At 39.8% G+C, this 239,334-nt stretch overlaps 5 protein-coding genes across 31 annotated transcripts; 4 read left to right on the top strand and 1 right to left on the bottom strand.

The window, feature by feature from the left end:
* Positions 1–1,770: 1,770 nt before the first annotated feature.
* PDS5A (PDS5 cohesin associated factor A) lies at positions 1,771–88,424 on the bottom strand. 6 transcript variants are annotated; one of them, XR_007904894.1, is made up of 35 exons: positions 88,154–88,333; positions 87,197–87,367; positions 55,509–55,712; positions 55,003–55,089; positions 54,145–54,242; positions 53,519–53,645; positions 49,676–49,756; positions 48,079–48,219; positions 46,890–47,005; positions 45,994–46,088; positions 44,966–45,111; positions 39,835–39,986; positions 36,441–36,554; positions 35,935–36,016; positions 35,167–35,215; positions 34,907–35,046; positions 33,351–33,466; positions 32,587–32,692; positions 30,973–31,133; positions 29,677–29,800; positions 28,353–28,511; positions 28,038–28,106; positions 27,260–27,396; positions 26,424–26,547; positions 25,954–26,158; positions 25,322–25,436; positions 22,089–22,221; positions 21,330–21,449; positions 20,126–20,188; positions 17,430–17,569; positions 16,146–16,251; positions 13,317–13,669; positions 12,124–12,274; positions 10,186–10,295; positions 1,771–3,512 (listed from the first exon to the last, which is right to left on the bottom strand). XR_007904894.1 is itself a non-coding variant. In XM_051789913.1 (34 exons), exons 1-34 carry the CDS (start codon positions 88,178–88,180, stop codon positions 11,504–11,506), a joined length of 4,248 nt encoding a protein of 1,415 aa, XP_051645873.1. In that variant the 5' UTR covers positions 88,181–88,333; the 3' UTR covers positions 10,337–11,503. The 6 variants fall into 6 exon arrangements, 3 of the variants coding, with proteins under 3 accessions (XP_051645873.1, XP_051645874.1, XP_051645875.1); XR_007904893.1 differs by having other exon boundaries at positions 1,771–6,358; XR_007904892.1 differs by lacking the exon at positions 1,771–3,512 and adding an exon at positions 6,731–6,837.
* An 18,754-nt stretch (positions 88,425–107,178) lies between these two features.
* N4BP2 (NEDD4 binding protein 2) lies at positions 107,179–147,640 on the top strand. 19 transcript variants are annotated; one of them, XM_051789881.1, is made up of 21 exons: positions 107,180–107,324; positions 112,245–112,359; positions 112,654–112,826; positions 114,525–114,685; positions 116,697–116,798; positions 117,821–118,160; positions 119,925–121,152; positions 121,996–122,120; positions 123,300–123,388; positions 125,064–125,140; positions 126,929–127,084; positions 128,182–130,514; positions 131,922–132,007; positions 132,698–132,740; positions 133,607–133,851; positions 135,254–135,372; positions 137,852–137,987; positions 138,093–138,278; positions 140,531–140,699; positions 142,509–142,632; positions 143,408–147,640. In XM_051789881.1, the coding sequence occupies exons 6-21, from the start codon at positions 117,944–117,946 to the stop codon at positions 143,451–143,453; spliced, it is 5,379 nt and encodes a 1,792-aa protein (XP_051645841.1). In that variant the 5' UTR covers positions 107,180–107,324; positions 112,245–112,359; positions 112,654–112,826; positions 114,525–114,685; positions 116,697–116,798; positions 117,821–117,943; the 3' UTR covers positions 143,454–147,640. The 19 variants fall into 19 exon arrangements, 16 of the variants coding, with proteins under 16 accessions (XP_051645847.1, XP_051645846.1, XP_051645852.1 ...); XR_007904889.1 differs by lacking the exons at positions 114,525–114,685; positions 116,697–116,798 and having other exon boundaries at positions 143,408–143,759; positions 145,264–147,640; XR_007904890.1 differs by lacking the exons at positions 114,525–114,685; positions 116,697–116,798 and having other exon boundaries at positions 143,408–143,759; positions 146,530–147,640.
* A 3,869-nt stretch (positions 147,641–151,509) lies between these two features.
* RHOH (ras homolog family member H) lies at positions 151,510–176,980 on the top strand. Of its 4 annotated transcripts, none has more exons than XM_051790117.1 (4): positions 151,510–151,782; positions 153,066–153,131; positions 158,731–158,832; positions 172,104–176,980. In XM_051790117.1, the coding sequence occupies exon 4, from the start codon at positions 172,331–172,333 to the stop codon at positions 172,904–172,906; it is 576 nt and encodes a 191-aa protein (XP_051646077.1). In that variant the 5' UTR covers positions 151,510–151,782; positions 153,066–153,131; positions 158,731–158,832; positions 172,104–172,330; the 3' UTR covers positions 172,907–176,980. The 4 variants fall into 4 exon arrangements, with proteins under 4 accessions (XP_051646077.1, XP_051646074.1, XP_051646076.1 ...); XM_051790114.1 differs by lacking the exons at positions 151,510–151,782; positions 153,066–153,131 and adding exons at positions 152,059–152,464; positions 157,646–157,668 and having other exon boundaries at positions 158,728–158,832; XM_051790116.1 differs by lacking the exon at positions 151,510–151,782 and having other exon boundaries at positions 152,767–153,131.
* A 22,694-nt stretch (positions 176,981–199,674) lies between these two features.
* Positions 199,675–201,400, top strand: LOC127472131 (uncharacterized). Its single transcript, XM_051789829.1, has 2 exons — positions 199,675–199,897; positions 200,480–201,400. Exons 1-2 carry the CDS (start codon positions 199,675–199,677, stop codon positions 201,394–201,396), a joined length of 1,140 nt encoding a protein of 379 aa, XP_051645789.1. The 3' UTR covers positions 201,397–201,400.
* A 15,331-nt stretch (positions 201,401–216,731) lies between these two features.
* CHRNA9 (cholinergic receptor nicotinic alpha 9 subunit) lies at positions 216,732–223,511 on the top strand. Its single transcript, XM_051790039.1, has 5 exons — positions 216,732–217,005; positions 219,144–219,289; positions 220,052–220,206; positions 220,862–221,394; positions 222,757–223,511. The coding sequence occupies exons 1-5, from the start codon at positions 216,936–216,938 to the stop codon at positions 223,302–223,304; spliced, it is 1,452 nt and encodes a 483-aa protein (XP_051645999.1). The 5' UTR covers positions 216,732–216,935; the 3' UTR covers positions 223,305–223,511.
* The last annotated feature ends 15,823 nt before the right edge of the window (positions 223,512–239,334 follow it).

Here is a 239,334-nt window from a genome sequence, read left to right on the forward strand (position 1 = left end):
GAATGATGTAGCTTGCTCTTCCCACTTGTGGTGTTAGTGTCATCAGCTGACTCATCATCAGACTCACAAGACCAACTGCCATCAACGCATTTGGCTTCTGGCTTGGTTATTCCAGCTGCAGTGCTCTGTTGGCAGCAACTTGACTTCAGATTTTTTCTCACTGGACAAACTCTTGCGAATCATTTGCCCTGTACTGTGCTGTGATGTTCCTTCTCTGCTGTTACCTGCTTTGTAGGCATTAAAATAACTACAGGATCGCTCATGGTGCTGAGCCCTTCATCGATAATGTAAGTTCAGGTCCATGACTTGACAGACGAGGAAATGTACTGTGAAAATGCTGTACTTGTCTGGTTTGCAATTTGCGGCAACTGCTGGTGCTCTGTGCAGTGTCAGAAGGAGGCTGCTATCATAGGAATGCTGATGTCAACTGCTGAAGAACCCTGCTTTTCTTACCTTTTCCATCCTAAATTCTGACTTTTCTAGTAAATATATATTTACCAATAAATACTGCAGGAGGTTGCTTCCTAAGCGTCAGACTTCCTGTAGAAGAGGAGGGGGGGCGGGGGGCTGGAATGCAGCATCAGTGTTTTTTGTCTTGAAAATAAAAACTACACAAACACTTTTGTACACAAATAATTTTTAAAATAAACACACATTTTAAAAGATGTTGATTTTCACTGGGAATGCTTAACAATAAATGCATGTTTCCCTGAAAACAGTTTTCATTTTATTTCTGGCAATTTAGATTGTTCTGAGATAACAGGGTCTACTGCCTCCATGTCAGTAACAAGAGAGAAAGAGATGATCATTTTCATGGTGCATCTTAATAGTTTTTAAGAAGAAAATTGTGTAAATATAAGTTGTGTAATGGAAGGGTGTGTTATTTCAGTGAGGACTGCCTCTTGTGATGGTCTGGGAAATACAGGTACAGCTGCAACACCTTGTGTATCCCTTCAAAGGCTGCATCTGAAGGAACAAAGCCAGTAACTCACAGAGGAAAAACAACTCTTTGGATTTTCCAGCACCACTCATGTTCATGTCATCTGTGTGCATTTTAAACTATGTACCTCATATAAACTGCAGTTGGTTCTTGCACTGGGAGGTGACAGCCTGTTGGGTAATAACAGTGCCCTGGTGTTCAGCTGTGGAAGAATCTAGTAGAGATCACAGCTGTGGATTTGCTACCAGCACAAACTATTCATTTTGGCATTTGTCAACATTTGTTAAATGGAGTAAAGCAGTTTGAAGACAGTGGCTGTGCAGCTGAAGCAACGAGCAGCGAGTTTGTTGTGGAGCTGGTTGTAATTTCAGATCTGTGTCCCATCTTCAGGTGTGTGTTTGTCCTTGGGCAGGTTTTGCAGGTTTCTGGGCAGGCTCTAACAGCTGGGATAGTGCTGCACAGTTTTATGGTGTAAGATGATGTTTGGATTTTTTGTTTATTTTACTGTCATCGGGAGCTGTGTCGTATTGTGGTACCTCATTTTTTAAGAGGGGTGAGGGAGAGGGAGCACTCCCCAGCCCCCCTCTCCTGTGGGTGAGGGCTTCTCTTAGCCTGACATCAATTCAGAGAAACAAAAAAAAAATGAAATCTATATTTCCTAATTCCTGTAGTTAGACACTGACATGAGTAACTGAGAGCTGCTTTATACTGAAATACTTGTGAAGTTGTCCAACAGCCTTGTCATTTCTTCCAGCCCCCCAAAACTGGAAGCGAGTTCACAGCTGAAATGGACTGATGGTGCTTGCTAGCTTGACTCGTCCTGTACTTACTTTTCTGTTTCAGTGGCTGTAATACTGACACATTTGGCTCTCAGGCGGGTAACTGATACCTCCAATACAGCAAATCCAGGATTTTAAATTGTTTTTAAGGTCAAGTCTGGATCTGGAGCACCCGTGTCTGGTATAATGTCAAATAAATTACATTGCTTCACTTAGTGGCTGCTTTGTGTTGAAATACATGAAGTCTTTAGGTGGGTTTGTGACAACCTCATATAAAATAAAGGGTAATCAGCAGGGATGGTGAGGCAAATACGAGTGTGGTCGTGCTGGGGGGGAAAGGTGGGAGAGAAGCTGTTCTATGCTGATGTTACCTGAGCCACCAGACCCTTTAGCAACCCAAGTCCTCCATGTACAGCTGCCTTCGCTTGCAAGTGTGGTGCAGGGCACCTACAGCGGGTGGGAAAAGGGACAGTGCTTTGCTTTCCCTGCCCTGGTCTCTTCCCTTCCTCCATCTTTCCCAAATCCTCTTCTCACAGCTGGCAGTTTAAGAGTGTGATAGACAGCGAGTAGTCAAAGTTCCTGCTGATCCTAAGAGGTTTGGGAAGTTCCCTGCAGCTCAGCCATGTTACTGTTTCAGGGCAAAACTGGCTGTCCCCATTTTTAAACACCTACCTGCTGCCTGGGTGCAGAGGTGGGTAGGAGGGTGGCTTTCTTAAAGCAGGAACATTTTACTGGTTACAGCCCAAAAAGATAAAAGCCAGTTATGCTCCAGTATGGATTTTGGTTCAAAAAAAGGCCTGGAACTGGCTGGTCCCATTTCACGCTGCAGTCAGCCATAACAAAGAGCGAGCACTGGAAATCATGTAATGGCCACAGCTTTATGTTTCCCTCAGCATAAGGCTGAAGAGCCAACACCAGACACAAAGCAGGTCCCAGGTGTTACTGGATGTGCTGGCGATCACATTTTCACCTTGCTGTGAAAAACCGTGGTGTGTGAAGTGATTTATCTGTGTAGAAAGTGGTTTAAAACGCTGTCAGTTCAAATAGAATGAAAACACCTGATATTTATGGCTTTTACTGTTAAAGAGGAAACAAGAAATTAATCCTGTATATGAACTTCCTACAGGTGAATGACCTGCTGGGATGGGGGCAAGAGGGACAGATGTTCTCCCTCTTTTGCTTGGCATACATGTTGCCCTCTATAACTTATTCCACATTGAAGTCCTCCAGTGGTCTGAACCACATCAAAAATACAAGGGTAAACTGTCTCCAGGCCATACTTGTCAGGAAAGAGAACTGTTCAGCAGCAGACGTATGAACAAAGTAGTTACCAAAAGTTACTATACTGAGGTGGAGGGGGAAAAAACAAAAGCACAAACCAACCCCAAAAGGTTCTTAAAAACAGAGGGAAAGAGTTGTTCTTTGTGTTGATCAAGTGCCATTCTTTTCTCATGGTTCTCATCTGTGAGAGTCATCAAGGGGAAGAGCAGAGTCCTGCACCTGGGGAGGAACGATCTCAGGCACCAGTACAGGCTGGGGCAACTGGAAAGCAACTCTGCAGAGACGAACCTGGGGATTCAGGGTCTGGACCAAGTTGAACATGAGCCACTAACCTCTACTTTTGAAAAAGGCAGCAAACTGTCCTGGGCTGCATTAAGCCAAGTGTCACCAGCAGGCTGAAGGAGGCACATGGAGTGGGAGTGCCAGGTCCTGCTCTGATGGGCTGGGCTGGAGGCAGCTGGCTGTCCACACAAGCGACTGTGGACTAAGGGGTCTGTGTCTGTTCAATGTCGCTGCAAAAGAAGCAAATAGACACAAAAGGGCCACATCCTGTAGACCTGAAATGACAAAGCCCTCTCAATAGCAAAAAGGTTAAAAAAACCCCTCACCAACAAAAACCCAAATGCCAACAAAAAACCAACCCACATTTTGGCTTAAAGTTACGATGTTTTGGAAAGAAAGCAGCTCATTGATGCAGAATCAAATTACATTCTGGTATCATCTTGGCCAACTGCTTTGGGCAGCATCCAAAACCATCCTCAAGAAACAGTTCACGTAAGGAAATGCTTAGAGCAGGAACCCTGCCCTGCTCCCCGGCAAAGACTAAGAGTATCCTTGGCATGTGGTGCGGTTCCTATGTGGCAGGGGGAAGGGGCTTGGGCACTTGGGTAAGTGGTCTTTTGGAGGAGGAACCCATTACCATTTCAAGGCAATGAAGAGTGACCAAATGAAAAATAGATTTGAGCTCCTGAGATCTGAAGAAGACGGCAAGTCGGTCTTACTAAATTTAGTAGGAAGGCCCCTATACCTGTTCTTGTAGCTCTGGGGGTGGAAGTGCCCTCACAAATAGCCAAACAGTATCTAATACCTGATGGTTATGTGGGAAAGCACTGTGCTGGTCAGACACAACATGCTTGGAGAAACTGTGTAGGAGATGCAGTGGTGCCACAGCACTGGTGGTGCCCATCCCCCTTTCCACAGGCACAAAAAAAAGCCTCAGGGAGTTTACAGACAGCCTGGGGGGAGGATGAGTTAAGGGGGTGGATGCAGCAACTGGCATTTTAGCTGTGACCAGGTCATGTACAAGGGACATGATCTCAGGTTGGTATTAAGTGGTTGGGAGTAAGTTTGGCCTGGAAATACTCCGATACTCTAAAATCTCACCAGGAAAACGGCTTTGAAACTTGGAAAGCCACAGAGATGACGGTGTGTACCTCATGGTCAACACAACAGGACTGTAAATGCCACTGTGAGCTTCTATGTACAGTGTATGAGGGTTTGGTGATTCACACACTGTGTAAACCAGAAAGAATTGAAAATACACCCTCCTTCTGGGTGGGGGGATGCTGGATCTCCTGTGATAGCTTGTTATAGTCCAGACGACCAGAAAAACTTTCCTCAAGCATCTGGAGATTTGGCTATTCAGTGCATGTTGACAGACTCTGAGGCAGTTCCTGAGGTGACAGTGTGGCTCCCAGGCTGGGTGACAGCACAGTAACACACAAGTTAGAGAACCTGCATGGCAGGTGCACTGTGAGAAACACCCACCTGACAAAGGGTGTAACAGCAGCAACCAGTGCTGACCTAGGGAGGATACCTGCTCTGAACGTCGGGTCTTTGTGGGAAAAGCAGAGTTGAAAAGCCTGTTACTAAAGCAGAGCCTGATAAACTGTGAAGTGCAGGCCCCCCACAAGTATCAGAAATGAATCATGGCATGGAGTCTGCTTTCTCCCCAAATCCTTTTATGCTCAAAGCTAAGCTCATGTAGATGGAAATGAGAAGGTAATGCAGAAGATCAACGTGCAGGCACGGCTGGATTAAGCAAAGGGAGTCTGGAAGAACAGCTGGGAAGCAATGTACTGCAGTTGGAAGACTCAGAAAAGGGGATCAGAAAGGGCACTGAGGAAAGGTACAGAGCTATTGTGGTCACACCCACACCAAGACTGTGCATAGCAGCTTCCTTGTCCATGTCCCAGCCTGAATCCTGTCCTGGTGTAACAGTATATGGAAAAATAAACAATGGTTGCTGCTACCACCATCCAGAATAATTTATCCAGACTACAAATTGCTCTCTCCTTTCCTGGGAACACTCAGGGATTGAAGGAGGTGATGTCCTGAACTACTTGAGTAGTGACAGCCTCTGCTAATTTCACAGGAAGTGGAGAAGACCTTATCTGTGGGCAGCAGGGAGCACAGGGCACCCTGCATGCACTCTGGAGACAGCACATAACTGATGGCTCAGACCTCGGCCACCAGCACAAACCTGGCTTGTTTCTGGTTTGGGGGCAGTACTGAGATGAATGATACAGAGGCACCTGAATATATGCCAAAGTAAATGGTAGTCTCAGTTTTCACTCATACCACAGAGCAAAATATTCTGCGTGTCCCAGCTTTCCCTGGGGTAGGGAGCAGGACTACGTGCCCGCTGCCCAGCCAGATGCTGGCTATTGCAACTGTGCCATGCCAAGGTAAGAAATCAGATGATTGCCTATGAAGTTTCTAAAGCACGCAGTGACTCCCCACCTGCTTTACAGCCAAGAGAAACTCAGCCATGATCACCCACCATCTCTTTCTTCAGAAGCTTTGGTGCATCATAGCCAACACATCAATTTCTGTTTCCAGGGCAATGAAAGAAGAATTAAATGCCTGAACTTAAGGAGCAAAACATGTATTTCTTGTTCTGGAACACACCTGTCTTGCAGCGTTATGCACACACACCTGAGCTCTCGTGGCTGGCAGGGTGGCAGGAGGACGCTCAATGTACCAAAGCAATTTGGTCACGCTTCTTGCCTGAGCTGGCACACTGCTGAGACTGCACTGCTGCCAGCACAACTTCAGCAAGTTAAAAATTAGCTTGGATAACCTCTGTGCTCCCACTGAAAAACAGACACGTCTCTCCTGTTGGCTGTCCATTTGTGTTACCGTGGATGTTTCTGCTCTGCTGACCATGGATGTAGCTGCGCAGTTGAGGAATCTTCCAGGTTCAGAGTTGAACGGCTTCTTAGAATCTTTTTTTGCCAAAGCTGAAGGGGTCACCGTGAGCCTGACTTCCTCCTGTTGGCTTGTAACACCTGCCACTGCTGTCTGACATTCCCCTGATAAGTTTGTCATGACTTTCACTAGGCAGGGAGAAGGTGCCCTGTTGTGGGTCAGAAAGGTGTTTCCATCACGTTAACAAGACTTTTTCCAGGGCAGTGGTATGATGACTGCACACTGCCTGGTATGATACCAAGGCGGCAAAGAACACGCTCACAGCACCTTCTGGCATGTGATGCTGTCTGAGTTCAGGTGTGATGCTGCTCCCACCAACTACTGGAGGACACATGGCTGTGCCTTCGGCTCTTGCAGCCCAGGCAAGCAGGAGGTTGTCTGAACTGCAACAAGCTTTTGCCTGTGGTCCCACTCATTTCTTTACAAGCAGGTGCACATGCCAAAAACTTGCTCATCTCCTTTTAGACTGCAAAAAAATAAGGCTGCGAACTTCCCTGGAGTGAGGGATGTTCCTACTCTGAATTTGAAGTATACTGGGGAGTCAGATTTGTGAAAGTAGTCATCCTGCAGGTCACCACACTGACTCGGTGCTAAGGAATCTCTGATGGGAGCTGTGGAACTGGCCACCTGCAGTTAGAAGCAGATCACAGAGTGTGAGATTGAAGGGAGAAACTGGGTCACTCGCACCCTTTGGTCTCTCATGTAGTAAACTACAGGAATAGGAAATTTGGACCCACTCCCCTGACTCATGCTGTACAGCAGGGAAGGGAGAGGCTGTCAGCAATCACCTGAGAAGCCTGGTCTTGTTTGCTGCCTTCCAGGAATGGAGGCAAATCGATCCAGGGAATGTCTGGATTAAAAACTTAAAGAACAGAAGCTGCTGCTGGTTTTTGAAGTTTAAGAGTATTTTATCTTACTGTTTAAGCTTTCTTCTGGCTATCTGACTACCTGGGGTACTCATCAGCAGGATGATTCCCTCCTCGTCAGTAATTTAAGCTTCAGGGGCTTCAAGGGACCCACCAAGTCCTGCTGTACAGAAGAACTTTGCTACTGCCTTTTAACACCTTGCTATTCCCTGTGCAAACCTGTTCCCTGGGCTGAGACTAGTTACTCTGACTAATGCTTGGTTATCAGCTATGCACACCTGCAGCCTGGCTGGAAAGTCGACTTCATAGTCCAGTTTTAGTCTGGGCTATTTCCCTGACCACCAATTTGGGACTTGATTTCCCAGCACAAACAGAACTATGACTGCTGATAAATACAGTAGTGGAGCACACATGCAAGAGAACTAGGTTCCACATGGATGATTTCTTTAAGAAGCAAGTTTCCTACATATTGCAAATGTTTGGTGATACCATATCTTTCTGTATCTTTAGAGGAAACAGTTCAGCTGTGACAGTCCCACTAGTTAATTTGACACTCAAGAGCCAGTTTAATGCTGAACTTGGTCCAACAATGTGAGCCAAGTATCTAAAAGCTGGAAGTGCATTTTAGATAAGGTTTTGTTATTTATCAGTTCTAAAACTTACAGGGCTTGTCAGCATGTGCAGAAAAGGTTTGTATGCATATTGTTTTTCCTGTTTAAGATTGCTCTAGACAACATTATTATTTTATCCAAAACAACTATTCAGATTCAGTTTTGTTGAGTGGTAGAGGTTTAATTTAGTATGTTACAAAGTATGTTCTCAGAAGAGCCTTCCTGTCTTACTGTGATGAAAGCCATGCACTCCAGGCATCAGAGAACACAAAGAAACAGAAAGAACTGTTTGTCTGCTAAGAAACACAGCCACACATTTATGAAGATGAGAACTTAAAGATGATAAGAACTTGGCTCTAACTACGTAACTGAATGTGAAACTCAGCACCTCTAAATCCTACACTGGGTAAAAGCCATAAAGACTGGGTTTTATCGGGCTTTCTCTTTATCGCACATTAACAAGGGAAGAACTCTGAGCATCAGTTTCCTTATTACAATGAGAAAATCCTCACTCTGATGTAAAACATTTGAAAACCCCATGTATGGCCATGTACAACCCCACACACCTTTTTTTGAATAATTTGCCTCCCATTCTCCAGTTTTATTCTGATTGCTCTTCAACAGAGTTTATTTTTAAAGCCTCATAAGTACTAGCAATGCATAAATTATGTATGTATAAGAATGATGTCTGTGCTTTCTATATCCAGGCTGAGCTGGTCAAGGGAGGGCATTGTCCTGCTCTGCACTGCACTAGGGAGGCCTCACCTTGAATATTGTGTGCAGTTTTGGGCACCACAATATAAGAAAGATATGAAACTCTTAGAGAGCGTCCAAAGGAGGGCAATGAAGATGGTGAAGGGCCTCGAGGAGAAGCTGTATGAGGAGCAGCTGAGGGCACTTGTTCTGTTCAGCCTGGAGAAGAGGAGACTGAGGGGAGACCTCATTGCAGTCACAACTTCCTTGTGAGGGGAAGAGGAGGGGCAGGCACTGATCTCTTCTCTGTGGTGACCAGTGACAGGACCTGAGGGAATGGCCTGAGATTGTGTCAGGGAAGGTTTAGATTGGAGATTAGAAAAAGGTTCTTCCCCCAGAGGGGGGTTTGGGCACTGGAACAGACTCCCCAGGGAAGTGGTCACAGCCTCAAGCCTGACAGAGGTCAAGAAGTGTTTGGACAATACTCTCAGGCACATGGTGTGACTCTTGGGATGGTCCTGTGCAGGGCTAAGAGTTGGACTGGATGATCCTTTTGGGTCCCTTCCAACTTAGCCCATTCTGTGATTCTATGAATGTGCTGTGACTGCTCAGTGTCCCCTGGCCTTCGGGGACACTGCTCTGACAGAAAGGTGTCCACCACTGAGGCAACCCTGAACAGCACCACGGCTGCTCTCAGGACTTTGGCAAGGGAAAAGTGGGGGCAGGCAGAGAAATGCTGTACATAACCTTGTCTGGGGTAAGTTCTGAAAAGAAACCAGTGGATCACCACTAGACATTTCCTATAGTTTTTGTAAGCTGCATTTTGGCTTAAAGCTGCATTTTGCCCAGCATAATTTACTTCATGAATGTACCAAATGACTCCATTGATAATCAACATGTAGAAGTAACTCAGATGTCCACTTAAAAAAACACGGGAGAAAGAGACTCCATTTGCAGAAAGACAACTGCAAACCCTGCTCTGAGCATGGCACTGAACCTTCTGAAACCCCTTGTAACCTAAATTATTCTATCATGATTCCTTGAGTAACTTGACATTTGAACTGATTATATAACTGAACAAAAACGAAAAAAAAAGGAAAAAATCAAAAAATTATCCACTTCACAAAAATCAAAGCTTTTGGAAACAAATCTGAATATTTGCAAGATTTGTCAAGTCCAGATTTCAAATCACTGTTAGAGGCACACCACTAGGTACCAGAACTCATTTCTAAAAGCAAGTTTCTTTTTCAGGTTTCCCAAAAACTTCGAACTAAAACATTTTAAAATTAGTTTAAATCAAAGTGTTGTAACTTTCATGAGAGAGAAGTATTTGACCAGAGCCTAAAAAGAAACTGCATTATGATCAGTAAATCCATCTTGTGAAAGATTTCAGTTTTAGAAATCAAACTCCTGATGGATGCGTAATTAAATGCTTTTAAAATCTCCTGGTCTCCCTCTGTAAAAAGCATTTCAAATCCCTCAAGTCAAAGCATCACAGATTGCTTTAGAAGGAGAGCTGCACACACCACTTTATGCACAGTCTCATTTTCTGTTAGACAGGAAAAATAACACACATTGTTACACTCGGTAAGAAAGACTTAGTCATTGTTCAAGAGCACACAACCCATTGTAGGAGGACAAGTAATCCTTAACTAATGTCACCAGCTCTTCTATAATGAATCCAGGGATTTCAAAACAATTAGCAGAAGAGAAATGGGGAACTGAGGCACTGGGAAACAAAGCAAACTCTTCACTGTCACTCTGCAGACCAACCCCCTTCACAAGATAAAGCACTGTAACTTTACCTAAAAAACTTGTCTCTTAAGCTACTTAACTGTCTGCATTACAACTTCTTTGCTCCATACAGTATTTCTATGAATGTCCAAGTCTATGCACAGATATAGCAATTTGTTTTCTGTGAAAGAAAAAAAAAAAAGTTAAAAAAAGACCGCCATGTGACACCTAGAAGCGTTTATTTTATGCAACAAACTTAAATATGATCATGTGTACATAAAAGTGTACACTGTATCTATGCTGAACAATGCCAGGAAACATAATATTGATGCAACAATCTTCTAAAATAAACATTAAAAAATGAGCCTGGACAGGAAGACAAAATGCAAAACAGACTTACGTCCAATCAGCACAATGCTTAAAATTGAGAGCAATCCTAAACATTTCCAACTTTCCTTACAAAGCTGCCAAAGTCCAACTATTTTTAAAAATTGATTTTTTTTTTCTTTACATCAATAATAAAAATCTGGTGACAAACATTATAAAATCAAATGCTGGACTGTCTTTACTCCTTTAAAATTTAGAATATTCCAACAGAACCGCAGGAGTAAAAACACTTAAAAGTGATATATGTTTTTATAAAACAAACATCAATATGTACAATTATTGCAAATTATATTAAACTAAAATGGAGGGGGAAATTAAAAAATGAAATGTCTACTTGCGAATTAATAATAATTTTAAGTGATTACTTTCCCACTCTGATAAAAATCAGAAAGCAACATTTATAAAATTGCCACCACATGACTTTTCATAGCAGGGAACTGAAATCTGTACATCTTATTTTTGCAGAAAAGTAGGCAGGCAGAAAGAATTATACATAAAACAGTCTCCAAAGGTAAAGCAAAAAAAATTTTTTTGTGATTTTTTTCTGACTCTAGTCTTGTTTAAAATCCATTCAGTAGACTTCTACCTTTTCTGTGAAACATGGGAATACCTGGCTCTAGGATCATGAATTTTCAATGTCAGTGTAAGGACTTTCTCTGACTTTCTTTAAAAAAAAATGCAGCATGAAAATTAATGGTGTAAATACACTTTTAAACTCCAGAATGCAGGAACTGGAACCAAGTGTTAAGCAATTTGCTTAATTATTGACTTTTCATAAAAAAAGTCTCTGGGGAAATAAGTACAGATGCTTTTAGCCTCTTTCTCAAGAGTTTCTGCTTTACATTTCCATTGAGAAGGATTAATTTCATGTGAAAGGGAAGCATAGTTTTCCTTCTGGTTTCAGAGCTGAAAGCTGTGTGTTTTGAAGTAATTTCAGTTCCTGTACAGGAAATTTCTGAATCCTAGTTTTGCAGAAGCTTGGAGCATGCCTTTATTTGGCCTTCATTTCCTCCCTTTTCGAGCAAGTTTTCTTTTTACCTATATGGGGGCAGAAAGGAAAATACAAGTTAACTGTAAGGACACTGAAATTACAATTGATTCAGAATCAAATCCTACCAAATATTGTTTACATTTTGGCTTTTACAGTCTTTATACTGTGATTCTTCCAACTCTATCTTATCTCTTCTCCACAATTACATAATTAATTGAATACAGCTGAATTTCGATACTGTACAGCACAACTTCCTGATAAACTCTGAAATACACAAGTCGAATTGTGCATTTCATAATTCCACAACTGAGTAATGTTTTTTCAGCATAAACAAAAATAGTTATCTAATGCTTTCACTGGAATTGAGAATAAGAACAGTAACTTCTTCTAATTAACTATAATTACCCAGGCTTATAAAAATAGCCTATCTTATTTCAGAACAAGCACTACTTCAAATGTTTTCCAAGTATTTACAGTAACTTGTATATTTCTACTTAAAAGCAAAGAAACCTATCAGACACAGCTGTTTTTACACACATTTTTTTCTAGATGACAAATTTCTTTGATTTGTTACTGTATAAGCTACAATAAAAAACTCAGAGAATTGTCCTATATAAGATGCCTGCTACACCTTAAGGAAGCCTCCCTCTGCTATCTCTGTATCCTCAGTATCTTCCTGGCTGCTCCCACAGGCCTTAAAAAGATCCATTGCATTTTGGGAGTATTCTGGACTTGAGTCTATCTCCAACAGTGAATCTCCATCACTTCCAAGCACCTGGCTTCTGAAAAACGTTAACAATGTTTTGGTATTTTGTCCAAGAAACACTGAGACATTACATATTTTAAAGATGCTATCTGATACAAGTGGCTTATTAAAGGCTATGGATAGTGGAATTTGTTCTGAAGACTTAATTTGTTGTATAAAACAAGCATTGCAAAGCAGTACACAAACATGACACTCTTCACAGATTGAACATTTTACTACTGTATAAACCTTGCTTTGAGAAGAAAAGGTAATTATTTTTGATCAAGGTTCTCTGCAAGATCTTGAACTTAACAAAATCTTCAGAAAGAAAGTATTCCAATTATACTTTCTTCCTTTAGATTAATTTGTGATTTTTTTACAGCACACTGGTTTGCTGACCTTACTGCTCTACCACTTTTGCATTGAAGTTATTAATGTATCAGATCCAGCAAAACAAACTTCTCGGTGTTTATGCACATTTATAATTTGCTTACATTTAAATACCAGAATATAGAAAAATAAATTATCATCCAAGAGCTGTTTTGTAGTTTATGCAGTTTCAAATTTTGATTTACTTAAAATAGATACTAAAATCCTGTTAATATTAAACAAGCACAGACCCAAAAGACCAGAAAATAGTTACAGTTAGAATTACAATATTTTTCTGTTCATTAAAGATAGTAATTTATCAAGTCTTTGCTATCAGTGAAGCAGAGCAGTGTACCTGAATGCCTGTGTACCTGGCATTAATGAATGCACTGAAAAATCTTTAGCTCTTTGTTCTTTTACACAGCAATGCTAGTAAGGGGAACCAGGATGCAACAGACAAAAACCCCAAACTGGTGAAAACAGGTAAGTTTATCTTGTTCTGATTAAACAAATTCATTTCTCCAATTCCAGCTGCCTTCCCCTACTTACTTTGAAAGTTAGAACTCAACATGACACATGGTGGATCATGGTGTCCACTGTGGTTTAGTTGTGCCCTCAGCTATTCTAGATTTGTTATAATTGCAAATGCAGGGTCTTGAGACAGGAAAGGACCACCCCACCGATGCATTTCATTATTTATTTATTTTTACCTCTGTAGATCAATTTGTCTCTGTGCTGCCGCTGGCTTTTTCGCTGTGTCTTGCTGTTTTGGTGCTTTGGCATTACCTGCCTCTAAACTCCCTGGACTTTCTTGATTGGCTGCTGCTCTCTTCCTTCCCCTGACAGGTGGTTTGTTTGTTTCCTCGTTTTTTGCAGTGGTACCCTGAGGTTCCGGTTTGGTTGGTCGCCCTCTTCTGGTTTTTGCTGCTAGCGATGGGCCTGTTTCATCTACACTTTTTTCTTCTGTTTTTTGATGAATATTCTCAGTTCCAGATGCTGTTGCTGTTCTTTTTTTCCCACGTTCAGTGCTGTTTCCTTGTGTAGCCTGATCAGAATTAATCTCCTAGAAAATAAAAGTCATGAATGTAAAGGAAAAAAGATTCCCAAAGGCAAACTCAAATTGTGACCTCTCTCCAACAGAAATAAGAGGTTTTTTAAACTTTTTTAAGTGTTCTTATAAAACACATCACACGGTCTTAGATCTAGTAAGAAGTTTTTTACTAGATGGGATTTTGGACATTCTTCTTGCAAAAAGATTTTCTGAATCATCTGTAATATCTGCACCCAATGAACCTTTCAGTTGCTTGAGAGAGAGATTACTGTAAGACTAATAATTTCAGCTCCTCCCATGACAGTTCTTCTGGACAAGCTCCTTTTACTGCCTCTTTGTCAAATGACAGGAGAGAACTGAGGAACAAAAATAATGATTCCAATACAGCAAATTATATTTACTTCAATATGTGCAAATTTTGAGACCAACATTCAGTAACGGTGCAGATTACCAAAGTCCTAAGTGCCAGTAAAAAAACCTCAAGGCTTACAGGGGATAAAGGAAGTAAGACCAAACCATAAATGAAACTTGCAGTCTTTGTTAATTCAGTCATGCCTGAATAGGTATGGCCTACATGCACGTTTTTCTCCATACAGTGAATAAGGCAATGGACATGATTAAATACCATGAAGCCACATCTGTACATGTGAAACAGAAAGGGTGGTGGCACTGTACATCTCTACACAGAGCAGTATTCACATGGAAACAAAGAGGAAGGAACTGGATGCTAAGCCTTCATTTGAACATTGACTTCCAAAACAGTTAGGAGAAGGGGTAGAGAAAAGGGTACTAAAGAAGTATGGCTGGGATGACTTAGCAATTTCAAACAAACCAATTAACGTCACTCACTATCCTAAGCACTGTGTCTGAACCAAGGACTTTTTTTTTTAACATTCTATCATTATTTCTTAAGTGTTCAAACGAGTCAGGCAGTCTCTGTAATCTTTATTACTGTTTTAGCACTTCATAGCAGACATTTACAATTGCTATTCATAAGAACTTTACAGATAACCACTCTTTGAAATTTCAACTTCAAGAACCTGGAAATCATTTTTGAAAATTTACTTTATATACACTTTCCCTAACTTTTCTATGTGATGGTATAAATCCAAACCACCTGCTTATCACTCTGATTTCTTCTAATCAAAAGAGACTGAGCAGATATTTAACTTCTTAAAATGTGTACAGCATAATCCATCTAAGTATCCCTACATTATTACAAAAGTCTATTTTAAATCACTGAATCATCCAGGTTGAAAGTGATCTTTGGAAACCATCTTGTCAAATTTTCTGATGCAGGCAGGGCCTCAGGGGTTATCCAGGGCCCTTGACAAGCCAAGCTGTGAACAGTGACATTTCACCACTTTTCCGGGCAGCCTATACCACTATCACAATGTAGATTTTTTAAATATTTTTTTTTCACTTGCATCCAGATAGAATTTCCCCTGAATCAACTTCTGGCTGTAGCCATTTGTTCTGTGAGCATGCAGCCTCGAGAAGAATGCTTCCATCTTTTCCATACCTTTTAGATACTGAAAGGTTGATTGATCCTCTCCAAGGCTTCTCTTCTCTACGCAGAACAAACCCAACACTTTCAACCTTTCAATACGACAACACCTCCAAGCCTTTATCACCTTGGTGGCCCCCTGCAAAGCTCTCCAGTTTTTCAATATCTCAAACTGGAGAGGATACAGTATTCCAGACACAACATTGCAGGTATGGCCTACTGAATGCCAAATAGGGTGGACTAAGGCATCCCTCACTCTGCTGGCTATGCTCCTGCTGACACAGCCCAGACCCAGCTTGCCCTCACTGCTGCCAAGGCACTCTGCTGACCCACACTGTGTTGGTTGTCCATGGGAAATGGTCCCCCAGGTCCTTCCTGGCCAACCTACTCTCGAGCCAGGCAGATCCAGCGTGCTGTACAGCTGCTTGAGCTTAATCTATCCCAGGTGCAGGACTCAACTGTGTTAAACTTCATTCTACTGTATGGTTTAGAGGTTAAAAAATGATGATTTACACATGTTGTTCACTCTCTAATGGAAGGGGGGAGAAGCATAAAAATATTTTAAAAAGTTTAAGTAACATTTCAGTTAGATCCAAAAGTCAGATGTTTATTTCATGCCATAGGACCACTTGATATTTTCCTGGCAGCATCTTCAGTTAAAGCTACTACACACTTGAACCTTCACTCTGAATACCAGCCTTACTATTACTTATGCTGGAAAACACAGAATAAAGGTGGGAATATTTTGGAATTTTAGAATAGAACAAAGTCCATTTACATGAGCTCTAGGAATTACTCCAGATAAAATAAACAGTTTTAAAACTAAGGGGTCTTCTCTCAGGCTAGGAAACCGACAGAACTACATGAAATGAAACTGGATATGACCAGTTCCTCAGAGACCACCTGCAGTGGTGTGTACTGAATGAACTCCCAATGCCAAGCTTACTACAGACATACAGTCCATAAAATCCCCAGACATACCTTGTTTTTCACAGGTTCTGTCTTTGCTGGTGTGACTGAAATAATCCTCACAGGATTTTCATCATTTTCACTGACCCCGGTTTCTGATATATCTGAACTTTGTTCCCTGGAAGCATAATTGAATACAAAATAAAACCAAAATACACAGAAAAGAAGAAAAATGTTTGGAATTACTTTAAAAAAAGGGGGGAAATCAATACAAACAAGCTAAATTAATTTTAAAAGAATTGAATTTGCCAGAGACCACATTTAGATTTTCTTTCCCAGAAATGGGAAAGGTTTGAAAGGAATTGGCTAGTCATTGAGCCAAATCCCTCATCAGACACACCACCTTGCTTTTTGCAAACTTAAGACCAGAGCTCTAAAAGAGGCTGTGTTTCTTTTTCCAGACAGAAAAAGCTGATACTAGAAAAGGTAGTGAAGAATAAACACCAACAGTGCTAAAACTTCAAGTTAATTTACACAAACATATAATAGCTTTAAAACCAAAATAGTTAAAAAAATAAACAAGACTATTACAAATATATATCATGCACACTTATGAAACAAATTCTGAATGGAGTTACACTTCCCTTTGACCTTATGAATTGCAGCAACTAGAGCTGACTTTCCCTGCTTTCTTTAACCCTTTATCTAAGCCAGGTAGCCAATTGCAAAACAAATGAAACAATTTTAAAATTTGAAACTGTAAATTGTTTCTCCAGATTTACAATAAATATTGAAACTCTGGATTCACATAAAAATAATGCTTACTAAAAGAGACACTGAATATTGCAACCATATGTTGCATCTTTCCACTGAGATCCTGGTCTGCTTTGCCAAGGTCTTTTTAATCATTCTTAATCCTTAATAGATCAGAATATTTAATCTACAAAGTTTTCATCAAAAAAGCTGCTTGTAACCAATCAGGATTAATCAGAATTTATACATAAAAAATATGCAAGCTGCAAAATCTTTTTAGTACTAATTATGGCTGCTCTCTTCAATTAAAACATTTTTCTGATGTAAAAATGATTATTAACCACCAAAATTTCAGTCAGTACAGTGTCTCCTCTGTGGTATTATATGCAATTACAGGCAAGACACAGCTAAACACTGCACTGAATTTTTGTCTTCTAGAAAAACCACCCAAAACAAAAAGACCCCAACCCCATAAACTGAACCAATATGGAGACTTTACCTATTGAGAACTAACATATTTTTTAAAACCAAATCATCTTCTGTCCTAAAACTTGCAAGTAAAGGAAGTAAATAGCTGATGAAAGAAACTTCAAACTCCGTTACCTTGACCTGTTTCCTGCAGAAGCACTCAGCTCAGAGTTTACACTGCTTCCAGTCTCTGATCCTGTAGTTCTAATATATGGTCTTCTTCCAGTTGCAGATAATGGTTTGTTTACTGTACCTAATACACCAGTTGGTTTTGGCTGGAAAAAAATGTTTAGATCTTTAAAAATGACAATATTCCATTTTTAAAATACTTTGAGTATTTTAAAATACTTTTTCTGGATTAAAAGTCTTGATCACAATGCCATCAGTTTAAAGCTACAGACCTCATCTTTACTTAAAACCCACTGTCTATCCTACTTTTATTTCTCATAATTTAACAGCACTTTACTGATTGCCTTGCTCTCTCTCATGCTTTGAAGAGATAGCAGCTGGAGAATTTTCAACAACAGCCAAAATGTTAAGTAATAGAGTTGAGAGCCTCTGGGTAAGGATAAAGGGAAAAGCAAACAAAGAGGATATTGTGGGAGTCTACTATCAACCACCCAACCAGGACACCACCACCAATGAGTAATTCTACAAGGAATTATAGGATCTTTCTGGATCAACTGCCCTCGGTCTTATGGCCAACTCTGGCCCTGTATATGGGGACAGCAGACTTTGGGCTTCTGTAAGGTCTTCTGGGAATCTGCCTTGGAAGGTACTGGGATCCATGAATGCTGGCCACTTATTAAGAACCATCTCTTAAAAGTGCAGAAGCAGGCAATTCCAAAGTCTAAAAAGTCAAGGCAAGTGAGGCAGAAGGCCAGCCTGGCTGAGCAGGGATCTTCTTCTGGAACTTAGTCAGAAAAGGAAAGTGTACAGCCTTTGGAAGCAAGGACAGACAACATGGGAGTGCTACAGAGATGCTGTACACTATGGTGCTGTTCACCACCATAGGGAGAAAATTCACACAGCTAAAGCTTGGCTAAAGCTTGATTAGAGTTCAAGTTGGCCAGCGCTGTGAAGGACACAAAAGGGGCTTTTTCGAATATGTTAACAGCAAAAGGAGGATCAGAGAGAACACTGGGCCATTACTGAATGGGGCTGGTCACCTCACAAGCAGAGGGTGACGAAGCAGAAACATTTAACACCATCCTTGCCTCTGTCTTCAACACTGATGATGGGCTCTGGGCCCCCCAGAGCCCTGTGTTAAAAGAGGGGAACGATAAACAACCCCGGTTTCCTCAGCTGCTCCTTGTAAGACTTGTGCTCTCCTCAGCTGCTCCTTGCTCTAGACCCTTCACTTCTTTTGTTGTCCTTCTTTGGACATGCAGTAAACTGAGCTACTCAGTAAACTGAGCAAATAAATTATTGCATTATAGGAGTAATATGTTTAATTAAATGCTGCGCAGAATTAGCACTAGAATGGTGCAGCTACTGAACCTGCACCCAGTAACAGGTCACTTCTACAGAGATTGTTGCTTTTTTTTGTTGGCCAAATGTTTTCCAGCGTCTGTAATCTCTTTCTCCTGCCTGCTCCATCATAACTTCCACACATGGGAATGACTTTTTCCTGTGCAAATGTCTTAATTTATTAACTTGTGTCTCTAAGGAAATGTAAAATTACATGAAGAATGTGACGTGCCAGTTATGAAAACTTCCTTAACTCCTCTCCAGAGACAAAATAAAAAACTTACTGCTGCCTACTCAGCCTCATCACATCAGTCAATTCACCAGCCGTAGCAAGATCTAAACCACCACCACTGTATCAGAGAACCCCAAATAGATAGTGTTTACTTCTACAGCAGCTTTCTGCATATAACTATATAAATACAATATTTAAATATATCACAAATATGTAAATATAATAGTTAGGTTAGAACTCAATCTGGCCACTGCCATGAAAGATAATAAAAAGTGTTTTTACTAATACATTAACAACAAAAGGAGGGCCAAGGAAAACCTCCATGCTTTATTAGACATGGAAGGGAACACCATCACCAAGGATGAGGAAAAGGCTGAGGTACTTAATATCTTCTTTGTCTCTGTCTTTAACAGAAAAATCAGATATAGTCAGGCTACCCAGCCCCTGAGCTAGTAGGCAGGGACAAGGAGCAGAATAGATCCCCTGCAACCCAGGAGGAACCAGTTAGTAACCTGGTGTGCCACTTAGATGCTCACGTCTATGGGGCTGGATGGGATTCACCTGAGGGTACTGAGGGAGCTGACAGAATTGCTTGCCAAGCCACTCTCCATCATCTATCATCAGTCCTGTTAACAGGGGAGGTCCCAGATGACTAGAGGTTAGCCAGTGTGACACCCATCTACAAGAAGGGTTGGAAGGAGGATCTGGGAGAACTGCAGGCCTGTCAGCCTGACCTTGGTGGCCAGGAAGGTTATGGGATGGATTATCCTGAGCATGATCACATGGTATTTACAGGACAACCAGGGTATCAGGCCCAGCCAGTGTGGGTTTAGGAAAGGCAGGTCCTGCTTGACCAACCTGATTTCCTTTTACGATCAAGTGACCTGCCTAGTGGATGAGGAAAAGGCTGGGGATGTTGTCTGCCTGGACTACAGTAAAGCCTTGGATATTGTCTCCCAAAGCATTCTCCTGGAGAACCTGGCAGCTATGGCCTGGACAGGTGCACTCTTTACTGGCTGGATGACCAGGCCCAGAGAGTGGTGGTGAATGGTGTGACATCCAGCAGTCTAGAACATTTTAGAAATCACAAGTAATATTCAATGTCTTGTAACTTGACAAAATACAGTACCTTTCCTGTCAAAAGAAGAACCCTTGTCTCTTCTGAAATGTAATTCCTGTCATTGCAGAAATCCTGTATAAAAGGAAAAATCAGTTTGTATTTGATGTCTCAATTTTGCTGTTGTTTTTCTATATACACCCAACTGACTTATCAAATTACAAGTTACTGTCAAGTGTTAAAGATATTTCACACCATGCAACCTGCTGACAAATGAATCCATCTACTAAAGACAGGTCAAACTAGTACTTTGGAGGAGATTTGTAGTGAGCATTACTGAATGACAGTATGTCATACCTGAAGTTAGGACTAAAATTTTTCCTTCTTAAGTGAACATGAATCGTCTGACATGATGCAAAACTGTCCTATCTGTTCACTTGCATGTTTTTAACGGGAAGTCCGAAAAAAGGTTCCGTTTTCTCTAAACAAGTTGAAAGTTTTTACCTTTGTCACCCTGAGTACAGTTTACACAGACCAAACCCCTGAATCTTAATGAAGGCGGCTAGCAGAGACACCAGCTCACTGTTACATGGCACCTGCCATTTCATAATTAAACAGGCAACCAGATTCACCTTAAACAGACTTTTAAACAGAAAGGCTGTTAAAAAATCTAAGGCACTGAAAAATGTCAGCAAGTATAGTCTCCTGGACAATGAAAACATCAGGTCTGATCCAGAGAATTACTTGGGTTCCACTTCTACTTTTCAGAAGTGTGCCTCTTGGAGAGCAGTAGTGCCACTGCTGACAGCAGAGTTGCACTTGCCAAGACTATTACTAGGCAATAACAGGACTGACTTATACAGCAAGCAAAAGAGCCAAACTGACAAGCTACCGACAGATAGAAACACACCACAGATAACATTAAAAAAAGTTCCCTTTTTTGTCTGATTTGCATTCCAATTCAGATATACATTCAGAATATACATATATGCTCACATATTCAGATGCACTTGTAAAACACATTAATTAAATGATTCAGCAATATGTGCTAACATATCAGTATTTATTTCAATCAGTTCTCACCTGGTTAAAAACATTTCTGCCTCACGTTCTTAATAAACAGATAGCATAACATGCAGCTGATGTTAAAAAATTAAATGTTTGATGATAAAAGATGTATTTTCTCACTCAGTATGTTATGGAGATAACCAGCTCTCAATTATAAAAATCAGTGTATTTCCCCTTATTACTTCAGAAATTAAACTAACGAATTTACCTTTTCAGGTTGTGTAAAAAATTTGGTTGGCAATACAGGGTCCTTCGGTGAATCTGCATTGCACAAAGCACTTTTGCTGTTGATTACACATAGTGCTACATCACATACTGTGTAAAGTTTCTGAAGGGGAAAAAAAAAAGAAAAGCATGCTTTAGGAATTACTATTTTTACAGTGTACAGAGAATACAGTTCTTTAAAAAGTTTAAACCATGTGTTTAAATAACCACCACTAATGACGTATTTTGTAATCACATCATTAACCACACAACTGGCTCCTAAAACACATAGAGAAGTCCTCATTTTTCTTATGACACTGTTTATAAAAACTAGTAATACTTTACATGCCTATGCTCTACAATTGAAGCTCCTGCTCAATTGAATCACCATAAGTGGTTTCTCATCTCTTCTAGAAACTAACCGGTTTAACAGCAGCTGTATAATACAGTATTTCCTCCCCCAACAGCAGAAGATATGTAGACACCTAGACAGTAGGAGTTAAAATAAGGCAGGTAGTAACAGAAATATTTTTTTTTAAATTGTTTATTAACTTTATTACATGTTATGTACTGGATAAGGTCAGCAAGGTCCTGAAAGAATGAGATTGAAAACATACAGACAACGCTTGCAATTAACAGTCTCTCTAAAACACCATAAAAATGTCTGAGCTAGTGCTCTCAGATTTCCTGCAAATCCTGCTCATCAACTGCTTGTGAAACCCTCAGCTCATCACCCAGCACTAACGTGAATTGCATTTCTTACTTCATTGGCCTTTGGCTCATCAGGAGACTGAGCATCTCGGGTAAGCTTGATGTTTTCTGACATCTTTTTCATGAAGGCATGGCTATTGTTTTCATTCTTTGTCATTAAAACTTCAAGCATGAACCACAGGCACCTAAAATGTCATAAATACACAAGGAATTACACTCCAGGTTTTATACTGCAGCTCCTACATACAGTGAAGTCTTAAAAAATTTTGTCAGCAGTACTAGCTTTTTCTTAAGAAACCACAATCAATTTGAAGATATAAACAGATAACATCATCCAAAGGTGTAAACAGCATCTAGACCTTTAATACACACAATCTTCATCATACTCCTTGGAGTAAACCTGTCACCAAATTAATATCCTTATTATTACATCTGTAAAAACTGCCCAACTAATCAACATTTTCTCTTCCATACATGAACAGAAACAAGAATTCTGGTGCTACCATCATCCAAATGAAATTCTATAATCACTACCTTAGGCACTGTCTGTGTCCCTATCAACCATGTACCATGATCACACTCAAAACAGGCTCCAACAAATCATACTATTGCTAGACAGCTGCCTGCCTCAGATGGTTTAATACTGCAATTCAAACCGAAGAGGAGTCCCAAAAACTGAGCAGGTCAGACTCTTGTTAATTTTCCATATGGGAGGTAAATTCTCCCAGACAAATATAATGAAATTAGCTTTCATCAGGTTTCTTTCTTTAAATCTGTTTTATTTATAGTGAGAATACATTATACTTTGACTAAAAGTTTATTTTAAAAAATTTTCAATTATGATATAAAGCACAACTGGTCCATCCACACTATCATTTGCTATCAAGCTCCACAGCTGCATGTGGCTAAAAGGTCAACAACAGTCACAATATGTTAAAATAATTCTTAGTTGGGAAATACATATGGGTGGTTCTGAGAAATGCAGGCTTTGTCAGTAGCTAATGAAATTCTAAAGCTTTGGAAGAGAGATTATCTTGTAGAAATAGGCTAGAAAAACAGGATGACTGACCATTAGAATTCCCTATCCAAAAAAGCCCAAATCTTCTTAATTGACACAAACTGTAATGAAAGGGATGAAGGTACATTTCTCTCAAAAACTCAGAGGGCTGTGCTCCATCAAAACACTTAAAGAGTTATGCGGTGTTAAAAAAAAAAAAAAAAGACATCTATATTCTGATTTGCATCCAAGAGCTACAAAGATGACAGCAAATCAATCTGTTAGACAGATTTACATCCATCTATTCCCTATTCTCAAGAACCTGAACAGGATGAATACAGAACTGGTAACACAGCACACTTATCCCAGTGTCACCTAAAAATTACTACTGAGAACAAACTATACTCTACCAGTTAACTCATGTCAACTCCAATAGCTTGACTTTCTCACTAAGACAGCAAATGAAATAAATAATTATCAACTCTGAACAAGACCTGTCCAAAACAACAGTAGGATTTTATGTAGAAAAAAATATGCACCTAGAGGAACAGTCACATAAAGTCAAGTCGTTCTTCGTATTCATTTCAGTAATTTTGGAATATGAATTAGGGAGAAAAACACACAGTCTCAAGATTTAAAAAAAAAACCCAAACCCAAACCCACCTCTGTAGGACAAGCTTTAAAAACTTCGTAACAGTAAGTTGCACTGATTATGGTTAAGGAACTTGCTAAGCATGTATTTACTTTACATGACTGTATTTAGGCCATGTAAACCAAGATGAACTAGGGAGATAACTACAAAAGACATTGCCAAGTCTTTTCCAAGTCTGCAAGTATCTCTGTTAACACTTTAGAAGTGAACACTAGGACTCTCAGAACTGTTGAAAGAAAACACTGTATCACATTAAATGGGAAACATTTTTCTCATATATCTCAGGAGACTCTTCAGAGAAGTATTCCTGCCAAAATTCCCATACAGAGTATTTCTTTGTTTGGAGCAGTCCTTTCTGGCTAGTTCAGCCAGTCTGTGACAAACTTAAGGGAGGAAATTTGACAACAAAGGAAAGCTATACAATGAGTGTCCAAAAAAATTCTGTGCACCGAAAAAACACTTCTCAAAGAAAGTATTAACTCTGTGACTGCAAATCAGAACTTGTTCCCATGCATTTTGGATAAAGTACGTGCTACAGGATGCTTTCAGATGTCACCAGGAACACGGAGTCCTGGGACAAAATGTAGACTTGTTGATCAGCTAAAAAGTCTTCACTGACTTCAGGTCTGACCAGGTGTGAATCAAGGAACTCAGAAATCCAAACAAACCAAGTTTTTCATTTAGAGAAAGAATCAGACTTGGACTGCCACAGCTGAAGGTGCAAAAAGAATTTAAGATGTGAAGTGGTCTATTTGTGCCAAAAATGAACTGCTTTTTGGATGATGTATATTGTAATATGTGGTCATACATGCCTTTCTAATACAGCAACAACAGAGTTCAGTTCCACCAAAAATGAAAACAAGAAAAGACCAAAACTCAAAGCTGTGCAGGTGGAGAGAGAAAACATGCTTTAACAATTTTTAAAAGTGTTAAAATGTAGCTATGTTTTAAAGTTAATTACAAGACATAGGGAACACAGAAGTTATAATTAAGATATGAAATATTATTTGAGGCATACAAGAAGGTCTGAAACAGAAACTAGCACAAAACAAGTTTCTGTATGACAGGATTGTGTACCATAATCTCTGCTGAATACATTAAGAAGCACTAACCCTGCACTGCTGATGTACAGTACAAATGAAATGTCAGCAGCAAACTCAGAATGAGTCCTAGTAGGTTTGCATAGGAAGAGGGAAAAAAAATTTTCAGTGAGGCAGGACTCTCACCCAGCATCAGTGGTATTGTGTTTTTAAGTCTTGGAGAAGCTTTCTGTTCTGTAAGTTCCAAAATATTTGAACTGACATTACTTGACATCTTTTAAGTGTGTTGGGAAGTCCTACAGATATTCCTAGGCACAAAACCAAGACTCTAACATAATTGCTTACTTTAAAAAAGCCTAGACAACTCACTAATTTGGTATATTACAGTACAACCTACAGGTTAACATTTAGGCTTTCAGAATATATTGCTAAGCAGTTGTTAAAGCCTTCTTCCCTTGGTTAAAGTGTTCCACATTTCCAAGATTATCAGCAGTATCTTGCAAAACAGTAAAACAAATATTTCCTCTTTCTAATCAGTTTTTTCTAAGCAGAGAAAAATTCTCAGCATAACAGTTCTAGAATCACTTGACACTTACTCTTTGACATCACGAAGCTGATCAACATCCTGAGGTTTTGTGAAATCTGGATCGTGTGCCAGTAAGTGAATCATATATGGTACCACATATTCAGGCAGCAAGGACAGTAATTTTTCTACAGTAACAACAACAACAACAACAAAAAGTTGCCTCTGTATTACACACCAACACACGCATCATAAGAAAAACTTCTTCAAAGTAACACTTTTTCAAACACAGATTGTAAAATTTTGACTTGCATTTTCTTCCCACAAATTTTACTTTTAATGCATCATTAAAAATAAATTAACAAGTTTTGCTACTACAAAACTACTTGGTTTTGCTTCAGGAAGTGAGTTGTAAAGCCTAAAAATATCAGGAAACAAAATTTTATTTTTTGAGCAAAACAACTACAGTTATAACAACACTATATTTTACATGTATAATTCTCAGCAATGTAAAAAGAAGCATCTTATGGTTTATGCTAATACCAAACTAAGTAAATTCAGATTTAAATATGTCTAATATAAAGATGAGGAAACAAACTTATCCAGTGTTTCTTTACAAAAGCCAATTGCTTACGATTTAAAAATTACTCCTTCCAGTTCAGTATTTGACTATTGTATTCTTAACAATTTTACTGAAATACTAACCATTAGCCATAGGATTCTGCTTAATATACTCTCTTCGTATACTGATGTTTTTGAGTAAGCACTGCCTGGCATGTGCTCTTCTCTCCTTCACAGGGTCTTTGGCACACAAAGCAAAGATTGCCATATATTCCAAAGGGAGCAGTAATTTCACAAGTGCCTTATGCAATTTCTGGGCAAATATCTGCCTCACTTGGTAGCACTCATCCTACAAACACAAAACATAAAAGTATAACCATCAAAATCTTAGTCTTAATAAAATAAAAAAAAAGGCATTCAAGGTAAAATTATTAGTAGGCATGTTAAAAATACCAACAGTTACAGCACGACAAATATTTGAAATTAAAACCTGAATAACTTGTGAAAGCTGCAGTGAGGAATAGAATATACTTAGTGTAGCAGCAACAAAAGCTCAGGTGTAAGGACTCTGAACTCAATTAATTAGTCACTTCAATTCAAATGTAGTTACTTACATTAATGACAAGTGCACAGAGCTGGAACTGTTCTGGGGTAATTATTTCATGGTAACAGGGTTCCTGTGCAAGTTTCATTATTGCACTACCAGCAGCTAATCGTAGTCGAGACATATCCGATTTACTATACGAACACAAGAGAGAAAAAACCAAACCACAACTCACCACAACTACCCTCAAATTACCTGCATGTCACAATTTCATCATTTTACAAGATCAATGAGCAAGCAAGGCTTTTCTCTGTCAGGTGAGGTCAGAGTTCTATAGCTTCAGATCAAGGTAAATTAACCCTACCAAACTTGTGAAAGTAAGGTGATCTACTTTCCCACAAAAAACCCCCTGATTTCAGTAAAACAGTGAAATGATAGCAGTTGAGTTTCTTGTTTTCCTATCACCATCTAAATGAAAGCAACAATTTTGCCACATATTCTCCGCCCTTCCTTCACCCTCAAAATGAAGTTGAGGTGCAGTTACCTCTTAGAATGAAGAAGCTCCACCCAAGATCACCAACTCCCAAGCATGTTAAACCTCATCACTCAATTGTTTTCAAAGATACTCCTGCAGGTCTTTTACTCTCTAGAATGTCTTTTACTATCAAGATACCTACAGAGTTCTGAATTGGCTTGTTAGTAAATTACAAGAAAGAAGGAGTATTAAGCATAATTTTATACTGCCATTCCACTCCTAATATTAAAACTCTAACCAGATCTATTTTCTATCATCCCATCAGGCAAAACTGTGCTGACCTTAACATTCCAAAAGCACTCTAAAAGAACCAATACTCTTCGAAATTCTGCAACAAAATTTATGGAAGTCTGAAAGGAGCAAAGTCTGACCTGATTCGCTTCTGTTCTGTCAAGTCTCCTTCACTGACGAGCATAGCTGACAATAACCGGAGTGTGGAATTGGCGGATTTCGACTGGTTGTTTTTCATCCCCAACAACCAGCGCACCAAAAGTTTAATTGCTTGCACCTAACGAACACAAACATATGAACAATCAACTTACTTCCCAAAGTCGATGAGGCACTAAAACCTACTGCTGGCAAACTGAAATTTCCATATACTCCTATTTATTATAGCTGATACATTTTTAAAGGAACAGAATGAAGCAGTAAATATTTACAGAGTGAAGAAGGAAGAGGCAGTCTTTGTGACCTCAGGACATTTCAATTATGGTTCAGTGTCTTTGCACAAGTGCATTTAGAGGATGCAGGATAATTGCTACATGATTAAAAATAAGAGCAACTAGATAAGAATTTCTAGAAATGGCCATAATTAGAGTCACATTCATCAGGGTCTTGATTTATTTCAAATCTGTTTATAAGTCAGTAAAGTCAAATTACCTTTCTTGTATGGAAAACTAAAACTTTGAATCTCCTGATTTTATCAACAATCAGCATAATTAATATCAGTAAGTGAAGACAACAAAATGCATAGTTTCTCTCCGTTCTATAACTGTGTGTACAATCCACAAAACCAATGCATACTAATGAGACTAATACAAAAGTACTCAAAGGGATTTATCCTAATATTCCCCACTGCACAACTTGAAAAAAAAGTAAATCTGTGTATATCACAGATACACACATCATTACTGACAGCAAAACACTCACCTTTGCTAGTACTTCTGGAGAGACTTCTTCATCTGGAGACCACAATTTTCCATTTTTCTCACCTGTTGACTATAGACATTCATGTAAGTTTACGAACTGGTTCAACTCATACAGAAAATGCAGAAGTAAAAATGGAAAAAAGTCACGGACTAGGCTTTCTTACACAAAAATATCTTTTATAACACAATTATCACTGTATTAGCCACTTATAGAATTTTACTTTATTGACTCATTTAACAGAAAAGCTCTTTTCCCCACAGAGTTAGTAACAGGCAAACAGCATAGTAAGCACTTACCAAAAAAAGAAAATCTTACCCTGTCATTCATTAGGAGATCTTTCACAATGAAATTTGCAACAACGGATTTCATTGGAGAAGCAAACTGGTCTGGAGCCAACATAGAAATATGACCCAAAGAGACCAAGGGAGTTATAAGTTGTTCTGGTACATCAGCATTCAAACTTCTACTAAGAGGCTGAGGAAGCAAAAACAACCCCTCAGAAATCAACTTCAGATAAGTAAGCTAGCATGTCTAAAAATCATTTATTTTACTGCTGGAGCGTTGATGAGTTTCATTGTTTTTCCACAAGAATTAATAATGTTAGCAAATCAAAATGGAGAAAGAATACAATTTTCTAATCAACAGAATAACCAAAAATCTCACATGAGTTAAGGGCAAAACAAATGCTGTATTCTCTTCCTGTTTTAATTGTGAAACATATTCAGACCTGAGAGACATGGGAAAAAAACTCTTGACTGAATTCTGTTCAGGAGTTGTGAAAACCTAAATTGGAACTGCCAATGGTAGAAAACAGCACCCAAAAGCTTGGAAATCACCAGGGACGTTTCTTTTAGCCATCAGTATTTCCCTTCCAGGTAACAGTCACCAGGACAATTCCATGCTGCTCTATCACCCCACACCACTGCACTGTACTCTGGTATTAAGGAGGGAACAAGCACTCTCACAGAAGTCTAAGTAGAGATCAAACTCTGAGAGCTTGATTCAAAGCTTTTCACACTTCTGAATTATACGTAGGCTCAAAGACAGCCAAGATTAAGAACCTAAGATATTTTACAAGTTTTAATAACATTATTTAAGAGACTCCAGTGAGAAGTAATAACCTCTCTGCTCTCTATAAGACAACTTTTTGCTTAACAACTTGTCTAAGCAACCAGTAAGTGAGCAGTAAGCTGGTGTCTGAACTTACAGTCAAGTTGTTCTGCACTAACCTCCTCAGTGAGGAAAGGCTGTCTGTATGTGCAAAGACCTTAAAGCACAATGATTTAAAACAGCTGGAAAGCAGAGGATGTTATCTCTTATTTTAGTATCTGCTAAATGTGTCCCCACGGGATTTACTGTGGATCATTCCAACATATTTAGCTTATTCACCCCAAACTTATCCCATGTAGACAAAAAGGAATACCTTATCTATCAGATATCAGAATACTACAAAATCGTGACTTTAAGACAAACATTAGTAACTTGTTACTGTAAAATTAATGACTTATCTTGACTACCATACATTTGTAGGTTTCCTGACCTCATAAACTGTTAATACACAGTAGGAATTAACATTAATTGATGTTAATTCTTAACCAGTTAAGAACAGAAGCAAATCTTAAAACCAAAAAAGACATACCTCAAAGATCTGTGCAAGCTGCACTTCTTTATTTGAAAATATGGCATGTATACAGTGAACAGCTTGTTTTGCCTGATGGGGAGTGCCCCTTTTTGCTTTCTGATGCAAAATCGGAATTAGTGTTCTGTAAACATTAAACAGAATACTTCAAAATGCAATTTGCAATCTACAAATAAATAACTATCTTCACATATACAAATCTATCCTCACTGTCTTAAAAATTAAGCATTCTTTTGAAGTCTGTTCAGGAAAGATCACAATCATAAAGTAAAAAGCAGGACAGAATTGTATTTAGTAATACTTGTTGAACATCTGACTGTGCACACACAAGTAGAAAACAGCCCACAGGAAAAAAAAAAATCACACATGAAAGAGAATAATGATCAAAATAAAGCCATTTAGGAAGCCAAATATAAGGTAGGTGGAACCTGACAGGTTCAGCTAGGGTAAATTCCTGGACTTGTTTTCCAAGCCTGGAAGTGACAGGGCTGAAGAAAACCTATGAAAGCTAGGAATAACCATTAAACAGCAGTGCGTTTACAAGGCTTTTACTATTGTAACTTTGGTCTTTAATTGCAATGTATACCCAAGTAAACAACTGCTTTATTAGGAGCTTTGGAATTTGAATCCCCTGAAATCTATCTGCCGATCAGAGGCCACTGAAGGAAGGAGCAGGGCAGAAGCCACTTCAGAGCCCAGGTCCAGGCTGGTCAGGGGTTCAGTTTCGCTGCCCAGACAGTGCTGGCAGGCAGGCCTGGCCCCTGCCAGGGCATCAGCTCAGACACTAACTGGTGACACTAACTGGTGACTTTGCCATGCAACTCACCCAGCAACTGACACGAAAAAACAAAAGTACCCAGAAAGAGTCTGACACAGAACAACTAAGAAAAAAAATTTCCTAGCTTTCTTGAAAAGCTCTGTAGCAATACAGCATTCAGTACATGGATTATTTAGTACCCAGGATTCACTGACACGTTCTACATAATCTAAATCAGCAACAAGAGGCAAAAGAGCAGCTTGCAGGGTTCAAAGAACCGAAACTCAAACACCTTCCTCAAAACCCACACAAGATCCAAATCCAGACAAAAGATCACCAGACACGTGCTAACAGTATCCTCAAGTAGGAGAACATCTCTTCTCAAATCTGCTAAGATTCCATAAATTGGATTAAGTAAGAACCAAAATAGTAAAGAATTGAGTAAAACCTAGAGTTAAAATAAGTTTCAATGCCTAATCTACAGTTTTCATGCTGTAAATAAATGTGCATTAAAAAACAGAACGCAAAGAATTACTCACGATCTTATCTGTGGCAAGTCTGTTTCTATTTTGTGACCCGTGTTTCTGAAAATCTGTATGGCTGCCTCAGCTACCTTATCATCTTCCATCCTGAGGCACTGTAGCAGAGACTCATAGGTCTCTGCAGAGTGGAACGAGGTAGGATGTGTAAAGGACAGAACCTGTAGATACACAATAAAACAAAGGTATATTTATTCATGGTAAATGAAACATCAGAAAAACAAAATTATGGCTGTTTATGAGCATTACCATCAACATACATAGCTGTTACATGCTCATATGAAATTACTACATTCAATAGCTGCATTTTGGAGAAGGTTATATATAAATTTTCAAATAAATTCATATATGTTTTGTTCTTCAGGTCCTCCCCTCCTCCAAATATTTTATAGGGCACTACATTATTTGAATATATAAACATACTTCTTAAAATGAATACTTATTCAACATATTTGTTTGTATTTCAATCTACTTAAAAATGCTTCTTTTCACTTGATTTCACTGAACTGAAATTTTGTTTTCTCCAGAATCTATAATCCCTGAGCAGAAAAAAAACCTAGAAGGTTAAGATGTCTAAAGCTAACGAAATATAACACAATCTGTTAAACAGGAGAAACACCAAAAGCAAGGAACTAAACATACAGAAAGTCAAGGCAGGATAAGAGATAACAAAAGGTTATCCCAAAGCAGAACCATATTAAGTATAATATAAGATAACATAAGGTAGAGAGAACATAAGGAAGATAACAGAAGGTAACACAAGGTAGAAAGAACAATGAAAAGTTGCATGTATATTGTGAATTCTTTGGATATATCTTAGTTTGGCTTCTTTGATCAGAGTTGCCCACTTGTGTGATTATTAGTGTGTGAAATAACATTCTCCACAACACAGCAACAAAATCTTCAACTTTGGCAGATTTCTTTTCTGAGCTACATTAGCAGACAGACATTACTTCTTTGCATACCTCTGTATTACTATTCCTACCAAGGTTGCCATTACCAAATTTGGTGTGATACAACTCCATAAAACTCCACCTTGTTCATTCACACTTCTGAAATATCACATTTTAATTATGTAACCTTGCCCTCCATTCCTTCCTATATTTTATACTTCGTAGTATATTCAAAATAGTCTCATTAGTGACCATCCAAATCCATCACAGATGTTTGCCAGACATCCTTCTTTCTCCCCCTGCCACTTCACAGCACCACTGAGAACACAAATTCCCTTTTTTCCTCCACATAACTTGGCTCTTGAGCTAATTGCTTGCTTTCCCTTCCAGTACCATACAGGTTCAAAAGAAGATGTCTCTCCCGGTTCACCTGTTTCTTTTCCTCTCACTTTACCTCTGCACCACCTTCTATATGACTTCCCTAAGCAGAAAACAATTTCTGCTTTAACATGCACATTTCAACTCTCAAAACATACTTCTTCCAACAAACCATCTCTTTAATTATTCTTTTTACAAGAGAGAATTAATAACTAAACAGTTTCATACATTAAAAAAGTAAATATCTAAGTAATAACTATTAAAGGCAAGCTAACATTAGCTTGTTAGTCATACCACTTTTGTCCCTTCCATTACAAACTATAGCTGCATTAATGTAGCTTACCTTGAGAAGTTCAAGTCCTGCACGGATAGCAGTATCAGGACTTACACCCTCCTCTTCATCATCAGCTGTCCCCTCTATGGATTTATTCATTAGTTTTACTAGTGCACTGAAATAAGAGATACAAAAAGAAAACAAACTTATGACAATGTTGAAGGTTGGAGATACAAGCAAGATTACTTGGTTTTGACAATAAATAGAGGGAAGGCAATAGAACTTTGGGGCTGGTGTTGATGTTGCTGTTTGGTTTTTGTTATTTTCATTTAAGTTATTCCATTATTCCTTTCCCTTCTGATTTTACTTTCTGCAAATATAATTCTTCAGGGAAAAACAACAACAAAAATCCAACAAAAAAATCCTCACCATGCTGGTGGCATTAGATCAACACATAGCTGCAGTAGCTTCAGAATGTAATTAGGTTGTCAGTGAACTCTCAAAAGAAATCAAAACATTCTCTTACACAATCCCACGAAAGCTAATTAATTCAGATGCTACGTGGAAGACTGTGTTGCAGTTTATTACGTGAACATTCATCGTGAACTCCTATACTTTTAAAATAATTTGCAGACAGCACCAAAAACAGTTGCATCCCCTAGGTTGCTGGAAACTAATACTCTACATAATTTTTTACAAAAAGTACATATTTAGTGCTAGGACAGACGAATCTAAATCCCAAGGAATTCTTTTTTCTTTTTTTTTTTTTCCTGTCATTTCCATCATGTCTATGATCATTCATGAGTCAATCATTCATGGTCTTTCAAACTTACCTAATGGCTTCTGAGTCAATATGTACAGGGGCAATTCTTTCCAAAAGAAATTTGACCATTTCCAGAAAAGGATTTGTTGGCTGCTTAGGATTTGCAAGTTTCCGGGCTATCTCTCTCTATAAGAATGTTAGATACAAACAAGAATTACACTCATTTCATTTCTTAGGCATGTTGAAGAAGCTATATATAGTCACTTCTTTTTGCCACAGAGATTGTCTATATAACCAGTGAAACATATTTTAAGGGGGGCTGTTGTTATCTCCAAATCTTTCTTCTATCATATTAATATTGAAAGCAGACATCTTTTACCAAACTATTTAAATTGGTTTCAAGTTAAGAGTTCTTCAGGGGTTCATAAGGAATTGCAGGCCAGATCCAAAACAGAATCAAGGAAGAGCTAAGTGCAGTACACAAGATGTAAATAACTAGGTTGTCAAGTGTAATCCAGAAAACTATGGGTAACCCTGCAGTATGTATGAGACTTCATAATAATGAAAAAAATTGCACTAAAAGCTACATGACTGCAGATGTGCAGAAGCACTGCACTACCCTGCCTACAACAGATCTCAAATGGTATGTACTTACTTGCCTATGAATGTTCTGGATCCAAAAATCTGTTTTCCCTTCTGAATGTACAAATTTCAAGTGCATTAAGTTCAGCTGCAGACTCAGCTTTTGTTTAGAACAAAAGTCTAAAACATCTCTCAAAGAAATGACTTCTTGACCTTCCTTTTCTTAAAGGGTTAGATGCTGCAGACCTACAAACTCTTTTGCTGTTACGTTCTGTTATGCTCTATTAACTTCAGGGAGAAGGAAGAAGCCTTTCTCTCGAAATTGCAACACTGCATTTGCAAAGTACAAAATTTACTAGTCTAGAAGGAAACACACTCTCTACATCAAGTGTTTAGGACGTAATTCTGAAGGTCATCCTGCTCCCTTCCCCACACAATTTCCAAGCCATTAGACAAAACCCAATAAGCCTATGCTTGTTTATAGATGATCTTTGTGATTTCTGTCAATGAAATTGCTTACTTTACTTTGGGATCATACAAAAAAAAAATTAATCTGCGATTGTTGGCAGAATCTGGAAAAGTCCAATTTAATATTAAGATGTGTATTTTCATCAAAGTTAAATAAGATGACAAAGATTTATCTCAAAACAGTGTTCTAGGATGAAAAAATAATTAATAATATGTGAAGGGTGTAATATTTGACTTGCTGGTACTCAGAAGTTGCATCAGTGTGAGAAGACAGGAACCCTACCACAAAAGAGACACTTGAAATAAAATATTTTAATGAAATAAATTAATCTTTTAGACTTTATGCTTGCTGCTCACAATCCCAGGAAGGATTAAAGCTAACATTTTCTTAGGAAGCAAGATGATGATCATAAACTATCTTTTCCATAATCACTATCTGTTAACTAAAAAGGCATTTTATAAAAATTGGAACTATAATAAAACCATGTCTAGGTAGCAAAAGAGACCATTACTTCCAAATAACTTTTTTAAGCACAGATACTTAAGGCATAAAAGTTTGCTTGTCCATTTCCTTACCACACAGACATCTGCCTGTTTGCAAGAACATGTAGGGCTAATTAACAGTTCAAGCTGGGACCGAAGTTTCTCATCATCACCCAAAACCTGATTGAATTTCTTCACAAAATCTTGTGCTTTTCCAGGATCTGGAAGGTTTTCTGTATGATTAAAAACAATTTAAGATAAGATAAATTTGCCACTTTAGCATGCCAAGATTCACAGAAATACAGTTTCCAGGAATGCTGTAGTAATAGTTTATAGAAGTTATTAACACTTACTTGCTATGGTCATCAGCTTTCCAAACATGGCAGCACTGTTTGCTTCTGACTGAGGACAACAGCAAAAATAAACAAACAAATCAGCAATATCTCCTTTATAAAATACATCTTTAAGCTGATCTGTTAGTTGTTCTGCAGCATTATTGAATCTTATGGTTTATGCTTTTCTTTTAAGAATAGACACTAGAATAGTGCAACACTATAATTAGCAGGAAAATCATCTTGCAATATCAAAGAACTGCAAAAATTCACTAATTCACAGAACAGATAAAAGAAAGAGACCCCAAGACCCCCAAAGAAACAATTCCCCCAAGCCCACTCACACACCAAAACCCCAAAGCAATGCCCTTCTATTCAAAGTTGCTACTAGTCCGAAGATATGTTTGTAAGTAAAATTCCAGTAGAAATACTTAAAAACTTGTGTTTTCTAACCAACAAGGAATCATTGCTTTGTGTTACAACATATTCCATTCTCAATATACACTAGAACATGAGAAAGAAAAAAGTTCTGTCAAAAGCGAATAAACTTATAAAAACTTCTTCCAAAATTACCGAGCAATACTATCAAAGAATGATCAACGTAAGGAGGTCATATCCATTGAAGAATTACTACAAGCAACTTTACCTAATGAAAACAGAACATTGTCTACATATGGAAAGCAGCAGAATAATGAAGTCACACTGAACAAATAATAGAATATTAAAACTCCCCAGTAAATTAGTCTAATGGGTCCACTGGATAAAGTGTAAGTATTTTCAGAACCGTACAGTGGGCTGCTTATGCAAGTCCAGCAGTTCTCGTACGTGACTCCTCAGCATGTTCTGGCACTTCCACATCTCATTCAGTGCTCTGCAAAAACACAAAACCAGAAAAGTAAAGCTTACCAAGATATTCTGGTTATTCATTTATCCTACAAGTGCAACACCTGCCAGCTACAGTGAAAACCTAACAACTATTAAAAATAACTTTGCATAACAAGGCTGAACTCATTTTTAATTTTTACAGACCATCATCTCTCTCTTATTCTTTTTTGGAACAATTTCATATACCCAGGATGGTCATAGTATCTCTTACAACCACCCAAATAAAAAACAGGCCACTATCAACCAGAATTCAGTTACAGATATCTTCATCATGGTCCCCAGTATAGAGCAAATCTAGAAGTCATTTTATTTAAATATTTTTATTTAAATCCTGATAATACAAGTAAGATGACACAGATGTTAGAAAAGCCTGAGAAAGCAAGTATTTGCTGAATACAAACTATACTCACTTGACAGCATTTGGATCCAAGCTAGCATACAAATAGTACAAGCACTTCATTCGCTCTTCCGTTTCCAAATTGTGTGGAACAAGATACTGAGCAAAGATTTTCTCTACCAGTAATCTGCAGGTAAAGAAGAAAAAAACTGTACATATCCAGAAGCAGTGATACCTTTCAGACAAGCTGAAAAGGCAAGAAATAGTGGAAGTCATTGAAACCAGAATTTTCAACAAGGAAAGAAGACAAAAAGGTAGTGGCCTTTATCTCAACTATAAAGATCCCTTCCACTGCTGACAGAAAGATTAGCAAGAACTGCTTCTTAAGAGCTTTTCCATGTTCTTTCACTTTCACCTTTAAGAGGGTGTAATTGCTTTATCTGTCACCATCCAGCCTATCCTTTTTCTTGAGGATCAGAGAATCTCCCTTTGTTCACTCTCATATATAAGGAAGGAATACAGACAGTAAAAAGCTCAAATAAAGGAGAAAGAATACAGGAATGTAACTCAAAGGGGAGGAAAAGTAAAAATCTGAAGTATCTTCAAGGGAACAGTTAAGACAGAACTGTAGTACTTGAGAAACTACTTGTTATTCTAATACACAAGGTAAAAATCAGCATTAAAACAGTGGAGATGAAGGAACACTAAAACATATACAACTAAAGGAGCAAAAGGAAAACTAAGTGAGAACAAACCAAACCAGCAAAACCATTCTCCAATTATCTTTTTAAAAAAATACATATTTAAAGTTTTACATAAAATATCAACCTTGAACAACAAAATATAGCCCCGTCAAATGAAAGAAAATTCAGCCATTAATTTAATTCATAGCAACGAGAGTTGTGCACAACGTTCAGCTATACAATTTGCTGTTTATGGACAAAAATTGTGTGTGTTTGAATTTTAAAACTTTTTCCATTATGTATAGTACAGTAGTACACATTAGTACTAGTAAGTACTCTGGAAGTGCCTTGAACAAAGACCATAAGAAGGTAGCACAGATCAAACACACCTCATTTCTGTTCAAAGAAAATTCCAAAACACATGATGGCAAGGCAGAGGAATAAAGGATGATCATGAATATGGATACCATTATCTCAAGGCACCTCATTAGTATTATAGAAAACTTGGCTTTCCCTCTTTAAATGTACATTTTACTACTGATGACTCCAAGAACTAAATTGTTTGGGGAACAAGATCTTCAGATCTCAGGGGATTCCACCTGTTTAACACTAGGATACTGGAGGCATCAGAATTCTTCCCAATTTATGAACATGGTTCTAGTCCATGTATCTGTAGAAACATGTTCCAGAAAAGCTGTCAATACAAATGGAGAGACTGTATCATCCTGTCCCTGGTTCCTGTTGGTTAGGGTCAAGATTTACAAGTCAGGAATAACTCCCAAGACACACTTTTCCCCTGTGAGGAAAGTTGCTGGCAAGCACATCAAGAGTGGGTAACAGGGCACTGTTTCAGATGAGGTTATTTTACTCCATTCCCTATGCATTTATTGTAAAACAAAGCAGCTCAGAGCACAGGTGATAAACAGCTCCATGGTTAGAAGTTCTCACTCTTGAGTAGACATGTATGTCAATACTCAAGCAACAACAAAAACATTATCAAGTGACTGAGTTAGCAACATGGAGAAAATTTGTTCAATTCCACTTCATGTCTGAACTCTGTGTGATACTAAGCTACTGTCTTTTGAAAGACCTAGTGTTATCCCATGCACCCAGTGGAACATACTCCAAGGCTCAGAGAGCTGTTACTGCTACTTTTTATCCTCTTCCCTCATTATGGACAGAAAATAGGCCAGAGTTGGATAATTTTGACCTGTTCTTACATGTTTAAAGAGTTGAACAGACTGTCTTAAAATATCACAGCATTTCTACAGCTCCTTAGGTGCTAAAACTTTATAATTCTGACAATATTAACACTGCAATGCATTTGTTTTTCCACTGGGACTGGGAAACCAATCCAATGACGTGACAGAGCTAGAACTTAAATGTCAGCCTTAAAAACCAGTAAAATTTCAATTAAAAATTCAGGGTACTAAACTGAACTATAGGAACATTGAAAATCAAGCCACCAATCTCTCAGTGTGGATACTCAGAAAAAAACCAGCATACAATCCATGCCTACTCATGAAAAGACTAGTTTCAATAGCTTAATCAGACTTTCAGAAGAAATCATGTCAGAGAAAGAAACTCAGCTTTGGTGAGACACTGTTTCCTTGAAATTCCTTGCCTTATTTCCATCAGTGTTCTGCATTTTCTGTGAACAGGAATACAGAAAACATCTGCCCTATTCACTATACAATTCAATTCATTCTTTTCTTGCTCTCAAACCTGCATAGTGACAGTGAGACACTAGAAAAAACACAAACCTCTCACTGCAAATTAAAGTGTATTTTTATGCACATACACATGCTAAATTAGCTTTGTATAAACTATGTGAAGATTTCCTAATTTTTCATTATTTGATACTTCTATCTCAGCAGACTATCACTGTAATTTCTGTGTGTGCAATCTAATAATCTTTAAAAAAAAAAAAAGTGGCAACTAATCAAAGATATAATTCTGGCCCAGTTATGATCAGCCAGAAGAACAAAGCAAGAGCCTTCACCACTGCAGTGGTTAAAAATTCACTATCATAACTGGTTACTGACAGAGGCTATTAGCCCATTCAGACTAGTCACCAAGATAACAAGACATACTGAGGTAGCAGACTGTATAAGCAAGGTCCTAAGAAACTCTATAAGGAATTTTCCAGACTGCCACATTAAAAATCTAGGTTGAAATTCTACCTTCATGCGATCTCACTGTGTGGCTCTCCTCATGACACACAATTAATAGTGAGAGTTGAAAACTATCTTCCGAAACCTTGGGCAAAATACCTTTTCCAACACCAAAATGGTACTTCAGAAGTTAAAGGGACTGATGACAAAACAAGGAAGACAAGCTAAGAGTGGAAGCACCCCGATATTTCTTCAGCTTTTGTTCTATCTAAAGGTCCATTTTCTACACAGCATACCAAAAGGAGAGGTCTGTGCATGTACTCTGGTGTGTACATGCAAGACACTCACAGATCATGGATTTTAACATGCTGGCCTCTGGAAAGCAGTAAGGCAAACAACAACTGGACAGAGTAAACACCAAATTTGACAATTTTTTTCTACGCAGTAGTTAGTTAATAAAAATCTACTACTGTCACAGATCTAGTTCCATCAGTAAATAAAATGAATCCATGAACAGATAATGCAAGTACATATGTTAATGATCATTAATTAAATACATCATACATAAACCCACACATACAGAACATAACAGCTTTTATAGGATAAGCACATTTTTAGAATATTTCTTATCACTATACACTTAAAAGTAGGAAGGCTTAGGTTGACTCACTTGTCATCAATGCTATTTTGATAATATATGTGCAAAAGTTTATCCTTTATCCAGCTCACTTTCTCTGCAGCATCTTTTCCAGCCTCGGCATGAAGACAATACTTCTTGTATAGCTGGGCAAGACCCATCATAGCTTCTTTTCTTACTCGCCACTTGAGGGGGAAGAAATGAAAAGGAGGAGGGAAAGTGATTTTGGTAAATAAATATTAAACATACACAAAATACAGTAAAGATATAGAAGTATGAAAGACAGAACAGTCACTTTCTGGTCTCCTATATTTAGCCACTTCAAAAGCTAAAGAGGGCAGATTAGAGCCCCTAAATGAGACATTGCAAAGCCTCCATAATGGGTTTGTTCCCTGTACTATGCAGATTCAGTATTGTCAGTACAGAGGAATCCACTACTCCTCTGTGCTGAGCAAAGAAAATCTGGGGGCTAGGCAGCATAAAAAAGTTAAGTACAGCTTAACGTTTATGCCTGAATAAGTGTCTTCCTGAGCCAGGATTTGGAAGGCTTATCTATTCAGACAGGCACCAGTCTGAGGTGGTAGACTTCTTTCTCCCCATTGCTTCACACTGTCTTATAGCACCTTTGTCTAGACATGGGTGATCTAGAACTTAGGCCTATCTAAACCTGATATGGCTTAAACTCTTAGGCCACTTTCCAGGACAGTGGGAGAGGCCCATTTTGCTGAAGTCTCAAAGCAATTGCTCTAAAACTCCAGGAATTCAGAGGAAGGGTGGGAAAAAAAAAAAAAAGTACAACGGCCACAGGAGGAGTTTGTGGGTTCTCATCATCCTTGCTTTGGTGGTCACTACTTTATCCCCTCAAATAAATAGGAAATATCCCATTATTAAACAATTTAACAGACAAGATCCCTAAGCTCTCTGATGCTGACTTGTGAAGGGAATCATACCAAAACAGACTGAGGACTAATTTAGACAGAATAGTGTCTCACACTGAATGATTTACAAAGAAAGCCTCAGAAGAAACTTGTTTTCCCACACCATTTAAAAGAAATGCATGAAATTCATTCAAACCAAGAGACCATTTCTTTCAGAACACACTAGGTACCACTTTTGGCCTTGAACTCCAAGGACTAACAACGCTCAGATCATTTCACCCTATGAAGCATAAACGTAGATACTGTTATTCATACTATGCGTAACTTCCTCAATCTTATTAAAATAAGGGCCTGTCTCAGTAACACTGAGATACTGTACATTTAATTTCTTCACAGTTTTACCGAGTGACTTCCCTTTCACGAAGGGCAATGAAGAAAATATGGCTTATGTCACCATAAGAGCCTTAGACACCACTAACTGTTGGAGTAAGCTGTGCCAAAAAGATGGAAAAAATAAACTTGTATTTTCACAGAACCATACAATATGCTGAGTTGGAAGAGACCCACAACGATCATCAAGTCCAACTCTTAGCCCTGCACAGGATCATCCCCAAGAGTCACACCATGTGCCTGAGGGTATTGCCCAAACACTTCTTGAACTCTGTCAGGCTTGGTGCTGTGACCACTTTCGTGGGGAGCCTGTTCCAGTGCCCAATCACTCTCTGGGGGAAGAACCTTTTTCTTATATCCAACCTAAACCTCCCCTGACACAACTTCAGGCCATTCCCTTGGGTCCTGTCACTGGTCACCATAGAGAAGAGATCAGTGCCTGCCCCTCCTCTTCCCCTCACAAGGGAGTTGTAACTGCAATGAGGTCTCCCCTCAGTCTCCTTCCTCTTTTCCAGGCTGAACAGACCCAGTGACTTCAGATGCTCCTCATACGGCTTCCCCTCAAGGCTCTTCGCCATCTTCATTGCCCTCCTTTGGACACTCTCTAATAGCTGAATACTTTTCTTATATTGTGGTGCCCAAAACTGCACACAATATCAAGGTGAGGCTGCCACAGGGCAGAGCAGAACAATGCCCTCCCTTGACCAGCTGGTGACGCTTTGCCTGATGTCCCCCCGGACATGGCTGGTATATTTAAATGTTAAAACAAGTAACAGGTCAAGACAGTACCGACTTTGCCAGTATACAGTCTAATACTTAGTTTTCACAAAACCACCCAATTTTAGCTATAAACAGATGTTGCTGTTTAACTTCTCTGCAGGAATCTGTTCAAACCCATTGTGATCTAAAGTGTATTTAAAAAAAATAAAGGTCCGAAGGAGGAACATTTTCAGAAAAGTATTAATATTTTTCTGCATTCAGATGTACCCTTCCAATGCAATTGATAGCTTCATCAAATACCCTGTATGACACAGGAAGAATGGTAAAACTATTGTCAGAAGACAACAAAAAAGGATTGCAAGAAATGATTCTGGCAAATTCAAGCCTAAAATGAAAGCAGAGTACTTAACAAGGGGTTAATAAGGAAAGGTCAATATTTACAAAGACATGTTATATTGTTAAGGTCTATTTCAAATGCTAAGTGTTTTCTGTAGTCATTTCTAGTTAGTGCTCAATTTTAATCTCTCCTCAGGTTATATTTTCATTAAAGCTCTCTCCAGAGATTTTTATAAGAGAAACATCATGTACAGATGAAGTTATTCTTCACTGAGGACTGCCTAAAAAAGCACCTAACCTTGAAATGCAACGTATCATCAAACCTATGACCGGTGTGAAATGACTTTGCCAAACATATTAGGAACATTAAGTACCAGTACACCGGATTTAAAGCTCTGTGAACTGAAAAGCCCTAGCTCTGTGGAAATTAGTACCATAGCTGCACAACTGACAGCCTCTTACTGATGGTAACCTGGTATAGGAGAACAGAGACACTATGTAGAAGACACATTAACAATCATCCCATTCTCACTAGATGGAAGTCCCAGTGGGAAGTGGTGGTTACACTAAAAGCTTTTGTATCTCATAAACGACTTTTTGGACATGTTTGTTTAGTGGCTGAAAAAGAAGGAAGGTGATCTTAATCACTACTGAGAAACATGCAAAGTCAAGCTGCAGGTACAACTAATTGAAGAGTGGCTTTATAATAGTGAACATACTCAAAATCAGTATTTCTCTGTGCAAAAAAAATACTCTTTTCTCAAAATCCATTACAGTAACATTCCCATTTAAAAAGGGGAATAAACAAAAAAAAGAAGTAAAGTAACCAGCTAGAATGACAGAGGTTATAGAAAGGATAACCCCTATCACAAATGAACAATAGGGACAAAAAAAAAAGGAATCAATGTGGCTACACAGCTCAGAGAAGTCTGCTATTAAACATAACCCCCCAAAGACCATGGAGCCACATCTGAAAAAGTGTAAACAGGAAAGAGCATAAACTCTGTCAAGTTGAAAGTAAATCCTTGATTAAGTATGGGCAAAAGTTTCAAAACCAAATTATGAAAAGCATACTGAATAACATCTTCACCAAAGCCTCTAGAAGCAGGAAGACTTCCAGACAGACCCTTTTTGTAGGACTGAAAGACAAACAAGATTTATTCCAGGAGAGAGGTCTGAAGAGGTTTCTTAAACTGTCATTAGGAGACATTTAAAAAAAATTAATAAAATGAGTAGTAACAAAATCTTTAAGACCAGGTGGCATCCCATCCATGACTTTTACAGGAATTCAGAAATGATATAGCAAATGCTAATTATTCTCTTATTGCTATCTATCAATGAACAGATTGAAGACAGCAAATGTGAAAGAATCCGAAGGGTTCCAAGAGGAACAATGTACCACTCATAAGAACATCTTATTTTGAATGGGCAAACAGGTTGAAACAAAACAGTAACAACAACAAAGAGCTGACACGACTGAAAAATGAGTTATGGAAATGAGTCATTGCACTTTACAGAATGGGAAGTTTTGTCTAAGAAAAAATAACTTTTAGCAGACCCAAAAGCACATCAGTAGAATGCATTAGGATCCTAAAAAAACTTCCAATAAAGTCTCACACCACAGGATCTTAAAATAAAAATCCTGTTGTGAATTAATTTTTAAGTAAACATAGGGGACAATAGGTGGAAATAAATGACTGATTTTTACAATGAAGGGAACAAAGGGAACATACAGAAGAAGTCAGAAAGAAATCTCTAATACTAAACATAAAGAAAAATTAGAAAATGAACTGAACTGAGGGTATAAAATTTACTGAGGTAGTCAGATCTAACATTTTAATGAAGAATTGCAGAAATATGTCACACAACTGAATTGTTACAACGTGAAACGGAAGAACTTCAGGTTAAGGCCAAGTTTTCCCACCAGCATTAACTCTGCATGTACAGTATTAGGCAATATATCATCTAAAATTATTCAAGAAAGACACTGTAGTCAAAACTGTCAGCTCAGTGCTCAGAAACAGCGTAAGAGACCAAATGTTTCACAACCAGGAAAAAGAGTTATCACAAAATCTGTACACAACATGGTGCACATCGTGAATGCCATTGCCAAGTCTGGTCACCTTAGTTACAACAGGATATAGAACATCCAGACAAGAATGATCTGAAGAATGCAATAATAATTTGTGTGGAAGTTAATCAGGTGATTCTTTAAACTGGAGGGCAAATAACTGGAAAAGATATGCTATACATATTTATTAATCATAAGTGGGTCAAAGAATATCCATTATTTTACATAATGCAAGAACTATGAGATATCCAGTGAAATTATCAGGCAAGGTTAAAAACAAACAAGTGAAGTTATTTTTTCCAAATGTGCATTAAACGTGAATTTGTGTGATTATGAAGTACAAGTAAGTTCAAGAAAGAACTCGATTAATAGATGGAATGAAGTTCCATTGAAAGCTGTGATGTACGTTATCAAGCAGATTTAAGAAATCATTAAATCACAAATTGCTGGAAGCCAAAACTGACCACTGTGAGAATTATAAAGAGTTATAGGTCCCTTTGGCCTTAACATGCATGACAATTCTTATTCTTACAATATGATTGTCTTTCTCACAAGTCAATGACCCTATTTGATTGATAACTGTGTTGATTGATGCCACCATATTATGAAATCACAACAATAAGATCTTCTTGCAAAATTATTTTTCCCCAGCAGCATTCTTCTTAATAGTCAATTCATCTCTGATTCTGTGGCTTTGGTTTTTTGGTTTTACTTTTACCAAGGTATACTAGAAGCAGAGAATTTCTGAAAATACAACATTAACACTTACCCGTTTGTCTAGCGTTCTTTCCCTTACAAAGCCAAGGAGCTGGTCATTGACTAAAGAAAGATCTCTCTTGCCTGCAGTAATAATTGTAACAATAACATCATGTCGAATGGCTTCTTCTGGGTCATGTGATCTAACCTTCAAATATTCTGTTACGATCAGAAACAATGAAAAGCTTGGCTTATTTATGGAGGTGTGACATATTCTGATTTATTAATAACATTAAAACAATTATATGTCAGTCACGTATCACAACCATGTAATCTATTAAATTTATAGCTACCCACAGGAAGTATCTGTTCCAATGTTTTCTATGTTAAATATAAAACAATTAGATAACTGTAAATATCAAAAGAATACAAAAGTGAATAGCTTTTATGATAACCTCATTTGCAACAAGCAAATGAAAGTGAAAAAAAAGCTGATTAGAATATATTGAAAATGAAGGGGGGGGAGGGAATGAGAAGAAATAAGATGAGAAGAAACTCTCATTCCCAAAGAGCTAAAGTTAAATAATAAATGAAAAATACCAACAATTGCTGTAGGATAGCTTGCATCAAAAAAAGAACAGTTTTTCAGTGAAGCCTGAAAATCTGCTCATACTTAAAATAATGCTGTAGTGAAGGAAGACACTTCATTGTTTAGATCAGCAAAACAGCATTTTCTGAACTCAGTGGGAGAGTACTGGGGAACACAGTGACTGTTCTTGAAAATAAGTCAAGATGTTGCATCAATATTTGCTTTGACTTGCCAAAAGTTTCTTTAGAACTTCAAATTACTTTAAAATTCATTCTGCAATGGATAGCTTCTTAAACACACACACATAAAGTCCATATAAAGTCACACTCTCCTCTCTTACTATAACTAGCACTTGTCTTCAGCAGAAATCAATTACTCAGTGTTAGCTCTTCAATCCAGCATCAAGCATCAGACTTGATACATTTTAGAACCACGCTTTTATGTACAAAAATAATTATACACTTCCTTGCTCATTTCGTAAATTATTCTAAACCCCTGCATGAGCATCTCACCAGTGAGGTCTTTTGCTAAGTCTGGATGGTTCATTAAACAATGACTGGCGAATTTCACACTCTCTAATCTCACAGGGACATGGATATCATTGAACCTAGAGGGATAGAAGATGATGAATGTTAATTTTTAATTAGCCTTTCAAATCATGATTATTCTCTATGTAGTAACATGCGTTGATAGTATGTTCTGTTAACTATTAGAATACTTCTATGTGACAAAATAATAGAATATAAAGGTTCTGAATTTATCTCCATAATACAAATGTTCCTCCATAATAGAAATTTTTGTTATTTCTTGTGAAATTAATTCAGGACTAAAGTTAAAGCATGAATATGCTGTATGTGGAGGCAACGTTGAACTAACAGATTTTTGTCCACTGACTTTTGAACACAATTCTCGATACACAGTCAATATTGTGTGTGCATATATACACACACAGGTAAAATTATAAAAATGTAAACTGTCATGTAATATGTACCATTTGAAAGCATTCACTTTTTTAAAAATTATAAACTTCTATATTTACGGAAAAGGAAGTCTCTCTTCACTCAAAAAGGTAAATGCCAAACAAAAGAGATACAGTTGCAGATACAGCTGAACAGTATGAAATTTCAGACAATGCTGGCATAGCTATTGTGTAATTCTGCCGTGTGTGTAATGTACTGTCTATCTAACCTATATGCTTGTAGCTGACAGCAAAATAGCAGCAGTTCTTCAGGCTTCTTCATTCCAAAATGTAACTGTGTGCAATTCTCTGTTTTCAAGATTTAACAAAATAACTTGTTCAAATACAAACAGTTATATCCTCTAAAAAAAACCAATGACAAATGCAATACTAAAAGAAAATTCAGAACAAAAAGAATAGAAATTTAGAATTCTATCCCGTTTCTCTCACCGCCCAAGAAAGCACTGCCAAAGAGGTCGATTTTGCGTGGCCAGATCAGAATCTTTGGAGCCAAAGAGTTTAGCCAACAGTCGAACAACAGCCAAACGCTCTTCTCCATCATTGCTCTAAAAATCAAAACATGAAAAAGAAACTGTAGATCATTATCCATAATATTTTAATAATAGTTTCTGGCTTCCTTTTCTTTCTGTTCTTGTAACAGTTAGATTAAAAACTGAGCTTGAAGTAATTTCTGATAATCCTCAATCTCTCTAATTAGAATACTAGATTAATATGAGTGAAAATATACAAATACCTATTAAGTTAACATATTACAGACACTGAATATGTGGCTGTGCTTTGAAAATTCCTTCTCTTTTGGGAATAAAAACCCATACACAGTAGTCTGAATAACATATCTTTGGTAATTTCAACAATTCATGACATTTTTGTTGTAAAACATTCTTTAAGAATGTTTCCATGTGCGTGGAAAAGACACCAATTAAGATGTTATAAACAGATCTGCAATAATAAGAGATATGTCATTTCATCAAACACCTATTTCTTGGTTACTTTTGTTTGTTGCTACCATAGCCTACACATACATGCACACATACAAAATTACTTCTCTCATTCACTTACAATTTTATGAAAGACAAACAGCTTTATAATTAAAAGTCCCACAAATTTCCAAATCAGGATAAATTAACTATTTTCAAGGATTCAAAAGAAGTCAGCTGACTTACTAGCCGATTATGACAAATCTCAGAAAATATTAGGAAATAATTCCGCTATTACTAAAAAATTTCATAAAACAAAGTTCTGCAAATCAATACTGAAGCTGACAGATTGGCATTCCACAACATAAGCCAACTACAGCCTAATTACTTCATAAATTTCAGGTGAATTTGAAAGATTGAGTACATAGAACTTTTGCATTAGACTCTATTATCATTATAATGAGTATATATTTTGTGTGCATAATATGTTTCAAGCAAAAAAAAAGCATATAATTATATATGTATGTATAAATATATATAAATTGCCAGTATCCTTTCTTCAATATTACATTTATCTTTCAAGTAAAGCAATAAATATAAACTTTTTATCCCTCCAGCAGAACACTTATTAAATCTGCATCTCTGCACTCTTAATATCCCCAGAAATTTTACTGCTTGTCAAAAGCTACATTGTAACCTACCTTCAGCTTGAATTCAAGCTGTGGCATGACAGACAGCAGTAAGTGAGGATCTATGGCAAAAAGCTCTTGTATCAAGTCAAACACATGTTCTGATAAGTCACTTACTGAAGACTTCCCCAGTACCAGAACCTGATTAAAAAACTAGAATACAAACATTATTATTTGGCAGATTGTCCCTCATTAAAGCAATAACTATTTTTTAAAGTTATTTTAACATAGTGTCATTAATATTTTTATAGTAATGGAAGATACTCAATGCACAATGTCTTCATTAAATCAAAGCATTTCACCCTTAACAATTTAGGCTCAGGCAAATTACAAACATCCTTCTCAGTTCAGTTCTAATACTTCAGTCAAGACAGTTTAATTCATGATAATTTGATAATTTAAAAATATCAATAACCATCTCCCAAGTAAAATAAATAGGTAATAAAAGAATTAATTTAAAATGCATATTCATCCAGTAGACATTTAGAAAAAAAATTAGTATCTTATTTTTAATTTTCTTGTAATTTAAAACCAATCCAATTGAAGATCATCAAATACTGAAAATGAAGCTTCTTCACCTCAAATCCTTTTTAAAGAACGCCAGATGGCTTTATGTTATGTTTTGTGATATTTGATAGTAATGTATGAAGGTTGTTAGTGATCTAACAGAAAGAAACTGAAAGTAGGCTAAAATATGAACTTTTTGGATTTGTTAAATTTTAATATACTTTATATACTTTCTATTAGATTCTGTGGGTTAATATTATTTGAGCAGTGCAAATGTTACAAAGCTATTACACACTTGAAAAAGAAAGTAAGAAGAATAGTATTAAATCAACTCAAACATTACCCTGTGTACTATCCTGTTTCCAGCTATGACTAATTAAAAAGCTTAAAGAAGGAGGGTAATTGGAAAGTGGTACTTGTTAGTGAGACTCCTGGTCTCACTTTTAAATACTTACTGATTAATCTTTTATGAATTTGTCTGATTTCCTTTTTAAACTACTCTGACTTTTACGAATTCTATTGGCTTTGGCACCAAGGAAAGGCAACAGAATGGATCAGACCACATTCCCCACAGACTGTAGTAGCTGTACTAACAGGCAGAATGCACAACTCTGACATTCAACAAGAAGAATTACAGTAGAAGTGAAAAACATAGTTCTTTCAGTCTTTATGACTACAGCAAGTTTAGAAGGGGAAAAAAAAAAACTCTAGCAAAGAGTTGGCAGTTTGAAATGCTTCATCCTAAAGCTTGGTATGAAATTTGGCTGTCTGGTTACTGGACATACAAAGTACTAGCAATTCCTTTTGTTGTAACAGGAGTTTTGGTGGTCATCTATTTTCACAGCCTTAATTTAGGTTTAACTTTAGACTGAGATGGGCAAAAATTAATTTCCTCTTCACTTATTTGATACATCCCACATACTTAACAACCACGTTAACAATACCCTATTTGGAAAATGGTATTCTTGTAGCTGCATTACAAAATGTGGCTTTTATTAACAATATTTACAAGGGAAAGAATCCCACCAAATTTGCAATAAATCAAGACAGTAACAAGAACACTTGCTACTTGTAGGTAACGTGGATTAACTAATTTACGTACATTGGCAATACAAGGTTCAATGGTCTGGACGGTCCTTTTCAACAGGACTTTTGCAAGATCAAATGCTTGTTTATTAAGGTTCTGAAATAAAGAAAACATAATAAAATTTTATAGAGACAAACTATTTCAGATGACTTTACTTTTCCCTCCCAACCTTAAAAACCCATGACTTTAGAAAGCTTTGTTTCACCACCAATCTATTTGTTTTCAAAGCTATACAAATTAAGTTACATTAATTCCACAACAACATACACAGAGAAATCGTAAAACTAGTTTTCCACACACTTAAGAAATCTAACCCAAAACCATCACTTCCTGCACATTAAGACTTTATCAGCTGTCACCTTTAGCATTGCATTCATAGCTATAAAAAGTTTTCACATGCAACAGCATTAAAAATTTTGAAGAAACATTACCATACTTTGAAAATTAATGTGCACCAAACTTTGCAACTGAAAAATGAACAACTCGAACTTAATATTTAAATGTAGTTTTGTTTCTCCCTCACATACCCATAAGAGGTACACCCTGCAGCAAAGTTCAGTCTTGTCTAGAGGGTAAAACTGTGCACTGATTGCTCCATGGTCTGTACCATATGCTCTGGGACAGCCCACAGTGAGCCCACAGAAAGCACTTACACTTGGGCAGAGTTAGCTGCAAACTTTCCAAGTAAACATTTGATTGCAACATGACAAATCTGAACATTGTTTTCATTACTCTTCAGCAAGATAAGGAATGTAACTGCACATCTGAAAAATCTGACTGTCCAAGTCTGCACAAATCCAATATGCAGTATCTCATATCATCTAGGGATTAATGATGCTTGGAGGAGGCAAAAACAGAAAGGAGGATTAGCTGATTGCCCTGAAAATTACAAATCACTGCAGAAAAAATGCAGGAAAAGCCTAGGGATGACTGATTCTTGGGAAGACAGTATTTGGCAAGTCCACATTGACAACGACTCGCTCATGTACTTTTAACTAATGAGATGACAAACTGAAAGACAGTTCCTCAACTGATAGTAAAGAGAAACAAATGGCCAAAGGCTCAAATAAGTATGTCCTCAGTCACCAAAGCACTAAACCGATGTCTCGTTACAGAAGACAGACATATATGTATCAACTCATCTCAAATTTTAAATAAACAAATAAATAAATAAATAATAATCCCAACACTTTCTTTCCAAACCAGACCACGATGAAAATCTTTTTGGCAGGTATGCCAACCTCATACAGAAAACATACTTTCTTTGGATTTTCAACACAAAGATTTCAAAGATTTCCACACAAACAAACCAGCAACCCAAATACATACACACAGAAAACCCGTCACAGTACCAAAGAACCAAACAACAAAACAGCCTAGAAAAGTAATATATCTACTGATGAAATAAACAACTATTAAAAATTATAAAAAAAAATTAATCTGTTAGGGAAATCAAACCCTGAAGGACTGGACTAGCCCTGCTGTAGAGGATGCAGAAAAAGTTACTGATTTTAAGCGCATAAAATATATGAAGACACGAATATGTTTTTAAGGAATAACTTTGATAGTAAGAATGTGAAGAAAAATATTCACTAAATAGTACTGCTTTTAAAGTTAATAAAAGGGACTACAGTCTGATGCCATAAGTAACCTGAGCAAAATGTGACTTATGATACTGCTATTGAAAATCTGGATTCACTAGAGGAGAATCACAATAGCACACACAGAGAATAATGTACACCATCATCACTTTATTGATAATGGATGTACAAATGAATATAATTTAGATGCTGAGGTAGATGTTACTTCATGTCTAATTAAAAAAAAAATAAAAGGAACAGACCACATTATCCAAAACACATTATTTCAGCTTCTTTACAAAGACAAACTTCCACTATTTCTTGCCACACTGTTAGTTTTATTATGTCATAGCAGAGAATGACTGGTATTTGACTGCTTTGCACAGACCTAAAAGTATTGCTATTGTATGTATTCTACAAGAAAATAAGTTTTTCAAACTATGGGGCTTCTGACTTACATACCTAAGGACAAACAATATAATCACAGAATTTCCTAGGAGATCTGTTCATGAAAGGAGAACATAATTACCACAGTCAAACTCTGCTAGGCAGATCAGACAGAAGAACCTTCTGGTTAGTTTTTTTTTTTAAATTACCATGGTAAAACAGTTTAAGTTCTGCTGTTACAGGAAACAAACAAATTAAAACGGACCAAAATACTGACCAAAGTACAATACTGAGCACTGACTACAGGATATTATTTGCTCAGTCAAGACCAAGAGTTGGTAAGGACTGGCACCAGTCCTCTAAGAGGCAGTGAATGTACAGTAAAACCCAATATTTACACCAAGTTTACCTCCCCCTTTATCAGAGCCTTGCTTATGCATTTCCTTCATTAGGCAGAACTATATGATTAAGCTAACAATGTTAATGCTGAAGGATCATATTTACTTTTACTTTGCCTAAACCAAGCAGTCACGACACACTGTTCTCTTGTACAAGGTTTACCAGGTCTTTGTATTGTCAGAGCAATGCCCACCACTGCCAACAGCATCACCCAGCACCTGACACACACAGCACCATTCCTCTATTCCATTCCTGATATCAACTGCCTATAATTGATTAGAAACAACTTACAAAGTGCAGTGTATTTTCGAAAGGACTTTATTATTATAAGAGGTCTCTCTGTTAGCAGCTTTAATAAGACATTATCTCATTGCTGTCAATGACTTGACAGAACGGTATTTCTGTCTCATGGTCATGACAGAAGGAATGCAAACTCGTCTCAGTCAATAGAATTTCACAGGTAAATGACAATGGCCACAGCTGAGACACTCCTGTGTAATGCATTCCCATGAATTCTCCCTCTTTAAGTAACTAAATGAATAATTCCTGCTAACTTAACTTTTATCTGCTAATTTAACTTTAATTATGTAATCATAGATGGAGCTGCCTTAATTTTGTCATTATTTTAAATTAATAAATGAACAAACAGAAAAACACGCTTGGTAATCAGAGCACAGTTCATTTACTCTAACTAATAAGTGAAACTTCCTGTACTCCATACAATTTTCATTAAGAAGAACAAGTGTTTTAGCAAGGAAATTTTCTTGGTCGATGCAAGGCAACACCAGCCTGCACTCATTTTCCCTTATTTCACAGCTAATGGAGTTGTGTTCATTCTCCTTTCAAATTTATTTTGGCATTACAATAAAGGTACTTCAAAAGCTCAGCTGCAGGTCCAGTGACCTACTCTTTGAGGAGGAGCTCATATAAGATTCCTCTAGGAAGGAGACGTGTGTACGCGTGTGTTTGTCACTTGGTCCCTTATAAGTGAGTTAAGCAGGTAAAGCCCATGGAAGGGGTGGGAAGCACAGCTAGGGAGGTGGAGGGAAGTCTGACTGGCAAGCTGAGGGGAGCAGCAAGACACCACAGAAGCCTTGGGGAAGTATTTCTTTTTCCTTTTTTTTAATTAAAAAATATTTCATATCTTGTCAATCATAAACCCTGCACCAAACCCAAAAAGCAAAACAACCGACAACACACTATCCTTAAGATATAATGTTTTCCTATTGCATTTACTTGAAAACACTATTTCAGTACAGAGATCCTGAGGCAGCAAGTAGGCACAATCTCTTGATAACGAATAATCTAGACACAGTTAATGAACAGCACCAAATAATTCCCAAAGGAAATTTTCAATCAACTTTTCCAAGACCGGGGGAAAATAAAACAGTTCTGATAGCTTAAGTGTGTGAAGAGATAAACAACATGCAAAAGGCAATAAAAATTAATGTTGTTATAATGGTATACTACTATAATATTTTATTTTGCAGACCTTGTGTGCAGGAATGAGGTTAATCAAAATCGAGTCCAGCAGCTCCTGAGTTACTCCATCGCCTTCCATGATGATAGAACTCATCAAATCCAGCATATGCATTTGTACCTTCTGGTTGTGGCTATTACTAAGATCATAAAGAATATTATCAACACTAAATTTTCAGACCCTGACAAATATTAACAGTACGGTCAAGAAACAATGTCTAACACTGTCCAGCTTGCCTTCCCTTACATTCTCCACATCTCAAACCTCAAAACCATTTTATGTGCCTTTCTTCTCTTACAGGAAGGTTAAAAAACCTAGAACAACCTAGCTCTGCTTTAAGTGAATCAAAATAAAAAAGACAATCACAGCCACAAAAGTAAAAATGTAGATAAATGAATCAGAATGAAGTATAGTTATAACATGGATAACAAATTTTAAAACACATCTACTTTCAGATGTACACCCCTCCATACCGTCAGTAATTCACACTCATTTGCTTTCCTTGTATCTCTTTGTTTGGACAAATAAAGACTTGTTCTGTTCAGACATATTTATCTGTAGACTATGATAGGATTCAGTCTACCCCCAAAATTGATGACATTTTGACCATTTAAAATAATGGAAGTAATTCAACTTACTTGATAACTGAAAAAAGAGTCCTAAAAAGCTGAATAAAAATTTCATTGCAATCTTCCAACTCAAAGCAGATGTTGTAAGATTTAACCCAAGCTAAATTCTAAAACAAAAAATAAGATATTCAGGCTATTACAACTTCATATTAAGTCACATAAATATAATCATGTTAGTTATAGGTTTTTTCTATTTAAGGAAAAAAAATATACAATATTCCCTTTGGGGAAGAGACTGGGTATTTGATTTGCATATAAAGAACTCCAAATACAAAGGGGCTTTGCCAGATATATCAAGAAAAAACTACATATAGAATAATCTGATTTCTTATGTATAAAACTCGATTGACAAAAATTGTTAATATATTAAGTTCCTATTTCTAGACTTTTTTCTTCATATGACAATTTTATGTATCAATAAAAGATTTACAAACAAGATACTATTTCTAAATGCATACTGAACCCTCCCCCCATTCTTGTCAAGAGTACTGTTTTGCAACATTTTTAAAGCAAAAATCTTATATCTCTTCTCCCATCATCCATATAAGCACACCTGCATTTTAATCAGCATTTGAAATTTTCTCTCTTGATACAAAAAACAGTGTATACATTAAAGGTTAAATGTTAATAAACACCAATCATTTCAACATGTCCTCAACTGCAGGCTAATGAACTTACTAAATGCAAACAGAATTATAACTACTAAAAGAAGCAATGCATTGAACTTCAGTGAGACTGGTGTGATTTACAGAATAAATTTCACAGGCATACTGGCACATCTGGAAAAATTACTGGAAAAAATACTCATGACACTTCTTAGGCTTGCAGAGCAAATGCCAGCTACTGAAAATTACAATACTGAGTTACCTCTAACAAGTAAAAGTATCTGTTAAATTGAGGGCTCTTCGTGTCCTCCAAGCCTTTCAATTGTCTTGTAATAAACAAGAATATGTCCTGTCAAAAAAACAATACAACCATTTAGTAGTGACATTTACCCATATTTTCAAACTCATGATATGAGAACTTTAAACTTTTTTTTAGGCATTGACAGATAGCTATTACCTACACAGACACTGGTCATATCCTCCAGTGTTCCTTTACATGTCTAGCCCTTAATTATTACACTGACTCACAGGATTAAAGCAACATGTCTTTAATAAAATTGAACATCAGTATAAATGGGAGTAAACCCAATTTTTTTTGTTTACTTTTCTGTTTGTTTTTTGGTTTTTTTTTGTTGTTGTTGTTTGGGGGTTTTTTGAGGGGAGTTGGTTGGTTTCATTTGGGGGGGGAGGAAGGGGAATGTGGTTCTGATTTTCCTCAGTAAGAGAATGGGGTAGGAAGAAAGCCTTTATTTTATAAAGCATTTTTACCTTAAGTTTGTCATGGGAAGTATATGGAGCTTCAGGAGCATAGATACGAAAGATATCAGCCAAGCAACATGCTACAAGGAGGCGCACATCTTTATTGGGATTCCTGAGGAAGAATTCAGATGCAAGGTGCAAGGCTAGTGGGAGATACTGCTGCTTCTCATCTTCTGAGTCCTGGTCCATATCCATGAATGTTTTTACCACCATCTGAAAATCAAAGGGGAAAAAAAATTGGAGTTCTTTCTGCTTTTATTCCTAATTACCAAACAATAATTTTTAAAAGAATGCAGTGCTATCAGTACATGTTCCGCTGCATAATCACAGTTGGTACTACAATTTTTTTGTTAGGACAAGTATCAGAAGAAGAGAAGTGTTAATCTGATATGTACGGGTTTGTTGAACTTGGTATTTTAAATTAAGACACCGAAAACCACTTTGCAGCTCTACTCAATTCTGCCAATCTTGGTCTGAGGTAGAGCACAGAAGCTGCACACCGATGAGGTTGGACATGGCAGCATTTCTTCCTCAAAGCAGTCCCACTGCAACTGAAAGTGAGGACTCACCTCAGCATAAATACTCCAAGGGGCTGTACGCCATCTGGCCTAACACAGGGCTACAGTATAATACTGCTGCTTTAAGAGCTATGCCAAGACTTGAGAGGAGCCTAAGAGGCCACTCTTAATACTCTGCCTGTATCGAGGCACAGAGTTCAAGAAGCACTTTACATATGCACAGTCATTCTATCTGTTTTAAATAAACTATAATACCAGACAATAATTTGATCCCTCATGTAAAATAAGTCTAATAATGCAGATCTTTTCTTTCTGCATACTGAAAACTGCATCTATACCCTTATCAATATAATGAAAAAATTAACTATGTGGTTTCCTTGTTTCCTCTAGCATGGCTAAGAAGAAATGCCACCAAAATTGTTTATTTTTTATTATTATACAACTTCAGTTAATAGAAACTTCTCAACATAATAATTTGGCAAAACTGAACGCGAAAATTTAGTTTGAAGAAATACAAAGTTGCAGATTAGTTTTTGGAATAGGGCTTGTTAAAAGGATGAGAAGGACTCCTAGGATGTCAGCACAGAACAGGCAGATGTGCCAGAGAGTCTTAGTATGATGTTAATGAAATCGATCTTTGTGTTTCATTTCTCCTGGTCACCTGAGCATCCTTAGAGTAAAAATTGTGAAGGACAGTCACATTGCATACCAGTAGCATACCCACTACAGACACACATTAAAGAGATTCATGAGTAAATGCAAAATGATAAATCTTGATGGGTCAAATTCACCTCTAGAATAATAACAGTAAAACACAAGAGAAGACTAAGTTCGCACAACTAATAAACACATCTCTAACCAGAATTTTTTTGTTATTGTGTCATTCAAATGACACTAAGGTTGTTTCTCCACTATTAAGCATGTCCCTGCTTCCATCATGAAAATGCTGTCTTTCAGCTTCACCTCCTTTTTGAGTTTTGAAATACAGTTTCAAGCTCAGTAGATCTTACAAATGAAATGTTTGACAGCAACCTTTCCTACAGTACATTACTTAAAACTCCTTTTTGATTTCTATAAATGTACGAGTACAATCTTTCATGAAGCAACTTACTATAAAAACAAAATTCAAGAAAGGAAGAGAGAGGAGAAAAACTCTACACAACAACAAACAGAAAAAAAGAGAACTTTACAGCTACAGCCCATAAAGACACAAATTTTATCTGTATTGGTCTGTTTCACTAAAAATATTCTTAAGCTATGTTTTCTGCTGAAAGCACAAAGCCACCCTTCTGACAGCACAGGTCTGTCTGTTACAGGGCCACTTATCACCGTGCCCTGGGGCGCATCAAGCACAGTGTCCACAGCCAGTCCATGGGGGTGATTGTCCCGCTCTGTTCTGGGCTGGTCTGGCCTCACCTCGAGTGCAGGGGGCAATTTTGGTCACCACAGTTTAAGAAGAATATAAAGCTATTAGACAGTGACTAGAGGAGGGTCACAAACATGAAGGGTCTAAAGGCAAAGATGTATGAGAAGCAGCTGACGTCACTTGGTCTGTTCAGCCTCAAGAACAGCAGTCTGAGGGGAGACCTCACTGCAGTTACAACTTCCTCATGAGAGGAAGAGCAGGGACAGGCACTGATCTCTTCTCTGTGGTGACCAGTTGATATGGTTTGAAGCTGGCTCCCTGCCAAGTCTCCAAACCTTACCACAAGAAGTGTCCCCCCCCCCAGACCTCAGGGAGAAGAGGGAGAAAACAACTAAGAAAACCCGAAACGAGAGAGACAGCTAAAGTGATATATATAAATATATATAAATATATTTACACTTATGTTACAGTTATATACAATTGAAATATATACAATTTCACAAGGGAACGGTAAGGGGGAAGGGAAAAGGAACAAAACCAAAATAAAATATATATATATCCTGATTAGTAACCCAATATCTAACAACTAAAAGAGTTAGCAAAGAAATATCTCACTACTCTCCTGGGACAACCGAGAGTCGCTCCGGAACGATCGCCGGTAACCTCTGTCTCCCAAGGTCGACAAGGCCTTACCAGGCCTCGCTCCCCAACACGGCAGACTCAACAGCAGGGAACCTGCACCTCCAAGCTGCCGGAAGGAAAGAGAGTGAAGGTCTCTCCTCCTTTCTTCTTATAGTCCAGCTTACATAAAAATTGTAGGGAATACTGGGTAAATCTGGACCTTTCCTTGGTTACAAACTGGTCACCAAGGAAGGCCTAGGCCAAACTATCACACCAGTGACAAGGACCCAAGGGAATGGCCTGAAGTTGTGTCAGGGGAAGGTTTAGGTTGGATATTAGAAAAAGGTTTTTCACCCAGAGGGTGGATGGGTACTGGAACAGGTCCAAGAAGCATTTTGCCCATGTTCTTGGGAACGTGGTGTAATTTTTGGGGTTGTCCTGTACAGGGAAAGGAGTTGGTCTTGATGATCCTGACGGGTCCCATTCAAGTCAGTATATTCTGTGATCCCCTGTTCCCTTCCTAGATCACCTGTCCTGCTCAAGAATTAAAAAAGCAGATAACATACTCTTCAAAACCTACCAGATTCTTTCAATCAGGAAGGTGTTAAAAAAAAACCAACAAACCCTCAACAAAACCCCAACACCCCAACAACAAAAAATCCAATCACAATCAAATTAAAAAACCCAATACCATCATCAAATCAAAAAACATGACGAAAAAAAACCACAAATCCCAACCAGCAACAAAACCCACACCACACATGCTCTCTCTCTGCTTGTGGCAGGACAAGGAATAATGGCCTTAACTTGCAGCATGGGATTCAGACAACTACTGTGGAAGGCTTTACAAAAATGGTAGAAAGGTCTAAAAGATCTGTAGATCCTGATAAACTGTATCTGTACCATATCAATTTATCTCAACAAAGTTCTTATCAGTCATTCTACCCATTTTATAGATTACCTATATAAGCAAACTTTTGATCTTCCCCATAAGACCAATCTCCTTTCTCCATACCCTTCTAGATCACATCTCCATACCCTGAGATCTTTCTTTAAAGTCTCATATTCATATGACAATATGCATAAATCTTGCATTTATCCCTTCTCTGATATGTCCAAAACAGATGAGGTAAAGCAGCACAGTGCTGAGAAAATTCACACAACTTTCCCATTTGATTAACAAAATGTTAGGATATTCTGGGATTAAAGTAAAGAAACTAGTCTTTCACACTGTCTTGCCTGTTTGAAAATACACCAAGTCTTACAGATTTTCTTATGTTGCTCTTGCATTCAGAAGGAATGCATAAAATTCAGCATATTTATCCAGTCCTTCCCAAAAATCTTCCTTACATTGTATTGCACATAGGTTCTATTCTTTGTATATTTCCTATAACTCCATTACACTTCCTGTTACGAATTATGAGCTTTCTCAAAGAAATTAAAGAAAGAAAAAAAAGCAGCAGTATGTAAGTTGCATGATGCCTAACAAATACTGATAACCTCTTAAAGGAAGTTTTAACATCTTATAAAGAACTGGTTGTAACTGATTTAGGAATATTTTTAGTTAAATTTTTTCTAGCCTTAACACTGCAATACCAGTATTACTTATGACAGTTAGAAATTTATCCACTAAAAGAATTTACTCACGAAATTGAAAACCTAAAACAAACTCTACAGATACAAAAAGACTAAAGGTTCAAATAATTTAAGGTTTTAAATTTCCAAACTGGAAACCACTCCTTATCATGCTAAGATAGTTTCTATTTCTAGAAAAAGTGATCAAACCGTTAACAGGAACTCACTACTTTTTCAAATTACAGTACTATTGTCTAACTGCTGTACAATCAAAACAACTCTAACTAGAACACTAATATTCACTTATATAAAAACCTACAGACTTAACAGCTTTCACCACAAAAAACTGTCACTGTTCTCTGTGCAAAAAGCAGGAGACAGAAGTATTCTTTAAACACATTAATGTAACATCATCAATTCTTTTCCAAACAGTTAAGGACTCAATTAAAGCACTAACTGCTAGACAAATGTAAACAAAACACAGCTATGCACATTCATTATTAAATTCATTCTGTACTGCTTTTGATTTAATGCATCTCCATTAAATTGTCACATACTTGTGCTTTACTTAGCTTGCAAAAATGAAACTTAAAACTATCTAGAAACTTTCATTATTGGCACTTTTACCATATTACCTTGAAATTCTAACTATCAGATCAAGATTTTACTCTCCCAGGATCTGCAAACATGTAAGTGAAATAATCTAACTCTAACATTGAAGAAATGCAAATGCCTTCATTCAAAATAGCAAGAACAGCTAAATGAAGACTGCTTAAGTCACTCTTAGCATGTTACAAACATATTGAAAATTAAAGAAGTTAAAGTTTTCAGGGAGGTATTCATCTGATTGCATCAACCACGCAGCAAGCCAGTCACTCTGGGTTACCTTTTCACCCATGAGAGAGAAATGCACAGACCTTGACTGAGTTCAAGCACAGATGTCTATAATGACATTTACAGATGTCACCTCAGTTTTGCCCTGGAACTCTGTGCTGACCATGAAAGCAGTTCAGTGTGACCAGATGCCTGAAAAGAGGTGAGATGAACACTGGCAGCTTCTTGTGAGGCTGTCGGCCTCTCAACTGCTTAGAAACACATACCAGAGGTTGCCAAAGCACTGCTCACAGACTGCCCACACCTCATAGGCAGCTTATGTGTAGCCTGTTTTCAAAGACATTAAATCAGCATGGTAGCTTGCCCTCATGTGACTCAGCTGCATGTGGCTCTTGTGCAAGATCTATGCCTCGGATGGAAATACTAACTTTTGCTGTTCAGATCTGTAGCTTTGGGCACATGGTTTGTGGGATCAGGAAGATCAACTGCTGCTGAAACTTACTGATGACTCCAGTATGACAGGGAGAAGAGTTACATAAACAACGAGAGAGACAGGGTAATCGGTAGAGAGAAGACAAACCAGTGCTTGCAGAGAAGAAGCAGGAGGCAGATCTACAAAAGCCTTGCTGCAGCTGGCAGGCCAAACACCAACCTGCAAGCCAGTCACAGCAGGGGGAAGATGTGTGCAGGTTGCACTTGTTGTACTCTTCTTACAATGGCTTATTCGAAGGATTCCAAAAGTAGTAACATTTAACCACCACCAGTTTGTAAAAAGACCAGAAAAAGATACTCAATATTTTAAAATTTTGTAATCATCAAAAGAAGAAATTTGGCAATTGAGAGAATTTGATACCATTTGTCATAATGGGAATACTATCAGAAGTTAACTTCAGTACTAAGGTTAAATACAAAACATATTTGTAAGTAAAGCATAACCAAATGGATGTGAGCCCAGATGACACTTCAAGAGTTCAGACAACTCTGTGAGAGATGCCAAGAAAAGGCTAAAATTACAGTACACCCAAATCTAGCAATTTTCAGCTGCCATCCGAGCGTTTTTACATTTTTTTCCTCACATGATTTAAGCAGTACTAGAGGCAATTCTTACCACTATTAACAATAAATTATAGTCTTTGTTTAAAGATCTCCGTGTAAAACACAACAAAATCCACAGACATGCATTTTTGAAAAAAAATACTTCTACATGGTGCATATTTAGGATGAGAAATTTTGGTCTCCCTCAGATACAATCCTATCTGTCAGCCAGAAGTACCAAACAAACATGGAAGAGACATTATTGTGTGGATAGAAACAAAAAGAAAAGATATCAAAGTATTCAAATCAAGAGGATCAGATCATTGTTATTCCAGAATCTTTAAATACCTGACAAATGATATCATAAACTTAGCACCACAGGTTTTGTTGGCTTTTCTTAAAAGACACAACAAAACAAACCCCAAACAAGAAAACCCAACCACAACACCAAAAAATCCCAACAACAAACCACACACACATACACACCACCACCACCTCCAAACAAGGAAGATACCAACTAGCCAGAAATTATCAAATATTAACATAATGATCAAGAAAAGAGATCTTGCCAATACATCCAACAGGTTGACATCAACAGAATTTCATAATACAAACCAAATCCGGAAGGGTAAATAAACAAAGAAAAACAGGGTAGCACATAAAAAATAAATTACTTTGCTAACCCTCATCTTGTAACAGCTCGTGCCTTCAATAAGATAATCAACACTCTACACAACACCAACCATGACAAGAAATTTGTCCAAGTGTCAAGAATGGCATTACACTGAGCCACATGGAAAATGAGAATGCTGCAAGAGATGAAGATTAGTGCGACATTGTCTCCTTAGCTCCTCGGTGTTAAACTGAAAGGACACTTTGGACCTGAATGAATTTACTCGTGCAGAATGGTAGGAATGGATGGTAATGACACAGTTACAGACTGGCAATAAAGGACAGGATATTACATGAGAACAGAAACGCCAAAAATTGATTGCTGGTAAATGGTCTCATGTTTAGCTCTTAAATCCAAGAATTTATGCTATTAAGAGCTTATCAGCTGGAAACAACAGGAGAGAGGAAAGATGGACATTTATTAAGCAATTGTAAGGAAATTATGAGCCAACAACAGGCTATGTGCATGAAAACAATGAAAATGCAATTGCAGGACATGACAGAAGAAGGAAAGGAAGAAACAGCAATACAACTCACGAAATGCTAAAAATACTAAATGCTGATTTGAAACACATTACTTAGGTCTGATTACCCTCATTGATTAAAAAAAAAATAAAATTGAAAAGTATATAAGGTGGCTACCAAAGGAGTCACAAAAGCCTTTTCTTGTAAGAGGATATTTACCAGACTGTGCTAATTAACCTACTGAAACAACAGTTGAAGGTCTCTCTTTGAGGCCAGCCCTGTATAGACAGTATCTGTATTGATGATCTGGACAAGGGGATTGGGTGCACCCTCAGTTCACAGACAACACCAAGTTCGAGCTGGTGAAGGGTCTGGAGCACAAGTGTTACGAGAAGCAGCTGAGAGAGCTGGGCTTGTTTAGCCTGAAGAAGAGGAGGCTGAGGGGAGACCTTATCGCTCTCTACAACTATCTGAAAGGAGGTTGTAGGGAGCTGAGGGTTACCTTCTTCTCCCAGGTAACAAGCAAAGGGACAAGAAGAACAGTCACAAGTTGTGCCAGGCGAGGTTCAGATGGATATTAGGAAAAATATCCTTACTGAAAGAGTGGTCAAGCAGGAATCACCATCCCTGGAAGTGTTTGTAAGCGTGTAGATGGGACATGGTTTAGTGGTGAACACAACAGTTCACCACTTGTTGCACTGGTTGGACTAAATGATCTGAAAGGTCTTCTCTGACCTTACTGATTCTATAATCCTTTCAGTATGCTTTAAATACAGGAGTGCCACTCACGCTCTGGAAAAACACTGCAAGTAGAAATGGGTAGAAAACAAGCCTGCAGGATCTCCGGCTTCAGAATGGGGGCTGCTTTCTGACCATGGAAGCATGTGTCATGGAGCAGCACCTGCTCCCAGGGTTCACTTCATTGCAAACAACTCCTTCTCAGGGCCCACCCAAGGAACTACAGCCAGTCAGTCTCACCTCTAAGATCATGGAGCAGATCCTCTTGAAAACTATGCTAAGGCAAATGGAAAATAAGGAGCCGACTGGTGATAGCCAACATGGCTTCCCTAAGGGGACAATTTCGGTGGCATTCTGCAATGGGGTTAGTGTTGGTGGATCACGGAAGAGCAAATGATGTCATCTACCTAAACGTGAGCTGAGCATTTGACACTGGCCCAGAAAACACCATTGTCTCTGAACTGGACTGTGGCATTCCTCAGGGATGGTATCAGGACTGGCACTGTTTAACACCTTTGTTGGGGACACAGACAGTGGGACTGAGCGCACCCTCAGCGAGTTTGCCAACAACACTGAGCAGTATGGTGCAGTCAACAGGCTGGAGGGAAGGGATGCCATCCAAAGGGACCTTGACAAACTTGAGGGGTGGGCCTGTGCAAATCTCAAGTTCAGCAGGGCCAAGTACAAGGTCTTGCAGCTGGGTTGAAGTAATTTCAGAAACAAATACTGAGTGGAGAATGAATTGACAGCAGCCCTGAGGTAGATGAGAAGGTCAGCATGACCTGGAAAGGTGCATTTGCAGCCCAGAAAATCAATGTATCCTGGGCTCCATCAAAACCAGTGTGACCAGAAGGTTGAGGGAGGTGACTCTGCCCCTCTACTCCTCCCTGGTGAGACCCCACTTGGAGTGCTGCATCCAGCTCTGTGGTCCTCAACACAGGAAAGACATGGACATTTTGGAGTGAGTCCAGAGAAGGCCACCAGGTTGATTAGAGGGCTGGAGCACCTCTCCTGTGAAGACAGGAAGAGAGAGTTGGGGCTGTTTGGCCTAGAGAAGTCTCCAGGAGGACCTTATAGCAGCCTTCCAGTACCTAAAGGGGGCATACAAGAAAGCTGGAGAGGGACTTTTCACAAGGACGTGTAGTGACAGGACAACAGGGAATGGCTTTAAACTGAGAAAGGGTAAGTCTAGATTAGATATTAGGAAGAAAATTCTTTACTGTGATGGTGGTGAGACACTGGAACAGGCTACCCAAAGAAGCTGTGGATGCCCCTTCCCTAGAAGTGGTCAAGGCCAGGCTGGATGGGGCTCTGAGTAGCCTGGTCTAGTGGAAGGTGTCCCTCATGGCAGGGGTTTGGAACTAGGTGATCTTTAAGGTCCCTTCCAACCCAAATCACTCTATGATTCTATGATATGAGAATCATAGAATCAATGAACTGGAAAGGACCTGAAACATTCTTGTGAAGTTCTGCTGCTGTCACAGCAGCTGTAAAATGAAAAGTAGCACTCCCTGTCCGGTACTATTAGTAACCCCTGAAAAAATAAATTTTATTGCCTGATTTTCACTACAAAGTCTTTAATCTATGCTCTCTGACAAGACATGTAAGCAGCTTTGAGTAACTCAGGGCAGGAGGGAAATGAAAAGTTGAATAAAATATTATATAAAGCATTTTCTAAACTCTTTGGGGCAAAGACTATTTGTTTCCTTCTTTACATCCTGCTCACCAAGTGAAGCCAATGACCAGGGTTTCCAGGTGTGATTACAAATGTATCATAGGACATGTAAAGGTGATGCAGGAATAGCAATGGTAGTCTGTACAGTGATATAGTCCTCTGACTGGGCAAACAGTTTAACTGGCTATCCTTCCTCTGGGGACTAACCTACACTAGGCTTCTCTTGAGAGCTTTGCCCAACTGACACATCACATGCAAAGAAGTCACAGATCTGTAATTTACCACTATCTTCACACTGGTAAAACGACATATTCTGTATTATTTTCCTTGCATCAAGCAACTCCAACTATTTTCCAAGAGCCCAAATATTAAATTTATTTAATGTATGAAAAAGCAGAAAGACTGGTTACTATGTGTAATAAAACCCTATATACTGAGCAGTTAATTCAGAGATTATTTGAGGTAACTTCCTTGACACACATTTTTGAGTAACTACATAGTGAATGCAAATATCACACATATACAGAATCCTAATCAAAACAGGACAAGTACTGTTACCAATTTGTGAGAGAGGTTGTTCAATTACCCACATCTTACATCTTCATAACCAGCACACAGCAGAATTCCGGTTCTGTTGTAAAATTAGAAGATTCCCCACAGTAAAATAAATGCAACAGATGCGTGAGGAAAAGGCAAATAAAATGAAAAAAATCACGTCTTAATCCCAGGTAGCTGTAGTATTGGTTCCTTGTGACATGGAGATCCAGTTTAACCACCTGCAGCCACTATCTCCTCCCTTTCCCATGACTCACCCTGCCCTGCCTCTGGACATGCAGTGCCACAGCACACTTTGCACTGGACACAACACTTGCTGAATAACTCCATGAGTCAATTTAACCTATTAATCTGTCTGAAAAACTCCCTGGAAAAAGTCCTGGATAATTTTCTGACGGGCACAGTTAGATCACAGACATATCTGATACATTCCAGAGTTAGCAGAAGGGAAGGTAGATAGAATTCAATGGCCAAGACCAGGAAGGGAAGAATTACTTAGTCTTCCAGTGCACAAACTCTTAAAAAACAATCTGACAGTGACACAAATTCTTGAACTTAATAGCGGTAAGCACATGAAGCCTGAAATGGGCAGCTATATCCGAGTCCTAGTAGGCTGCCAGAAAATTTACCTGTACCTCTATTCAGTAGAAACTGGCATAAGCTGTGATCACTGATCATTTTAAATTCAAGGTCTCAAAAATACATAGTTACAGTAATTTTCAAAACTCGTATGCAATGTATCAATTAACTTACTCGTTTTAATTTAATGATGTATTTCCTGGGTTTGTATCACGACCTGAGACAGCAGAGGTTCCCCATTCACCTTTCTAGGCCACCACTTTCTTTGCCTTCCAGGTTCTTATCATTCTCATCACATCCTCATCTCACAGCTTTGGAGGCAAAGATTTACTGTAACTTCAGTATTGCACTTATATTTCATTTATATAAGGGATGCATAACACCCATAGTGTTTACCATTTGGCTCCTTAGCCAGCATTAAATTCTATAAGATTTTTCAACAGAAGCTTTTGAGTCAAAGATTTCACTAAGTGCTCTTGACTGATACATAAGTATCTCCTGATTTAGTCCTTTACAACTTCATGAAGTCAGTAAAGAGTTTTGTTTTCTCTCACTATTTGTTACCTTGCTTTAATCAACATTGAACCTAAAAGCTTCCACTTGGATTCGCCCCACTCAAATTATCTCACTTAACAGGAATTCTGCGAAATTCTCCCTGGTTGTGATGAACACCTCATCACATTTCCCAAACAGCTATAAGGTTTTCAAGTGTGCAGAGTACTATCCAACATAGGTCACTGTATGGTTTGTCAATAATAAAAATTATTTACTGATATTTACTTTTTGCTTACAATCAGCTTTTAATGCATGACAATACCTGGCTACTCAATTCAAGACCTTTTTAAGTTGTTTTAGCATAAGAAACATTGAGAAGTATTCCTAGTTTGGCCTTACCAATACTGAAATCCTGAAGGTATTTTATTATCCCAGTTTTAAACTGTTTCACACAATTTTCTATGACACAAACTATAATACTGTGGGATCAAATCACCCATTTTAACAATGTGTGTATACTTCTCAAATAATGAAAAGACAGTGCATATACTTATCAGCACATGATCTTTTAATATTAATACTATTCTTGATCTCTTACACATTCATGATTTAAGTGTAGTGCCAGAGCACCAATTTTTATTTTAATTTTTTTAAGCAATTCAGTTTTCAGCAGTATTTATTACCAGTCTTTATTACTGGGAAGATTTGTCATGGAATTCTTTACACTTTTCCTGCCAAAGATTAACAATTGAAATACTCTAAGAAGGTTCATAAATTAAAACACTGAAAGTCATCTAAGTTTTCAGAAACTTCACTTCCACATACGTAGATACATAAGAGTATTTGCAGAGGGACTTGAAAGAGCCTATTTTTTAAAACATTCTAATGATAATTCAAGACATCATCAGTTAGAAGCATTTCATTAACTAGTCCTTTTTCCCTAGCTATACTGGCAAGTGTTATATGTGGCTGGGGCAAACCCCAAAAATTCTTAAAATCGTATCCTCATGGTGCGGTAGTTCCTATTTCCATATGAAGTTTCCCAAGTACTTTGATAATAGCATCCAGATGTTAGAGAGAATTCTTTATAACCAATTCACTGCTGGGTGATAATTCATTTCCTCTTCCAAAGAGAAAGTGGTGCTGGACAAGAACAAAAATGGCATTTGCATTTCTACTGTGAATTGACTGTAAGGATTCATTTTGAAGTGAGTATTTAAGGATCAGTTCTCACAACGCAATTATGCGTTAGAGTTTCACATTAAAACACAACTAGAGAGCTATGCTGCCAGCAATACTGATGTTTTAAAGACTATATTCATGTCTTTTTCTACGCTGCAGTGCAGATGCATCCCATGGTACATGATAGTCTTCCTGACTCAGTCATCCAAAAGTGGGGCATGTATAAAGCACACCACGCTGTTCCCTACTTGTGTTTCAACACAACCAAAAAATGAGTCCAAAAAAAGATATTTTTTTCTAAGAAAACCGAGTTTTTCTATTTCAGCAATCTTGTAAGTGGTGCTGAGTTGAAAATTTGCTATACCTATCGAAGCATAAAATTATGTGAAATATTTGTACCTCAATCTTTAACTCTGATTGGACAGTCTGTAGCAGTAAGAGAAAAAAGGCATTAAAATTTCTTTCATGGACCTCATTTAATGTCCAGTAATCACACATAATACCATCACACTCAGTAGCACCAGAAGGTACCATGGTCAACAAGAAAATACTCTTCAGCTGTAACACTAATCTTTCTGGTTTCTTTAGGAGCCAGATTCCACTGCGCCTTAGGACTGAAAAATCAGGGGACAAATAATGTGAAACTCCAGCATGAACCATACCTAGTGACAAAACTGCACTAAAAATTTTTGGCTATGCTGCTGTCACTTACTGGAGTCATAGTACGAGACTGTCATATGACTACATAGAATGCAGAAACTGAGTTTCCATTCCCATGTGAAAGGCTGGACAAAAATCAGAACTGTAAAACTGTAAAAAGCCTTCATCTTTCACAATCAAAACTAAGACTACCAACGAGCAAGAACTACAAAAAACCCCTAACCAACAGCACATCAAACCAGAACAAGCTCCTCAGAAGGCACTGGTTGACGTGGACACTGCAGAAAACTTCTGCCAGCAGCTGGTGAGGAACCAGCTACTGCACCTACCAAACTACATGCACTGCTGCAAAGAATTTCTATTCAGATGAATTATCCTTCTCCAATGAAGCACTATTTTACCAGAAAATTTGGCTACCTGTTGCACACAATTATCTGTATTAGAAATACAAAAAAACCCCACAGCTTTGCCTTCAGGCAGGTACCAAGCTCAGAACTAAGGCACTACAGAATGGACTGAAGGCAAAACACAACAATTTCCTTACTCTGCGTGCATCTTGTGGTTTCATTTTATTTTAAAGCAGCCCCATTAAAAACAAAGTTTCTGGAAAATCTTGAAGCACAGGAAAAAATTGATGCCTAAAAAACTGGACCTGAAACATATCTGAGAATGGTTTCCTGTTTGTAAGTCTTATTTAATTCTTTAATGAGGAGGAAGAAAATTATGTCTAATAAGTATATGGAAAGCACTGTATTCATAGAATTCATTTAGTAAGCCTAAATTATTTTACTGTGAATAATTACAAGTATCCCTAAGTAGGAGACTGATTTCTGATACATGTAAAATGAACAAAAATAATAAAAAAATATTTTAAAGAAATTTTCCATTGTAAATATTGTCATTAAAATGAGGTGGGAGACTAAAGGAAAAATAAGACACTATTATTGCTTATATAAGGATAGGAAAGCCAAATCCACAGTGCTCAGCAACAGGATGATGATAAAGACAGAATAATTATGTGTACGATATTCACTTTCTGAGAAATAAGCCTCTAAAATTAATATGATAAGTCTGTGCATTTTATTATAATGTAAGTAGCAAAGAACAATATGAAAATTCTTCAAGAAATTCATATTACCACCATAACTGGCAATATTAAAAGCAGATAAATATTTCAAAATTAATATATTTATAGAAAGCATTTTGATGGACTTTACATGACAGTATTTAAAATGTTGTTTTTTAATGTTTTTACTGTACATTTTATGATATAGTATTTCAAACTAAAATGTAGTCTTTTCCATTTTGGGTATGGGAGTAATTGCATTTGTATGTCCAAGGAAAAAATAAAAATGAAAAATGAAAAGACAGAGGCAGGAGAGCAAGGAAAAGAAAGGAAGACAGAAAAAACCCCAGGTTTTCCCATCATGTCTCTATCTCATACCTATTTTTATTTGCTGAGTCTTGACATTTACACCCAATCACCAGTAAGAGGACTATGTTTTCACTTGTTTCTAACTTTGCTAAACATTTTAGTGGTATTTTCAAGCAATATTGCTACCTTGAGCTGATTGAAAATTATCTCCCATCCAAAATATGTACTCTGTTTACAAAATCATGACTCTCTTTTTACCCAACTGAAGAAAAAACAACCAAATTACTGCTTTTACAGAGCACTATTATTCCTTTCTGGATTAGGAATACCGTTTTAGAAGACAGTATGTCAAATCCCAGAGTAGTGGTGACTTCATTGATTTTAGGTAGTTATTTTAATTATGGGCTAATAAAGTCTTGTCTGGGAATTCTCTAATATTTTGAGAACTTCAAGTAACTCCTGGTTTCCATAAGAGTTCTGCAACTATTTTGCCTATCAGTTCCATCAAATTCCTTCCCTTGGATAGCTAGAGAATGACCGTAATGCTGTACCTGTCCCTCAACATTCCTCATATGTAATCACACAGCTTTATAGCTACTGATTTTGCTAAGATAAGAAGCAGGCAGTATATCAGATATAAAGCATTAACACAAGGCTGTTTTTGTCTTTTTAAGAATGTTTTCAAAGCATGACCGAAGTTTTTTAAAAGGTTCCACTAAGGAGCCTTCTTGTATTAAAGCTTCACTTGTGAAATATATAAAGATCACCAGTGTCCCAAAAATCATAGAGAGGACTTCAATTTCCTTTCTCTGTTGGAAACAGAATTCAGATAAAGACTTATATATATAGTGAGAGTATAACCACTGTCACTCAGACATCAGGTATCCACCATTAGACAATCTTCCCAATCCATTCTTGGTGAATCTACTCACATCACCTACATCATGCAGTGTTTTCTCATTTTGACCTCTACATTAATTTCTGCTTTACTTTGTAGCTCTCCAATTAGTGTAACAATTTCATTATCTCTGAATAATTTTTCTGGGGGGAAATAAAATCATGTAACTATGTAACGAAGAACTCAAATTGGGCAGATTTCTCAAAGCTAAAGGCTATAAAGTCTTTTACTGTTTTTTATTAGAAAATACACTACTTATGTGTTTAATATTTAATTTATATATTTTAAATACACCATTTAAGTTCAGCCTCAGAATTGATCATGCTGAATCTAGTTGAAAATAACTTTTCACTAAACTACATTGCTGGAATCAGCAACCCCCAAGTATGAAAGATAACTTAAATAGCTGCCAGCAACATCCTTAAAGAACAGGAATCACACAAAATTTTTAAAGGTCCAACATACTTTAAAAAGCACTTGAGGCATAGTAGCTCTGTATTGGCAAAACGCTTTGGCATGTTCATTCAGAAAAATCACTTATCTCCATGACAAAATTTGAGAAATTTCAATGTACAAAACCACAGTGGAGGTGAGACTAGAGAGAGGTTCTTGAGGTTATGCACCTAAAGTTACTTTAGCATCTAGTTTAATACTTTATTAGAAATAAAATGTTTTGTTACCCATTAAATTTTACAGTTTCTGAGTCTCATAGTACAGTTAAACTCACTCAATAAATTCTAGCACTACAACAGTACCACTGCCCAGTAACTTTTGCCTTCACTCTAAATAGCTGGGAGATGTAGCTGATTCCCTTTATACTTAAATTAGACATCCAAAACAATGCCAAGCTGTACCCCAAGCATGAACATAAATTTGGTACCCAGTGGCAGAAGATTTGGTCATTTCACAAACATCTGCATCTGTGACAAAGAGACAGTGTCAAAGAGATATCTGAGAAGCTTACAAAGAAGACAGCAAGCCTCAGCCTAAAAAATTATGATTGCCCAGAACACACAAGAAAGCACACACTTCATCCAGAGTACTGGATTGAAGCAGCCTGAAGCCAAAATAACACCTTATTTAAAAATGATCTTTGTTTTTATGACTCAAAATGACAGAGACAACTTCACTTGCTCAGCTGCAGTGATCTCAGAGCAGTAGTCCACATGCATATGCTGAAGATTCAAAATGCAGCTAACACATATAAAATATCCTAAAAAACAATGATTGGGAAATTTGAAAATGGTACCTTTAAAAGGACACAACAGATCTCTTTCACATACTATGCAGAAGAATGACAACTAATTGACCAGGTGACTGTCAAAACAAACCACTTAGTCTTTCTTAAGTATACATGAGACATTACATAAAAGCACAAAATTTAACCTTTCTTATCTAAAAACATTGTAGATACTACAGCTATTGCCTTTTGGTCCTGAATCCCACATAAAGGTATTATGTTTCCCTTAAGTTTGCACATACAAGACTTCAAATACATGAAGCTCCATTGTTATCATGCTTCAAAAGCCAAAACAGGATGAAATGTCTTCATTCCTGTTCTGGAATTTGTTTTTCCGGTTTTTTTGTGTATTTTGTTTTAATTTTTTTTAATCACTCTCATGATCATAGCATGCAAACCATGTACTGTTATACTGAACCCGTTTACAAAAAAAGCCCCTATGGAATGTACCTTGCTATGTTTGCTTTCTCATCTTCCCATCCTAAAAAGAAAAATATAACAATGCCCTATTTAATTGTGATTGAATTGGTGGTCTTGTTTTTTTTTAATTCAAAATCAAAACATTTTGCAGAGTATCTTCACAGAGAGGAAGAAGGAATTCAGAAATGCACTTTGACCTACAGATTGTGAAGATTTGCAATACTCTTCAGTAGCTGCAGGAGTTCAGTGGACATCCTAAAAATGAAAAATGCTGTTGGCTAAGATTTATGATCGAGAAATAAAACCTGTCAACTACAATCTTTAGTGTCTCAAACTCAGGCATTAAGCTGAAGCCATTTAGCACCTTAAAGAAAATGGCTGAGACCTAATACTGGACAATAAATTTTATGGAAAAGTAGTTAGGAGGAAACAACAAGCAGTTGCTGACCAAGTAACTTATTTGATGAAAATGCTTCAGTATTTATATTCGATAGTCTCAAAATACTGATAACATTCATGATGAGATTAATCACAGAATTCTGTTTCAGATGTTGAGAGTAGAGCAAACAACCATAATCTGGATAGGGTTGAAATTCCTAACCAAGTAGAGAGCTGAAAAGGTGTTACTACCAGGTACCACTATTGGCACTTCCCTCATTAAAGGTAAGTACTACCCTGTACTAAGGATCAAAAAGAAGTACCAAAGGGAAACATCCAGCAAAAAAACCTGAGGTATGGAGAAAAATGCTTCCTGCTGCCTGCTTGAAACCATTGCCTTGCTCTGCGTTAACTTCAAGCATCTTTCTTTTGCCAGAGCTCTGACTGCTCACACATAGAGTTCAAAAATGGTAATATCATAGAGTAATATTCAAACCAGGTACTGGCCACCTGCATATTGCTGACACTGTGTCTACAAGATTTGTTTTGAATTTGCTTAGGAGCTGCTTTCAGATGTCAGAGGATAGCTGATTCTCGTGTTAATCAGGTACTGAGAGACCAAGCAGTAGAAAAGTAGTTTTCCATTACTAAAGTACTCTTCCAATTTAAGCATTTTGTATCCTGTATGCTTATCACCTCTCTAGGATGAGAAAGCAGTATCTTCTAGTCAGCAACCTCGGAGAAGCCCAGGAAACCCAGAACATCTTCACCCCTCCTTTGTAGTATGATGGTTTTACAAGCAGTCTGGTCAGAATTAAGACAGCACAAAGGCAGTTTATAGGAAAATTGGTATTAGTCTCCATCTAGCTTCCCATAAATGTACCCAAAAGCCATTTACAAACAAAAAGACTGAACCCAGGAAATCCCAATATGCTGCTGAGAGGTGAATACATCCAGACATTCATTTCTTAAGCATTACTTTTAAGTTTTCTACATTGAAGAGTACAAGTAAAGGCTTACTTTAATAATAATACAAAAATGAAACAACTAAAACCAACAAGCCACAAACCCCATAATATGAAGTGAAATCAAATTATTTCAAAGGGAGGATTTGTATAATCAAAATTATCCATATAACTTCATCCAAAAGTTTCTGGCAGCATTCCCATGCAGCTATTTTCATAGAAGTTTCCATATACAAAGACATTACTACGAGAAAAGCAGGTAAAATTCAGTCCTAAGGTTGGATGAAGTTTGGCAACTACAGAATTTCAATGCATACAACCACCACAAAAGTGCAAGCTCCTTGTAAACACTGTCTCTTTGAAGAATAAATAAAATTATGTGACATCTTTCAACAGCTGCTGGATTTCTGGTCTATCAAGGAGTCCTTAACAATATGTTCGGTTCAACTCTCAGGCCCTGAAGTGTAAAATATTTTAGTTAAACGACCTAAAGAATAATAATTATTCTGGAAGAGCTTCATGTGCAGGAGTAAACTCATGGTCTATTCCTGCTAGGAGCCCTGTGGGGTGTTAATAATGTTGGCTTTGGGATGACACATGAAATGATTCTACTACTTGCATATTATCAGTTCATGCTTAGGGGGAGAAAGCTATTTATGGTGCCTAATCTGCTGGGTAGTACAATTTTTTTGTATGTATGATTATCTGGAAATAAAAGATTCATCTCTGTGTACATATGCACACACGTATTCCCCTACAGACAGTTAAGTTAGCTGTAAGTTAGCACATGTCTTTGTTTAAAGAACAATCAACTACAGCAGGGATCAGGAAGAGAAAACCAGTAAGAATGAGAGCTGGCATGAAGACAAATCTGTTTGCAAGCACTGGCCTGTACTGCCTACTCTAGTTCAAGTCACGGCACAAGACTCAGTAGTTTGGACTGCAGAACAGGAAAAGACCAGCCTAAACATCACAGACCACATCTCATACTCGTAATACTGGTACAGAACTGTGAACCATCAGGTGTAGGGAGGCCTCAAAAACACTGAAACCTCAAGTTGCTTCTTCTGTACTAATGGGAAAGACAATAAGGGGGAAAAGGAGGAAACCTAACAATCCTAGAGGAAGGGGAGGTGTATCTAAGTATCTCTCGCTACTTACTGCTACATCAAGTCTGAATTCCAATATAAAAATCAATTTATTTTTAAAGCAATCATGTATTAGGATGAATTGTATGATCTATTACAGCAGACAGATAAACATTAGAAAATTCATGTGGATTCCACAACATTCACATTAGCTCAGAATTACTGACACCAGCAAAATACACACATTTGAGTACAAACACAGCACTGATTTCCATTGTTTGCAACCAGAGAATATTCTCCTCTGTTTCTTAGTTTCTTTTCTCAGACATGGAAGGCCAGTACATCATTCACTGCACACACATTTGCAGCTCCCCAAATCAAGAGACACTTTTCTTTTTTTACAGATACTGCCTCACAAATAGAGGGGGGTGGGTGGACGTCTGTAGAATTTCTTAGGGTGCAGTGTCATGGTTGTGTGAGTCAACCCAAATCTGTCAGATTCGCCCCTCTATTATTCCTGTATGTGACTGATCAGTGACACTACTGAAAAATTTCGTTTTCTGGCCAGGTTACTTTTCAGATTAATCTGCTTCTTGAACCAGCTCACTACATGGCTGTAAAAATGGATAGGGAAGGGTGACATTACTTCAGCCTAATCTCAGGGTGCAGTTTAATGAAACCTAAAGTTGATTTAGTAAGGTCAGACCCCATGAAAATAGTGTTCCAAATTAGGCTGTCACTACAAGTAACAGTTCTGCCACCCCAAGATTGTCATATAGCTTCTGCCAAAGCAAGGAGGGGGCAGTAGGTGACTGTATAAGTCACACTAATCCAAATGAAAACTTATGTGGAAAAAAATGACTGCTTTTGAATAGGATCACTTCCACAATGCAGTATCCTGCAGGCCACAGACACATCTAGGCTGGTATGTGGAAAAGGATAGCCCACAAGCAGCAAGAGTACTTCACTGGCTGGAAATGCTGGCTCTGGTGTTTGTGCTTCCACACACCAGGGTTTGATTCAGTGCAATTCTCCAGCTTCTGCTGCAGCAACTCCATCCTTTCCAACTATACTACTTTCCCTTCCCTAGTCTCTACTAGGGAAGACTAGTCTCTTCCCTAGTCTTTTTCTATGACTTAAAGAGTGCTGCTGATGCAAATAAGGAAAACAACTCTGAACAGCAATAGCAGCTGCAGTGAGCAACTGTTTCCTTAAGTAGTAGCAGCAAATTAAGAGTACTCAAAGTAGTCAGGTACAACAGTGTCACGATGACAAGCTTCCAGAACACAATTCTGACAGACTATAAAGAGAATTAGCATTTTTTTAAAATTATTTTTAGGTAAACTAACTTCCTTTTGACTGTGTTAAAATATCCATTATACAGGTCAACTCAGATTACTAAACTGACTTGCAATATTCTGCAGAAGTAACCTGCCGTTAACTACCCCTCCACATCTTTACCTTCCTAATGAAATTATTTTTGCCCATAGCTTCATTTTTGAGCAGAAAATTGATAAAGATGATGAAAAATAGTGGGGAAACTCTCAACAAATCCTCTAAAGGCACTAGCAATTAATATTGTCTTAATTTCTAAAATTTTGAAGCTACTTTTAAAATTAGTTTTATGGGGATGCTGAATGATGCCAGGCTTTTAATCAAAGTGTTGAGAGGCATTAATTTAGTATACAGAAAGAGAAGCACGATAGCCCTCATACAGACTCAAGTCAGAGTGACTCAGAAGAGTCTCAAGACAATGTGAATTAGGGCACAGGTTCATGGTATGAATTCTCAGGAGGTAGAGCCTGTGAATTAGACTCCCTGAAGGTGTCTCTCAAACCAGCTCCACTGCTAGTGGAGAACTCCATCCTCTCAGATGTATATGGGTATCAGAAACCAATTTTAGCATCAGACACGGAGTGACACACAGAGCTGCAATTCTGGGATGGGTATGCTTTAATCTACATAACATATCCAACTCAGAGAATAATCCCATTTGCACAGGAATGTAAACTAAGAACAGCAGGTGGAAGTGTCAAAATAAAACAAAATTAAATGGTAGCCTTTTTAATCTGTAATCTGACTGAAGGTGATTTAGCCTTTAAAGGGAAACACAGGCTAGGACTGAAAGACCATTACTTTGGAAAACATTACACACCACCTCCACTTCCCTGAAACTGAGGTTCAGAAACACAGACATTAAACTTGATTTTCATTTCTATATTTTTAACAACTTATTAGGTTTTCTACTGACCTACTTCCAGTTGTATCAATGTGTATATATTCTCAGATATACAGTTTTTGTACTTGGTGAACCCTCCCATTTCCTAAAGCAAAATTCTCATAATTTAACAGCAGTCTAGACTACCAGTTCCAAGTGGAACAAAGCTAAAATCTTATTTCCAGATTTCCCACTTTCCCTTAGGCTGCAGAGTTATGCCTACTTTCATAGTCTACATGCATTTTCTAAGGAAAAAAAAGTAACTAACAGCTCCTAAACCTTCCTCTAGTGACTTCACATGAGCAAAAATAGTACTTCTTTTCTTGCCACTGGAATTCTACTGGCAATAGCAGAAGTGGGAGCTTTTGAGAAGAGATGGATTAGAAGTTTTTCAGGAATAGTGACACATGCCAACTACATTTACAAAGGATCAACGAATTAGGAATTTAAATACACATGTATTTTCAGAAGAAAAGCTTTAAAGCTGCCTTGCATTTCTTTGTTTTGCCTTGTAGGTGAATGAATGCTAATTCTGCAGCACTTCAGTGGTGAGTAAGAAACACCTGTCAAAAAGCAACCATATAGGGTCACCTTTTCCACTTCCCCCCAGAACGCTGAATAGTTTCTGCCATCAAAAGTAGTAAGCAATGAGCTTACTTACTTTATTCTTATGACTGCAACAGCTTAAGAATTAAACCTCCCTTCACGTACTGCACGATACATTGTGCCACTGTGTAAACAAAGCAGCATAACTTCTGAATTATTACTCTTCACTATGTCATGTAAGCAAAGTTTTTAAACAAAAATTATTTCCTTTATGACTGATAGGACTAAGGCCCACAAAAAGGCACTGTAGTCAGAGTTAAGTGATCGAAAATCAGGTTTAAATTACAAGAAAACAACAATTATTATATTCCTCAAAGTTTACTTTCAAATAATTTCCTAGTAAATTATTAATACATTTTGATTACATTTCAATAATGAGTTTATTATGAACCATTAATGCATTTTAGATAATTAAGTACATGCATATATTTTCAAACAGTAGAAGAAAAACACAGTTAAAACAAAAAATCTTATTAAAATAATAAGATTTACCATACTTTGACTATTCTATCTACAAGAAGATAGAGTAAAAATTTTAAGAGGAAATACGCAACCACATTTTCCTTTCATTGAATTGGTACAAGTAAAGCCAGTTAACTTATTTTTTTCAAGGAACTTATTGTAACAAACTTATTTTCACATCCACACTATGACATCATCATAATGCTCAAATTGCAAAATTTCTTTATACTAAGCACTTCCTAACTTCAACTCTACTTTCACTGCACACATTTTTCTTCAGCATTTGCACCATCATCATGATTCTAAGTAACCAAAAAAACCCTGAAAAAGTTAATTATGTAAAAAACTACTGCACAAAACAACAACTAAAGAGCTTTTGAGATTTTTAGCTACTTTTGAGTTGTTTGGGTTTTTTGGTTGGTTTTCTTTTTTCATTTTTGTAATACCATATTCATTTTTGTAATACCATATTCATTTTGTAATACCATATTGCATAAGCAATTTTCATCAAGATGATCAAAGAATATAGGTATCATTTTCAATTGTTAAAAAACACCACTTTAAGTTTAAAAACTAGTAATATTTTCAAATACCATGCACAGCCCACTACCAGTTCATGGGTTAAAGAGTATTAAAAAGTTTTTGTGCTTTATTTTACCTGTTTACCTTCTGTACTGCTGCAATACGAAAGTAATTTTATCATAAGCAGCAAAATTACCACTGGCTGATTTCCAACAGATCTGTTCCCCATCACTCTCCTCCGAGCGGGCTTCCAACTCACTCCCTTCTGCTGCCCTTCTCTCATCCTCCTGCACTCCCTGCCCACTTCCCCCCAGGCACCGTGCCTGGAGAACTGGGGAGCAGGCAGCACATCTCTTACAGCATTTGAAACACCCATGCAGCAATTAGTTGAATTTATTCCAGCTAGCACAGGGGCTGCTGCCTTTTGAAACACTTCACAGTGCTGGTCCATTTTCCTTTGTGTAAACTGGATTTGGATGTCTCTGTTCTGCTCAGCACCAGTTAGACAAATGTTCCATTTCTGAAACCTCTGCCAAACTGCCACAAAGTTTTGAACTAATGTAACTTAAATCAGTAACAAAGAAATTAAACTTATTTCATTAGGAAAGCAAGCTAAAAACATTTTTGCAGGCAAAGAATTATTACTTATACAAAGTAAACTGAAAAACATACGTTTTCCTCTTGGTTTTGAGAGACTGATTCCCAGGTACTTAAAACAACAGTAATAAGATTTTCATTGTAAGCACAACTTGGTTTTTCAATGGTCTCTCATGTTAGATGCACTGATAGAACAGTTTTAAGACCAGTAAGTTACGCAATATTAAAAAAAAAATATTGTAAACCTGCAGATGTCCAGCTATTCCCTGATGGTCAATCAGGTTATTCCCACAGAGAGCTGTAAGACAGACAGAGACTACAATTGCAGAGGAAAGAGAATTCTTTAATGACTGCAAGGAAATGGTAATACTACTAAGCACTAATATAACTTTTTTTTTAAAGCATCTGCACTTTTCAAGTGCAGCAAAGAATGGTGTGGGGGCAAAACTCTAAACTTCTCCAAAATCCTTTAAAAATGTTCCTTCTCCTTCTCTTTCATCTTCAGTATTGGCGCCTGTTCAAAAAATTACTGATAAATAGAAAAGACATGTATCTTCTAATGCTTATCAATGTAATCTGGCAGTACAAAACTTTTTGTCTGTTTAAACTGTTTGGAAAGTTTTGGTAAATCTCCTGGAGATAGATGGCATAATTTCTACCATTAGGTATTAAAATACAATACTAAAAACGTTAAGGTCTAAAATTGCTAATGACTTCCAAACTGTATTTCAGCAAATGTGACAGGCTCTATCCATGGAAGACAACAGATTACGATTAAGATTAGATAATGTAACTGAACAACCAGAAAGAAACAGGAACTCACTTCAGAGTACGACATTAAAAAGGCTGATCAGTATTCACAGTAAATTTGAATGACTCTTTCTTCCCACTGTGGCTGCAAAACCGATCCCTCTGGCATCTCCATCAGATAAGTATGCATCTTCTGTCTCTCATAAATAAAACCTAAGTTTAGAATATCCCCATACTATCTAGGTATCTGAAAGTTTTCAATCTTCATTACTGAGAAGAAACATACTTTGTGCCAATTTTATCTTTGTTTAGCTTTAACAGTACTTCATCATGCTTAAGACATCTTTGCAATAGCCAAATTCTGATGTCAGCACAGGGAATACAATTTATTAGTTTACTGCAGCTGCAAAGCCAGCAAACACATATTGCTTTGAGTGACACCAATAATAAGCATGTGTTTTAGATTTCTAGGTAACAATGGTGATTAACAAGGTATTGCAGTCCAGAGAAAAATCATATATGAAGAATGTTTAACAGACTGGGGACTAGACAAAAGTTTGGTTTCTTTAACTACCAAAATTGCTATAATATATACTGTGAACCAAGGATATGCTAGTTATTTTGCCTGTTGTTTTTCTTTTTCACAGAAGAAGATGCACATAGGCATTAAGCAGACAAAATAGTATGGATTGATTCAAGTAGATGAGGCAGAAAAGTAACCTCAGATACTTTTGATTTCCCTTCCTATCCATCACCTCCTGTCTGCAAGCCCAGGGATAGTTTTTTCTTTCACTTTGTATTGCTGTTGAGATGAGCACTTCCTTTATCAATCTTTGCAAACTCATGGATGCAAATTCCTCGTAAGAGTGCAGCGATATGTCAAGGATTGTGTATCCAAACTTTATTGAAAATATTTAAATACACAAAAAGTCTCCCACATTATACCATAAAAATAGATACTGACAGACACACCCACCTAAAGGGATTTATATGATTAAATCATGTCACGTACACTAAAGACAACATTAGAACAGCTCTGGTCTGCTGCAGCCTTCCAGTATGTCCCTAAGAAATATTTAGCCTTTTAACAGTTTGTTTCTGTTTCATGGGAGGGGGACAAACCCAGAAATTCCTAATTTACTATCTGTCATTTGTAATTTTGTATGTTGTTATCACAACTCCTATTCATCTCTTTTCTAAGGTAAATAATCCTTTACTTCTCAAGCTTTTAGTCAGACTTTGTAATCCTAATGCTAATACAGTACTTGGTAAGTGATTACACACACACACCCCAAAAAACCACAACAATAAAAAACAAGACCAAAACACCACAACCTAAAACTTGATGCCATTACTTGGTTCAGTTCACAGAAAAAATCTTCTTCTGGAGTTAATCAAGGTTGTTGGTAGAGAAGCATATTGCCCAAAGGCCATCTTTCTTATTTACTGAAGCTGGAATTCTACAACTGAAGAAAAATACTGCACAAAAGGAATATTTGTGCCGTATTTTCAAACAGTTAACTCTGAAGACTTGAATGTTAGCCTCCCACCTATTACCATGTTTCTATACAATGCTTGTTAAACAGCCTATAAGACAATTTTCACAGAAAACATTTGTCATTTTCTGTGTTTTTAAGGAGTGATGATGAGGCCTGGTTTACTAAAGTGCTAGGAACTCAGAAATGTAACTGAAATCAAAGGAACTTCTGGTCTGAACATGTAGAATGCAACAGAATGCACAGTCACTTCAGAAGTCACCATTTAGAAATGCCAAATCAGGCATAGGAAGCCAGCTTGTCTTTCTGGGCCTGGGGTTTTGTTTTTTCCCTTTCAGTAGCCTTTCAGTTCCTCATCTTTTAACTGCGATTAACATCATGCAGTCACCTCACAAAAAAAGCATTAGCATAAGAATAGGATTAATAATTCTCTGAGGTTTATAATAGAATAAATGAGGGCATAAAGACTTCTGAACTAGTCTGTCCATTTTGGTGGTCAGACATCAGAAGTTATCATTTCTAATTTAGCAACCTCTTTTTCCCCCCCCTTTCAAATTGCGGCTTCTTTTCTTTCACAATACATTTATCTTATTGTTGCTGGGAAACCATTAGAATAATATTGTACATGTGAAATTGCCATTAATTACTGATGTACTTGTAAGAAAAGAAAATTATCAGATAAAAAACAAAGGGTGTCATCATCAATCAGTTTGAAATTCAGTAACATCTGGGTGAACTGGGTGAGCTTACATGGTCTATTCCTCTAAGGACTGACAAAACTGGGACATTTACAAAGCAATTGGTTAATATTCCATTGGAAAAAAATAATCAGAACACAATTTCTTCTCTGACTAGTGGCCTGTCCTAGTTAATGAAAAACTTGATTGTTACAAGAGTCAAACTAATTAAAAAGATTAAACTATGAGCAAAATCAAATTAGAAATTTGGCTTTAGGCTTCTGTGGCCGGCAATAGCTCAAGAACATTGCAACTGCAGTCTGCAGTTAAATACAATTAATGGAAGTTTTAAAATTGTTAGAATAATTAACTGCAGATAATTTCTGTAACCTGGCTATATGACCTCCACAAAATTACTTATAATTCTTAAATATAAGCATGTAAATACATGCAAGTCAGAGGTCTAAGCCATGAAAATACCCATGTCATCTAAGTCTTGCCATCAAAGAGCACTTATTAACTAACACAATCCAACATACTTAATATGTGTATACCTTTTCCCCTCAAACATACCAAATTCTAGTGTGTGACACAAGGGAAAACAGACTCTCTTCTCCCAGATGATATTCTAATTTCTATTTTTCAGTCTTGTTCAAAATAACTACCTTGCCACAGCCAGGTCAGGTCAAAGTTCCATCTAATTACACAATCTTAAGAGAGTGGCCATTAACTTATGCAGAAATATCAGAGTGAGTAAAGAGTAGCTTTTTTTTCCTCTCACAGAACTACAATCTACTCCAAAACATTTAAACAGCAACAATAACCTTTCTCAATTTTAACATTATGTAACAGATACCTAAAAAACCTGTGCATGATAAGGTAAATTGCTGGCATCAGCTACTTCTAGTGATATGAAAATAAAAATGTAACAGGCCCAACTACAAAGAGGCCAATACCTAATATCAAGAGGAACAAACAGAAAGACAATGGGAAGAAGGAGAGGGAGTGTTTGTTTCACTCTGGCACAAATACATATCAGATAACTAAGAAATGCCATGGGACAAGATAAGGAAGACTTCAAGGTACACCAGGAGTGCTAACTTCTCCAGATGATCACAAGCTAGGCCTTGGGGTGGGATGGTAGGGGGACTATTGGAGAGAGAATTAAAGGGTGTGGGGGGTGTGCAAATCGAACGAAACTTTTCACAGAAAATGCCTTGCCAGACTGTCACCATGGGAAAAGGAACAAGACTACAAGACAGATTGAAAAACAAAAGGAAAAATCACTCTCTCCACCCCCAAAACCCCTCAAAACAAAAACCTGAATGGTTTTTTTTTTACAGATTTTATGAATCAGTGTTGCTTACACTGATATCTACAGGTAAAAAAATCCTGCACTGTAAATATTTTCTGTTTTTCTACAGACTTGTCATACACTTATACCAAACTGTATAGTCTTTAGTACAAAGCTGCACCTGAACTCACCATCTTATAGTATTTCTTTTATGGTAAAAGGTCTAGCAGGCAAGACAGTTTTGCAGAAACAATGCAGAAGTCCTCACTTCTATCTCAAAAGAAAACATTTGCAAACTTTCACATTCAAATTGACTGTGAAGTTCCTTCAATGTTCCAAGGTAGGACTGCCACGGAAAGAAGTTGCTTTTTCCCCTATGCCAGCCCAATTATTTGTGAGCTCTCGTGATAAGTCACATAAGAAAATGGTTCAGGTTAAAATTAACATAGTTAGGGTTAACCTGGATCTGTTGACCCATCCGTTTTGGAGTGCAGCAAAACCAAATACTTGTAGAGAGGGTACAGAACTGGGGTTGGGACAAGCACCAGAGAGTGCCACTTCTTTCGGTGGCAGTTCTGGCTTTGCCTACCAGGAGTGTTTACATGGGTCTCAGAAAAAGTCAGTCCCTATGCATTTTGGATTGATGGGGCTAGTGGTAGTGCATCTGACAATTAAATACCCTACAATAAATCTTATTCATCATTGCTACACAGTTTTATATAAATGACATCAAAATATTCTCTTGTGATCACGCAAAATTATACCTGAGATGTAACAGTTTACTGACAGCAGTATACAAGTCTAGAATTTTAACAAGGCAGTAAAATTAAGTCCATTTTGAAAAAATTTCAGTAGTCGTAGAGAAACTTCACAGCAAAGCAGATGCCAAGTTTCTAAAACTTCTTTCAACCTTCAGCTATCTTATGGAAAGAAATATAACACTGCTAGTCCAACGGTTCTCAACTTTTATTTAGTTGCTGGCTTGGTTTGGAACTGAAGGAGAGGTACTTGGGTGCCTTAGAATCGTTTGTTTTCCCCTTCTATCACTTGGTTAAATAAAAGTTATCACCTCTCTCCACAAGCCTTACCCAAATTGGCCAGCATTGGATTTACAGCCCTGAAACCAATCACTACGTAACTTGAGGAGTTGCCCTGTAAAAAGGAAGACTGACCTAAGGAAAAAAAAAATCATTTTGTAGTCAAAAGTACAGTAAACCTCAACATTCCTACATGCCAGCTGCCTAGTTTGGTTAAACGTAATTGGATGTACTAAATGGACACTTTCCCCAGCCACAGTACACCACAGTTAAAATCACTTCCTCAGCAGCTGAAATTATACATCACATGCTGTCCCACTCTAAGGCACCGTCCCATCAATGTAATCTAACACACCAGAAACTACCTTTGACTCCATTAAGCACCTGAACTTGCGTTTCATTTGCCATACATATGCAACCCTGAGGCTTCTCCTTCCCACATCGCTCAAAAGATGCACGTTGATTTTAAAATTCTCAATATTTTCATTTTCAGGACGATAATAATGTTATCATACAGATGTATCAAAACACTTTGAAAGGATCTGGCCTACATTTTACTACCCACAACCCCAAGCAGAAGGAGGGAAAGGATACAAAAACATTCTTTTTAAAAGTCCTTGGCACAAAAGCTGCTGCTCAGGCACTCTGGGACAGGTGCCCAGAACGTCTCAAGTTCCAATAATAAGAAAAGCTTTCATTAGGAGAAGAGGTCTGGTCACAAAAATACAGATACAGATGTGATATCAGAAAATTTGCTAATAAGGATACAAATTTGTAACCAATTAAGTTGACCATGACTTCAACACACTAAAAGAACCAAAATCTGCAGGAACTGATCCAGAGCCTGGTGGCCAAAACACTAAGTTAAGCTGCCTATGCACTTTGTGTAAGAAACATCTCCTATAAGAGCATCTTTAGCTCACGTGTGGCCAAGCAGGCAAAAAATCTACAGTTTCAAGAATTGATTCATGCCTGAGTTAGTACATTCTGCTAAAGTTGGCTTTTATCATTAAGTCATATTTAAAGTTCGGAAAGTTATCTTTTAACTGAACAAATCTTTTTCAAGCATTTCCATCCCATGCACTGCATCATCATAATATTCCAGATACCAAAATGAATTTGCTTTTATAAATCAAGTTGATATAAAGAAGAACAGATTACATAAAGATTATACATATACCTATACAAAAGCATAAAAAAACCCTACTTTGTTCTAGAATGTACAGTACTTCCAATTTTCTTGATGCTTCAGTAAAGCCAATATCTGACCAAAAAACTTCCTCAAACTCAGATTAAATAGTACCAATGTGGTAAGAAAAATCTTTGTCTTTTCAGTGATGTAAGTGCACTAGCAAAGTATTTTTTCCCATTTAGTCTAAAATCTTTTGGCCACCTGAACACTATTTCATTAAAAACAGAGAAAAAATTCTGCTCTTAGCCTCAAAATTATGTTCAATCCATGCACACACACGTGAATTCAGCAAAACATATATACAGGATTTTGAAATTCTATTATTCCTATTATCTAGGAATGACACAGCTCACTACTGCAAGTCCTCCAACTGGGACAACAGAATACCCGTTTCAACAAGCACCTCAAAACTGCACTTCTCCCCATTCCACAGACTTTGATCCAAGGTGCCTGTCTAAATAATCACAAATCTAGGATCTTCTCCTGTAACTGGCCATATTCCACTGGAGTCTTAAAAATACTAGGCAGGACTTGTCCACAAAACCGTAAATGGACAACAAGGCTCATTTTCAATGAAACAACTGACATGTGCCTTGCTGCTTTCAAAGTAAAGCACAAACTCTACATTTTCCTCACATTTATAGCTAAGACAACTTTTCAATGTATTAATTGACTAGTCAAGACTCTGGTTTCTATTTTTCAGTTTTTGTGGGGTCACTGTTGTGATGGGACACAGATCACCAGATGACAGAATATTTCCAATCTCTAAAAATTATTACTACATATCCAATATGGGCATAGGACCAAATCCCAGGTTACAGAAACTTTCTGGTCCAAAGACCGTGGTGCTAACAAACGAGCTGTGTCAATATTTGATCAATGCTCAACTTTATTATCTATTTTCAGCACAGAGTTAAGAAATAATACCACTGTATCACAGCAGCATTTCACTTTTTTCCCAGTGGAAAAAGGGATTAACAAAATAAAAATCAGAGATAAGCCTCAGAGGCTCCCAGGATGCTGTCAAACAAGTAGAGAGGATGCTTCTATAACAATCTCTTTTACTTATGAAAATTTAGCAACTTTGCCAGACACCAATTATACTGAGTAGGAAAGAAACAATATGTATTATATTAAAGTAAAAAGTCTGAGGAAGGTTTTACACATGAAACAACTTCAAAATTCCATCTAAAAAATCCAGAAATTAATCTTTGTTTTTTGTGAACATCCTGTATTACCTATGATTCCACTTCAGATCTCTCCCCAAACCTGTGGATGTGTTTCATGTACAAATTAGCAGTTTAATGTATCAACTCTGGCGTTGAGAGAACTTGCAAGAGAACAGTCGTGAATTACAAAAACGAGTCTTCCTCTTTTAAGGAAAAGCAAGGAAGTGGTATTCCCATGAATGTCTGCAGGCAACAAGGACAAGGAATCTCTGGCAGTTCTCCATTCCAGTGAAAAAATGTTTACCTTAACGAGTAGAAGTGGCAGGGAAAGGGGGATGCTCACCTTTAACCGTTTAACCACCTCATCGTTGGTAATTTTGTCCGTAATCTCCTTCACTCCAGGAGGATAGTAGATGATTTTACCGTCGGCAGCAGGTTTTGGTTGGGTAGCAGGGAAGTCCATCCTGGCGCTGCTGGTTATAAACTTTCCTTCTCCACAGTCCTCTACCGGCCTCTATCGGTTAGAAAACAAAAGTTCAGCAGAATGGAAACGACTTTCTAACCCTCTTTTTCCATTCCTCACCCTCAATTCGCTGAAGGCCCGGGTGTTCGCCCCGCCGGCCGCGCCCCCCGGCGCTGACCCCGCCGCATCCCGGCGGGAGCGGGGCCCGGCCCGCAGCCTCTCCCCGTGGCTCTGGCCCCTCCGCTCCCCCCCAGCGCCTCCTTTCATTGCGGAGCTGCTCCAGCCCAACACTGTTAGTTCGCAGCCGACGGTTTTACAATGAAATTTGCGGCCCGATCGTAGGATGCCCCGCGGCCGAGGGCCCCTTACGGCCCGAGGGGGGGGCGGAGGGGCCGTTCCCGGCGCTGGGGAAGGTTCGGAGCCGGCACAGCGGCCCCGGAGCCGAGAGACGAGGCCTAAACAGTTAGGCCTCAAAACTATCGGGAGGCAGAGAAGCCAACAGGAGAGGGGGAGGGAGGGAGGGAGGGAGAGAGGCGGCGGCGAGCGCAAACAAAACCCCCCCGTGGCCCCCCTGCCCCGCCGAGCCCCCCGCCCGCCCCCCTGCGCCGCCGGGAGCCCCCCCGGGGAGGGGGCCCGGCCACTCGCCACTTTCCATTTGTTCCCGCAACTTCACGTCCCCTCAGCCCTCGCCCCGCACCCTCCCCACCGCCCCGCCGCCCCGCACCCAGCCGGGCCCACAAAGAGCTCTCCGCGGCCCCGGCCCCGCGCACACACCCCCGCGGCCGCGGGGAGCGGGGAGCGGGCACGGGGGGAAGCGGGACCCGGAGCCGCCTTTACCTCATGCAGCTCCGGAAGGTGCAGCATTGAGCAGCCTCCGTGCCGGGTGGTGCTCGCCGCTCCGCCGCCACCCCGCCGGCCACTGCCCTGGGGGCTCCCGCCGCCTCCTGCTCCGCGGCGCGTCGGCTCCTGCTCGGGAGCGCTGGCTGGGGGAGGGGGAGCGGCTCGGTGGCGGCAGCAGCGGCGGCGGCGGCGGCCGGGAGAGGGGGAGGCTCGGGCGGAGCGTGCGCCGCGGGGACCCAGCGCCGCTCTCCGCCCGCCCGGGGAAGCGCAGCCCGGGAGGAGCCTCCACGCCGCCCCCGCCCCTTCCCCTTCCCCTGCTCGTCCGGGGCCCGCGGCGCCGCCCCGTCAGGAGCCCCCAGCCCCGGGGCCGGGGCGAGGCCGCCCAGTAAGTGTCGCACGGTGCCGAGCCGCGCGCAGGGCGGGCGGTCCCGGGCGCGGCCGCCGCAGCGCTGCCTCAGCTTGGCGCCAAAAGCCCGGGAGCGGCCGGGCCGGGCCGGGCGGGCTCCGCCGAGGCGGCCGCGGGCGCGGTCGGCGCCGAGTGCGATGTCCGGCTGCCGACAGCGCCAGGGATCGAGCCCGCGGGGTCCCGGCTGCAGGGCGGGAGGACGAGAGTCGTGCTGGTGCTGCCTCACGGAGCCCGGGCCGCTCATGGCTGCGCGGGCTCGTCTGGCCGGTCCCTCAGGCATCTGGGGCCTGGTCGGCGTGACAGAGGAGGACGTGGGGAGCGGTGTGTGGGGTGGCAGGCCGGAGTGAACAGCCCTTCTCCAGGCAGATGTGGGGAGAGAGCAGCATTCACGCTTTGCTTGTAAATCTTCAGGAGAAACTTGAATATGCAGACCAAAGGAGCCCTCGCCAGCCAACTTAGGAAATATTTCTGTGTAAAATGTCTTTGTAATTTAATATTCATATTTCCAGGGGATGGGGTATGTCTGGAAAGTCGCCAGTAGCAGAGTGGGATATATCTGTCTGTTTTGAGTCTGCATTATGTGCCCTGCACGTCTGAAGTATAGGTGGCTGTTAAGTGTTTTCCAGATGCCCCTGCTGCTCAGGGAAGGTGCATGACAGCTGGAAGATGACTTTTAACTGATCAAGTCTAATTTAGGGCCTTCAGCTGACTGTTTTTTGTTATTCGAACCAGCTGAAAGTATAATTTTTTTCTCAGTTTTGAAAGTCTCTAACGAATATTTTTTAGAGCAAATTGAAGGCAGGAGGCCAGGGCCAGTCTCTGTGGAGGGAGTTTCTCCACAGGGGTTGCACATGTGGGACAGGGGCCTTGCTGGGCACAGCTGAAGGGCTGGGATGGCCTGGCAGCCGGCAGGAAAGATGCAGGAGGGTGAGGGGACAGGAAGGGGGGTAAGTAAGTAAGATTATGGTGAAGTATGCCAAATTTCAGCTTTACAAGGTGTGGGAGGAAAATGTACAAAGACTGAGGAACTCTCTGGAACTTTTGGTGTAATAGCATGTGGGTAGCAAATTGCTCTCCTACAGCAGTGTTCTTGTCTCCCTGCAGTGTTGTCCTGGGGGTGTTAAAGCCTTGAATGTCCATAGCCTCTATGAAACCAGCTCAGAAGGATTATACGGAAAATGATTGAGAGTTGCAAGGAACACTGAAGATCTCAGACACTAATTTTGAAATTCAGAAGGGTGTCATCAGACCAGGCATTTAAATTTGGCTATGAGTCCAGACTTAGATAAAGTGATTCTCTCCAGGCTTAGGAACGGATTGATTTGGGCATTCACAATGGACAGGTGACTGTAAGACTGGGATACACGATTCAGTTTTAGCAAGCTTGTACTGATTTTAGTAAATAAATAAAGCCAATACCAAGCATGTAATCTTTTTTCCTAATTCAAACTAAAGGGACCACTTAGATTTCCCTTAGAGCTGAAGTACTCAGACTAGCTATCAACTCTAATTTGTTGTCAATCAAATAAGAGGTACTGTCAGAATTAATATATTTTGAACAAATGTAGGTTTTCTATCCTTACATTTGTTACATTAGGTACTTTGCTTCCCAAATCAAATTACTAATATAAACAATTAATTTGACGTAGATTCCTTATTTTAACACACTTCTATTAACACAATAAATCAGAAACAAATCCTAGAAGATTATTCTGTAACTAAAAAAGCAAGCATGTATCAAAAACCTGTATGAGTTGTCTTCAGTTTAAATAGAAAAAGAGAGAACATAAGTTAGTAAAAATAACATAAGAAATAAATTTAAAGTGACGTTTGCGGAGTTTTTTTTCATGACTCAAGCATAAAGCTAGAAAGATATTGGGCAGGCTTCTTCACGGGCAGAATTGAAGTATTATGGATGTTGCATTCCAGAAACTTCACCTAAGTCTCTGAACTTCTTGGGGTTTAATGTAAATTTTTGAGTATTCTTTAACTGTCATTGAAAAGCAATGTTTTATGCATATAATTAGTGTGACCTACAATGTAATAACTTTTTGTTGTAACTTGTCGTTACAAGTTTTTCACAAACTGACACCATTTTAGAAATGTTTATACGGTGGGCTGTGAAGTGGGAATAAGAACGAAAAGGTAAAGGGCTATGCTCCCACAACGTGATTTTAGTCTAAGTTAAGGACAAACACAGTGCAAATCTTCTAGTATGCACTTCTAATCACTTTTATTTTCCACTGAAGAATAAGATAGTCTTGCATTGTAAGGCATACGAACAATGAAACTAATATGTAGTTAGATGTGACAATTCAAAGGTTTGACTTGAAAGTGCCAGGCCAAGTTTGCTCATTCGATTAAAATTGTATTTCATCTTGAGCAAGTTGTTTGTGAATCTCTACACCGAAGTACTCTTGGTTGTGGACCAAGATCTTTCTCTTCTTGCACACTTCAGACAAATAGCGAAGTTCATATAACACAGAAGTCTTGAACAGCATCAGTGGAAAGTTGACTGTCTAGGAGAGGTTCACACAAGACTCCTGCTTTCACAGGTTATAATGAGTCAGCAGTATTAGCCAGATATATGGTGCTTTGAATGAGTCTTAGACAAGTCATGATCAGCAAGTGGCTGAGAGAGGAGTAGGTGCAAATTCTGTAATCATGGGCTAATTAGGCAGAGATCCCATCTTTTCTCAGAAGAGAAGCAGTGTACTTCTGCACCATTTGAAATTCTAAAAACAGAGCGAGTGGTTCTGATATCACAACCAACGAAGGGAGGTGTGGATGAACACTTAACTGCCAATTAGCTTGAATATATGCATGGCATTTTCAGAACGTAGAAACATAAAACCTTCAGGTAATCTGACTTGTAGCGCTCTTAATCTGTATAGTCCCGAAATCTGCTCGAAGATATGATTACAGCTGCTAGTGTCTGGTTTGTTGCTTTTGCTTGTTTGACCTTCACCCTTCTAATTTCAGCAAGCAGCTAAGATCTGACTTGGACTCTGCTTCTTGTACAGCTGTAGCCAGGTTCACATGATCCCATGAGTTTTAATGGATAGCTCTGTCTAATAATATGACTGAGTGCTTTTCGTCTTTACCCAGATTTTATTGTTTCCATTGATATTTTATTAGCTTTATTCACATTATTTTTATTGGGATGTATTTATTCTGATCTGCTTGTTGTTTGTTTGTTAATTAATATATTTTAGACTATGATTGAAATAAAGGGTGTTGAACACTTGTGAAGTGCTTCTTTCTCTCGTGACAGGAGAGGTTCAAGGAAAGGACCAAGAAAGGAAAAATGTGTTTTTATTGGTAGGAGAAATAATGCAGCACAGGGTTTTCAGAAAAAACAGCTTTCAAGTGAAACAGAAGAGAGTATGGAGTGATTACTTTAAGCTCAGAAGATCCTTTAATTCATGTTGATTAAATTAAGCTATGCTCACGTTTCCAGGAACTGCTTAATGGTTGTCCTCAGGTCTTTGTTAGTACAGTAAACATGGATAGTAACAATGACTAAGAACTGAACAGTCATATTAAAGCATGACAGTGTGTTGGGAACTGCAGAATAAGAAATACCTATCAGTCAGCTGGGCAGACAAGTAAGAAATCCTATCCGGTAGGTTAGGAAAGCACTTGTCTTCCTAATAATAGCTATGCTCTTGAAAGCTCCTGCTTTGCAGACCCAGGTGGTGGAGTGTGGTCCTTCAGTATTAAATTTTTTAAATCACAATCAAATAGGTCAAGAGGGGGAAAAAATGCTTAATTTCTTGTTTTCAACTGTAATATCTGGCCAGTTCTTCGTATCTAGAAGGTTGCTCTCTGTCAGATTGCCTCCTAATTATGAATGCTGGTGTTTATTTCCTCTCCTTATGAAAGCCTATTTACTTTTTCCAGTGATAAGCATTGTTTCCTACAATATACCAGTTCCTCTGAACTCAGTAAAAAGCAAACCCTGGAAAATAATTTTTTGCCCTCAGTTTTACACAGAAGCTTTCTCTCTCTCATAGCTTTTTGACTGTGGTATTAGTCCTTGTTTCTGGTTGTCTTTCCTCTTAGTCCATCTGTTGAGTCTCTCGCACATGTAGTTGCATGCAGCTTGTCCAGTTAAAATTATAGCCTCTTAAGTTTTCTACCCTGGACCTTCAGAGTTATCCCTGACATTTCTAATTAAACTTTGCAGTGTAACATGTCTTTGATAACAGCACCTAATTAACTGCCTATTTTAATAATTGATGCATTTTACATCTGCTGTAAATTGAGGTGGGTCAGAGGTGGGCTTCTTCACAACGTGCATTGCCATAATAAAAAAGTTCCAGAAGTGTTCCATTCCAGAGGGTATTTGCAGTGAAATTACACTAAGAATAGACCAGGAAGCGAGTTTTGTCCCAAGCCAGGGACTTTTGTGTCTCCCATGTTCTACACTGACAAGATAAAATCTATAAAAGAGTGCAGGGGGATTTGTGCGTATGATCTCATTAAGACAATCACCTGGAGATGCAAAGTGCTGCTGTGGAAGAGTCCCACAACTCACTAACTTTTCATGGAGTACCTCCAGTTCTGAATAAAGGGAAGGACCAGATACTGTATGGATGAAAAACTGCCTTGAAACTGATCTCTAGCCATGATTTGTCTAAATGTTATTTTTTGCTCCCATTTTGGTAAGGAGGGCTTTATCTGTGCTGTCTGAAAATGTCCTTATTCTGAGACATGCTTGGAGATAAGGCAGTTTGTAACAGAATCATAGAATAGTTTGGGTTGGAAAGGACCTTTAAATGTCTAGTCAGTCCAGCCCCCCCCTCACAGTGAGCAGGGACATCTCCAATTAGATCAAGTTGCTCAGAGCCCTGTCCAACCTGACCTTGAATGTTTCCACAGATGGGGCTATCCATGACCTCTCTAGGTAACCTATTCCAGTGTTTCACCACCCTTGTTGTAAAAAATCCTTATATCCAGTTTAAATCTACCCTCCTTTAGTTTATAACCACTACTCTTTGTCTTATCCCAACAGGCCCTGCTAAAATGTCTGTCCCCATCTGTACTGAAAGGCCACAATATGTCTCCCGGAGCCTTCTCCAGGCTGAGCAACCCCAGCTCTCTCAGCCTTTACTCATATAGAGGTGCTCCAACACTCTGATCATCTTCATGGCCCTCCTCTTGACTCGCCCCAACTCGCTCCCTCTTACACTGGAGATCCCAAAACTAGATACAGCACTCCAGGTGGGGTCTCCTGAGGGCCAAGTAGAGGGAGTGAATCACCTCCCTCATCTGCTGGCCACGCTGCTTTGGATGCAGCCCAGAATACAGTTGGCTTTCTGGGCTGTGAGACCACATTGCCAGCTCATGTCTAGCCTCTCATCCACCAGCACCCCCGAGTCCTCAGCAGGGCTGCTCTCGATCTGTTAGTTCCCTGGTCTGTCCATATATACTTGCCAGAGACAGTTACACTTGCCACTAGACAAGTCTACTACTTCTGTAGTATCCCGGGACATTCAGGAATGAGAAGGATTGTCATTGTACGTAACATTGAAGTCATTGTGAAACTGTGTATTCGTGAATACACTTGTAATCTACAAACCACTATATTGACAGAATGATTGCACTTGTTTCCTTTGCTTGAAGTGAAATAAAATCAATGTATTGGCATCTGCATACTGGTGACTTCACAGGAGAATTTTTAGAAGCCTCTGTGATCCATTGCTAGTTTTGAGCATTCAGAAACTGAAGGCACAGCAGCCTACTGCATGTCATCTATCCACCTCCTTTCTAGCTGCTCTCAATTATGATGACTTGTCACCATTCACTCCATAATTACATTCTCAAGGTTATTTCCATCTCTGCTCCTGATGTGTCCAAAGCACATACATTTACACCTATGCATTTCTGACAACCAAGTCTACTTTTCTCCAGTAACATATTTAATATGAGCATTTATCTTTTTTTTCTGTCCAGAAGATATGCAAGAGTCTTTGCTTGCACCACATCTCAAAGGCTTCAATTTTCTTTCTGTCACTATCAATAATTTCCCAGAAGTCACATTTGTAAGTTGCTACAGCAAAAATTTAAGCATTTCACCAGGCAAATCTTTCTACTTCGGTGGTGATTTTTTTTCCAGGCTTTTATAAGAGAACCCTTATCAATTATTCTTCAAAATTTTCCAGTTTCTATTGGACAGGTTCTGATTGGAAAAATTTGATCCCAGGTAATTGAATTTATGGACAGTCTCTGTAGCTAGACCACTAAGCATGAAGTTAGCGTATATGCTATTTTTATTAATTAAGTAAAGTTATTTTATTTATGGCACACTCAAGAATGCCCTGTGTTTTTCATTACCCTATTATTGGCTCTCTAATACTTGCTGCACAACAGAAGCCATTATGACAGAGCACTATGTCATCAGCCAAAGGTCACTTAAAAGGAGTCTATTTCAAATCAAACTTTTCCATTCTGTATGGTCCTTCCCAGATTTTTTTTTTTGGTCCCAGCCAGGCTGCAAGGAAATTCATAGTTACCTGTAATTTTAATAGTAGCATATGGCTATTTATGTTCACTTGTTATTTTTTTCAAACAACAAGGCAGATTTGGGGAAATTCTGAGTGTATGGGACTGCTCAGAGGAAATAGCACTGGGAATATTGGGAAAGTTTGGCAATATATTTAGCCCATGGCAGCTACTTTCTGGAGGGAAGACAGTGTGAGTCTCTCCCTCTGCCCCATTAGATGATAACTGTCCTATGATCTGTTAAAAAATGAGAATGTGTGGTAGCAACAAGTTCTCTTTGAGAGGCTCCTTTGTGAAAAGTATTGATTATATTTGTGATGCTGCAGCTCTTAATTCTTTCACAGATATAATGTCTGCTGCTCTCAGTACAGAAAAGAATTATATGAAACTTTACAAATTAATATGAGCTTGGAATTTACCATTATGGTCAAAAAAAGACGTTTGATGAATGGATGTGCAGTCTCAGAGCTGTACTGCAATGACGGGGTCATTTCATGTTGATGGATAGGTTATGTGGTGTATTATTCAGAGGCTTAAAAAGAGGTTGCATTTATCAAACTCATGGAAGCATCAAAGTGTGTGGGTATGACTGTGAGCAACAGAGTCATTACATTTTGCCTTTGAACAAAGTCAGGAAATATATTGATCATATAGGTTTATGCTGCTAGGGGAGCAACTAATGATGATTCAGTCAATGTGTCCTGTGAATGGCTTGAGGAGATAATCATTAACACAGTACACCACTACACTATTTGGGAACCTGATGGAATTTCAAACCCTTGTAAAGGACAATTTGCATTTGAATTTACAAAATAAAATTACTTCTTTGGTTTTTGCCCCTCTGGTCACTTCATCTGTAGAATTCTACTTCAGTAAACGGACCGGGCATTTGCATCCATGCTGGTCATCAGCCAGCACGACAGAGTAGCACACTGATAACAGTGATCCAGCAGCAGGCAATACTGAGTATCAGTGGAAGAAGATTTTCCTAAATTCTGGATATGTGGCAGCAGAGAGCCTAACTAAGGTTATTTGAGCCTATACTTGGAGTGTTTAACAAAGCAGATGATGAATTGGTGTCTAAAGAGAGCGTAGAATAACAAGCATTGAGTAGACAAAGAGAGAAGTAGCCTAGACAAGGCAATAGCAAATAGAGATACGAGAAAAGCCTTGTCTTGACAAACATGAATACCAAAACTTAGTAATACCAAAACTGTTCACAATAGTCAGATTTCTAGCCAAAAATTCTCCACGATGAAATATAAAAAAGTCTGTGATGGTGATCAATGAAGGTGATGATATTAAATGCCAGCAGAGGGATTACTGCTTGTAAAGTAGACTGATATGTATCCACTTACAATTTCACCAACATCTAATACCACTATTTATATCTTATCTGAATTTGGCAAGGCAGCTCATGTGTACTTCGGGTAATATACTATAACTACAGTGTATCAAGCACATAAACACTTGCTTTCTTAAGTCTATCTCTGTGCTTTTTATCTTCCAGACACTGCATACTTATACCTAATCATTTATATTTTCAGGGAAGCACTTGCTAAAATTGTAAACTTCTTTTATCTAAGTCCTTTAATAAGGCAGGCAAAGACTTTTAGCCAGCACGTGAATATTTAAATCACTACCTTAGAGGCACTCGTTTTTTGTTTATGAAATGCCATTGATCTATATTTAATCGATAATTTTTAAACCTCCTTGAAGATCTGCTCTAATCCAGCACATGGAGAAGAAAACTTGAGTGAACCATATTTTTCATCCATTTTCAGTATCATTTAGCTTAACATTGCCTGGATGCACTGTTAGGCTTGAATTTTGCTTCAAAACCAGTAACAATATGTTCTCTCACAGCTTCATAGTAAAAAAGATTTAAATGAAAAATATGTTAAGTGTATCAGATTCTGAATATTGTAAGACAGAACAGAATAATGTTACTTCTAGGGGAGAAAAGAAATAGATCCTTAAACCCCTAAGGAAGCTGCTTCATATAGCAAGTATGAAATAACACTAAAGGAAGTACAAAAAGGCTGATATAATCTATGGGCGAGAAAAACCCCAGGCCTTTACAGTTTCCTGAATTTAAGCAAATTTGCTGTAATATTTTGTCTGTCATACCAAAGCCTTATTTTGGTGTTTGTCTCTGTGCTCCTTTCTGAAAGGTTTGCCCCTTGGCCTGTTGCTGAGTGTGGGAAATGGGAACAGGAGAAAAGGTATGAACGAACAGAAGAAATGGGAGGAGCAAATATGAACACCTGGTAGAGAATCTGAAGCTGGCTGGGCACTAGGGAGTTTCACGTGAGCAAACATAAAATGCAGAGATAGAAGGTGAAATAAATAGCACTGAGTAAATTGTAAGTATATTTTAAATATTATTTGTGAGCTGTAAGTACAGTGTTGCCAAATTCAAGCTGAACTGGAGAAGCTAAATTCTGAGAACAATATGATTAAATGTTCTGTTATATATCTTAAAACTAGTTATAGCTACAGTTCTATTTACTTAAAATTAGGGCTCCTTTCAAATTCAATTTTGTCTTTGCGTATTTGGAAGCCACTAAAATAATCTTTTCTGAAACTAGCTGAACAAACTTGCAAGATTTTTAAAAAACAGCATAGTATTAAAATTCAAAGTTAGAAAGGAGATTGTTGTGGATTTCTTTTGCCAACTGTTTACATACGAAGGGGAGTTTCAGGTCAACTGGAGAGCTACATCAAAATACATTGGGAGCTTTTATTTCTGTGTGCATATGTCCTGCTTGCTGTTTTGATGCTGCCATGGTTAGCCTTCTTGCTGAGCCTGGGGAAGAACATATGTGTGATAGTGGCTCCAGTTGCACTTGGGAGTGACACAACCTTCCATCCACAAAGGGGTGAACCTGACAGTGTAGAGTTTTAAAAAGTAAATGAAAAAAGCTTAAATTATGGAAATGTTTGTTTTCTATTTCATTCTTATAATAGGTTTAGACATAATCCAGATACAGATTAACTTGTGTCTTTTATAGTTGCTGAATTTGAAAAGTAGAAGTATGACCAGCAACAATTAGGAAAGTCCAAAAACGTGCCTCTAAGAGTCATCAGAGTCAGAAACTGCATGATGCTGCTGAGGAAAATAATTACCAACATTTGTATGGATGTTATAGTTTAACCCCAGCCAGCAAGCAAGTTCCACACAGCTGCTCAATAACTCCTTCACAGTGAAATGGGAAAGAGAATTTGAAGAGTAAAAGTAAGAAAACTCATGCATTGAGATAAAGACAGTTTAATAGGTAAAGCAAAAGTTGCACATGCAAGCAAAGCAAGGATTCATTCACAATGTCCCCTGGGCAGGCAGGTGTTCAGCCATCCCCAGGAGAGCAGGGCTCCATCACATGTAATGGTGACTTGGGAAGACAAACATCACCACTCCAAACATCCCCCCTTCCTCCTTCTTACTTCAAACATCCCCCCTTCTTCCTTCTTCCCCCAGATTTAAATGACACTATATAGATATATATATATATATGACACTATATGGTCTGGAATATACCTTTAGTCAGTTGGGGTCAGCTGTTCCAGCTGTGTCCCCTCCCAACTCCTTGTGCACCACCAGCCTCCTCACTGGCAGAGTGATAGGAGAAGCAGAAAATGCCTTGACTCTGCGTAAGCGCTGCTCAGCAATAACAAAAACATCTCTGTTGTATTCTCAACCCTGTTTTCAGCACAAATCCAAAACACAGTCCCATACCAGCCACTGCAAAGAAGATTAACTCTACCCCACCCAAAACCAGCACAATGAATTAGGGGGAAATCGGCAATTTGTTCTGCTGCTTTTAATTTTCTGCTCTACAGTACTGTGTAGTATATATAATTTATTTTTTGTACATGAAAAATAGGCAAGTTCATAATAAAAACTGGTATAAAGATAAAATTCTTACTTAGTGCTGAGGTACACATCATTCTATCCTAACCACTACCACTGCACAGAAAAAGAAATACTAACTCAGAAACTGAAGAACTACACAGAAAATCTGAATTACTCTTATTTCAGTGTTCTTTTAAATTAGTGTCTTCTTTCTTCCAGGTTTTGGGGAATGTAATCAGAGGAATAAAGCAGTTGAAAGAGTTCAGTGTTTCATCATCTATTTTAAGAAAGCTTAAACATGTTTTCATGCTGGTTGTATCAACTCTTTTGGATTTTGGGTTTATTGGTTTGTTTTTTTAATAAGCTGTCTATTACAGATGGGCTCAGATCCAAATGACACCACCTCTGCTCCATCATGAATTGTGTGTTCGAGCTATAGCTGGTTGCAGATACCAATCTGACTGCCATGAGCTAGAGCAGGGTGGAGTGAAGCTTTCTTAAGATATGAGTCTCTTTTCAACTTGGAATTGTCATGAATTTGACAGGTCCAAGCTAACTAATTTTTGCCTAGTCCTCAAATAAATTGGAAACCATAGACTGTCCTGTTACAAGGACTGATTGTCCTTTTATGTCTCTGAAACTGTAAGATGGTCCTTAGCTGCCTGTCGCTTTCTAAATTTGAGCTTCTTTTGTTGCTGGAGTTATTCACTAGGAAAGAATGTGGCCCCATTTCCAATGAGAGAGGGTGTGAAATGTTAAAAAATAGAAGTGATAGGTGGATTTTAAAGAGACAAAAAAAACCCCAAAGAGGTCAGAATTTACAGGAAAGCAAGGGAAGGCCTTGTTCCCCTTTCAGCAACAACCAAATAGCCATAGAGTTGGTTTCCTATCTAAATAATTAGATTCCATCATGTGAAAGTTACGAAGAATCACTTACTAAAGAAAGGATTTCCATTAAAAAAAGAAGTGGTCTATACAGCTGTTTTTAAATGCACATCACTCACTCCTTGCTCCCTTCCCCCATCTCCTTGGCTTCTTGTTTCAGCATAAGATGTGCAGCACACAAGTTATTCAAGTTTAGAAACTGCTCAGTGAAATTTAATTAATAAATGAGTGCTAGTGAGTTTAGACCATAACAAGTCCCTAATTTATTTTTACAAGCAGTTGAAATAATTTGCAGATGTTTGTGACAGATGTGAAGTGTAAGGATTGCTGTAACTAGCAGCTTTTGTGTAACAAATGGTGAGTGAGGAAAACTGACAGCAAGCAGGATACCTGCAAGATATTTATCATAAAATTTTGAAGCCATTGAGTTGTGGTATCAGAAAATGTTGTAAAATACACAGGTCTGGATAGGATCTGTACTTGAAAATAAGGTCTCTATGAAACTATTTTGGGAAAGAAATAAAGTAGATTTTTGTATGGTTTTAATCTTATATTAATTGAAGGTCAGTCGTTCTGAGGTAAACAGGTTTGTAAATCACTTATGATTGGCAAGCAATTAACTGTTGGTAAATGAATTTTATGGGCAATGAAGTAGAGTCTGTCTTGACAGGTAAAAAGCATTTTTTCATTCAAGTAACATCAACAGATGACTGAAACATGCCTAAAATTCAGGCTCGTACTTATCATTAGATCTACTTAGAAATTCGATTCTGCATCAAGGTCCAATAGTTTAACATTTAAAAATTTCTGAATCGAAGCAAACAAGAGACATCCCAAAATTTCCACTGGAATGAAAGTACTGTTTTTTATTTAGAATCACTGAAAAGTTTTCATGACTTTTCCCCAGTATTTTAGTAAGGTGAAATGAACTAATAGCCTTTAATATCACAAAACCCATAAAACATGAAAATATATAAGCTAAATTTTTGCTTAAAATATTATGTAGTCAAAAGAAAATAATAACTGATAACTTTTTTTAAAATTTTACTTCAAATTGACTTTTTAAATGGTTTGTTTTCCAAGTGTTTAATTCTGCATCTCAGCATGAATTTGGTCACATTAAGCAAACTTGGGAATTAATATACTTGAGGAAATGCATCTCTTTTGCTCTAAGGAAAACATTTACTTTAGGAAATACAGAGTACCTTAATGTGATAAAATCCTAATACGAGCAAGGTAGTTTGTAGTTATTACATGCTATTTCAATGAAGGCAAACAGGTAGGAGTATAAGACTATTTTAACCCTCTAATACATATAATATGCTATTGTCCTAGCTAAAAGAAACTTCTTTTCCTTTCTACCTCTGCCCTAATTTTTCCTTAGTGAAGACAAAGTCCAACATAGAATGGTTTGGATTCAGTAACTATGACTTATGCTAGGGATTTGACTCTCAGTAAGATATCCCAGGAGAAGCTCAGATACCCAAGAAAATAAAATGCTGAAGTGTCACTGCAAATTCTTGAAGTATGTTAGTTCTGTGTTAACCTAGAAAATTTTAGTCCAGTTCAAAATGAGTTCAATTTCTCCCGCAGCTCTGCCTGTCCTCTTATCAACTACCCGAAGGCAGGTACCTTGCAGATGGGGAACTTGGAGATTTTCAGTCCCGGGGCAATTTTGTTCTTACAGCTCTGGCTTTATGAATGACTGGAGGCCATCAATGATACTGTTCCTTGGAAGCCTCCTCTTTCTTAATCAGCATGCAATAGTTGTTCTGTTAAAAACAGGAAGTAAACTTTCACATCCTGGTCAAATTCCAGTTCAGATAACAGCACCCTGCTTACAGAGTTCCTACAATTTCAGATGTATAATAACTGCCTAATAATCTACTCTGTGGTACTGCATGGTGTAGTTAAACAGCATTTTTGGGGATGGTAGAAGTTACACAAGTGTCAACCATCATTAATTTTTTCCTGTTAAGCTTAGATTAACAACTGCAGTGATAGAAATGAAATCTGATTTTTAAAAAAAATACAGAGATACAATTTTACTGCTAGCCTTGTTCTTAGGCCATGTCCTAAATACATGGATTTCTAAGATATCTGATATTAAATTTGCCATGGTATAGGATCAGTGCAGTTTTAAAAAATAAAGACAGTGATATGCAACAGATAAAAACATGACGGTTACAATGGAAGTCAGCTTATTACTTTTTATCATATGCCAAGGAAGCATATTAAGCATTGTTTATTCTACCTTTCTGCACTTTATACAGGTTAGGATGTATTTTTGATATCTATTGAATTTGACATACCAGATTGATAAAAACAGCATAGCAGAGAACATCCAATACAGGAATCAGATTCACCACAAATCAAATCTGAAGTGTGAGCTTGTTCAAATTCAGAGAGTCCTTGTAGCAGTGAGGATTTTATCAGCTACACAGGCAAAACCTCATTCTATGCCTGCAGAGAAGATACAATTAAGTGTAATTCTTTCGCTCTTGGATTATAGTGTTTATTGTCATATCTCTGCATCTTCTTTCCAAAAACCCAAGCATCTTTGTAGTTCATATATTCTGGAGATGTTTAGCATACCAGGTATAATAAGGAAATTCTATTTTTGTTCTGGAATATATCTGGAGTATCTCATTAAAGTACAAGTAGTTTAAATGAAGATTGGTATTATGCTGCTTTAGAATGCCTTTAAACCAGAATTTGAAAATTTACAACTATTAACATTCAGCAATAACCTTATAAACTCCTTTGATAGTTTACTGATGTGCATGTGAACAGAAGTACTGATTTCTTAAGTAACTTCTTTAGTATTCATTTATGATTCTGCTGGAATTAATGTGACCTGTTCATCTAAAAATGTGATCCTATTGAAACCAGCAGAATTTTTGCTATTGTCTTCAGTGGGGCAAAAAGTGCCTCATAATCTAGATTTCTGCTGCTTCTAAATACTGGGGGTTTTCCCTGTTTAAAATAATGCTGAAATAGAACCATGTCTAAAGGGAATTGAGGCATTATTTTAATATAGGTATAGTAAAACTATACTATTTGGAATAAAAAATGTTCATGTGAAATTACTAACATTACTGCAGTGATACCAATCTGTTTCTACAGTTAACTATGGAATTGATAGCTATATGGAGCAGAAGATCAATATATTTCAAGTATAGAAGCCAGATATGAAGTTCCTTTATGGAGATAAAACACCAAAAATCACTATGCATTTGACTTAAATCTAGGGAGGGGTGGAGGAGACAAGACACTTATGTGAGTTATTCTGCAAATATTTGTTTTTATAAAACTTCTATTCTCCCCTCTTTTTTTTTTTTCCTTAGAGAATTAAATTTGTACTTGGAAAATCAAATTCTGGCAGAGGGAAGAGTTATCTTTTATAGGAACACAAACTCTAAGATCATGGACAAAGTAATATTAACTGGAGACACAGACATTCCAAGAAGCCAAGTTAAACATCTCAAATCAGCATTAAGGTTAATCAATTAAAAAAACAGAGGGGGAAAGCTAAAATTTTTTATTTTCTGCAATGGTAAATGAAACTTAAAGCTGGCACCAGAATGTGAAAGACTCCATAGAAGAGGAGGGGTTACCGCATGGAGGGACTGGATTAACTTTGATGAAAATGATTTCTGCAGGAACTAGATGAGGGCTCTTCATCTTTCCTTTCTGAAGGAAGGAAAAACCTAAGATAATTTGGGGCTTTGATTATGTAGATTAATGTACAAAGTAAAGTTCTGAATAATTATAAAAACTATACCTTAAGTTCCTGGAAAGATAACTTATTTCAAATTTGCTGCAGGCAGGCATTAATTTTTAATGCCCACTAATTTCTCAGCCCTTTTCCTACAATATTTATTATTGTATATTCCACATGTTCCTGTAAGTAGAAACAAGTCTTCAAAACTGGCAAAGTTAAACGTGTCTTTCTTGCCATACCAGAATGTTCTTCAAACCAAAAGTCTAGCTGCAAATGGTTCTTGCAAATCAAAATATAATAATTTTTTTAACTACAAAGACATTTTGAGTATAGAAGAAAGGAAATGACAATTATAGGGCCATTTCCTTTTTTTATGGCCCAACTCTAGTAATACTGCTATTTTATTGTGATTTATAACATAAGCAAGAACATAGTAAAGTATTTTTCTTTAAGAAGGTAGCGTTGTAGAAACTAAAATGGAAAATCTGTTCTTAAAGTATTCAGTGAAGACCAGACTAAACACTTGAGCCAAACAGCACAGATTACATGCTGTATGTTCAAACCACTCCAAGTAAAAACAAGCCAACTGGAGACATAAGGAGAGAGAAAGGAATTAAAAAACCCAAACCTAAAACAACAACAAAATAAATAATAGGGGATTATTGTATTGTTTGAAAAAGTTGTGTGAAAATTAAAAAAAAAGGACATGAATACTTGAAAGAGTCTCTATTACAGTAATTATCATTTTCTAGATATCAAAATCCCTCCTATTTAAAGTCTTAACTGTGGTAGTGAGAAATCTGCCAGTATCCAAATTAGTCTGGTATTTTCATGGTGTCAAATACTGTAATATGTACAACTGGCAAAGAACAACATAGTTTCATGCATCAAGTGCCAGCAGCAACATCCCAAGCGGTGCAGTTTAAAGAAGGCTATCACACTAGAGCATACTGAAACCCTCTCTCTTCCTCTTTTTTGGCAACCTTAAGAATATAAAGACACAGTCATTACACTGGAATTTACATGACCTATTTTTCCAAATGTAGGATTAACACATTACCAGCATCACACTCTTAAAGAAAAACGATTTTGTTTCTGATACTTATCCAGATACTTAACACATGAGGCAAGGAAACTGTTCCTGGTACGTCCATGAAACTGTTACTTGACACCACATGCACACACAAATTCTGATCAAGGCTTTTCTTGCAGATTTTTGGATGCTCACAATAGAGCATGTTGAATAATTATTTATTTTCCTTTTGTGAGTCATGGCAAGAGACAGATTTTTTGAGCCTTACCAGCACATCCTGTGGATGTGAAGGCTTTAATTATTGTATTAGAAATGGGAATGTGTGTCCTTGTTTATTTAAATATTGCACACTACATTGCTACAAGATAGGTACTGAAATAGCAAAGTGATGGGCAAACTAGCAATGCCTAAATCAATTTATTTCCTAAAACATTAAATGCTCTGAATACTAATTTTCTAACACTACTTTTATTCAGGAATGTATACAATCCTATATATAAAACATACTTGCCGTTCTGCTGCTACCAAATAGCCAGCACCTTGGGACTGTGATCCCTACAATTCTAGACAAATTACTCTGTGCAGTGTTCCACAGTTTTCATAAAACAACTGTAGTGAGCTACTTGTGCATATTTAGTTCACCCTAGAACTATCTATTATTTTTGCACGTGTTTATTCAGTATTGGCATTAAAACTAAAGTTACATTTCTAGTGCAAACCAGGTGCATCCTGGTGGCAGAAGGAGAACTCTCCAGGCCTCTAAGGAAGCAGCAATGGGAGTATGAGTGACTCAGACACAAAGCTGGCCATGACTTCTTGGTCTTTCTTGTGAAGCACGTAAGATTAGATGCTAAATAAGCAGCGTTTTAGCAGTCTGACCACGTTTCCCTCTTTGAAGGAAAATGAATGACAAATGAGGCTCAGGGTGCCCCTTCCTTTGAATGGGATGAAGCACAATATAAGGGATCTTTGGACTGGGAGACAACTTTAGTCCCCTTGTGAAGGACCAGGTATAAGAAGGTAAGCATGTTTTATCTCAAATGTTCTGACTGTTGCTACAGGAAAGTTGTGACTGAAAGAGAGGGGAGCGTCCTGCAGAGGTGGGACAGCGGGAGTTGGGAGGTTGTTGAAGTTTGTTGTAAAAGTTAAGGGCTTGTTCGCAAACACATCTGAGACTAAACAGTGGTCTATTTGCTGGAGTTAAAGAAGTTAAGATACAATAAAGCATAAGAGTTCCCTGACATAAAGACTGGTGTCTTTGTTCAGCCTGATGAGAATTTTTAAAGAACATCACACATCCTACCGAGTGGGTCGTGACACTCCTCTGGGGAAAATGCTTCTCCCTTTTCACAGGAGTGTCATATTTCTGTTCCCTAGGAGGATCGCAGTGGGACACCTCCAGCAAACGTCCTCCTGAAGCGCTGTGCCCTGATGGGAGGTGGGAGGTGGTCGAATACAGATGGCAGGGAGATGTCTCAAGATAACGGGGCATAAGAAGGCACTCAGCTTTGTCTGAGAATCAGATGTACTAGCAGGAAGTAGTGGAGACCCTGCCTATTATTTTGCTGGGACAGGCAGGGAGACAGAGCTGATAAGGATGCCTATGGCTATGTAATGAAGTCCTGTTTTTAGAAATCAGTAATGGGTAAACTTCATATGTAATTTCCCAACTAGATTTTAAAGCCTGTTTGGTGACCATGAAATTTCTCAGACCAACGAACTTCTATAAAACTACCTGAAAGTTCTCCTCACAGAACCTCCTCGAGTGTTGGTTTTTAATTATTTTTCATTTTATTATAAGAGCTGTGCCCATAGAAGCCTTTTGCATCTTGTGTATCCACACAAGAAATGTGTTGATAAATTCAAAACTCTTGTGAAGATGCTTAGTTCCCTTTGTGGTGGCTTCACAGCAGTTCTAATTTAAGAGCTGCTTATCATCATCTTAGTCTGTCAAACGCACATCTCTCTTTCATCTTTCCATAATCTTCCATTGTCCATCTCCATCAAACGTCCATTGCTTGGTGGAGATAATGAAGCCCTATCCTCCTAACCAGTTGCTCCTCTATTCTCCTGCTGCAGCTCTCAACTTCCACAGCAATCACTGATGCCAGATCCCGTCAGACACGCCTCAACTTCGTAAAAACTCTCTATCTCCTCCGCCACTTACTGCCATTGCCCCTTCAGCATCAGCCCGCTGACCCACGGCATCATTCCAGACTGTGGGAGCTTTCTCGACGTGAGGAAATGATCCGTAGCACAGGGCAGCGGTACGAGAAACTAAACGTGTGAAACTGTCCCTACACGGCTGAGTCACCGTGCTCAACCCCGGGGGTCTCCCGTTCTTCCTGACCTCAGCTGTGCCGTACCCAGCAGCGCGGCCCCCACAGACAGCTCCGTCCCCCGCGCTGGTTCCTCACCCCGGCAGAGCATTGCGGCCCTTCCCAAAGCTGAGCAGGCGAAGCCGGATGGGCAGGCAGGTGTGACCGGTAACCACCGGGGAAAGGGGCGGGGGCGCCTCCCGGGCAGGAGCGCTGCCCTCAGCCGGCCGGCGCGGGAGAGGGGCGGGGGCGGTGCCTCCTCCCGGGCTGCGCTGCCCCGGCCGGCCGGGGAGCGGCGCTGTGTCCCCGCGGCGCTCGCCCCGCCCGAGCCGCCCCTTCCCGCGGTCGCAGCCTCGCGCCCGCCGCCGGCGGCAGCGAGTGAGGGGAGCCGAGCCGAGCCGAGCCGAGCCGAGCCGAGCCGAGCCGAGCCGAGCCGAGCGAGGTAACGGCCGGCGGGTCTGGCGGCGGGGCCGGGGAGGAGCTTCGGCCTCCCCCTGCTCACGATAGGGCGCGGGGCTGTTCGTCGCGGTCTCCCGGGGGCGGGAGGCGGGCGGCCCCCGCGGCGCGTTCTGCATGGCGGCGGGCCCGGCTGCGCTGGGGGCCCGTCCCCGGCGTCACTGCAGAGGAGTTGCCTGCGGGTGGGAGGGGGAGCGGCGGGGCGGGGGCTGCCACTGGCGGGAAGCGGCTGGGGCAGCGCGGTCGCGGGTGGGCCCCGCCGCCGCCAGGCCGGGTCCGCCACTCGGGCCTGAAGCCCCCAGGGCCTGGCCGTGGCCTCGGCGCTCCCCGCCGCTGTGGTGAGCGCTGGCGGCGCTCCGCGGAGCCGGCGCCGTTTTTCCCGGCCGCCAGCGGCTCCTCCTCGCCCGTCACCGCGGTGCCCGGCCTTCCGCAGAAATCCCGGCTCTGCCCCGCCGGCGGCTGTGGCCGCTGCAGGAAGGGTCAGGGTTGGCGTGTCGGCGAAAAGGGTTCGCCCGCTTGCCCCGGGCAGACAGTGCGGAGTGCTCGTGAACTTCATCTCATGAAATAGAGCCCCGCAGTATGAATTCACCCCGTTCAAAATGAAATCAGAAGGTTCTAAGTACTCTTAGGGCTTGTGCGTTCTGAACAAGAGAACCGCTGAAAGGTGTTTACCATGTTACTCCATAGCGTAGTATCCCTGCATGCTTTGGACACAGTTTGCAGTTTTGCTGATCACGTACGATAAGGTCACTGGGGCTTGGGAGGAAGTCTGACTTCCAAGGCGAGAATAAAAAACACATTACTTTTCTTTACTTCTGTTCTAAAAGACTAAGGACAGTTTGACTCTTAAGAAACACTTTAATGCTTTTATACAGTGTCTTGACAAAGTTTGGTCTGCATCTCAGGCTTGCAGTAGGACCTGCAGTGAAAAGATGAGCATAATTTATATAGAACTTAAGGAAAATAAACAAGCTTAAGAACTTAAGCAAAAGACCTCCAAAAAGAATAAAAGTTTTAGATCATGTGTCTTTGGATGTGAGGGGAGAGCCAAAGGTTGAAATATAAACATGAGGAAAATTATAGAAGGGCAGGAAAAATTAAGTATGGTATAGGTCTGTAAAGCTTGAAAATTGTAGCCCTCGTTCATCTGGGTGGGGTCACCATGAGTAGGGTAGGGTAGGGCTTGTGTGTGTCATATGGTTGCAGCACGTTTGCAGCGCTTTAAGGTTGCAATAGTTTATGTTCCTGTTGATTATGTGAAGAACTTGTGAGGGAAATTTAACAGTATAGAAGCACATCTTAAAATCCTTTGTTTTCTTTTTAATAGGCTTTTTCCTATTGTCTTTTGGTTTTTGTTTTGGTTTTTAGTTGTCCTCTAATTCTTTTGTAGTCTTGTTTACACTTTTTATTTAGAGAACTCCTTTTGTGTTGTGTTAACATTAATGCATTTCAGCTGGGCAAGCTACTGATGTAGAGGGAAATGAAGTTCTTAATGATACAATGTGAAAGTGCAGTAGTACCTGACAAAAATGGTAGCCTAGGCATGGTGTTAGGAAACATCCATGCAGACTTACAGCTCTTTCACTTTATGGTGTAGGTGGCTTGTTACTTGTTACCTTGTCCATTTTACGAAAGAGAATTTTAATTTGTCTTGAATTAAGATATAGAAATATTGTATTAGGGACTGGGGGATTGTAGATCTGATGTATTGCACAATCTCATCTTTTGCTCCAGTCTGTCACTGTTAGTGCACTCACTGTACTGATCTATAGTCTATGCTAAGTCGCTGACTTAATTAGTCTAATTATTATTTTAAATGGAGTTCTTCTGCATATGAATTTAGTTCTGTAAAAGTTTCCGAATTATTAATCCTTGACTTTTATGAAGTTACTGCCTTTGTTTTTCTCACAGAGGCTCTGCTACTATAAAAATGTCATTAGGCTATTAATTAGCTTCAGTTACACTGCCTCAGAAGTGAGTAATGCTGTGCCTTTTCACCTGAATCTGGCTGTGGTCATGGAAGAGGTTGTTTTACAGCTGTTTCTTCTCATGATTCTGCAGGGGATTCTTTGATTACCAGTGGGTTGGTTTATGTAATTAATCTCTGTTCCATCTCAAAAATTGCCTGTGTTAACTCAAACCACCATTTAAAACTGTTCAAATGGTCCTGGCTGATGTTTTCTTAGTCATTGCAGGTGAACTGCTTTCCGAAAGTAAATGACAGGTTTAAGTCTAGATCTATCAAGTAAGTAATGGCAGTCATTTGGAAGCTGTAAGCTTTTTGTTGATGTACCTAGATCAGGATGGTCATCCATCTGTGGGTTATATCAAACTCAAAATAGTGTTTATTGTGTAATGGCTGTGTGTGTTCTACGTTCAGCTGGCCTAGTGGATTCAGCAGTGGAAGTGCATTTGAACATAGGAAGTAGAAATAATTGCCCTAATAAGATCAGTGTAGTGTCCAGCCTGGGACCTCACATGTGATTTTATTTCCTTCCCCTCCCCCCCGAAAATATTTAAGGTGTCTCCATGAATAAGCTATCATGCTTTCTTTATGTGATTTGTTTTCTGGCTTTATTTTTTAAGCTGTAATTGTATGATGCAGCATGACTCAGTGTGAGCTGGTGAAGTGTATTATGTATCACTATGGTATGTTCCTGTTCAGGAAATTCTGGAGTGGTTCTCATGTTGCTGTTGCATGTGGGCCATCAGGAAAATTCACAAACTGCTTTATGTTTCTTTCTAACCTGCCTCCTGCTCTCCCTGTGGCTGCTGCCGTTCTGAGGTCAGTGGTTAATAGGTAACACCTTGGTGAAAAATATTAAGTTCCAGCACACTTTGTGTTCTGATGCTCCAGCATGATCTCCTCAAAGCCGAGTTCGCCATGGGTAGCCCTTACTTCTGCATGTTCGAGAGGGCTGGGAGCTGTATGGGAGGCTACCAAAGGACGTAGGAGGAAAGCTATGAAAGGATCAACTAACTCTAAACTCCTCTAGGGCTGGAAAGACATTTTGGAGATACTCTGTATTACTATTTTCTGAAAAAAATGCATGAACTCAAAACATAACAAGCAACAACACTCTACCTAAACAAGGAAAACAACTGCTTGTTGATTTTTCCAGCTTGTCAGGTTACATATCTGCACTTTCCATAATCCCAAGGCCAAACTTTGACCTTTAGCACACAGCAAAAGGAGGGTGAGTACAAAAGTAGTTCTTTTCAAGCAGACTTGGTGCTGGAGAACAAGATCACTGGTGGCTCTCCCTCCTCCTACCTTACTACTTTAATCATGTACACCCAGCACGTGGTGTACATGAGCCTGTGCTCATGTGTATGAAGGGCTTCTAGCAAGAGCAGCTTCCCGGCTTAAAAGGAAACTGCATGATGTGGAGTTTGCAGCTTCTGTCACCTGTCAAATACCAGCTGATTGCCACTGCAGGTTGACTTCTCCTCGTGACCTGGCACGTGGAGAAGAGCTTTTGAGTCCATCCTAGCAAACAGGCTCTGTTCTTCCTTCTATTTACTTCCTAAGCATCTACTTCTGATGAGTTTGTGCTGGTTTTGTGCTCTGGAACTGTGTGTGTAGTTGGATGAAATTTTTGTTTCATACTGAAGATTTTTTTTTTTTTGTAGCAGCTTCAAAAGAATCTGTATGGCTTGGACCAGACTTTAAAATCATAAAAGTGGAAAAAAATCCTAGCAGAACAGATTGCATAAAGCAAGTTTATGCACATTAGTTAAGAATGAGTTCTATGTGTCAGTGTCATGCACTTTGACAGAATTTGATGTGAAAAAGAGGATCTTACTTCAAACTGTTGAACGAGCCAAAGCCCTTGGAACGACCAGTGGGAATAATACTGAGGGGCAGAAGGGAAGAGCAGAACACACGCTTGAAGTGTTTTTAGAAGCACTTTGTCTCTAGCTGGGTATCGATTTTCACATTCAGTAACAAAGTGTTTAGGTGGCCCATTCTGTTGCTGGCTGCTGGTGGAAATGGAAGAACACAAAAGGCTCCTAAACCATCTCCTTTGCTACTCAGGCTTATTGAAAAAAAGCTGCTGGAAGCCATTTCCTTTTTTTCTTCCCTTTTTTTACCTTCTGGTTTTTAGAGAGGGGGTTCGAATATTGTACAAAAAGAAAAGCTTCTTTTTTTTTTAATAAGTACAGCTAGAAAGTACAATGAGTTGGTCTCAGTTTGATTTCATTGGCTGCTTTTTTCTCTTGTGCTGGTATTTAAATGCTTATTTTGCTCCATATATGAAACCTCAAAACGCAAATGAACAAATGTGGAAATAACCTTTGCTAAAAAGTTGTTCTGTAAAACTACTGAATGGCTTTCAGTCTTTCCTGGTGTGGTTTTTCTGAATCCATGTGTTTGAGAGTGAGGTGAATAACATTCTGTGTCTGCAACCTGTTCTGTCCTTTGTAAATTTGGGTACTCATCGTCAAGTTCTTGCTTACGTGAAGTGCTCTGTATGTTTTGATGGCAATTCTTATTGCTTAGGAGTAGTGGCATGAGGTCACATGCAAAATGCGAGATGGGTTTCTTCATCTCTTGTGAAGAATGTTATAAAGTATTTGAGCCATCAACCTGTCATGTTATGAGTGTGACAGAATAGTTGTTTCATATTCTTGTCCTGATTAGGTGTATATGCTTAATTTGGTGTTTGGTTTTGGTTTTATTTCTTTTTACTTTGAAAGCACAAGACTGTTGTCAGGCATGAGCTCTAGGCTAATATGTACACTGGAATTAAGTCAGACTTTGAGTAGATGTAAACATCTTCTGTGTGTACACAGTGGTTTAGGGGTTTAAATCCGCTTGAGGAACAGAAGTGCAGTTCTTTAGCATCAGTAGGGCATCGCAAATAAGTGGTATAAGTAACATCATCTTATTTTGATGTACCAGGTTTTCTTTGCTGAATTTCCCACATGATGGAACAAATCTGTTCTTGACCAGCATGGATATGTACACCTTTTCAAGATGCTTAAGAACTGTGGTGAAGAACCAAGTGGAATGGCAAGTGAGGAAACTTACGTTTATTTCTAACTAATTTTTCTGCCATTATGTTATTTGTTTACCTGACATAAGTCAACCTTTTTAGATAAGAAGCCATTTAAAAGCTGAAATCAAGTAGGTATTTTTATCCTTGGAAGACTTACACTTGAACTCAACTTGGTATATTGGATACTTAGTTAAAGTATTAGCTGTGTTTAATCTACTAAAACCAATTAAGTGTATTGCTCAGTGTTTAAAACTTTGCTTATAGTGAGCAAAATGCAAATTTTAATTTGCATGTTGCTTATTCTTTTGTCAGGAGGAAGAATCTACTTCTGATGATGTTTGATTTCTATGCTGGGAGGCATGGTTTCCTGACAGAAGAGTGCATTATATTTTATAACAGCAGATCTTTATTAAATGTGCCATCAGTGGTGGTTTTGGAAAGATGAGAAGACACCCACTGCAGAACAATTCAGTGAAGCTGAAAATGTAAGTTCTGTGCCATTGCTATTTTATTTGTATTACCAGTTGAGAATTTTTTCAGTCCCCATCATGTCACTATATATGTGCATATGTGTTTTTTAAAAGCTGGAAAATAAACATGAACATTACATGAGATATATTTTATATAATTTAAAATTAAAATATGCTTCAAAAACCTCAAAAGCAAACCAAAATAATAAAAACAGCCACCACCACCAAAGAACCAAAACTAAACCAGCCTCTTTTATATGTATGGAGTTGACTTCCTAAAATTGTTCAGAGAAATTTAAAAATATATGTAAATCAGGCAGCTTTATTCATATTGCTTGAATCTTAGATTGTGTCAAGGCTGGAGACTTCCTCTGTCCTTAAAAGAAGAATAGAAATAATTTTGATAACATTTGTTGTTTGAAGTTGATCACAGTTAAACCAGAAGTGTCTCGTGCTGCTTTAGTGCTTTCAGTAAATTTTCCGTAGTGGTTAGAATACTTTGCTGGTCTGTTTACTTAAAAAATAAGTTCTTGTAATGACTTTGAAAAATTATATTTACTGTTGATTGTTTGCTGATGCAGTATCTTTGATGTAAAGAGCTTTGTGAATACTTTGGTATCGACTATCTAACTCACTTCAAAAATAGTTTAATGTATTTCTTCCTTTATTCTTTATGTTCTGACTCTTCTTGAATACTACTGGTTTCCAATAGAACTTGCAGTCAGTCCAATTTACTTGAGAATTTTGACATATCCTGAAAAGGCAAGCTACCATGCATGGTTTCTAAGAAGACATCCCAGTGTAGAAGGTGTATGACATGTGTCAGCTCTTCATCAGATCTTTATTCAGCAACTACATAAACATTTTTATATTACACTGAGAATGAAACAAGCCTGAGGTTTATATTATTTTTCCAGAAATTTTACAACAGTCGGTGCCTAATACTCTTCATAGTAGCTTTTGTCTGATTTTGTAAAAATACGTCTCTTTAACAATATTTAGGAGTTCTTAGAAAAGCCAGGGAGTTTTTCTGGCTTTTACTATGGAAAACAAGGGCTGTTTAGTTGGGCAAATTTCATATAGCCTCAGCACAAACATCACTCGTGCCTTTTGGTTTAATTTTAGAAAATACATTTGTAGCCTTGTTTCTTAAACTTTTTTGGAAGTACTAGGAATTCTTTGCAGGAAGTTTGCTGACATGACTGTACTGGTTAGCAGTGTGGTGACTTGTGTGTGACAGGTGTATGTTAATGGTTATTTCCTAAAATAAATGAAAACTTAGATATTTTTAAAATAATGGATTCTGTTTTGGAGGGTCTTGTTTTTTTCCCCTTAGATTTTTGTTTTGATGGTTTAAATGTTTTGCTTTCTTTAGATTATGTGTCATCAGTAAGAGTGCACTTTGAATATTTCTAAGGACACCTTACAGTTAAGTCCCCCCTGGGAGTTATAAATGCATTCTTAGAAGTAGTTTATTAAATGATTGGTTTCCTTTTCACCAAAAAGTTGAATGTTGTTAGTAAGATGCTGAGATTGAGACTTGATATCTTGGTCCATCATCTTGCTGTGCCAGGTTGGCCACTTCTCAACACTTCATTGTTCTATCTGTCAAACAGAAAAGAAGAATGTGTTGTGTTAGGTTGATTACGTAGGTGCCTGCCTGTTTCTGTAGTGACTGGATTGCCTGTAATAATATCTGGTCTGTATCTGCAGAATGTCTATGATGCATCTGTCCAGCTCCTTAGGGGGGTAGCAGTACTGGAACAGGCATCACCTGAGGCTCATAATCTACCATCAGAAATAAACTCTGGCCAGCTAGAAAGATGGTGATGTTAAAGCACCCTGACCTGACAAGTCTACTTCTTCTTTCCTAGGTTAGTAGCATGTGAAAATGATCTTACTTTGTAGAGAATGCAGGTATCTTAATATCTGCTTTATTTGTAAGATTGCATAATTTGGAAGATAATTTTCTTACAGGCATATTTTTGTATATGTGCTTGTTTATGGTAGTTGAATTATGTTGTGAGGGGATCCTTAATGTCAGGAGCTGTGTATATCTGAAGAACTGTGTGTGAAGAAGCGCTTAGGGATTTTGTTTTGTTGTGTTTTTAAAGGTGAAGTTGAGATTTTTCACAGCAGTATTGTTTTTTATCTGTGCTGAAATGAAACAGCTGTTTGCTCTGATTGGATGTGTGTCAGATTGTGGTACCCAGAACTGACTACTGAACTTCTGAGTACATTGCAGCCTCTCACTAATTGTCTAGAATTCCCAATCACTGTGTTCAACACAACCCTGCTCTTCCTAATCATTATGTTGTTACAACTCTATTTTCATCTTCAGGTGGAAGAAAACCACCCTCACCCACAGCAAACTGCAGACTGATTCATATTATGTTATCCAGAACCAATGAATATAACTGAGCCACATATCAGGCTATTGGGTTATTTGGAATTATTTCCTCTTTCTTGGTAAAGGTAATAGTCAAAAAGAAACATAAGTATATAAAAAGGCAAGCCCGTAGATAAAAACCCTTTGTAAAGTTCAGGGCGTGCTCTTAAAAGCAAGTGAAAATTACTCCTTTCAGTTGAGTGCACTAGTGTTATCTCTTAGGAAGTATAGTAAAGTGTGCTTTGTTTGTGTGCAGGCACCTATGTTAAGGAAACTTCCCAGTCTGACCATTCACGAGGCTCTCTGGCCTCTCTATCAAAATATCTGTCTGAGATACTGGCCATGATAAATACCCTGCTTAAGTGAAATACTGGGAAATGAGGATCTATGTTTTTGATAGGTTGAAGATGGAGAGATGGAATGAAGTGTGGATCTGTGCATTGCCTTAGCATACTGGGACATGGTGGGAGTCACCAAGGTTTTGACCTGCTTGTAATTTCTGAGGTGACTGGTGTCATTTTCCCTTCTGCCATCTTTCCTCTTCTGTGATTAGTTGTGATTGACAGTTTAGGCCTTAATAATCCTGAAGCAATGTACTGCAGATTTGCTGATTTAGATTAATCCAGACTGAAGTGCGTGGCTTTTTTAGAGTAAAGTATCCTAATATATAATGGGATACACAGCCCAATGCAGGAAGTACATGCAGGAACATCCTGCAGTGAGATAAGGCAATCAATTGTATAAAGTCCTAGCTACAGAGCACGTTTTTCAGCAGCAGGTCCTTACAGGATTGATCATTATATGAGAGCTGAATTAAAACACTGAAAACACTTGAAATGTTCTGCTTAAAGTGTTGCTGCACAGTCATGTCAAAGAACATGAATAACTTTCTCCCTTGCAGGATCTTTTGTTAGTCACTGAACCTGTTTTTTAGGAACAATCACATTTTTTAGCATTGACAATGTGTGAAGTTAGGTCAGCCTTTTTTACTGGCTAGAGGATGAATGAATTAGAAATAAAAATTTGAAAGATGGGACTTGCTGTAATTTGTTTTGATTGTTGAATACTTTTTCATGATGGTAAAGAATGGTGTAAGGATGACTAATCAGAGAGTGAACGAAAAAATGTTTGATGAAAAAAACAGCTGCAATTGTCCCAGCTCAGTCTGGATAACTAGCATTTTTCACTGTGGTTTCTCCTTTATTTTTGGAAGTCTGCTTCTTCCTTTTCCTGTGTATTGTTTTCCTTGTGCATTTCAGACTTCTTGACCTCTTCATTGTTTCAGACATCCATCTAGTTTGTCTGTGTAAGGTCCGTGTACACCTGGTAGATTCTGGAGTTGTCTGTTTTGCTTTCTTAAGTTTCTGTGACTTCAGAATGTAACAGCCCACCTTCTGCTAAGTGTTACTTCTCTTGGTTGCTGGAAGAGATTGTTAGAGAATAATGGAGATGTGCTGTCTGAATCTGCCACTAATCTGGCATTTCATTTGTGCCAGAGATCCAGAGAGGGAAGGACTAAGTGAACATGGAAGTGCTGCCATTGATTTATCTGCGTGTGTTGAATTGATCATCACTGGCAAAATAGTCTTTACAAACAGGTATTTTATGGCCTAATCCATAACTGTTATCAATAAACAGTGACCCTTTGCTGTAAGTAGCTTCAGATTCTGAACCTTACTAAGGTTTGCTAGTCTTCTGAATAATTATTTGTAAAAAATATAGTTTATTATGACCACCACCAGAGCACAAGAGAGCTTTGATGCTGATATAAAGAAAAAAAGGGAGACCATGCCATTGTGTGTGTATTTCAATTAATAATCGGTTTCCTTTTCTATACAAGATTAAGGCAATAATTGCAGTTATAGATACCGAAATGTTTTAACTAGATGTATTCAGAGGCTTCATGGCAGAACTCTGGAGGGTGGACAGAAGCCTCTTCTTGCTTTATGGTTTATAAACAATGTTAATAGTGAAATAAACTTCACACAGGCTGAGGCACTTCTGAGTGTCATCTGGTTCATCCCAGCAGTTGAGCAGGGGCACTTGAAGCAGGTTGCCCGAGCCTTGAAGCAGCCTGGGTCAAGCAGGGCTGTGTTTGGTCAGGTTTTGAGAATCTGCGTGATTGGAGACTCCAAAACCTCTCTGGGCAACCTATGCCAGTGTTTCAATGTTGAAGAACCCCAACTGTTTACTCTTAAAAGATCATGGGTGGAGGGAAGTCATGAAGACTTCTGGAAGATTTGGAGATGTCTGTTTGGTTTTCCAGTACTTTTGTAAGAGGAGTAAAATTTCTGAATGCTAACAGAACATATGTTAACTGATCATCAGGAGCAGAAGAATATTTGTGAACTGACTGCCTTGCATTGCAAACTTTACTCTTCTGGATTTCCTTTAAGTTGTGTTTTACTTATTCTCTCTTCCAGATGCAGATTCAATATCTAGTTAATTGGAAAATAAGGCTACTCTTTAGCTTTCAGCCATTAGAAAAGAAGAAAGGCAGACTTCTACAAAATGCTTGCCTGTATGCTTTTGTATTTTTTGATCTTTTAGCTATCTAAATAGGAGACATGGAAATGTTACTGTATTTTATTGAAATTTCTCTCTTCTCATTTTATTCCAGGTCTACTGTTTCTGTTATGTCTGTCCCAGTTATGAGAGCTTTTTTTGTGACTTTTGAGCCTGGTGCTGTCAGCCTCATGTGAACAAACCAAAACAAAAAGCACGCTGATTTTTAGAAAACAAAATGCCACGGAGAAGGAAAACTGGTGGGAGTCCTTCTCAGAAGAGTGGCAATTCTGACAGAACTGCTCTTGCTGTATCCCAAGGGGACCCAAGTCACTTAATGTCTCAAGCAGTGCATTATGTCAATAAGGAAGAGCTTTTCAACAGCTTGTCAGAGATGTTTTCTATCCTAGATCCTAGCGTGGTTTATATGGTTCTGTCTGAATGCGATTTTAAAGGTAAATAACGTACAGTTGGCATTACAGTTTTGTTTTATATGCAGACAGCTCTAAACTAGGGTGACACCACGAAAGTTGGTAGGGGTGTTGCAAACATATTTGTGAGTTTAGCTTTTAATGAGTAGGTGAGTCATAAATATTTTGAAATTTTACAACCAGGCAAGATTCTCCAAGTTTGACGTTTCTGTGAGGCTGGTAAATGGAGCAGTGTGCTTCATAAATGGAGGTACAGTTGAGAGTGGATTGTTCTGTGACACACAGCAGGCAGTAGTGGAGTTGTGAGAAGAATCTGTTTTTTCCAGTTACTTTCTGTGCATATCTGCAAGATGCCTAAACTGTTTCTGCAGGAGGGATATTTTATATTCTAGATGACAATTTTTTAATATTGTGCCATGTGTGATCTTGACAGCTGCTTTTCTTTTAATACTTGAACTGAGCTTTTGTTTTACTTTTATTTTGCGCTGTCATCTTGTCATCTCCACTGAGGATTAGTTTTTGCAGGATAAATTCTGTTTGTCATGTTTAATTCTCTGCAGCCTTGCTTTAACTGTGTTTCTTTCCCTGTATTCTGTCAAGCTACGTACCCACCTCTCCTGGCAGACTGTTTTCATGTTTATGCCCAGTCCTTTCTATTGTTTGTGGTTTTAAAGTTCTTCTATATGCAAGTTCATTTGCTTTTAATGAAAATACTGGATGAGATGCTGGATAGCAACGTCTGAAGAGTTATTTGCCAGGAGAATGTCATATATGGAACATTTTAATCAATCCATATTCCTATGATCAGATGTGATTAGCTGAGATTTTTCTAAGAATATTTGAAAGAAGGCAGAGTTTGGCAATTTTTTTTATATATGTGAAAGCTAGGTAGCCATTAAAAGGGCTGTTTTTATTGCCTAAATTGTACAGTTTATAACTGAATAAAAAAGTGAGAGTGCTATTATGATTGTTGTTCCTTTTAAAATTGAATTTGATGGAATTACCAATTCATGCTTTGAACTCTTATTTAATAAGATTCACGTTTATCAAAATAACAGATTTATATAAAGCTTATTGGAGAATTCAGTAAACACGTGGAATTGATAGTGTTGTACTATCAATAGTAGTTTAAAAATGGAAAGATTTTCATATGAGTAATAAGTTGCTCCCATATAGTTGAGAAGATGGAAGGATGATGGGGATTTTGTTTAATGTTTATGGAGAAAGAGTCGGACTTAATTGGACTTAGACTTCTTGCTGCACCATCTTTCAGGAAAACAGAAACTTAGCCATAGGGCTCAGATGGTACTTGTGCCAGGTTTTCATATTGTTGATCACTGGCAACCTCTTTAGTGGCTTTACAAAGATTAATGCAGATACTGGATTTTTCAGGACATTTTAAATTGGGCCATAATGAACATATTTCATGGACTTTTATCACTTTCGTCCTCAGTAGTAGTTTTTCAGTTATTTTTACACTACTTCACCTATATGAGACAGTTTAGAAATAAGTATCCATTTAAACATCCAGTGCTGATATTTTTTTCCAGTTAAACTTTGTAATTTTTACGCTTATTAGGTTATTATTTTTCAGTATGTCTGTATTAAGTTCTGCCTTCTAATGAGATCAAGGGAGTTGCAGAAGGTGTGTTTAAAGATGAATTGGTAAACTGTCTTTTGGTTGTTTCTTTAGTGGTGATAAATGCTTCTTCAAGTAAAAAAATTGCATGTACCTCATATTGGGTTTGTTCATTGACCATGTTTTATTCTCTTTACCTTTTTCAACAGTAGAAAATGCTATGGATCATCTTCTAGAGCTGTCCACCCATGCCAAAGGAGTAGCATCTTCAAAAACCTTGGGTTTTGATTCAGCAGCAGCATCATTAGCTCTTGTTAATCAGCAAAGATCTGTTGCAAATGAAAGAATGGTGGAAAGTACTGCAGAACAAAGTAAACCTGGAGAAGCCATAGAAAAGGTCCTGTCATCTGATCTGCAGCTGACTGAAGAACTGGATTCCTTAATAGAAAATGCCTTTCAGAGTTACAGCTTGAGTGATGAATTACCTAATTCTGCAAATGACCAAATAGTACATAAGCACCCTGTGGAGCACGATGGCTTAACTGAATTTTCCGAGTGGGAAAAATCTGATTCAGTTTGCAATGTCCTATTTTTTCCACAGCAAGCAGAGACAAATAATGAGGTTTTAGAAAACTTCTGTTCTCAGCCACCAGTGAGTCAGCTGAGCATCCAGGCAAGCTCACCGGCTGCATCAGGCACTTTTACACAGATAATGGAAGATTCTGATTTGCTGGAAATACATGCTCAACGTGATGTAGCTTCAGAAGTGTACAAACAATTAAATGGAGAAATATCATCTGAAAATTCTGATCAGACACAAGATACTGTTTTGGATCAAAGTAGTGTCGCTCCTGTTTCTGGTGAGTCCTCCCAAAGCCCTCTGGAACTTGGAGTAACTGTCACTGGAGATCCTAATTCAAGGTGCTTGGAACAACCCGAAGAGGTAGTGACTCCCTTTAACAACTACCAGAGCACTTCTCTTCCAGAGGCATCTGTATCTCTTGAAACATCCAGTTTGAAAACACAAAAACCTGCAGATGTTCAGCAAACTCAACAGGGTTATAACTTAAATTTTTCTACACCATCAGGTCAATCACAGCAACGCTGGAATCTCATGGCTCCTGTGTTTTATCCATCCAGTAGAAGTCACAGCTTTGTAGTTCCTGTGGCTGCCAGTCCAGGGCAGTGGAGACCTGGTTCAGACTGTAGGACTTCAGAAAAAGGACTTTTTGTTTCCTCCCCAGTGGTTTCAAATGCCTGGGATAGCAACCCTTCTCTGAAGGTATGGGGAAATCAAGATAGAAACTCAAAATTGAACCTCTCGCAAGTACAGCAACCACGTGTTTGTCACATGATGAGAAAAAAGATGCATCTTATAGGTCAAGTACTTGTTCTTCTCAGAGGTGTTCCAGGATCAGGAAAATCATATTTGGCAAGGTAGAACATTTATATTGTGAGCTTCTAAAAAAAATCGCTTAATTGTTTACAGGATTTAGCACAGGCAGAGACAATTTTCTGACATTTGTAAATATTTATGCTTATACCCTAAATGCCACAGTACATGCAGCGAAATGACTAAGAATTCCTGAGAGCCAAGTTACTTGCAGCTCCTTGACCTCTAGTGGAAACTGAAGTAGTAAGGGTGAGCTTTAACTTGTCACTGGATGAAGGAGTTTGTCAGCAGAGTACCATTGCCATAGTGTTGGATCTGCTATGTTCTTCTAGTCCCCATTTATTTCAGGTGTTTCCTTCGAATAACATCTATGGAAATGTGCCAACTCTTTACAGGCAGAAATTCCCCTTCCACTGTGGGAATTCTTTTGTATAAATAGTATTTGTGAAGCTTCTTGGGTTGAATTTTTGATTTATTTTCTTACTCTCCAAAAGCCTAGATTGATCTTAGACTCCTTTGGCTGGCACTTGAAACATTTGGTGCAATTAAGACTGTGTATTTGTCAGTGTGAAAGTGTGTCATTTCATGTAGATGGAAAAATACCTCTCTTCTTTTTTTTGAAATGAGACTTGAAGGGAACCTCTGTGAGCTCTCTCCCCTAGATAAATCCTCAGCTTTTGGAAAAAGGACAGAAAGTATTATAGACCTATAATATAGACTATTTGCCTGGAGGGTGATTTTTTTTTTTTCCCTCACCTAAATTTGCTGCTTCCATTCCAAATAATCTTGGTTTTGTGCAAGAGACTAAAAAAAAGTATGTGTGGTAGCAAGTATCAGGGCTTGGGAGAAGAAGGGGGAAAAGCTATTTACTTCTTGATCTTTCACAGGAATATCCTTGAGGATAACCCAGGTGGAATAATTCTTAGTACTGATGATTACTTTAATAAACGTGGACAATACCATTATGATCCCAATTGCTTAGGGGAAGCACATGACTGGAACAGGAAACGAGGTGAGAAGTAAATAAGGGATGAGCTTACTCATTTACAGTTCAGTGCTTGTGTGCTGTTTAAAAAAACCTGCCTGGCTTGTAATGCCTGCATCACAGGACACGCATTTATCCCATCATAGAAGTATTTTTTAATATGTGTGGAAAAATAGTATGAGCACAAACTCAGAAGTCATCCATTCATTGTGTGTTTTGCAACTAAAAATGCCTGTGTTTTTGTCACAAGATTATTTTATCCTCAAGTTTTGTCATGATGTGTATTTTGGTTTGTGTCCCCTTGCTGGAGTGGTTACCTATACCCTCTCCCCGAAATACTTCTTCTGAGATGATCCATTATAACATGCATATGTGATAAGTAATGAGGATGTTGATACAAGTAACACAGATATTTTCCTGCTCTTCATTACCTTTTTTCTCTTAAGCATTAAATTGTTGGGAAATTTAAAACTAAATTACAAGAGCAAGACAGAATTTTTTTTCCCCCTTTCCATAATCAGTTTATTTTTTGACAGTGCCTTATGCTAAACTCCCCACAGAACAACTCTTTTAAAGCTTTCATTTGCTAAATTTGAACCATGATCACTTTTCTACTGTCAGATTTCTACCAGTGGAGAAATGGGTTGATAGAAATATATGGTTCAACAAGTAATGTGATTGTTCAGACTCATTGTAACATAGCTACAGAAACATGATGCTGTGTCTCAAAGCTAGTGATTCTAAACATTTCATTACTGTGTATTTAAATTACAATAATTCATTTGATTTTTCGTATTTTATACAGTTTACAGAGTGGGCTAATCTTAAGACTCTTATAAAGCCAAGAATTTTGTATGCAACAATGAAGTCCACTTTAAGGTGATCATGTAGTTTTTTTAGTTTAATTTACTGATTGATTAGTCATCTTGGTGCATTTTACATCTGCATTTTCATTCCTTGATTATCATACCTACCTTAATTCAAAAGAATAATGCCATATCTCAGTAGCTTTATGTGTGAGGGGGGATTTCTGAAATAGAGGGTCTTGAAAGAGGTCAAGCTGTGGCAACAGTTTTTAACACAGTGGTTAATCATTGTGGATTATCTACTTTAAAATAAAACAAATTTAGAGAATTAGTATAAATATGTTCACCCTATTATAATGAAATTAACTGTATCACATTCTTTTGTACGTGTGTTTTTCAGCCAAAGAAGCTTTTGAAATGGGAATCACTCCTATAATAATAGACAACACAAACATACAAGCATGGGAGATGAAGCCTTATGTTACTTTGGTTAGTACTACACTTTGACCAATGTGAAAAGAGATTGTTGACCAGGACAGCAACAACATTGTTTTAATAGGGGATTGTCTTTCTCAGTCTAGGTGCTATTCCACAAGGAAGTTTGGAGTAAAAAATGTGTTACATGGAATCATATTACCCAGTGCCATATTCTGTGCATATTCCAGTATTGACCTGACCGGGCTTCCAAGAGGCAAAACCAAGTGCTTTGTACTTGAGGCCAAAAATAAATAAATTTTTTTCCTCTTTCATATGATTAGTAACATTAGAATCTACTTTAAAAGATAATCAACATTAATCAGTAAGAATGATATTTGATGCTCTGTGAAACTTGAAGACTCAGTCTCCATTTCACCTTAAATATGACATAGAGACAGATACCAGCTGACCAGTTGGAAGTCTAGAGTTATCAGATGTTGCTAGCTTGCTTAAAGCTATGCAGATTTACTTAATGTTTTTTACTGAAGCCATGTAATCAAAATAATGCACCTGCACTATTTTGTGATAGGAGTGTGGTGCTTTTATTTAGTGACTGAAAGTGACCTGCTTTAGTTTATTAAGTTAATGCAATCTACATTTAACTTCCAAAGTTATATTTAATTATTTAAATAACTTGGTGAACTTCTGTTATAGGTTTCTCATACTCCAGTTTTATGACCTTCTCACCTTTTCATTTAATAGTTTCTAAATGGGCATCAGCACTTTCAGACTCTAGCTCTTATTTTGCTGTTGGGCATTCAGTGTTTTGGTTGGTATTTATAGAACTGCATTATTCTATGAAATTGGTTGTGATTAACAGAAATAATATATTGGAAGAAATATTAGGAAATAGATCTGTGATTTCTCTTTACATGATACAGAAAGACATCAGAGACTGTAGTACATAGAATTGATAGCTTTTAAGCAGATACTCTACATATGCTGCATGTGGTAAGGGATTAGTGAACAGTGGGACTTGACACAGAGAGTTTTTATTAATAAAATGTTTCCTTGCATTTATTAACAATTGTCAGATTAGCAGTTCTTTCATAAATTATGTCCTTGAGTTTGCTGTATATTGAAATAAAGGTGCAACAAAAGTTCTTTGGTAAGATGACAAGAATTTTTTCTGAAAACAGGAATGGGGAGAAACAGCACAGTACTACTCACAGTGTTTCTCCTGATTAGACTTAGGCTCCTTTTCTGTCATGGTGAGAATAGACCATATAGGAGCCATTTACTTGCAGCTCACTCAAGTTTCCCATATGGCAGGAAGGTCATCCACAATAGCTGTGTTAATGTAACTGAATTGCTTGTTTTGGAGCTGGTTTGGATCTGGTCAGCTCTGAATGTAAGCAGAGAGCTTTTCTCTGTCTTCGAGAGGCTGCACAGACATATGCATGCTGTATCTGGAAAGAGGAGATGTTCTGCAGTCTTGTCTCAGAGGAGGCAATTCATGGCACACATTTAATTTTACAGTAAGAGATGCATATCCATGTTTTTAAAAATCTCCATTTACATAAACATAAGTGAAACACTGAATGGAAGTGTTATTCCAAGTATTTAACAGGTATAAAAAAATACAAGAAACAGCTTTGAAAAAGCAGACTATGCATATTGTGTGCTTTGTCATAGAAATAAGAAATGGGTGATGTGGCTTGTTCTTTTTTATGTCTGTTTTATTCAGGCTCAGCAGTTCAAATATGAAGTAATGTTCCGAGAACCAGACACTTGGTGGAAGTTTAAACCGAAAGAACTTGAAAGGTAAGACTTTAAAGGAAATTACCACATTAGACAGTATATCTTTTACAGTCTATAAACTATGATTTTTAAAAAGGTATCACTTAGCACAGTGGCTAATGAAGTAGCAAGATACTAGTCCAGATTTTGGTGATAATAAGTAGCTTTTTAACATTCTTTTTCTACAATATTAACTTTTATGGGATTTTCTATGTATTAAAAGATTTTTTTGTCACCTTGGTTTAATTACATACAAAAGATGCTGTTAGCAATAGCTATTATGTGATGTTTTCATTATTTCAAGTTCTTTGCGTTTAAAGTACAGTGACTCTTCCTTTGGGTTCCTGAGATTGGAAAAATGATGTCCAGTTGGGGCTGTTTTTGCATCCAGCTGGTCTGTTGCCTTAATTGAAAGGTTTCTGCTGTCACTGAGTTTAGGGCAATCAGCACCTCATGGCCTGAGAGGGGCAAACCCCTGTGCATCACCACTGTTGCTTACCTCTTCTTTAGCAGGACCTTCTGTTACCTAGAGCCAAAATAAGCAAGACATAATCCCTGTGTAAGTGAATAATAAGTATAAAATTGGCTGGATGCCAGGTTTAAATGGTATGATCCGTGTCCAAAGTCCAGAGTGAAGGCTGATGTCCCCCTATGATGAATACTAGGACTGCAACTATTTAATGTCCTTTTAATGACTTGGATTCTGGGACAGAGTGCACTCATAGAAAATTTGAAGATGATACTGAACTGAGCAAGGGTAGTTTATTCAGCTTTAAGAAGAGAACATTAAGGAAGGATTACATTGTTTTCTGCTACCTTTTGAGAGGTTATAGAGAAGACGAAGAAGAACTCTGCAGGCATAGGGCAAAACAAACATCAACAAGTTGAAACTTCAGGAATTTTGATTACATGAAAGAAAAATAACCCAAAACTTGCTTTGAAGTTGGTTATGTACTGAAAGAGTTTGCCCAGAGAGTTTGTAGACTTTGTCATTTGGGATATCAAAATTGGACATTAGAAAGCTCTGGGCAAGCTGATCTAGCTGTACCTCTTCTGAGTAGGAGATTGAATTATGTGGCCTCCAGATATCCTTTTCAACATAAGTTATTTTGTGATTTCATAATATCTGTTGTCATCTGAATTTGCATACTTAGCTCAAGATTGGCTGCTTTTTAAGTGAGGTAAGGAAGATTAGTTTCTTTGTTAAAATAGATCTTAAACCTTTTCTCCTGTATCTTCAGTTTCTGTTTTGCCATCCTTGGCAGGATTCACTTGTTCTAGGTGGAAATGCTGCAGAACACAGTGCCAGTTGGTGTTTAACAGAGTTAGTGAAAATTTCAAGACAACTCGTGTCCAAAATAATAGGTGAATAGGTTTTCCACAAGGCTCAAGGAGTTCTTAGTTTAGCAAAACCAGAGAAAGAAGACTGAATTCAGAAATCTTCCATATCTAGTTTGGTATCCTGCATCACTGTCAGGATCTGATATGGCATGTTTCTGAAACTTATTTGAAGATGATGCATTATGGACAAAGTTCTAGATTTTAGTAATGTGCAAAATATCCCATTGCAGTACAGGGACACCAAGTGGGGTGGAGAAGTCAAGTGGAACAGCAGTTTGTCTGAGATGCCCTGTTTGGAATGCCTTAATGCACTGATACAGAAAGAATTGCTGTTTCACAGCTTTTCCTCTGGCCCCATGAATTCTTTGATTAATCTTGCTGTAAATTTATGAAATTATTATTTACTTTTTCTCTTCTGTCATTCTAATACACAAATCTGAAATGTTGTTTGTTTTTTTTTTTAATTCATAGGCGAAACATTCATGGTGTATCTAAAGAAAAGATCAAAAGGATGTTGGAACGATATGAACGCTGCCTTACTGTTAGATCAATATTGGATTCTTCAGTTCCAGACAAATCAGAAGCTGCTGGTTGGAGTGAAGATCCTTCTCAGGAGGAAAGCCATAGGTTAGATTCTTTCACTAGCTTTGTAGCCTCAAATAAAAAGCTAAAAAGTCAGTCTTCTTAGCAAGAGAACCTGAACAATACTGTTGAACAGTGAATGCATTAAAAAAGAGAGTTAAATAAAAAAAAAAAACACTACATAGTTTTCCTAATTTTTAAGAATTTCAGGATTTCTAGAAATGAGCAGTCAAGGGATCTAGTCACTTTCCAATGCTTTTTGAAATCCTCCCATTATGGCTGTGTGTTACTTTTCAAGAAGCCAATTTTGACTGACTTTCTCTTATCATAGAAATATGCTGTTGGATGTATGTTGTAGATATGAAGCACTTAAAATCTATAAAATACTTTTTAGATGAGTGTAGTCCCAAATAGGAGCAAATTACTATTTCTAGATCTGTATGTTAGTGTTGACTTTATCTTTGTGGTAGAAGGTGAATTCTTCATGCAGAGTTACCTATTTGCTCTTCAATATACTTAATTGAAACTTGCCTGGACTTATGTTGGTTGTATACATGACTGTTTTGTAGTGGTTAATCTGAATGATGCTGTGTATCATAATGCAGAGGAACCTAGATTTTATTGTAGTTATTATTTCATTTGGGTTTTGCATGCTTAACGTATTTGAAATGAAATTGGCACTGATAATTAATGGAATGTAGTTGACTGCGAAGAATGGTCTGACAAGAAATGGCACATGCTCTCCTAGTTCTAGATTTTATTTAGCATTAAGGCATCAGGAGAGAACAACAGTCATTAAATAAAAGATTTGCCAGATTTACCAGATTTGCTATCTGAATGAGGAAATGTCTGGCAGCAGAGTGTTTCAGTACATAACTGAATGCTGGGAATGGGGGAAAATTGACTCCTGAGAAAGTGTTCTTAGTCTTGTTCTGTAGTAAGAAGGGGATACTTACCAAGGAAAGTTGGTCTTTCCTTAGCTCCTTTTTTGTAGAGGAGCGTTGAAGTTAGGGCTAAGTTGTCATAAATTTGTTTTCCTCTCAATAGAGGTGTAACTAGAGTCAAACTCTCACTCTAGTTCTAACTGGAGTTAAAGTAGACAAATGCTTTAAGAAGTTTTATGAGTTTATCTTTTATTCCAGTTTGTGTTTCAGAAAGACAGAGGCACATTCTGATGCAAAGGAAGAACCACCTTTTGCTGTGGAGCCTCTTGAATTAGCTGAAGTTGATAAAACTTCTCCCCATAATTCTCTAATATTAGAAAGCAGCTGTGATCCTGAACGTTTTCAGCAAGAGGAAAAAGAAATAAAAAATAACTCAGTGGAACACAATTCTGAGAACAGTGCTGTTCAAGATGACTTGGATGTCTGTTTATCAGAGTGCATCGAAAAAGAGCTGCCCTTGGAGAAGAAAGAAGAAAAGGGAGAAAAAGTAGAAAAAAATGCTGAAACAGAAATAGATGATGTTGATGTGATCACAGCTGAAGAGACTGCGAATTTGCATACAGGAGGAGCTGAGGAACACAGCGATAACAACACTGCCAATGTTCAACCTGCAGTTCAACAGTCGGGTTCCATATGTATGGAACCAAAATCAACACAAACTAATAACACAGTGGAACCAAGCAGTTCAGCTTTTGACACGTCAGGGAAACCTGAACTACTAAACTTCCTGGGTGACTGGCCTGTAGAACAAACAATGGGACAGAGAGTCAAAAGATCTAGAAGACTAGAAAAATCTTCTCTGAAGAGTGATAAGGAAAGTGAAACTCCGATTCAGCAGCATCCTGAGATTGGTAAAGAGCAAGTGGGCCTGCCTGAGACATACACTGTTGAGAGAGGACATGAGAAAGAAAATCTAGCCTCTAGCTGGTCCTCTATTAGTTCAGATAAAGTTACACTGGAATTGCAAATGGTAGGACATTGGCCTATCTCAGCCTCATTAGAACAGAGACAACAAAGGTCAAGGAGAATGAAAACAACAAATCAGTCTGATGAAGGTAGAAATCCTGAAGGTGACATTGACATAAATGCTCTTGAGACTGTAGATGTGCTTTGTGGGACACCTGTGAGCACTGCAGAGCAACCAGATATAAAGAGTTTTCCTATGCACCAAGATGAAATAGTAGCCAGTGAAACAGGAGGTGAGGAAAAAAGCCAGCAAAATAAGAGAACAAAGAAATATCACAGATTAGCCCTCACTTTTACAAACAACAGTTTGCCCCATCCCAAAGAAGAGGACCACTTGTCTAACCTTAACACTACAGAAGAGAAACAGGACACGTACTTATGTAGACAAAAAAGTAGCCATTCACAGACTGAATCACAGGACTTTGCTCTCCTCTGGAGATTAGAAAAGAAAATGCTTTTTCCTGACACTACCAAAGTATTGCATGGCAGACTAGATGGCTTCAAACCCAAACACATTGATAATGCCTCAGATTCTCAGGAAAAAATACCATATCGAGTTACTTATGATAAAAGTACATTTGTAGAAGAAAGTGAACTTACCGATATTGATGACTCTGAAAAGCTGGATACACTGTGTAAGCTCTTTGAGTCTGTTTCATTTGAAGCTCTGAAAGATCTCTATGAAAGATGTAACAAAGACATAGACTGGGCCACAGGTTTGCTGTTAGACTCTGAAGAAAAGTTATGCAAAGCTGTTGATACCAAATGCTTTCAGGTAAGAGAAGCTGAGCCAGTTGTCGCAGACCTTGATTTCAAGGCAAGTACAAACTGTGATGAGAATCTCAGAGACGGCGAACAGACAGCAAAAGTGATTGGGACTGGTGGTATCTCTGAGGCTTCAGAAGGTAAGAACTCATCACTCAGCATTGCAGAAAGTAGGGCTGCCAAGGCAGCTGTGACAGATGCTGATGTACCTGACTCATTCACTGCTACCTCACTGAATGATACAGAGGAACTGAAAAATTCCATGGATGCAGCCCCTAGAACCGACACAAACAGCTCAGCAGCAGGTGTCACTGAGCTGTCCATTTCAGGAAAGCAGTCTGTGGAGTCTGAGAGTCTTGCTGAAGAAACTGTAAATAAGCCATCACTTTTACAACTTGATGCAACCTTCTGTACACCCGTGACTTTGCCTCATGGTCCTAACACAACTTCTACCAATTTGAAATGTGGATTAAATAATGAAAGTGACATTAATCCTTCAGAAGGCAATGCAGAGAATTCCAAAGTGACTGCTTCTTTACTGGAAAAGGATCATGTGCTTCTGGTCAGTTCTAGGAGTGATAAAGAAATGGAGGTGGATAAAGAAACCTGGGAAGGTTCTGAGGAGATATGTGGTAAAGAAGAAGTTGAAAGTCCAAGCTGGTCTGCAGCTAAAGCCAAGAGACAAAGCCCTGTACCAGCATCACATGCAGCTTTCAGTATAGATTGCCTAGAACTAACATTACCTCCTGAACTGGCACTCCAGCTGAAAGAGATATTTGGGCCTGTTGGCATTGATGCAGGTATGGGCATAATTATATCTGTGTTTTTATGAAAAAACCTTGGTTTAGGTAAGAAAACCTTTATTTATTTGCCTGTGCTTTTTTTCCTTCATGCTTCAGTTTTAGGGATTAGATTTGCATAATTCCTCATGATACTGTTTGCTATTGTTAATCCAAAAATGGAACTGAATTAAGTGTGGCATAAAATATAAATGCAGTAATGCTACCGTTTGCCTTTGTATTTTGTACATGTGCATACTTTAAAATATTAAGAAAATACATGGACTTATTTGCATTTTGAACAACAGGCCTTTGAGCCTATATTCAAACTGAAGAGATATTAAGATGATGAGGAATATGCAAATTGTGGCTGATTAGGAAAAAAAGAAAAAAGAAAGCTTTAGACATCAGTAAAGTTGGGGAAGGAGAAGATAAATGGTTTAGAGAGAAGATGAAGTGTGGCTGTACTTAAAAGATGAAAACAGACTAGTCTGTTGCTGGGAGATTATGATTAAGGAAGCCACAAGCAGCTTGAACAAGCATCTCAAAAGTTACAGACTGATTGAAAAAGGAAGAGAAGAAAATAGAAGGAATATACAGCTTGGTGGTTTTCTCTCTCTTTCCCCCCCCTTTTTATTTCTTTTTTTTTTTCCTCTTTTATCCTGAAGATTACTTGATGTGATACCCCAGATACCTGATTTATTGGTGGGTTTGACTGCTGGCCTCTTTGCCTTCCATGCCTACCTCATCAAAAGAAAAAGTTTGTTTCCTATGGCAGAAAAGTGTTCTATTGTGTCTGAAATATGCCCTGCATTTTTATTTGACACATATGTACTTCTTGCTTTTTTAGTTTTGAAAGGATGAGAAACAGTATCAGAAAGATCTTTTAGGGAAAAGATGTATCATTCTGATACCATGACGATTCCTGCCATTTTCTTTAGAATTAGAGGTGATATTTGGAATTTGACTCTCTGAGTTTGTGTGTTTGAAAGAAGGGATGTGACTGATGTTGGGCTGTGGTGGGTATGTTGTGGCACAGAAGAGCAGTTGCCATGTGGATTGCAGTGGAATGGGGGAGTCACAGTTTCACGAATGAAACTGTTGTAAATTAACAATGGCTTTGTAAAAGAAGGTTTTGCTAGAAAAATGGAAAAAAGGAAAAACCGCCATTGTTCGGGTAGTCACATTTCAACAATATACAATTAAAGTTAACTTGCTTTTTTCCTACCCTTTCTGAGTTTTTAAACACCAGATAACAATTTCTGTGGAATGCTTTTTTGTTGTTGAACTTGGCAGTTGCAGGTTTTATTCAAGCCTGACAGTTTATGCAGAATCTCCAGAACTAGAATTTATAAGTCCTGGCTATTGTACTTTAATTGCTAAGTTTTGTAGAATGCTTTAATGAATATATTTTCTTTGTTCCACAAGGATCACTGACTGTTGAGGATTGTGTGGTTCACATTGATCTAAATTTGGCAAAAGTGATTCATGAAAAATGGAAAGAATCTATTCTGGTTAGTAGATTTCTTGCTTGTGATGTAGTATGGCACACTTGTGCTTTATCAGACCATTCATCTCCATATTTCTTGGTCTAAATGTGTAAGGACAATGATAAAATATAATAGTAATTTAAAATATGTGGAGTATATCAGTATGTCATAACAGTCAATGCTGTTGAAAGTTTAAGGTATGTCACGAGTGCCTCATTGTGAAACTGAGATTCTTAAAAAAGAAGGATGATAGTGCACCATTTCATTCCAAATTGATCGAAAATTCCACTGGCCAAAACTTATTATTGTTTTTTTGACATGTAAAAAGAATTCTTTTATTAATTATTCTGTATACAGAACATCTCCATGTGCATTAACTGAGATGAGTTCTCCAACCTGTGTTCCTTCATAGCTATATGAAACTTTGAGTGTTTGGGGGTAAAATTTTTGTTTGGTTTATTTAATTAAGGTTATGAAGTCTTAGCAGTGGGGCATATTCCTCTAGTCTGTATTTTCAGAAAGATAATTCTAGCTTATAAATTCCACTTCATAATTACTTTTCTTAAATATACTTCTTTTAAAATATTGAATCTTTGGGAAATACTGTGAGATCTTATTTTGTAGCTGGCTTACTTAGAAACTTCAAAGTTTACTTGAAGTTTTGCTGTGAAATCTATAACTTATAACTCTAATGATTTTACTATTTTTATTTAGAAGCGTCAGAGGAGAGATGAATCATGTAAGTTGTCTGCAGAAGGTATGTTGTATATTTTTCTTAATTGTAAAAATACTTAGGTCTCATTATAAAAATATTTAATTCTTTGAAACTTAAGCAAGGATGCAAATATTCTGTCTGAAAAATGATGGATTCATTTATTAAGCTAAACTATATTGCCCTTGGATCCATTTACCTTTCTCTTGTGGAGGTGTGGGGGAGGGGAGAGAGGTTAATTATAAGCAGAATCACTAGTACCAGGTAGATGCAAGCAAAGAGCCTATCATTTTGTGTAATTCAGACAACTTAAAAAGAATCTCTGGCTGAAGCAGACAGCTGTTTGGTGACTTCTGTAATATCTGTGACAAGAAAAGATGTGGTCAGAGAATTACTAGCAGAGTAAGATTTCTGCAGATGAGGGAGGGAGGTCAGAAATGCAACATTCACATGTTGTTCTTGTCAAAGATGATTGTAGCAGGAAGGTGGATGCCTTGTTCAAAAAGTGTTAACATCTCTGGCAACCCAGTTTTCATTCAGCTGTTGCTATTAACTCGTAGAAGTGTAAACCCAGATTCTCTTATAAAAGCAAACAACTCCACACACAAACTTAAGGTATCTACAGGGTAGTTTACAGCTGTAAGATACGTCTTAACACTTGAAAATTTGGTGAGGAAGTATGATTGTTTGCTTTTGTTTCACAAAGTAGATAAAGATGATCAGACAGTCTTTGTAAAATGGAAGTGAGGAAGGTGAAAACAATGTGTTGGTTTCTGTTTTAGCATTAATAATCTTCTTTTAACAAAACTCAAACTGTCTAGGTTAAAAAACTTGTCTTAATTATTTTGGCATTGCTTGTATATAAGCTAATAAGTATTTTATTTGTCACCTCATTTTTATTGCTTTTGAAGGTCCTACTCTGATTCAGCAAATAGATACAGATGACTCAGAAATGCTGCTATCTCAGAATGCAGACAGTAAAATACAGAAGAAAAAAATGAGCTGGGCTTCAGGCACATCTAATGACATACAGATGAAAAAAACAGCAACATCAGACGTTTTTCCTTTTATGGATCACTGGAATGCTCAGATTCAGAAAGTTTCTCTCAGGCAAATAATTTCTGAAGAACTAGCTATGCAGGAGAGACAGGACATGGTATGGATAGTGCCTGTTTTTTATGCAGTTTAGATTTACTACCAGTAATAAAACAGAGTGTGACTCTGGTGACTCATATTTGTGCTGCGAATTACAGCCTGAATTTGTGAGACAAATGCATGCCAATTAGTATTGTTGGTTACTGTGATACAGGAGTTTGCTTTTGGTAGATGGTTCTGTTTGAAAAATAGTCTCATTTAGAATGAAGTATTTTGATTGTTTCACAAACAGATCATGGTACATTTCACTGTATAGGTTAGCATTTCTGTTTGGTTGAATCTTTTTTGATTGCTCACCCAAAAGCAAAGAGCAGTGTGATTTGCCATGCTTTTGATTGTGACAGCAATATCAAAAAAAGTTCTTAATTGGCTCCATGCCTTGTTTGTTTAAAAGTGTATTGAATTGATTTTAATGTTTTGTAAGGAGAACCTACAACACTTCTAGCAGATGAGACACTGAAATAAGTACTTGAGGTTAATTTCAAGCAATTCTGTACCCTCTGTCAGAATATAGTAAATTTTTAATAGATCTTTACCGGTTCTTTATTTTCTACACAGTTCCCATACCCTGCCTGTTGGCCTGTGCCTGATACTGCCCTCTGCTGCCCCACTGGTGGTCAGAGTAGGCGTTTTAGTTTGTAATTGTCTCTGATAAGCAACTGTCCTAAAATAGAGGAGCTTTGAACTGGTAGAGAAAGTTGGCCGGATTAGCCTGTACTTTGAAAAATGGCTTATGGATTCTTTCTTTGAACTGTGTGTATGTGTCCTACTGATAAAAACAAGTGTCGTATCTGCAGCTTTATTTTCAGTTTGAATTCATGGAGCTTGGCTTTATTTTGACCCCTTTTTTTTTTATTTTTTTTAAATCAATATTGGAATGATGAGTCTGATTTATTTTGAGTTATAACTATGTCATCTTCTCAGATGACTTTACAAATAAGAATATTACAGTACAGCTTCAGATACAGCAAACCAAAATTGTTTAGGCTGCTTAATAATAAAATGTTGTTTCAACCCCAGGCCCTCAGTATAGAGAAGAGAGGTGGACTTTGCACAAGCTTAGCAGTGGACTAGATAGACTAGTAGGGAATAAATTCCAAAACCTAAGTTCCTCCTAAAAAAATCCTCCTTTTACTTTTTCCAAGTTATGAGGGAGCTCCAGCTGCATAACTTCAAATGATTGCAGAGTACTGCAGTGGTGTATAATAGAACTCACCTGTCCTTCCTTATGCTGATCAGTGTGGCAGGCTGATACTGGCATGTTGTCATTGCTGTAGGTGCATACCAACTGAGTAGATATTTTTTAAATCTTAACAAATAACAGTAAAGTCGATTGGCTCCCCTGTTATGATATTTTTTTCTAATCAAGAACTTGTAATATTTTTCTTTTGTCTTCTGGGTAGAATCGTGTTCCTTCTACGGCTAGAAAAGACTGTGCTGCTAAACTAAAGGAGAAGCAACTTTTTGAGATGTTTCCAACTATTAATCAAAGTTTCTTAATGGATATCTTCAGGGACAACAAGTAAGAAATCTTTAAAGGTTTTTGTGAAAATGGTACTCAGTAACATTCTGTAGTGCACATTTGCTGTCTTAAATATTAAAGAGTTAAGATACTGCTAAAAAATGGCTTTTTACAAACTAGCACACTTTTTGGTAATTTAAATAAAGGCAAAATTAGGTGGTCTTAAAGGCAAAAAGGGCATAAAAACTCTCAGTGTAGATTTGTTTTTGTTTGGGTTTTTTTTGTGGAGGGGGAGAACAGACAGTTTCTTTCACTGGGAGAAGAATGTCTCTGGCTATTGACCACTGGCTGATTGTCAGTGTAACTGCATATTTGCTCTAGAGCTGAGATTTAAATCAAGTGGGAGAAATTAGTGGGTGTGGTAATAATAAGTTAAAATGTCATCTGCCCAAGAGGAAAAGTACCATCACCTGATGTTAGCTGTGAGTACTTTCCTGGCTACTACAGCAGCTCTGAAGGAATGATCTTCATCTCTTCCTGCTGACATTCTCTCTTTTGCAATATATTTCGGGGGTGCATGTCTACCTTCTAAAATCCAAGAACTGAACTTCTCTGAGAACTGAATTTTTTTGGAAAGAAATGTCTTTTTTTTTATCCCCAACCATTTGAGTGTCTGTCTCTACACATGGGTTTGCATGCCTACCTCTCAGTCATTCTGCTTGTCCAGGTTGTTATAAAAATCTTTCCTGTTTAAAATATGTCCTTCATCCATCTCTATAGCTCATACATTTCACCATCTCTTGTTTTTCACATTCGAAATTCTCTTCATAGTGTTGCACTTCCCAGAATCTGTCTTTACTCTTGATCAGTCTTTTTCTTGTTAGCTTACTGAACAGCAAGAATAAAGAAGAGGGCTTATTAGAAAGCTGATGGCAGCTGATGTAGTATTTAATTAAATTTAATAACAAAGCTTGACTAAAAATACAGGGATTTTCCTTCATAAGAGTTTCAGAAAACTGAGCTAGTTTTAAATTAGTATGTATTATCTAACCCTGACCAGAGAAGATTTAAGATAAAGTATCTTATCCAACCCAAAAAGCAGCATTTACTTATGTCTCTTTGATCAAGGTAGGATGCAATTTACTTTAGTATGTCATTTTCCTTTTAATATTCAAGTGCCCCTCAATTACGATTCAGTCAACCAAGATTGCGTGTATGTTGACGCCAGTAATACCAGGAAGTCTGCAAGCCTTTTTGCAATAAGGTGGAATATTCTGTTCCAGTGGAATATTCCATTCCAGTGCTTTATTTCCAATGTAGTCTATTTCTGTAACAATATCAAGGTTTGTAATATTCCTTTTGTTAAATATAGCACCTATTATATATTTGTGTTGTGACCCGCCCCAGAAATGGGAGGGTAACCCAGGTGCGTATGAATAAATCTCGTGAGATGGATTAGACTGAAAGGACACTGAATAATCAGGGTTTGTAAACATATATATGTAGGGTTTATTTTAGAACAATTTTGTTTCGAAGGTAAACAGGTATGTTGCCATGTTGGGTGTTATCATTCTACAGCAATACAACATCTGTATGTATGTTGTCATCTATATAGCAGTATAGCAACATTAAAGCATAGCAATATAGTACTGTTAAAGCATAGTAATATTAAAGCATCTATAGCAGTAAAGCAATATTAGAGCATAGCAATATAGCACTGTTAAAGCATGGCAATATTAGAGCATCTATGCAATATGGCATTGTTAATACTAAAGCATCTGTAGATTAAAGCATAGCAATATAGCACTATTGAAGCATAGCAGTATTAAAGCATCTATGTCAATAAAGCATTGTTAAAGCATAGCATCTATAGCAATAAAGCATAAAGGTAACACTTAAGGAAATGCATAAGGGAAAGAAAGGATAAGGGTGGAAAGAAGTATATAGTCACTGCCCACTGGGTCCAGCAATGAAACTTGGTAGTTGCAGCTTCCATGTCTGTTGGTTGAAGTGGTGGTCTTGGTCCATTGGGGTTGGGGGAAACCCCCCCCACAACTCAAAGATGTTATGAGTTACTATACACTTCCAGCTCAGGTGGGAATGCCTTGTACCTCCCTGGGGTGGGGAGTTTTAGAATGTATAGTGTCACGGGACCATGCCATGAGCCTCTGACATCTCCAAAGACAGCTGCAGCTGCCTATTGTGCCAGCATCAGTCCTGGTCCAGCATTTGAGATGCACAGCCCAGGCTAGATGAGGACATTGGCATGATAAAAGGGATTTTCCTGCTTTGCAGGACTTGCTTCTTCTTAGCCTCTTCCCTTCCTCAGACCGGCATCTGCACCCAGGATATGGGACATTGGCACCCGCTTATCTGATCAGAAGGTCCTTTGGCAGTATTCAGGGAGGGGTGGGCTTTGCTGGGTGAGCAGCTGCTTCTTTTCAGTTTGCAAAAGTCTTTTGGTGATCTTAGAATGTGTAAATAATTAACTGTTTCAGTCTCTGACAGTGAGGTCACAGATTTTACTTATCTTTTACAGCTACTCTTTAGAACAAACTGAACAGTTTCTGAACTGTGTCCTGGAGGCAGATCCTGTAAAAACAGTTATAGCTCAAGAAAATGTTCAACAAAATGAAATTGTTACTTCCTACAGTGCAAAAAACCGGGAGAAGAAGGTATTTTTATTTTTTTTTAAATAGAACTTATAAGGATATCCAAAGCTATGTTAATGAAAACACCCCACAATGCATACTTACGTTCAACATTGCAAATTCCTACAGGCAAAAAAATGTAAGGAAGAGGATGATCCTTTGAGTGAAATATTTCAAGACTTTGAGTATCCACAATATGATGATTTAAGAGCAGAAGCTTTTTGTCACCAGCAAAAGAGAAAAGAATGTTTGAAAAAGGCTGGGGAGGCCTATCGGATGGGTATGAAGCCTGTGGCAGCATTTTATGCACATCAGGTAAACTTAAATATTGTGCTTTTTGTCTGAATTTAGGGAGGTACTTAAATACTGAATTGGCAGTGATAAGGAAAACATTGTGCCTACTAGAGTTGACACATTTGCTCAGTTACTGTTCCCTGTGTAATTGTTATAAGTGACAATCACAAGTAAACTCCCTTTCATAGAATTGATACTGGCACAGGAAGCTACGTAACCAAATGCAGTGTGAGACCTCATGAAAGGTGATACTTAGTGCTTAGTCACATATGTTCTGTTGTCCTAGATCTCTCTCACGTCCACAAACTTGTAAGCACCAAAATTTGTGTCCATGTGATCTGGCCAGGTTCACTGGGGTATGACATGTACTGCAACAAACATCAATTTTTGAATCCTCTGTATGTCTCTTGGGTTCCTCTTAATTGGTGCTGAACTGTTTTTAGTTTTTTGTGCTTTTTAGGAGTCAGACAGGTATTAAGATGTGATCTTTTACCACAGAATCACGCTTGCTTCATCCACCATAAATCTTGGGCAAGATTGCTGCCTGCTGTCTTTGCTTCTTCATTTTGTCTGTCTTTATGGCTACAGTCTGTCTTGGGTTGGGATAAAGGAGGTGGGGCATGTTAGGCTTTTCACAATTCATCTGGTTTTGGCATGTAGATCTGCTGCTGATTAGTCTTGTGTGCTCTAGCCTTGGAGCACAGGCTCTCTGGTCTTGTTCAGCCACATTTCTCTGTATGTACCAGTTTGATTACTGCTGATCATTGCAGTTGATCATATTCTTGATTTTAATTATCAACTGTTCTTGTAACCAGCGTTCCTGTACACTGGTTTCCTAGTGCCTTCACAGGAGACCCTTCTATTCACACCACTCTTAAAAATTCTGTTACAAATGTCTTCAAAGGCAACAGTTTTTCCCTGATCTAACAGCATATAAAAATTTGGTAAGAATTCACATTATAGAGGCATTTAATTCTAACCTATGAATTGCATTATACAGAAAAAAATGTAATAATAAATCACTTGAATTTGCTTATTAAAAAAGCTCTCACATAAATGGTATAACTCTGAATGTTTAGATTGTTACTGTGCATGTAGAAAATACTGATTATCAGTCTTTATAATGAACTTATGTTCTTTATTCATACATTCTTGAAGCTTTTAGAAGTTCTAAACAAAGGTCTCCATGATTTTTAATAGAAATCTAATTTCAAGTCCTCTCTTTTGTTCTGTTCTTAGCCATATGAACAAATACAATCTGGAAATGCATTTATTATACACTTTCATTTAGGTAATAAAAAGGCAAACTAAGCTACCTTTATTCATGAAAAATACTTTATGCTTGGTGGCCTTTGTCTTGAGAATCCTCTGCAAGTGAGAGTTACAGAGCTGGTGTCTTGGTTCTGACACTAATACACTTCAGATAATCCATTTTAATAAAGTGTAAGACAGACTGTCACTTTTGTTCTCTTGAGCCCGTGTCAGTCTAATACCTGGAGTTAAGTCTTCCATTCCTTTTCAGACTGTGCCTGCAGATCTTCAAGGCCATAATTTGTTGCTTTGATCTTTCAGACTTTATCGCTGCAAGGTTCATGGGAAGTAGTTGGGTAGTTGTTTACTCTGTAAGATGACTAACTTTGTACTGCTTCTTGACCCTCGTTCCAGAAGGGGCTATATTGACCTTGTCAATCATAAAAGATCTGTCAAAAGTATTAGGAGAGATAATAGACAACTATTTAAAAAAAAAAAGAGCATTTACTCTTGGCTTGTCTGAAATTTAGGGAATGCGTTCAGAAGACTTAACCTCAAATATAACAGTCAACAGGTTTTTCCTTAGCTATTGGGCAGTTTCTGTGACATTGTTTCATTACAATTTTAGCAAAATATTTGCAGAATATAAACATCTACTGTTATAAGAATAAATCTGAAACTCAGCATGGAGTGTAACTTTTTAGCTTATGTAAAGACCTTATGGTTATGTGCCTTGTCTGGCATTTTTTTTTCCTTGTTACAATTTGTTACAATTCCTTCTTTGTTACAATTCCTTCTTTGTGCCAGCTTTGAGTAGTTCCTTATGAACAGGTCTCATGAAATCCCCTTTTTAGTAGGTCTCACTGAGCCTCTTGCAGAAGTTCTGTTGCAATTATAAATTTTACTGCTTCAAACCGTGAGCTAAAAGCACCCCTGCCAGTCCTATCATTTTGAAACCAATGACCAGTGTGGAGCTTAGATTATGTCTTGGTGTGTAATAGTCACTGTGCTTATGAATAAAGAGTCGCCTTCACGAGCAGAAGATGAAGGAAGCCAACCATGCTGCTGCTGTGCAAATCTTTGAGAGAGTAAATTCTTCCTTGCTGCCTATGAATGTGTTGGATTTGCATGGTCTCCACGTGGATGAAGCTGTGAATCAGTTGTCCAGAGTGCTGCAAGAAAAAAGTGAAGGTAGGGTTTAGATAATAATTCTTACTCCCTAAGAATTATTCTCCTCATTTTCTACTAAGAAATCATGATTCATGGCAATATTAGAGGGAATTAATTTAATTTAATAACGTGTGTTAAAAACAACTAGGCTTTGTACTGTCTTATTTTCAAAGTACCCATGGTTTGTTTTTCTTTGACATGACAATGCTTCTTGCTTTTTTCTGTCTTGCACCCTACTCCCAACCCCGGTACTTCTTTGAAAATCTTTCTTCTGTTTTATCTTTTTTTTTTTTTTTTTTGTATGGTCTGTCCTTCTTGACATTTTTGACCAAGGTGATAATGCAAACATTTTTGTCATCTTTGCAGTACTTTGTCAGGACTATGTTGCTTTCTTAATCTTTAAAGAAAAATTATTATGTTGGAATTCTAACCACAATGATTATATTGACTTCAACTTTTACATGAAAGTGTGTGATTTGAGCCATCTTTCAGAAACTTCCCTATCAGTTTGTCGGCAGGATCTCTTGAGATCAGAATACTGCTGCTTCCAGACCTGTCATTTTCTGCAATTTTGCTTGAGGGCTCATTTTTTTTCTTCCAGTAGAGTGTTCAAGTCCTTCATGAGTGTACTTGCTGTAAAAAGATACGTTTTCTGCATTGCTAATTTACCCTATAACTTTAAGCACACTGGGAATGCTTTTATAAGAAATATTTCTTACACAACATACTACTGCACAAACCTGATTTTTTGAATCTGCTACTCCACAGAGTATAAACAAAATTGTTCAGTGGGGCCTTAGATAATCCTTTTCTTTCAATATGCAATAAATTGCATTATGTTGTGCTGTTCTTGCAATGATATTTGTGTAATTTAAGCTGTAACCTAATGCTTTTTAGAGCTAAATTTCCAGAACTGCATTTACATCACGAGTCCTGGAATTGATAGTAGTGGCTCTCTGTGCAGTCCATTCACCTAAATCTAAAAAAAAAGTTAATTTCAGTGTATGGACATGGGAAAGAGGTCAATACTAGGAACTTTTTGCTGACAGTAAGCTGATATAAAACCTAAATAAAGTTATGCAAGAGAGAGAGAGGGAGTAGTTGAGGAAAGATGTCATGAGAACTGATAGTTCCAAACTGGCAAATCTTGGCTCTTTTTGAGAATCCAGTTTAATATATTTTTTTCCTCTTTTTCAAACTCTTCATCAGTTGATGTTCAGAAGTTATCTCTGGGAAGAGAGCAACTTCTTTTGTTATCAGGGCTAGATACAGCTCATGGAATGTTTTGATCTGTTGATCATGCTCCAGCATAGCAGAAAATAATCCAAATAAGTGTGACTTAAATGTCAAAAATGCTGGATTTATATTTTCTTTCTTCTTAATTTCTTTATTCAATAAAATGATATTTCTTTATTCACATTAATTTAATATACAATATGAAACAATAGTGTCACTTAAAAATTGAGTAAATTACACTCACCTCTTTTAATTTTGCAATTTAAATTTATGTCACAGGATGTAAATTCCAATTAAGTATTAGATGACAGAAACAGTAAAGCTGCTATGAAATTAGAAGGATTTTGTGATGATCACAACATGCATATTGCAAGCAATCTAGATTTAAAAAGCTTGACTATGTTTGTTTTTCAGAGTATCTTTTTTAGAACAGGGGAAAAATGGCTATTTTTACATAAAACATGCATAGCCAGCATGGCAAAGCAAGGTTCTGAATCAGTAGTGAGAGTTTTCAGAAGAATGCATTGAAGGTATATAGTAAATGCCAACTCTGCTGAGGGAAAATTTTAACTGTTACAATTCCTGCTGTTACAGAGCACCAGCAGACTGGTGGTAAACCATATCTCACTGTTATCACGGGAAGAGGAAGCCATAGTCAGGGAGGAGTTGCTCGCATCAGACCAGCAGCTATCAGATACCTCACAACCCACAACTTCAGGTGAGTTTAGATTTTTGTTACTGATACATTTTTTTTTCTCAACCCACATTTAACTAACTGAAAATTGAAGTTAGTTTTAGAATACTATTAAGCAATATCAGAGATGAAGGCAGGTCTACTGTTTCAGATTAAAGTAAATTTACTGTTTCACAAATGCAGTGCAATCATGTGACACAATAGCACTTTATACAGGGCACCTATTACATGTTAGATCCTTTCCTCTGAGATAGTTCAATTACATATTTCCATTCAAGGTTGCTGTCTTTACTGTGAAAAGTTGTTAATCCTGCTTTTTATTGGTTCTCAATACCTGCCTTAGTGCTCAGTTTATGGGGGATAGCAATTTAGCAAGTCTGGGCCAGCATCAGTGTGTTTGCTGCTTTTTCTCTAGAGCACTTTGTGAAGGTGACTCAAAAATAACATAGACTTCTGTCCCCGTTTCCTTCTTACCTTCTACAGAATACAAGAGTTAAAATCCATTTTTAAAGAAGAGGGAGTGAATGGGAAGCAGGAATAGAGGAGCAGAATGAATATAACCAAGAATACTGGGCAGCTTTTTCTTAAATTTTTATCTTAGTTTCTGCTATTTCCAGCTCTTTGCATCTCCAGATTCTGTAAAATCCTCCTTTACTGTCACATTCGAGTGCTGATTTCTTGACTCACATGCACGTATCCTTGACTGAGAACCTTACCACTTTCCATATGTTTGAAGATTGAAGGAGATGGCATTGCACATAGCTTTCATGGTGAAGATTCATTTTTTCTTGTTTTATAGGTTCACAGAAATAAAACCAGGTTGCCTGAAAGTCATGCTCATTTGAGGAGTTGTGGAGAAGAGGAATATAGAAACTGAGGTGTGTGATTACATCCAGATTACAGAAAAAAGACCGATGTTTTGAACAACTCTACTAGTATTTTGTAATCTGTTTTAAAGGATGATATTTTATTAGAAATTACTTCAATTTACAGTAAGTGGTTTTGTCATAATGTTTCCAATAAAATTTTTGTGTGAAATGGATCCTTTTTTGAACCTGCAAAAAAAGAAGATACTTAAGGGATTTGAAGTCTCAGAAATATAGATCAAGAATTTTGCTGAGAAATACGTGATGTCTTAAAGGGAAGTTAAGGTATGATTTTTAAATATAACTGTCTTCTCAGCATACCTAATCTATTTCTTTTGACCCTCACACATTTTGATTGCCGTGACTTCTGTGCTTTTAAAACATAGTACCTTGTACAGTTATTTTGTGATTCAGAACTTTGTGCTCAACCCTTCAGAAGAACAAAAGGAGAGAGTGAAACTGGGCAACTACTGATATTTCAAATACAGTTACAGCTGAGTGCTAAATATTTCCAGGTTTCTTCAAAAGTCTGCTTTAGTGGTTATGTTGTGATGGGTTGACCAGTTCTATTGTCTTTATTCCATTCTAAACTTCTCTCAAGTCTGGAAGTTGCATATAATGGCCTGTGCATTAAGGCCAGCTCCATGTTTGGTAATTTTGCAGACTTAGTGTGGTTTGTTAAAGGGAAACACACAATGCTGTAGTTCAGTCTCTTCTTACACATGGCTAATACTGTAATTTTGCAGGAAATGCCCTTACATTTTTGCCCTTACCATCTACTGGATTAAAAGTGTTTCTTATTTTATGGCTTTTTAAGTGAACCACATTGAGTACTCTTTCACTGTGTCTAACAGTGATGTCTTCATTCTCTGTGTATTAAGTTTGGTTTCCTTGTAGAAAATATGATTGTGAAACATTTTAAATGTATTTTTTACATCAAAGTGAATGCTTATACTGCACTGGTAATTGCCTAACTGGAAAGTCTGAGAGTACAAAAGTTCTGGTTTTGGTGGTGTGGCATAAGCATCTAGAAATACCTATGTAAAAAAAAAATCCAAAACAACATAGAAAAACTGCAAACAAAACCTCTCCACGATGAAATATAAACATCTGTACTTTGGCAAATGTTTCCAGTAGACAATCAGAACACTTTTTAAAATAGAAATATCTTCTAGAATGCATTACTACTTTTATTTACATCTTTGCCTCTTGAAATATTCATATTCTTAAAATATTAATTTTGTTTTAAGGCTTTTTCAGAACAGGTCTGAGTTTTGTATTAGGAATAATATTAATAGGTTAAAGATTAATGGGAGTGTTTTTAAAGTTTTTAACCACTTTTGCAGGACCTACATGCACATAAGAGTTTGTGTATGAATCCATATGTGTGTGCAAGTTCTGCCATTTGTGTGCATGGGTACTAATAAGCAAGGAACTTCTGTGAGAAAAACTGTCCACGGAAATAGATTTCACTTGAAAATGTGTCTGTATAAGTTGCTGACAAGCTGAAAGACATGGTATTTCCTGAATACCCATGTTTACTGTGATACATACACAGTGAGTGTAATGCACAGTAGACTTAAAAATGAGTTTGTCATGCTTCAACAGATATAATAATGTTTTCATGGTGATTTCAAGTGGAAGAGTAGCTTGAATAATACTTAATCAAAGGGACTCTTTCTAAAATAATAGACTGCCATAATAAGTTTTATATTTTTTGTGGGTACTTAGTTCATCTGAATTGTGTCCTTTCTCTGTTTCTTTCTCTCTGGCCTGCTCTGGTCACCAGTGGTGAAATTCAAAAGACCTGTGTCCCCCAAACAGCACTAGCAGAGTGCTGCCACTGCACGATGTCCTGTGTGGTGAAGCCCACACTTCATCCTCTGTGACAGTGCCTAAAATGGACTGAGGTGCCGTTTAGGCAGTTGGCCTCAAGACAACAGTTCAGACTATCAGCTGTCTTGTCCTAGCAGAGCTAGGATTTTTATTTTTCACCAAGAGCTGTCCCTTGTGCTCCTGAACAGGTTTTCCTTAGTGCTACTGTTTATAACAAATTAAGGTACAGCTCTCTGGGACAGCTCTTTGAAGTACCAACCCTGTTGATTGACCTGAGTGGCTGTTGCGTGTTGAGCTTCTGGATGCCCAAGCCCTACAGTGATGTGCTTGTAAACAGGAAAGTACCAACACTTCTGGTTTTTTGGGGAGGGAGCCTGATTCATTCAAGCATATTCATACCATTCCCGACATGAACAAAGACAGCTTAGATTTTATTTTGAAAGATGAACAGAAAGAGTTGTTGTCTTGTCCATCTGTTCATCATAATCTAGTTGACAACTTTACCCTGGAGATAAGAAACACTCAGCTTTTTGCCTTCTGGCTTCACAAGTGGATGATAATGGTGGCACTTGACTCTCACTTCCCCAGAAAATGCTCTGACCAATGTGCTCGGGACTATTTTTGAAGTCACCACTTCCTGAGCCTCTTTCAAAATCGCCACTGCAAGCTAAGAGTGCAAGATCAAGGGGACAAATGAGGTTGAAGAATTAAAAGTGCATAAACAGTCTCTGGAAATGGGCCAGGACTTTTCAGAAAAGCAGCTGTCCCCGCTGAGCTTCAGTGTCCTTCCATAGTCCTATTTGGATAAATATGTTTAAAATGTTCCGGGCAAAACCTCCATTGCTCCACCCATTGCTTGGAGAATTTTTTTTCAGTCTGTCAAAAGTCAACAGAGAAATTCACAGCTTAAGAGCAGTTTGGGGTAGTTTTCTCTCTTCCTCTTTTAATTGTCCTTTTGGGTACAGGTTGAGGTTCGCTAGAGTGCTCTACTTACTAAACCCTGTCTGGTTATAGGCTGATCATTCACCTAGTATAAGTTGTTTGACTACCAGCTGAACTCTGATGGAAGATGATGGTTTAAAATTGTAACATGGGTAGAACCAATCTTGCCTCTATTGAAAACAGTGACAGAGCCTCTGTCAGCTTCAGCAATTCAAGATGAGGCACTGCAGTTCCAACTCAGAGAAAATATGATGAGCTCAAGCTTTTTCTTTTTTAGGATCTCAAGCATGTGCTTAAAAGCTGTGCTGAGCTTGATGCAGAATGGAGAAGGAGTTTAGTGCACAGTGAGTTAGTAAGTAGATTTTTATCAGTAAGGATCTAAGTAAGTAGAGTTTTATCAGTAAGAATCTTCATGCCTTCAGCTACTTGCCAGTATTCCAGAAACACAACACTGGAGATCTTGTATTCTCTGACTGGTTTTATAATGTATTCTGTGACAAATTCTATGAAATATAATTGTTTCCAAATGGTATTTTAAAGTAGGTTACATTTTAGAAGTTCCAGCCTTTCTGATGTCTTTTACAGTTACATCAGTGAGAATCCTGAAGTATCATGTAAATTCTGTATCATCTTACACTTTTAATTAAAACAGCAGTATTGCCACCAGCACTCTAAAATAATGTGTGACTGTTAAAATACCTATTTTGTGTACCACTTTTTATTCTGTTCTTCAGCAGCATGTGATTGTGATGACTTTAATATATGACTTTTGGTGTCTTTTTTACAAAACATTTTAATAGTTATCCCACATTTTAATTTAGGAAAATTATCCTGTTTTTATTGTACAAAATTAATGCTTGTGCTAACATTGATGGGTGATCTTACAGTAAAAAAAAAAAAAAGACCCAGAGGTGCAATGCAGAAAGTTGTCTGAAGTAATGTGACCGCTGAAAAACATTTCAGTTGATTGTGAAAGTAGTAGGGCAAAAATGTTATTTTAAAAAATATTTCAAGATATTTTGGCTTTTGCTTTTAATATCATGTGGTACCTCCCCCCCAAACCCAACCAAAACCCAACTGTTCATGCTATTTCAGCTAAATAAATTGTGCAGAGGATTAAATGACTATATGTGAATATGCATGTGAAAAGACCTAGTACTGCAGCTACCACTTGTAAAAGCTGTTAGGACCAGTAAGTATATTGGAAGATATAAATTTCTATTTTTAAATTAAAATAAAAAATGATTTTTTTATTTGTATAAAGTTGTAATTTTGCTGTTAACTTTAACTTTCATTTTTTACTGAAATAATTTTGTAATCTGCATTTGGAATTTCTAATGTGAAAAGGAATTTACAAAATCTAGTTTAATAAAGATTTTTTGCCACAATTATAGCGTTCTGTCTTTCCTTGGAAAACCAGGCTTCAGATTGTATCAGATTTTGTCAAATAGTAGCCTTGGAGTTCTTCATGAAAGCCACTTGCCTTGGCTTCAGGATACCATCTGTAGGGAGATGAAGCAACCATCTGCAGGCATAAAAAGGAACAGAGTTGTGGCCTGAATTTCAGTGTTGCAAGTGGGAGCTGAATGCTCACATTACTGAAAATGAGGATCATGGTGTCAGATTTTTTTTTTTTGGCCTGAAGTAGCTGAAAATATGCTATTCCAGCCTAGCTTACTTATGGGAGAGTGGAGCAGTGGTGTACTTTAGAGAGGCCAGTCTGACCACTGGAATCATGGGAATTTGGGGGAGGGAAGTGTTCTGGATAGACCTGATTTAGCAAGACCCTTTAGGTCAGGGCCAGTGACAGGCTGGATCCTGAGGAAGCACAACTCTGTACTATTGTGGATTCGGAGCTAAGTAAGCCTGTCTGGCTTTTCCCAAGCCTGCTCTATTCTGGTCAGATGCAGATATTCCTTTGTGTTGTCCTGGAAGTGCAGAAAGACACCTGAGACCAAAGTGCTGGCTAGAGTGCAGCCTATTTTATTAGCTCAGTTTAAGGACAACTGGCTTTGACCCAAATTGACCCCTGCAGAATTGTTCCTATGACTTAATTGCCTTGTAGCTTGGATTGCTGCAGAAACAAGTCAGCCTTGTGCATTTCCACAGCAAAGCCCTAACACACAAGCTGTTCAAGAGAGCAGGGAAAGCAGGTTTGGGGAACACAGAAAGCTTGGCAGATCTTGTTTTAGATCTGACATGGCTGATCCCGAGCCACAGTTACTAGACCACAACATTGGTGAATGCCTTATTGGTTGTATGCTCCTTCCTTACAGGACTTCCTTCTGGCAGTGTGATTCAAGGACCAGCTTGGGGATTAGTCTCTCAAGTTGTGATGTTTTAAAGTGGAGATACTGCTGGTGGACTTGCCTTCTTTCTGGAGACAGGACTGCAGTTCAATGTGGAGACCCAGCTTAACTCCTACCCTTGCTAAAACAGTCCATCCTGATTCACTAGCCTCTGTCTCAGTTCATGCCCTTATTTCCTCTGAGTCCTGGAATAGCCCTGAGCTCCTCTCTGCTTCCAGCTCCTCAACAGCACTCTGGGGATTTCTGAGAGTCTTTCTCCCTATTTAAATATAAGAAATGGAATATTTTTCTCTGTCCTTACTTAGGGAAATAATTTGAACTTTAAGACTGACAATTGAAGTGTGGTAATATAAAAATATTGCTGGAGGCAAACAGAAATTTTCAGCCCAGATTATTAAAGCATAATTAAATATTGTGTCTGCTGGTGGAACATATCAGGTAGCTCGACAATAGGTGGTGCCCTTTCCAACGACACAGAGTGATGGTGGCAGCAGTTTTTACTGTGCCCTTACCAGAGCTGTTGTTTCTCTGTATGACAGGCACTAAAGGATGTTATTACATATCACGAGCTGTTCATTTCTTTCTCAGGGGAAGAATCCTGTATTCAGAGTATTATTTTGGTGACTTTTCTTTCTTCTTTACAGGTGGGTGGGGTAGCTTGTTTTTAAGATATACTTGCTGCTCTGTGCTAAAGATGGGCAAGTCAAGTTTATTTTTGCACTCAGGTTTGAAGATGATAATACTGGGGTTTCTCCGTTAGCTGCCCTGTGTTGGTTTTTGTAGGTTGGTTGTCTGATTGCTTGGACAGATCAGTCTGGAGATGGATATATCAGTTTGGAGATGGATGTAAAGGCATTGTGCTGTCAGGTGAAGTCCTGCGCCGCTGTGGATGTTGTTGGTGGCACAGTCATCTTGAAAACCCTCATGGGGGTGGATCTTCTTGATATTGGTTGACGTTCTGCATCATGGGGGCCTGGCTGGGCTAGCAGTGGCTTCTCAGTAGTTGGCATCATTAAAAGTTTCCTTTTTCCTACAGCCTGAGTGGCTTCTACATGGCATGGAGCTGGGAGGCATTTGTCTTCTGAGGATAAGCTCAGAGAACCCTTCTTATGAACAGGGCCTGTGTTTGTCCTAAATAACAGTTAGGACCTTCAGAGGATCCACTCTCTGGGCCAGTCTGCCCTGTGTCCCTGACTGCTGGAGAACCTTTGGGATGCTGAATCAGTTCTGCAGCCTTCTCCCCCCCACATCTCAGCTGAAAATTCATCAGGGAGATGTTGAGGGAGCCTACAGAGTACAGAGATGCCTTGTAAGCTGTAAGAATCTTGTGGGGAAGATCTATGGAGGCATGTAGATGGGCCATGTCTGAGCAACCACATTGCCAGGTACAGGCACAGGCCCTGAAAGAGCTGTGGAGAAGGCTGGCTACTGGATCCAGGCCAACATCAAGAGACTGCTGAGATGAAGAAGAAAGGCATTATAGCATGAGGGACATTATGCTGGAGGATGGATGGTGGCACCAAGTAAGGACATGGCAGTGAATTGAGAGGATGGCAAACACTAGAAGGGATCTGCAAAACCTGACAGGGAAAGGTGTCAAGTGGTGAGTGGGCAGTGCAGAGGTGTCCAGAGACCCTGAGGGGCCGCAGGATCACAAAGTAGGGTACCGTGCATAGATGGGGCACTACTGCTGGGACAGCCCATTTCCCTCAGCTCCAGTAGACCAGTGGTGGTATATCCAAACCAGCCTCTCAGAGCAGGCTGTCACTGGCACACACCATTCAGAGGTCTTGCTGAATTAAATGTAGTAGAGAGGGCTCAACATTCTTGTTTTGTACCGTGTTCAGGTTTGGGGTCCTCTTTTAGCTTTATTTATGTAACACATTTTAAGAATACTACACAGATCTTTGTCTTGACTGAGGAAAAAAAACTATGTTGCAGACTTTAGGGGTGCGGTGGGGAAGACTTGCAGTTTTGGTAGCTTTTGATGAACAAATGGGGCTTTGGCATCCAATCCACAATGGACATTATGGCAATCCCTACCACTTCAAGGGTTGAAAAAGACATTCATGTATCCCCAGTGCCACTAGAGGCCTGAGACCCTTGTGCTGTCATGCTCTCTGACCTTTAACTCAAGCTGTGGGAACAGAAAGGACTGAGGGGGACCACAGGATAAAAGCCACCATCTTGCTTTCTTTCCTCCCTGTTGTCCAAAGCTGTTTTGTGTCTTCTGTCATGGTGTTGGGTCTGAAACTAGATTTGTGTAGTCCTTGTGAGTAGGGAACATGGCCCAGGGAAATCTTGCATGACTTGGGGAATGCTAAAAGAATAGCAAAATATTAAACGCTGATGCATTTCCTCTGTGTGATCAGGATCTGATATCTACAACTTTCTTTGGGCAGTAGAACATTTGAGTGTGGCAGTGCTGCGATGACAAATGTTCTTTCTACAAGCTTGCTAAGCAACTGTATGGATCAGTATTATTTTTGTGTATCTTGAGAACGGACTCTCCTCCTGTGTACACATCCGTGGCTAGTCATACACATGGCCAGCAGAGCAAGCAGTGGAAGTCCTCTGCTTGTGCCACAGATTTAATCAGTTTGGTCTGTAAATGGAGGAATGGTAGTCCTGTCAAGTTGGCCTGTGGGAGTTCTGCATGGTAGTGCTTGCTCCACCGTCAGCTAACTCTTAAGGCATTGCCTTGGATTCCTACCTCAACATCAGGGCAGAAGTAGTCTTCCTTACCTATTTATCCTTCTTGCCTTTCCAGATTATCTCCTTTCACTGTCTTGCAGTGCCATATAGACAAGTCACGGGTGACTGGGAGCTTCAGCTTTTGGCACTTATCAAGACAACTATGTAAAGTAGCTATCTTGATATGCAGTAGGGAGAGCAAAACATCCCCGTAGGGATGATGCACCCTGGCTGGCAGGGAGGCTTTCACAAAAGAATGCTTTGGGAGCAGTTCAGGGCAGCTATGTCAAGCTCCTGTTCTGAGCCTTGTTCTGGGGCAACATCTCCATATTCACGGACTAGAAAGGAGAAACTGGCTGGTGCAGCAGAGAGCCTTAGGCTGCAGAGTTTAACTATCCCTATCTCCTTCTTTGAAACAGGAGCAAGTGGGAAAAGTACATTCAAAACAAAACCAGCTGCTGCCTTCAGATTGCTGAGTTTACCAAGAGGAACCCCAACGGCTTCTGACAGCTGGGGCAGGAGGCCCGGTTTGTGCCGGCGTTTCCTTTCCTGACAAGGCTAAAGCGCACACAGCAGCAACGACGGGCAGGGCAAGGCTGCGGGAGCGGGGCTGGGGGAGGAGCAGCGGCTGGGGAGACGGGAGCGGGGAGCACGGGCCCCGCTCCGCCGTGGGTGCCGGGAGGCTCCGTGTGCCCGGCGGTTCCGTGTGCCCGGCGTTCCGTGTGCCCGGCGGTTCCGTGTGCCCGGCGGCTCCGTGGGCCCGGCGTTCCGTGGGCCCGGCGTTCCGCGGGCCCGGGGCCGAGCTGCCGGAGCCGCCGCTGACTGGGGCACGGGCGCAGGGAAGGGGGAGCCCCGGGGCGGAGGCAGCGGGGCTGCTGAGGAAAGCGACGTCCCCCGGCACTTCCCTGCTGCGACACAGCGCAGCTGGACGCCTCCCGGGCGGAGCCAAAGGAGGAACCAGCGTTTCCCAGCGCTGCCCGCCTGCGCCAGCTTTTGCTGCCCCGGGCAGCCGCGCTGGGAGCGTATCGGGGACTCTGGGCCTTCGGCTGGCCCTGAAGCCGGGGCACCCTCTACTTGGGTGTGACTTCACAGAGGAAACTATTGGAACCTCCTCCACGGCTTCGGCAAAGCCACTGGGATTATTTTTGCATTAAATCCAGATGGGGGAAGGAAGTGTAAATGTCCCTCGGGAGAGAGAAAACTGCACAAGTCAGACGGTTCTGAGAAACAGATGTGGGCTTGCACGTCCTGCCTGTGGAAGCGTTTGCCGGCTGGAGAGGGCTGCCCTCAGCCGCGGGGCTGCCCAGGGGGGGCAAATGTCTCCCAAGAGCTCCAGCAAAAAAAAATAACAAGTGGACAACCACGGAAAGAATCTTCTTCCCTCAGTAGGGTGGATGGATATTTAGGGATAGTATCTGATTTGAGGGAAGAAGATTGAATTTGTTCTTAGACACTGGAACAGATTGTCCAGGGAGGTTGTGGATGTCCCAACCCTGGCAGTGTTCAAAGCAGGCTGGATAATAGGGCCTTGAGGAACCTGCTCTAGTGGGAGGTGTCTCTGCCCACGGCAGGGGGCTTTGAACTATATGATCTTTAAGGTCCATTCCAACCCCTTAACATTTTGTTATTCTGTGATGAGACTGCTTTCACAGGCTGTCCCAGAATGAGAGATGGGGGAGTTAAGTAACCCTCAGCACAGTTCCTAAGCATGCTTCACTTTCAAGAAAGAGGATGTAGGTTTTCATGTTGCTCTGGAGGAAAGCACTTCCTGTACATTGTGCTGACCACCAGTTTTGTGCTGGCGTCACAGGAGGAATTGTGCTAGGAAGTTAGGACACTGGCTTCTGTGTATCAGATTGCAAGAAAAAAAAGGTGTGTAAACATTAGTTTTGTCACAGCACATGTTGCTGACAATATGATCTCAACAGAAATATCCCAGAGAAATAGCTAATTATTAATCCGTACACAGTGAGAAAACACGTAAAAGTCATAAAGAGTAGTTCTGTAGTTAAGATAGCAGAAAGCTCTCATCTCAGAAAATGGGGAAATCTCTGGCTTCCTTACCTGCACAAGTGTATGGGTTTAATGTATGGAGCTGCATCAGTCTTGAAAAGAGACTGGATGAATGTAGATACCTGCATGCAAATGCTGACAGTAAACCCAAGTTTGATCATCAGTTGCACAACTCAAGGTTATCTGTTTTGGGCCTCAGAGGTCTGTGCTGCTCAGGCATGCCCAGTTCTGAATTGCTCAGTACCTTGGATCCATCTCAGCACTACACTCAGAAACTGGGTGGCCACGGGCCAAATCCCCCAGAGCAGGGGTAGCTGGAGGGCTGCTCTGTGGTCACCTGAAGCATAGGGCAAGCCTGTCACTGAAGGGGAAGAGGCAGTGGCATGGGACGGGGCTCCACCTGGACTGAGTTGAAGGTTGAACTTCCAGGAGGGAGGCAGGAGGGTCCATAGGGAGGGGGTGGCATTTCAGGCAGGTTCCCTCATTTAGGCTTCTCTGTCAGGCATGCTCCAGCCTCAGTATGCTGGAGGGCTTTGACTCACCCTCTGAAGGCTTCTAGTCCTGCCCACACAATGTGTCAGAAACCTGTCTCATGCTAGATTTTGGATTCTCTTTTATCACCACATGCTTCAGTTTGTGCCACTGCAATACCAAACCCAAGGGTGTCTAACACACAACGTTGGCTTGCTGAGGAACCAGAGCCTAAATTCATCAAGGCATAGTAAATAGCGTGAGAGTTCCACCGGAATCCATGTAGGAAGTTCTTATGAAACTGTGTTTTCATTTCCCCTTTCAGATTTAGTGCTCTCACATTGAGTAATGCTGCAGAAGTTGCTGCGCCTGGTCTGCTTTAAAGACTCTCTTAGCAATGCTCTCTGCCATACTGTGAGAAAGCCTCCCTTTTGCTGAGGTATCTGTTCCTGGGAAGGGAGTACTTTCACCTCCAGGTTGAAATGAGTCCGGGCAACCTACCTGATTTCCCCTGTACTGTCCAGAAACTTGAGGGAAAGCAAATAGCCGCATCCCAGTTTTCCCAATGCACAGCTGGCATCTTGACCACATATATTTTTCTTGCCTCTCTTTAAAAAGGATACCAAAAAAAAAGAATTAAGCTCTTTTTTAAACAAAATAAGCACACTTCTTCTTGTATGTTGTTTATAGCTCTGGTGCAGTGGCTAGATATAAGCAACTATTAGCTTTATTTTCTATAATATAATGATCCTCTAGGACAGGAGAAAGGCTTGTAGGGCTAAATGCAGTGAATATCAAGAATGTCATGGTTTACTTCCTGAGCATTGCACATGCCATACTGTTTGAGTCAGACCAAAATCAGAGCTGAGTGAATCTGAGAACAAAAAGGAAATCAGGCAGGGGGGGCAGGAGCAGCTTCCTTCCTTAATCTCAAACACACTCCTACCATCAGCCACTTGCTGGTTTCTCCAAGAGGGACAGAAATCAGTGGATGAAGAACAAATGTGACCTTTCATTGTAAACTGAACCGCATCAAAACCCTGGGTCATGTCATTTTAGATAATTTGTTACAAACCCTTAGTTACTTGCAGTTTAAGACTCTATTTTTTTTGCTCTCAGCTTACTTTTCAATGCAAAAATAAATTGCAATCCTCCACCCTGCCCTGTAATTATTTTCCACAACAAAGTGTTTGTTTCTGAATATCCCAGATAATGACTCATAATGAGTTTTAAAAAAAGCAGAAGTGATGTATTTTTTAATGTATTAACTATTTTCTCACAGCCAGATGTTCCCCTTCATTGCACAGCATGAAGAGGTGAAAGGGAGCAGAAAAATTGCAATAAGAAAGACACACACACGAAAAAAAAAAAGCCCTACAACCAACCAAGGATCAAGTGAAACAGGTCAGGGTGCAAGATTACACCTGCCTTTGGCATTGCTTACACGTTGTGCAGAGAGCATGGAGCTGAGGGTCTTTTGTTGGAGTTTCAGGTCACTTGGAAGTGAAGTCATGGTGCAAATGTGTGAAGCATGTGTATCCCTAAGAAAGGTCTCAAATTAATCAAATTTAACTCTTTTTGGGAAGTTATTCAGTCAAGATCTTCCAGGAAGCACAATGGAGGGAAACGGGTGGAAATCAAGACGTTAGATCACATTTCTTATACTCCAGTCTTGTTTATTTGCTGGGTTCACTCTGTTCAAAAGTTGTTTACGGAGTATTTTACAGATGGATGCACTCTTTTTCCAGAAATGCAAATTACTTAGCCAGATGGCCTCACATCTGGATTAGTCTCAGCACGAAACAGAAAGGAGTAGTTGCATTTTTAAGTATCTGCCCTCTGTAGCAGACCTATAATTGGTGATGATCACCAAAGACATTTATATCAGTATAATTTGTGAATAGTATTTATTTCTCCGCTTCTGACAGTTCTGAATGTTTCTGATGGAAACATTTCAAAGTGTTTGGGTGTCTGATTTTCTTTATCACAACTGCATTGGAAACTTACTGCCTGATTGCATACGCTGGTATTGGAAAACCCAAACTCAGTTAAAAACAGATGAATAGATATTTAATGTGAAAATTAAGTAACACAAGTTCTCATGCAAGCTGACAGTGCACTGAAGCCCCTTATCCAAAATTTTGTCTCAAACAAAAAGGAAGATTGAAGATTTTAATAAAATAGAATTCCAAAAATGCCTTCTCTGAGCCATCCTTCCTTACCTTCATCCCTGTTGGAAATTAACTGAATCCATTTCATAGGGAAAGAAACAAATTGATTCCCCATCCTAACTGTGCAGCGCTGTTCTGCGAGCTTTGTATCGGCAGGGGTTTACAGCACGTTTACATAGGTTGTGTTCTTTCAGCAGCTATTTATATTTTTGGCACAACTACCTTTCATCTACACATAAATTTTCTTTTTTGTTTCCTTTTTGCTGTATCTTGTAAATTATTCTGTTGTTTTTTAATCTTTCTTGGAAGCAAGATTTATCTTGGAATGCACTGAGCTGTCACATTGTTAAAGTGGACAAATTCTAGCTATCTTCAGAGAGTTCCCCTCCTACAAGGAACATAAAATTCATAGCTTTCAATATGGATCGGGCAGCCTGTTCCTACTATTTCATGGCTAGAGATGGTCTGAAGTGGCTTTACTGACCCAAAATATTTGCTGAAAAGTACTTGGATTCCATTTCTGTGCCTCTGGGTTTCAAAGCTTATGGGAACCCACTGCTCTGCCTGAGGACCAGAGAGTCCACTGCGCTGGTCATCCGGGCCCCTCGTGTTCAGCTCTGAGGCAGCTCTTCTACTGTGCTGGTGTGCTTGGGCTGCTTAAGGAATATGGGACAGGAATGCCATCCCTGCAGTCTGATTGCCTAATCACATAAAATGGACAACATCCTGTGCTGACAGCCCCTGGAGTGTAGACCATAGACACCTGAAATCCTGAAACTATCATCACAGCTTTGCTTTCAGTGTTGTGGTAGGAAATCTGCAAATGATGAGAATCTGGCCAGCTCAATTTGTCTGTGCTGGGAAAGGTGGGAGTCTCAATGACTGTAGTCCCTCCACCTGCTCAGCCTCTTTATGCTGGTAGAAGAGAGAACATACTCACTGATAAAATGATACCACTAATCAATCCTAACCAATGCTTCAGAGGGATCCTCACTGAATTACAACAAAGCCAATGTTGAATCAGCCCAAAAGTGCCTGCCTTGGGTTTTGCACAAAGTCAACTAAATATGTGTACTCTCCTTTTAAAGGCAGGACCATATTCCAGCTTGCAGAAAAGTATCCCAGGTCTCGTTCATGCTACTGGAGTGTGAATTGCATGTAGCGCTACCAGGCAGTTGTCAGTCTGCTCCGTTTCTACTCACATTGGAGCTGCTGGGCTGCCCTATGCCATTAGCCCCTGTAGCAGAGAGGAGGCAGCTGTAGGAGCAGCAGAGTGCAAAGAGAAAGCTTTCTGCAGGCTGGAGGTTTTGCCCCCCTCCCCCACAGTCAAGGTTTTTACATCTGCTCCCATAGTCACCGCAGAGAGAAAGATATATACACTCATATACCAACCCACAACAAACCCACACAGGCAGAGCTGAGAAGCTCTCACCAGGAAGCTGACTTACGCTAAACCTCTCCACTCTTTCTCGTCACACTGCATCTGGGTCTGCTGTCAGTGCTGCCTCCAGATGAACTAGACCCAGTTGCCAGGACTAATTTAGCCTGAATGTGCAGTGGTCTCTGGTTACCTCTTGAGGTTTTGGGTTTTTTTGTCCTTTCAAGAATATAATTGTTCTAATCTGCTAAAAAATAGTCCATCTGAAAAAGCCAAGAACACAGAACGCCACTCTTCTTTTTTTCTTCCCCTGTCTCATCTAGAATAATTGACTTCCGTAACGTTTATTTTCAACAGCCACTTTCAGCTTCCTGTCTCTGGTGAGTTCATTGCATTTTCTTTTTTTTTTCCAAAAGTCTTAATGTGAATTGATATTCTGAATTGAATTCAGTATCTTTTGTTTAACATTTGTTAATTATTTTTATTAATAAGTTTGTGACATCGGTTCATGTAATCAGTCTGACTTTTAATACCATCTGGTAACTACTCAGTATTGTGATACAGAATTGAACACCGGTCCAAGTTGTGTATTTTCTGGATTTTCACTTGTTCCAGAGTTTGTTTCCACTTCAGTGTAAAAAGGCCTCGTATAAAGTAGAAAGAGGGGTGTGATGGACTGTGCCATGCCAATTTTTAACATGTTAACTGAGAGAAGAAAAAAGAGAAAATAGGAATTACTCTAAGGATGGTGGGTCTGATTCTGATACTCTTTGCCATTGTATGAACTATGAACCTGGGAGTGATAGGCATGTGTAAACCTGCAACACCTCAAAGGATTGTTTTCTTCCTCATTTGCGAAGTACATTATGCTTATGAGAAAACTGTTCTGCTTCATCTTAAAGTTCCCAAGCAAATTTTGGTGAAGATTTTATTGTGAGAATTTGAGAAAAGCTGCTCTTAGGGCTGGAGTGAGATTCAATGTGTTTTTAATTTGCCAAGATACCTGGCTCTGGCTGTGGCTCCAGCGGCTGCCTGGTCCTGCTGGGTCTAACAAGTGCGTGTGCCACCTTCTGAGGTGGAAAATTAGTGTCTCAATGGCTGTGTCTCTAACTTTGCTTTCAACTCACCCCCACGGCTTCTTTTCTGCTTTCTGAGCCAGCTGTGTCATGCTTATGGTGTGGGGTCCCTTTAGAGAGCAGTTTGTGTGTGCATGCATGTGTGCACATTTGTGCACAGCCATTTCTAGATTGTGCTTACAAAACCTTCATTTTATGATGCTCTAGAGGCAATGGGATGGTCTTGTCACATTGCCAGTGAGATGCAGTTAACCTAAAAGATAAATGAGGATGGAGCACACTGAGGCCAGAACCATTCCTTTGACACAGACGTCCACAAAAAATCTGAATGTGGATTTAAGATTTTCTAACTTCTTCTTTCAGCAGTGTTTCCACCTGTGGATGGGGCAGAAGTGCAGCTGTGGCATCTTGTGGAGGCCAGCTTTAGCATGGGATTTATCCTGAAGAAAATACTTGCAGAAGAAAAAGGTAGGGTAAATGAGATTAGTTAGCTGTTAGCAGGCATATCTATTAGCAAATTTTGGTGTCTGCTGCTGTTGGAATAAGGTGGGATTGTGCTTTTTGTCGTGCTGTTTCACATTTCACATTTCCGCCCCCCACAATTTAGACCAGTGTGTGATTACAGATGTTCCAGTAGGAAGGACCACATGTGTATACTTACCTGACTTTAGAATGGGGTTTCATCTTCTTTTTCAGAGACAGGTCTAAAGATGTATCATACAAGTGAAATTCATCATACCAGAAAAAGTGGTATGTGATGTGAATACCATGTTTGAGACTTAGGCAGTTGAAAAACTTCACATGCACTTGCTTCCTGCTAAGTTTAGAGAGTAGGCCTTGATGAGGCATAATGCCAAGTTTTGTATTCCTTAGATTAGGTGCTGCAAACCAGGACAAATAGTAGTTTTGTATTTATAGAGAATCTGTGGTTTTATAACTAATCTGTACTTACTGTCCAAGTTCCAGAGCAAAGAATTAAATTTAAAAATGGGTGTGATTTTCATGTATAGTAAATTCATAGTCCATCAGCAGGGCAACATGGCTGTAAATTACTGTCATTTAATCCCATATTAAGGTAATTTTACTATGCCAAAGGAGTGTGAAATCAGCTTGTATCAGAAGATCATCAGGCCTGACATGACTGCCTGTATCAGAGGACAATCCCTGTATCTACACACAGTGGAGGAAAACCATGATATTGTAGCTGTACTTCCACAAAGTTACTACAAATATTAAACACTAAAAATACTTTTCCAACCTGGTGACTGGTTTAACAAATTCTGGCTCAGCTGCTGCAATGGGAGTTTGAATTTGGAGAGAAAATGGAAGCACTCTCCCTGCTGCATATACCCAGCAACCAAGAGGCTGATGCTAAAGTTGCATCGCTGGTAACAGCTGCTAGTGCCAGTAATATTAGGGAGGTAATCTCTAGTGCAGTGAGGGGCAAGGCATATAAATCCTCAAATATGTAAGTACATGATTTGCAGTATACCCAGAGCACACAGGAAATGAGCAGCAACCATGGTGGCAGTCTCACAGGCTGAGCCTCTGGCCCATCCTGTTGAGCAGCAGGTCTGCACCAGCAGAAGCTCCTGAGGAGCTTTTCTCCGTGTTGCTTTCTGATAATCAGCCAGGAGGACACCCAGGCCAGGAGATGAAATGCTGCTGGTTCTCCTCTTGCTTTTGCTGTGCAGTTCTAGGTGCATAGCAGCAGCTGGGTTAGGCACTTTAAATGAAAAAGATTTTCAATGAAAAATTTTCAATGAAAAAGACCTCTTCTCTCTAAAGCAAACACCCACCCCATCTTCTTTGTAAAATGTTGGTGCTGTGATTCTATAGTTATCATTAAGAAACAGTTGAATGTTACCGAATGCACCATTTAAGTGATTATTTTGATTGACATTGATCATAAAGTGAAAATTTGCAGGTTTTTTATTATGCTTTTGATTATTGTTTGAAAAGCGATAGAAGTAACTGTAAAACTTGCCTTTTTCAAAGTCTTAGTGTGATACTTCAGACACCACGCCGTACAGCTAATTAACATCATTTCAAATTAGGTTCTTGCTTTTTTGGCCAGCAGTGTGTAGTTTTATTAAATCAGCAGTTTTCAAATGTTTTCATGCTATGACACAGCTTACAGCTGAAAAATGTCTTGGGATAACCCCAGCATAGTAATTAAGAAAGGAAGTTGGCTGCAGCTGTCTCAAGCCAACTATTAAAGCATTATGGCCTTAAAATACTGAACAGGATCACACAAATACAAAAAGCAATGTAACAAGATTTGTGGGCTGTAGCCTATCACTAGTTCTTCTCCACAAAACCAAATAGAGTTGCCTGTGTGCTTAGCAGAATTTAGTTGTCCTTCAATTCTTATGTCAGTGAAGAACTGGAAAACCTTCCTAATCCGCCAGAAGTGGCAGCCTACAGTGAGAGGGGAGATACTTGGAGCCAGTGAAACCTCTGCAATGCAGCAGTGAGTGTGAGCATTGGGTGTCACGGGTACAAAACTTTGGTGTATCCAGTCAGAAACAAGCAGCTGCCAAAGTGAAATGGAGCAATAGTCCTAGCAGTCACATTCTGCTGGAGGCTGTGCTGGAAGATTGCTATCACTGGCAGCTGGAGGATAGGTGGGAACACAGTCTGAACACTTACTGCGTGCATGTATTCCTCATGGAGCAGGTACAGGAGTATTCGCTTGTGCCTAGCCCTGCCTGGGGTTGTGCCCCGGATTTATGGCAAATCCTTTATCTTTCCCACCCTGTACAATTGCCTGCCGCTGTGTCTGCATCGTATTTCTTTTGCACAAGGAATCACATTTGATCTTCAGTTACAGAAGCCAAGAAGTGTAAATTCCTAAGGGATGAGGATGGGGCTGAACTTGACATGCTTGTCTTTACCTGATGAAATGTATGAACCTTCTGGAAACCACAGGAGGATTCTGCTATGGTTTGGGGGTTTCCCTGAGGGGGCCATGGTGACTTATCATGTAGGAAAGACCCAGCATATGCTGAAAAAGGAACGAACACCTCTACTGGTAGAAGCTGGCACGGAGGGCTGTGGTTACATACTGTGCACAAAGTCGCTTCTCGCATACAAGTGTGAGCGTGGAGTGCCAGTCTCAGTAGCTGACACTTGCCCAGTTGGAGGTTGCTGTACCATCTGGTGATATCTCTTTTTCTCATGAGGGACAGCGAGTTGCTTTTGAAGATTATCCTGGTTTATGTCAAACTACAGATATAACTGGCTTTCCTAATATAAAAGTTGAGACCAAGACCCCTAGGTAGCAAGGGGTCTCTTCTGGTTGTCTCCTATGCCACGGCCACTGAAAGAATATGAAACCTCTCACTCTTGCAAGAAAACTGTACTTTCCTTTCATTAATAGGCATGCCAGTGGACACACAGTCTTCAGCTTGCCTTTTTTTTTTTTTCCATCAAATGACTGTGCTTAAAAACTGTCTTTGGACAGTTTGAAGTTATTAGGTACAAAGTTATTGAAAAACTGTCTTTGGAGTTCAAAGGTAATGAATTACTAATACAATTATCTATTAAATTCCTCTCATCATCTGTGAGCTTGTATTTTTTTCATTATAAAAATATACTATAAAACAGCTGTCATAAAAATCCTTCATGTAATTTCTTTAATTTCCACCAGTTTAAATGCAAGTTTTTAAATGTAAGTTTTTAAATTCATGTATCTTTCAGTGGAATTTTAATTCTGGATGAAAAGCCATTGGGTAAAATATCTCTGAGTTTGAATCAAGTCCACCAGGATTCAAAAAATAAAGCATGGGAAATGGTGTCATAATGTTCAAACATAGCTCTCCTAAAATATCTCTTTTCATGTGTCATCATTTTCATTCAAAATATGTAAAAATCAAGAAAATCAAGGAACACTTTCTATGCTTCCCACTGAAGAACTCTTCATTAAGATTTACCATAGTGTGGGGATTTGCGTTAAACCAACTTAAAGCCAAGTAGATGTCAGCTATAAGTATATGAAATGGCTTCTCAAAATACTCAGCTGAAGAATGAGTGAGAAGGATTTATGTGTTACTTTTGGTGGTAAGAATAGAGTCTTTTCTCCCCTTGACCTATTCCATATGACCCACTGCTGTCTGCAGTATTATATGTTTTATATAAAAGTGACAAGAAACTAAGGTTGTACTGCAACCAGAGAAAAGTAAAGGAAAACAGGCACTAAAATATATATTTTGCTCTGGCATATGGTTGGTGTAAGATATAAATCAATGTAAAATCTGAGCTACCAGGTATGATTTGTGCTAGTTCCAGAAGAAAAAAGAAGAAATCTTGACTGCACGTTCTTTTGAAATTGGGCTTTAATTATAACTATGCATAGGACACAGGCAGTTTGATGTAGGCAAGTATGCATGCCTGTTTATTTTGTCTAATTTAATTTGCTACAATTCAGGAATTCTAGAGAAGCTACACAGTGAGAAAAAAAAAATCCTACTTGTACTGTAGATACATGTTATCTCTTATTTTATCCTTGTGCTGGGTACGGTACATGAATACTAGTCGTGGGATAGATTGTGGAAGACAACTCCATTTTTAATTTATAAAACAAATCAGAAGGATAAAGACTTTAAATCTACAAATGCAGGACAAGTTATGATAATTGTAGCTTTTGTATTGCACCTTCTACTTGAAAAATAATTGAAATTATTTCTGAGTAAACCCTCAAAATTTTTAACATTTTAATGTACGTGTGTGCACACACAAAATTTAAGAATGGACTTAAAGATGGTTGTTTTGCTGTGGCTGAAATGTAGACTATGATTTTAAACACTGATATATACAGAGACAAGAAAAAGCTTTTTGTTGCCAGCAAAACTAAGGGAAAAAGCTAAAATAATCATAGAATCAACCAGGTTGGAAAAGACCTCCGAGATCATCAAGTCCAACCCTTGATCCAACACCGCTGTGGTTACTAGACCATGGCACTGAGTGCCACATCCAGTCTCATCTTAAAAACCTCCAGGGATGGTGAATCCACTATCTCCCTGGGCAGCCCTTTCCAATGTCTGATCACTCTCTCTGTAAAAACTTTCTTCCTAATATCCAACCTAAACTTCCCCTGGTCAGCCTTTCTGTGTTATAAAATAAATAACCAACCAAATTATTGTTGCTTCCTTTGCTAGCTTTGCTCATTAATTTCAGAAGTTTAACATTCATCACAACAATACAGAACAGTGACATGCAGTAAATATGAGTTCCACCTAAATTAAAAAAAAAAAAAAATCAGTATGCTTTAGCAAGAGGGCATTATTGTAAATTGTTTGGTCAACTGAAGCATCATTATTTGCTGTTCAGAACATCTGTACATTCAACACATATTTTCCTTATCACAAAATATGCAAAAATAATCTTCCATTAAACATTGTCAAATTCTGTTCTAACTAATATTTTCCTCCTCCACTTTTACCTCCCACTGAAATCAAACCTATGCAAATACATAACTTAATGAACATGGAAAACTGCCTTCCCCTCCCCCTGATAATGGGGGGAGAAGATCTGGACTTCAGAGACTCCTTTTTTTTGTGATAGGCATTTTATAAAACCAGAGTGAAGTTAAACCTGAAGAGATCTCTGAAAGTAACACTAGAGATCTTGCAAGGAAGCCATGGAGGACAGTGGAGAAATGGGAGGACAATTTTTTAAGACTTTTTAACATTGAGGAGGGGGTTGTATGACCTGTATCATTCATATATTAACTTTTAGCTATACTGTTAATATTGATTACTTTGTAGTGTTTAAGGGACCCAGTCAGGAAGATCAGGTAGTGTGCAAACAAGGAAGAGGAATGCAGGCCCACCGCAGGTTAGAGCCAAAATACACAGAAGTCAGCCCTCTCCACTGGGCTTGGCATAGGCTATGAAAGAGAGGAAGCCCTTTTGCATGCAAATGCAAGTGTGTATGTGGAGTTGCCAGTTTGTTTTAACATTTTACCATGCTATACATCTGTGGGATTCAATATAAATCCATGCATCTCCTTAACAAATCATTGTAACATACTGTAAAAATGTGTCTAAAAAATTTAATAGCTGCATCTACGGTAGAAATGGAATTCTTTACAATGTGTGACTATGTAAATTTAATTGTAAAACTCTGTCAATTATATACCTAGGTTATTGCAAATCCACATTAAGCACAGCAGTAATCTCTGCTTATGTGTATGTAAGTGCACACACATACATATATGTGGAAATAAAGAAATTTAAATACCACTGTCATTTCAATAGTGCATCCATTTGATGCAAAATATGTATGCAGATTTCCAATTGATGGTTAGATATCTTGCTGAAAATATATATCTGTTTTGTACAGCAATCTGTAGCAATGTCTTTTGCAACAAATTTGTATCAATGTGTCTATATGTAAATATATATGTATATAGACATACAGACATGCATGTAAATATGGATGTAATTTTTTTTGTACATGGATGTATTGACTCATTATTGAAATAGTTATGTTTTAAATACACACTGATTTATTTTCAGTATTTCTGTGTGTATATATATACGTGAGTGTGTGCATACACACTTCTATGAATCCAGTCTAGCAAATAATGCATCACCCTGCAAGAAATTACGAATACTTTTTTAAAACTAAGAAATATTAGTTTTGTATGAAAAGGAAATGGATACTTCATTATGATTATGCCTGTCTGCAGATGGTAAAAAAAACCCCAAACAGAAATAGTGAAAAGGTTAGGCTTTCTGGAAAGAAAATGCAATTATTGTTGAAGGTTATAAATAAATCAGTACTTCACATTTTGTCAACCAAAAGAATCTGGGGAGATTTTGAAGACTTAAATCTGCAAAAATAACCCCTACAAAAATAGGTTGTAAGTGCCTTTTTGATTCGTCTCAAACTTCAAGAAAAGTGAACTGTGTTAAAAGAGGATGTGGCATGAAAAATTTGAAGTGGTTTGTGACCCAAAGCTGCAAACATTTCCACATGAGAATAATTCTACACACACAGTTGTCTGATTGAAATCAGTTCCTTAAATTTAATGTATTTTATAATATTGGTCCTTCAGTTTGGCTACATTGCAGTTAGACTTGCTGGAAATTTGCTTTTGACCCGTAAGTCCGTTCTGGTAGCGTGACTTTTCATAGGTACATGTGATAGTGCTATAGTCAGTGTGTAGCACTTTATCCATGTTCATCTGCAAGCGTATCTGTATCCCCATCTGGATCCAAAAGCAGTTCTATGTCAGCAGTGAATATATATGTACATATATATAGGCATGTGCGTGTGTACAGAGACAGAGACTATGAGGGAAGGCAGAGGGACAGATGGTTGACGAACTTCTGTGCTCGAACAGACACGTGTGTGACATTCGCACACCAGCTGCTCCATGTACGGCTGTATCTGTGGTGAGACACAAGGATTTCTTCTCTGCTTAAGAGCAGAGAAGAAAAATTATCACAGAGAAGGGTGGAAAAGAAAGATGACATATCCAGTATCTTGCATAAGGAAAACAGTAGGTAAACACAAGGGCGAGTGCCACACTTCAGGCACGACATGCCACTCCATTTCTGATAACTTCGGAAGATATTGGATCAGACTGAGAATGGCTTATGAACTGGTCCTCTGTGACAAGATTACTTTCCTACACTTGATTTATCCAGATTTTAATTTGGAGAGGATGCAACATTTATACTGAAAATGGATCACTTTTGAAAATGCCCTGTAGGGCTTAATTTACCATGTCATGCCATAAACACGTGGAGAAAAATTACTTCAGACTCATGGCTTGAATCTTTAAGCAGGTACTTAGCACTGCCAGATCTCATTGAGTTCTACTAAATTTAGGATCTTGGATCAGTACCTGAGAGTCTTACAGGCTTTTTGTTAATTTTTTGAGTGGTTCTAATAATTTGTGTTTGTGTTGTGTTCTAATAATTTGTATCATTTGTAAGCAGCTGAATCAAGGTGTGATTAGTCACAGTAAGAGGGTTCTTGAAGATAAAAAAAATATTTCTTTTGTCTAAATGGATAATTAAAATGAGATTTAAATAATTTTTTCTCAGTGACTATAGTAAATTGAGTAGATCTTTAGACAAGTCTTTATCCATTGTTTATATATATATTATTATTATAGGTACAATTACTAAAGTAATGAAATAGAAATTTTTTATTTAAGATATGTCATTAAGCAGTTTTATATGGGCAGTGTGTAAGTATGTGTGTAAATATGTAAATTTTGTTATAGGGAAAGCTTTCATCACATTACTAGGACCTCATGTCTCATTTCATCTTGTATATAACATTGATCTGTGTTTGCTGTTATTTCACATTCTCAATATGAGGGAATTTCCTTTAAGTCTGATAAATTGAATTTCCTTGCTAGTAATAAAGTTGACAAGATCACTGAATATTTGATCATAAATCCTTTTCTTCAGTTTCAGTTGTTAAAACTGCCAAAGAAAGAAACTGAGGTGTTTTCAGGTGTTGTCTTGATCCAGAAGTGATTTTTTTGCGAAGGCTCCTAAGGAAGTGATTGTCTATTTTCTCTAAATTTCATAAATTAGAAATTAAAAGCAAAATTTAGTTTTGTGTTTTTTCAAAACAAAGCATTGAAATTTGAGAACAGGAACAGCATGTCAGTTTTGTGAATAAGGGAGTGAAAAAAAAATTTTAAGTTTTTATGTCTGAATTTTTTTTTAATGCTGGAAGAGATTGTGTTTGAGAGGAAAAGGCATCTTGGCTTTGAAAATAGAGGTTCACTGCATGTTGCTTACTCTTCTAACTTCAGGAAGCCGTTGCAGAGATGATTGTACTTAAGGATAAAATATCCATATAAAAGCTCTCACCCAAGCTTCTTTCAACTCTTTAAAATACAAAACCATATTGAAAGATAGTATGGCAATTAATCCATCAGTATTATAAATATATCAGACAGCTGAAGCATTCTGCCATCTTGCTTTTGGGTCAGAGAGTAGAGATGGCCCCTGTGGTAGCCTGCTTGGAAAGCAAATGAGTTGAATGCAGATTTTTGGTGGAGTAGTTTGTGGAAAAGGTGCGGCACATTGCGAAGGTAAAGGCTGTGCTTTCATAGCAGTGGTACCACAACTGAATGCCACTGTTGACTGAAACGCTGACACTGAGGTGGTGGGAGGCTGATTGGCAAGACAGGGCCTCTTAGTCCTATAGATCAAAATAGTCTTAAAAGGAATTAAAAAAGCAGGAGGCAGCTAATGCAAATGTCAGAGCATTAGTTTAATGAATGCATGGTGGGAAACTTCTCAGCAAGGGGCCCTTTGCTTGCAGACCAGCTGCAGCCTCCAGACAGACTGCAGCTTATGTATTAGTTTTCAGGAGCCCTGTGCTGTGGCAGCAGTCTAGAGGTTTGTATCTGAATGGAGCAAGTACACCTCATCCACAGATTGAAAACAAGGTAGCATGACCTTGACAACCTGGTAATCTAGCTGAGCATCCAGACTGGATCCACAACAGCCATGGTTTCTCTGTCGCAGGGGCTGCATCTTCTGGGTGCTGTCACTAACCAGGCAACAGCGTCTCTGTCCTGTCTTGATTCCTACCAGCCTTCCTCCTCCCTCCTCTCCTTCTACTTGCAGGAGTTGTTCTCAGGCCCTGTCTGTGCCCTACAGTGCCCACTGCACCCGTGGAGGTGAAGGTGTAAAGCTGCACACTGTTCTGGTCGGTGAGGGTAGTCTTCATGCGTCCTTCCTCTCCTTGAGAGCCTCTTACTAAGAGATGCAAGGAGAGTTCTGACATATCTGTGGTGCAGTTAGAAGGAGAATTGGTTACAATCAACACACTAGAGATCTGTAGGCACTGCTTTGCAGACCCAACCTCTCTGTGAGGTGGGACTTACAGGAGTAGTGTAAACAGGGAAAGACAATATGTACATTCAAGCATTGCACAGCAAGTGGAAGTCTCTCCAGTGGTTTTCAACCTTTCCTGTTAGTATAAATATTTTATTTCCTTGCAATGTCAGATCTCTTCAAGAACTAGTATACACGGTGCTCAAACTGAAAAATTCGCCTGCTTTTATCCTGATATTAACAGGAGCTACACTAAGATATAATTGTGGTAGGGACTGGATAATAGCAATAATAGTTAGCATGTTAATTGCTTCAACTCTCTTAAGCATTTTGTGACTACCTGATCTAAAAAGCCTGTCATCTTGCCTGCGTGGTTTGTTTATGTATGAGCTAATGCCCTTCAAATATCAGCCCACCTGAGGCTGCACTACCAATATCCAAGAGAGGTTTTGAAATTAGAAGTATCTGGCTGTTTTTATTTTCCCATCATAAGATGCTGTCCCTGGAGATGTTTAGCCACAGTGAACCATGCTCACAATGATCTTATAGTAGATGCCAGAGGCATTCTTGGCATAAACGAAAATCCTGTTTGTTTCAGCTGATTAACTTAGGCCTCTTGATACAGCAGTCCAGCTTTCCTTTGTTGGTAGAATGGTTTCAACAAATACTACATTAGTTTTTCATGGGATGTATATTCACGTGAAGCCTCTACCTGGAAAGAGCTTGGTGCTGCTGTGCTCCTCTTCCCATCCCATCCCATTGCAGGTTGGTAACGCCACTCACCTCCTCCGTATCGTATTCAGCCATGATCAAGTCTGAAGCATTTTACTTGCATGAGATTGCTGAGGTGCAGGTCAGACAGTGCCTGGAGAGCGACTGTTGTACAGCTTCTTGTGCTCACATCATCAGTGAAGTCCGACGGCTCTGTAATCACACACTAGAGCCAGGGTTCTGTATTCCAAAGACAGAGAGAACAAAATCTGAAGTTTGCACTACTCAGAATGACTACACAAGAATAAGACATGCATTCTTATACTTAATGATATTATAAGAGGTCTTACCTTATTATTCAAATATCTTCGATTGTTAGGAGTGATGAAAGCATAAACCAAAAAAAGCATATGAGAAGATACAGCTTTATATCTGAAATTCCAGATACAAAATGAACTTAATAAAGTTGGTAAAATTTGGAAGATCAAATTGTTGGGAAATAACCCCAAACCATCAGCACCTTAGACTTCACTTCTGATCTGTGATCAGGTTTTGTACAGTCTTGTAATGGGTATAGCACCATTACAAGATGTTCTGTCAGACCAAGACAGAATATGAGAGAAAGGGACCAAAACTTCTGCAAATATTTACACAACTGGTTGAATACTGAGGTGTAGAAGTACCCAAAATTAGCCTGTCCTTTTAAAGCCTTTTTTTAATGTTTAATCGAGAGTCAATTGAGGTGAAGTTGTGTACTTATTTTAATACACTAATACTGCTCTTACCCTGAGGCTGCAACAAGGACCAGCTATGTGTTTAATTAAAAATGATTCTTCAATATGCACATATGTAGTCCCAATTATATATGGAAGCACATGAACTCCAAGTGGTTATGAACAAATGCAAGATCAGGGCCGCTGAGGGCAATTTGTCCACAGGACCAGAATATGGACTTAGTTATACTCTGGGGTTTTTTTATTATTCATCAATGGATTGTAGAACAATATCATTTGCTTTGGAAACAATTCCACACTGTCACAGTGGAATATTTCAGCTTTTGTTATTGTCTATCAACTAGCCATACTCACTACTCCTTAATCTCTCTTTCAGGTTTTTATCATTTATATACTTTCTCTCAAAATAGCCAGTATAATCAATCCTTTTATCTGTCTGTCTCTGTTCTGGCATTTAAGAAATCAAAAAAGTCATGCTTTGGGCATCCTTATTTTCCCCCACATTCCAATATACACAAAATAATGAATCTGAAGGCACTAAGGACAACTTGCACCAAAGAAATGTTTGTTCTGAAAAGGAGACTTAGTACATGGAAACTTTCTCCTGGGAGCATGCAGTTTTGTCTGAATAATATGCTACTGGCTTGTAGTGAATTGCGGTGTTTTGAAACTGTACTGCTGACAAAATTTTAAGTAGAATACCCTGAAGGAGAGATGATGATGCATTTAAGCAATTGGACTGTGTATCCTACATATACTGTTTGAATTTTTCATAGATGTATTTTGTAAAGGTCTTGTTTAATTCCCTTGAGAGCTTGTTTGGAGAATGGAGAGGGTAAGAGAGTGGAGATAGACTTAATGAATCTTTAAGAGTAAATTTTCAACTGCTGCCACCAAGATTTAAAGTCATGCAGCAGCTTGTTTCCCAGCAGCCAGGAATGTCATGAAGCAGCCTAGGCCTCCATCCCACTTCCTAGAAAAAAGCTGAGATGGTGAGAGCGCGGTCGCGCTGGCAGGCCAGGAAGCGCCATCTGTTGCAATGCCTCCCGTAGCTGTCGGTAACTCAAGTACGCACAAGGACGGCTCCGCAGGCTTGGTGCCTCCTCTATAAAGCAGCATGCTCCGGCCACACATCTTTCAGCCGGTGCATCGCGGGGGAGAGGTGCAGGTATGCCAGCCACGCGAGAGGAGGTAGGGCGCTGCCTCGCTGCAAAATGAAAGCAGATGAGTTGCTAGTAGCCGTTGTCAGCGACTCTAAAATGTTCTCTCTAAGCTCATTTAGCACTTTCCTTTTCCTTTGTTTTTCCCCTTTGTGGAGTAAACCAAAGCTTTGTGTGTACTAGGAATGTGTGTGAGGGGTGGGGGCGGTGGCGTTAGGGTACTGAAATTGGAGAGTGTTCAAGTAACATACAGTGGCCATCATTAATTTCTGTGCAAATAACCTTCTGCTGTGATGACTCCCTTCATATATGAAGGAAACAGAAATATATTATTTATGTAACATACACATGACATTTTGAAATTATGCAGTGATACTTTTTTAAATTACTTTTGTTGAGCAGAACTAATTTGCCTTCCGTTTTGCCGCTAGTGATTTTCGGAGCATCTTGTGTGTTGCCCTGTGTGAGCAGTGAATCTTGCACACAGCTACTGGGGAAGAGGCAAACACTTTCAAAATAGGAAAATTTGACTGAATGCTGGCAGGAGCTCAAAAGCAATTACATACTCTGAAGAGGTACTCTTAGTTCAGTTTTACAAGGAAGTAAATGTCAGGGCAGTTGAGTCCCCTTCAAATAAAATGGTTTAATTGGGGAAAGTATAGGTAGTGGGACTTCCTATGACTTGTGCTTCTTACTTGTTGAAAGTGATTTGTAAGAAAAAAATTAATTTTTAATGTACTTTTGCTGTGAATCCTTTATTGCTTTTGAAAATTGTTAAGGTTCATGTCGCGTGAGATTCACACATTATCACAAGTGGTTCCGTGTTACTGTTCCATATAGGATTGCTTAAACAGTCTAATTGGTTAGTGAAGGGCTTTTTTTCTCCTGACTACCCCTGGAGAGCATGGGTACATTTTCAAGAGAATCTGAATTGATCACTTAAAGATTCAGGATTCTGTCAGTGTTTTTGAAAGTCAGAGGCAGGAAATGTCTCACTTAAAGCAGGTTAGTAGCAGTTAAACCAAAGTTAAATTAATTTTATTACTTTTTAGACAATTGGAGGGAAAAAAATAGTGGGTGTCAGTGGAAAATGGCAATGGTGGTAAGACTGGTAGCCCCTGTGGAGCAGCAAGAAGGTTATTTATGTGAATGGCTGTTTTACACCGAGCCGACTGGGAGGGAATGGCAAAGTTCATCATCCTCAGTCGGGTACTCCTCATGGCTGTCCAAAGACATGTCCAAGCACCTTTATGTTGCTGAGGAATGGTTTGTTCACTGTGGGTTATAAATGTTACATTTTATTTTTACCGTTCCAGAAACGTCGTTTGACTCAGTGAAGATTTAAAACCGACAGCACCACAGAACCATGTGGGACAAAAGGGGATTTTAGTCTCAAGTGGCAGAATCAAGTCATAAGAAGTAAAGAGATTTGGATGGTTTCTCACTAAATGGAAGTTATCTAGAAAGCCTCTGATACCACTGCATCTCTCCATCCCAGTCCTGCTGCACGGAGACGGCGCTCTTGGCCTTGGACGTTAATAAAATGCTGGATTCAGTCAAATGTGTCCTGGTGGGAGACTCTGCTGTTGGGAAAACATCTCTTTTGGTACGTTTCACCTCTGAGATGTTTCCAGATGACTACAGACCCACCGTATATGAAAATACTGGAGTGGATGTCTTCATGGATGGTGTGCAGATTAGCTTAGGCCTTTGGGACACATCTGGCAGTGATGCCTTCAAAGGCATTCGCCCCCTTTCATACCAGCAGGCAGATGTGGTATTAATGTGCTACTCGGTGGCAAACCATAGTTCCTTTCTGAACCTGAGGAACAAATGGATCGGCGAGATCCGCAGCCATTTGCCCCGCATCCCCGTTTTGGTGGTGGCCACTCAGACTGACCAGCGTGACACGGGTCCGTACCGCTCCTCCTGCATCAGCCCGATAGATGGGAAGCGGCTCGCCCAGGATGTGCGAGCCAAAGGCTATTTGGAGTGTTCTGCCCTCAGCAACCGAGGGGTGCAGCAGGTGTTTGAGTATGCTGTGAGGACAGCAGTCAATCAAGACAAAAGGCGGAACAGGCGGAAGCTCTTCTCCATTAACGAGTGCAAAATCTTTTGAGGACTCTCAGCGGTGGTTTTGCTCATGTTCGTTCTTTCTGTTTTCACACAAAGATACTGCAGCAGAGAGAATGGGAGGTGAATCAAAGGAGGGCTCTTGGCAGGACCACAGCGCAGGTGTCTCATGAGACAGATGTGCTCTCTATCTGATTCTCTCCCCCCAAACACACATGGGCACTACCTTGAAAAACAAAAGGTGCAAGTACTTGCCCCCATTCCCAAGCCTGTGTTTGGACTTTGCTAGCCTGGACTGGAGCAGGCCTAGCCTGGAGATCTGCAGATAACAGCTGTGCTGATTTTGTTGTTGTTTCTGTTGATGTTCCTCAGTTGATGGTTTGTCTGCATCTGCATTTATTTAATGATGAACTTCTGCCTGGATCAACCCCTACCTCTGTCCATGTGGATTTTTTTCTTTAAGAACTTGGAATATAAAATCTGACCACTGTGTATTCTATTTAAAGGACTCTTGTATACATTGTTGTAAAATCCTGAAAGTTTGTTTTCGTATTTTGGAGGTTTTCCCTTTAGCTAACCACAGAAGCAAATTGTCCTATCCATGTCAAAAATGGCCTGCAGGGAAGCCTAGCACTTCTTAGACATGCCCAAGTCATTGCATAACAGTCATCAAATCCAGTACAGGAATGATCAAAACTTAGTGGCATTTGACAGCTGCCTGACAGCTTTGTGAGGTTTATTTTGTTACATTCATCTTGTTCCTCACCAATGTGGTCAAACATGGGAAACTAATCTGATTCTTCCTAGACTTCACCGGGTTACAATCCCAGAAGGGCTTGCAGTCAGGGCTGGTTTAGACATATGGTTGGGGTGGCAGAGATGAATCTGTGCTACCTACCATCACTTCTGTTGTGCCTGCTGTAATTCTGGACACAAAAGATTTTAGTCTCCAGGGATGGAAGCTATTTTTTCATGAGCACTAAAATTTTCACGTATTTTTAGTACACTTTTTTTCGACACAGTGGGTTTAGCGAAACCAGTCACTTACATTAGTAAAAAATTAAGTACATGGCAATGTTGAATTTGTGTATTTAGAATGGCTAAACAATATATTTTTTGAGTTTGCATACTAAGTTTAACTGCCTGGGCTGTATCAAAGGAAGATTGAAACAGGCTTTGCATCCTGGGGAGCTTGTCAATTCTAAGAGTCAAATCCTGACATACCTACTCAGGGCCAAGTTACCCTCCTGCACAGAAAGTCAGGCTAAGCAGGTGGAAACTCCAGGTATGTTAGAGAACTCTGCTAGAAGATGGAGTGGGCTGCACACACATTGCTGTGCATTCCTTGTGATTTGTGGCACTCCCCTCCCCCTCAGATTATCTGTCCCCTCTACCCTGCATCATCTCTCAGGGCTTGCAGATCTGTCTCATCCCAAGGTTTCTGCTGCCCACAGAGGAAATCCTCTGGGGGATTTCTTAGTACAGCAAGATTTTCTTTGTCCCTTTTCCTGTCCTTCAACTAGTTCACTGACCTTTGAGGGGCTTATAGAACTGACCTTTGAGGGGCTTATAGCACTGACCTTTGAGGGGCTTATAGCATGGTGCCATAAAAGATGGCACATAGCACAGTAGGATTATCTCACATGTGATGCAGGTGAACAAGTATTTGCATTGCCGGCACCTTGAATACCAGTGGTGCACAGGACCACACCTGATGTCATTGTCCCACCAGCTCCTAGACTGTTGAATATTTACCACTTATCAACTTGATTATAAGAGAGGCTTCTGGTCATAAAAATATACTGGTCTCTTGTGAGGTTTTTATATAAATTTTAAATATTTTCAAGCTTCTGCACCTGTGCACACAAGACAAGGACTCCCACCACCACCCATCTTTCCTGAACTCTTCTCTTTCCTACTTCTCTTTCTCTTCAGGTGTTGATTGCAAATCCTTTGCCCGGGAAACACTAAAACTGACATATTTGTAAAAGAATTTGAATGCCATTGAACTTATGTGGAGTTACGCAAGTGACTGAGTATTTGCGGTCCTTGGTTAAAAACCTGTTGGCTTTTGGGAGGAATATGTTTCTATATCTCAACTTTTGCAGTGCCTCTTCACTGAAAGTCCTGGGTTTTATAACCCTAATTTGAAAGTATTTATTGTTACTGTTTGAACATTAAAAATTGCATGCAAAATGTCATGTTGCGACTCTTCAAGCCTGTTACTATTGGGGACATTTTTGTTATGTTCCCCACTCCACTAACGGATTTAATACCTGGTTTCAGCTTTTTTTGAGACATATTTTTCCAGCATGCTCTATTCAATGGTCTTTTTTTTTTTTATCTCAGGAGTTAAGGTTTGTTTACAACAGTTCATGTTTTTATGTGCTGAAGAGCAGTAACCGCTAGGCCAGAATGCTCTGTTGTGGTATCTGCCACGGGGTGCCATATTCAGGGACCAGAAGGCTCCAGAGACTTGCTGTCTCAGACAAAGCCAGATAAAGGTGTGCTCCAAAATCACACCATAACAAGCTTCACAAAGCTACAAAATTAAGAATTCAGTGTTTGCTGCAGTTTAGTGTAACAGAGTGGAGAGGCTTCATTGAGTCGCTTGAGCTGATGATACAGGATGCACAGGGAATTTAAGATGGCTTGATACACTCTTGATTGTGCCTAGAGGCAGTGCAAGGTGTGAGACCACTGAAAGTCAGCTGATATTTAAAATCAAATTGGAAAGAGTATAAAGTAACAGTGGGATTTTGGTTAGGTGCTCTGTGAAAAAAACGGTTCAAATTTTCATAGCCTGGTTATTTTCAAACTCTCAAAGCTAAACCGCATTTTTTGCGGGGAACCAACTGTAAAGCACATATATTTTAGTGCCTGTAATTATGCAGCTGTACAACTGCTGTGCCCAAGAAGTGTGACAACCCCAATACAGAGGCTAAAATCTGGACACACCAGAATTCAGATGAAAATTTGGCCAAATGGCTTATTGGGGTGTGGGGTTTGCACAATTGCATCCATGTTGCCCGTGGTGGAACAATGAGGGATTGCTGAGGTCTCCTGTGAAACCCTACCAGGGTAGTTTTGCTTATGTTTACCTGGGCAACAGTGTCCTTGGGTATCTCTTAGGGGTTAAAATCCAACTCTGGAATTCAAAATACATTCAAATGACACATGTGAACGTTCAACTTCTTTTACTCTGAAAAACAGCAAAACAATGTGCAGCCTTGCCTCAGTCGGGTCAAGCTTTCAGCTGAGGGAAGAGACCTTGCCCGAATATTCTCCTTTTTTCTCAAATCAATCCCTTTCAGTTCGTTACTCTCTTGCTAATCTTATTTTTGCTTGCTATTGGCATAGGTTAAAAGTTTAAAAAAAAACAGTGAACACTTGGAACTTAAAATGAGAGAAGAAATAGCTGTGTTATTTATTTTCATCACTGTCTGACTTCTCGTTTTGACAGCAAAAGTAATTTTGGATCACTTTAATGAATTCTGCAAGTCAGATAAAAAATTGAATATATATGTTGTGATTAAAATTAGAAAATATTTTTATAGCAGGAAAAAAAAGGATTTTCCTTCAGTAATTTGCAAAATGAGGGGAGTACAAGTTGCATTATTTTAAATGGAGATTTCCCAGGCTTTTTAAACTTATTGATATGCAGTGTACAATATCAATATTTTATAAGATTAAATAATAATAATATGTTTCAGATCTTCCATCTTGCCTTCCAGTTTTTCATATGGAACATTATTCAAACCTGTTAAATATAACCGATACTGTTTTGCCTGATATTTGCAATCAACACTTTGCAAATATATGTGCAATTTTTTTGAGTGCTCTGCGATTCCTGAGGTGAATGAATACATACTACCTGATGCTTGTGTTGATAAAGAAAATGTGTTTAAAGGACGCTATATGTGGCTCCATTATAAAAGAAGTCACCACAGGGATCAGTCATGAAGGAAAAAGAAATGTTAACACTGACTTCTCAGCCTTTCCTGTGTTACTATGGCATTTAAGTGAATGCAGCCACTAAAATAATTTCTAATAAATGGAGTGATTCATGTCTTCTAACACCTTCTCCTAACGTTTCTGCTGCACATGGCTCAGGTTAATATACAAAGAATAAAAAGCTTCATTTCAGAACATCAGAATGCTTGTCTGCTCTTGCCTTAGTGAGCAAGTTAACTACCTTGACTCAATTAATAAGTCAGTTCAGCCTCTGAAACAAGCCAAACTTCCTTGCTCTGAAATGACAGTAATGAATTTTTGTCTCTGGGTGTGAGAAAACATATTTTATGTCTCAGAGATTTCCTTCACTGTCATCACTGCAAAAGTTCAGTGTGTACCTGTCCTAGCTGACCTGTGTGCCCTTCACCTTGTGCTCTGAGCAACCAGCTATTGAAAACAAAATTGAGGACAGAACAACCTTTTTGCATATGTAGATGTTTATATTGTATAACTGCTTAATTACTGCTGTGGGGGCCTTTCCCCTGTCCTGGACCTCTTGCTCCATCATGGTGCAACAACACAGCTGCTGTTACCTAGGAGGCAGAAGAGCATCACTACCAGGCAGCCCTACATTTTCAGCAGGGTAGAAGAGATGCTGCTTAGGGCTCCTCTTACCTGCATCATAGGCAATTGCCCTACTCTCAAACAGAGCTGGCCCTGTCGCAGTCAGACTTCTGTCACTTGCAGGTGCCTTTGCAGTAACAGATTTATTTTGTGTGCCATTTCTAAAATCAGTGTCAGTCTCCAAGTCATTATCCAGGCTCTGTTGTGCTGATAGCATGCTGCAGGACTCCAGCTGCTGCGTTTTGGGGTCTCAAAGCACCAAGCTAAATCCTGTGTGCATCCCTTCCTGAGCATGGGGAGCTGCCTCCAGCCTTGCATGAGCTGTGAATCAGTTAACAGCTAACAAAATAATAGTTGTTGTTGCCTTTCTGATTATGAAGAAGTGAATGAGTGACATATCTGTCTCAGGTCTTTCACAACCACCTTACACAAAGCTGGGTTTCTGTCATTGCTTCTCTCACCTTGGGTATGTTCATGCAGGGGTGGAGCAGCAGGGCATGGGCCTAGTGGTGGTTGTTTCTGTCTCTGGAAAAGAGGAAGGAAATGATGATTGATGTCTTTGCTCAGTGTGAAGTGCTCACTCACCCGCTTTGGCATCGTTTCTAAGAAGTCTCCAGCAGGTACTGGCTCCCACAGGCACCCCAGCAGCCCCCAGCTCTGCCTTGGAGGATGCAAGTTCCTGGGGCAGTTCTCATGCCAAGACCTGGGAGTCTCCTCTCACTGCCTGGGTTGCCTTCCCAAAATGCTCCATCGCTTTTCAGGTACCACAAAAGGGTGAGATTTTCAAGTGCTGGCTTTGCTTTGAAAACCAAGATCCCTTGCAGATGTTAGCTGCCCAGGATGTGGCTCTATCTGCTAGCCACAGGCACGGCTGTGGTGGCCAAAGACACACAGCCAGTCTCAGAGTGTGAGGGGAGAGACCCAAAGCTGATACTCCTCAACTTGGTATATGAATTAAATATGTAGAAGCAACTGGATGGAGACTTAAGTGTCTTATATGCCAAACCGCTTGCAACACATAAGCACTGCTGAATTTTCTCTTTCCCAGAAAATTATGGAGTTTTTAATATGTAAAATGCTAAGTGACTTTCTGGCTATTACCTTAACTCTTGCATTTATCTATCACTGTGAAGCGGGATTCCCTAAGAGACTGGTTTAGAACTTTTAATGAATCTTGGGCATTAAAATATATACACATATTTTAAATCGTTATCTAGTATGTAGAATCTGTGCTGGTATCTGGTCTGTCATAGACTTACTGATCAACTAAACCAGAGCTGCAGCCTTGGCTTGTGATTAGAGCAGTGGCTTCGACAATGAATGTTAGTTGTTCAGTCTCTCCTGCATTGTGCAGAGCTTGGCAAAGCTAGATCAGGTTAATGGGAAGCTTTTAAGTTTTACCAGGCTCTGGACCAGGCCTATGTAAGGCTGCACAAATAAGTTTTAGATACACAACTCCAAACAGACTGCTGGTGTGACCGACCTGCTCTCTGTGGCTGATTGGTGGATGGCAGGCACGAAATGCTACTACACAGACACCCTGGCTGTTCCTGGCCCCACTTCCGCAGCTGGGTGACACTGAGCTGGGCTCTGCTGGCCCCCCCCAGGATATGGGGAGATGGCAGTGACCCTTTTTTAAAGTACTTTCAGATCAGTCATAAAAGATCTTTGTGCTGGTGAGTACTTTGGCGTTTGTCAGGTCTGTCAAATGTTCCTGCTGACAGGTTTGACCTGAGGAGTTTGCTCTGAATGGATCTGTAATACACTTTGTGGGATTAGGGCTTTCCAGCATTTCAATTCACTGAAGTCAGAGGGAGTAGGTAAGCATAAGGGACAGAAAGAGAAGGGACAATATATAACAATGCATTAAAACTACTGTTTTAGCAGCTTGTAATCAACATAATGACCTTTTTAACTGTACAAAACATGGTATAGGCTGAGTTAGCATCTGATTCACCAGTGATTTAGAAATCTAATTCTTCCTGAGGGAGTTATGCTGAATGCTGGGAGGCTAAAATAGAGGGAAGGTCTCTCCATAGTTATCCCTGTTCCTCTTTCTGGACCATGCTCTTGCATCCCCTGTAGTTACTGGTCTCTGGGATGGACTGATCTCAATGTATGCAACAGGGACATTTTTACATAAAGATTTAGTCCCCAGTCAACAGGTTTCATTGAAATGTCATCACCTTGAAAATATCAATGTTTCCTCTACCGGTAAAGAAAAGAGGCTGAACACAATCTCAGCAAGAATTTAGCCTTAGGGACTTTGACCTAGGAGAGTAGCTGTGAGGTGAGGTGAGAAACCCTTCCATGATAAAATACTGGAGAGAAGTTACCAGTGTTCCTCAAATTGCTCCTTTGTGATGGTAAAGATTTTTTTTCTGCAGTGGGAGCAGTCAGGGTTACTCATATAGAGACCCAGGCTCACGATGCAGTACAAGACATAAGGAGGTTAAGTTAAGGAGAGGAGCATCTGACTCTGCTCCACGTCTTTCACAACTTTCTACCTGGCTGCCAAGAAAACTGATGCACTATCCTTGCTCTGGAGCATTCTCAAGTTTTTGGCTCTCTGTTGTGTAGGGCTATAGCTTTGTTATTTTCCCCTGAATATCCAGAGACATTTAAAGAAAATGAGGCACCTTTGCTGAAGGTAATTTCCCTCTTGCATTCATAGCTGACACATGCTTTTGACTCTCACATATGTCACAATTTAACTTTTAATTTACAGATGAAAAAAATCCAGTGAGCCTTGCCTAGCAAAAAATTAGTTGGGAAGTTGCTTCTACCCCACACCCCATCAAGAATAGCTAGTTCTGGCATAGTCAATCTTTGCAACAGGTGACAGCCAATGCTGGTGGAGTTAAATCCAGTGAAACTGCACAGCAGAGACTGGAGGAATATCACTGCTTTGCGTATTGCATACATGACTGATACAGCTTTAAGCTGAGAGTACAAATAGCATATGAAAACAGAGATGGCTTTCGGAAAGATCCAAGGCAGAAGTCCGGATTGAGATCTGGGACAATCTCAATCCCTGGGACTCAGGGATGCTATTGAATCATCCAGAATTAACAGAGTATTCACCAAGCAGAAGAGCTTAGATGTCTGGAGGGTAGTGCCCTGATATTGTACATATGACAGAAGAACCAAAACAATGGGAAAACTGAAACCTGAGGCAGAGTGGCTTGAAAAACCCTGCCTTTAACTTCACAAAATCAGTCTGCTGAGCTGTGTGTGCTGTGACGAACATGAGAAGCTCTGAGTGTGCCAGGCACAATGAGTGAGATGCAGAAGCAGCAGCAAACCACATCATGTTATTGGAGTCTGCAGGAACTGGTAGAAGACACCCGGGATGGGAAAAGGAGGAGACAAAAGCTTGGGAGCTCACAGGAGCTCTTCAAAAGAGCAATGAACAAAGCTGCAGCAGGAGGTGGGTAGAGTCAGCATGAATGTGAATGGAATTTATGTTCATTTCTGTACAGTGTGGAGGTACATAAGCAACTGTGGTGCTAAAAGTAATTATGTAACCCCTGAAAAAATCCCTGGGCTGCAGAAAAATGTTGTGCCAGGGCCCCTGAGGACTTGCAGGTACAATGAAAAGAAAAGAGAGGAGCTGTGTCAATATTCAGGGTAGCAGTGATGGGTCCACAAGGCCATGTGGACGTCTCAGGGGCTGTGGCAGGACCACATCTGACAACAAGGCTGAGCCTATTTCTTACCATTCCCTGGCTTGGCTTGGCTGAGGATGAGGGGTGTAGAAGACAGGCCTTTGAGGGACTTCTGTAGCCCACATGGGCAGAGGTGCCTGAACTAAAGTCACTAGTCCCTGAAGCAGGCAGCTTGTGCCTCTGTTGATGGGACACTAAGATGTGGGTTCACCACAACACCACGTGCCACTTTGGCCTGGGTTTAACAGGGTGCAGTTGGCTTCAGGACCAGGCTGCAAGACACTGAGTGTGGTTGGAGCACCAGAATTTGCAAGAGAAGCTTGCCGGGATAATACAGCATTCACAGCAAGAAGTGCAAAAAAAAAATTGAAGTAAAATAATGACAAGTTCATTGTATGCCTCCAGTGTGTGCACAGCTTTACATGACAGCAAGCAGCTGGGAGGGACTTTGCATTCCCGCACACATCTCATGATTTGGTGCTCCCAGTGGGATGCGAGTGAAGGAACCACAGCTGGATCAGGCAGTGACTGTGGTGGATTGAGTTCTGCTCGTCCTTGACCTCACAAATACTGTGCAGGACACAGAGGGCAAGCAGGAGACAGAATCAGGGTCCAGCAGGGTCAGACTCAAGGCTGCAAAAATAGGCTTTCTGTCACTACTTCTTATTCACTGGCTGTATAACTGAAGGGATCTGGTAACTGCTTAAGAACATCAGCTAGGTAGGCAGGACTGTCACTTACAGAGGCCAGTGCAGGAGCTCCATTTTTCTCTGTGAACTGAGGTTCAGGGCACGGGTCTGGTGCCATACCTATTTGGACTCAACTAAGAGGCAAGAGATGTGGAAAATACAATTGTCACGTGCCTCATTACACCAATTAGAGGTGTAAAGCATCCATTGTGTTCAACAATGCAGTCATATTTTTGCTTCTTCATGAGGAATGGAGCTTAACCAAGGGAGCCAGCCTGTAGGACCATGCTTCCAGTTGACCATGCCAAACACTTGAGTAAAAAAGCTCCCTTGTGAATTACTCTGCATTCATAATCTGAAGGTTGTTTGGGACAAGACCTGAAGTGTCACCTGCTGATATGCTGACCACAATCTTAGGTTTGAACCCATCAGCAACACAATGAATTAGAAGCTGCTAGCTGCTAGATGTCAAAAGAGCAATACATCTTTCTTGTTGCTCCCCATCTGGCCAGTTTAGCACAGTAGATTCCCATCTATTTCACTCCAAAGGCCTCCACTGTTGATCTTACCACATATGCCATACAACCCTGGCAAGAAAATTTTCCTTTCACAGGCTGAATGCATGTCTGACACAGATCATTAAGTAGCAGGTCTGCATCTTGTGCCTCCAGTGGGTCCCAGCTCAATGAGAAAGATCCATCTTGATGTAGCAAATGTTGATCAAACTGCAAATCCAATTGAATGTGACAGAGGTGCTGCTTGATCATAGCAAGACAACTCCCCTAAAACAAATATATACCCAAACATTCTACAGTGCAAGAAGAGTTGGGGTCACAGAATTAAAAATATTGGCAAGCTGAAGGATAGAGATGCAGTCTGCAAAAGCTGACACCAGCTCTATTTTGTGATCACTTCCCTATGCTACTTGGAGGTAGTGCAAATGCTGCCAGTGGTGTAACAAGAATCCAGTCGTGTGCCAGTGCTTTAATAAGCTCAAGTCCAAGTCAATCCCTGAATGGTACAATACACAGATTTAGCATTATCAGCCAAAAAACTAAGCCCACAGTAATCAGCACAAACAGGAATAATCTTTTTTTTTCTTTCTCTGAGGTGCCCAGCAGTTTGTTTAGTAAACTGTTTTTACAGGACCACAAACCTGCACTGAGTTTCAAATTCATGGACAGCTTGCACTTATTGCAAGGAATAATTTACAGTTTTGAGGTGTATATGATGTAGTTAACGGAAACTCAGTTCAAACATATGTAAAATGTAGTTTACTGGGATGGTCTACACACCTGCAGATGGGAACATATGAAGAGCAGTTTAGGTTCAGAGCTGTGCTTGACTGCTTTATCAAAAAGTAGTGAAGAACAATAACAGCAACATTGGTGGAGGCTCTAACAATGAGAGTAATGTAAGGATGTGGTTTTCTCTCAAAAAGGTCTTCAAAGAAGGCAGGAGGGCGAAGGAGGGGAGAGAGGTGGGCTGCTGTAAGCAGAACAGTAGGAGCTCAAGTGTAGTTAAAGGAAATAGCTGAGGCTGTAAAAAGTGAAAAAGGTTACTGAGAACTGAAGAAATTGGACAAGAGACCATGTGGCTGAAGGAATCTTTTCCTCAACTCTGTGATCCGGTTTTCAAACGCTGTTTGTGGTGTGGTTTACAGCACAAGAAGGTATTTGAACAATTTATTCTGATGCCTCTTCTGTCAGAAGAGCAATGTGATATCCCAAACTAGGAATTCATTGATCAAAGGGCAACATGAGGAATGACCTGCATTTGATGGTCAAATCAAAGGGCTTTCCTCTGAGGTCGATCTCTACGATCCACAAAAAATTGTGGAAGGACAGCTAAGGCCACCCTGAAGCCAGTGCTTTCAGGCAGTTAAAGGCAAAGTGTAATATGCTCCCTTAAAAAAACAACTTTGCTTTGTGCCTGTGCTGCAGCAGTCTGTGACACCCATGCATGGCCCTGTGCATGCCTTCCCACCACCTGCTCCTCTCCCAAGCCTCGTCCAGGGCTCAGGCCACATGTCCCTGGTTCAGGGACATCTCTGTCCCTGGTTCAGGGACATGTCCTGCTGCAGCTATTGCTGCTGTGGTGCCTGTACATCCCAGCAGAACAAGTGAAGCTGTCTTTCCCAGGGATCTATGTCTCAAAGGTGGATGAGTCCAACTCAGATCACAGTTTTTTCACATTTCTGAGACATTTTTAAGACCTGAGTAGCCCTGAGGTTTTTTACTGTTCCATTGAATTTAATTGAAATTTTACAATTTGTGAACAAATTGTTGGAAACAAGCAGAAATCAATCACATAATCCTTGCTTTCTTAGGAATTGAGATGAGTAGAGTGATCACCTTATTTCTGTGCTTATTCTGATCCCTAGGGAAAAATCTTCCAAACAAACAGCCTATTCAGCAACATAATACACATGACTGAGATGCTGCTACTGAAACTGTGGGCAGACATATAACAAACAAATTTCTACTTGCATTTAAACCTTATTTTATATTATGATGCCATTGAGAGGGATGGAGGCACTTGTCACAGCTATTGTTTGTCTTTCTGAAGTTAATTGCACTTTAAAGGTTTTTTTCCCCCACCTGTCACACCTGAGGTAGAACTATAAAGTGCCAGAAATGTGCAAGAAAGCAGCATAAAGGTACGATAATCTATATTTGATGTAGAATCAAGTAAAACTCAGAGGAATTAGAGACAAAGATAAGTTTATGGACCTAAAGGTTTGAAGTTCAACTTCTGCATCAAGATCAAGGCATATCCTACCCTGCACATTTGAGGCATTCAATCTCACATCAGCCACTTCACAAGCTTCCCATTGGAAGGAGTATAAAGTTAGCTGTGATGAGTTGATGTCAGGATTTTTTGAGACAGGGATGGACACTGATGGGGTGTGAGGGACGTGCAGCGTTAGCATCAGGCTGTGCCTTCATGAGACTGTGTCTCTTTCTTCAGGCAATTAGCTCCCTGTCAAAGATAAAGCTTTCACATGTCCTTTAATTAAATGATGTGTCCCTATTTTGAGGTGTCATATTTCTGTTCCATGGTTTAGGATAAAAAACACTTTGACTCCTTTTTAAGTGGTCTGGCTTCCAGTGAACAGGACCTGTTATCTCCTATTAAGTGGGAGGTAAAAGGACCCAGTAGCCTTCCCTCTATAGCTATGCGCCCTTGTAAAACTGTTCCTGTTAACTTTGCAACTGCAATTAAATCCAGAGAGGAATCCAGAGTTCATTTTTACATTGAATTAACAGTGAAATCTGTCTGCTCTTGGATTTTTAGCTATGATGTTTTTCTGCCAAAGCAGATGCGTGATAAATCTAACAATTTAAATGAAGAATTGTTCATCAATTACATGTTAAGGTTAAGACCTTAAAATCTTTCACTATATGGTGCAGAGTGTTTGGGAAATCACCCAGCTTGAATGTGGTCCTCTCTCCTGAAGGGAGTGGAAATTATTAAACTTGGCACAGGTTTAGTGAGCTGCAGCATGGAAAGAGAGAGGCTCTGACTCATCTACTCTGCAAACAACCGCATGAGACTGCAGTTTCATTTTGATGTGGTCTTATTACAGAAGTGCACGCCAGCTGAATTATCAAAATGAAATACTATTTCTACCTGGCTAAGCACTTAGTAATTTTACTTGAGGTTCTGGGGGAGGAAAGCTGAAGCTGCTGCAGTGGGCATCATACTTAGAGTTCAAGCAATAATTCAGTCCATAGTACCTTCAGGGAGGAGGTGAGCTCTCCCACTTTCATGCAGGAGAAAAAGAAGACAAGACCTAGAAAGGACTAGGTCTAGAAAGGACTAGGTCTTGTCCTCTGAGGTCCGCACACATAAGAAACTGCTCAGGGAGACTGCAGTGAAGTAGAGGCCTCTCCTGTCTGTGTACCAGACAATGTTTGCTATATAAAATGTTTGGGGAGATGAGGACACATTCCTGTGCTTTTATCAGAAGGCTGTAATGAGAGCCGAAACAGCATCTCTCAGATGCAGAGTCCCTCCTTTAATAGCAGACGAACCTCACTCTCCCTTACTATGTGCATCTGTAGATCACTGTGCTGAGCATCATTCCCTATGATTTGGGAATGCTTTTAACTATAAAGGATGCCTAGTATGCAGTTACAAATTATATTAATTTTGCCATATTTGTTATCTATACCAAAAAAAACCTATCAACAGTAACGGGGCTCTGCGTACTGAACACCTTCCCTGTTCTGTGGTCTCCAGCAGAACAGGGAAGTTGTTCAGAAAGATGCAGCATATCATAGAATCAACTGGGTTGGAAAAGACCTCTGAGATCATCAAGTCCAACCCTTGATCCAACACCGCCGTGATTACTAGACCATGGCACTAAGTGCCACATCCAGTCTCATCTTAAAAACCTCCAGGGATGTGAATCCACCACCTCCCTGGGCAGCCCATTCCAATGTCTGATTACTCTCTCTGTAAAAAATTTCTTCCTAATATCCAACCTAAACTTCCCCTGGCACAGCTTAAGACCGTGCCCTCTTGTCCTACTGATAGTTGCCTGGGAGAAGAGACCAACCCCCATCTGGCTACAACCTCCTTTCAGGGAGTTGTAGAGAGTGATGAGATCTCCCCTGAGCCTCCTCTTCTCCAGGCTGAACAACCCCAGCTCCCTCAGCCTTTCCTCATAGAACTTGTGCTCCAGTCCCTTCACCAGCCTTGTTGTTCTTCTCTGGACCTGCTCCAGCACCTCAATATCCTTCCTGAACTGAGGGGCCCAGAACTGGACACAGCACTCCAGGTGTGGCCTCACCAGTGCTGAGAACAGGGGAAGAATCACTTCCCTGGTCCTGCTGGCCACACTGTTCCTGATACAGGCCAGGATGCCATTGGCCTTCTTGGCCACCTGGGCACACTGCTGGCTCATGTTCAGCTTCCTGTCAATCCAAACTCCCAGGTCCCTTTCTGCCTGGCTGCTCTCCAGCCACTCTGTCCCCAGCCTGTAGTGCTGCAGGGGGTTGTTGTGGCCAAAGTGCAAGACCCAGCACTTGGCCTTGTTGAACCTCATCCTGCTGGAATCAGACCATCTGTCCATCCTGTCCAGCTCCCTCTGCAGAGCCCTCCTGCCTTCCAGCAGATCAATACTCCCCCCCCAACTTGGTGTCATCCTCCTACAGCAAATAGTTTCTCCCCCTTTAACATTCACCAGTCCTTACATAAACTTTCTCCTGGAGTATTCCTTAGATGACGATTTCAGAATAAAAAATATTTCACTGAAAAGTTTGTAATCTGCATTCTTAGCATTTTTCACTCCTCTTTCACAGACAAATGCCATTAGGAAGGTGGTGAGATGCCACTGGCTGCTTAACTTAAATTAAAGCGACTGACTGGAAAGTTCCTGACTTAACCAGCCTGATCATTTGCAAGTGTACAGCTCCAAGCCTGAAGATAAGGCTCTTGGCTCAAGATAAGAGCTCTTAATTGTGTCATCTCACTCCTCTTTTGAATTTTAAATGCTGGTTTTTACCTAGGATGGGAAGAAATACCATCACATAAGTAAAACCACTAGATAGCTTTGTGACTCTGACTCCTGCACTAAGAAGTATTTGGCTACTGGGTCCTTTTACCTCCCACTTAAAAGGAGATAACAGGTCCTGTTCACTGGAAGCCTGACCACTTAAAAAGGAGTCAAAGTGTTTTTTATCCTTGTCCTAGTTAGAACAACTGGGAGGAGTTCATCACTGTATGGGTGTAACCCAAAACTGTGTATTCTATAGCCTTCCATGCCATTTCCCAGAAACTATCAATAGACTATGTACACCTTCTGCCCAGAGCAGCCTGACTCCTCAGGCTATAAACTAGGTGTTAAAAGGCCTGCAAGATAGGAGGGTGTTTCTGTCCTCACACTCTTTTGTGGAACTCCCTGCCCTGAGGGAGGTACTGAGCATTCCTGCCTGAACTGGCGACTATGTAATCTTGGAGTCTTGGGACTTTTGGAACCTCTCGTGGGATCCAGAGGAAGACTGCAGATCACCTCTCTCAACCAAACTGCAGATCACCGCTCTCAACCAGACTTGAGACCACCACTCTCGACTGGACTGCAACCACCACTTTTCAACCAGACTGCAACCATCACTCTTGACCAGTCTGCAATCACCACTCTTGACCAGACTGCAACAGCACTCTCACCAATGGGTTTTCTCCTCTCCTTTTACTTTGGACTCGGGGCCCAACGAACACCACTCTGTTCACGCCCCAGGGTGCTGGGTTATACATTTGGGTTTTGGGGGTTAAACCCAATTGTTTGTCTGTATAATCGTACTTATTGTATTATTTTATTAAATTGTTATTCTGATTTATAATCTCTCTTTTGAGTTGAGTTCATTTCCCCTGCTGGTTTACCTTTAAACCAGCACAATCCTAAACCACAGAACAGAAATATGACACCTCAAAATAGGGACACACCTTTTGATTAAAGGACATGTGAAAGCTTTATCTTTGACAGGGAGCTAATTGCCTGAAAGGAAGAGACACAGTCTAGTCTGGATTAGATCAGTAGTAAGGCAAATCTTACTGTGGAGTAAGCTGCTTGTTTAAAAAACCTCTGGGTGAATGCTCTTGCTCTTTGATCAAGTGCAAAGTCATTTACATATTTTTGCCTTATGTTTTGTTGAGTAGGAGTGTGTATGCATGGGTAGTTACCATGGAAGAAATGACATGCTGTAAAGTCACACCATCAATTAAATTCCTTTATGTGCCCATGCTTTTAGACAGAGGAACACCCTGCTTCTGGATGGTGAGTGAGGAGAGGTATGAGGAAGATGTGATGTCAAAACAAAGCTGCTGTGTAGTAGGAAAATCAAGTGTTTGAGAAACCTTATAGTTGCAAACTGAGTGCCTGCAGGCTTCCCCACGGTCTTGGCAGCACACAGGGTCAGCCCTGGAGAACTGCAAAGGGAAGGGACTGGTGGCAGAAATGGGAGCTTGAGTGTTGAAGGTGGCATCTTCAGCTCAGGTGCCAACACCCCAATTTAAATTGGTAGGCACACAAATCCCTTTCTCAGGGTTTGTAGCCACAAAAAAAAAACAAGAAAAAAGATTATTGCTTGCTTCTGCAGGACAAGATGGGGAAATTTTGTGAAAAAAGAAAAAAGCTGAACTTGCTTCAGTGCTTACTGAACTTGCTTCAGTGCTTACTGTATGGTTGGAGGTGTAGAGGTAGACATGCACCTGAATCTTTAACCCAGGACACCTTTCTTTGTTTCCTGCACTCATGCTGGGCTTGGCTGTGCTCTGCCTGTGGGAGTATTACCATGAATTCCATCACTGGCTTTTTCAGCTTAATTTTGCTGCTTAATTTTCCTCCAGGAGCCTTCAGAGGTCTTTATTTTACCTCAGTCTTCCTGATGGAAAGGAGGCAGGTAGCCACATTTCCAGTCTGATTAGGATGAGCAAATCTAGCAATGGGGATATGCTTAAGGGGCAAGGGGTGTCTGGGAAGCTTTTCCTTGGTATGGGAGCACCCAATGGACCATTGCCCTAGCACAGCTTTTGCAGCCACTGTTACAAAAAACCTAAATAAATTATTGTATGTTTGGTTTTTTTTTAAGTTACCTTCTTTGGATAACATTAAGTACAGACGTTAGTAGTGGGTGTTAAAATACTCTCCTTGTTCTGGAGCTCTTTCACAGGGGCTCAGATAAGTTGGGGGAGCTGCTTGCTTTTGGTGCTGATTGGTGAGTGAACTCAAGTAAAATATGTGGCTTAACCACAGGGACCTGTTTTCTTTCTCTGCAGGAAACACCTGCTAAAAAGGCTGCATTCACTTGGGCTGTGCAAAGAAAAGCCCCAGATGAAACTTCCAGCCATACAGCAACAGGTCAGGAGACGATACTCAGTACATCAGTTTAAATTCAAGGCAGCACACTGTGCCAATTGGAAAACTTATGGCCATTGATTAAAACAGAATATCAATATGAGGGAATAAATGATGCTTTCCCTTGCATTATTACCAAAGAAATACCTTATACTCCTACTGAATTGGCTAAATTAGAAGAAGAATACAGTCATACTCAGAAAGAGTCTGACAGAATATGTGCAGAGAGTCTCCCTTACAGGAGGAGAACAAATTGTGCTAATAGAAACAGAACCTGAGGGCTACTGGGGGCCTAGGGTCTTCTTAACCACAGGTTAAGAGCCACCTGGGGGTTTGAATCCCCTGGGAGAGAGGTGATCCAATTGCCATAGTGACTTCTATGGATCAATTGACTGAAAGTGTCCAAAAAGCTGCCTATCTCCAATTAATGCATCAGCACACACTGGAACCTGACCAAGGCTCCCCAGTGACCATGCCAGTGGATCCAGATCCCTTGACCCTACTAATACATGACCTTCCAGAATCATTAAAGAATATGGGAATTCACTGGGAAGATCAAATTGGCTCTACTCTAGCTGATGACAGTGAACTTTGAGCAGACTGAGGGGAAAAATGTGGGCGTGGGGTGAGGTTGCCCAGATTAATTATGGCAGAAATGAGGTTGCCCTGATTAATTATGGCAGGTGTTTTGGACACCTTAACCTAATATCCTCTAAGACTGCCATCCACCAGGCTAAGTGGCAAGGTACTACTGCTGCTCAGCAGAAGGAGGTGAGAACACCCCTCCTCTGGGGAGTACAACATCAGAAGGAGCAAACACTAGCAATAGGGGAAAGATATGTCCTCTGGATTAAAGATATACAGAAGGGCATTCCATGAAGCCTTGTGCATGGCCAGTCTGATGCAAATTTGAAGGCATTAATTGAAAATTGGGTGAATTCTCCATCCAAGGCAAACCCTCCCTTGTCCACAAGTCCCCCTGAGACTATGCCTGTGCTGGTTTACAAGTTAACCAGCAGGGGGAATGAACTCAACTCAAAGGAGAGATTATAAATCAGAATAACAATTTATTAAAATAATACAGTAAGTACAATAATACAAACAAACAATTGGTCTCAACCCACAAAAACCCAAATGTATAACCCAGTACCCTGGGGCATGAACAAAGTGGTGTTCCTTGGGCCCCGTTTGAGTCCAAAGTAAAGGGAGACGGGAAGAACCTGCTGGTGGGAGAGCTGCTGCAGTCTGGCCAGAACTGGTGATCGCAGTCCAGTGGTGGTCTAAGTCTGGTTGAGAGCGATGAGATGCAGCCTTCCTCTGGATCCCAGGAGTGGTTGAAAAATGTTCCAAAACTCCAAGATTATATATCCTCCAGTTCAGGCAGGAATGTTCAGTGCTCCTCTCAGGGCGGGGAGTTCCACAAAGGGTGTGAGGACAGAAACATCCTCCTATCTCACAGGCCTCTTAACACCTAGTTTATAGCCTGAGGAGTCAGGCTCTATGGGCAGAGGGTGCGAATAGTCTATTGACAACAATAGTCTAGTTTCTGGGAAATGACATGGAAGGCTATAGAATACAGTTTTGGGTTACACCCACCATGATGAACTGATCTCAGCTGTCCTAACTAGGACAATGCCTCAGTTCTGCATATTGGAACGCTGATTGATTTAAGCAGGCAGGAGTTGGGAAAATCCTCGGGCCATCCACAGTAAGCAAGCCAGGGGATGGGCATTGGAGACGCCTTAGAAGGCTCACAGAAAGCTTTATGATAACCTTTCTCATAGGTACCATAGGACCCCTCTGTCTTTCTTAGTCGACACAGGGGTGCAAATATCATCTTTGCAAACTGGATCAATATTCAGTGGATTGTTCCTTCCTTTTAATAATCGGTGTGTAATAGGCCAAATTTTCACTTTTCTTTTTATAGGAACCTGCTAACAGATGAGATTGAGCTGTGTGAAATCAATGAAACTTTTAACTGCTCGCATAATTGCTTGTATTATCAGTTTATTAATTTTTGTGATTTGTGTTTTTATTGCAAATGACTTGTTGGGAGGCCAAATATTAGCAGGATTATATAAGACAGACCATTTTAGGTATTGCTAGTTTGATTTTTGTTAACAATTGAATGAAACAAAAGAAAATGTTACATGGAAAATGATTGAGTCCCCCTTCCTAGACCAGAAGGAGGGACAACCATGGACTGCAAATGGAATATGGATAGAACACAAGAAAGTCTTTTAGCAGGTTCCAAGCAACTCTACTTGGAACCAAATATGTTAGACATTACATACAAAATGCCACTTGTATTCCCACTTGAACACATCTAATGTACCTAATCTAATGTTTCCTACCATGTGTCCTAAGAAGTTTTTTTTATTTTACATCACTTCTTTTATTTATGCTAATCAATATGATAACTCTAGTACATTCTGCACTACACACACTTCCAGTTGTGGGTGCAATTTACTGTGACAGCAATTGTAAAGGAATGTGATTTTGTCCACTGAAATTTTAAAAAAAAGCAACCTGGGATAAGACAACTAAATTCAAAAGGGATAAAAATTTCACTTAACACCCCACCAACTGTAAAGCCAGTTTCTGTTTTGTGTCAGGATTAAATTATGACTCTATTCCCTGGAGAATAGAGTATGAGCCTGATGTAAGATGTGTTTGCATGAGAACATTTTGTATGAGAACTTCTTTGTATTTTGTATGAAAACTTTGAACTCACAGATAGCCTAGTTGAAGGTACACTATTACCAGGCACGGACCGAAGAGCACAGTTGTCTGTCTCAAACACTGTTAAGGCCACAGGACTTTGCCATGAGGTAAACAGGTAAACACGGAATGGAGAGACAGGATAGTGATAACTCCAGGCCTAGCAGAGGTGAGATCTGGTTAGCACATCCAGACAAAAGTTCCCTCTGTGGCAAACTGTGTAAAGAAGCAACTGCTCAGATACACATCACTGGTCAAACAAAGATCACCCCAAGTTATGGGACAGGTGGCATCTGCAACCACTAATGATCACTGAAGCCCTTCCCTGAATATGCTTTGTGGACACCAGGAACTTGGACTGTAAGATAAGCCCCCACAAGTGGGAACTTAAGATAAAGGTCCTACTATTGTCTAGGTGTTATCTCAGACCTATGAGGAGGTTAAAAGCTGAGGGAGAAGAATGTATCACTGATTATGGACACAAAGAAAGCAGAATTTACAGGCCACAAGGAAAGTAACTGTGCTGAAATCTGCTGTGACTGGGTAAAAGGTAATTCTGGCAGGGGGAGATTGTGGCCACCAACTCAAGGCTCACAGACTCAAGAAACCCACCAACTCAAAAGAAGAGAAAGATTGAGCCATATGGACTAATAAGCATTAGAAGTGAGGCAATCATTTAACCAATAGAATAAGAGAACTGTGTAGCCAATGAGCATTAATTCATGTTTGCTAAAATGTATAAATAGGGAAAAGTTTTGCAATATCTCAGGATCCCCTCTATCAAGAAACCCAGGGTAAGGAAGGACCAACAGAATACCCCTGGATCCATAGGTGGTGACTGTCTTCTGCTTGATCTCTCTCTCCCTCTCCTCTCTTCTATTTCTTTCTATCTCTGTACCTCACAGTCACTGTTAAATAAAATCTGTATTATTGACTTTGGCATATGGATTCATTTACACCTTAATCTGAGCAGAGAGGTCTCACGCTAATAAGATCTTAACAGCTGGGTCCACACCCATCCTGGTCCTGCAGAAATAGGGGTGCTGCAGCACTGCCCAGGGTGGCCTGGACCCTCTGTCTCACCAAAAGAGATATCATGTCCTCAGCTGGAACAATGACCTTGCATTTCAGTAATCTGAAGGGATAGCTTGGTGGTGCTTCATGAGGAGGAGCAGCTGGCTGCTTCTGTCCCTTCTGAACTCTTTGACATGTGGCTTGTATGACAAAAGCCCAGGGCAGCTCACAGCCCTGCATCTGCAGAAGAGAGGCAGTCTGTAATGCCTGACTGGACAAACAGTTAAACGTTTTTGCCTCCTCCTCCTTTTGGCAGCTCCCTACTGTGCACAATTCACTGCTCCTCCTGCAAAAAAAGGGAGGTTTGCCAAGCTGGGGCACTTTTAACTGTCAATATGGGGGGGGGAAATTGTCCTGCCTCTTTTAACTTTGCTAAAAGTTTAACTTTGCTAACATGGGCCCAGTAAAAGCACAGGCAATTTTTTTTTTGCAAGCTGCCTAAATCTGATATGTTTTCAATGCATACTGAAAATCTGTGGCCCATGAAAGCCACCCCTTGAGCCTTGCAAGCCCAATTGGGTCTGACAGCTCTTAGCCTTCCAAGTGTCATCTCCTACTCACACCTCTGGATGGATGCTGGATGAACCAATGCATAACATTCATGCATAACATACATGAATGCACATACAGATGCATGGATGGATATGGTCTGCAGTGCACTGAGCCCACCAGTTGCTTCCTGACCATGAGAGCAGCAGTTGCTCTGGGTGGCAGCAGCAGGGTCTGGAGTGCTATGCACCACCACTTGGTCTCACCCCTAGTGCCTTCAAGTGTCTGGGTGACTGTAGTTAGCAAGTCTTGCAGACAGGGGTTGCTCTGAGGGCTGAGCATGATTGAAGCAGCAGGATGGCATTGGGTTGGGAGCTACTGTATCCTGAGCAGCTCACACTGCTGCTTGTTGTGAGCACGCCCCACCTCTCAGGACAGGGTGGATGAATCTCCTAAACCTCTTTTATCATTTTGATTTGTAGTGGATGGGCTTTTGTGAAGCTGCCAAAACGTGCCAAAAGGATGCTGTCTGGATGCTTGCAAAAATGCTTCTGGAGGAACTAACTTTGGTGATCATCTGGTGTCAAGGCATGAAAAGACCAAGTATCAGCTGGTTAAAACAAATATCAATTGAATAAAGAATATCTTTATTAGGAAAAGGAAAAAGAAATTAAAAAGGAAAAGTAAAAGAAAAAAAGAAAAAGAAGAAAATAATGCCCTGACACTAAAGTGACTTCAGTGGCAGAAATATAACCACATCCATATATTCAGAGCAGGAGACCTGTAGAAGGAACAAAATGACTGAGTGAGTTGCTGCAGCTCTACAGACAGCATGCACTGCCCCTGTTTCTTTGTGCTTGTGGCAGTTCACTTTATAGTTAAATTTCCCTCAGACACTGTGCATAGGGGATGCTAGTATTACATGTGCTGGTTTATTCTAGTGTATGACAAACAACAGAGCATTTTCAGTAAAATCCTTTATAAATTTTGCTGTTTAACTCCCTAAAGGCTTTCATTCCCAAGGTCAGTAGCAAACTGCAAAATGAGTCTGTGGTATGAGGATGTGAGAGCTCACACTGCTGAGCAACTGGGGATGAGATGATGGAGTGTGTCATGAAGTGACCAAGCAGCTAATGCCACAGAATATTGTCATGAAAGCCAAGCTGAGATGCAAGATTTGGTTCCAGATTGACCTAGTGTTAAAGTAAATCATAGTCTCTAAAGGAATGAGGGCAACGTGCCAGGAAATAAAGAGCTGACTAAATCTAACCGAGTGACTTGTATTAGATATTGGGGTCCAGCCTAAATAACGCTGTTGGAATTTGTGTTGAAAGAGTATTAGATCTCTTTATAAATCCTCAATGCAGAATGCATGTGTGAAATAGCACAAAAGGCTTTAATAATTTTAAGATCTGAGCTCTCCAAGTCCAAACTTGTAGGATGTAGTGTCTAAGGCTTGATCTTCATAAGGAGTCTGTGTGCCTTTACATCAGTTTACCTTGACTTTTTGATGATAATTTTTACATATGATTTTGCCCCACTCTGCTACAGACTGAGCCTGGAGAGAACAAACAAGTATCTATCAGTGAAATATGTCTGCATCTACTCGCACTGTAGGAAGATAGCACCCCAGAAACACTACTCCACAAAGGTGTTTTTAGGACATAGTTTGAAAACTTATTGGCAGGAGAACCAACTTATGCCATTTACTTACTTGGCCTCAGCTGGGTCAGTTCAGCTTTTTGTCCTCCTGTCACTGTCCTCCAGCATGTCATTGCCACATGCCAGCCCCTGAGTTTCAGGATGAAAGAGCAGTCCAGGATTCCATATGTGATCACACAGCATAAGGCTGGGTGGTCATGCCCACAAACACTTGTGCCTGTGCAGTCAGTTCCATCTCCACCATCACGCACAAAGCAAAATCCTGCTTGTCCTTCCTTGACAATTCCCTCTTGAGTAAAACATTTATGAGCCAGAAAAATTTTTTGTATTCTGACTTCAAACCAGTCTTCCTCTCACTCCTGAAGCAAGCTTTCTTCCTGCCTCCCCTCAATAACCAAGGCTGATGAGCCAAACTCTTCCTTCTCTCTCATTACTCAGCCTGAGACCTCTGCTTCCTCTGGCACATTTTTCACAGGGATTTTTTAACCAAACCAATTACCTTGCAATCATAGAGAGAGAGAGAACTCTAGCCACTCTGACATACCATTTCACATTTCATCACGAATATGAGCAAGATGACTGGGACTCAGCATCAGACTATGCTAATTCTGCAGCATCTTGTAGTAAAGCTGTAGAAGGGGAGCTACCAAATGTGTGCCAGCGAATTAACAGATTGCTATCTACTATCACAGCTCTGTCTTTGCAGTGTGAACTTCCTGTAACTAAGGATCCTCTTGGAGACTAACTTGAGGACTGAGGAGTGCGGTACAATGCTGGCTGTTTTCTGAGTATCTAGTTGTCACCAAGGTAGCTCCCAAACATGCTGATGCAAAGCACTACACAGGATGCCATTATTTCAAACACCCTTATGTGTGAAAGGTGACACTCAACCTTCTTATGATCCTGCTTGTCAGATTTAGTTATTTAATCTGTATTAAAGGTCCATCTTTAACATGTGCACAAATTACAGAGGGAGTGTTATTTGTGATATCTATCTCTTTATGTTCTCTGCTACTTCTGAACTGTGCAGAGTCAACTTTGAGGTGTAAGTCACACTTCAATTAAAGGTTACTTTTTATCAGTATACAAGTTTAATACATCCTTTCAAGAAGGATCAGTGAAAGATACTAAGAATTGTCAAGGGGAAGGCTTCTATAGGTAAGGAGACTGAGACTGCAGCAGGTGAGGTTGGATTCAGCTGCTACAGAACTGCAATTTGGACAAGAGGGTCAACTTCCCTGCTGGTGTCACATTCAGTTAGTAGCTTCACACTCACAGCTTCCAACTATCACCAACTATCAGTTAGCTTCACTTCTCATCACATTAGACAGTAAAAAGAGTGCATGCTTGTCACCACTGCAATTAATAGCCTTTGACCAGGGTGAAACAGACTGGAGAAGTCCTTGAAAGAAAACATTGTTTAATACAAAAGGTCAAAATACAATTAGAACAAATAGCATGCTGAATAGCATATACACTGCCCCACAAGTCCCAGCAATTTTAAAACCATGACACTTCATTCTCAAAACCACCATAGATGGGAAAAGTCACCTTCTACTTGTTCCTCCCCTTCTTTCTAACTTTACAGAGCACTGAAAGTTTAGTCTGTATAAAGTATAAAATTTGTGCATTGCAGAAGATACCCTGTACTGTGGAAGCCCAATAGATAGATGGAACTATGTCTTCTTATGAATCTTCACCACCACCTTGCCATTCTATTAACCGCTTCATGTGAATACCCATGAGATACTGCTGTTACAGTTCCCCAGCCAGAAGGAATGCATACCATACTGGTTTGGAGAAAGTCCAGCAAACCTAAGAGCACGGCAGAAGACAGCTAGGAACTCCCTCTTTGTCACAGCCATACTATTTGAGTGCACAAAGAGAGGGCCCTGTCTTTGTGGCCGTGCTGCCACATAGATACGGAGAGCTTCAACAGGACATACCCACATCTCTTCAGATAATCTCAGTTGGATCAAATACCTCTGTTGGCCCATATGAAATGTATGCAAACAAAGGTGTGCGCTCCTTTCTGTCAGCTGGAGGTCATTCAAGTACAGGAGCTCTGGCTGTAATATATTTTGGTGATTTGCCACCATCTCTTCTATACGGAGTGCACCAAAAAAAGCTACAGTAAACATGGCACGGAACAATATACACTCATAAGGAGAGCTGCACACAGACTCCAGGGTCCCCAGGAGAGATCTTAACACTTCAATTGTTACAGGATAGTATGCATAATTTGAAGGGTGAATCCTACATTTTAACCTTGATATCATGGAACGGATAACAGGATCTTTAAGAGGATCAGGATAATCTACCATTACGGAGATAAAGGACAGTCCTTCCATATACATTATTATTTTTGTGGGAGGCAGATCCTGGGACTCCATGGCAACCAGAAACTCTCTTATTTGATCGACTGGAATTGGCCAGACTGCAGATAGAGCCATGCCTTCTCTAAACGCAAGAAAGTTTTTCAGGCCTTCATGGTAGATTTGCCACAAGTGTCTATCTCCCGAGTCCTCCAGTAACAGCAGAACCTTCAGGGGCCAAGGGCCCAAGGGATGCTTCTCAGGAATCTGGTTGAGTTCATCTGCTGAAAGAAAGCCACATTAGTAATGCCAAAAAAGGTGGTCTCACAGACAGTAAAGCAGATAGAAGTCTCCTCCCTTTCAACATGTTTCAGCTTTTACTTGAACTGCTCTGAAAAAAGCCTGTCCAATGCATTCTCATGGCTCTCATCTACACAGCTTCCAACAGTCAGACCACAGGAGAAAGATTAGAGTCTCAAAAATCATAAACCCCCAGCTATTTATCTCTTTAAAGCAACATCTCAAGCCTGGTGACAGATGCACCACCCTACTGCAAGGTTTCTATGACCTCAGACCTCCTTCGGTAGGCACAAGGGGCTGGGAGTGGCAAAACCACCGCAAACCAATAATAGATTCAGCAGTGCACAGAGGTCCCAGAAGTCTTCCAGCACTGGGGTCAGACCCCATGGAAAAACGTGCCAAGCCCACCTCCTGCACCACACAGCCGGTCAACACTCCCCAAGGCCACACTCACCAGCGTCTTCCCCATTGCCAGCCTCCAGTCCGCGGGTACGCCGCTCTCTGCTGCAGCCATCGGGGCTGCACGGCAGCCACCCCATACCGGGCTCCCGCCGCAGCAGTGCCAGCAGCGCCCAGAAGGGTGAGAGGGCAGCCGCCAGCTCAACCCTACTTCTCTGCATCAACAACAAAACAGCAGACGCTCAGTGAGAAGCACGAACCAGCGACCCCTCAGTGGTGCCGCCGCGCTGCCCTTTTATAGCCCGGCTCGTAGTTCTACCCCGCTGTCACGGCCCCCCTGCGTGCACCTCTGCGCCCCACCCCGAGCCTGTGCCTGAGGGTCAGTGCGGGGTTCCCCCCATCCTCCTTCCTCCTCCCACGGGCCTGGATGGGAGTCGACTGTAAGTGAGACTTTGCCTTGGAACTGCTTCAGCGGCCCGTTATCGCCTTCACTGTGCTGCAACCAGGGGCTAAGGAAGGAGCAGAGGGTCGGCCCGCGGGTGAGTTAACCTCCTTGGCCCTGGCCTTGTTCTCTCCTGCCTAAAACCTTGTGTAACTAAAATAAGAGAGCTGGCAGCAGGGAGAGGTACAAACACGGCACCGGCCTCGATGTCTGCCAGGAGTAATGGTTAAATCTTGAGGGAAAGGAGGCTCCCTGGGAAGGCGATTGACCGCGTCCCTGCACAGCCTTCTTCAAAGCGAGATCGAGAGGACTAGCAAGCAGGGGCAGGTGGTGTCCCATACGGGACACCTTAGCACTAAATCCAGTCACATTCCAGGCTTTGTCAGAAGACAATGTGCTAAACAACTGGAAGTTTCACAGCTTCCAGTTCGGAGATGGGGGCCGGCTCTGCACCCTCTTGTCGCATTCCAGAGGGCAGCGCTCCGGACCGAGGAGGTGTTTGGAGGAGGGCGCAGCGGGCGGACCCGCGGCCATAAAAGGTCCCCGCGGAGCTCAGCTCTGGCAGGCTTCGTGTGGCGCGGGGTTGAGGGGCATCAGCTGGGTTGGTCCTCCTGCCATGGCCTGCAGTGCCCGCTCCCCAGCTGCGCCTGTCGCCGCGCCCTTCTGGGACATGCTGGCGCTGCTGGCCCGGGAGCCAGGTATGGAGTGGCTGGAGATGAGACTTGCTGGGCAGGCAGTCACCTCCCCGCGTCGCAGCCCAGAAGCACCGTGCAGCACCGAGGCGGCGGCGCAGGCGGGCGGATCCCGGCACCGCGGGGAGCGCGGCGCGGCGGGGGCCGGTAAGTGCGGGAAGGGGGCCGGTAAGTGCGGGACGGGGGCTGCTAAGTGCGGGAAGGGGGCCGGTAAGTGCGGGACGGGGCCGGTAAGTGCGGGAAGGAGGCTGGTAAGTGCGGGAAGGGGGCTGGTAAGTGCGGGACGGGGCCGGCAAGTGCGGGAAGGGGGCTGGTAAGTGCGGGACGGGGCCGGTCAGTGCGGGACGGGGCGGGTAAGTGCGGGAAGGGGGCCGGTCAGTGCGGGAAGGGGGCCGGTAAGTTCGAGACGGGGCCGGGCCGCTGGCGAGAGGTAACAGCATCGCTGGCGGCCGTACCTCCGACCCGGCAAGTTTTTCTTTGTTTTGCTCGAGTTTGCTGTATGACCTTTGCCGTTGTACTTATGCAAGCCGTACCTTGGTTTAAGAAGTAGTTTTTGCTTGTCTTCTCCATTACTACTTCACAACCTTGTAAATTCCCAGCGTGTTACCACATCCAGTGCCTGAAATGGGCCTGGAATGTTGCTTGTTTCCCATTTGAAAAATATCTCTGCCTTAAGTGGCATGTTTGTGCCTCTTGTCCTCATGTGCTAATATGGATCCTCTCTTGCAGGAAGGGAGATTAGTCGTCATGAGAAACATTCCTTGGGACCTTGGCCTCTGAAGACTTTGTCTTTGCTGGAATGCTCAGGGCATAGTAGGCTTTGGAAAGCCTGCCTCGAAGGACTGAAGAAATTCCTTGACTTTAGGAAAAGCATGGGAATGCCTGCAGCCTGGCCAATTCCAGTGGAGCAAGTTAGAGGGTTTTTGGCTGTTGAATCTAATTATTCCTCCTCAAGGACACTCTTGTACCTGGCAGCACTGTCTTATTTATCAAAATTGACTGGTAACTCTGATCCTTTGGAAGATCCTATAATCCGTTGCATGGTGGCAGGGTTGAAACGTCGGGCAGGTATCCTGAGGGACAAATACTTGCCTATAACAATTGAGATGTTGCGATCTCTCTTAGGAGCTCTGGAGTCTGTATGCATAACTCATTATGAGTGCTTACTGTTCCGTGCGTTATTTACTGTAGCTTTTTTTGGGGCACTTCGAATAGGAGAGATGGTGGCAAAGCACCGTAATGTACTGCAGCCTGAGCTTCTGTACCTGAGTGACCTCCAGCTGACGGAGAGGAAGGTGGTGCTTTTTCTGCGTAACTCTCCTGTGGGACAGGAGAGACACATCATCAGCCTTGCGCTGTCTGGAGAGCCATGGGTGTGCCCTGTTCTGGCCCTCCGGAGCTATGTGACAGTTCGTTCTCAGCTGGAAGGGCCACTCTTTGTGCACTTGGATAATAGGACTGTAACGAAGAGGGAGTTCCTGACCATTCTCCGATGTGCCTTGGGTCTGCTGGGGCTGTGTCCAGAGCAGTATGGTGTGCATTCCTTCTGGCTGGGGACTGCTGTCACTGCTGCGCGCTGTGGATATCCCAGAGAAGATGTCACTCGCCTGGCAAGATGGCCCTGTATGATCCCAGAGAGACTCTAGCCGAGGAGACAAAGAGGAAAATGGAAGCTGATGAATTATTTTCTTTATGTAGAGTTAGCTTTTAGCTGTAGTTTATAGTCTTTGACAGAAATTTAGTATTAACACATGAAATTATTTTTCTACCTCACAATGCAGTGATCTTGTGATAAACTGAGAAAATGATTCGAGCTTATTAAGAGGAAACAGTGTAAGGTCAATATGGCCTGGAGAGAAAAGGAAAACAAGTCGTAAAACTTAATTGGGCCCCTATAAAGGGATAAAACAAGTTACCTCCCTTTTACCTTGTGTAGGATTTGTAGTGAGAGAATTTTGTTTAGTTAGCTAGATAATAGCACCTTTCTTAAAATTTATAACTTTGTATAGATAACAAGCAAACATCTGCTGAATGCCAGATTTAACAATATATTATGGATGCTTATAGATAACATTCTTGTTAAGAAATATCTGTGGAATGTCTGACCTAACAATTTGTAATGTTTATACTCATGTATCTAACAATGTGTTTATACTCATGTACCTAACAATGTGTAATGTTTATACTTATGTATAATGTTCATGTAGTAGCTGGAAATAAATGTAGAACAAATGTCTTCTTTAGGTGTGACAGACATTGGGAGTTGTTGAACCCCTTCCCTGATCACCCAGCACTGAATTTGCTTTTATCATATAATAAATTCTGATTGGAAATTGCCCAACTGGGTTTCTATTTCTCACAATCTGAAGATGACTCAGAACTTGCTTGTGCTTCTGTGGTGTTGAAGGTGGAGGGAGTCTCAAAACTGCTGTGCATGAACTTCAGTTTTATCTTGTAGAGTTAATAAATATTGCCTTTTTAAAAACAGTTTCTGCCTACTAGTCCTATTGTTCCTCTTTGCTCAGAAGTGGTAATCTTGGCTTTGATAGCAGTGAATGACAAACGGACTCTTAAGTTTTGAAGGAAAACTCCCGAGACTTTAAGGTAATAATTGTAAAGAGAAAGTAGTTAAATGGTAGTATGTTTTGGCATAGCTGTACACTTTTTAACACTAACATGTCACTAAGATCAAAAGAGAAGTATATGTCAGGTTTGGAAGCTCTTAATTCACTTGTCTACCATTGGTTTCTGTGTTGCCATAGTTATTATACTGTCTCCTTGCATTAGCTGGCCAAATGGCCAATCGCTTCTTTGGCCCAGCAGCCTTTATAAGCTGCGGGAAATTTGAATAAAGCCCTCTTCGCTGCTGGATTCCCTGCGTGCTGTGTGGTCTCTTGGCTTAGGTACCTCCGCCGCCTGTCCCTGCCACGTGGGACGGGTGGCGGGGGGATGATTCCAGCCCTGAAAACCTACACAGAGCGGCCGGCAGTGACCCCCCAGAAACCCCAGGAACTGCGACACATGGCGCCCAACGGCACGACCTTCGCCGTTTGAAATTCGGTACGGAATTTCAAACTACGCTTTAAACTGTAAAGGGTGGAAACGCTAGGGGCTCGCTCCCCCTCCACCATTGACTGGTCCTGTCTCTGTGTTGCCGGGGGGGTGAGACGTTCGGAACGGTGGTGCCGGCTCCGCGGAGCGCTGGTGACTGAACTGTGCCGTGTGACTCGGGGGGGCGAGGGCCGGGGGAGTGCGGGCGGCCGGTGTGCCATGGACGCGGCAGCGGTGGCTGCGGGGCGCCGCCGGGGTGCTGAGACTGCAGCCTGGTGCGGACTGGGGACGGTGGCGGAGGCTGCACGCGAAGCACGTGTGTTCCAGCACGGAGGACCGGCATTCCCAAAGTGCCCGCCACGTCCCCGGAGTGGGCGGGCTCTGGCGCTGCCCCGGGGGCCGCGCGCCGCCGGCGCCGGACGGGGAGAGCCGAGCGCGGAGGAGGAGGAAGCGGCCGCCACGAATCGCTGCCCCTCTGCCCGCCTTCACCGAGCCCAGCCCCGCTCCCGCCGCGGCTCCCCGCCCCGCTGAGGCCCCGGCGTCGCAACTCGCCAGTGGAGAGCACGCCGATCTCGGCAGCCCCCCCTCCGCCCCGAGGCCGCAGCTTCTCTACCCCGCGGCCCGGATCACGCGGCTGTGCTCCAAACAGCAAGGGAGCGCCGAGAGACCCGCCCGACTCCAGCCACGCAGCCGACCTTCCCCCCGCCCCGGCCAGCCCAGCCCCCTGCCGCCCGTCCGCCCCCCAACCTCTTCTCCCTCTTCTTTTCTTTCCAGTTTGTCTTCTCCTTTGCTGTTCATATGTTAATTACCAGATTGCTTCACTTTTACTTATCTCTAACAGGCACACCGTGACCAGCAAAACAAAGAAAATCCAACAACACCCCAGTCCCAGCCCAACTGCGCTTCCAAAAAAAAAAAGAAAAAAAAAAAGGGGGGGGGAGTTAGAAACAAGCAGCTAACCGCAGCGAAGCACAGCTAACCTTGCAATTTTTAACAACTACTTCAAGTCTTTCTTAAAATAAGTGTAAACCAATTCGAGAGTATTTGTAACAGTTTTTATAATTTGCAATTAGTCAAACTTTAATTATAAACATTAAGATTTACTTCTTCTTTGTTGTTTAATAACAAATTTACATTTTTGTTCTTTATTATTAATTTAGAAATCTCCACACACAGAAGGCATTCGGTGAATATTCCTCGAGAAGGAAATTCGGGACTGAACCACCACACAGGTTCCCAGAGTTATCACAGCTGGAATAGATAACTTTAGGTCCCCAAGATGAAAGACTCTTGGGTCATCCACTCAATTCATATACCCCATAGCCTTAAGCTATATTAGGGGTATACGCGGTGGAACGGTCTCCTGGACACAACCAAGGACTAGCCTAGTTGATCAGGAGGCGTCAGTAGCTGGGGGTGAGACCTCCCTAACAGGCTCGGGGTGAGCACCCACACATGCTCAGGGTGGAAGCCTCCTTAACAGGCTCAGGTAGAGTCACCCAAACAGACTCAAATAAAGTCTAATTTAGAGATTTCTCTTTTTATAATAGGAACATAAATTTTAAAATTACCTGATTTCCCAAATTCAATAAAAATCGTCTTACTCACTTTCTCATTTTGATATCAACTTTTACCCCAGGTTCAACTAAAAAATCTTCATTCTTAAATCCCATTAAAATTATAAATGTTGTCTTTATTATAATAGGAAAGGGTGAGATGTCGGGTTTGGAAGCTCTTAATTCACTTGTCTACCATTGGTTTCTGTGTTGCCATAGTTATTATACTGTCTCCTTGCATTAGCTGGCCAAATGGCCAATCGCTTCTTTGGCCCAGCAGCCTTTATAAGCTGCGGGAAATTTGAATAAAGCCCTCTTCGCTGCTGGATTCCCTGCGTGCTGTGTGGTCTCTTGGCTTAGGTACCTCCGCCGCCTGTCCCTGCCACGTGGGACGGGTGGCGGGGGGGATGATTCCAGCCCTGAAAACCTACACAGAGCGGCCGGCAGTGACCCCCCAGAAACCCCACGAACTGCGACAAGTATAAGCTGGGCTATTAGCCAAATAACATACACCAAAGGATGATCTTTTAAAAATGGTGATCATCATAAGATGTTCAAAGCAATATCTTTTACTGTTTAAACAGATGGCAGTGACTATTCATCAAACTGCCTCTGAAAATATTTCATTTTATCCTCTAGACTCAATTCCCTCTGAGCATAAATAGCTTAGTTAGTATTTTAAATAATAAAAATAGCACATGGGTCACCTAACAGTTAATGATTTCATTAAGATGTGATACTTGCTGTCCTTAATTCAACCTACTATTTTCCTGAATTTATTTTTTAAATTCGAGTTTTTGACCATAACTATAAAGTACAATGGCTCAGCATTTCTAATTTAATTGTTAATAGCATTTGTAGCACTTTGCTAGTTTGTGGTAGAATATATTCTCACCATATGGCTAGACTGGGATAGGAACTGGTGAGTCAGACAGTCCCTCTGGCTGAGAACTGTGGTGAGCAAGCCTTTTTGATCACCCTTATTATTATCACTGCTTCAAACCTGGATTGTGATTATAGCTCAACAGGCTAGTTTTGTATCTTGCTCTGCCCTATACCATTTTCTAACAAAATTATGGGTAACAGAAGAATGAGAGCTAGCTGAAATTTAGTGCTGGCTTGATCTCCATGTGGATAATTAGTCATGATTTCTGAGACTTGGATTAGTAGAAATACACCCTGTCCATGCAGGGCAGCACCTATCTGCTACCCTTTACTACAAGTGGCATTGTGTTCACTGTGGGAATTAAGTGCAGCAAGACTTCCCTGATTATGCCAATATCAGAGATACTTGTTTTAATTGCCATTCAGCTAAAAGCTTTTTCATTTTGTGGCTGATCACTAGAGTTTCTTGTTTATATAGTAGTTTCTGTTTCTGTGCATGAAATCTAAGGGTAAATAAAGCTAAGGTGATGCAAATGTAGTATCTACCCAGGAGTTCATTCTGAGGTGCCCATCAACTGCAACTGCTAGTGCCCATCCAAGTAACTGCTGAACAGATGCTTGGAACATACCTGCATAAGGAAGTGCTTTGTACTCTGGAAGCTTTGGATTTTTTCTGTCCCCTGTGTATGAGAGTGTGCTCACTGCTCAGGTGCCAGCTTCTAGTACTGTCTGTTGCCTTGCTGTGAAAGGTTTGTGTATTGGCTGTATGTGCCGTGGGTTTGGTAGTGGTGGGAGGGGGGCTGCAGGGGTGGCCTCTGTAGAAAGAGGTAAGGGGCTGCCTAGTTCATATTTTTGTTTCCTAGTACCTATATCTTTTTACAGTGGATGTGCCTGACCATTTTACTCCCTGCTAGGACTCTTCCATGTAATTGATTTCAGCAATAGTGCTTCCAAAATGGGGATACAAGAAAGTTTTTTGCAAGTATTTTAGTTGTGGAAATAGTTGTCCTAGTAGACAGGAATGGCTGTGTTAATATTAGCAGCTTTAATATATGTCCTATTTTGGAAGCTTTTATATAAGTCTGTCTTCTGGGGAACATGGTATTTGGCAAATAAATGCCATGATGATTGCTCAGGAATACTGGGAAAATAGAAGCCTATCTTACCAGTAATTTCTACATCTCTTATACATGAAGCAGAAGAGAGAATTAATTACCTTTGTTCTTATTTATGCCTACATTCTGTAGCTGTAGCTGGAGATTTTGGTCTTGTACCCCCCTAAGTGGAAGTAAAGCCTAGGAAATAGCTGGAGAAATGAGGAAAAATCAACTACAGTTACTGACTTCACTAACTTCTGACCCTGGCATGGGGAGGAAGAGATGTTTATTTTAAGGGATTCTCATCAAGGAGGTAATTAGCTTTATAAAAACCCCTGGTTTGATTCAGATAACAGGATTATAAATGCAGTGCATGATCTATAATTACTTGTTGGAGTTATAAGTCTTCTTTTACATAGCAACTAAAACCAAAACAGTTGGTAAGTAAATGAGACCTGGTTTCTCCTGAACATTGGGATTTTCACATCTCATCAGCTCAGAATCCTAAAATCATTATCTCTACAACAAAATAATATTTTCAAGGTTTTTCCATTTAGCTGTTCTCAAGATCCTGAATAGAAGCAGAAGGGCATATGAGGGGTATTACTTTAAGATGTAAAAGGGGGAGCTATTTCAAATCACAATTCTTTCCTAAAATGTTAATTAATGGTTTCACACATTTTTATCATGTTAAGGGTGAAAGGCTAAGCATGCTGACTCCAGAAAGACCTAAAGTACTCTTGTACTACTGATGACTTTGCTTTGGGAATTCACTGCATTGTGTGCAGATGCTGGTGAATCATTATTCATGTGGAAGCTGGAACTCTCAAAATTTCTAGAATTTATAAGTGTTGAATTTAAGTAACTAAACTCTTCAAGAATAAAGGGGAAGTAATAGAAGCATAGAATCACAAAACTTTGTTTTGGAAGCAACCTTAAAGATTATCTAGTTCCAAACCCCTGCCGTGGGGGACCCCTTTCACTAGACCAGGTTGCTCAGAGCTCCATCCAGCGTAGCTTTGAACACCTCCAGGGATGGGGAATCCACAGCTTCTCTGGGATTCACTGGCTTCTAGTGCCTCACCAGTCTCACAGTAAAGATTTTTCCCCTAATATCCAGTCTAAATCTATTATCTTTTAGTTTGAATCCATTCCCCCTTGTCCCGTCACTACATGCTCTTGTAAAAAGTCCCTCTCCAGCTGTCTTTTAGGCTCTCTCTGGGTCCTGGAAGGCTGCAATTAGGTTACTCCTAAACCTTCTCTTTTCCACACTAAACAAACCCGATTCTCTCAACCTTTCCTCATAGGAGAGGTGCTCCATCCTTCTAATCATCTTGATGACCTCCTCTGGACTCATTCCAACAAGTCGATGTCCCTCCTGTGCTGGGGACCCAGAGCTGGATGCAGCACTCCAGGTGGGGTCTCACCAGAGCAGAGCAGAGGGGCAGAATCAGCTCCCTCAACCTGCTGGCCACTCTGCTTTTGATGCAACCCGGGATACAATTGGTTTTCTGGGCTGCAAGTGCACATTGCTGGGTCATGTCCAGCCTCTCATCCACCAGCACTTCCAAGTCCTTCTTGGCAAGGGCTATTCTCGATCTGTTCATCCCCCAACCTGTATTGATACTGGGGGTTGCCCTGACCCAGGTGCAGCACCTTGCACTTGGTCTTGTTAAACCTCATGAGATTCCCATGGGCCCACTTGTCCAGGTCCCTCTGGATGGCATCTCATCCTCCAGGTATGTCAACAGCACCACTCAGCTTGGGGTCATCTGCAAATTTGCTGAAGGTGCCCTCAATCCCTTCATCTATGTCATTAATGAAGACATTAAATAACACTAGTCCCAGTAGGGACCTCTGAGGGACACCACTTGTCACTGATGTCCATCAGGACTCTGTACTGTTGACCCTCTGGATGCAACTGTCCAGCCAATTTCTTATCCATCTAACAGTCCACTCATCAAATCCAGCTCTCTTTAATTTAGAGAAAAGGATGTTGTAGGGCACTGTGTCAAAGGCTTTACAGAAGTCCACATAAATCACATCTGTAACCCTTCCTTTGTCTACTCTTGTGGTCAATCCATCATAGAAAGCCACTAGGTTGGTCAGGCAGGACTTGCCTTTGGTAAAGCTGTGCTGGCTGTTTCCAATCACCTTCCTGTCCTCTGTGTGCCTTAGAATAGCTTCTAGGAGGATCTGTTCCATGATTTGCCCAGGCACAGAGGAAAAGCTGACAGTGTGGTAGTTCCCTGGGTCCTCCTTTCTAACCTTTTTAAAGGTGGGTACAGTGTTTCCCCTTTTCAGGCACCTGGGACTTCGCCTGCCTGCCATGACTTTTCAAATACCATAGAATGTGGCTTGACAACTACATCAGCCAGTTCTCTCAGGACTCTGGGATGCATCTCATCAGGTTCCATAGCCTTATGTATGTTCAGGTTCTTCAGGTGGTCACAAATTTGACTGTCTCTTACAGTGGAGAGCACCCTGCTCCCTCAGTCCTCATCCTGCTGTCCATCCACTCAAAAAGTGTGGGAAGACAGGTTTACATTGAAGACTGAAGCAAAAAAATTGTTGAGTGCCTCAGCCTTCTTCTCATCCATTGTTACCAGATTTCCAGCATTGTTTATGGGGGAGGGTACACCTTATTTGACGTTCCTTTTCCAGTTTACATATCTGTGATTAACTGTATTTTTTATTAAAAAAACACAAAACATTTCTTTGTAGACCTGGTTGATATGCATTTGATTCCATTCTGATTGTAATGCTTATATCAAATACATCTTGCTTAGAATGACAGAAATAATGTTGCCTATTAATTACTTCAGAATAATTAATCAAGAATTTTACACAGCTAAAATTCTAATTTTTGAAATTGTATCTCAGAATTCATATTCCTGAAATAGATGAAATTTGAAAGAAATTCAAGATATTCTTTCCATATCTACTGAAAATGAAGTAGGTAACAAAATCAGATATCTCTCAGGTTTCACACCAGTATCTATGAGTACTTGCTTGTAAAAAGAAATCATTCCCTAGTAGTCTGCCTAAACAGCATTCAGTGTCCTTGGATAGCTAAGACCCAAATCCAGAAAACAAAGGATAAATAGGCAAACGCCTTTAAACCTCTAAGGGTTTTCTTTTCAGTGGTTATATAGAGTGTTATAAAAAGTGCTGAGAATACTTTTTGAGACAAACTGCAAATGCAAGCAATTGTGTCTCCCATACTTCTGTTTCTTGTTTGCAACCAACACCTGGATGAAATGTACCTAGAAAAAGAAAACCTTATAGATTGAGGGCTTCCACTGATTTCCTACTTTAAACATCCCCAAAGTGCCTTTTGCACACTTAGAAGTCTTTGTCACATTGACTTCTTCCTTATACTTGCTTTCAGATATGTATATCCAGCAGTGGTGATGATACTTGCACATTGAAGAGACTTGAGCATTCCTCTCCATAGCAAGAAGGACACTGACAATCTGCAGGAGCTGTAATAGCAGCATGCTGGGCACAACGTGCCACTGCTCTGCTTACTCTGTTCTTGCTTTCTGTTGAATTTGCTTCATTTCACATTCTTAAGTCATACCTCTTCAGGGTATTTGTAATTACTAATGTTGAAGACTTGGAGCATGTGTAGAATGGAAAGTACATTTATTTTAAGATATCTGAAGGAAAACAATGTTTTTCAGTCAGGATAGGTGAAGAAGGCTCTCTTACATGTTGTGATGCAGACTTGGCTAGAAGCATTAGCATGGCACTGAATGCACCAATTGCTCATTGAATCATTTCTTCCAATGAGATGTCATAATGTGTTTCCATCTTGTTCTCTGAGTTTGGCTGTGTACTCACTGAAATGTGATGCTTAACCACACTAACTACTTATATTGCCTTGAAGTACTGGCAGAAGAAAAACAATTACAGAACAACGTGTACCACATATCCCATGGTTTTTTTCCTTATGTATAGCTCCCCACCAAGAACAGAGTCCAGATCTGATTGTACCTCAGTCATTACTATTGGATTAGGAGCAGCTGTCTCAAATGGCAATGTAATATGCTCCTTTTTTTACAGCTCTGGAGTAAAGCCAATATGGAATTTGTTGCTAAAATTGTTCCATGTTCTAGGGATGTTCTTACACTAGCTCTTTTATACTAGTTTGAGGAACTGGCTCTTGCACTTTTATACACATTTCCCAAAAGCTATAACCACAGGATGATTGTAGGATAGTCTGACTTCTCATAGCTCTGTTATAGCTATAAATTGTACTAATCCCTCTTGCATTTTGTCCATCATCTTGGACCTTCCTTAAGCTACAGGCAGCTGAGCAATTGGCAAAGATACTTTGCAGCACCTTGCCAATTATTGGCAGGCAAGCAGCAAATGTCTTCCAAAGCACACAAACCAATCAGATATGATATGTGGTTATAATAGTATTTTAATATTAAAGCACAATTTTTTTTTGGTCTTAACAGCTTTTATACCTCATATCACCTTTCCCAGCACTTGAAAAATAGCAGCTATTTAAGCCTGTAAGATTTAGGTCAGTGTTGTAGGCTAACATTTCTAGATGGCAAATCCTATGTCATTATGGGCAAAATAGGTTTTTTCAGCCCACTAACACTTTAGCTTCTTTTTTTTTTCCTTGGAAGTACTAAGCCTTCATTTCAATATATTTGTTATGGGTTGAAAAGAAGAAAACAATATAATGGCATTGGACAATTGCTTAGAATTTTGCAGATGAAAATGAACACTGTGAATACTGCCTTTCTTAAATGAGCCACTGTGCTCAGAGATGCTTAAGACAAGGGATGCTGTCTTCAGCTGAGATGGTGATACTTTGTTCCCAAGATATAAATGATTCTATTGTGTCAGAATGAGTGCAGTTGCAGAGTTTGAATAAAAGTTCAGGTTTTTTACTACCATATTTTACTCAAGAAGAAATAATTTTGCTTAGACCATAGCATAATGTAGGTGTGGTCATGCTAGGACATTTTAAAGAATGACAATACCCATGTACCATAAGATATTTAAGCAGTTTAACCCATGATTTATCAAAAATTCTTTTCCCTCAGAGATGAGTAGTTGCTGCTTCTTTATTCCACAGGGAGGTTTGTTTGGGTGTAAATGCATTGCGATAATTTAGAGTTGTGTTCTCCACCATGTAGTTGGTCTGATATTTTCAAAGTAGGCAGCTCTGTAACATTTGTAAACTTAAAAACTAGTTCATTTGGCTTAGAAAAAACCTTGCTCTTGCAGTGGTTTGCCAAGGTGGGTATTTTGGACTCTCATGAAAGCAATATTTGTGTTTTCTTCCTCTAAATTCTGCAAACATGGAAAAATCACCTGGGCAGATTGATGCATGTGATTAGATGGAACAGAAACAATTAGATAATGCCAATTTTTGCAATATAAATGTTTATTTACTGTCTTTTTCAGAGAGATTTGTAAAATTATATATAACCCTTGAGAAGTACCACATATGAATTCTGTTTTAGCAGTCATCTTGCAATGGGAGTTCTGTGAATTCCTTACAAACACAAGATTTAGGTTGATACATTATGGTCTGCTTTTTTCTTTTTTTATTTTTCTTGTCTTCATGATCTTTTGACATCCTGCCTTTTCAGCCAGCTGCACTGTATTAGTGCACAGCATTAGTCTTAATTCTTTGTAGGGAGCTCTTAAACTCTGAAGAACTCACCTAAGAACACAGATGTTTAGATGTACCATATTTTGTGTTGCAAGGTGGATGTGAGCTTACCAGGAAAGCATATGTTTTCAGGGGATGATCCTCTATGCAGATACTCTTGTGAACATGACACATTTTGGTAGTGTTTTAAAGGGATGTTCCCACTCTCTTCTAAATTTTGGAGAGAGTGAAACTGGCTCTGAGTTAGTATCTAAACTGTTGCCTTTCAGTCTTACTTCTTCAGATAGTGGTTTAATCTCTGTTTTTTGTGATATAGATACAAGCTGAAGAAATTGCTTTCTGGGGAACCTAGAGCTGTCTTCAGCCTGCAGTGGTAGTTGGGAGGCTTTCCTTTACTTGCAAAATCCGAGGTAGTGTGCTGTCTTCCATGACTCAGGAGTAATAATTGAGAGGAGGATACTTGAGTCCGTCAGCACTCTTGTAACCAGGTAGAAATATTTCTACCTGGAGCATCAGGCAGTCTATCAGAGCAAACTTGTGATCTGGAACAGTGTCTAGGCCCAGAGGTTGTCTGTGTAGAGCGTAGATCCTGCCATCAAAAGAATGCTACAAAGTTGAAAAAGATCTGTATATAAAATAGCTTTCTGATAGCTAAAATTACAAACTAGTTTTGTTCTTAATCTTGCCAGATACCGATAGACAAAATATTAGTCAGCTTGTAAGCAAGCTGATGAAAAAGGATTAACATGCTGCATTTTAGACCATATTAAATAATACCAGACTTCTAGGTGCAAAAGGTTTCTCTTCAGGTGCTGTGAGGTGGTCAGCAGAGCTGCCTGTGTAAGGTCACCCAAATAAAATTTATATTCAGAAAAAATCCACATGTAAATGTAGCATGTAAATGAGGATTTCTCATCCCTGGAAAATGTGGTTAATATTCTATATTATGTCATGACCTAGAATTATGAATGCTTCCTAAAATATATCCTATCTTCCATGTGTACAGCAGGGTGGAAGAAAATAAGAATGAGTATGTTGATTTCTGATGGAAGGGGATTTTTAGAGAGAAGGAAGGAGCAGTCAGTAGGTGGGTGAGAAAAAATGAGGTGGAGAGAAACACATTGCATCTAAATGAGGTGCTGTATTCTCCAGAGCAGGCACAGTGAGGCTGTTCTACTGGCAAGAAGAGCTGTTGTTACCCGTGCTGTTAAGACCAGTTACACTAAGGAGGGAAGTCTGACTCTGAACAGCTAGTGTGCTGCTTGACCCTATCACAAGATAATATTCTGTAGCAAATGCTGTGAAGAACGTGAATGCAACAGCTTCTGTGGAGAAAAATTGGCAGGAAGGCAAGTAGAAGCAGACTGTGAGACACTTCTTACAAACTGTGCTTAGAAACCAATCTGTTCTTCTTTATTGTTCTCTGATGAAGGAATGGATTATAAATGGTGTAGACGGCCTTGAGGCCTGCAATAGTACAGTATCTGTAGCTTTTCCAGCTGAAGGTTTAAAAACTCTTAATACATGTAATGCAAAAAAGGGTAAGAACCATTAAAAAAAAATCTGAAAATGTAATGTCAAAACCACAGGCTCAGGAGCAAATTATTATTTTATGTAGGAGAAGAAAGATTGAAAAAAACAAAATTTTAAATACAGTTTTTACATTTCTCTACTTCTTTGTTTATTGTTTGGCAAAGATAAAGATCTAAAGTTGGAAGTTTTAATATGAAAGAGATTTCTCCCTTATCATCTCCACTTCAGTCTGTCCTTAGTGTGCATGCGAAGTCAAACTTCCCTTATACTAAATTTAGATTTTTTGATGATGTCTTGATAATAGCATGTGTGTGTGTCTAGAACCATAAAAAGTTACATGTGTTATGTGAGGGGTGTAATAGCTCAGTGCACCAGCGAGTGGTACACTCTTGTCCCACTGAATGTATGCATGGACACAATGTTCTGCTACATTAATAGCCCATACTCATTCCCACAAAGTCAAATGCTTGAACAAGGTATCTGGAAGGAGGCTTGGATATTGTGCCGTGGGCCTTAATCACTCTCTGCATCAGCAGAAGCAGCCTTTGGTCTAAACATGGTTTTATATCATCATGCCATTGTTGACAATTATATATATTAGCTCACCCTGAAGCCCTCTTGTGACTAGTCTCATGTACGGTAGGCAGATGCAAGAAGGAAGTCGAGGAAGACCCCGGATTCACCCACAAAACGGGTTTGCTTCTTCTGCTTATCTTTCTGTTTAAAAGAACATCTTGTCTCACCTTGTCTTACATCAAATGTAAGGCAAATAATCTGCGAAATTAATCAAAGTAGACTAAAGTGCGGTGTGATTTTTTGTGATAGGCAAAAATTACCTTGACTCTCTGGGTCGATCAGTAGACTGGGTGACAGGGCCATCTGCTGGCAGAGGGACTCTAACAACATCCCTGTGAATTCTGCTGGGAACGAGTCAAGTTCTGGAAGGGATTAATGGCCTGATTCTAACTTCCGAACACCCGTGACTCTTCTTAGATTACCTTTGTAAGTGTCTTCATATTTTATATTAATTCCTAACTTGGTAGCAGAACTTCTTACTATAGAGAACTGTTTAACTATAAATTTAAATGGGATGTCTGATCTGGGAGTAGTATTGCCATAGATTACATCACAATTTAAAACTATGTTGCAAGGAAGCATGGGTTTGTAGATGAACCTCTCAGATGAATAAGAAACTATTAATGTTAATGCTTGCTTTTCACACAAAATGTCTACATTAGGGACATTTTGATTCAAAATACAAATCAGATCTCCTGTGAACAAATATAAGGAAGCCAAATGGTCTCGCATACTAAGATTGTTAAATTCATTGTGTCTTTAATAATAAAAAACCTTTAAAATGTATTTTAGTTTTACTTTTACAAGCACTGTGTAATCAATGCAGCATCTGAAACATAACAAGCATGTTCTTGTGTATGAGTGCTCATGTTCGCCTATCTGTACGTCCAATGTGATGGAAATAAAGATTATAACTGAGAGATTATGATCTATCCCTTTGCAAGTTTATAATTAATAACATGAAATTATATATGCATATAAGAATAAATTGAGTAAACTACATGTAAACATGCTTCTTGGGTTTGTCTTTTGAGAGCCTGAAGATTTTGTTACAATAAATGAGTAGGGTTCTTTAATATACATGATCTTATGCAAATTAAAGTACATGAGTCTGCACACCTTGGCAAGTGTGTGTTGCTGGTGCAACAGATCACAAGGTTGTCTCAAGCCTGTGGTAAAGCAAGGTTAGTCCTGGTTCCAGTAGTGTTTATATCAGCTCACTTAAAGCAGTACCATGATCACCCTTGTAATTACAGTAAGAGATGTGAAGCAGTAGCTACTTGCTGACAGAATGGCAATGTACTACAGGTATATAGTACATTGTATATAGTGGACTATGGGTGTCCCCTGAGGATGCACTGATCTGACTGTATGCAAAAATCTTTCCTCTTTGTCTCTGATTTTTGTTGTCTCTAACAGCATATACCTTCATCCCACAGAGAGAGCAGTTTATTACTTACTGCTCAGGGACTGTGGGACCTTTTTGACTTCTAAACTGTTTTCCACTTTTTTTTCCTCTGACAATTCAGCAAATAAAGTGATGTGGATGGATTTCATTACACGTGCTTTGACCAAAAATATTTATTGTTTACCTAGTAAACCTGACCATAAATGTCACTGGCTTATAGATTCCGCATAAGCACAAACAAGCCAGTGACTGCCTGGAGTGCTACTGTATAGAAACTATGCATATGGAGGGATCACCTTTCTTCTAGCCAAAAAACTATACCAAAAGACTATGCAAGAGTAAAGAAATAGTATTTTATGTTTTCTGTGGATCAAGACTATTCTGAACCAACTGGTTTTTTTTCTAATAGTTCATTCTATATTTTCACTTTCTGTTTTAGTGACTGTTTTCTGTTACCTGTTCTAAAAGGATGGCAAAATGGACAGGAAGGATGGATTGGAGTGTGAAACGGAGGAAGTGTTTGTGGTACTAGGAAACTAACTTGGCATCATGAGTAATATAGACAGAGCTAATGAATTTCTGACCATCAGGGTAGATGGCAAGATAGGTTTGGTATTGTTTCATATTCATATTTCTCCCATGTAACTCTTTTGTTCAAATGTAAGAGCTGTCCAGTAACTATGTAAATTTTTTTTTAATGACTTGTCAAGTTCACCTGGTAAAAATTGTACTGTACAGGAAAATAGCATTTTATCTGCAGAGTCCAGTTTTGCTCTGATTTACTGTGCTTAGTACTGGTCTCAAAGTTGTCTACATACATTGAAGCTCTTCTTTCCACAGTGATACTGGGCTACTGCAAATATTGCCTGTGTTGTCCGACTTTGGTGTAGCTTCATGTCTTCCATGTGGCATCACTTCCATAGGTGAAAACATTTTGTCAGCATGGGAGTAAGTAGGCTGTTGTGTTTTTGTTTGTTTGTTTTTGTTTTTTTTTCTGTATGATATTGGATGTGGGATGTACAGTGTAACTATACCAATTAAAGTACTGAGATCACTTTTTTGTGAGGGTTCACAAGTTCCACAGAAATGGTTCTTAGCAGGTTATGGCAGAACATAAGAGCAGTAAAACATGGCCCAGCAAAGAACTGTCAAAGGATTTTATTTGTTTTCTGACTCAGTATTAGCTTGAGAGCAGTCAGCGCTCAGGTTACCAAGAGAGGGGAGGGTTCATCAGAGCCCCAGGCGGCGGCAGAGACACAGTCGATGCTCTTGGACTCTGACAACTCCTGAGGGAGGACTGAGTTGCTTCTAGCAACGCATCAGTGCATCAGCATCTTTATGCAGCTGTGCAACTTGATTTACTTTTTTGGTTAGTTTTGGATGGCGAGAAACACTTCTGTGCCCTTGGGTGAACAGTTTTATTTAAGGTCCAGAAATGAAGAGAAAGAGCTTGTCCTCTTTTTACGTCTCTCTGAGCTTTCTGTTCACAGCAGTGATACTCAAAGGTGAGAATACTGCTAAATGTTGCATTGAGGTTTATTTTATTCAGATGGGATCTTGTGACTTGCTGTGCTTTACATCTCCTGGAGTATTTAGTCTGTTGTGTTTTACTTTGTCTCACCGATGCATAGGCAAAATGATCATGCAGACTAGAATTGCAATGCTCCTTGTGAAGCTTTGATTTGCTGGGATATCTTTTTATGCAGGAATATTTGCTTTCGACTCTAAATAGTGCTGGAAGTCAGTGTGAATCACCAGAGAGAGACGTAATCCAAACACTTGTTCCCCTACATTGCTCACTTGGCATTTGCATAAGTCTTGGAATGTATGAGAGACTGAAATGTGAAAGGGCTAATGACACAAACAATAGGCCATTTGCAAAAGCAGCAGGTGCTTTGATGAGGCCAGGTTTGCACCTTGCAACCGAAGAGGAGAAAGGCTGGCTGGGGAATTGAGCGCTTGCCACCGGAGGATGACCATGACAAAACAACCTTTGTTTAGGAACAAACTGGGTTTTGAACCAGATAAGAGAGGAGACTGATAAGAAATAGACCTTGGAGGTGGGATAATGCTTTTTATCATATATGGTGATATCTTTCTTCTCCTATATCTACTCTTATCCTTTCTTTCTCTTTCTTTCTTTTCCTTATATGTTCTCATAAGTGATATCTTGATACTTTTATGTTGTTTCATTTCTGTAGATAATAACCCAAACGGGTACATACCTCCTTTCCATTGCAACCAAATTTTCTAAAATAAACCTGCCATGTGTAGACAGGTCATTCAGTGTCATTTCACTCTAATCTGCCCTGAACGTCACTTACCCCACCTTCAGTGGTGGTTTGTAACAGAGTAGTACTGTTCTTTGCTTGCAGAAATATGTGAATCTGTATAAAGGTGATACAGAGGCTACCTGGAGAAACTGTGATGTACAAAACAGTATGGAACAGCCAAAGAGTGTAATTTAAAACCGCAGGTTTTAGTGACTTATCCTTAGTGACTAAGTCTGTATAACAAGAAGCATCTCCAGATACATGGTTTTGAAAAGATGTGCAAGGATGTGTTCATACATCAAGCAATTGACAATTTGTGAAGAAAAGCAGCTCAGACTTTTTACAGGTGATAGTTTAAAAATAAAAAGACTAAATTCTGAAAGTAGTGTGAGTCTTACCAGTGCTGCTTTTGGGGAGACACCGAAAGTTAATAACCTGGGAGCAAGTTTGACTACAGACTTTGCTGACTGTAAGTCAGCAACCTCTGCCTATGAAAGATATTGGTAAAATAAGAGTAATGATATTTATCTTCCAGAATTGTATGATTTGCTGTATACAGGTGTTTTTCAGTGTATGTGAAAAGCTTAAGTTAGCTTTTAATCTACCCCAGGTTCTGGATCCCTTTCCCCACCCATGACGTGGGGGAGCCCAGTTCTAGTTCCATCTCCATCTGAAGAACCATTCCGACGTCTTGAGGGATGGGGAAAGGGAACTCCAGGGGTTTCCTCAGGGGTTTCTGGCCCTGAGCCTGGAGGGGAGAGGTGCCCTCCCCTCCCCCCAGCACCCACGTGGGTCCATGGCAGGCAGGGAGACAGCACACCGGGCGTGGAGAGGAGGCAAGAGAGGGTTTATTGTTGGGAAGGGGTTTATAAAGCTTTTAGGAGGATCAAAGGGGAACCAATCCCAAGTTCAGGGTCACAGAAAAAACCATCAGGTAAAGGGTCAACAGCCAATAGGAAGGGGTTTACAAGGACCAATGAAAAACACCTCAGGACACCTTCCCAGGACACTTTGTATGAGAGACAATAGTCCTTCACAGGGGGTGTTGGGATGAGGGAGCAATGACACTGCAGAAAATACAAAAGGCCATTTTGAAACATGTTTAAATCAGTTTCTCATCAGATTCACTGCTACACCAGGTGGATGCTGTCCTTATTTGAATAGTTTCATCAGGTGTACTCTTGTATCAGAACTAATGATATTTGACAGTATATGAATGATAAATGTATCATTTTATATATATAATATAATATATAATAATGATATTATATAATTATAGCAAATACTACTTGAAGCAGTAGAAAGAGGATGTTTTCTTATACTGCTTAGTATACTTAGTCTGATTTACTGAACAAATCTATGTTATCTAGCTGTAGAATCAGCCAAAGGAAAATATGCTCACATGCTGTTTAATGAACTGTTTGAAGACTACTCCAATGCTCTAAGACCAGTGGAAGACACAGATAAAGTACTGAATGTCACCCTTCAGATCACATTGTCCCAAATTAAAGACATGGTGAGTAAAAGTATAGTTCTGTTTTTCTAAAAATATGCAGAAATGTATTAGGCGTAAGCCTTTTGTTAGGAGCAGGAAAAGTACCCTTCATTTTGTTATGACAAATGAAGTAATGCTTCCTCAGGAAGTAATGCATTCCTCAGGGTCCTGTTCTCCAGTTCTTTGTAGATTCTTATCTGCTTGCAACATTGAATTTTTAAGACTTCTCTTGTAGTTAGGTGTTGGTATTGAACCCTCCAGGCAACTTCTGCTGAGCTTTAAATATAGCAAATGCTTTTTCTAAGATGCAATTAATTTCTACATAAAATCCCTAAAATCAGCCTTCAGTAAATTTTTATAAATATGATTCTGCTAGATATACTTTTAAGGCAAAACAAAATGTGTCTGGAAGGAGAAGGGAAGATTATTTTTGTGACTTTTGAATTACAACTTCAAGGCCTCACCAAGCTTTCAAAGAATTTCTTAGCCTGAATCTGTTAGCTGTTTGGTATTCTAAAGCTCAGAAAAGGAAATTCTTAAGATGCTGGGAGCCTTAGACACTGTGATTAAAGCTAGGGAGGGTGCAGGGGGAAGAAGGTTTGGCCAAGAGAAAGTCCAAAAAAGTGATCTTCCTGTACAATGTATAGGCATAGATACCTGTCTGAGAATTACTCTTGTGGCCTTGTTTTGAGCACTACATCAAAGCTATACCACAAATGCTGTCTGCATCTAAGACATGATTTTGTCACCTTCAGCTAGAAATATTTCTACGTTTTTATGCAGGATGAAAGGAACCAAATTTTGTCAGCTTACTTATGGATTCGACAAAGCTGGTATGATGCATACCTCAAATGGGACAAAGATAAATATGATGGGCTGGATTCTATCAGGATTCCAAGCAATTTGGTTTGGAGACCAGATATTGTCCTATATAACAAGTGAGTGTGGCTGGAAAATATTAGCTTGCATACTTGAGGGAGGGAGAGGGTTGAAGGAGGAATTGACCCACAGAGTCTGAACTTTACCTTACCTTAGCAGGGGCTATATTTGTTGTCTTAACATTTGTTGTTGATCATCTAAATATTTTGCAATAAAGCTATAACCAAGATTTGGAAATTGATTATGCTACACAACAGAGCTGTTTTGAATTTCTCTGCACTGGGAATTGAATACCCTGGCAGTCTGTAGTGCTTTCTGCTGAGGCTCCTTGAGAGCTCTGGAAGATTGTCCACAAAAAGGTGGTACATGAAGGCTGCACTTCTTATCTGCCCTTCCAAGCCAGTAGTGACCAACAGATTGTTTAAATCTCTTAATGGACTCTTATCCTACTGATTCCTGTTTGAGATCAAGTTTGAGGAAGCTACAGACAACAAATACAACATAGTTTAGCACCACTGGTGTTTGACATTAATGGGGAGTGGTACCTGTAAATATTACTTAATAGTAAGTTCCTACTAAAATACAGCATTAATATGATTTCAGAGCATGCTTTTAATGGTGTGAAAGAAAGGTCTTCCCCTTGCCCCCTCTTCCCTGGTCCACACTCTTAAGTTGTTGCCCGTCAGTCCTGGCTGTCATTTTTCTATCTTTTAGGGCTGATGATGACTTTTCAGAACCAGTGAATACTAATGTTGTGCTGAGATATGATGGAAAAATCACTTGGGATGCACCTGCTATCACGAAGAGCTCATGTGTAGTGGATGTGTCTTATTTTCCTTTTGACAGCCAGCAGTGCAACCTTACCTTTGGTTCCTGGACCTATAATGGTAATCAGGTAGACATCATCAATTCTCTCGATAGTGGTGACCTCTCTGACTTTGTAGAAGATGTGGAATGGGAGATTCATGGTATGCCAGCAGTTAAGAATGTCATCACTTATGGCTGCTGCTCTGAGCCTTATCCAGATGTGACCTTCACACTGATTTTGAAAAGGAAGTCATCTTTCTACATATTTAATCTGTTGCTTCCTTGCATTTTGATCTCTTTCCTGGCTCCACTGGGATTCTATCTCCCTGCAGACTCTGGCGAAAAAGTGTCCCTGGGTGTTACCGTTCTTCTTGCTCTGACTGTGTTCCAGCTGATGGTTGCAGAGATCATGCCTCCATCTGAAAACGTACCTTTGATAGGTGAGCTTTACATGCTTTGTCTTTAAGCATGACTTGTTAATAGCAGGGCTGTATGTCATGGAATCTATATGTAATTTGTGGCTTTTAGGAAGATGAATTTGCTACCTTTTTAAAACATAGTGAAATACTTAAAATGTGTGTGGAAGTTGTATAGGTATGCTGCAGTTTTTAAAAGTTCTTTTGTGTTTATTTTAAATTATGTATTAGCTATTTTATATTTATAAAGTATAGTTAGATATTTAGAAATAAGGTATCATGTCTTGAAATAAAGCTAATAATGGAAAGCTATTTTAGAACCAACACATGAAGTGTAAGCAAGAGCTATATAAGCACAAGGTCAGACTGTTTCAAGATACGTTTCTGTCAGATGCAGATGGTTGAATGGCCTGGCTGACACACTCACAGTTGACTTAATATCTGACAATTTCTTCACTGAATTATAATTCCTGGAAATCCATTATGCTGAAATTTAATCTATGTCTGAAAGTTCAGAAGAACTCGTGTAACAAAAGGATCCTAGCTTCAGTCTGTTTTCTCTGTTCCCTCAGTCTCTCTCGCTATTCTTTCCAATTCCTTTGAAAACTGGGATCACATCACACTTATCTGTGATGTGTCCTGTGTCCTTGCTGCCAGCTCTTGCTTTTCCTGCAGAGGCTGCACAGAGGCAGAGCAGGGCTGGGAGCTGCCTCTTGGCATAGGCACAAGGCAGGGTAGGTTGGTTGGCTAGTCAGCTCTGTACTTCAGTTGTGAAAATCAAGGGCAGAGGAGCATGTATTCACTTCAGCTCGCCATCCTTCAGCTCTGTGCCCTGACATCTTAGCTGTCAGCACACTAGCTGTGGATACGAGCACAGTCTGGATAGTCACTGGCCTGTGTGAGTGTGAAGGCATTGATCTGCTGGTGTGGGGTGCATCAATAGCTCCAACAAAGCATTATCATTGCTTTTGTTAATGCATTGAGAAATGGGATCCCTTGTGTGCCAGGTGAAGCTGTTTACACTGGGATTTTGCAGACACTAGGAAAAGAGCAAGGCTCCTGACAAATATTTTTGAACTGCTTTCTGAATGGGTGTGTTTCAAGAAATCAGAGGTTTGGCCTTGTAGATATTTGCAATGCTGATACAATAGTCACTTACTCATCTGATAACAGGCATACCAGCAATGAAGATGAGATTTTATTTTAATGGCTTTAATCTTTGTTTTTAAGTGGTAAATTAAGTGTGATCTCAGTACAGAGAATTGGCACGATTAAAAATTTGTTTCACTTGCATTTATGCTTAACACTATGTTGTCACATTGTTTTTTCTCACTGATTTTTTTTAGTAGGATAGCATCTCTAATGTGATTTTATTTTGTATTCCAGGAAAGTATTACATAGCAACAATGACCATGATCACAGCTTCCACTGCATTGACGATCATTATAATGAATCTCCATCACTGTGGCTCAGAAGCAAAGCCTGTTCCACAATGGGCCAGGGTGGTTATTTTGGACTACATGTCAAAAATCTTTTTTGTTTATGATGTGGGTGAAAATTGTACAAGCCCAAAAAGAGAGAAAGAAGAAGAACGTAGGTTTGAGGGAGATGATGGGTGTCAGAGGAGGCAGAAAGAGGTAAGGAGTCCTCTTTCCAATAGGAATGATGACTGTAATCTTGGGGAGAAGCTCAATGGAAATTTGCATGGAGTTCATGGTGAAAATGTTAGGGAGACTGTTAATTGCTGTTCCTGTTACAAAATGCTGATTAAAAATATCGAGTATATTGCTAATTGTATTCGAGACCATAAAGCAAACAGGGCCAAAGGAATTGAGTGGAAAAAAGTAGCAAAGGTGATGGACAGGTTTTTCATGTGGATTTTCTTTGTCATGGTGTTTTTTATGAGCGTGCTTATCATTGGGAAAGCAGCTTAACTGAAAACGAACACATTCCTTTTGTAAATCTGAATAACTGGGTTAGTTTGTTTTGTTGGACTTCTGGGAGAGGAGTGCTTTTGAGATCTTTGTCTCGCATTCTGTAACAATAAACAAATTGATTCTGTAGGCTGTGATAGTGTGTTGAGATAGTGTGCTGAGGACTTTGTTGGTGATTGTCCTTGATGTCTAGTATGGGAGCCGACTCCTGAGAGATGTTTTTCGGTTCTGGGCTTACCTGAAGGCTTCCCGAGGAAGGCAGCCTCAGAGAACATCATGCCGGTTACACACCCTTTTGGTCAGGTAAGCCCAGAACTGAAAAACATCTCTCAGGAGTCAGCTTCATGATCAAAAACTCTGTTGTTCCTGAACTCGAAAATCTGCCGACGGGTCACTCTGACCGCATTATCTCCCTGCGCCTTGCACTCCACAACAACCAACACGTCCTCTTTAGTATATATGCCCCAACTCTCCAAGCTGACCCTGCTGAAAAAGATAAATTTTACACCGACCTGCGCTGCCTTACCCAGAAGGTGCCTGCAGATGATAAGATCATTATCCTTGGTGATTTCAACGCCAGAGTAGGTAAGAACTTTGAAGCAGGGAAATTAGGCAAGCATGGTGTTGGAAACTGCAACAATAATGGTCGACTTCTGCTAGAATTCTGTGCGGAGCAACAGCTTACCGTCACTAATACTATCTTTCAGCAGAAAAATAGTCTGAAGACAACCTGGATGCACCCCAGATCTAAGCATTGGCACCTCACTGATTATGTCCTGGTACGACGGAGAGATGTTCGTGATGTCCACCATACCCGCATGATGCCCAGCGCAGAATGCCAAACAGACCATCGGCTTGTGCGCTGTAAACTCAACTTCAATCTCAAATGCAAACCTAAAAGGGGCAGTATCCCAAGGAGAAGACTCCAAGTTAACAATCTCCAATCAGCCACAGTAAGAGACAGATTCCAGGTAAACCTTCAAACTAGGCTCGAAAATCATTCCACAGATTCTGCAGATTCCTCTCCTGAAACAATTTGGCACCATATTAAAAACAGCATTCTGCAATGCTCTGAAGAATCCTTAGGGTTCTCCCTCAAGAAGGACAAGGACTGGTTTGATGAAAACAATCAAGAAATCCAGGATTCGTTGAGGAAGAAGAGAACCGCCCACCAAGCACACCTTGCACTGCCATCCTGTCACGCAAGAAAAACAACCTTCCGTCTCGCATGTAGCAAGCTCCAACAGAAACTCCGTGACATCCAGAACAAGTGGTGGATCGATCTAGCTGAAAAAACTCAATTATGCGCAGATAAGGGTGATCACTGTTTCTCCTTTAGGAGAAACTCTTAAGGCCATACAGCAGGTGAAAATCGCCAAGGCAGCTGGGGTTGATGGAATTCCACCTGAAGTCTGGAAACATGGGGCCCTTCCACTCCATACTAAATTTCACGAGTTTGTGGTGTGCTGTTGGGAACTAGGTGAACTACCATCAGACCTTCGTGATGCAGTCATCATCACTTTGTATAAGAAGAAAGGTACTAAATCAGACTGCTCAAATTACCGTGGTATTACTCTGCTCTCCATTGCTGGCAAAATCCTGGCAAGAATACTCTTGAACAGACTAATACCCTCTATAGCAGAAGGAATCCTTCCTGAAAGTCAGTGTGGTTTCAGAGCCAACAGGAGCACCACAGACATGGTGTTTGTTCTCAGACAACTGCAAGAGAAGTGTAGGGAACAGAACAAAGGTCTCTATGTAACCTTTGTCGACCTCACCAAGGCTTTCGATACTGTGAGCAGAAAAGATCTATGACAGATTTTGGAACGTTTAGGTTGTCCCCTCAAGTTCCTTAAAATGATCATCTTACTCCATGAGGATCAGCATGACCAAGTCAGATATGGCAATGCACTTTCTGAGCCCTTTCTAATAACTAATGGTGTGAAACAAGGCTGTGTTCTGGTACCAACCCTATTCGCAATCTTTTTCAGCATGATGCTCCAAAGGGCCACAGCAGACCTCGATGATCAGGACGGTATCTACATCCGATACTGTACTGATGGAAGCCTATTCAACCTGAGGCGACTGAAGGCCCACACCAAGACCTTAAACCATCTTGTCCGGGAGCTGCTTTATGCTGATGACACCACCCTTGTCGCCCACACAGAAGCAGCTCTGCAGCGTTTAACATCCTGCTTTGCAGACACTGCTGAGCTCTTTGGGCTGGAAGTCAGCTTAAAGAAGACAGAAGTTCTCCATCAACCAGCACCTCAGGAAGTCTTCCTTCATCCCCATATCACCATTGGTGAATCAGAGCTCAAATCAGTTCAGCAGTTTAATTACCTAGGCAGCCTCATCTCCTCGGATGGTAAGATTGACGGGGAGATAGACAACAGGTTAGCAAAGGCATATAGTGCTTTCGGAAAGCTTCATAAAAGAGTTTGGTGAAATAAACACCTGAAGAAAAGTACAAAGATCAGTGTTTACAGAGCCATAGTGCTGTCTACTCTCTTATACGGATCTGAACCTTGGGTCATCTACCGCCACCACCTGCGTCTCCTAGAACGCTTCCATCAACGCTGTCTCCGCACAATCCTAAACATCCACTGGTCAGATTATGTGACCAATACATCTGTTCTAGAATAAGCAGCAGTCACAAGTATTGAGGCCATGTTACTGAGAACACAGCTGCGCTGGGCAGGGCACGTCTCAAGGATGAAGGACCACCGCCTCCCTAAGATCTTGCTTTATGGTGAACTTGCCACTGGCTGCTGCAAGAGAGGAGACCCAAAGAGAAGATACAAAGACTCCCTGAAACAACATCTCAACCTTGGCCATATTGATCATCATAACTGGTCTACTCTGGCCTCCAATCGGGAGGTCTGGAGACACACTATCTATAATGCTGCGGATGCTTTTGAGAAAGCAAGCAGGATCACTCTTGAGGAGAAAAGACAACGCAGAAAGAATCGTGCCTTGCAGAATATACCACCTATGGAGTCTTTCTGCTGTGCCTTTTGCAACGGGACATGCCTGTTTCGTATTGGCCTTTTTAGCCATCAACGCGCTTGCAACAAACATGGGTAGAGCCCTTCCCAAATCTTTGTTCGTGAAGCCCAGCCATGATGATGCTAGTATGGGAGTGAAGACCTGATGAGGGTGCAGGGTAAGCACACTGTGTTCCACCTTGATAAGTGGTGGCCATGACTTCAAGCTGAATGGGCTAGAGCATTGCATCAGTGGAGCAGATAGCCTAGCAGGGAGCACTGTATTCACAAGCCTGCATCTCTGTACCTTATAATTTGATCAGCCCTTTCTCTCTCCCAGGGGGAAAAAAAAGTGTTTTTGTAACACAGTGGCATTTTCTGGAAATCATCCCTTCATGGCATTGCCCTTTTGCCCTTTTTTTTTTTTTTTAGCTTGTCTTCACTGATCACTGTTCCTATCATTTTATAGGCTCTGTATGTCTATTTGCAGTGCCTTTCCCTTGTAATACAATTGAGCTTACTAAATATGATGGCTACCTCGATCATGTTCTTTATCGTTTCCTGATACTGAATATTACTGTGTTGTCACCATGGCTCCAGTATGCCAGATCACCAGGGCTTCTTCCTCACCGATCAAAGGGCCTCTCTTCAATTCTTTTTCTTGAACCTAAAAATAGGAAGAACTTCTTCTGTCCCTCCTACATGTCTCATTGCCCTGGGCATTTGTGCAAGATGGGCCTTGAAATGCTACTTGCCACTGCTAAAATAGGAGGCTGTGACTTTTGTCTCTGCTCATTTTATTTACCTTCACCAGTGTTCACCCCGTGTCCTTTGTCCACTGTTACATGCTCTTTAATACTTAAATTTTAAACTGTTTACAGGAATGCCAAGGTTGCTCTGTGCATTACTTAGCAGAAAATCATGATCTTACAGGCTTATTAAAGTAGTGCCATTATCAACATTCCTTGCTCAGCACCTTAGTACTTACATGTATGTGAATGTGTTTGTTGCTGACAACACCAAAACCCACTCTTCTGTGTGTTAATTTTTCTTAACCCTCTCAGACTGATAGAGCTCTGAAGGATTTCTCTTGTAGTAAAGTGAGAAACCAGTACCCTGGGCATGCCCATGGCAAATAAATTACTTTTACAAAGCACCCTGAACTTTGAAACCATGATATTCTAGATGCAGTGGGAGAGGCAGAATGACACTGTAATGGATACCAGTCAAAAGTTCATGTGATAAAACTAATTTTCATAATTATTGCAGTTAATAGGAGCACACCTGTGAATAAGTAACTTAAGAGCAAGGAACCAAGTGGCAAAATGGGGCAGTTGTTATGCCCAAAATTTACTGGAAGAAAGGGAATCTTTATTTTTATTACGATGATGTAAATGATGCATTGAATTGCTAATGGAAGGTTTTCTTTTGTGTGGAATAATTAATGCTGTAAACTTATCTGGATTCTCATACATAATGCAACACTTTAAGTCCAGGTTTTAATGTAAAGCTAAACTGGGTGTCTAGCCAAGAATAAACTCAGTATATGGAAAAAGTCTCAAGTGTGTTCTCTGTGTATATTATCAGTTCCCAGTCAACCAGGGTAACTTTGAATAGCTCCTTTAGAAGACAAGCTGTTCATTTTCACTCATGGTGCAGAAAAATGATTGCACCCATTTGCTATGCAATTCAGGGTTTGGCAATTACACTGCCTGCTTGAGCAAACTGATTTGCACTTTGTTGTGGAAAAAAATATTGTTTATAAAGCTGAGAGAGCAAAGTATGTAAAGATAAGGGTAAAATATTCAGAACATGAGTCTTCAGCATGGAAAACTCATGACCAAGGGTTTGTTCAAGGCTTATGGGTGGCATAAAGAGTTATTGTTCACAGTCTCTTACAATATAGGAACTGGGTACATGAAATGGGTACAGTGTGGAGTAGTCTGTACAATATATAAGAAGGCTGAGGAACTCTGCAACAGAATTGGTGAATGCTGTAAGACTACATGGATTTAAAGATGGGAGAAACATGGAAAAAAATCTATTGGCATACTTCTAAATACAGTCACCAAGTGTTGAAAGGTGAAGCAATATTTTAGGGATTCATAACTACATGTTCTTCAGTGCTCTTCATCCCACTGGTGACACCCATTGGAGACAGCTTCCATCTTTCGACAGACCTTTAGTCTGACTCAGAATATCTTTCTTAGGAATTCAGATTGTGTCGGTGCCATTCTGTTCAAAACAAACTGCTGCAGTTGCGGGCTGTCCGTGTGTAAGGGAAAGTTTGCAGTCATAGGTGGATCGTGGGCCTCTATCATACCGGTACTTTTCATATGTTGCATGCTTGGATGTTGAAATAATACTTTGCACTTCCTTAGTATTTTTATGTGAAAATCTGATGGTACTAAAGAAGTATCTTACAAGAATGGGATTTGAAAAATACTGCTGCTATTTGAACCCATTAACTATTAAATTTGCTTGTTAATTATTTTGTTATCCTTTTCTTTGGATCAGAAGACATTCTCAAGTGTTTCTTTCTTCCTTTATTTACATTTAGTGATTGTTTTTGCTCTTGTAAGAAAAACTTTTCTCTTGTAGTTCATAAGAGGATTGGATAAAGATTGTGAGCAGCAGATGAGGGGTGCCAGTAGAAGCTGGTCCCTGAACTTTTGTGCTAGGACCCTCAGAATCACATCTTTGGACTTGATAATTTTCCAGGATAAAAAACATAATGTGATGCCACATGGCCATGACTCTGTTGACAAGGCCCAAGCTACTGCTGCCATAAAAGGGCTACCCGGATTAGAGCTAGCTCAGGATTTTCTAACTAAACTATAGTGACAGTAGCTTAGGTGTCTCTCCAAGGTCTTAATGTTTGCAGAATCACAGAATCATTTAGGTTGGAAAGACCCCTGAGATCATCAAGTCCAACCTTTAACTGATCACCAACCTTGTCGACAAGATCATGGCACTAAGTGTCAGGTCCCATCATTTCTTGAACACCTCCAGGGATGGTGACTCCACCACTTCCCTGGGCAGTTCATTCCAATGCCTTACAACCCTTTCCACAATGAAATTCCTCCTGATGTCCAGCCTGAACCTCTCCTGACACAGCTTAAGGCTACATCCTCTAGCCCTGTCATTTGTGTATCTGTTATGTAGTTTGTATATCACTGCATTTAGCTATTTCAGCAAGAAGAAACTTGCTTTAAATCAACCATGTATGTCAGTAGTCAGAACTGTACGTGACGACTCCAGTGCTGAGTGGAGACAGGACTGTTTAATGTAATTCTATCTGTTTTGCTCTCTTACTTTTTTCTTTGTGCACCTCGTGCTTAGATCCAGTAACCTTTCAGGAAGATTTAATGCAGAAATGATGAATGACTATGATTATAGTAACGGAAAAATAACTATTTATACACTTGTCTGAGTAACTCTGCAGGCTTAACATGAAGGCAGCAGAGTGACTTTATATTTACTAAAGAAGAGAATGATGCCATAAAAATACGGCTGCAGAGTGTGTGCTGCAGAGACCTTTGAGGAATGAGCTGACAGATTCTTTTGTTGTACCATCTTTTTGCAGTGAGATCACATCTCCTCTCTTGTGTTGAATCATTGCAGTATTAAAATGAGGAGAAACCTAAGCTATCTCCTATGATGCCTTCACTGCTCTCTTCACAAGCAGAATTACAGAGTTGAAGTGTGATGGGATGTTGGGGTATTGCATTTCCAGTGCTGCAGAAAGTTAGGGAGAAGCCCTTTCCTAACCTAGAAAATCTGTTTCTGTTTGTGGAAATTGCAGCCTAAGGATTCAAACTAAACCCAGGAGGATCATCCTGATCGTAAATGATATCATGAGACAGAGACGTGATTTTCAACATGCTTCAGGAATACAGACATCACACCGTAAGCATCTGTGTGTTTTGTCCACTGGTTAACAAAGCTTGGTTCTCTGACCCCGCCAGAATTATGGCAAGTGTCTCAGACATGTTTCTCGAGAAATGCAGAAGTGTAGCAAGAACTCCTGACTCTGCATCAGTCCCAATTTGAGAAGCAGAAGACCTGTAATGTGATTGTTTAGGAGATGGGAAAAGGAGACTAGGGGGTGAAAGTGAACTCCTTTCATTCTGTTTATAAAACTGGGAAGAATCCATCTTTTCTTACAAACTTCTATTACTCATTGAAGAAAAGAATATATTGACTCTTGCTTTCGTTCTTAAAATCTTTTCATCAGTGACAGGATATAGGACCAAAGGCGACCTCAGGAGTTTGTGTGCAGCCACCTCCTTTATATTTGCAGGCAGAGTGAGTGACCTAGAGGTCAATTAAAGGAGGAGAGCAAGCTGAACATTTCTTTTCTCTATGTTCTCTGAAGTCTACTAAAAAGGAGAAATCTTTCTTCTTTGTTAGAGGCAAGTCCAGCCGTGTGGAAGGGACAAGAGGTAGCAGAGGAGTTTATATCTAGTTTGTACTGTGCAAATTGAGCTTCATTGTCTCCAGACACCTTTTAAGAACTCCAGTCTGCAAGATGGCAGTGAACAATACTGTTTTTACATTGCTTGCAGTAAGGAATAACTGAGATAGCAAGTACCTAGCTCAGGTTTGCCCTAATGTCTGTCTTTCTAAATACTTTTGATGATTTGCATTTGATTCTTAGTCCGTAGGCCACAGACCACTGAAGATCTGCAAGGCCACCAGGAATACACTATACCACAAGGGTGAGCGTTTCAGTGGTGCAACCTGCCTCCTGGTTATCTGGAATGCAGGGACTGACCTTGCAGCAAGCTAGTGGTGAACTAAGTCATGCCTAAGTCACACAGGGACCTGAGTTGCTTTGGCTGGACATGACAGCGTGGTATATTCTGTCAGGTGTAGTTCTAGCCATTGTGTTTGAGAAGGCAATTCAGGGATATCTTTGCAACTGGATGAAATAGGAATATAACTGTTGAGGGAGGGATATCAGCTGACGTGAAACATGGTAGGGTAGAGAATATGGTCTGTGCAAAAACTGCACCTGGGACTGTCATGCCGTGGTCTCTTCATGGGTAGTCCTGGTTCAGAGCATAAGTCCATCTAGTGAACATCCAGAAAATGCAAACTGAGATTAAAAAAGGGCAGCTTCAATTTCAAATAGGGTTTTTAGCTCCACTTTCAAATATTTGGTTTTTATTCTAGCTTCTGAAAACATCTATTTAAAAAGTGATTCAGTACTACTTTGTAAGTAACCCATCTAGAATTATGGATTTTTCTGGGGAGCAGGTATTGCTGCTTTGTTTGGTTTGTTTCCTCTGCCATTAACCATGTTTTGTGCCTTGACATTCATACAGCTACTCACAATAAACTTTTGACTCTGTTTTGAAAGAACTTGGAACAAATTTTCATATGTCATTATTTTTATTCATATCACTCTTCATTGAATAAGATTTTATCTATTCAATGTGTTGGGAGTTGCTCGGGAGACAGCACACCACAAAGTCTTTCCTGCATTACACTTTGGTTTGAAGAATGCACTGGTTTTGATTAATCTAAATGCAATGACAGAGCTGGCAAAGGAAGAACAGAACAAAAAATCACATGCTTTTTAAAAAATTGCTTAAACCTAACCCGGATTATTGTGTTTCAGTGAATAAAATTATTAAACTGGGATTCACTGGGTATTTGCTTGCTATGTGTCACCACTACCAGACAACTTTGATTAACAGTGGTCTTAAATACTGTATAATCACATCATTTTCTGGTTTTGTTTGCTTTTGAGTTATCCATTATAGGATAATGGATATCTTAGGAATATGTTTGCAGGAGATTTTTGAGACAATATAGTGTGAGCAACTAAAAAATGATACTGTGATTAACATACACATCTGTATGGTTCTGTTGTTAGTGTGCCATAGATAAGTGATAGATCTGGCTCTTTTATTCATTCTGTTCTAGTTGAAAATACAGAATGAATAAACTACCAAGATATTCACTGTATTTCAGTGACAGGAGTGCCTTTTGCTAGTGTTTCACTGTAGCAAAAATGGACTCTAATAATAAAGTTAAATAGATGGTAAAGTCATCTGGAGTAGCCTCCAGAAGTTAGAAAAGACCTTCAGAGATAAAGCAGTTGGCTATAGTGTGGAGTCCATGTTCAGTGGGGATGGAAGTGATCATGTGACTTCCATAGGGCCACTGTTGGTTAGAGGATGACAGCAGACACATCTGTGTTGCTAAGTAATGCTACATAACACTACATAATGTTTACAAAATGAAGAAGAGGAAAGAGAGGGGAAAATCTAACTAAACAGGAGCTGAAGAATGTAAAATTACTGAGACTACTGTTCACTAGAGCACGTTCTAGCAGTGGAATAGCTACTTTGATTGTACATGTCATTCACTGGCCAGTCTATGTTCAGGGATGGACTGCCAGCAAGTTTAACAGAGTTCCTACCCTGGGGCTGTACTACAGCAGTGGGTCTGTTCTAGGGTAGGGGTTTACTGTGTCAGTCAAGGACAAGGGTGCCAGCTTACCCTAAGTCACGCTGATGTGTTGAAGCCTTCACCAGCTTGATGGATAGGTGGGCCCCTGAGGACCTGCTGCCATCATCTACTGGTAAAGTAGTTTCACTTCATCCCAGTTCCCAAAGGTAAGTATCTGGTGGCCCTCAGTATGAAGATTGTCACTTATATGGTTTGGAAGGTTGACTTCCTCTGTGCTACTTCATAACCCTAATTTCCTTCTGAAAGCATGATTATTCAAATAATTTTTGATCCAGCTCACCCACTTTTTCACAGAAAGTTGGTGGCTTCCTCTACAGGAGGCCTGACATCGTTCACAGCTGTTTTAAGTGTATTGTCCTGTCCTGCAGGTTGTGCCTACTTTTGTTTAGCATTTTAATATTCTAGTTGACTGCCAACAAGATATATGAGGTGAATGAAACTTGTGTTGCTTTTATCTAGTATTTTTAACATAGCTGAAAACATAATGGTGGTCATGAGACAATCCCTTTCTTCATAGTTAAAGGATGAGAGTTTATGAAAAACTGTATGAAAAAGACTTGACACTAACATCCCAAACCCAAGGGTAAACTGGTTTCTCACCCTCTTGCACTGAAACAGTAGTGGAGTGCAAATGAGCTCAGGGGTATGTTACTCAGGGTTATGGGCAAAACTTAGTCATCTTCAGGTACACCTCCTCAGTTCTGCTTTTGAATGCTATGTTCACTACCCTGCAGAGATTGTTTGAACTGTAACAGATAACATTTCTCAACACCGTGGTATAAAGTGGTTTGGGCTGGACAAGTGTCTATTTGGCACAGCACTCTCAAGCTGTATGAATTCGCAGCAGTGCTTCCAGCCAGCAAATTTTGTGTCTGTAGAAGCATTACATTGGAACCCTCGGTTCCCAAGGCATCAGCAGAAAAACAGTCTAGAGCTTCTGCCCCCGGGGGAGGGGTGGTGAGGTGAAGGGTGATGTTAAGAACGAGTCCAGGGCCCAAGTGTCTCTGCTGTGAAAGCACCTTGCAAAAGTTCCTCCTGAGAGTTAGTTTCTCACCTAAACCCTGAGACCTCTAGGGGTCATACAAGTGCTGTTCTAGTTGCTGGGGGTGATTCAAGGCCATGCTTGTAGACAATTTTTTAAAGATAAAAAACCAAAAGAACCTCTGCTCTTAACTCTAAATGTGCTGTTTTCTCCAAGATGCAAGAAGTGATTTAGCCTTGGTGCCCTGTTAACTGAATTGTTCCTGTTAATCTTTTATTAAGGACTAAATAAATGAAGAATTCTATCCTATGGGCTAGTGCAAAGACTGCTGTTCTGAAAGGCTGCTTCATAACTTCCTCAGAAGCCATGGTTTAATTTATACTGTGATCCAGGGGCTAGCAGTCTTAGGAACAGATCTGATGATCTGATTTGAGGTAGTCTGTTAGCCCTTGAAGTACTGCAGATTAAGGCTTCATGAGCTGTGGAGATTGGTCCCTACACCTGGTCAGGATAGTCTGGTATATTGCTGGAACCAAGAGAAAATGCCTGCTGGAGGCATTGGGTGCTATGGCAGGAGGAACTTGAGCCTTTGACCAGGTTGTGGAGTTAATTTTCCCCATAGCAGCCCTCACAGTGCTGTTGCTTGTATTGGTAGCTAGAAAGGTGTCAATAACACACCGGTGCTTTGGCTGCTGCTGAGCAGCACTTCACTGCATCAAGGCTGTCTCTCCAACATTCCCCCTCACCAGTAGGCTGGGGGTGGGCAAGATCTTGGGAAGGAACAAAGCTAGGACAGCTGATGCACTGACTAAAGGAATATTCCATAACATATGACATCTGTTCAGCTATAAAAGCTAGGAGGAAGGAGGAAGGGGGGGTGTAGAGGGGGAATTTTTCTTCTGTAGCAACTGCTGTGCATATTGAAGCCCTGCTTCCCAGGAAGTAGCTGGACACTACCTCCTGGTGGGAAGCAGAGAAGAAATCTTTTGTCTTCTTTTGCTTCTGCTCATAGCCTTTGCTTTTGCTTTATTAAACTACCTTTATCTTGATCCATAAGTTTTTTTTTTCCGTCTTATTTTCTCCCTCCCTGTCCTGCTGAGGAGGGGAGTGACAGAGTGACGTAGTGAACCTGTCTGGTGTCCAGGCAGGGTCAACGCACCATACCAACTTAAACTTTCACTATTGCATCAGATTACAATCCTCTGGAGGATTCCTGGAGTGTAGAGACTATGCAACTGCTCCTATGAGGAAACAGATGTAATAAGACTGTGTTGGAGGTAATTTGGTGTAGTTCAAGAGACCCGCAGCACTTAAACTGCGGCCTGGTCCTTGTCTATGCTCTAACCCCATGACACTGTTTCCATTGTATCTCTTCCTGCTCTTTGCAGGTGGTCCTCCTGAGCCCAGCCAGGCAGGTGACTCCTTCACCTTCCCTCTCTACCCCAGGGGCACTCACACATGAAACTCTCCATGCATATGGCAGAGGGGAGGAGGCAATGCTGCTGAGCAGGCAGAAGGGCTGTAGGTATACTAACAGATTGTCATCAGTCTGGGTGTATTTTCTTGAATGGTCATATGGCCAGCTTGGGAAGCAGGACTTCGTCTTTGTGCAGCAGCAAAACGTCAGCCACTGTTCATTTCCACTGTGCTGCAGCTGTGACTGTTACATTGCTGTTTTATAACTTGTATTTTCTTTAAAAAATCAACAAACAGAAAAAATAGCTGGAACAGGAAGGTAAATGTTAATCAGATCTGTATGAGTATTGGCTTAAATCTAATAAATACATGAAGACCTGCCTATAGCAAAGGACCATAACACAATTGCTGATTTCAGAAATTCCTGTCCATAAAGGACATCTGAAAAGTTACAAGCAGTGAACTCAAAAGAAGGAAGCCTTGAGGGGATGCAGTGGGACCTAACTAAAATTGATGGTTTTGCACACGGGCGATAGGGCTTTATCACATACTGTAGAGAGCCAATGCAGTTGTGTGGCATCTAGTTTTGATGAGATGCTTTAGGATGTTAAAAATGAGGCACCAAAATATAATTATACCTCTGGGCTATGGTTTTGCTGCTGCTGGTCTTGCTTTGACTGAGGTCTACCCTTGTGGCCTGCCCAGCAGCAAGCACCCTATGGGGTTTTTTTGCAGGGTGTGTGAATAACTTGCTCTAGATGGGGCTGAATACAAGACAAAACAGAGTGATACTGGAATTTTTTCATTGCCTGCTATGTTTAGTGGGTGTGCTAAGCTAGGACAGCATGTATCATTAGTGATTTCTCTATTCCTTTGACTTAACAACTGTAGCTTTTTTTTCTTTCAAAATTAAGCATCTATTTAAAAGTTTAGAGATGGTACTTTTAAAATTAGACCACTGTGCTAGAATAGCTGCTTTGGTTAAGCTCTGGGTCCTTCTGAGGCTGCTGGCATCCATGAATGCTTCACGCCCTGGGAGCAAGACCACTGCTTTGGAGGTGTCCCAAAAGTATGCTGGGCTTACATACAGCTCTGCAGTTCTCATGTGTTGACCCTTCAGCTGCACCAGGTGTTACTGGTGAATAAACAAACACAAGCAATTTGTATTATAGATATAAAGATTTCTCTTAAAATGGATTAAATCCATTTTAAGGGAGAGGAAATAGAGAATTCATTTAACCCAGAAAGAGCTGCAGTGGGGAGGGTGTGCAGCTTTGTTAGAATTTTATTACTTTTTACCTGGTACATGAGCTTCCCCTCTTTTTACCACTCCTATGGATTATGCTGTCTCACTGTAAGTAGAATCTCTCCAAAGAGCAGTTTATCTATACCAAGTAACTCACCTAATTGCATGCTATTTAGAGAGAAGGGTTTTACTCTAGTACCGAGCTGGAAGTTCCAAGGTTTATTGCAAAACTAGGAGAAAAGTATCTTATCAAGGATCTATACAATCACTCATAGTTTGCTTTTTTTCTCTTAAATACTGTCCAACAACTCTGAATCCTGCATGAAATAAATGGGTTTACTTTTATGACCTTGGAATATATAACAACTGATGTTTTGCAAACCTGTTCTCCTGAGAAGATCAATGCTAATTCCTTTTGCTGCTGTTGGTGGGTGTAGCACAGTCCAGCTTATGCCTTGGCTTTTTTGTTTCAACCTTGGTAAATTGAATGCCAGAGGTTTATTACATGCTTTCTATCTGGGTTAATTTTTTTGGCCTCTGAATCTACTAATTGCTGTTTGTAAACGTTCCTGGTGGTAAAGGTCATAAAGATAACTTGGCCCCTATAGCTTAACCTCTTCATACAGGTTATGAATGGCAGTGTTGAAGTCTGCTGATTAAATTAATTACTCTTCTGAGGTTTCATCATAAAGAAAGACTCTATTGCTTTTGTAGTTCACTTTCATCCAATTTTTCATCGCATTGTAGAGTTGGGTTAGGAACATCTAATTTTACTAGGGCACAATCCCATGGCACAAACAGCTTTGTCAAACATAAACCTGATCCTGAACTGGGTGTTGCATAGGTGCCATCCCCTGCTTCATGAAACTGGAAGGCATGCTGTTGCTAGCTAGTCATCTGATGATGTCATCCAGGCTGATGACATTGGAGCAAAGCCTGAGAATAAAACGACAGTGTTTTGGTGCTAAAGCCACACAACCCAGCACTCAACATTCACTCTAGCCCCTGCAGACAACTTAGTCATGGAAGTGTGTGTTTCTGAGGGTCAGATACACTTTCCAAAGCTACATCTAAGTGCAATTAGGGGATCTAGTGCCCTAAATTAATCCGTTCCTCTTTGAGGGAACCAGGAGCAAGTTAGCACCAGGGTGTCTTCATAGAAACCTGAGCCCTTCCTTCCATCTGGCACTCCTGGTTAGCCTTTGCTCCCTTGCACTGAAATGCACGGGGCCACCTCTGCTGCTATTCTTGACAGTCACACTGGCAGAGTCCAGCAGGGCAGGTAGAGCTGAGTTAATCTCGAATCATGCAGAACAGCCCTTTATGTGAGCTGTTGGGAGCAGGTGGTGGTAAGGGAGGATGTGCAGAGGTGAAGGCCCCTGTCCCTTTTGCATGCTGTCCCCTTCTGCTTATCTTTGCGAAGGCGGTCCTTACTGTGTTTTATTGCTGGGTACAGCGTTGAAGAGGTGGCATCACAGCTTTTCTGGAGCTGTTGCAGTATAGCTGGTCATGGTGATGTGCTGACACTTACTGAAGTTTAGAAAGTTCTCCACTGCAGCTGTAGAATAGAAGGCCGCTATCTGCAGAGGTAATCAGCCCAGGGATGTCTCAGCTATCTCCTCTTTATGGTCTGGGGTCCCTATGGACCAGCACTGCAGCCTTGCCTTTCCTGCCAAGAGAATTTCCAAGGCAGTTGCAGCAAAGCCACTGTGGTACCTGTAAAATGTATGCATTTAAAACTAGTCACTAAGGTATACTTATGGCTATATGAATCACAAGGCAAGAGGTATCATTGCATTCATAGACTTACAGAATGGTTTGGGTTGGAAAGGACCTTAAAGATCATCTAGTTCCAATCCCCTGCCATAGGCAGAGACAAGTTTCACTAAACCAGGTTGCTCAAATCCCTATCCAACCTGGCCTTGAACACTACTAGGGATGGGTCATGGATAATTTCTCTGGGTAACCTGTTTCAGTGCCTCACCACCTGCATAGTAAAAAATTCCTTTCTATCATCTAATCTAAATCTCCCCTCTCTCAGTTCAAAGCCATTCCCTTTGTCCTACTACTGTATGGCCTTTCGAAAAGTCCCTGTCCAGCTTTCTTGTAGGCCTCCTTTAGGTACTGGCAGGCTGCTATAAGGTATTCCTGGAAGCCTTCTCTTCTCCAGGTTGAACAACTCCAACTCTCTCAGTCTGTCTTCATAGGACAGTTTCTCCAGTCTCATCATCTTTGTGGCCCTCCTCTGGACTTCTTCCAACAGGTCCATGCTGTTCTTATGTTCGGGGACCCAGAGCTGGATGGAAGAATCACTAAATGCTTACGAAAGTTTGTGGAGAATAAGTAATGTGAATATTTTGACCTTCAAAGCATTTTGTAGGTACTTCTGTACTTGCGTACTTGCTTTAGTGACTCAGCTAGAGGTTCATCTGTATTCCAGTGCTGTACCCCAGCTTAGGCAGTGGGGATGAGACCAGGGTGCTGCAGCTGCAGCACCACCCCCTGCTGCTCTTCTCCCTGCAAATCCAAGCCTGTGGGAATTTTGCAGAGCACATGGAGGAGGAACATACACTGTAACACCTGTGTCCTGCTGTTCTGGGGAAAAAACTGATTTCAGCTGTTTCCAGTGCCTTTGCTGGATTATGTTTTAGCACAGAACATGAATGCAATGATTAAATGTCTTTTGAAGCAGCTTTTCAGGCAGCATGGGGTGAAAGTTAAGGCAGTTTTAGGAAAAGGGTCTCCAAACAAGATCTAAAGGCAACATTCACAATTATTCTTAAAATGCTTTTACCTTCCTTCTCTTTCCAGAACAACCAGTCCTTGCGTTTTCTCCTTTTTTTACTTAGTCACTACGTATCATTTTTCCAAAACCCAACTTCACAGCTCCTCTGCTCCATCACTTCCCAACCTGGA

This window comes from Manacus candei, unplaced genomic scaffold (genome assembly GCF_025592945.1).
Source record: "Manacus candei isolate 608988 ecotype Guabito, Panama unplaced genomic scaffold, ASM2559294v1 h1tg000028l, whole genome shotgun sequence".
Classification (NCBI taxonomy): domain Eukaryota; kingdom Metazoa; phylum Chordata; class Aves; order Passeriformes; family Pipridae; genus Manacus; species Manacus candei.

Bases quoted from the DNA above. Each gene is read 5' to 3' on its own strand.
- RHOH (XM_051790117.1), top strand. From the start codon at position 172,331: ATGCTGGATTCAGTCAAATGTGTCCTGGTGGGAGACTCTGCTGTTGGG.
- PDS5A (XM_051789913.1), bottom strand. From the start codon at position 88,180: ATGCTGCACCTTCCGGAGCTGCATGAG. The intron at 26,548-27,259 runs GTCAGACTTTGC...GTGTTCGTATAG, and splicing joins ACAGAACAGAAGCGAATCAG to TAAATCGGATATGTCTCGAC. The intron at 20,189-21,329 runs GTAAATTCGTTA...CCTTTTATACAG, and splicing joins TTTTTACACAACCTGAAAAG to GATTTCTGCAATGACAGGAA.
- LOC127472131 (XM_051789829.1), top strand. From the start codon at position 199,675: ATGGCCTGCAGTGCCCGCTCCCCAGCTGCGCCTGTCGCCGCGCCCTTC. The intron at 199,898-200,479 runs GTAAGTGCGGGA...CCTCTCTTGCAG, and splicing joins GCGCGGCGCGGCGGGGGCCG to GAAGGGAGATTAGTCGTCAT.
- CHRNA9 (XM_051790039.1), top strand. From the start codon at position 216,936: ATGAAGAGAAAGAGCTTGTCCTCTTTTTACGTCTCTCTGAGCTTTCTG. The intron at 217,006-219,143 runs GTGAGAATACTG...TATGTTATCTAG, and splicing joins CACAGCAGTGATACTCAAAG to CTGTAGAATCAGCCAAAGGA. The intron at 220,207-220,861 runs GTGAGTGTGGCT...TCTATCTTTTAG, and splicing joins GATATTGTCCTATATAACAA to GGCTGATGATGACTTTTCAG.
- N4BP2 (XM_051789881.1), top strand. From the start codon at position 117,944: ATGCCACGGAGAAGGAAAACTGGTGGGAGTCCTTCTCAGAAGAGTGGC. The intron at 132,741-133,606 runs GTATGTTGTATA...TTGCTTTTGAAG, and splicing joins ATGTAAGTTGTCTGCAGAAG to GTCCTACTCTGATTCAGCAA. The intron at 140,700-142,508 runs GTAGGGTTTAGA...CTGCTGTTACAG, and splicing joins GCTGCAAGAAAAAAGTGAAG to AGCACCAGCAGACTGGTGGT.